The following is a 252,249-nucleotide window of genomic DNA, read 5'->3' as shown; positions in this document are numbered from 1 at the left end:
CTAAAGTGGCCTAGTAAGTCAATCAGTTGTATTCAAGAAGATGGTTCACCACCACCTTCTCAAGGTTAATTAGGGATGGGCAATAAATGTCAACCTTGCCATGAATGAATTAGAAAAGATTTATAACAGACAGGAGCTCTCTGAGATAAAAACCTTTCTGTGACTAATACTTCTAGTGGAAAAGAGATTCGTTTTGTAAGTACTTCTATGATGTGTTTGACAATCCAGTGTTTAGGAATGTTGTGTGATGTGAAGATGTATATTCATTCACAGGAAGCACTTTTCAAGAAGTTAAGTTTTCTGCCTGGTACGTTATTGAGCCATACAAGCCAGGAAAGTCCTAACTTTGATCCTCTGTCCACGCAGAGTTAGCTGAACACAGATGGGACAGTGGCAGAATGTTCCCTGAGCTTGGAAATGGGGGGAGAATGTTTAGCATTCCTACACCCAATCATTAGCTAGTGGTTCCTGTTGGAAAGTGCAGATGTGAGGATGTTAGATGACAACAGGATTAGATTCAGTTGCAATGCCCTCAACAGCTGAATAGCCTATTAGCACTCACTGTCTCAATTCACAAATGAAAATGGTCACTTGGGCAAGGTACTGGCAGATACCAAGAACTCATGGAACCATATCCCAGTAGGAATAACTGTCATCAAGAAAGGAGAGGAGAAATTTGGAGGAAATAAAGCATAACGATAAAATTGGAAGTTTATCCAAAAAAGCAACTGGGATAGAGATGAACGTATTGGGATTCTAATAACAAATGGACTATCAAACCCCTCGACTGTTTTATAGCCTTTTAAACCAGTTGGTGCACTACACAAGTGGATGTCTCATGGTATTTCTTAGAAGTCACTACAGGAGTTAGTGAAAGATGTTGAGAGACAGTGGGGACAAGTTTCCCCCGAGTTATTATAATGCAATCAGGGCAGAATCAGCCAAACTAGTGCAAACAATTGGGGAATGGTAAGCACAAGTGAGTTACGCCCAAAACCACTTCTGTTTATGTTTTCCTCGATCTTTTATGCTGGTTCAAATCAAGCTCGCCCACAAAACTGGCTACTCCAGGCCCTGATGATCTACATCCCAGAGTGTTGAAAGAGGTGGTTGTAGAGATAGTGAATGCATTGATGATCATCTTTCAAAATTCTATAGATTCTGGAGTGGTTCCTGAAGATTGAAAGGTAGCAAATGAAACCCCACTGTTTAAGAAAGGAGGGAGAGAATAAACAGGGAACTACAGATCTGTTAGCCTGTCATCAGTAGTAGGGAAAATGCTAGAATCTTTTATAAACGATGTGATAACTGGACACATAGAAAATAATGGTAGGATTGGGCAGAGTCAACATGGATTTATGAAAGGGATATCATGTTTAACAAACCTGTTGGAGTTTTTTGAGGATGTAATTAGCAGAATAGATAAGGGGGAACCAGTGGATATGGTGTATTTGGATTTTCAGAAAGCTTTCGAAAAAATCCTACACAAGAGGTTAGTAAACAGAATTAGAGCATAAAGGATAGAGAATAATATACCGGCATGGATTGGGAATTGGTTAATGGTCAGAAAACAGAGAATAGGAATAAACAAGTCATTCTCAGGTTGGCGGGCTGTGATTACTGGAGTACGGCAAGGATCAGCTATTCACAATCTCTATCAATGATTTGGATGTGGGGACCAAATGTAATATTTCCAAGTTTGCTGAGGACACAAAACTAGGTGGGCATGTGAGTTGTGAGGTGGACGCAAAGAGGCTTCAAGGGGATTTAGACAGGCTAAATAAGTCGGCATGAACATGGTAGATGGAATATAATGTAGAAAAATGTGAGGTTATCCACTTTAGTAGGAAAAACAGGAATGCAGTGTATTTCTTATATGGTGAGAGATTGGGAAGTGTTGGTGTCCAAAGAGATCTGGGTGTCGTTGTTCATAAGTCACTGAAAACTAACATGCAGGTGCAGCAAGCAATTAGGAAGGCAAATGGTATGTTGGCCTTTATTGCAAGAGGATTTGAGTACAGGAGTAAATAAGTTTTGCTGCAATTGCATTGAGCCTTGGTGAGACCGCACCTGGAATATTGTGTACAGTTGTGGTCTCCTTATGTAAGGAAGGATATATTTGCCATAGAAGGAGTGCAATGAAGGTTCACCAGACTGATTCTTGGGATAGTGGGATTGTCCTATGAGGAGAGATTGAGGAGACTGGGCTTGTATTCTCCAGAGTTTAGAAGAATGAGAGGTGATATCATTGAAGCATACAAAATTCTTACAGGGTTCCACAGGGTTGATGCAGGAAGGCTTTTTCCCCTGGCTGGGGAGTCTAGAACCAGGGGACACAGTCTCAGAATAAGAGGTAGGCCATTTAGGACTGAGATGAGGAGGAGGTTCTTCACTCGGAGAGTAGTGAATTTGTACAATTCTCTATCCCAGATGGCTGTGGAGACTCAGTCATTATGTTCAAGACAGAGATTGATAGATTTCTAGTTTTCAAAGATATCAAGCGATATGGGGATAGTGCGGGAAAATGGCATTGAGGTAGAAGATCAGCCATGATTTAGTTGAATAGCGGAGCAGGCTAGAGGGGCTGAATGGCCTAGTCCTGCTCCTATTTCCTATGTTCCTATGTTCCCCAGGTCGGAATAGCGAGATCTACCGATTACAATAATTTTCTTAGGCACTCAGGCACATTTGAAAAGTTTTATTTTTCAGATCAAATAATAGTTAATTTACTAAAAAAAAAAGGACTATTGTACATCAATGAAATTATTCAATAGTTCATATAGTATGAAAGTAATTTTCAGTGATTTTAAATCAAGTTGCTCCTGCAAAGAAACAATTATATTCTATTACACTGATTCATGGAAGATTTTACATTTATGATTAAACAATTTTTTTGTGGAAACTTGAAGCCTAACCTAACCATCACAAATTTCAAATACACTGTGGCTGCAATTGGGAAATTGCACCCAAAGCCAAAACTCTACCCCAGCGTACTAAGACTGGTGCATGGGAAATTTCAGCCAATCAGAATAAGTGGTTAAATGTATTTGAAGTAGTCTACCTTTGAGCCAATCAGTATCAGTGACTGCCTTTGATATCAACGCAGAACTTTTTTTTAATTCATTCATGGGATGTGGGTGACGCTGGCCAGGTCAGCATTTATTGCCCATCCCTAATTGCCCTTGAGAAGGTGGTGGTGAGCTGCCTTCTTGAACCGCTGCAGTCCATTTGGGGTAGGTATACCCACAGTGCTGTTATGAAGGGAGTTCCAGGATTTTGACCCAGCGACAGTGAAGGAATGGCGATATAGTTCCAAGTCAGGATGGTATGTGACTTGGAGGGGAACTTGCAGGTGGTGGTGTTCCCATGTATTTGCTGCCCTTGTCCTTCTAGTTGGTAAAGGTCGTGGGTTTGGAAGGTGCTGTCGAAGGAGCCCTGGCGCATTGCTGTAGTGCATCTTGTAGATGGTAGACACTGCTGCCACTGTGCGTCAGTGGTGGAGGGAGTGAATGTTTGTAGATGGGGTGCCAATCAAGCGGGATGCTTTGTCCTGGATGGTGTCGAGCTTCTTTAGTGTTGTTGGAAGTGTTGTTGGAGCTGCACCCATCCAGGCAAGTGGAGAGTATTGCATCACACTCCTGACTTGTGCCTTGTAGATGGTGGACAGGCTTTGGGGAGTCAGGAGGTGAGTTACTCGCCTCAGGATTCCTAGCCTCTGACCTGCTCTTGTAGCCACGGTATTTATATGGCTTCTCCAGTTCAGTTTCTGGTCAACGGTAACCCCTAGGATGCTGATAGTGGGGGATTCAGTGATGATAATGCTGTTGAATGTCAAAGGGAGATGGTTAGATTCTCTCTTGTTGGAGATGGTCATTGCCTGGCACTTGTTACTTGCCACTTATCAGCCCAAGCCTGGATATTGTCCACGGCTGCATTTGTACATTTGGACTGCTTCAGTATCTGAGGAGTCACGAATGGTGCTGAACATTGTGCAATCATCCACGAACATCTCCACTTCTGACCTTATGATTGGAGGAAGGTCATTGATGAAGCAGCTGAAGATGGTTGGGCCTAGGACACTACCCTGAGAAACTCCTGCAGTGATGTCCTGGAGCACAGATGATTGACCTCCAACAACCACAACCATCTTCCTTTGTGCTAGGTATGACTCCAGCCAGCGGAGGGTTTTCCCCCTGATTCCCATTGACCTCAGTTTTGCTAGGGCTCCTTGATGCCATACTCGGTCAAATGCTGCCTTGATGTCAAGGGCAGTCACTCTCACCTCACCTCTTGAGTTCAGCCCTTTTGTCCATGTTTGAATCAAGGCTGTAATGAGGTCAGGAGCTGAGTGGCCCTGACGGAACCCAAACTGAGCGTCACTGAGCAGGTGACCAAGTGTGACAAAAAGGATCCCCAGTATAACTGAAGTCAATAAGAATCAGGGGGAAAACTCTCCTTTGTCTGGAGACAAACCCAGCACAAATAAGATGGCAGTGGTTATTGGAGGTCAATCATCTCAGCCCGAGGACATTGCTGCGGGTGTTCTTCAGGCAGTGTCCTAGTCCCGATCAGCTGCTTCATTAATGACCTTTCCTCAATCATAAGGCCAGTAGGCCATAAGTGGAAATGCTTGTTGATGATTTCACAGTGTTCAGTTCCATTCACAATTCTGCAAATGAAGGCATTCAGCCCACATGCAACAAGACCTGGATAGCAATCAGATTTGGGCGGATAAGTGGCAATTAACATTCACACCACCCAAGTGCCAGGCAGTAACCATCTCCAACAAGGGAGAGTCTACCTCCTCCCTTTGATATTCAATGGCATTACCATTTTCTAATTCCCCAACATCAACATCGTTGGGGGGGCGGGGGGGATCACCATTTACAAGAAACTTACCTGGATCAGTCACATAAAAACTGTGGCTACAAGAGCAGGTCAGAAGCTGGGTATTCTGTGTGTGACTCACCTCCTAATTCCCAAAGCCTTTCTACCACCTACAAGGCACATGTCAGAAGTGTGATGGAACATTCCCCACTTGCCTGGATGAGTGCAGTTCCAATAACACTGAAGAAGATCAACACCATCCAGGATAAAGCAGTCTGCTTGATCGGCACTCCATCCATCGATGCACTCTGGTGGCAGTCTGTATCATCTACAAGATGCACTGCATTAACTCACCATGGCTTCTTCATCAGCACCTTCCAAACCCATGAATTCTATCACCTAGAAGGACAAGGGCAGCAGGTGCATGGGAACATTATGACCTCTAAGTTCTCATTCAAGTCACACACCATCCTGATTTGAAAATATATTGTAGTTCCTTCACTGTCGCTGGGTCAAAATTCTGAAACTCTTTAACTACTGTGGGAGTACCTTCACCACACAGAGTTCAAGAAGGGAACTCAGCAACACCTTCTCAAGGGCAATTAGATATCAGCAATAAATGCCTGCCTTGCCAGTGACGCCCATATCCTGTGAATGAACAGGAAAGAACGGTAAATAGTGGTTAATGTGTTTTTTGATTGCTTTAATGGGAAAGTGGAGCAATTAGAAAAGCATGACAGATTTTTTGTGTACCACAGATTGTCTGAAAGTGTGATGCAAAGTATATGTAAGATTATGTCACACAAGACATGTTTTGTAGTAGATTGGGTCACTGTAACTGGGAATCATTTATAGTTGTTTATATTAGAGGGGGGTTATAGTAAGGGGCTACTGAACTGCACAGTTACGCATATTAAAGCTTCCCAAACAAGCACAGATTCAACTTGGGTTATTTATCTGTGCGTGTCCTGAGCCAGCCAGCCTCATACCAGACAGTACTAACTGGAGGCACACATAAACAAGATGACAATTTGCAGGAACATCTGGAAGCTGATGCTGAAGCTCACTCCGCCATGAAACCTGATCTACAGCTTCACCTCCGAGCTGAATAATGCCATTGTCAGTTAGTTCAGCTGCAGAATAGAAGCGTCAGTGTAAAAATAAACAATTTATCGCACTGCCTGTGTGTGTGCCAGTCAGCAGCCTGTAGTTTTAGGCACAGACCCAAAACTGGAGCCCCCCCTCTCGGCACAGCAGAAGGACCTGAAAACAAAGACCTATATTCAAGGCTATTCCTCTTCCCTGTCTGGAACACAGAGTGCTTGACTTAAACTGCAAGCTTTTGATTGAGGAAGGAATTGAGTGCGTCAGAGCTGAATTCCATGCATTTTCCAGACATGGGATCATTTTCCAAAAATACTGAAGATGGACAAAATAATTAAGCGGATTTTGTGCTCTGTGCCTTGTTGCATTATTTGTTTTCACAAAGTGAAAACAAGCCAGAAGTAGGGAATCGGGCAGGTACTGCATGGCAGTGACATGTGTGTGCTCACTGCTGTGTGGCTCCATTGGTTTATTCGCTCGAGGGACAAGCACTTCTGCATCAAATTTTGTATAGGAATCAACAGGAGCAGAGGGCAGTTTATGAGCCTGAAGTACCTCCTGCTTTGAGCCCTTTTATTTTAACATGGCCTAAATTGGGTTCTCGGACATTCCTCGCTGTTAAACATTAAGTGCTGACAGCGTCAAAAGGAGAATGTCTGGGAAAAATTATATCTCATTTATATTACAGCATTGCCTCTGACCATGTCCTGCCTTTGGGGCGAAAGAGTGCTGGTAGCAACTATAATTGAATCATTATTTACACTTGCCAGAGGGAGCCAGAGGGAGGGGTTGAGCTTTCAGCCTACCTCCAAAGGCTGGAAACATTATCTTCACATTCTGGGCCTGTAACCACCTTTCCCCAACAGCAGGGGGGAGGTGGTGGGTGTATTGGTAATGTCACTGGACTAGTAATTCAGAGCCCAGGCTAATGCTCTGGTAACATGGGTTTGAATCCCACCACAGCAGATGGTGAAATTTGAATTCAAGCAATAAATCTGGAATTAAAAGTTAGTCCAACCATACCAATGGTAACCATGAAAGCATTGTCAATTGTTGTAAAAACCCATCTGGTTCACTAATCTCCTTTAGGGCGGCACAGTGGCGCAGTGGTTAGCACCGCAGCCTCACAGCTCCAGAGACCTGGGTTCGATTCCGGGTACTGCCTGTGTGAAGTTTGCAAGTTCTCCCTGTGTCTGCGTGGGTTTTCTCCGGGTGCTCCGGTTTCCTCCCACAAGCCAAAAAGACTTGCAGGTTGATAGGTAAATTGGCCATTATAAATTGTCACTAGTATAAGTAGGTGGTAGGGAAATATAGGGACAGGTGGGGATGTTTGGTAGAAATATGGGATTAGTGTAGGATTAGTTTAAATGGGTGGTTGATGTTCGGCACAGACTCGGTGGGCCGAAGGGCCTGTTTCAGTGCTGTATCTCTAATCTAAAATCTAATCTAGGGTAGGAAATCTGCCATCCTTACTGGTCTGGCCTACATGTGACTCTTAAATGCCCTCTGCAATGGTCTAGCAAGCCACTCAGTTCAAGGGCAAATAGGGATGGGCAATAAATGGAGGCAAAGCCAACAACACCCACATCCCACTAATGAACAATAAAAAAAAATCCCTTGTTATTTAATATCTAGAAGTCCATTATCTCAGTCTTGAACATACTCAGTGACTGAGGGTAGAGAATTACACAGATTCACCAACCTCTGAGTGAAGAAATTCCTCCTCACCTTCATCCTAAATGGCCTAACTCACTCTGAGACTGTCCCCCCTTACCTATTCTGCTAGTTACATCCTCAAAAAACTCCAACAGGTTTGTCAAACATGATATCCCTTTCATAAATCCATGTTGACTCCACCCAATCCTACCATATTTTTCTATGTGTCCAGTTATCACATCGTTTATAATGGATTCTAATGCTACGGCCAAGTGAGGAGGGGGTCACAGTCGCCCCTCTTATCCTTCCTCTTATTTGACCGCAACAGGGTTTATTCCTTTAAACAGTGGTTGTGCTTACCACCTCTGTGAGTGTTTTACCTTTTCCCTTTACTGTGATTGTGAAAGAACCAATCGGCCAGGTTTTCTTGAGTTTAAACAAGAAAGAGGTAAGTTTATTATACTTAATCTAACTCTTACACCGATTTAAAAATAATTTTAAAAAGCTACACATTCACACGAGAATCACACACACACAAATAGATTGCAGAGGGAAAAATAGATTTGGTGGTTGGATTGAAGTCCAGAATAAATGGAACTTAAATGCAGTCAGTGAAGCGGATGATCTGGTAGTCCTCGGCTGGTTAAAGTGCACTTTGTAGTTGGCCTGGGCTTCTTGAAGGCAGACTGGTAGGTGGCTCTCTTCCCCTGGTCTCTGGCTGTAGTAGTCTGTAGGCTTGGAGGGTCCACAGTTGCACATGGTTTTCAAACTTGATGTTTTCTGGAGAGAGAGAGAGAGAGAGGGAGAAAGAAAGAGAGGCACACAGCTTTCTCTGCTGCTGCAGTCTCTGTTACTGCTTGTCTTCTGTCTATGTAACAAAACTTCCCAGTTTTTCCAGAGATGAACAGATGGTCACATGGTTCTCTCAATCCCTTTTGTTTTTAATGAGGTCCAAAGTGTAAAAGCCAAAATGTTAGGTGGGGTTGTCCATGAATGCCTCAAGTTAGCTTTGACTATCCTGCTAATGAAAATGATCTGCATAATCTACTCAGTTAGCTAAAGCATTGTTCTGGCTAGGCTTCTTGTTAGATTTTTGTCTCCAGTTCAATCTCCTGGTATTTCAGATGCAAATTGCAGTGGCCATCTTGGCTGTTAGTTTTTTAAAAAGTTAACTGTTGGATTTTTTCCATTAAAAGTCTAATGTAAGTTTCCAACTGATGAATTATTATTTTTCATTTGGCCTAGGGGTTTTTCTTAACACTAGCATTTTCCCTACTACTGAGGTCAGGCTAATAGGTCTGTAGTTCCAAGTTTTTTTCTCTCCCTCCATTCTTAAATAGTGGAGTTACATTTGCTACTTTCCAATCTTCAGGGACTGCTCCAGAAACTATAGAATTTTGAAGATAATCACCAATGCATCCATTATCTCTACAGCCACCTCTTTCAACACTCTGGGATGTAGATCATTAGGTTCAGGGAATTTATCAACTTTCAGTCCCATTAATTTCTCCAGTACTACTTTTTTACTGATACTATTTTCTTTCAAATGCCTCATTCTCATGAGTCCCTTAGTTCTTTAGTATTTCTGGGAGGTTTTTGATCTTCTCCATGAAGATAGACACAAAGTATTTGTTTAGTTTCTCTGTCATTTCCTTATTCCAAATTATAAATTCTCCTGTCTCTGTCTGAAATGGGCCCACATTTGTCTTTGCTAATCTTTTCCTTTTTATGTACCTATAGTAGCTTTTACAGTCTGTTTTTATGTTTCTCGCTAGCTTTCTTTCATATTCTATGTTCTCTTTCTTTATCAGTTTCTTGGTCCTCCTTTGCTGAATTCTAAAATGCTCTCAATCCTCAGACTTACTACCTTTTTGGCAACTTTCTAAGCCTCTCCCTTTGATCTGAAACAATCCCTTAAATTCTCTTGTTAGCCACGGTTGGATCAACTTTTCTGTTGGTTTTTTATGCCTCAAAGGAATGTAAATTTGTTGTAAAACAGCAGAGTTCACAAACAAACCAACAGAAATGGCACTATTCTTGAAGCATCCACTGTTTATGGTTGCATTTATAATGACAATTTGCAATTATATCATCGCTTTAACATAATAAAACGTCCCGAAGAACTTCACATGTGAAAAATAAACCAGTCATAAGGTGAGGATTATACATGGTGACAAAAGGAGAGGAAACTTTTGAGGAGATATTTGAAGATGGTGAGAGGGCTAGCAAAATGGGGAGGGGAATAGGGAGCAGAGAGAAGCTCGAGGCTCTGCATTCAAAAGTGGAGTGGACGATGGGGTGATGCAAATCAATGCCAGAAGGTGTAGGTTTATCTATCTAATCAAGAACTAGTCCCTGCTAGTTTCCCTAGTCAAGTCAAAAGTACTCACTGTTTGAAGGAAAATATTCCTCACAAATGCTCCTACAGATGATGACAGGGCTCTGTCCTATATTGTGTTGTAAATTATTTCTATTTTACTTCTTTTCATTCAAATTGTAATTAGGCCATGGCACTGGGATTTCTAAATTGGTCACTTTCGAATAGCAACTTTTTTGTTGTTTTCATTTGGAAACTTGTAAGGTGCAGCAAATATATAACGCTGTCTAGGGACATCACGTAGCATAGAAATCCTCTTTGATCTGTGTGACATTTGACAGAAGACAATTGCTTGATGGTGATGTTTAGCAAGATGGGGGCAACACGCCAGATGTGAATTCCAATAGGTTTGGTCTCAAAGCTGAGTTAGTGAACAAATGTTTCACACAGGCTTCCGCTTACCAAACCATACACGTGTACCCTCACTCCACCCTCACCTCCACATAATAAAAAGTAATCAAATTTGAGTACCAGACTATTGATAAAGAAGATGAGATTTGTGAAAGTTATGTTTACAGTATGAGTGCCTCAATTTTAACCCTGTTTGCCAAGAAGGGATGGCCTGGGTGGGGTGGGGGTGGTGCTAAAATGATGGCAGAGCAGAAGCCGCTGTGCTCCTGCAGACTATGCCCTAGGCAGGTGAGGGCCTCATACATATTGAAATGCCGTAGTTCAATGATGTAATTTGGATCTCGAAGAGGTGTGAATTATGCACAGTCTCCAGGTCCTCCTCTTCAAGCAGCACTAAACCAGAAGAGACCAGGTAAGTATTATATTTTTGAAAGGTTCCTCCTGGATTCCACCTCCCCTGCTCCGGCCAATCAGCCTGGACACCCCTCCTACTTCCACTCGCTGGCCTTCAGGTCATTCCCACCCGTTCTGTGTGGGAATTTGGTGGAAGTGGCCGAAACCTATGGCTCAGAGGCCTCCTACCTAGCCCGTGGGGAGCCTCTCGCAACCAGAAGGATGCACGGGTTTGTGGCAGTGGTGTATAAGCTTTCTTTGTGTTGCGCAAAGGAGCACAACCAATCCTCCTGGCCCTACAAGGAAAGTTAAAAAATAAATGTATCTGGGCATCTGCTGGTTCTGGATACTCTTTCCCACTGGCTTCCTGCTCAGGTTGCCAATGCTGAGGCTTCCCAATGCAACTCAGTGATCCTATACTGTCGGATGGGGTGGAGTGCACGGCTCCCCCATAATGAGAGCATTGCACTCACTAATCACCATCTCCACCATGAGTGCCCATCTCACCATGGCTGACTTCCTCATGGTCTGTGATCCTGGCTATTTCCATCGCTTCCTCCTACATGCTTATGATCACTTGACGGTAGGGCACCCCTCCACCAGTCTCTGCCCTCTCCTGGGCATTATGAGCCTGTTTCTCCTGCAAGGACAAAAGAGAGCGTGATAAGCCACTGCTGTCCTCTATGGTCAATGCCAGAGTCTCCTATTCATTAGAAGCTGCATTAATAGGTGGTGACTGGTCCTCAGCAGTACCATGGCTCTAAGCCATTCTGACGGGTCAGTAAGTGCCCTGGGCACACACTCCTCCCACATTCAGGAGCAGCATGTGCCCTGAAGCTCCTCAGCTGGTGTGTCTGCTGGAGGGTGAATACCCAGAGGCCTGTCCTGAGGGTTAGGGTTGCACTCAACATGCCAGAGCGTATCAGGTCTTTCAACCTTTTCTGACACTGGATCCAACTTCTGCAGACCACACTTCTTCTGCCAGGACCTCCCTCCTCTCCCTCACCATCTTCAGGAGGACCTCCATGTCTGCAACAAAAAATCAAGGGACTGCCCTGACCCGGGTTCCAGCCCTCTGGCTCTCCTGAGACATTCTGAATTCCAATCTTCCCTGCTCTTCCAGTCTGTAGTAACAGCACTCAAACAGCAGCCACTTTAATGGCTGCCTTGGTCTGTTTAAGTCGGGCCCACACTTGAGTAGTCCCACCTCTGTTCCCACCACCATGGCTGCTAATTGGCCGCCAAACCCATCTCCGTGCCAGTTTACGAGGGCGTCCCTGTGAAACCCGGGGTCATTGACTGTTGCCCCCTCCCCCCCATGCAGGTTCATGACCTGGAAATGGTCCTGACTTCCATTTCCTGCCCCCGCAGCGAAAATCCAGCCCCAGGAACACATGGTGGCATCCCAAACTACCCCTGATGTATACTGCAATGCAGAAGCATACACTTTTAAGCTTGAGCCATTGTATACCAGTCACTTCAGCATATAGTTAAGTTTTGGTCCACAGAAAATGTGGGCCTGTCTTTGGAAGATTATTTTAATAGTGAGCCTGAATAGAATGTTCGGACAGAACTGTAACTCAAATAGTTGATTTTATCTATTTAATTTTTCAAAGATGTTTGGAGGGTGACCCTTGCCTTTAAGATTAACTGGATTAAACAGGGGAGCGTGTCGAAAAACAACTCAACTTTTGGGTGGCGGATTAAAGAGGAAGATACTGTATTTAACTATCATTTCTGTCTTTTTACTAAACTATTGGGATATGCAGAACAGGGTGTCTGGGCAAGTTTAACCTGCTGTTGCAGAATTTTTGATTTGACGCACTCCCTAAACCACATTTTCATTCTCTTGGCTGTATCCCCTAAAATTCATGGTCCCCGCTGAGCCTGCCACATGATCCGAAAGAACGAGGAAGATTGGGAAGTGCACCAGTTGGCCTGCCAGCTACATTTCCACTGCCTGACCACAGTGAATACTTCAGTTGATATTCAGGAAGAACACCATCAATAACCACTGACAGTTTGAGAACGTCTACCTCGGTTGACCTTTGTTGAATTGAAGGGAGAGGTTAAGGCATGTGTGGACTGGAAGTAAAAATATTGATAAATTATACCCAACAATTATTATTCTGTCTATGTTACTTCTATACCCAAACATGTGCATTTTAAAAATAAACTCCTCAACCCCCTGCTCCACTCCTGAAGCCTGTGGTACTGTTCAACAACTATGTGCTGTGGAGCTACACTATACAGACTAGGATTGTCCCACGTCAATCCCTGGACTGTGTTGAGTTAGCTGAAGAGCAGGGCAGTTTTCCCTGGTGTCCTAACCAAAATCCCTAAAATTGAATTTCTAATCACTGTCACATTGCTGTTTGTGGAACTTTGCTGTGTGTGAATTGACTGCCATGTTTCCTACGTTACACCAGTCACTACACTTCAAAAAGTACTTAATTGGCTGTAAACCACATTTGGATGCCTAGAAGTTAAGCTAAGACATGAGATAAATGCAAGTCTTTCGTTTCCTTTCTAATCTCAGCTGTGCTGATGATGGAAGGATGCTACAATTGGTTTCTACATAGGGAGAGCAAAAAACAGTGGGGTGAGGGGGTCCTGTTTCTGAAGAGGACCCAGAGACCCTACTGGAAAAAACAATGTCCTTGTTTGTTAGACTGAAGACAAAATTGACTCAACATAGGTTCGCATTGGTTAAGTGGCCTCAGCCAGTACAAACATGCACACTTTCCGGTGGGAATCACTGGCTATTGATTTGGAAACCGGGTTGCTTTTCCGTCTCTCCAGCCCACAAGCATTGAGGCCCACTGTAACAGCCCAGTTTGCCCTGGCTGAATCCAACTAATTCAGCCTGGCCTGTGATTGAACTTGCAAACTATCAGAAGTGAAGAAATTTTCGAGTTGAACAGGGTCCGGAATTGTGCGCACCATTTAAAAAACAGGACAAATGAATTTCTTCTTCGGGAGACAGTGGCGTAGTGGTAATATCATTGAACTAGTCATCCAGAGGCCCAGGTAATGCCCTGGGGGGGGTGGGCATGGGTTCAAGTCCCACCACGGCAGCTGGTGGAATTTAAATCCAATTAATTAATAAAAATCTGCAATTGAAAGCTGGTCTCAGTAATGGTGCCATGAAACTATCATCAATTGTCGTAAAATCCCATCTGGTTCACTAATATAATTTAGGGAAGGCAATCTGCCGCCCTTACCTGGTCTGGCCTACGTGTGCCTCCAGACCCACAGCAATGTGGTGGACTCTGAACTGACCTCTGAAATGGCCTGGCAAGCCACTCAGGTGTAGGTGGCTCACCACCACCTGCTCAAGGGCAATTAGGGATGTGCAATAAATGCTGGCCTAGCCAGCAATGCTCACATCTCAAGATCGAATTTTAAAAAAACAAATCAGTAATGAATCATGAAGATATGCAACTTTGAAACATAATTTATGAAAATATGATTGTTAAATGATCATTAATCCCGCAGTAAACAAGGATTTTCCTGTTTTTGATTAAAAGAGGAATTTTGGCTTCTAATCGGTTACTTTTTTGCTTTAATGCTAATACAGAATCTTGATATTCAGACAATTTTTTAAAAACTCCTTTTTGTAAATATGAGAAGTTCGATTTAGTGACAATTGGTGCTACAATAGCACAGACTAGTGGCCAATAAATGAATATGCAGTAACTGGTAATGGATGAATGGGGAAGAATTGGATCAGACCCAATAACAGGCACAGGGATTGCGATGCGCAATTAACCTGTGGCCAATCGTTGTGCAGCAGGCAGCACGCAAACTTTGTGCTGCCTGCTAATTTTAAATGCTGGTAGTATGCAACCTAGTGCTAAATGCGCTGCTGAATGGCTGCACAGCTCAGCAGAAGGCCCAAGTTTGTGTGAGGTTAGCACCAGTTAATAAAGCTCGCCAGCACTACTTAAAGCCAGACTGCACTTCTTAAAGGGGAAGTGCATTCTGACAGCAGCAGGTGCTGGAACTGGTTGTGGAAGATTCTCTGAGCAGGAAGAAGAGTGAAAATGGCGCAACAGGGCAGAGAGTATACTCCAATGATGCAGAACTAGAGGCCTTGCTGCAGGAGATAAATAGGACGAGAGAGGTCCTCTTCCCACAGCAGGCTGAGGCACTCCAAATGGACACTAAGAGTGTAGTTGGAGCAGAGAACCATCGCTGTCCATGTTGCTCCAAGGACCTGGATGCAGTGCTTGAAAGAGATTTAGTGGCCTCATATGGGTGGTCAAGGTCAGTGAATGTATCTTCAAATGCCATATCTTTACAAATGAACCACTAGCCTCACACACTGCTCCATTCACCAACCCTCCTTCACTCACCTACCAACATTCTCTATCAAGCATGACTCATACCCAACAGTCATGGCCTCAACTCACCCTCACACACTTACCATTGCTGCAAGCCTCATACCCACATCTCTCAGCTTGCACACACTGCCAGCTATTCAACTAGTACAGGTACATCACCTAAACACATTGCACCACACTCACTAACACAATTCTCTCTCTCTTGCAGAACAAGATGGTACATAACCACAGGTAGCAACATCTAACCGGTGGGGGTCAGGCACAGCTGCGTGTCCACACTCCCATGGAGGACATGGTGCTGGCAATCATTGGTGTGGCCGTGGGCTCAGTGGAGCTAAAAATCATAGAAGATGATCATATGTTCCTACCTAATCCACCTTCTCACACACCATTTCTGCCTCATCCCACAATCTCTTCTGATATACAAGCTGCGGATGGTGTAAGCACGCACCTCTTGCTTTCCCCTCCTTCCCTGCAACCCTACCCTGTGCCTTTCTCCTTTCAGATGCCCAAGAACTGCCACCTGGTCAGGCACAGATGCAGGAGCATAAAGTACAAGAGGAGCAGGACACTGATGATGAAGAAATACCATCTCTCGATCTTACACTAGTTCAGTTACTGGCACTGTGTGAACTTTAGAGTGTAGCATAGAGATGGGCTCGGCACGTGGGGAATCACTGGGCACGAGTGGCCTGCAGCCAGGGTATGGGGAAAGGGTCATGCAGCTGACAGTTCCCTGGAGGCCGAGATTGCACACGATATCTGCTGTAGATGACTCAGATGAAGACTTGGCTGGGGCACGGTACAGAAAAAGGCTAATGGGCAAGCACAATTAAATGCTTGGTGCATTGACAGGCCTGCTAGAAAGTCTGCTGCCAAGGAGCATGGAGAAGTCTGGCTCCGATGGTACAGGAATTTGCGCAGCGCTTGAAGCTCATTCCTTCCGGTGCGGAAGTGGTGGACAACTCCATAATAGCACTTACAGACTCAACTATGAACATAGAAACATAGGAAATAAGAGCAGGAATAGGCCATCCAGTCCCTTGAGCCCACCCCGCCATTCAACTAGATCATGGCTGATCTTCTACCTCAACGCCATTTTCCCGCACTATCCCCATATCCTTTGATATCTTTAATATCTAGAAATCTATTGATCTCTATCTTGAATATACTCAATGACTGAGCCTCCACGGCCCTCTAGGGTAGAGAATTCCAAAGATTCATCACCCTTTGAGTGAGGAAATTTCTCCTCATCTCAGTCCATTGCATAAAAAGCAGAAGCCACCCAAAACCTGAGTGCTGCATTTGGAAGCTCATACTGAGGTCATGACATCTCAGCTTGTTGTCGTACAGACACAGACTGCTGCCATCATGGCTGCAAACGCCATTGTTCAAAGGAGCTTGCAGGGTATCACAGCAGTCCAGCAATCTGTGCTCCAACAGATAACTAGGACTGCTAAGGCAACACCTGGGATAGTGGCAATGAGTCTGTGGAGCAAGAACCTGCTGTCCTCTCTCAGGATGATGACATTCGTCCTCCCACCCACCACTCCATGAGTGCTGCCCGTCAGTCAGTCAGCCCAGACTGCTTTCTGGCCAAGAAGATGCTGTGATGGTTAGTGACAGAGAGTGGGTGATTTATTTCAGAAAGCCAGGTGGTGAAGGATGGAACTGCAGCCAATCTTTACACACTTTTATAAGCATTTATGTACCGATACATTGAACAAACATGTCACTCCTTACCCAATAACCACAGTTTCAGTCTGTTCCTATTTATAGGAGCAAAAGTGAATTCCCAGTTAATGCCCACCACCTGCATATAATTAAATACAACTAACAGGTGAATGTTGTCAATTAAGCAAGATTAATGGTGAGATCCTGGTACCATTTTCCATATCTTGGAAGCCTCTCTTGGAGAAGGCAGACATAGACAACAAGGTTCATCATCAGCTCCATTGGCTGACAGTATCTGAGGCTAAGACCATGGTTTACTGGGCAGCAGTGATCCCTGCACTCCTATAGAGTCATACAGCACTGAAACAGGCCCCAGTCTGTGCTGACCAACAACCACCCATTTATACTAATCCTACATTAATCCCATATTCCCTACCTCATCCCCACCATTCTCCTACCACCTACCTACACTAGGAGAAATTTATGATGGTCAACTTACCTATCAACTTGCAAGTCTTTGGCTGTGGGAGGAAACTGGAGCACCCGATGGAAACCCACACGGTCACAGAGAACTTGCAAACTCTGCACAGGCAGTACCCAGAATTGAACCCGGGTCACTGGAGCTGCGAGGCTGTGGTGCTAACCACTGCACCACTGTGCTGCCCTTTTTTTATTAATTTATTTTTAAACTACCATAAGCTTTGGAAACTTGGACAATGTACAGCAGGCACCTCAAAGCACTGGAGAAGTACCACCAGAGGTTCCTCCTCAAGATCCTCCAAATACGGTGGCAAGAAAAGCGTTCCAACAGTAGTGTTCTCTCCCAAGCCAACCTGCCCAGCATCAGGGTGCTAATCACCCAAAACCAGCTCCGTTGGTGGGACATGTCATTCACATGTCTGACACCAGACTCCTGAAGCAGCTGTTTTTTTCAGAACTTGGTCATGGCAGGAGACTCCCAGGAGGACAGTGGAAATGCTTTAGCGATGTCCTCAAACCATCCCTGAAGAGAAACAAATATCCCGGTTGACCCTGGAGCCCCGGCTTATGACCGTCCTAGATGGAAAAAGCTCATTCGGGGAGGCATCAGACACCTCGAGGGACATCTTTGGGAACATGCAGAAGTAAAGCTGAGGCATCAGAGGGAGCACACAAACCTCCAAACTACTCATCTACCTGACCTTTCAAGCACCACCTGCCCCTCATGTGGCAGAGTCTGCAGATCACACACTGGACTTATCATCTCAGAACCCATTGAACTGGAGTAGAAGCAAGTCGCCCTCGATCCCGAGGGACTGCCTAAGAAGAGCAAGCTAGAGAATGGGGATTTTGGGTTGGGCTCAGTGGAACTGTAATCGAATGAGGTGATCATGGTGGAAAGCAGATGTGTTGGTTGCCTCTTCTTTTGATCCTTCTCTTCTTCCTACTCTTTTCTTAGCTGCTTACCTATCCCTGATGGTAAGGTTATGTAGGGCTCCTCCTGAGCGGTCCAGGCAGCGGAGCTGTTGCTTGAGCACCCCAATAGTCTGCTTTATGATAGAGTCATAATGGAAGGAGGCCATTTGGCCCTTTGGGTCCATGCTAGCTCTCTGTAGAGCAATCCAGTCAGTCCCATTCCCCAGCTCTATCCCCGTAGCCCTGAAAGTTTATTTCCCTCAAGTGCTCCTCCAATTGCTTTTTGAAATCACTGATTGTCTTCTACCACCCTCATAAGCAGCAAGTTCCAGGTCATTACCACACGCTGTGTAAAAAAGGTCTTCCTTGCATCTTCCCTGCATCTCTTGCCCAAAACCTTAAATCTGTGTTCCCAAGTCCTTGTCCCATCAGCTGATGGGAACAGCTTTTCTTTGTCTACCTATCTACTCCTGTCAAAATCTTATACATCTTTATCAGATCTCCCGTCAACCTCCTTTTCTCCAAGGAGAACAACCACAGCTTCTTCAACCTAAACCTGTAGTTAAAATCCCCTATCCCTGGAACCATTCTGGTAAACCTCCTCTGCATTCTCTCAAGGACCATCACATCCTTCCTAAAGTGTGGTGACCAGAACTGGACACAATACTCTAGTTGTGGCCTAACCAGAGCTTTATAAAGGTTCAGCATAACTTCCCTGCTTTTGTACTCAATAACTCTATTTATGAAGCCCAAGATCCCATGTACTTTGCTGATTACTCTCTCAATATGTCCTGCCGCCTTCAAAGATCTACGCACATTGAACCCTCTGTCCCTGCACATTCTGTAAAACTGTGCCATTAAGTCTATACTGTCTCTCCCTCTTTCTCCTGCCAAACTGCATCACCTCACAATTCTCTGTATGAAATTCCATCTACTATTTGTCTGCCCATTCTGTGAGCTGATCTCTGTCCTGTTGCAGGCGATTGGCATCATCTGCATTGTTTGCCATGCCTCCAAGTTTGGTATCATCAGCAAATTTTGATGTTTTACTATGTATTCCAATATCCAAGTCATTTATATATGTCCCTGCACTGCCCCTTGAGAACACCACTGTCTACCATCCTCCAGTCTGAGAAACAACCATTTACAATGACTCAGTATTTTCTGTCCTTAAGCCATTTTTTTCATCCAAACTGACACTGATTCTCCTATTCCATGAGCCTCAATTTTGTTAATCAGCCTTTTATGTGGCACTTTGTCAAAACCTTTCTGAAAATCCATATCACAGAATCACAGAATTGTAGAATGCAGAAGGAGGCCATTCGGCCCATCGTGTCTGCACAGATACTGTCAGACCTGCTGAGTATTTCCAGCACTTTGCATTTTTATTCCACTCTAGCATAGCCAGCTGTTCCAGTACATCCTGCTTAACAATTTTCACCCCATCCATTATCTCTACTTTCTTCGCTCAACCGATATTTTGTCAGCATCCTCTTTTTGAGTAAACACTGATACAAAGCACTCATTAAATATTCTAGCCTTGCCCTGCACCTCTAAGCATATATCACCCTCTTTGTTCCTGAAAAGACCCACCCCACCTCTTACAATTCGCTTACTAATTACATGCTAGTAGAAGATTTTTTGGGTTCTCTTTTGTGTTAACTGCCAGTCTATTCTCATATTCTTTCTTCACCAGTTTTATTTTCCTCTACACTTCCCCTCTCAACTTATTGTATTTGGTCTGGTTCTCGCTTGTAGAATTCATCTGACAGGCATCAATTACCCTCTTTATTTCATCATATTCTCTATCTCCCTTGTCATCCAAGGAGCCCTGACTTTGGTTCTCCTACCTTTGGCCCTTGTTGGAATGTACATAGAAATGAACTAGAATGTACCTAGAATGTACTTGAAACATCTCCTCCTTAAAGATCACCCATTCTTTTATTACAGTTTTTCCCATCAGACTTTGGTTCCAGTTTTCCCTGGCTAGATCCCTTCTCATCCCGTTGAAGTTACCCCTCTTCCAATTTAGAAATTCAACTTTAGATTGTTCCTTGCTCTTCTCCATTACTAATCTAAACCTTATGATACAATGATTACTCTTACTCAAGTGTTCCCCCACAGACACTTGGTCCACTTGGTCCACCTCATTTCCCAGCACCAGATCCAGCAATGCCTCCTTCCTAGTTGGACTGAGAACATACAGGTCAAGGAGGTTGTCCTGAACATATTTCAGAAATTCAACCCTTCTTTCCCTTTACTCCAATATTATCCCAATCGATATTTAGGCAATTAAAGTCCCCCAACATCTCTACGATTTTCCTGTAGAATTACTCCTCCACCTCTTTCACTATTTGGAGGCCTATAGAATACCCCTAGTCCCGTGATCATACCTTTCTTGAATCTCAACTCTAACCGAATGGATTCTATCCTTGCCCCATCAAGGAGATCCTCTCTTTCCAACACTACGATGTCTTCCCTAATCAGTACTGTTACTCCGCCTCCCTTTCTTCCTTCCTTTTCTTTTCTGAATACTTTGTATTCTTGAATATTAAGTGCCCCAGTCCTCAACATTTTAAGCCACATTTTCATTATTGCTACTACATATTCCCACACAGTTATTTCTGCTAGTAGCTCATCAACCTTATTCACCACACTTTGTGTGTTTACATACATGCATTCTAAACCTGCCTTTGTATTCCTCATAGTTATTCATGTTCTGCTCCTATCTGATATGGTACTACTTCCTTCTCCACCAGCACTAGTCTGTGGGTTCAAGTTATATACCATCACTAATACTCCAGTGCAGTACTGAGGGAATGCTGATTAGTCTGAGCTGCCCCTCTAGTCTTTTCTGGGGACTTAGGTGAAGGTTGACCATACAACTGCAGGGAATTCTCCTGGTTTACTGACATCCTCAACTAGCACCACCTTCTAACCCGGTGCCTGAGCATTACTGACTCAGGCAAGCTGACACTCCTATGTGCCCTCAAAGCTGATGAACGCAGGGGGAAGAACCAGCAAAACTTTCAGGTATGTAGCACCTCCAACGCAGCAAAATGTCCTAAGGCACTTCACAGCACTGCCAATGAACAAAATCTGACACCAAACCACACAAGAAGACGCCAGAATAGATGACCAAAAGCTTGGTCAAAGAGGTAGGTTTTAAGGTGCGTCAAAGACGGAGAGAGCGGTGGAGAGATTTAGGTAGTGAATTCCAGAACTTAGGGCCCAAGCAGTTGAAGGCACGGCTGCCAATGGTAGAGCAACTAAAATAGGGATGTGCAGGAGGCCGGAATTGGAGGAGTGCAGAGATCTTGAAGAGTTGTAGAGCTGGCAGAGCTTACAGAGTTAAGGAAGGGCAAGAACATGGAGAGACTTGAAAACATGGAGGGATTGGAACTGCACCAAGTACATAGTAAGTTGTATTGCAATAAATCAACTTAAGGAAGAGGGTAAAAAACACACACACCCAATCTGGCATGGCACAAACATTAGTGAAGCAGTAAATGTACATGGTTGTTTTAGCAAAAGCTGGAGGGTTCATTTTAAAACCTCAAGAAAAGTAAATATTTTATAGCAAGGTTTCTGAATTTCGCAGGATGTTTGGTATCACTACTTTTGATTTCCTAAACCAATCTGTGCTGTCATTAATTTTGTTTAGGGGAGTCAGCGTTTATTTACATTTCTAGCATTTCAGTGCAGAATTGGCGCCTCTGTCCTCAAAGGTTAGTAATGCTTATTTGCCCCCATTTTGCTCAACCTCTGTTAAAACATCCAGAAAATGAAAACTTTCTAGTAATAATTCTATATTTCAAAGATGGAGTTTCTTTCCTCTTTCTCACCCTTAGCTGTTTTGACGGTGAGAGGCAAGAAGTGTGTGATGTCCAATTCTTGCCCTCCAGCTAACCCAAGACTAGAGGGAGAGGGAAGGCAAAAAGGCAACATCCCCCCAGGGTCAGTTCCAGCTCTACTCTTCCAGCCATTAGGGGGTGCACAAGAGCTGTCCCTGATGACGAGGGCCCTACCAAACTCACGGCTTGTGAAATCTCGGGTCCTCCATGAAATCGGCTATTTTGTGAACATAGTGCATTTTATTCTTTGACACAAGGCTCACCTCGCTGATTGCTGGGCATGTTGTGAACATTGTGCATTTTAGTGATTGGCACAAGGTTTACCTCACTGATTGCTGAGCATGGTGCCTTCATCACTTGTTTTAGTGATTGACACAAGGCTCAGCTTGCTGATTAGTAGATGAGGGAGGGTTACCAGTGCGGTTTTGAGAGAAGCAGTCTCAAGCAGTAACAGAAAAGAGAATGCCAGAATGAGCAAATCAAAAATGGCCATAACCATTATTGCAGCACATCGAGTGAAAGAATTTGGAAGCCAAGTTCTGCGTGCCAATGGTGGAATATTGTTTTGTACAAGCTGCAATGTTTTGTTGGATCACACACAGCAGGCAATGGTTCAGCGCCACTTAGAGTCCGAAAGCCATTGCAGCAGAAAGAGAGCATCCGACATCGCACTGCTGGAAAATGAACACGAGAAAAAACAAGCAACAATTTCATCTCTTTTTAAGAAGTCGACAGAGAGCTGAGAAAATCGTCAGTTGGTTACAATGGAATTTGTGGTTGCTTTTGCAAGTGCCAGTATCCCACTGGAAAAACTTAATCACCCAAAGATGTGGTTATTCATTCAACGTAATGTGCCAAATGGTGGTTGCTTGCCAAGTGCAAATAAACTACAACAGAACTACCTACCAAAGGTTTTTGCTACACATTGTGAGGAGATGAAGTCTCAGATTAACGCATATGAGTCTTTTGCAATTATTTGTGATGAGTCCACTGACGAGCAAGACAACTATGTGCTGCATGTTTTGTTTGATTTTATGTCTGGTAAGGCCAAAGATGTAGAGTCAGGAAAGCTAACAATAGTGCTCGAGACTGCATCCACTTTGAAGCTGTTAATGACACCACAGTTCCCCTAGTGATAATCAAAACTGTTTCAAAATATGGTGCCGATTTCAACAAAGCGTCTGCTTTCATTAGTGACAATGCAAATTACATGACAATCTTTCAAATCTGTGCTCCAAGGTGTAATGCCTAATGCTGTCCATATTACATGTAATGCACATACAATTTCTCTCGTCAGTGAGCTGTGGTAAAGCGAGTTTGGAAAAGTCGACAAACTGGTCATTTAAAAGATCTTTGAACACTGCCCTAGTCGCAAGCTTTGATACAGGCAACACATTGCAAATGCGACTGAAATGGCTGAAATTGGGGAACAAAACATCGCCCTTCCTCCAGAACAAGTAATTACATGTTGGATTTCTTGGTTTTGGGCAGTACAGGATCATGCAGCTCACCTGAAATACTACTCAGACTTTGTCTCAGAACAGCTCACACTGACACCAAAACCACAGGCTATAACCCTTCTAAATGATGCTCAGCTTAATGAGGAGGTTCAGTTTATTGCCAAGAATGCTACATGACTGACAGATTTAATCACTTGGTTTGAATCTCAACACTTCACAATCCACAAAGTTTCAATAAAGTAATGGATGTACTGTTCTGGACTGAAGCACAGTGTTATGACCAGGTTAGAAAGGTGTCTAGTGGTCCCTTTCAGTCTTCACCTGGTCTTACTGTAACAGGATTTCATTTTAAACACACGTGCTTTGAGCTCCCCTTGGTGAGTCCTTGATCACCACTTTCCAATTATAAGGCAAAGAAATGCGCACAAACAGGCTTTCTTAGGTTTAAAGAAGAAAAGTGAAATTTGTTAAAACTTAAACTCTAATTCGGTTAACGACTACGGATACACGACGTGCCCACGCTAGCATGCCTACGCGATATACACATGCAGATAGGGACAGAAAAGAGCAGAAGAAAAGTAAAGTGGAGAGATTTGAGGCAATATCTGAAGAGTTTCTTGTTACTGTGCTTCGAGCTCACTGTGGAGTCCTTTTGTAGGTAGTTCTTGCTTGTAGAAAATTCTTGCTTTTCATTGGGGACCAGTATTCTTCTTAAACCTTGTTCACTATACGAGACTTCGCTCTTGGGGTTCATGTGTCGTCAATGGATTCCAAAGCTGATGAGAAAGAGATGGGAGCAGACAGGAGAGAGATGTTCTCAATCCAGGAGCCGGGAGCTTTCTGACTTCAAACACTGTTTTCTCCAATTTAAAACTCTCAGTTCAAAACTCTGCAACAGCCAGTTAGTCACGTGTCTGAACTGGTCTGACCATGTCCGTTCTGTGTATTGGGAAGCAAGGACTGGTTCATTTGTTCCAACACTGTCTGCTAGTATGCAAAAATGTCTTTCCGGCTAGGAGGCCTGGCAATTCCTTGTAATAGGTCCTCTTTTCTTCCCAGCACAATTTGAAGTTTAATGTCCATGTGGCGAAATTAATGTGCCTCATTCTTGGCAGGTGGGGGCCTGCATGACAAAGGTCAAATGAACAACACTCTGATGATGCTGAATTAAATGCCTGTGCTCAATAGGTGTTTTCTTGCATGGCAAAGAAGCTCAAACAATATTACTGCTATTGGAAGAATCAAAGGGTGAAGAAAAAGTGGCTCAGAGATTTCAACAACCTTCTGTGCATTCCTGAAAGCTGTACGTTATCTTTGACCCTGCACAAATGCACCTGTTGATGGTGGATTTAAACTTGTTTGATGTGATTCCTGGCTTTGACAAGAATTGTAGGCTGGAGAGACCTGCTCATAAAGTACTGCAAAAGAAGCAGATTGTACACTGCCTGTTCTGCAGTTTTGGAACTCTGTGAAATGCAGAATCCCCCACCTTGCAAGGCTAACATGGTGTTGTCTGACAATTAAAATAAATTCTGTGGACGGGGAGAGAGCTGTGTCTAAACATGGGCAGGTGTTCACAGCGCAGAGACAGGGAATGATGAAAGAGACATCTGCAGGTTGCTCCATGCTCACATTCAAACACTGACTTCAGTGAGTAAAGAATGTGACCTGTTTTTAGTCAGCTTTTTACAATTGTTTTTGAGTATGCAATAAATGCCAATTGAAACCAGAAAACTCCCTTGTCTTTTTTTTGTTTTAAGTAGTATTACAGTAAAATAGGAAATTATAGGGATGATTTCCCTTTTTCACCTCTTAACTGACCGAAGACAGCATTTTTATTAGAAATGTGTTTTAACTCCTGAGCATTTTAATGTCAACAGACAAATGACAGGTTTTCTTGTAGGTTTAAAGAAAGATAAATGTTTATTACATAATACCTGAAAATATTCACAACTTCACCCACTCTCATACACATATAGAGACACAAACACACTAGAAAAGATAGAAATTAGAAGATAACATGCATTTAGCTCTGATGGTTTTTAAAAGAGTTCACTGTAACTATTGCATTCTTTCCTGGGGGGTGAAGATTTTAAAAATGGTGCAGGCCTGTTTTCCTTTTTCCTGGTTCACTGAAGACAAAACTTGCAACGTTTCAGGAGGGCAAATACTTTGTTGCTGACTTCATTTGGTTGCATCTTAGTCACAGCTCAATGTTGAAAACCCTGGTACAATTTCTCAGGTATGGAGTTCAAAGCTATTTCCTGTCTCCGCCGACTTGTAGTTTAAAGATGGCATTCTAGGCAGCGTCCTTCTTCTTCCACTGAAGCAGATGGAATCTCTCTCTCTCTGGCTCTCCCTTTGTCTGCTCAGCATATACTTTTATTCAGCTCCTTATCAAACCCCTGGTTTCTGTCATGTGACCATGGTTTCTCTTTACCATTGTCCACATAGATGCTGTTTGACAGTGGGGCCATTGTTAGACAATGGGGCCTGGGTGTCACCCATCTTCATTCCATTTTGATAAAGTGGAGTTTTTTCACACCCATTCATTTGAGTTTGAATTTGAATTTGGAGACACCGTGTCTGCCATACCATTGTTAACCAAATTTGTTGAAGAGGTAGCCATTAACACAGAACAGACCATTTACATTTTAATGCCTTCTCTAAGGCTGGCCCAGACATGAAGATTGACTCAGGGTTCTTGTAGTTTCCATATTGGCAGTACAGGATAAGGTCACCTGACCTCTCGACTCCATCTTTTTCTTCAGGAAAAGTGTCCGTTCTGGGTTTGTTTCATGTTCATTATAAATTCATAATTCCTCCTTGCGTGACAATAGATCATTTCCATCGTTCGTTGTGACACCATGAAATTTACGATTTAAATATGTGAAATTGTGAAATTCATGATTCTTAAAATGCTGTGACTGTGAAATTTGTACAATTTCACAGTGAAAACATTGGGCCCTACTGATGACTATTGAGCCTTATAGTGAATTTCCTCCCTACACCACCCCTACCCTCATTGGAAAGTACTGATGTCATAATATATAGGCTGGAGCCTACCTCTTTTAATAGGAAAAAAATTCCCTCTGCTCCTTGATGGTAGGAATCTTGCAGCATGAAACTGACCTTTATTTTGCAATTGCAGTTTTGAGGGACCCTGTTGGTGAGTAAGGGGAAATTCTTACGGTCTAAAAGAGTTGACTTCAGTGAGAGAAGCCTGAAAATGATTAAAAATGATCCCTCTTGGCCTTCCCTTAACTTACACTGGGTGGAAAAGCTTTGAGTGGGACAGTCGTTTTGTGGCTTATGGGCCAAAATCTGTTTAATTTTGCTAGCGGAATTGTGACTTGCCTGGTGTATGTAAGTTTTTGAAGTTTTTTTTATTCTCTGTTTATCCCTAACTCTGCCTCTCATTTTGCTATACTGTTCCATTGGTCATTTTCCTGGAATGAATCTGTCCCAATGAGCACTTGAAGATTTACTGTGGTCATAATTAGGGCAAGGGTTTTAACACACCATGGCAGGTTGTGGGAAATACCACACATTTGTACACTTGCCAATTGGAACAATAATCAGATTGACAATTCAGCTACCCTATTGGTAATAAGCTTATTAAGCTTAAAAGTTTTATCAGAGCATAGACAAGTGTTCAAGTCGGGTAGGTGGCATTAGTGTAGCATACTCGAGCATCAGAGTTCTGCACCACATAATAGTAGGATGTCAATCTAGACCCAGTCTGCCTCAATGTTGTGTTAACTATCTCAGCCATATCCCTCTGAAGCACAGTGTTGAGATGCATGGCAGGGAGCTGAGTACACTCAGCTGCTCCGAGTGACTTTGAAGAGGACATGGGAGAAGGTCGCTTACGCACTTGGCTAGGAATGATTTATGGTGTAGTCCATGGGGAAGATACAAAAAGGCCATCTTTAAGAAAAGGAGTCTGGCCTCAGTGGTTGGGAGGGTGGTGGGCAAATATTGTGGCACCATGCAGTCACACTGCCTCCCTTGTTTGCATGGTGTTGGCCTGTGTTGACAGCGCAAGCGATAAGGGAGTAATTGTTTTCGACAGAACATTTGTTTTTATTTAGGTCAGGTTGCAGAATGAAAGATTTTGCTCAATTGAGGAATGGGTTCCTGCAAGCTGCTTATTTCTCTTATGGAGTTTGCTAACCTCCAAACTGAGCCAGAATGCTTCGATAATCTGAAACATTTTCAGACACAGTAACTTTTTATTTGTGTGATTTTGTTTTTCTCCCCCAGATTTGGAAGACATCAACTTGGCGGATGATACGGAGTCTTCAAGCTCTTCACCGAGCTCCCGCATTGCCAGCAGAGGCTCTGCAGAAAAAGCAGACTGGCCTTCCAAGGACTGCACTTCTAAAAAGATCACACAACTAGCTGAAGAAATCCAGAATGTGCAGGCCAAACAGATCTCATCCCTGACCTTTTGCAAAGATATTTCCTTCTTCTACAAGCATGATAAAAAATAATCAAGATTGGAGCCATCTAGAGATTCTGACCCATGCAAGCACAGGGAATACGATTGTTTAGGAGGTGGAAGATCATTGTGAATAGTTAAGGATCTATAGGCTAAGTATGTTGATGAGCAATATTGTCTTAGAACATGAGGAATATTTGAGACCAGAGAAGCCATGTTTCTACAAAGCACTAATGTTAATCCAGCATTACTTCTAATAATGACTCATCAAAGAATTACTATAATTCTAAACCAAATTCCTTTAACTTCCTTAAACAGCTGCTTTGCAACCATTTACAAATATAATCATTTATATTCTGGATTTTTAAAATCCCATTCAAATAAATTCCATCCCTACTTTCCCTTCCCAGAGATTCAGTTATTGTAATTCTCAAATGACATTGGTAGGATTGTTCCAATCAGTAGCCATTTTATTTGTCTGCTGTTATAGACCAATTACACTATTCTCAAGGCTCGATGGCAATTCAGTGCATTTCTGTTACAACCAGATAGTGTTACGGAATTGTGAAAATACATTAAATCTGAAATAGATCTGCCTACCATTTTCTCCATTGAGAGTGAAAAAACATTTAAACTGTAGAAGAAAAATGGTATGTTTTAATATAGAAATGAATGCATCACGCACCAGCAATTCTGTGGTGACGTCAGCCCACTCACCGGGAGTTCACTCAGCCAGCGGTGCAATTTTTGAAACATCCTCTCATGGCCACACCAGTGCTTCCAATCTCTTTCACGCTGCAAAGTATAAGTTTGTTTGGTACGCTGCCACCTCAGTTAGTCTAGCCAGAGAGATTCTCAGTATGTCGTAGTTAAATATTAATCTTTATTACTATTTACACTCCACACTAGCCTCCAAAAGCCACGCTGTATCTATCATTGAGTCTCTTTCCCATGTGATCTCACATCATCATGGTAGGGGATATTCTTACACTCTGTCAAGATTAACCCTTTCAGACCCTTATACTACACTGCAGGATCCACCAGAAGATTTTATATTTTGCACACAATGAAATAGTTTAGAGATGAGTATTTTTGATATTATTTTGATATTATTAATAAATGGTATGTACCTGTGAGAGGTTCCATGGTTCTAGGGCTGGCCTGCTATACTGATGTGTGGATATAAATCCATGTCTATCCATTGCTATGCTTCACCTCTCCCCTCCTTGATTGTCTCTCAGCCATTGTCTAAGTTTCTTGGCCTCTAACAATGGGTGTATTTTAGTCATGTTTAGTATTTTAATGTTACTTTCACCTAACATGTAGATTAGGCTTACTGCTGCCCATCTCTCGAACATGTGTTGCTGGATTACTAGTTTTTCCTTTCTACAGTATGTTTCATGGTCAAGAATTGTTTTTCCTGTGCTATAGTCCTTTTCTTTTCTGCTGCTGAGCTTATATTGACCAACAAACTCTGCAACATTTTTTCTGCTCACACTGTCTATGAAATGCCTTCTGTGTCCCTTCATCTCATGCTTCCCGTGTGATCCATTTGGAGTCTTCCTGAACTGCTGATGTCTATTACGGCTACTCCAATAGATACAACAAAGCCATTCCTTACCATCTTCACATCCCAGGATTTCAGCAGTAAACTGGAGAAGTTTCAACAGATAACGTGGTCTGCAGCACACCCCTAAAGTGCCTTGTGATGTGTTACTGTATTAAAGGTACTGTTTAACTGCAAGTTATGGTTGTACAGTCTGTTTAAGAAAGTCAACACCCATATGCTTGAGAAGAACAAGAAACGGAGGATCCAAATTCCCAGCCACTGCAAGTATACCTCTCTGAAGACGTGCTGTGTCCACTATGGGCAGCCATGGATCCATTCCACTGGGATGAGAATGAATCAGAGGTAGGTATTTCATGTGGTGGCATGGATTTCATTATGTGCATGCTGGCCACATGTGGCTGGGTTGTACAGTGGAGTCATGTGCCAGGTGTTGCATGGATAATTCTTGTCACTCAGCAGCCACCCTTTCGGGTTTGACATGGTGGCTCAAATATTGAGGGAAACAGCAGACAGGCACAGAATAAATGCATTGCAACTGTTGCCACGATAGGGGGCATTTACCTGTATGATGTGCTGAGCATGGTTGCACACCTCCTGTGCATTCAGGGAGTAGTACATCTCAGCATTTAAATCCGGCACCCACAAAGCCATGTGTGTGCAGTCGATGGCACCCTGCACCATGGGGAAGCCCACTATCTCGCCAAAGCCACGTGCACACTCCATCTACTTATCTCCGGTCAGAGAGAAGACAATCAACTCCCCTCTTCTGGCATAAACAGCGTCAGCACAGCAGTGGATGGCGAACTGGGAGGTGTTACAGATGCTGCCTGCTCCAGCCTGGAAGTTTTATTCATTCATGAGATGTAGGCATCACTGGGGAGATGGTGGCGTAGTGGTAATGCCACTGAGCTAGTAATCCAGATGCCCAGGCTAATGCCCATTGGGGGACAGGTTCAAATTCCACCACAGCAGCTGGTGGAATTTAAATTTAATTAATTTTAAAAATCTGGAATTGAAAGCTAGTCTCAGTAATGGTGCTATGAAACTATCATCAATTGACGTAAAAAGCCATCTGGTTCACTAATGTCCTTTAGGGAAGGAAATCTGTTGTCCTTAACTGCTCTGGCCTACATGTGACTCCAGACCCACAACAATGTGGTGGACTCTTAGCTGCCCTCTGAAATGGCCTAGCAAGCCACTCAGTTGTCAAGAGTAATTAAGGATGGGCAACAAATGCTGGCCGTTCCAGTGATGCCCACATCCCATGAAAAAATAAAACAAAATGCATTGCCCGTCACTAATTTCCCTTGAACAGGTGGTGGCGAGCCATCTTCTTGACAGAGAGCAGTTAAAAGTCAACTACATTGTTGTGGGTATGTAGGTCAGATTGGGTAAAGAGTGCAGATTTCCTTCCCTAAAGGACATTGGTGAACCAAGGATCCCAACACAAAAAACGTGAGGGCAATGGTCACCTTCAAAGCCACTGATAGTGCCATCCTTGCCCTGCTCTGAGGCTGCAGGTCTTCCTGCAGGAAGTGGCAGATTTCTGTGGGCACCTCCTTGAGAAGGACAGAGATACAGACCCCTGAAAGTGGGGGTGCTGCTTAACAGCACAACAGGTTTGCTTACAAACATTGACATAGCTACTGTGAATATACAGCTTTGGTTGGGGGTTAGTGAATATTTGTAGAGGGTGACTGTGGGCTGCTGAAAGTTGGACAGTCAAGATCAGAATAACTGGAACTGTCTCAGAAAAATCTCAGACTAAAAACAAAAATGAAATTGCACAGAAAAACTGTTGGCAACTGAAAATGCTGTTCTGAGTGGAAGTTGTTCATCAGAACTCATTCCCAGTTATTATCCTGTTTGTAACACACACTGGCTACCTATTTTCCTCTACATAACAATCTCTACACTATTATCGAAAGGTAATTTTTTTTTTATTCATTCATGGGATTTGGGCGTCACTGGCCAGGCCAGCATTTATTGCCCATCCCTAATTGCCCTTGAGAAGGCGATGGTGAACTGCCTTCTTGAACCACTGTAGTCCATGTGGGGTAGGTACACCCACAGTGCTGTTAGGGAGTTCCAGGATTTTGACCCAGCAACAGTGAAGGAACGGGGATATAGTTCCAGGTCAGGATGGTGTGTGGCTTGGAGGGGAACTTGCAAGTGGTGGTGTTCCCATGCATTTGCTGCCCTTGTCCTTCTAGTTGGTAGAGGTCGTGGGTTCGGAAGGTGCTGTCTTGGTGCAATGCTGCAGTGCATCTTGTAGATGGTACACATTGCTGCCACTGTGCGTGGAGGGAGTGAATCTTTGTGGACGGTGTGCCAATCAAGCGGGCTGCTTTGTCCTGGATGATGTCGAACTTCTTGAGTGTTGTTGGAGCTGCATCCATCCAGGCAAGTGGAGAGTATTCCATCAAACTCTTGACTTGTGCCTTGTAGATGGTGGACAGGCTTTGGGGAGTCAGGAGGTGAGTTGCTCGCCACAGAATTCCTAGCTTCTGACCTGCTCTTGTAGCCACGGTATTTATATGGCTACTCCAGTTCAGTTTCTGGTCAATGGTAGCCCCTAGGATGTTGACAGTGGGGGATTCAGCGATAGTAATACCATTGAATGATAAGGGGAGATGGTTAGATTCTCTCTTGTTGGAGATGGGCATCACTTGGCACTTGTGTGGCGCGACTGTTACTTGCCACTTATCAGCCCAATCCTGGATATTGTCTAGGTCTTGCTGCAATTCCAGCGATTGATTGAGACCAACAGACTACCAGCAGACTGTTATCCTGAATATAAGGCACTGTCAGCTATCTGTTATCTTGAATATAACAAACGCCCAGCTGTTATCCTGAATATAACACACGCCCAGCTGTCTGTTATCCTGAATATAACACACGCCCAGCTATCTGTTATCCTGAATATAACACACGCCCAGCTCTCTGTTATCCTGAATATAACACACGCCCAGCTATCTGTTATCCTGAATATAACACACGCCCAGCTATGTTATCCTGAATATAACACACGCCCAGCTATCTGTTATCCTGAATATAACACACGCCCAGCTATCTGTTATCCTGAATATAACACACGCCCAGCTATCTGTTATCCTGAATATAACACACGCCCAGCCGTTATCCTGAATATAACACACACCCAGCTATGTTATCCTGAATATAACACACGCCCAGCTATCTGTTATCCTGAATATAACACATGCCCAGCTATCTGTTATCTTGAATATAACACACGCCCAGCTGTTATCCTGAATATAACACACACCCAGCTATGTTATCCTGAATATAACACACGCCCAGCTATCTGTTATCCTGAATATAACACACGCCCAGCTAACTGTTATCCTGAATATAACACATGCCCAGCTATGTTATCCTGAATATAACACACGCCCAGCTATCTGTTATCCTGAATATAACACACACACAGCTATGTTATCCTGAATATAACACACGCCCAGCTATGTTATCCTGAATATAACACACGCCCAGCTATCTGTTATCCTGAATATAACACATGCCCAGCTATGTTATCCTGAATATAACACACGCCCAGCTATCTGTTATCCTGAATATAACACACACCCAGCTATGTTATCCTGAATATAACACACGCCCAGCTATGTTATCCTGAATATAACACACGCCCAGCTATCTGTTATCCTGAATATAACACACGCCCAGCTAACTGTTATCCTGAATATAACACATGCCCAGCTATGTTATCCTGAATATAACACACGCCCAGCTATCTGTTATCCTGAATATAACACACGCCCAGCTATCTGTTATCCTGAATATAACACATGCCCAGCTATGTTATCCTGAATATAACACACGCCCAGCTATCTGTTATCCTGAATATAACACACGCCCAGCTATCTGTTATCCTGAATATAACACACGCCCAGCTATCTGTTATCCTGAATATAACACACGCCCAGCTATCTGTTATCCTGAATATAACACACGCCCAGCTATCTGTTATCCTGAATATAACACATGCCCAGCTATGTTATCCTGAATATAACACACGCCCAGCTATCTGTTATCCTGAATATAACACACGCCCAGCTATCTGTTATCCTGAATATAACACATGCCCAGCTATCTGTTATCCGGAATATAACACACGCCCAGCTATCTGTTATCCTGAATATAACACATGCCCAGCTATCTGTTATCCTGAATATAACACACACCCAGCTATGTTATCCTGAATATAACACACGCCCAGCTATGTTATCCTGAATATAACACACGCCCAGCTATCTGTTATCCTGAATATAACACACGCCCAGCTAACTGTTATCCTGAATATAACACATGCCCAGCTATGTTATCCTGAATATAACACACGCCCAGCTATCTGTTATCCTGAATATAACACACGCCCAGCTATCTGTTATCCTGAATATAACACATGCCCAGCTATGTTATCCTGAATATAACACACGCCCAGCTATCTGTTATCCTGAATATAACACACGCCCAGCTATCTGTTATCCTGAATATAACACACGCCCAGCTATCTGTTATCCTGAATATAACACACGCCCAGCTATCTGTTATCCTGAATATAACACACGCCCAGCTATCTGTTATCCTGAATATAACACATGCCCAGCTATGTTATCCTGAATATAACACACGCCCAGCTATCTGTTATCCTGAATATAACACATGCCCAGCTATCTGGTATCCTGAATATAACACATGCCCAGCTATGTTATCCTGAATATAACACACGCCCAGCTATCTGTTATCCTGAATATAACACACGCCCAGCTGTTATCCTGAATATAACACACGCCCAGCTGTTATCCTGAATATAACACACGCCCAGCTATCTGTTATCCTGAATATAACACACGCCCAGCTATCTGTTATCCTGAATATAACACACGCCCAGCTATCTGTTATCCTGAATATAACACACGCCCAGCTGTTATCCTGAATATAACACACGCCCAGCTGTTATCCTGAATATAACACACGCCCAGCTATCTGTTATCCTGAATATAACACACACCCAGCTGTTATCCTGAATATAACACACGCCCAGCTGTTATCCTGAATATAACACACGCCCAGCTATCTGTTATCTTGAATATAACACACGCCCAGCTATCTGTTATCCTGAATATAACACACGCCCAGCTGTTATCCTGAATATAACACACGCCCAGCTATCTGTTATCCTGAATATAACACACACCCAGCTGTTATCCTGAATATAACACACGCCCAGCTGTTATCCTGAATATAACACACGCCCAGCTGTTATCCTGAATATAACACACGCCCAGCTATCTGTTATCCTGAATATAACACACACCCAGCTGTTATCCTGAATATAACACACGCCCAGCTGTTATCCTGAATATAACACACACCCAGCTATTTGTTATCCTGAATATAACACACGCCCAGCTGTTATCCTGAATATAACACACGCCCAGCTATGTGTTATCCTGAATATAACACACGCCCAGCTGTTATCCTGAATATAACACACGCCCAGCTATTTGTTATCCTGAATATAACACACGCCCAGCTGTTATCCTGAATATAACACACGCCCAGCTATGTGTTATCCTGAATATAAGACACGCCCAGCTATCTGTTATCCTGAATGTAACACACGCCCAGCTATCTGTTATCCTGAATATAACACACGCCCAGCTATGTGTTATCCTGAATATAACACACGCCCAGCTATTTGTTATCCTGAATATAACACACGCCCAGCTGTTATCCTGAATATAACACACGCCCAGCTATGTGTTATCCTGAATATAAGACACGCCCAGCTATCTGTTATCCTGAATATAACACACACCCAGCTATTTGTTATCCTGAATATAACACACGCCCAGCTGTTATCCTGAATATAACACACGCCCAGCTATGTGTTATCCTGAACATAAGACACGCCCAGCTATCTGTTATCCTGAATATAACACACGCCCAGCTGTTATCCTGAATATAACACACTACCCAGCTATCTGTTATCCTGAATATAACACACGCCCAGCTATCTGTTATCCTGAATATAACACACGCCCAGCTATCTGTTATCCTGAATATAACACACAACCCAGCTATCTGTTATCCTGAATATAACACACTACCCAGCTATCTGTTATCCTGAATATAACACACGCCCAGCTACCTGTTATCCTGAATATAACACACGCCCAGCTATCTGTTATCCTGAATATAACACACGCCCAGCTATCTGTTATCCTGAATATAACACACGCCCAGCTCTCTGTTATCCTGAATATAACACACTACCCAGCTATCTGTTATCCTGAATATAACACACGCCCAGCTATCTGTTATCCTGAATATAACACACGCCCAGCTATCTGTTATCCTGAATATAACACACGCCCAGCTCTCTGTTATCCTGAATATAACACACTACCCAGCTATCTGTTATCCTGAATATAACACACTACCCAGCTATCTGTTATCCTGAATATAACACACGCCCAGCTATCTGTTATCCTGAATATAACACACGCCCAGCTATCTGTTATCCTGAATATAACACACGCCCAGCTATCTGTTATCCTGAATATAACACACTACCCAGCTATCTGTTATCCTGAATATAACACACGCCCAGCTGTTATCCTGAATATAACACACGCCCAGCTATCTGTTATCCTGAATATAACACACGCCCAGCTGTTATCCTGAATATAACACACGCCCAGCTATCTGTTATCCTGAATATAACACACAACCCAGCTATCTGTTATCCTGAATATAACACACTACCCAGCTATCTGTTATCCTGAATATAACACACGCCCAGCTACCTGTTATCCTGAATATAACACACGCCCAGCTATCTGTTATCCTGAATATAACACACGCCCAGCTATCTGTTATCCTGAATATAACACACGCCCAGCTCTCTGTTATCCTGAATATAACACACTACCCAGCTATCTGTTATCCTGAATATAACACACGCCCAGCTCTCTGTTATCCTGAATATAACACACTACCCAGCTATCTGTTATCCTGAATATAACACACTACCCAGCTATCTGTTATCCTGAATATAACACACGCCCAGCTATCTGTTATCCTGAATATAACACACGCCCAGCTATCTGTTATCCTGAATATAACACACGCCCAGCTATCTGTTATCCTGAATATAACACACTACCCAGCTATCTGTTATCCTGAATATAACACACGCCCAGCTGTTATCCTGAATATAACACACGCCCAGCTATCTGTTATCCTGAATATAACACACGCCCAGCTGTTATCCTGAATATAACACACGCCCAGCTATCTGTTATCCTGAATATAACACACGCCCAGCTGTTATCCTGAATATAACACACGCCCAGCTATCTGTTATCCTGAATATAACACACGCCCAGCTGTTATCCTGAATATAACACACGCCCAGCTATCTGTTATCCTGAATATAACACACGCCCAGCTATCTGTTATCCTGAATATAACACACGCCCAGCTGTTATCCTGAATATAACACACACCCAGCTGTTATCCTGAATATAACACACGCCCAGCTATCTGTTATCCTGAATATAACACACGCCCAGCTGTTATCCTGAATATAACACACGCCCAGCTATCTGTTATCCTGAATATAACACACGCCCAGCTGTTATCCTGACTATGACATATTAACCTGTGTGAAGTATGCTCCTAACTATCCATTTTCTGAACACAGGCTCCCAGCTACTCTTCTGCACCAATAAACTTGCAGCTATTATTTTTTATATATGTTCCCAGCAGTTATGCTGTATATAACATTCCAAGCCATTATCTGGTAACACTTGCAGCTCTTAGCAGGGCATATGTTGCACATAGGATATCAGGTACCTTATATGTAACAAAAATCCTCTCAACCTCTCCATGGCAATGTTCTCCATGCTACATGTTATGCTATAGCTATCCTCTACATGCAGTTTCCATTCCCCTGTCAATTCAGCCAATGACTGAAGAACTGAGAGCAGCATATAACTGCTGAGTGAGAAAGAAAAACAAGGTAAAGACTGGCAGGTGGCAGGCTGTTGACAGCACCTATACTGCGACAGCTTCTGCTCCTGATTCCCTGCAAGCAAGCAAAACAACTCAAACAAATTCAGAATGTCAGATGCCTCCTAGAGTCTGTGTTGTACTTGTCCTGATAAAGGGCTTGCTGAGAGCAGGGTTACTGGTTCAGCACATATACAAAGCCTGCACTTTGTTTGCCTGTCAGCAAAGTGCTGTGTGTTTAGCATCACTCAACACTGGCTTCATCACAGCTCCAACTGCTAATCAGTTGTTCAAACAATATCCATTCTCCAGTCAATTATACTAAACAAATGGTTTGTGTTCTACAAATCTAATTTTTCCCTGCAATTTTCTTCCTTTTTGTCTTGAAGGCGCTGATCCTTACTGGAGTACAATCCCGCAGGAACTGGGTGGCCACTGCTACCTTGCTCCACTAGCCATTCTTTGTGTGAGATTTATAGTGCATCTAACCCATAGTCCATGACCTGGGACTGCTTGAAGGGCCAATGAAGAGGGTATTATATTTTGCATCTAACCCAGACAGAATCTGATCCCGGAGTGTTTGATATGCCCGTAGAATGCAACGTGTCATTGGCTCCAATTTCACTAAAAAGCAAGCAACCAAACACACTGTCATGCTTTTCACTGGGTGTATGTGCATAAAAGAAACCAATCAGATCCCTCAAACAAAACTGTGACCAAATCTTGATGTTATGAAAGTTTTTGATTTCCTCTTATTTAATTCTACCCTCTGTCCCTGTTAATTTAGTGATTCTTGACATGGAACTGTTGATTCCTCGATGTTTCCCAACTGCTGCAGAAATACTTTGACTCCTTATTGTTCACTCTGTGCCTCTCATGGGCCTTCCTTCTTTTTCCATTCTCTTGTCTTTTTCTCCCTTCTCGGAGCACCTAGTGTTTACTTAAGCTTTCTTTCCAAACTGTCTTTGGGGCTGCTGTGCATTTAAGATCCATAGTGTGAACTCTTGTTCTCTGCTTACAGCGACCTCTAGAGCCCTTACTCATCGCAGATCCTGAACATCCTCTCCCATCTGTCGCTTTTCAATCTCTACATCGGTCCGCTGTCAGGCCCTCTGCTCTGCTGCCAACCTGCTAGGACCCAAACTGTCCCCTGATCTTGGACCCAGTCTGTGAATAGTACCACGGGAGATCAAATTTTTTTTAAAAAGGGAACTAAGTGGTTTTGTGATATTAACACTATCAATGTAGATAAGGAGGGGTCAGTAGTCATTAGACATGACACTGTGTAGAATGGAAGCTGAGGGAATCCATGTGCATGTTTGGGGACACATGACAATCAAAGTCGGTCGAACTCGTACAGGGCAGAACTCCACAAATCAGAGCATACTAGTGTTACCATGTCTTGCTCACAGCGGCTGGAGTTTTTTTTAAAGCTGTCAAGTCTCACGCATTTTCAATTAAATGCTGATTTTGTTTAGAAAATGAAACATATTTCTAGATGCTGCACTCCAGAAACATAAACACAGTTCCATTCATCTCAGTGGGTTAACAATTGGTCTCAATGCTTCTCTTTGCACTGGCAGTGCTCCATTTTCCCAGTTTTCTATGTGGGTCATCCTGGGAGTGGCAGGTCTTTATGGTTATCTAATGTAAAAAAAACAAAGTTATATGTGTAAAATATTGTCTGGGGTCTTATTTAAACAAACATATAAAAAGATCACTGCTGGAAAGGACAAGCGTTTTGCAAACTAAAATTTTTGTCATCCTGACATCAAGTGACTGATTTGAAGACAACAAGTCTGAAGAGAGAAAAGGCCATCAAGCACACGTCATTATGAGTTCATATACAACTACCGTGTCTGCTCTTATGACCTGTTGATTCTTTACTTTAAAGGACACCAAGACTGCTTTCATATTGTGTTAGTGCCATATAAGTGCCGACAAATACCGCCCGCCTCAAACCGGGCAGCCCCCGGTCAATAAGGTTCTGTCCCGCCACAGTCTGCCTGCTTCAATGGGTGCTTGGAGCTCAGGGTCATTGCCCGAAAGGTGGACTGATACACCGCACCAAACAACATGAAAAAAGGAAAGAAGGTACCAGCCCTTCGCTTTGCAAGCTGGAACGTCAGAACTATGTGTCCTGGCCTGTCGGAAGACCTTACACAAATCAACGATTCTCGGAAGACCGCCATCATTAACAACGAGCTCAGTAGACTCAATGTGGACATTGCAGCACTTCAGGAGACTCGCCTCCCCGCGAGTGGCTCTCTAGCAGAGCAAGACTACACCTTCTTCTGGCAGGGCAGGGATCCTGAAGAACCAAGACAGCATGGAGTGGGCTTCGCCATCAGAAACTCCTTGCTCAGCATGATAGAGCCTCCCTCAAATGGCTCGGAACGCATACTGTCCATCCGACTGCTCACCACCTCTGGTCCAGTACACCTACTCAGCATCTATGCTCCAACACTCTGTTCCGCACCTGAAGCTAAAGACCAGTTCTATGAACAACTCCATAACATCATTAGCAGCATCCCCAACACCGAACACCTATTCCTGCTGGGGGACTTTAATGCCAGGGTTGGGGCCGACCATGACTCATGGCCCTCCTGCCTTGGGCGCTATGGCGTTGGAAGGATGAATGAGAACGGGCAGAGACTGCTTGAGTTGTGTACCTATCATAACCTCTGCATCACCAACTCGTTCTTTCACACTAAACCCTGTCACCAGGTTTCATGGAGGCACCCAAGATCACGTCGTTGGCACCAGCTAGACCTCATTGTCACAAGGCGAGCCGCCTTAAACAGTGTTCAAATCACACGCAGCTTCCACAGTGCGGACTGCGACACCGACCACTCCCTGGTGTGCAGCAAGGTTAGACTCAGACCAAAGAAGTTGCATCATTCCAAGCAGAAGGGCCACCCGCGCATCAACACGAGCAGAATTTCTCACCCACAGCTGTTACAAAAATTTCTAAATTCACTTGTAACAGCCCTTCAAAACACTCCCACAGGGGATGCTGAGACCAAGTGGGCCCACATCAGAGACGCCATCTATGAGTCAGCTTTGACCACCTACGGCAAAAGTGCGAAGAGAAATGCAGACTGGTTTCAATCTCATAATGAAGAGCTGGAACCTGTCATAGCCGCTAAGCGCATTGCACTTTTGAACTACAAGAAAGCCCCCAGCGATTTAACATCCGCAGCACTTAAAGCAGCCAGAAGTACTGCACAAAGAACAGCTAGGCGTTGCGCAAACGACTACTGGCAACACCTATGCAGCCATATTCAGCTGGCCTCAGACACCGGAAACATCAGAGGAATGTATGATGGCATGAAGAGAGCTCTTGGGCCAACCATCAAGAAGATCACCCCCCTCAAATCTAAATCGGGGGACATAATCACTGACCAACGCAAACAGATGGACCGCTGGGTTGAGCACTACCTAGAACTGTACTCCAGGGAGAATGCTGTCACTGAGACTGCCCTCAATGCAGCCCAGCCTCTACCAGTCATGGATGAGCTGGACATACAGCCAACCAAATCGGAACTCAGTGATGCCATTGATTCCCTAGCCAGCGGAAAAGCCCCTGGGAAGGACAGCATTACCCCTGAAATAATCAAGAGTGCCAAGCCTGCTATACTCTCAGCACTACATGAACTGCTATGCCTGTGCTGGGACGAGGGAGCAGTACCCCAGGACATGCGCGATGCCAACATCATCACCCTCTATAAAAACAAAGGTGACCGCGGTGACTGCAACAACTACCGTGGAATCTCCCTGCTCAGCATAGTGGGGAAAGTCTTTGCTCGAGTCGCTCTGAACAGGCTCCAGAAGCTGGCCGAGCGCGTCTACCCTGAGGCACAGTGTGGCTTTCGTGCAGAGAGATCGACTATTGACATGCTGTTCTCCCTTCGTCAGATACAGGAGAAATGCCGTGAACAACAGATGCCCCTCTACATTGCTTTCATTGATCTCACCAAAGCCTTTGACCTCGTCAGCAGACGTGGTCTCTTCAGACTACTAGAAAAGATCGGATGTCCACCAAAGCTACTAAGTATCATCACCTCATTCCATGACAATATGAAAGGCACAATTCAACATGGTGGCTCCTCATCAGAGCCCTTTCCTATCCTGAGTGGTGTGAAACAGGGCTGTGTTCTCGCACCCACACTTTTTGGGATTTTCTTCTCCCTGCTGCTTTCACATGCGTTCAAATCCTCTGAAGAAGGAATTTTCCTCCACACAAGATCAGGGGGCAGGTTGTTCAACCTTGCCCGTCTAAGAGCGAAGTCCAAAGTACGGAAAGTCCTCATCAGAGAACTCCTCTTTGCTGACGATGCTGCTTTAACATCTCACACTGAAGAATGCCTGCAGAGTCTCATCGACAGGTTTGCGTCTGCCTGCAATGAATTTGGCCTAACCATCAGCCTCAAGAAAACGAACATCATGGGGCAGGATGTCAGAAATGCTCCATCCATCAATATTGGCGACCACGCTCTGGAAGTGGTTCAAGAGTTCACCTACCTAGGCTCAACTATCACCAGTAACCTGTCTCTAGATGCAGAAATCAACAAGCGCATGGGTAAGGCTTCCACTGCTATGTTCAGACTGGCCAAGAGAGTGTGGGAAAATGGCGCACTGACACGGAACACAAAAGTCCGAGTGTATCAGGCCTGTGTCCTCAGTACCTTGCTCTACGGCAGCGAGGCCTGGACAACGTATGCCAGCCAAGAGCGACGTCTCAATTCATTCCATCTTCGCTGCCTTCGGAGAATACTTGGCATCAGGTGGCAGGACTATATCTCCAACACAGAAGTCCTTGAAGCGGCCAACATCCCCAGCTTATACACACTACTGAGTCAGCGGCGCTTGAGATGGCTTGGCCATGTGAGCCGCATGGAAGATGGCAGGATCCCCAAAGACACATTGTACAGCGAGCTCGCCACTGGTATCAGACCCACCGGCCGTCCATGTCTCCGTTATAAAGACGTCTGCAAACGCGACATGAAATCGTGTGACATTGATCACAAGTCGTGGGAGTCAGTTGCCAGCATTCGCCAGAGCTGGCGGGCAGCCATAAAGACAGGGCTAAATTGTGGCGAGTCGAAGAGACTTAGTAGTTGGCAGGAAAAAAGACAGAGGCGCAAGGGGAGAGCCAACTGTGCAACAGCCCCAACAAACAAATTTCTCTGCAGCACCTGTGGAAGAGCCTGTCACTCCAGAATTGGCCTTTATAGCCACTCCAGGCGCTGCTTCACAAACCACTGACCACCTCCAGGCGCGTATCCATTGTCTCTCGAGATAAGGAGGCCCAAAAGAACAAAGTGCCGACAAATAACAATGTCGAGCCAGAGGCAACACTAAAGGAAACTGGGTCTTCCCAACTTGGCAAATTTACTTTTATGTTATCACCAGCTGCAGCAGACTTACATAATGGCAGCATTAACACAAAACTTAGCACAGTATAAAAGTAGCATTACTGCTTTCCCCAACCTCTCTATCCAATGCTTTCAATACCTCTATAATATTGATATCTCTGGAACATTTGTCAGGCCATACTGTTACTATCGACTGGTTCATCGTTTGTATTAATTTTCTAGAGATAACTTTTAATTTGGGAATTGAAATTTTTTAATGCAGGGCAAATGAAAACATCTGGTTTGAAAAGCTGGCAAACAAACCTAGGGTGGTTACAAATCAAATAGTGGTCCATCTTTATAGAGCAAGTTCATAATGTGAAGTGTGAAGACCCTACACAATGGGAACCCCTCTTCTTGGTGGAGATGGTCTGTCTGCAGCTGCTGTAATCAGGGGTTTAAATTATTCATATGATTTCCCAGAACAAAGAGCAGATTTGGAGTTGGAATTAATGATTTCAAATTGCTATCTGGGACATCCAATATGTACCACATTGCAATGGAGATAGATGATGCAGGGGGAGCCTGTTGCAGTTTTGATCTGTCTGCTTGCAGAAACAATCAGTCAGTTGATTTTTGGACAAGCAGTTGGCTTTTGGAAAGCTGTTGGCTTCAGACAAGGAGCTAGCTTTTGGAAAAAGCAAGTTGGCTTTTGGAAAACTGTTGGCATTTGGAAGTCAGTTAGACTCAGGAGCAAAGAGGCCATCAGGAACCAGGGGTGTTTCTGTTTTGAGACAGGCCCGTGCTCAAGCTGGGAAGTCTAGATTTGGGAGGTGATCTCATACCTCGGAAGACATCTGGGAAACGAAGGAAACCAAAGTGGATTCCTAAGAGCTGTGGTACACTTTGGATTGGTCCCAGAAGAAGTGAACAAATCAGCAAGATCCTGTAGAGGAAATTCCTGGGGTGGAAGTAAAAGTCAAACATAAATGCTCTGCAAGATTTTAAGCTTAAAATATAAATGTCTCAATTTGTAGTGTTAAATTAGTCGTGTTTTGCTTTGTTTAACTCTTGTACAGTAAAGGTTTTGGTTAAAACATGCAATTTTGTGGCATAATTCTTTCAGTAATACCTGGGAATTCAACAGTCTCTTTTTGAAAGCCAATGGTTCCTAATGGGATCGTAACAATACCTTGACCAGTACCATTCTAGATCCCTCACTCCAGGACGGATGTAGCTGAACTGGAAAAGGTGTAGAGAAGAACTATACAAAAGCAAAATACTGCAGATGCTGGAAATCTGAAATTAAAACAGAAAATACTCAAAGGTGTCAATGGCAAAAGCAGAATTGTTTCCAACAGTTGCTGTCTGAAAAAAAATGGGGGCAGTGGTTATGATCTGAAGTTGTTGAGCTCAATGTTGAGTTCAGAAGGCTGTAAATTGCCTAATCAAAAGATGAGGTGCTGCTCCTCAAGCTTACATTGAGCTTCATTGGAACAGTGTAGGAGGCCAAGGACAGAGAGGTCAGAGTGGGAGCGGGGCAGACAATTAAAATAACAAGCAACCGGAAGCTCAGGGCCATTTTTGCAGACTGAATGGAGGTGTTCTGCAAAGCAATCATCCAATTTGTTTTTGGTCTCCCCAATATAGAGACCACAGCGTGAGCAGCAGATACAGTACACTAAATTGCTGTTTCACCTGGAAGGTGTGTTTATTTATACAACTGCAAGCTCTTTCTTAAGTGTGGAAGCTTATCAAACACCTTTTTAAAAAATTCAATCGACATCCTCACAGAATCCAGATTTGTGTGGTGAGAATGGCTACTTCTCATGGCCTCTGTGCTCTTTGGATGAACAATGTTCCTACTAAAATTCTCTCACTTTCCCCACTATTAATGATGGATTGAAATTGGTCTTTAGTGTCCCATTTTTTTCCCGCTCTAATTTTCTCAATTGCCCTGCCCTAGTGGAGCTTGGGTAGGAAGTAGAAGAGATCTTCACAGTTGAGCATAATCTCATTCTCACGCAATATTCACAACATTCTTTCTTGCAGGGGCCACTCGATAGTGATCAGAGGTAGAGCCCATGCTGATTTCATTTTTTACTTCTCCCAACCCAGTGGTGCTGAAACCAATTGTACTGCTCCAACTAAGATCTGCTAACAGTGCAGACATAGGATCTAACCTACAACTGTCCTGATGGCAAGGCTGAGTTTCACCCTGGTGAGTGCACTTATCGACTGTGTTTACAATGAAAGTGGATGTTAGTTGCATTTCTAATTATTTAACCAGCATCAATAAGACAAAAATAAAATGATATAAACTTTGACCATTTCTACAGGAAAAAAATGTACTTCATTTAGACTTTATTTTGAATTACATAATGTTGTACATTTCAACATTATTGTACACAGCTATGGAAATTTACCATGTGTTCAAATAAACATAACAAGAAATGTATTGTTTGCAGTGTTGTCAATACTCACGAGTCCTGTTATTTGCAGAGTTTTGATAATGCTTGTGATTCATGCAGGTAATTTAAACATAGATTTTCAGATGGTTGTCTTTCCTATCTAAACTGCAAGCTTTAAGTAAAAAGCACTCAAAACATATTTTTAAATACATCTGTCCAAATAGCGGCATTTAAAAGGATAGGCTGTTTTCAGGAGAAAAGACTAGCATTTATAAAGCATCTTTCATGACCTCAGGACATTCCAAAATCAATGAAGTACTTTTGAAGTGTAGTCACTATTGGGAACAGCAGAGGGTTTTGTATCTTTGGAATTGTCTACGCCAAAGGACTGTGGGTGCTCAATTGTTGAGTATATTTAAGGCTGATATTGTAAGATTTTTGGATTCTAAGGGAATCAAGGGAAATCAGGATTGGGTGGGAAAAATGGAGTTGCGGTTGAAGATGAGCCATGATCTTATTAAATGGCAAAGCAGACTCAAGAGGCCATATGTAGGCAAGTCCCAGTCATGAAGGATGGGGTGGGGAAACCTCCTTTGGTTACTCTAGCAGCAGCAGCCTGTGGACCAAGTCAGGCTGGAGGGCAATTTACTGATGTGGGGCAGGAACAGTCACTTCGGGTGTTTTATGATAGTCTCAAAGTCATTAGGGCTTAAAACTGCTAAATGTGGGGCAGATACATTTATATATGTTTAAAATTTATTCTTTTTCTTGCTGATATCTGGGGATATCAGCAATTGTTACAGACAAGTGGGAAATGGTGTGCGTGACTTCCACTTTTCACCTCTCAAGTCAGCGAATGCATCTGTGAATACCATATCCTACCAACTGTAGCACAATCCCACTACTCACCAACCAATAATGGTTGAGGGATTCATAACCAGGATTTAGGGTAAGAGGCAGAAGGTTTAGAGTGGATTTAAGGGGAAATGCTTCCACACAGATGTTGGTGGGGACCTGGAACTCACTGCCTTTAGGGGTGGTCGAGGTAGAAACCCTCATAACATTTAAAAAGTACTTGAAGTGCCGCAACCTACAGGGCTATAAAGCAAGACCTGGAAAGTGGGATTAGGTTGGATGGCTATTTGTTGACCGATGTGCTGCTGGTGGAGGGATTGAATGTTTAAGGTGGTGGATGGGGTGCCAATCGAGTGGGCTGCTTTGTCCTGGATGGCATCAAGCTTCTTGATTATGGTTGGAGTGGCACCCATCAAACCAAGTGGAAAGTATTCCATCACACTCCTGACTTGTGCCTTGTAGATGGTGGAAAGATTTTGGTGAGTCAGGAGGAGAATCACTTACCGCAGAATTCCCAAACACTGACCTGCTCTTGTAGCCACAGTATTTGTGACTCGTCCAGTTAAGGTTTTGACAAATGGTGAACCTCAGGTCTTGTTGCCTGTAGGCATGAACTGCATCATTATCTGAGGAGTTGTGCATTGCACCTTAGGAAAGATATATTGACCTTGAAGTGGACAGTGCAGATTCACCAGAATGATAGAGGGGCTCAAAAGGGGGTTATGACCGAGGCTGGAGGAGTGCACTGTCTCCCTCTAGTCCCACTACTCCACTGGTCACAACATATTTAAAAATATTTTAACCAGTTATGGATATGGCCACTTATGTACTTTTATCTATTCATTTCAGAATACAAATCCATCAACCAGGTTTCTTTAATAAACAACAAAATTATTGATTTATTATAAAATAAGACATATTCAATGAAAATGCAAAGTTTATTTACACAGATCAAAATATAAAAGTATAAATGTCTACCCTTCTAAAATAACCTAATACACACACACACAAAGAAAATTGTAAAAACTGGTTCTGCAGAGATCAATTTTAAACAAAATACTTTGGTCAAACTACTTTCAATCCTTGAAGAAAAACGATAATATATGGAATGCTCCAGATGGCCTTTTGGTCTGGAATCCAGGTGCACGTAGACGTGTATCACTAGACTTATGCGGTTGTCACTGGGATCTTTTCAGAAGCAGTTTGTTCAAGAGATGTTGAGAGTAAGTCTTCCAGAAGCTTCTCAGGAGAAACAGTGCATCAGTTGTGATTTATTCTTTTATGAAAATGAAATTTGAGGCAGACACATGCAAGTATGACATACATTTGAATGTGTAACAAGAGTGATGTCGGAGGTGTCTAAAACAGGGATGCACCTCTTCAACAATTACACAGGAAGTAACAGTAGTGTTAACAACTTGCAAGCAAACATTTTTTCACTCTTGAGGATCATAATGCTTAAACGACTGGAGCATGCTGGTGTTTTGTTATAGTTTAGCCAGTAACAAGAATTTACATAATTAATCCTTTGAAATGTATTTGTCTTCATGCAAGACTTTAGAAAACAAAGAATAGCAATGATAAAATAAAGGCGTTGAAAGAGTTTTGTGCTCAACATACCGTTTATTTACAACACAGAACAGAACAAGATAAATCAAGATCAAATGCATCTTTTTAGGGCTTGTTTGTAAATGTTGGTGAAAATAATGCACAAATTCACCCCCAACAGCTCAGTGGAAAAAGGGAATACCTGGGAGGAAGTGAACCATAAAGCCTAGGATGGTCTCTGGTACATCACCTGGTTGTGCAGAGTTGCCTTTGGCTACTGCAATGGGCTTCAATATTCTCAGAGTGACCACTACGTGAAAGTGTCCTAGTGTGGGTGTTGGGAGAGGAATCCGTGAATGTGATGACTCCCCTGGGAGAATGGGTGAAAAAATGGGGCCACTTGGACGAGCAATGGGGAAGGCAGGTAGGAGTGGACTCCAGCATGGTCAGCTTCTTCAGGAGAGAAAGGGTTAACAGCAGAAAACACATGGCCCCGCTGGCAGAATAAAAAAAAAAGTTTGCCAGACAAATTTCTATAAAGACGTCCCCTCACCGAAGTCGAATGTGGAAGGAGTTTCCTCTCTTTCTGGGGCTGCAATCTGTGCTTGGTGTTGAGGGTTTAAGGTGCGAGCCCTCCCGGGCCTGAGGGAGAGTCAGTCAGAGCGCGGCCAACACCCGGCGCCATCTTGCAGGGAGCGGAGCCACTTTCCCGAGCACCGAAAGCGGCCGCGCATCCACCAACCGTCCGCTCGCACGCACTTTACCTCAGCTTTCGCTCTCCCGCGTCGCCCTGGACTATTGCCTGCCGAAACCGGCTCCTTTCCAGTCCTGTCACTTCGAAAGTGTGACCCCTCCGGCGCGCCGGAACGACAGCAGCTTGCCAGGTGGAGTAAATCCCCATCTCCTCCTCATCCAGCTCCCGGTCCCTATCCTCCTCCGCTCCTACTCTGGACTCTTCACCTGCACCAGAACCAGAGAGTCAACTTTAACCCCGCCCGAAGCGATCAGAGCCTGCAGGAGCCGGACCCGGAGCTGGACCCATGGTCGCCTCCCAACAGGTAACCTGGCATGATTTAACATTATCCATTTAAAATGTACTTTTATTTTCATTTCCTAAAATTCAAATGTTGTTCTCCTATTGTCCTCCAGTTCGAACAATAACTGTTCCCACATTTGTATCCTTCAGAGTTTCTTGTTTATTGGCACCTTCTTCCACCCCCTTTTTAACGTTTTCCAACATCAAACTTGGTCTGATTTCGAAAGTTGGGAATGTTGGCTGTCCCGTTTACAAAAGGGGAAACAAATAAATTCGATATGTTTAATTGACTTTTAATTGTGAGGCGAGCATCCATAAAATCAAAAATATTTTTCATTTGGACGTTAGATATTTATGGAGTGCGGGGTTGGGATTTAAATGAATTTATCATATTCCAGTTTTGTTCAGTCATATTATTAAAGGGATTCTGTTGTGAATTTGACGAAATTGGGAGAGATTTTGTTCAGGTTCAGAGAGAAAAAAGCAAATTCTGTTTTGTTTGAAAGAATGAATAATTCAGAGGAGAAAGGTGCGTTGCAGAAACACAAGGACTGCAGTTTTTTTCCTCTACTGTGTTCTATCAATATGATTAAAGTATTTGTTATTTGTCTATATTTATGTTAAGTTAATTGTGGTTTGTTGAAGTTGATTGCAGATCAAATATTTTGAAGTATGATTTGTTTTGAAATCTGTCCAAAGCTTTTGTGAGAAATAGTGTGTGTAATTTGTATCTAGTCTGGAAGGTAATGCTTGGTAATGCACTAATAAAATACATTTATTATAAAATACATACATTCTGTGAATGAAGGATAGTTTAGTGGTACTGATAGCAAACATAATTCCAAACAATTTGTATTTTCTGCAACCCTTGTCGTGTCAGTAGTGGAAATCAGATTTCAGTAAGGGGAATGGCTTTGTTAGTCCTTATGGTTAGTAAGATTTGATTCAACTTTGTGAGACTCCTTGGCATGTTAAGGGGGGCCCTAAATTTGCTGACCCCTCTAAGGGATAAAACAACTCTGTCAGCAGATATCAATAAATATCTACACATGTAAAACTGCTCAACAGCTCATGGGTTTTCCAGGTGTATCCATTCATACAAAAGTTTCTGACTTGTAATCGTTTCAAAAAAATGGGTGAAATTCATTTATACTTAAGGTCCAAAAATCTGTCAATTTTTTTGTGACATTGTGGGTGATGAGGTGGTTTTGAATTGAGTTTTTTATTATTCATTCATGACCAGCATTTATTGCCCATCGCTAATTGCCTTTGAGAAGGTGGTGGTGAGCTGCCTTGAACCGCTGCAGTCCTTTGGGTGTAGGTACACCCACAGTGCTGTTAGGAAGGGAGTTAATTCCTGTTCTTAGACTTTGTAGCGGTTTGATACAACAGAGTGGTTTGCTAGGCTTATCCAGAGGGCATTTAAGACAACAACATTGCTGTGGGTCTGGAGCCACATGTAGGTCAGACCAGGTAAGGATGGCAGATTTCCTTTCCTAAAGGACATTAATGAGCCAGATGGGTTTTTACAACAATCGATAACGGTTTCATGGTCTCCATTAGACTAACTTTTAATTCCAGATTTTTATTTATTGAATTCATATTTCACCATCTGCTGTGGTAAGATTCAAACCCTTGTCCCTAGAGCATTATCCTGGGTGTCTGGATTACTAGACCAGTGCCATAACCACTACATCACCACCTCCCCTTTAAAAAGTCATGAATTGTTTTTCAAAACAGCTTTAAAATAAAACACTGGTTGGGAAACCATTCCTATCCTGTTGATTTGAAAGGAAAAACCTATTCTGATGACCAACTTATCTTGTATTTTAATTGTGTATTCTCTAAATCTGGCATTGTTACTTCAGTGCAAGTATAACTTATTTCCTGGTGTACTTCAACTTGAGTGTTTCAAATGCACATCTAAGTTGCAATTGTTGAAAGTATTTATTTCTGTTTTTACAATAATGTCTTGAATCAAGAGGACAGTAATCTGAAGAGCAATTAAAATGATCACTTTGCCCCTGACCAAGGGAGGGGAAAAATCAAGCAGGGATGCTCGGAGCATGTGTGAATGTTTGGCAAGGATAGGCCTGGTCTCCGCTGTCATGCCTTCCATTTCAAATATCCTCATCAGCGTCGCTGTCTAGGCTAATGCATGAAGAATGGTGACCTGTTTGGGTTATTTGTAAGGTGACTGGCACCTATGGAATCTTGGCCCTTTCGGGACAGGAAGGGGAAAATTATCAAGGCAATAATTGGCAAAATGCGAAAAGTAGTAATAGGTTTGGGGACTGATATATTCATAGTTCCATGAAAAGGCTGATCTAATTGCATTTGGACTGCATAACTTGAGTTATTGAACGATCCTATCAATGACATATTTCTTGTAATGTCTCATTTTTCTGTAAGTTATAAATAACATAATTATCATCTAAAGGTTGAGGAGGTCCGAGGGTCATGTGTATAAATTTATGCAAGGGAAACAGTTGGTTAGATGTTGGGCTGCTCTTCTTTTCCCAGAGAATAATAGACCTGTGTCAAAGGTACCTCAACCTTTATCTTCAAGCATAACGGAAAACTGATATCAGATTGCTATCTTGGATCATGCTAGTATTTGTCTATGTACTCATTTCGTGCCTTCATACCAATATACAATTGGAAAGTTCTCGCATGCCGATATGCTTTAATGCTGTACCGTCACACTGTTACCTAATCCTCTTGATTCATAACTTTAAGATATTCCCACCATTATCATCACCAGTACTTTGACCCACTGTCATCTTGTTCTCTTCCCAAACACATTACTAGTTTGGAAGCACAAATGTTATAAACTAAAGCTGCTTTTATATTCTGTTTAGCAGCATATTGGTGCTGCTGACTCTGAATGTGTAGGCCTTGCTCAGCTGTTGGCAACCCTCAAAGTAACCTTCCTGGATTCTCTATGAGCTGTTGCCAAGAATGCCCTGTTTAATGAAGTCTTTCCAGAGCTCGCTTTAGTGAATCCAGTGTTTCACTTTTGGGATTGCTGCTAGCAGTGTAAGATCTGCACAGCAAGAGCCAGCAGCACAGGCATTCCACTAAATATAACAAAAATTTCATATTTCACTGGTAAACTTTCTCAAATCTAGTGGCAACGTTGCACAGTCTGTTTTCTTTATGATGTCATGCTAGGCCCGCACCTGCCAAGAATGAGGCACATTAATTTTGTCATGAACATTGATTTTAAACTTATTGGAGTGAAGAAAGGACTTGTTAAACAGATCAGCTGTGGCTGGAAAAGATATTTGCATATTAACAGACAGTGTTTGGAAGGTCAAAGCAGCCATTCCCTGATACATTCAACCCGCAATGGACTTTTGATCACCAAACGTCGAAGGTGGGGGAGCCCGCATTCCAGGTTGACTGCTTAGATGGCCGAATACACAAACGGACCTGGTCAGTCCAGCTCATCACATGACTAACCTGCTGGGCAACCTGTTTTTTTTTTTTAAAATTTGTATAAACATTTCGGGCAGAAAGCAGAATGCTTCTGGACTGAGAAGATCTCTCCTAGCTGGCTCGCCACAGCCTCTCCTGTCTACCTGCTCCAATCTCTTTCTCACAAGCCACTGAATCCATTGAAGACGCATGAACCCCAAGAGAGAAAAGTCTCCTACAGCAAACAAGGTTTAAGAAGAATACTGGGCCCCAATTAAAAGCAAGATCTACCTACGATCAAGGACTCTACAGTGAGCTCGAAGACCCGTAACAAAAACTCTTCAGATATTGCCTCAAACCTTTCCACTTTATTTCTGCTGCCTTTTTCTGTCTCCATTTGCATGTGTGTATCGCGTATGCGTGCTAGCGTGGGCGCGTCATGTATCTGTAGGCGTCAACCGAGTTAGAGTTTAAGTTTAATAAATTTAAACTTTTCTTCTTTCAACCTAAGAAAGTCTGTTTGTGCTGGTTTCTTTGCCTTATAATTGGAAACAAGGATTCAGCAAGGGAGAGCTAAAAACACGGTGTGTTTAACATTAAACCCTGTTACTGTAAGACCAGGTGAAGGATGAAAGGGAACCCTAGACTTCTTTCTCACCTGGTTGTAACAATGATTACCAAGGGTGGGGGAGCAGAATAAAGGCTTTAGCCCCAGAGAAGCTGTATAACTAGCTGCTGCTCTCTGACACTTTATTCAGAAAGCTAGGCAAATCATCTTGATATTCTGCACTGTCAATGATGAAATAAGTAGCAGAGAATACAAAAGATTGATAAATTAATAGTGTTACGAGTGCTTCCAATTTTTTGGGTAAATTTTGAAGATTTGTGTTTCAAAACTGAAAAGATTCCATAAATGCTGGAACTTTTTTTTTAAGGGAGCTCACCAGAAGGTTTTTGGGCTGAGCTTGAAAACAAACAATTACTGGAAAGCACCTGTCTGCCGATAATTACCCAGCAGGGGTTGTTTTTGACTTGGGGAAATGTTTGCAGAGAAGTGACGGGTCAAGATTTATAGAGGTCAGGAGGCTTGACTTCTGGAATGTTTTTAGTTTCACTTTGAATTGTTTCAAAAGGCAGCTGGGGATGAACAGTGGTTTGAAAAGGCATTGAAGAAAGCTTGCCAAGAAGATCAAACCATCCCAACCTAGTCTGTTTCAGCAGTTTGGAATTAGCCTGCCAGTTTCCATCTCTCCTGGAGCTAAAAAGAAGAGTAAAAAGCAGACCAAAACTGTGGCTGCATTCCTCCTGTAAGGCCTGTGTCTGAAACCTCTTTTGCTGCATTTCCTGCAAACCTACCCAAATTGATCTTCAATGTTACCTGAAAAGAACTGTTCTAGGAAGATCCCAGTGATAGCCATCTATATGCATTGGGATGCCAAACCAAAACAAAGGACATCTTTCCATATCTTTTCTTTTTCTTCAAGAATTAGCAAGTTTTTAACCCAAGTGTTTTTTTTTTTTGGTCTGGCTTTTTTTGTAATAGAGCTCTATAAAATCCTTTTTTTATTTTCCATTTAACCGGTGTATGTGTGTGTTTTGAGTGTGAGGGGCTAAGGTAAAAAGGGACCTTTAATATTTTCAATCTGCGTGTTAATGCTTTACTTTAAAGGCCTGCTCAGGTCAGGAAAAAGTGCCTGGACCCGACCATCCCTTTGCTTACCTACAGACTCAGAAGCTGCAGCGCATGTGTGATGACGTCGTAGTGACGTCACTTGCTCACTGCGCAGACTCCGTTTCGTCCCGGACTCCCAGCTCAGGTGAGATTTTTAATTTCGATACTTGCCAGCAGAGCACCTATCGTGTGTGTCCAACCCGACCCGAGCCCGGAAGCTGGACCTGGAAGAGGGGCCCAACCCGAACCCGAGATGTGTCGTTACTTTATTTCATTACTGTTTAAGACTTGTTTTATAATCTGGTTTTTTTTTTTTTGTTTTATTAAAAAAACCTGGTTGGTGTGTTTTATTCTGGGATAAAAATAGAGTCTATGATTGACCGTATCACTAAGTGGGAAAAAATTAAGTAGATGTTGTGACCCGTGGAGAAGTGAAACTAGAAAAGCTGTGCACTCCTCCCGCCTTGGTTGTAACAATAGTAGTGGTTAGATGATATCAAGTTTTGGTTTTAAAAGCTTGAAAATACAAAGTAAAAAAGATGAGTGAGGTAATGAGCTAGATTCAGAGGTGATTTGCTGGGTCGAGCTTTTAGCATAAACTGAACAAAAGCTGTATAGGAAGGAGAAAGTATGACTGCTACTATTAATTAAGGAGATAAAGACCAAGATTGTGAATGCTTGAGGCCAGAAGTGGGGGTGGTGGGGAGAAGAATCATTTATCAGATGACCAACTTGAAACTGGAACCGTATATTAAGATGAACTATAATATTGACCCTGACAAAATGATTATACTCACTTTGCAGATGAAATGGGGAAAAGTACATCGACTGCTAATACACACCTTGGAGCAGGAGTATCCACATTTGTATTATGTTTCCATGGAGCCTCATGGGACACATGAAAGATAGAACCTGTATCTACATAGCACCTTTCACATCCAATAGGAAGTTTAAGTTCTTCCCAACAGTGAATTTATTTTGAAGTGTAATTATCCTTGTTATGTAGGGAAATGCGACAACCAAAGCATGCAGCAGGGGCCCACAACAATTAGGTAAATGACCTGTTAATCTGTTCTTTTTGGTTTTGGTTAAGGGATAAATTTAGGCCAGGGCATTCGGATAAATTCCTCTTCCAACAGTGCCAAGGGATCTTATATGTTTTGACCTGAAAAAGCAGACAGGGCCTCAGTTATGTCTCACTTAGAGAAATTAGATTTATGACCATGCAGAAGTCCCTCATAGAATCATAGAAATTTGCAGCATGGAAGGAGGCCATTCAGTCCATCGTGTCCTCACCGGCTGACAAGTAGCCATCCAGCTTAATTCCACTTTCCAGCTCTTGGTCCGTATTCTTGTAGGTTACGGCACATCAGGTGCATATCCAAGTATTTTTTAAATGTTATGAGGGCTTCTGTCTCTACCATCCTTTTAGTCAGTCAATTCCAGTTCCCCACCACCCTCTGGGTGATAACATTTCCTCTTGAATCCCCTCTAAACCTCCTACTTACCCTAAATCTATGACCCCTGGTAATGGACCCCTCAACCAAGAGGAACAGGGTCTTCCTATCTAGACTCCTCATAATTTTATTCACTTCAATTACGTCTCTCCTCAGCCTCCTGTTTCAAAGAAAACAACCCGAGCCTATCCAATATTTCCTCTTAACTAATATTCTGTACTCCAGGCAACATCCTCATAAATCTCCTCTGTACCCTCTCTAGTACCATCACGTCTTTCCTATAGTATGGTAACTGGAACTGCACGCACTTCAGCTGTGGCCTGACTAGTGCTTCATACAGTTCCAGCATAAGCTCCCAGCTCTTTTATTAGCCAAGACATAGAATATAGGTAAATATCCTGTATGCCTACTTGACTACCTTAGTTCCGAAGACGGGTCACTGACCCGAAACGTTAACTCTGCTCCACAGATGCTGCCAGACCTGCTGAGTGATTCCAGCATTTCTTGTTTTTATTTCAGATTTCCAGCATCCGCAGTATTTTGCTTTTATGACCAACTTATCTACTTGTCCAGCCACCTTCAGGGATCTGTGGACGTGCACTCCAAGGTCCCTCTGGACCTCTACACATTTTGTGTACTCCCTTGCCTTTTTAGCCTTCCCCAAATGCATTAATTCACGTTTCTCCGGATTGAACTCCATTTGGCACTGTGCCACCCACCTGACTAATCCATTGATATCTTCCTGCAGTTTACACCTTTCTTCATTATTAACCACAGAGCCAGTTATTGTGTTGTCTGTAAACTTCTTAATACATACATACATACATTCAAGTCCAAATCATTTGTTATATAGCATAAAAAGCAAAGAACCTAGCACTGTGTCTTGTGGAACTCCACTGGTAACAGCCTTTCACATAAAAAGGCCCATTGTCCATTACCCTTTGCTTCCTGCCTCTGAGTCAATTTTGGCTCCAACTTGTCACTTTGCCTTGGTTCCCCTGGACTTTTAATTTTATGACCAGTCTGCCATGTGGGACCTTATCAAAAGCCTTGCTAAAATCCATATAGACTTTTAAAAAATTAATTTATGGGATGTGGGCGTCGCTGGCTAAGCCAGCATTTGTTGCCCATCATTAATTGCCCTTGAACTGAGTGGCTTGCTAGGCCATTTCAGAGGGCATTTAAGAGTCAACCACATTTTTTTGGATCTGGAGTCACAAGTAGGCCAGACCAGGTAAGGACAGCAAATTTCCTTACCTAAAGGACATTAGTGAACCAGATGGGTTTTTACAACAATTGACAATGGTTTCATGGTTACCATTAGACTAGCTTTTAATTCCAGATTTATTAATTGAATTCAAATTTCACCATCTGCCGTGATGGGATTCGAACCCTTGTCCCCAGAGCATTAGCCTGAGCTCTAGATAACTAGTCCAGTGACATTACCATTATGCCAATGCCTTCCCAATGACTACGTCAATTGCACTACCCTCATCGACCCTCCTTGTTACCACCTCAAAAAATTCAAACATTAGTCAGATACAGCCTTCCCTCAACAAATCTGTGCTGTCTTTGATTAATCCATTTCTTTCTGTCTCTCAATTTTTTCCAATTTTCCCACCACTGAGGTTAGGCTGAATGGCCTGTAATTACTGAGTCTATCCCATGCTCACTTTTTAAACAATACTGCAATGTTAGCTACCCTCCAGACCTCTGGCACCACACCTGTAGCCAGAGAGGATTGGAAAATGGGCAGAGCCTCCGCTATATCTTTTTCTTCCTTTTAACAACCTAGGATACATTTTCATCTGGGCCTGGGGATTTATCCACTTTCAAAGGTACTAGGTACTTCTCTAGTGCTGGTCTAGATTATGTTCTCAAGTCCTGGAGTGGGGCTTGAACTCATATCCGTCTGACTTGGGTGGGAGTGTCACCACTGAGCCAAGTTGATGTCGTTTATTTGACCATTCCCATTAATTTTACATATATCTCAAGCTGCTGATGCTAATTGATCTTCTTTAGATTGAGGGTTTATCTACCAATAAGACACCCATGCTAGGAACAATCTGAAAACATTGAAGGTCCACGGAATTCAAACAGGAGAAACTAGTGGGTATGGAATATGAATACAAGTAGAGTTGGCTGAGCTTCTTGGGCCAGATTGTCAGGCCCTGCAAGCTTTATGTAGTATACAGGTCGCAATTTAGACACGCCTGCATTAAAACATATATAGAATTCCGTACCATATACATTGAGAAATGTTTGGAGAAATATGATTTTTAAGCTCCGGGAAAGAATGAGCTAGAGTAGAAAATTATGCTGTCTTAATTTCCATGTGGATGGGAGGAAGAATGGTGAGTAAAATGGTATATCTGGAACTAATGAATAAAAGACTTCAGAGAAGTACTGATCATAGTTCTACTGTTAAAGGAGAGAAATGGAAACCAGCTTGCATGAGTGCTTAATATTTCATTGAGGAAATGGTGTCCGGGCTGCACCAGTCTTCATGTAAAATTTCCCTTAAGTGCAACCTTTTCTAAAGCATAAAGAAACTGCAGTATTCCTTTTTGATATAATTGAAGATTAGTAATTTAGTAGTGATGGCTGGTTCACTTTTGTTGCATTAATGTCTTTATGTTAAAGTGGTTTTATGAGATAATTATTTGCAGTCCAGCTCATGGAGCTGGAGGACTAGTTCAAATAATGTTGTTGATCGAGTAATGAAGTGATTTTTGATTTAAAGTTGTTTAACTTTTGCATTCAATAGATGTTGTTCCTTTAAGATATCATCTAGAAGCGCAATCTATTCAAAGTCTGAGCTGATTAACTTATGAAATTGTATTTATGATATGCATCGTCTATGCTGTACTTGTATGTTAAATCATAAATCAATGGGAAAGTTTAAAGAATGTAATCTAATCTCTGCATTCAGGTGGATAAGATATCTTCCTTGAGTTTTACTGTTGTGGGTTCTGGTGTCGAGCCATTGATTATCTTGAATGTCATTGGAACAGGCATTTCTACAAAAACCCTTGAAATTCGTGAGAACAAGCATTTTTACCTCTTACAAAAGAAAACAGCTGTTTGCATTGTGAGGCAGAAAGATGTGTGCCAAGGAGAAAACCTTGGGTGGGGCACGAGGGGAGATGGAAGGCATGGTCAAAAAGGTGGGAGGCACATCCAAACAGAGGGAGGTAGCAAAGTGAGGTAGTTTTAGGAGTTCATTCTAGACTGCAGGGATATCGTGACTGAGGATTGCCCTCAATGAACATTGTGTGAAACATTGAGACTAGAGAACAAACAGTAATCCGGTGAGGGATAGAGAATGCATGCAAAGATATATGGCTAAGACAAGTTGCTAAGTTAGCATAGAGTGAGGCCGTGGAGGGATTTGAAATGAAGAATGAGGATCTTTAAGTTAATTTCCCATAGAGCACAGAGTACCACTTAGGAAGGATAATGGTGATTGTTGTGAGTGCCTTGTGTAAGAACCGGGTGTGGACTAAGGCATTTGGATCAGCTGAAATTTATGAGCAGCGGAGAGGGTAAGCAAAGTGTTGGAATAGTTAATCTCTGAGTTGACTGTGGATATGGATTAGGGTACCATGAGCGTTGGGTAGATGTGAAAGCACATAGTATCCCCGAAATGGGAGGAAGAAACAGAAGAATAGGGAGAGGTTGATGTCGGCAACCTTGAACCTAGGGAAGGTAAGTAAGCTGGGAAGTTAAAAGCTAGGTCAGAAGAGGGTTGAGGTAGCAGGTGGAAGGCTTCATACAGTGAGGTGTGGGGAGGAAAACTGCAAAATGTGGAGTGGTGTGGGGCTAAATTCGGAAATGGACTAGAGGAGAGGGAGGTAGAGGATCAATCAACAGATTGTCCCAGTTTTGGACAAATTTAAGGTGAGGATGGATGGTGGGTAAGGAGATTAAAGTTTGGGATGAACCTCTTCAGGAGCAGTAAGAGGATTTGGCTGTTGGGTGACAGCATTGGAACTGTTGATCTAGCCAAATCTACAGTAATATAGCCAATCATACCCATATGCACTCTAGTCTGAAGCTCCTGTACTTGAGTTTGAGGTGTTGTGCTTTCAGTGGGAATTGTGAGGATGGGGAAACTGTACAGAATCTGGAGAGAATCAAAGTTTCAAAAATCGTGGTAAGAATGGTTGTGGAGCAGATTAATGGAGATGTTGATGGCAGGCCAGAGGATAATGTGTTGGTAATTAGAGAGATCACTTGTGATGGAATTAGCAAGTTGCGTCTTTATTTCTAGTGGTTAAAAAGTGAGGTTGGGTTGAATAGATGGAAGGTGTATGAAAAGAAGATAATGAGGACTTGGTCTGAAATGACTCTGGTGAATGAGATTTGAGGTTGAGAAGCTGGTTATGGATTGGGGAGATTATTTGGAGTGTTATGTAGCATACCTCAGAACACTGTCTCTGAGCATTTTATAGAAATGTGGAAACTTATTGAGAAAAGGGAGTTGAAAATGAGATCAGGGAAGGGTATTAAAGGGGACTTCATAGAGACTTTTTTTTTTAGGCAGGAAGGGAAGTAGCTGCTTGTTGATGATTCCTTGGTGATAGGTGCCATTCTCAACTACTTGATAAAGGAGGAAGTCTATGCCAGCCTATAAGAGCCCAAAATCCAGATTTAGGCTGAAAAGTGATAGTTGATATTTATGCCATATGAGTGCCAGGCAATGGCCATCTCCACCGAGAAAGATCCCAACCATTTTCTCCCTTTTCTTCAGTAGCACTATCGTTGCCAAGTCCCTTAGGGTGTCACCATTGACCAGAAGCTAACTGGGCCAGTCACATTAACACTGGTTTTATGAGCAGCACAGAGGCCGGGTACTTTGTGACAAGTGACTAATTGCTTGACCACTGAGAGCCATTCCACCAATTATAAGGTTCAGTCAGGAATTTGATGGAATTCTTGCACTCGCTTGGACAGGCATAGCAACAACAATACTTGAGAAGCTTCACATTATCCAAGATGGAGCTTTTTTTTTGATTGGCACCCTTGGCACAGGACTCAATATTTCACCCCCTTTATCACTGGCACATTGTGCTGCAGTAGGTACTATCTACAGGATGCATTGCAGCTCCTCACCAAGCTAACATCCTTTACCAGCAAGAAGGTTGAAAACAACAAAGCCATGAACAAAGCATCACCAAGTTTCCTTCCAAATCATAGGCCATCCTGCCAAACAAAATCACCTGTCCATCATCACTGCATCAATCTTTTGGAAATTCCATCAAGGGAACATTGTGCCCACAGCCACCTTCTGAGTGCAACTAGTGATGGACAATAAATGCGGTCATGCCAGCATCATCCATATACTGAGAACAAATAGGCCAAAAAGATTTTGGGAGGGAGTTCCAGAAGGTGAGGGCAATAGTGGTGGAAGAATGACCTGATGGAGTGGAGGAAACAAAGAAAACAAGTATCAGGAGGGAAAGATTGCTTACAGTGAAGATGTTGAAGATGAAGAATGAGGTGTTTGAACGTGGAGGAAGTGCTGAAGCACAAGATGAGATTGATTGTGTGTTCCCCTGTTTAACTACTTCACCTGAACATTTTAAACAATTTGTATAAAAATAGTAAGAGTAATGTCCTCCCCTGTGTGCTTTGATCAGCTGTGAGCTGATCATCTCCCTTTTTAAGAGGCTATCCTCCAGACTGTATTGTAGAGGGAGTTCTGTTTCATTGGAAAGAAAATTAAGGGACAGATCCTAGGGATTCATTAAATGTGATATTTCCAAAATGAATTGAGCAAATTGTGCATATGATGGTCACTTGTGTTTTTTGTCGTGTCTACCAGTTAAAAACAATTAAAAAAAAAAATTAAAACGGAAAGCAGACACGCTACAGATAGATGTGTTGCCTTGGGAAATAAGTTATTTGGATAGTGCGTGATGTGCATTTTTCTTCACTGCTTAGTTGCTAGTTGTAATTCCATATTCTAATACTGTTAATTTAAATGTGTTTTTTATCAGGTTGTTACTGACAGTATGGTTGCTTAAGGGAGCACTTGCTTAGTTTGTGATATGTCTTTGTCCATAGTATATAAAGAGAAAATAGGTGTGTTGCAGGATACTCCCCAAAGAATGAAAATAGTTCTATTATCATTGCAAATGGCAGTAATGGGCTGAGTTGTGTAAAAATAATACTTTCACTAGTATGACTCCACAACCAGTTAGTGTTCTACTTGCAGCTCTTTTGGTATAATTATTGACTGCGACAGTGACACTGCTGTTACTGGTCAGAATGGAGATGATCAGGTCAATCCCTGATCAATCACACTGTACGTGACATGGATTGATTTTATGCACATAATTTGCATTATGTAATCATCTACCATTCACTGCATTTTGCTGGAAAAATAACCCTGCCTTTATTGGGAGACTTTGCTGTAGTTTTTGGTCATGAGTTTTGTTGTGTTTAGTTCATGGAGATTGTCTTGCAGATTTTCAGCATCCACAGTATTTTGCTTTTGATTCTTTTTAAATAGACTCCGTTTGCTGTTGTGCATTGTTTAGACAGTCAATTTTCTGTTTGTTGAGTAAATGGACTTTGTTTGCTGTAAGTCCAGCCATAAATCCCACTCCGCCACCAATTCATTGGCTGACATAGTGGAATTCATTGTTAACATTGGTGTCATTACTTTGATAATTATTTCAATCTTTGACAGATCACTGATATTGGTCTACATACTCCTTTTTATGTCGCCCAAAAAACACTTCAAAGCACTTCACATGGAATGAGTTACATCACAATACAATGATGTATCAGCTGTTTTGCACACTGCAAGATCCCACAAACATCAATGAGATAAGTAACAGTTGAACTATTTTAGTAATTTATTTTTATTTTATTTATTTAGAGATACAGCACTGAAACAGGCTCTTCGGCCCATCGAGTCTGTGCCGATCATCAACCACCCATTTATACTAATCCCCTATTCCTACCACATCCCCACCTGTCCCTATATTCTCCTACCACCTACCTATACTAGGGGCAATTTATAATGGCCAATTTACCTATCAACCTGCAAGTCTTTTGGTGGTGGGAGGAAACCGGAGTACCCGGAGGAAACCCACGCAGACACAGGGAGAGCTTGCAAACTCCACACAGGCAGTACCCAGAATTGAACCCGGGTTGCTGGAGCTGTGAGGTTGCGGTGCTAACCACTGCTGATTAATGTTGGCTGATAAACCAGGAAAAGCCCTTTCTTTTCTTCAAACAGTTTCAAGGGATCTTTTCTGGATATAGCTACAAAAAGGGCCTCGGTTAATGTCTCACCTGAAGGGCCAGTTCAGATTGAAGGTGTAAAAGCTTGCTCTGGTGAAAGTTTAACATTGCACCATGTTGTTTTGCTTCATGCTGGTTTTAAGGAATACATTTGGACAAGAGAATCAGTTAAAGCAGCTTTGTGACATCACCGTTCATACCAGTTTAAATAATCAAATTTCATGTGGTGTTACATCACAAAGTAGCTTCAACTGTTTTTTTTTGCTTAGACTCTGAAAGCTGTCATGTGAGGAGTGGGAATGAGCTGAGTGATAGCTCGCAAATAAGTTGCTATTTTGTTAGTCTCACTGGTAAAGATAGTGTCTCAAGGCTGCCTGTGCTGTTTCCTTTACTGCGTCAACATTACAAGACAGCTGCTGTATTCAGAGAGCTCTTGTTTTTGTTTTATTGAGCAACCAGCTGACTGGCAAGACCCATAAAATAGGAGTCCATAAAGGTTGGAAAGGGCAGTAGAGAAGCGATGAATAGCGGTAGACGGTATGCATTTTTTTAAAAGAAAAAAATCTGAGTTATGAGTCAAACATGGAGGTGTGTAACTGTTCAAATGAGAACTTTAAAAGAAGCAAATTAAATCTCTTTAGTTTGCACTATTAACCGTTATGAAAACAGTGTTACTTGACTGTTACCTTTTATAGGCTTTTGTTTGCTTGCCAAATCTGCTGACTTAGGGGTAATGTGTCTTACTTATCTGCAGAGAAGTGACTTCTGCCTTTCATAGTAAACTGCTCCATCTCTACTGTTGTGTTTACAGTGCCACTTCATACCTGTGAGAGCTGATGTTGGTTATCTGTCATTGTGTTTTCTGTTGGCTAGTCTAATGGGATGATCATGAAGTAGGGATATGAAATATGAAGGCGACATTAAAACTCCATTCACTACATTCAAGTTTAGATGCAAAGCAACCACAGGATCAGCAGTGTGTGATAATGAGTCAAAATTTAATAGATGTCTTAAACTAGTGAGGTTTTATCCACTCTTCAATTTACATTCCTTGTTGTGACTCCATTACTAGGATATGTATGGTCCAAGGGCCTTGCTCAAATGGCTATTTTTCACATGTGAACATTATTTGACCGTACCTGGAGTTTTGATCCCCTTACTTGAGGAGGGATGTTGTTGCATTGGAGGCAGTTCAGAAGAGGTTCACTAGATTGATTCCAGAGATGAGGGGCTTGTCTTATGAAGAGAGATTGAGCAGTTTAGGCCTTTACTCTCCAGAGTTTAGAAGAATAAGAGCAGATCTAATTGAGGTATATAAGATGATTAAGGGGATTGACAAAGTAGACTTGGAGAGGATGTTTCCTCTGGTGGGGCAATCTAGAACAAGAGGTCATAGTTTTAGTATAAAAGGTAGCAGATTTAAAACTGAGTGAGGAGAAATTACTACTCTCCAAAGGGTCGTGAGTCTGTGGAATCCACTACCCCAGAATGTGGATGCCGGGACATTGAGTAAATTTAAGGAGGAGATAGACAGGTTTTTAATTAGTAAAGGATTGAAGGGTTATGGAGAACGGGCAGGAAAGTGGAGTAGGTTCAAGGGACTGAATTGCCTACTCCTGCTCCTAGTTCTTATTTACAAGGAGGATACCAGAACTGAGAGGTTATAACCATCAGGAAAGACTGAACAAGCTCCGGCTCTATTCTCTAGTAACGAAAAAGCTGAAAGATGACCTGAAAAGTCTTTAAAATGATCAAGTTGTTTGACGCGGTAGATGTAGAAAAGATTCTTCAACTTGTGTTGGAGGGGATGGTCCAAAACTCGGTGTCATAAATATTAGATGGTAACTAATAAATCCAATAAAGAATTCAGGAGAACCTTCTTTACCCAAAGAATGGTTAGAATGTGGAACCTGCTACTGCATGGAGTAGGTGAGGTGATGCGTTTTAAGGGGAAGCTGGGTAGGTACAGGAGGGAAAATGGATTAGAGGGATATGATATTAGTGAGGTGGCAGGAGGCATGAACCTGTTGGTCCTGATGGCCTGTGCTATAAATTCTGTGTAGCTGTGATGTGAATGCTGGCAGGCAGTATCCAATTGTGGATATCAAATGTTGCGCCTGATCCTTGATCACATTTCGTGCTGTTGCCATCAAATAACCAAAAGCAAGCACCAGGCTGATCTGTCTATTTAACACCACTACTTGAACCAGGAACATTGCAGTGTTGTAGTACCAAGACTGCTTCCTGGCCAAGATTAAACTTCAGGTCATTCAAAATCCTGCTGTCTGATCACTCCTGCCGTTGCAGACCTACGTTGAAGATCCTCCTTGTCAGTATGGCTTGGAGACATTGACCTCATCTGTGAGCTATAGGAGAGCTTTAAATCATTGGGCCTGACTACCCATCATTGAGATGATAGAAACTTTGGAGTGAGTTTGTTAATCAAAAGTGCTTCATCGATATTCAACAGCTCTTGAATATCTGGCTGAGCATTGAGGTCAGATTAAGGAATGCCGCCCCCACCCAACGCCCAACAGTTCACTAAATTTTTTTATTCATTCAGGGGATGTGGGCATCGCTGGCTAGGCCAGCATTTATTGTCCATCCCTAATTGCCTTCGAGAAGGTGGTTGTGAGCTGCTTTCTTGAACAACTGCTGTCCTTGGTGTGTAGATAACCAACAGTGCTGTTAGGAAGGGAGTTCCAAGATTTTGGCCCAGAGCGAGTGAAGGAATGGCGATATAATTCCAAGTCAGGATGGTGTGTAGCTTGGAGGGGAACTTGTAGGTGGTAGTGTTACCATGCATCTGTTGCCCCTGCCCTTCTAGGTGGAAGAGGTCACAGGTTTAGAAGGTGCTGTCAAAGGAGCCTTGGTGAGTTGCTGCACTGCATCTTGTAGATGGTACACACTGTTGCCACTGTGTGTCGGGGGGTGAAGGGAGTGAATGCTGAAGATGGTGGATGGGGTTCCAATCAAGTGGGCTGCTTTGTCCTGGATGGTATCAAGCTTCTTGAGTGTTTGTTGGAGCTGCACCCATCCAGGCAAGTGGAGTGTATTCCGTCACACTCTGGACTTGTGCCTTGTAGATGGTGGGCAGGCATTGGGGAGACAGCAGGTGAGTTACTTGCCACAGAATTCCCAGCCTTTGACCTGCTCTTGTAGCCACAGCATTTATGTGGCTGGTCCAGTTCAGTTTCTGGTCAATGGTGACCCCCCAGCATGTTGATAGTGGGGGATTCAGTGATGGTAATGCCACTGAACGTCAAGGGGAAATGCTTAGATTCGCTCTTGTTTGAGATGGTCATTGCTTGGCACTTGTGTGGCACGAATTTTACTTGCCACTTTTCAGCCCAAGTCTATTTAGGACATTTGGGTGACCAGGTAAACCATTTTATTGTATCATTCTGTTATTATCTAGGAAGGTAGGAATGTAAGGGACTGAAAAGACTCTCGTGGTCCATCTGACTGTCTGTCTAGGAATGGAATATCGCACTGTATTTCTCATGTATCTCGTTACAGTTCAGGATTTCTGACTTTCATTTATAAGGATTTTTATTAAACTAATTACTCAGATGAAGTGAAATTAGGGACTGGGGATAATCAGGATATGTAGATATACTTCAGTCCTCATTTTAAAGTCTTGGCTTTGGTTCTTCTTTTCATATGTCTAGCTTTATAATGGAAACAGCTGATGTAAAATTGTCATGCTGCAGTGTCTTTATTGGCGGTAGGCTGTAAGTAGAGAGTGAAAAGTTTACATGGGCAATTTCCATTATAAATGGGAATATAAGATTTTATAATGGAAGGAGTTGACAGAAAGTGTATGCATCAAAATGTTAATAGCAACAGTTGTATAATATATTTTTTTTAAGTTTAGCATTAAAATTACCCATAGCAGCCAATGGGCAAGGGAGGAAGTATATATTTTAAAGGTAGACGATCCAGATTGCTTGAATCCAATATTGGATGACCAGTTAAATATTGGGAAGGTCAAAGCCATTGTTTTTGTACCACAAACTCCATTCCCTGATCACTGTCATTGTTTAATTTAAATTGTCTTTTCTTTCTTCCTTTTCTAAACTTGATGCTATCCTCTCTAGTAAAATCTGTGACTATTAAACATACTGATGTTTATATGCTCTTTTAGGATCTTGTATACTGTCAGATTGCTCCTAAACTTTCTATTCTGCATTGCAAACATTCCAGTCTCTCATTATGGAGTTGCTTAATTCCAGCTATCAATTTAGTTTTCCTTTTCACTGTCTGCAGTTTCTGACCACCATTTTCATAATACAGTAACCAGAATTACGAATAGAACTCCACATGGGTCCGGACCATATTCTTTACAACCTTGCTTGTAATAATGCTGCTAAAGATGTTAGTTTTTGTGGGGTTTTCTACATTCTTCCCTCCCCTGTTTTTCTCTTTTTCTCTCCTCTCAAAGTGGTGACACTTGAGTATAGTTACCGGGTTGTGCCAGTCTTCTGATAGAATTTGTGGATGTTTGTTTTCTTCAAGTGTGACCTTTTGGTATCTCTTCGATTGTGGATGCTATTCTGATGTCCAGTTGTGCGATCAGCGGGAGTGACATCCTCTTTTGACCTTACCACTGTTCTCTGTGATCAACTAACTCAGCACAGATCAAGAATCCACCCCGAGCCTTCTGATCTGTAGCTTAGTTCTAACCAGGCATCTTCACCCAGTTGACATTGGGAAAGCTCCGCTTTATTTTTAAGATGTTTTCTGTGTATGAATGTGATGTGATAACCAAATTGTGATCCAGCAAAGTGTTTCATTGTACTGTCATGCAAACCCCCCCCCCCCACCTGCCAAGACTGAGGCACACATTATTTTGCCACATAAATGTTAAAAATTAAAAATTACAAGCCCCTGACTGGAAAGACATTTACATAGTACCAGACAATATGGAAACAAAGGGAACCAGTCTCTGCCCCCAATACACAAAAGAGACCTGGTCAAAGCAGTTGGTCATGTGACCACCTGCTGACCAACTAGGGGAGTTTTAAACTGGAGAAGCAGATTTTGAAATCAGAAAGCTGTGTGCTCATGGACTGAGAACATCTCCTCTCCTATCTGCCCTTGTCTTGCTTTCACCAGCTTTGGAAAACCATTGAAGGCACATAAGCTCAAAGAAAGAAAAAGTCTCCTACGCGAACAAGGTTTAAAAGGAACACTGGGCCCCAAAGAAACGCAAGATCATATCTTTATTCAAGGACTACAGCGAGCTCGAAGCACAGTAACAAGAGATTGCCTCAAACTGTTCTACTTATCTTTTCTTCTCTTTTCTGTCCCTATTTGCATGTGTATCGCGTGTGCATGCCAGCATTGGCGCGTCGTATATCCATCGGCATTAAACGTATTAAAGTTTAAGGTTTAATACATTTCATCTTTCTTCTTTAAACCAATGAAAGCCTGTTTCTGCGCATTTCTTTGCCTTATAATTGGAAAGTTGTGAACAAGGATTCACAAAGGGGGAGCTCAAAACAGTGTGTTTAAAATTAAACCCAGTTACAATAAGACCAGGTGAGAAAGGTGTCTGGGCGTCTGTTACTATCTTCACCTGGTCATAACAGTACACTGTTCCTATTTTCCAGCAACCACAACAGATATTGGATTATCAAAGGTTTCTTAATCGGTTTTGAGTCTGCCTTTTTGTGCAATAATTGACCAGTGCAAATCATTGCTTTGGCCTTTCACCAAATGTGCATGCATGTCTCCGCCTGATAGATATACATGGAAAAGAGCCCAGAATTAGAACCTGGCCTTTTGCGAGTGTTCAGTTCTACATGCAAACGGTGATAGAAGTTAGGAATTGTTTCTTCTGGGAAGGGCAGTTGATTCTGGGTCAATTGTTAATTTTGAATCTACAATTGATAGATTTCTGTTAACCAAGGATATTGAGGGATATGGGGCAAAGGCAAGTATGTGGAGTTCAGCCACAGATTGGCCATGATCTAATTGGGCGAACAGACTCAAGGAGCTAAATGTTCCTATGTTCCAAATTCTCAGGATTCCTGTAAACTGTGGAAAACACGAGAAATCTTTCAGTTTGTACTGTTGACAAAAGAAGTATGGACTCTTGCAAATTCAATTTTCGCAGTACGTTTCAAAAATCACCTGATCTTTAGGGAATCTCTGTTCGTTAAATTGTCAAGAGTCTGGGCTCAAGATCAAGAGCATTGGATCTAATGTTAGTGAGATTCTGTTTTATTTGGAAAGAAGTTAAAAAGCAAGTGCTATCACTGATGAATACTTGCAACAGAACTTTCCTCATTTGTTTTCTTGAATAACCTGCAGAATTTCATTGAAGCATGGCAGTGAAATGTTTGTACTGTGTCCACCTGAATTGGGAAAGGCGTTGGTGTTTGGTTGTGCCAGACCTATATAGTATGAACTTGGATGATGTATTGATTGCTGCAAGTTGTCCCTGTCATTGGTAATGATCGGAACAATTTAAGGTGACAAGTTAAAGCAGCTTTAAATCAGTTTAGTTCTGCTTGTGGCACCAGCTCTCATAAATTTAATATTATTGCCAGCCTAGCTGAATTGTACAAGCTGCAGCCATGATCAAGGTGACTAATCTGATATAAAATCAGCACAAGAATATACACATTTGTGTGTGTCATGACAAGTGCCAGTTTCCCTATAGCATTTAGATATCCGTGCACTGATGAAAACATTGAATTTGTTTACAGAACTCACCTATAGTAGAAGGTGGAGGTGTTTGTTGGTGTCCCGCCAGCATGCTTTGTTGAATGGTAATTTGTTTTAATCCACTGACGAGATCTGAATTTATATTTTTTAAAGAAATTTAAAAAGGAACAGATAAAAGATGACTTTGCTAGCAGCTTAAGAGGGCCATCTAATTTACAGCACCGTATTCTACATTGCAAGGCATGTGAGATGGAGATGAAATATCTGCTCATCCCAGCAAGAACCAAGACCCAGGATCTTTTAAGGGAACTTTAGCAAGAAGAAATACACTGCTAACTACCGTGCTTGGATCATTCAGTGACTGACATGTTACAAGCCCCCTGTCCCCCCCTCCAAATCTGTGGTTTTAAGCTGTTGTTTCTCTGCAGCAAGTTGAGAAGCATCTGGACTCTGACACGTGCAGACCCAAGTGAGGCCCTCTTCCCCCTCACCCTCTCTTTCTCTCTCCCTCCCCCATTCCAGCTTGCAACCTTCGAACCCTGCCTGCTAACTGACCACCTCTGCATACTTCGGCTACGATCAGAAACCCCTTTGGAGGAAGTTATCCGCATTGTTATCTCTGAGACCTACCCAATCAGTCATCTATTGCTTCAAACTAAAAGCCTCCGGACCACTGAATTCAACTAAAAGCCAGCCGAATCACCAAACTCCACAGACTGTATGTCTTTTTTTTATTCCGTGGATTCTAACTTGACCAATCTACCCATTGCCCCACTCTGTAACCTATTCGTGTCTGAGAACCTCTAGTATGAAAGTTGCCACGTAGTTTATTATTTTACTTAGTTCAGTTTAAGTATAATAAAGTTAACCTCTTTTTGTTAAACTCAGGAAAACCTGTCTGGTTCTTGTTATGACCATAGCAAGTAAGTAATCAAACACCTACTGAATTGGCCAGTACATCCACTTAAAAAAAGAATTAAACCTGTTGTGCTCAAACAAGGAGAGGGGATAAAAGGGAAGCCCTTTGACCCCCTCCTCATCTGATCGTAACAGTTGGCATCATCTCAACAGGGAGATATTATATTCATGAAACATTATTCTAACTTGTATTATTCATAATAAGTGTAGCACATAAGAATAAGAAATAGGAGCAGGAATAGGCCATTCAATAGGTGGCTGATCTACCTTAACTTCACCTTCCTGCACTATCCTCATATTGCTTGATTTCCTTAGTATCCAAAAATCTGTTGATCTGACTTGAATATACTCCACAACTGAGCATCCGTAGCCCTCTGGAGTAGAGAAGAGCAAAAGTTTATAACCCTTTTGAGTGAAGAAATTTCTCCAATATTCAGATCTGAATGGCCGGCCCTTTTTTTTTGAGGATATGGCTCCTAGTTCTAGACTCCCCAGCCAGAGGAAATGTCCTCCCAATATCTACCCTGAATGAGATCACCTCTCCTGCATTACAAAGGTGACTGCAGTTCAAAAAAAACTTCATTGGTTGTAAAGCACTTTGAGGCATCTCTAGGGAATATAGGCCTAATTTCCTTATAGGAAAATCCTCTCATCACAGGAATCAGTCTAGTGAACCTTTTGGGGCATTTTATCCTTTCTTGGGCAAATATATCCTACCTTAGGTAAGAAGACCATGCAGTGATTTTTAACAGTTTTTGGTGAAGTTAATTATGTGCTACGACAGGAACAAACTGAAACTCTTGATTTTTTTTAAAACTGCATGTTACTTGGGGTAGAACCCTTAAGTATTGCAGCACAAAGCATACATTGTGATGTATTGTGACTGGAACAACCTTCACGGGCACAATGCTGCCTTGTTATGGCACAGTACAGGCTATTTTATGGGAGCAAAGTTCCATCATTTGTCCCAGATTCCTTTTCCTGATCAATCCTATAGGCAGTTGGATGTGTAGGCCTCCGGTGAGGAGAGAATATAGCTCAGCTGTACTGTCCCTTGATATCAAACTGTGCTTGAGAAGGTGCTCAGCCACACGTGGGCGTAGAGCACCTTTGGGGGGGTTAAAACAGGAAATTGCAAAATGACACACTGATGGACATTGTCCATGATGCTCTGCATGGTTAATGTGTGATTGATTTTTCAGAGGGTTAACAGTCACTGTAGTTTTGTTGGATAAAAAACAAATTATATTGGAATAGCCAAATATTTTCTGCAGTTGCATAGAAATAAAAGGATGCGCCTGGATCAGTGCTTCAGTTGAAAACAAACCATTCTCAAGAATTGCGATGCTGTTCTCATTATTTGTTGACTTGCTGTATTTGCAAAAATTTTTGTGTGGTACTCCTGAGGAGTTGTTGAGTCTATTGATGCTGGTTTAATCCAGTAGTCACCTCCAAAGTCTTGAGCTGCCCCAATGATCTTATAAAATGCCACCCAACTCTCAAAACTTTGCTATGTATGCCATGTCTTTCATACCCAACATCCACGTTTCCTCTGACTTCCACTAGCCACCAACCCCCCCCCCGCCCCCCCCCCAAATGCTTCTGCCATCTTCAGCTTTATATGCAGCATACAAACTCCATTCTTTCAACTTGAATTAACTGTATGTGTATGGCTGTGTATTTTCCCCCTCTTTGCTGCACTATCACTAACTTCCAGCCATCATGTCCCAGACCTCCTCTTAACCTTTCCTCTTCTCCCAACCTTCAAAGGATGCTTCAAAATCCACCTGTTCAACTATGCTTTTACTCATCATCTGTAACTTTTTTCCCCCACTTTCTTCCTCAAATCATCTGTATGTGAACATAACATAAGAAATAAGAGTAGGCCATATGGTCCCTTGAATCTGCTGTGCCGTTCATAAGATCATGGCTGATCTGATCTTGGCTTCAACTCCACTTTCTTGCCCCCCCCCCCACCCCACCATAATCCTTAACTCCCCTATAGTTCAAAAATCTGTCTATCTCGGCCTTAAATATATTCAATGATCCAGCTTCCACAGCTCTGAGGTAGAGAATTCCAATAATTCATGATCCTCTGAGAGGAGAAATTCTTCATCTCCATCTTAAATGGGCAACCCCTTATTTTGATACTGTGGCCCTTACTTCTAGATTTCCCCCATGAGGGGAAACATCCTCTCAGTATCTACCCTGTCAAGCCCCCTCAGAATCTTATGTTTCAATAAGATCACCTCTCATTCTTTTAAAAAGGCTTTGATTTGCTGAAACATTTTGAGTTAACTATTCTATGTATCTACGAACAGTAGTGCAAGTACCACCTGGGAAGGTCAGAAAATTCCAACCAACATTTAGTAAAAGCTGGCTTGTCATTTCTTGTTTCAGCAGCTCCCCCCAGGCTGATTGACATCAATTCCTTCATCCACCTGAAGTCCCCCAAGGCAGACGCTCTAATATTGTAGGTAGTAGAGGGAAAGGTGTTGCAGAAACAACCTGAAACTTAAAAGTAAAAGTGAAAATTGAGGTAGAGGGATGGACTTTGTTTTGCACATTTTCTACTGTTTATCTATAGCAGTGTGCCTGTTTCAGGGACTTCTGGTGGGTGCAAGCCCCCAAAAAATTTAAGAACCACTCAAGTAAAAATGACAGCTGACATCAGCAAAGGTATGTGTGTGTGAGCTAGCCTACAATCATTTTATTGTTGTCACCTATTTGCCAACGTTAATTTCACTTACTCTGAGCCCAAGGATTTTGATACAATTCACAGATGCAATGATCAGCTCAAGAATTGAATTCACTAGTGCTCTCCTTGACTGGTCTTGATAAACAATCTACATCAATTCCAACTCATCCACACTTCCCTACTTCCATTTGGGGTCAGCAACTCCAAACTAATTTCTTCAATGATACCATCAGCATTCATTATTTAAACTATTGTAGTCTCCTCTTAAGTAGCAGTGTTAAAGTTGATTTAATTTTTTTTAATAACAAGTATACCTTAATGAAACTAGTTTTGAATGCAGACCTCACGTCAATAGTTACTGAAATTTTCTTGTATGCTAACCGCCTCCACAAAAAAGGTTCTTCTGCAGACTTGTGGTGCAATGGAACAAATTATTCTAGTGTTATGAAAGTGATTGTTTTGTTAAAATATTTTTTGAGGAATTCATAGTCAAACTGAAGAAATTTTGCACCAGTTTTTTTTTCAAGAGGGCCATCATGAGGACACTGAACTGGTTTGGCAACAACGTTTACTTGGGTCATGTGACAACCAGTTAAAAATAGAACAGAGACCCTGGTAACTGGGGGAGATGTGGGCAGAGAAGTGATGGTCCCGCGTCCATTGAGTGGACATGCCCGGGAGCAGCAGTGCGCGCCTGAGAGAGCAGCAAATTTGCAAGCTTTTGGTTGTAGTGTCAGTGTTTATCTTCTGGAATGAGATAAAGTTAGAGCCTGCTGAAGAAGGATCACGGAGGAAGAGCCCTGATTCTTGCAGAATGTTTAAAGAGTCAAGCCTGCAGAAGGAGGAGAGAATTCCCAAGGAATGAGAGAAGACTACAATCCAGCTCAGCTTTCCAGCACCTCTCTAAAAGACCCTGAGAAGTCCACTGTGTCCACTCATCTCGTCTCCTGTCTTTGAAAAAAGCCTGCTAAATTAATTCTCAACACTGTCTGAAAAAAAACTGTTCTAAAAGATCCCAGTGACCTATCTACATGCACTCAGAGGCGAGACTGTATGCCACTTTTGGAACGCAACATATCTCATCTGTTTTCGTCAAGAATGAGCAAGTATTCAACACGTTTTTTGTCTATAACCGAGCTCTGGACAAAAATCCCTTTTATTTTTCTGGTTAACCAGTGTATGTGAGTGTAAGGGGTTAAGGTAAAAAGGGAACTATAAAATTTCAATCTGTGTTTAGGCTTTACTTCATTACAGGTTAAGACTTGTTTCATAAATAAACTGATTATTTTGTTGTTCATTAAAGAAACCTAGTTAGTGTTTTGTTCTGGGAAAATTTGAGTGTATGATTGACCCTATCAGTAAGTGGGGAAATTTAAATATATGCTGTGACCTGTGGAGAAGTGGAACTAGAATAAGCAGTGCACTCCTCCCACTCGATCGTAACACTACCACAAATTTCTGCTTTCATATGTTAACTTTAAAAAATCTAAGAACATGGTTAATAGTAAAGAAAGACTTAAAAGGCGGGAAATACACAGGTTTCTTTACATCTAAAAGAGATCAATCTTTGGGGTGGAGACCATTGATCAGAACAATTCTGATAAAAGGTCCAGGCACAAAATGTTATTGTCTTGTTTCTTTTAGATGCTGATTGACTGCTTTGTATTTTTGCCATGGCTGATGAAGGCAACAGTATTGAGCAGGGATTAAGCGGAGCTGGGCTAGGCAAACTTTGGATGGACTTTATTCCTTGATCCACTTTACTAAGCCTTGCACATATTTCCTACTTTAAAATAGATACTTTTGTTAGCAATGATATTTTAAATGTTCTTTTCAATAGTCACCACTCCTCCTGAACTCCTGGTAGGCTATGAATATCACAGGTGCTGGTGGATCTTTGTTACTTCATCCATGTGCCTTTTCCTCGTGTAAACCTATATAGTGAGCATTTGGTGGCCTTTTAGACCATCAGGCCTTCATAGAAGCCTGACCTTGTCCTCTCCAAATTCCACAAAGGCACACTTCTTCTAGCACGGGTCACTGAACAGAGAGGGGGAGTGGTCCTAGTTAATCTTGCTTCCTTTCTCCAACTACTGAGGACAATTATATTTCCTTTCTCCCTGTGCCGTTACCCAAACCCCCCCCTTTACCACAGACGACTACCACCACCACCACTAACTGGTGTCCTGGCACAGAACAGCTTTTTTTAAAAAAAAATATTTTAATCTAATTACCAAGATCTTTTTGTATGTTGCTTAGATTGGGTTTACAATTTATATATAACATAGTATTTCTGTCTTTCAAGGTGTGTGCACAAAATTGAAAATTAACTCATTTAGGAGTTTACAGTATCACTTTCTAGCTGTGTAGCATTTAATAATAGAATGTGTGCCTGTGATGGCTTCGGTCTAGGAGGAGGAGAGCACTGGACCATTGTACTGTGCAGTTGGGGTGAGATCTAACTAAATCATACATTTTAATATCTTGTTTTGCCAAGTAATTTAAGGAAAAAATCACTTGTGCACATGGCAAGAATGTAATAAAATAACTTCTTGTATTCCCGTAGTCCTGAATTGCAGCAGTACCAAAAAGCTGATGACTTGTTGTCCTTGGACCTCAAAGAAGTTGGTGTTACAGTATGAAGCCTTGTTATTATCTGTAAATATTGGAAGTTACTGAAATATTTGGCATGCGTTTAATCTAGCAAAGTATTGGTTAAGAGAGAAAGAGGTATTCAATTTGTTCCACTTAAACACTGTGAACAACAACGTGCATTTATATAGCATCTTTAATGTAGTAAATGTCCCAAGGTACTTCATAGGAATGTTTTCAGACAAAATTCAGTAGAGATCTGTAGTGATGGGATGGTTGGTATCAAAACAGAAATGGTATAAATATCTTTGTGGGGAGATTAACTAGAATTATGGAGAGGAATGAAACTAAAATGTTGGGGGATGGGGGCGTGTTAGGGAAAACAGAGTAGATGTAGGTAGCTTGTTTTGGATGTATAGGAGGTAAGGATGTAGAAATGTTTTATATTTTAAAAAAAAAATTCAACAGAAGATAGCTAGATTTTTTTAAACTAAGAAAGCAAAACAATGAGAATACAAAATCGAGCGAATCCTAAATAAAATTTGCATATTCATGCAGAGGATAATGAAATAAATTGTTGAACTAGTCATTGAATTAGAAAATCATGACATAATGACAGTGACTTAAATGTGACTGCAGTTAAGGCAGTAGTGGTAGCGGTATTAGTTAGAGACAGTATCATAACTGTAGAGTGCAAGTACTTAAATAGAGAAGTGATCCAAAAAGCAAGCACTTTTGGATTGAACTGAAGAATATTAAGGAACTGATTTTGCTAGAAATACATTGAACAATGGGAGAGATGTTGAGAATGAAGTTTGTATGTAAATTAGAGAGGCATATGCCAACAATGGAGTCAATAGTGTTGGAGATTTTCATTACTGAAAAATAGACTGGGATAGGGAAAATAGTTTTAAAATGAGTTTGTTTTTTGGAGTTTGTTCATGACTTTTTTCTTTTCCTCAGTCAATATATTGCAACTAAAACGAGGAAGAAACAACTTGTTGAGTTAGTCCTGGGAGTGAAATGGAGTAAATAGGTTACATAAAAGTAGAGGAACAGTAAGCACAATATAACTAGGTTCAGTGTAAGAATTTAAAAAAAAAATTGAGGGCAAAGATCCATGACTGAAAAAAAGTAATTGGATTTTTTAAAAAAAAGGTTCTTGCTCAGGTTAAAAAGAAGGAAACATTGGCAAATAGAATTGATCAACAATGAGAAATAATTATACAGGAAGTGGATAATTTTGAAATCAAGTGATTCCCAGTAAGGAAAAAAAGGGAGAATATCGAAGGCAAGGTTCCATGAGTGAGTGGGCAAATTAAATTAAATTTGAAACTAGGAAGCATTTTGTAATTGCAGGGCATATTGTACTGATATGATGAGGTGAAGGAGGGGTTGAAAGGCTCCCCTCTTGTCCCTCCTTGTTTGACCTCAACAGGGTTTATTTCTTTTAAACAGTGGATGTACTTGCCAATTCAGTGAATGTTTAACCCTTTATGTACTATGATCATAAGAACCAATAGGGCAGGCTTCCTTGAGATTAAACAAGAAAGAGCTCAGTTTATTGTACTTGAAATCAACACCCGATTTAAGTTTAGTTTAGAGATACAGCACTGAAACAGGCCCTTCGGCCCACCGAGTCTGTGCCGACCATCAACCACCCACTTATACTAATCCTACACTAATCTCATATTCCTACCACATCCCCATATATTTCCCTACCACCTACCAATACTAGGGGCAATTTATAATGGCCAATTTACCTACCAACCTGCAAGTCTTTTGGCTTGTGGGAGGAAACGGAGCACCCGGAGAAAACTCACGCAGACACAGGGAGAACTTGCAAACTCCACACAGGCAGTACCCAGAATTGAACCCGGGTCGCTGGAGCTGTGAGGCTGCGGTGCTGGCCCCTGCGCCACTGTGCCGCCCCAAGTAAAATAATAAACTACACTCCAACATTCGGATGCCTGCACGTACACACACACACAAATAGGTTATAGAATGAAGAAGAATAGATTGGTTGGATTAGAGTCCAGAACAAATAAAAATATATAGTCTGTGGAGTCAGGTAATTCAGTGGTCTTCCAGCTGAACTCGTGGTCCTGAGGTTTCTGGCTGGTAGAGGTGGCCACCTGGTTCAGGTGATGTCGATGGTTTTCTCCTGGAGAGTCTCTCTGCAGCAATGATAAACTTGGATGCTTTGCAGCCCATAGGCAGGTCTCGAACTTGCCGCATTGCCTAGAGAGAGAGACAGACCCTCACTTGGGTCCTGCACTGGGCAAAAGCAGGTGCTTGTCTGCTGTAGCGAAAGAAACTGCCAGTTTTCACACGGATGGAGATACTGTCACATGATTGTCCTGTGCATTCTCTCATTTTTGCAATTTAATTAGATCATGTCCAAATTCCAATCTCCTCAGGGCCCCATTGTTTCAATGCTTACCCTTTTGAGGTTCAACTCCACCAGTGTTAATGTTCCAAGATGGCTTTGAATGTCTTGTTAATTGAGGTGTGGCAGATAGCTCATTCAAAATCCGCAAGCCATAGTTCTGATGGGAGATTAACCAGATGTTTGTCTCCACCTCGATACCTTGGTATGTAAGGTATTTCGATGCAAATTGCAGTGGCCATTTAGCTGCTTTCTTTTTAAAGTTTAATTCAAGTTCTTTGTCTCCTGCTTTCTTTTTAAAGTTTAATCCAAGTTTCCAACCAATGGATTAAAAATCATAATTCGGCATAGCGCATGTTCATGACCATACAAATGAAAGCTATGGCAAATATAAAGATTTGAAGAGGAAAGCTCCAATAAAGGAATATGAGAGAAAATGAACAAAAGAACATAATTAGCAATGATAGTCACATTAGTAGTAAGAGGATAGTCTTAGTACTAACATAAAGGTAGGGCTACTAAGAGAATGGAGGCAAGCTTTTATATTGGAGGGCAGAGATATTAATTAAGCACTAAAATAAAAGCAAAATTCTGCAGATGCTGGAAATCTGAAATAAAAACAAGAAATGCTGGAAATACTCAGCAGGTCTGGCAGCATTTGTGGAGAGAGAAGCATAGTTAACATTTTAGGTCAGTGACCCTTCATCAGAACTGACAAATATTAGAAATGTAAAAGGCTTTAAGCAAGTAAAGTGGGGGTCGGGCAAGAGATAACAAAAGAGAAAATGTTGATAGGACAAGGTCACAGAGAAGGTCGTGGAACAAAGGGAAACGGTGTCACTACCAAATGCATCTTCCCCTCCCTTCCCCTGTCAGCATTCCGAAGGGATCGTTCCCTCTATGACACCCTCGTCCACTCCTGCATTACTCCCACCACCTCGGCACCTTCCCCTGCAAGCGCAGGTGGTGCAATACCTGCCCTTTTACCTCCTCTCTCCTCACTATCCAAGGCCCCAAACTCTCCTCTCAGGTGAAGCAGCGATTTACTTGTACTTCTTTCAATTTAGTACACTGTATTCGCTGCTCACAATGTGGTCTCCTTACACTGGGGGGACCAAACGCAGATTGGGTGACTGCTTTGCGGAACACCTCCGCTCAGTCCATAAGCATGACCCCAAGCTTCCGGTTGCTGGCCATTTCAACACCTCCCCCTGCTCTCATGCTCACATCTCTGTCCTAGGATTGCTGCAGTCTTCCAGCGAACATCAACACCAGCTCGAGGAACAGCACCTCATTTACTGATTAGGCATGCTACAGCCTGCCGGACTGAACATTGAGTTCAATAGCTTCAGAGCATGACGGAGGCCCCCCCTTTTTATTTTTAGTTATTTTTTCTTTTTTATTTGTTTTGTTTTATTTTAGTTTGTTTCTACTGTGCCTACTCACTGTCTTTTTTCATGTTTGTGCTTGGGGCCAGGGCTGTTCCTTTTACTGTCAGTTGACACCATTAACATACCGTTTGCCTTTGTTCCATGACCACCTCTGTGACCTTGTCCTATCAACCTCTTTTGTTATCTCTTGCCCCACCCCTGCTTTACTTGCTTAAAAGCTTTTACATTTCTTATATTTGCCAGTTCTAATGAAGGGTCACTGACCTGAAATGTTAACTCTGCTTCTCTCTTCACATATGCTGTCAGACCTGTTGAGTATTTCCAGTGTTTCTTGTTTTTATATTAATTAAACACTTTGCCTCACTTTTCAAAGAGGAAGCTGATACTGGGATTGTGAAATTGTCAGAACTGTTAGTAGAGATTATTATTCAAAAGAGAAATTATTCCAAAGAAGTTATTCAAATCTAAGGTAGACAAAATAACAGGACCTGAAGATTAACATCCACACCTTGAGGGAATCTAAGGAAGAAATAGCAAACACTTTGGCTATATTTTGTCAAGGTTTTATGTAAAGGAAAATTATGCCGAAGGACTGGAGGGTGGCAAATGTAACGCCCTTCTTCAGAAAGGATATTGGAATAAACTAGGAAATTATAGGTTAATTTCCCTTATTTCAGTTGTTGATAAATGGGAAGCGTTTATAGGATGAAAGAACCTATACAGAGATGAGGAGAAATTTTTTTTTCAGGATTGAGAGTCTTTGGAACTTTCTCTTCCTCAAAAGGTGGTGGAAGCAGAGTCTTTGAATATTTTTAAGGCAGAGGTAGATAGATTCTTGATAAGCAAGGGGGTGAAAAGTTATCTGGGTAGGCGGAAATGTGGAGTAATCAGTTCAGCCATCAACTGGCGGAGCATGCTCGAGGGTCCGAGTGGCCTACTCCCTGCTCTTAATTCGTATGTTCGTATGTAAATTACTGAGCACTTTTATTTGTAATTAAGAGTACATCTGAGCCAAGCTGAGAGGATTAATGTTGAACTTTTAGACCATAATTAGGCTATAGTTGCAGTATTGTGTGCAGTTGTAGGCACCTCATTATCGTAAAGATATATAAGCAATGGAAAAGGTGTTGTGCAGATTTAAGACATCACTTATGCGGGGTTACTTATGAAGAGAGACTTGAAAAGTGGGGACTTTTTTCACTGGAGCTGTGAAAGCACTTCAAGATTGTGAAGGGTTATGATAGGGTAAATAGTGACGATCGTTTCCACTGGACGGCAAGATGGAACAAATTTAAGATAATTCCAAAGGGAAGGTGAGAAAAAAATTCTTCATATATAGAGGGTTGTTACAATGTGGAATTCTCTGCTGTAAAACAGTGAAGCTGAGTCCATATGTATTTTTAAAAGAGAATTTAATATTGCTTGAAAAGGAAAAATAGGGTGTGGAAACAAGCAGGCCTAATCCATTCATGCGGTGGCTCCTATAAAGAAAAGCACTGGCACACATTCAATGGGCCAAATGACCGATCTCTGCTGTAGCAGTCTGATTCTATAAAGTATTAGAGAAATTAAATGTCTGATGGGACTTTATTTTTTGTGTTAAAGGTGTGATATAAATGCAAATTTATGCATTTAACAGGTCACAACAGCAAACAAAATTTTGTCAGACTTCTACTGAACCAATTCCAGCTGTAATAATCGCTAGTTCTATTAGTACTAAATTTGCCCCTTTTGTATTCTGGGACAACAAATGGCGCAGGATTTCTATATGCATGGTTGCTGAAAGGTTGTGAGAAATATTTCTATATATTTCTTTTCTAAACTGAATTGTTGGAGATTGGGATATCTTTCATTAATTTTATTCCTTCAGAATGATGTCTTTAATATAAAATCATATCTTGCATTGTATTAAAGTGTTGCCTTTGCGTTCAGTGCAAAATGAGTTTTGCAATCTTCAGATGCTCCTGTCTACTGCAGAATTAAAAATTCTGAAAGGTGGCATTTATTAGGAGCCCTGAAACGAAATCTGAAATAAAAATAAAATGCTGGAAACACTCAGCAGGTCAGGCAACATCTGCAAAGAGAGACGAGCGTTAACGTTTCAGGTCAATGACCTTTCATCACAAAAAGATGCTATCTGACCTGTTTAAGCATTTTACCAGCATTTTCTGCTTTATGACCCTACCAACTCCCCAAACTACATTATAGTTCTTCAACCCCAGCTTCCTCTAAGTACTTCATTCCTTTTTCCCAGTTTGTATGTTATCTGTTGCATGTTCTCATGATGTCACTTTCCACATCAGAACTTCCGGCACATTGCCCTTTTTCAGCCAAGAATTTGCATCCACTGGATCCATCCTATATCCTGCATTTCTGAACTCACCCCACCCCTTCCACCCCATCATCCTTTGCTTTGAACAGTCTGTCATTTCCACTGCCTCCAGAATGATCTCACCAAACACCTCTTCCCCTCTGCTCTCCTCTGCCTTTTTTCCTTCTCTTGGACTGTTGGAGCCTGCTGTGCTTTGCCAGTTTTTCCATACTTGCGTATCTATCTGCCTTAAGGACACTCTTTACCTGCACCCACCACCCCGCCTCACTAGTCACTTTTCTCTGTTTTGTAAATGTCTTTTAGTTTCTCATGCCTCATTTTTGTCTCGTGCTGATTTCACATCAGCAATTTAGCCATCTCCTGTTTTCCACTTAAGTACCTTACAGGTTATTCTGTTTTTGTGTGCGTGCGTGCGTTTTCCTTTGCCTCCCCCTTCCCCTTGTTCTATTTTAAATGTTGTTCATTTGTAATATCTTCCAGTTCTGACAAAGTATCTATACCTGAAATGCTAATTTATCTGTTCTCTCCACAAACATACTGATGTTTGTCTTCAGAATTTTCTGTTTTCTTTAAATTTCCACTGGTATTGCGGCAAGCTCTGTGAGGCTCACGCTGCAGAAGCTAGCTATTGGCAGTGCTTCATAAGTGATGATTTTAAGTACTGGCCATTTGCGAAGCGGCTTCAATATTTTTACCTCTTCCTCTAACTGTTCATAGTTAACCAATCGTTCTTTTGGTTGCGCATTGCATTATTCCATGAGAATGAAGTGTGATAATTGTCTGCTACCTTGACAGCAGGCTATTGATTAAGCTGTTCTTTATGTAATATTTCACCTGAGAGAATCCTGTACCTTGTACTTTAAAAGAATGATTCTTGATGTCTTTTGCTGTTTCTTAAATTGTTCTGTGGCTCAATCAGGATGCATCCAAAACTCATTCTAGCTGTACTGTATATTTGGTTCAAACCCAAATCTGTTCAGGTAAAGGAATTGGGCACCTTCACATTTAATTTTAACTGCAGAGTGTATGTTCTTCAATAAGTCCCTGCACTCTGGATCTTGATAATCAAGCCATAGACTTCGTGAAAGAAAAGTCCTGAGGGAGCGTGTAACTGAACCATATAGACTGGAAGGTTCCAGGTTTGATTGTTAGTCTGTGCTGATATACTAGATCTTTTAAAATTGGTTTTGAATTATGGGCAGCACTGATAAGAGCGCACTTATTGCCCATCTGCAGTACTAGCAATAGTTTGTACAGCATTGTGGCTTGCTCGGATGCTTTATGGGGCTTTAAGAATCAATAGCATAGTGTGGCCTAGAGGCACTTACAAGGCAGTCTGGGTAAGGGCGGCATGCTCCCTGCCCTGAAGAACATTAGTGAAACAGTTGGGTTTTTATGACTATCCGCAACCATTTTTATCTGGTGCTAGCCCAAAATGACTGGATTTGTTTAATTCAGTTGCTCAGATTGCCTTGATGGGATTTGAACACACAACCTCTGGGATGGGTGCATGGGTGTTCTAATTTAAGTTGATCCTGAGCTCTGAGTGCCAAACTCGCAATTATAGTTAATTTAATGGAGTAATGTGTGTGTCTTATGGAGCCCACGATTAACCTTATCAGATTATGTTCAGACCAGCTGCCACTTTTAATTTCAAAAAAACTGGTGTTCCCTGCTGCCATTCTTAATGAATTCAGTAAGTTTGCTGATATACTTATTAAAACCAATATAAAAGCATCTTAAGGGGGAAAATTGTCTTTTTGTATAGTGCATACAATAGGATAAGCACTGTTGAAGACTTGGTTAGAAAGGTCCCTGAAGCTACTGTGCAAGCCCATTAGGGACTAAAGTGGCAATCTGTGTGTGGAGCTAGAGGATGTAGGTGAGGTTTTAAATGATTACTTTTCATCTGTGTTCACTATGGAAGAAGGACGATGTAGGTGTAGCGACCAGGGTGGGTAATTGTTATACTTGAACAAATTAGCATTGAAAGGGAGGAGGTATTAGCGGGCTTAAAAGTGGATAAATCCCCAGGCCCAGATGAGATGTATCCCAGGCTGTTCTGTGAGGCAAGGGAGGAGATTGCAGGGGCTCTGACACACATTTTCAAATCCTCTCTGGCCACGGGAGAGGTGCCAGAGGACTGGAGGACAGCCAGTGTGGTACACTATTCAAGAAGGGTAGCAGGGATAAACCAGGTAATTACAGGCAAGTGAGTCTAACATCAGTGGTAGGGAAACTATTGGAAAAAAATTCTGAGGACAGGATTAATCTCCGCTTGGAGTTGCAGGGATTGATCAGGGATAGTCAGCATGGCTTTGTCAGGGGGAGATCATGTCTAACAAATTTTGAATTTTTCAAGGAGGTGACTAGGTGTGTGGATGAGGGTAAAGCAGTTGATGTAGTCCACATGGACTTCAGTAAGGCTTTTGATAAGGTCCCGCATGGGAGATTGGTCAAGAAGGTAAGAGCCCATGGGATCCAGGGCAATTTGGAAAATTGGATCCAAAATTGGCTTGGTGGCAGGAAGCAGAGGGTGATGGTCGAGAGTTGTTTTTGCAATTGGAAGCCTGTGACCAGTGGTGTACCGCAGGGTTCGGTGCTGAGACTCTTGCTGTTTGTAGTGTACATTAATGATTTAGACGTGAAGATAGGAGGTATGATCAGTAAGTTCACAGATGACCCGAAAATTGGTGGTGGTGTAAATAGTGAGGAGGGAAGCCTTAGATTACAGGACGATATTGATGGGCTGGTAAGATGGGTGGAGCAGTTGCAGATGGAATTTAATCCTGAGAAATGTGAGGTGTTGCATTTTGGGAGGACTAACAAGGCAAGGGAATGTACAATGGATGGTAGGACCCTAGGAAGTACAGAGGGTCAGAGGGACCTTGGCGTACTTATCCATAGATCACTGAAGGCAGCAGCACAGGTAGATAACCTGTCTTGGTTCCATAGATATTTGTTAGGCATGGGTATTAAGAGCTATCAATTTCAGTTTTGAAGTTTTCAATTAATCTAGTCTGCTCTCGCCCCGAACTGGAAAATGTCATCAACTTTTATTCCAATTTCCAACCTTCCCTTGCCTTCACGTGGTCCATCTCCCTTCCTGTCCCTTCCCTTCTTTGACTTCTCTGTCTCCAGTTTTGGGGATAGGCTATTGGTCAATATGTACTGTAGCCCACAGCTACCTTGACTATACTTCCCCAACCCTGCTTCTTGTAAGGATTCAAATTCATTCTCCCAGTTTTCAGATCTCCGTCGCATTTGTTCTGACCTTCCGTACCAGTGCCTCCGATTAGATATTCTTTTTTCCTCAACCAAGGACTCCTCCATACTGTGGTTAGAGGGCCCTTGATCATGTCCATTCCATTTCCCGCACTTCGGCTCTCACCCCTTCCCCCTCCCTCCCAGGAGCACGATACAGTTCCAGGTGTCCTCACCTTCCACGCCACCAGCCTTCACATTCCATGAATCATCCACCAGCCACACATCTTCACCTGCCCTTTCAGTATTCCGAAGGGTTTGTTCTCTCTGACTCCCTGGTCCACTCCTCAGTCGTCCCCAGCATCATCTTCCCTTCCCATGGCATCTTCCTGTGCAAGCGCAGGAGATGTAACACCTTGTACTTTCAATTTAATTTACTATATTCGCTGCTCATGATGCAGTCTCCTTTACATCCAGATTGGGTGATCGCTTTGCAAAACGCCTTCATTCCGTCCGCAAGCAAGGCCCCACGCTTCCGGTCATTTTAATTCTCCACTCCTATTCTAACCTCTCTGTCCTCAGCCTTCTATGCTGTTCCAATGAAGCTTAGTGCAAGCTTTAGGAAAAGCACCTCATTTCAATTAGGCATTTTACAGCCTTCTGGATTCAACATTGAGTTCGACAATTTCAACATAAGCTTTTCTCGGATGCCAGCTGTCGATGACTGACTGACTGACTGTTATTCCCATTTACTGCTCATCTAGACCCATCTTTTGTTTCTTTACTTGTCCCATTGCCATCTTTTTTTTTGCCTTGCATTATTATCCCTGGTCATTTATCTCTCCTGCCTTCCACCCTATTACAGACCTTTCCTTTTGTTCTTTCCATCCCTGCTTCTGTACTTTTTCAAAACCTGTTGTATCTCGAACTTTTTTCCAGTTCTGACAACATGTCATTGATCTGAAAGATTAACACTGTTTCGCTCTCCACAGATTCTGCCTGATCTGCTGAATGTTTCCAGCATTTTCTGCTTTTTATTCCTAACCTATGTAACCTGTTCTCACACTTCTAGTCCTGTATCATTGTGGTGGATCTGCATTGCACCCCCTCCAAGCCAAATATATCTTTCCTGAGGGGTGGGGTCCAGGACTAATAGCGAAGTTAGTACCAAATGGTTTTTCTTTGCACCAGTGCTGCAGGCTGAATCTGGATTCAGGGTGAAACATGACACTAGAGTGAAGCAAAGTGTGAGACTCTTTCCTCCACTTTGCTTAAATCAGTTCAAGTAAGTAATAACTGCATTTATGCTACTCAGGATTAGTATCAGTGTGAAGTTGAAACAAATTCACTTGAACATTAAAGTTGTCTAAATGCATCCTTAATGAATTAATGTGCCCAAGTGTCTCCACTATACAGGATGCACTGGCTCCCCCAAAAGGACATGGGATCCTACAGGATTCTCCACAGAAAAAGAATCGATAATATACCAACTTGGAACCATTCACAAGGCCAGAGGAAATTTTCCAGTTTTCTATATAACCAGTTTGCCCCATCACTACATTTTCTTTGGAATCTGCTATTTGTTTTTATTCTTCCAAAAATATACTTTATCCATAAAACTTTGCAAAAATACATTACAAAACAGTTCAAGTTTCACATTTCGGAAAGTACAATCGAGATCAGATTTTTTCGATACAGAAAAACGTGAAGTGCCTCACAATTCTTGCCATTCCATTTTTGCAATGTACATTGGCATTACATAGTAAAAAAAATATTTTGGTGCACACAGCCCGAGGGGTTTTACACAGGTTCCAGGCCCTCTGTTCACTATGGCGGGAGGACTTTACGCAGTGGCCTTTCCACATTGAGCCTTTGCGGTGGCTGTCCCAACCTTCAGTGCGTCCCTCAGCACATAGTCCTGGACCTTGGAATGTGTCAGTCTGCAACACGCTGTCATGGACAACTCTTTTCTCTGGAAGACCAGCAGGTTTCGAGCAGACCAAAGTGCGTCCTTCACCGAGCTGATGGTCCTCCAACAACAGTTGATGTTTATCTTGGTGTGTGTCCCTGGGAACAGCCCGTAGCGCACAGACTCCTGTGTTACGGAGCTGCTCGGGATGAACCTTGACAAAAATCACTGCATCTCTTTCATACCTGCTTTGCAAAGGGACATTCCAGAAGGAGGTGGGCAATAGTCTCTTCCCCACCACAGCGCCTTGCACCTGATGACCAGGTTCTTGCCCGCAATGGAGAGAACGCTGCTCCCACATGCTCAGTTTATGTTTTACCATGGCTATACACTCCTAATTTTTGGCGCACGCCCTGGCCCCTCCGAACCATATCCCTGGCACCTTCAGGTAGCCTGACCTGATGGTGAAGGGAACAAAGGATCGGTTGGCCCAGTTCCTGAAGAACATGGCCTCACTCGCCATGATTTACTTTGGCTCCTGAGGCCAGTTCAAGCCAGTCGCAGATGCTCATCAGCCTGTGAGCGGACAGCGGATCTGAGCAGAAGACGGCGACGTCGCCCATTTACAGGCAGGTTTTGACCTGAGTGCCTCTGCTGCCTGGGATTGTCACCCCTCTTAGCCTGTATCCTTCCTAATGGACTCAGCAAAAGGTTCAATACAGCAAAGTAACCAGACAGGGGAGAGAGGACAGCCCTGTCTGATGCCAGATTTGATCGAGAAACTTTGATTCCCACCCATTGATTGAGACTGCGCTACTGATGTTTGTGTAGAGCATAGAGTTATACAGCACAGAAACAGGTCCTTCAGCCCATCGTGTCTGTGCCGGCCATCAAGTACCTATCTATTCTAATCCCATTTTCCAGCACTTGGCCTGTAGCCTTGAATGCTATGGAGTTTCAAGTGCTCATCTAAATACTTCTTAAGTGTTGTGAGGGTTCCTGCCTCTACCACCCCTTCAGGCAGTGTGTTCCAGATTCCAACCTCTGGGAGAAAAAAAATTTCCTCAAATCCCCTTTAAACCTCCTGTCCCTTACCTTAAACCTATGCCCCCTGGTTGTTGACACCTTTGCTAAGGGAAATTTTTTTTCCTATTTAACCTATCTATGCCCCTCATAATTTTGTATACCTCAATCAGGTCCCCCCTTAGCCTTCTCAGCTCTAAGGAAAACCCTAGCCTATCCAGTCTCTGTTCATAGCTGAAATGCTCCAGCCCAGGCAACAGCCTGGTGAATCTCCTTTGCACCCTTTCCAGTGCAATCACAACCTTCCTATGGTGTGGCGACCAGAACTGTACACCGTACTCCAGCTGTGGCCTAACTAGTCAGGTGCCTAGAAGCCATAGTCACTCTGCATTGCAAAACCCTAGACAGAGGTTCTGTATATAGTTCGCTCTGTGTTGTATGTATGAGCTTTAGCTGTTAATAAACCTTGTAGAGATCTTCAAGAAACTGGAATCCATATACCTCATTGTGTTGCTTGAGACAACACAAAGAAACACATGATATGGTGGCAGCGGTGGGATACAGCGGTGTTTGCTGGAAGACCACAAGTGAAACAGCAAACAAGATTTAAAAGCAGTACCAGAAGTCAGAAGTTCCCATAGTACAGAAAACAGAAGAAAATAAGGCTTGCTTATTCTACAAATTGAAAGTGTATTTGAGCTGGGCAAGTCCGGGCAAGCAGGCTGTAATTGGGAACCACTCCGAGTCAATAGAACAAGTTTTAAACCAAGTTTTAAGTCCCAAATAGAAAAATCATAAGTACAGTGCTGAAGACACACAGCTGAACAAAGCGAAATACAAAGCAGAAAGCACAGCAGTTGGATCCAATTGCGGATTCCCTCCCCAAACCTCATTTTGGAGAGTACATCCATTATGTATGTGTGCGATATCCTGTCAAAAGCCCAAGCTGATGAGGCAGGTGTTTATCTCCCAGTCTCATGCATAGGCGATCGTATCCCTGAGTAGCGCGAGGCTTTCAGAGATCTTCCTGCTGGGTACAGCACAGATCTGGTTGTGGTGGATCACCAACTCCAGAGCAGACTTGACCTGACTGGCAATGACTTTGGACAGTATCTTGTAGTCCACATTAAGCAGTGAGATGGGCTGCCAATTTCTGATTTCCGCCGTCTTCCCCCTCCCGTTTGTAGATTAGGATGATGATGCCTTTCCTCATGGATTCTGACATGCTTCTATCCAGAAGACACTCTTGTACGCTTCCAGCAGGTCTGGGCTGATCCAGTCCCACAGAGTCGAATGCAGCTCAACCGGGAAGCCGTCGCTTCCAGGAGTTTTACCCGTCTCAAAGGACCTGACTGTCTTTGTCAGCTCGTCCAGAGTTAACAGTTTGTCCAAACTCTCCCGTGTTCTATCATCTAAGACTTCCGTGATAGATGACGGGAGGGACTGGGAAGCTGTGCTGTCAATGGGCTTCCCGTCATACAGCCCATCATAAAAGGATTTGCTGATCCTTTAGTATGTCAGACTGCGATGATGTTACAGCGCCATCCTCTTCCTTCAGGCTGCTGATCACCAAGCTCTCTGTGTGTACCTTTTTAGAAGAAGAAATGCGAGCATATCTCATCCCGCTCAACGGAGCGGACTCTGGACCGATAGATGATTTTGGACGCCTCCACGGCAAAGAACGAGGCCTGCTCTTCATCTGTCGGAGATCCTCCTTGACCTCGACCCCCATCGACTGCAGACGGAGAAGATTCTGCATTCTTTTCTGGAGTCGGGACATTTCCCTCTGTCTCTCTCTAGCCCGATGAACACCTTTTGAGGATGAAAAACCTCTTGATGTTCACCTTGATCACTTCCTGCCAGTGTGCAGGAGACTCAAAGAGGGGTTTCGAGGTTCTGCAACCTTTGTAATCCCTTTTGAGCTCTTCGATGTTCTCCGGGGTCAGCAGTTTTACATTCAGCTTCCATGTCCCCCTGCCAATCCACCGGTCGTCCTGTAAGTGACAGTCGGCCAGTGGTCAGAGAAGAACACTGGCTCGGCTGCTATTTCTGTTAAAGCTGTATGGGAGGTTTAATTTTCCTGAAATAGTTTTCGTTTGTCCGTTTCCTTCTCTGATTTATAGAAATACAAATCACTATGTTGAATGTATAGTGGTAGTCAAATAAGATTCTACCTTTTCCAGAAAAAACCCTTGCGACCCAGCGCCTTTCGTGACTGCCCTCCGCCCCTCCACAAGATTCAGGTTAGTACTTTAACCCTTCCTCCTGTTAGCTGGGTGCATCCCAAGTTGTGCATTTACATATGTAAAGTCCAGTTTGAAAGGTTTGCAACCCTTCTGGATAAAAGGAGCTATTTGATGGCTAAAGACGATTGGAATTTTACTGCAATGCAAGTTAGATATTGTATCATCCTTCTGGAACTGCCATAATTCTGAGTCTCCAAACTCTATGGCTAAGAACAGATGAATTGTTCTAAAATGGCTTCCAGCAATGATGCTTTTTAACAGAAGGTCAAGGAATACTTAGTTCTAGCTGGAAATTGATGGACCTTTCTTTTGTGTACTGAAATCTGTGGTTTCACAGCATTCTGCTTTGGAGTTCCCTTATCTACTCAGTCAACCGGTTCCAGTAGGGAATCACTCTTCTATATTACAAAGACTGATATCTATGCATTTTTCCAACTTCTCATTTCCCAACGCTACCACTGTACCCACCACCATCACCCCAACCCTGACACGTGCCAAACGAAAGTGCTGACTCCTGGTGGAATGTTGTTTCATTGCTGGTGCCTCATCCAAGACCATTCTTCATGTGTGAGTCTAACCAGTGAGCAGTAATGAGATATTTGACCATGGAGGGAGCATCACAACTGAGCACAATCCCATTCTGGACTGACTTTCCCGCCCGTGCAGGGGTCATTGGCTAATGATCGGGAGCAAGAACCGTGGCAGTTTTTATTTTCTTTCCTCCATCTCTCTCAGCTCAAGGATAATGTGACCTATTGTCAGCTAATTCGGCACAGATTAAAAATCAAACTGCAAATCTGGGATCTTCCTGGGCTATATGATCTTGTATTAAACAAACTGATGCTTTTATCCATTGGGCCAACAGTGTACTGCAACAATACCTTGTGGTCAACTTTGCATTATAAAATTCTTTCCCCGTTTCTTTCCAGAATGCAATGCTTGAAAGGGTGGTGGAAGCAGATTCAGTAATAATTTTCAAAAGGGAATTGGTAAAGTACTCAAACCCATTACAGAGACATGGTTACAGGACTGGGAAATAAATATTCCAGGGGAGCACAACATTTCGAAAAGACAGGCAGAATGAAAAAGGAGGAGGAGCATCCCTGATCAGGATGACATCAGGACAGTGGTAAGAAAAGATCTTGGCTCAGAAGAGGAAGTAGTATGGTTGGAGGTGAGGAATAACAAAAGGAAATTATATGGGCACTTGAAGGAAATAAACTTGCAGGGCTATAGGGATAGAGTGGGGGAATGGGACTGGCTGGAATGCTCTACAGAAAGCAGGCATGGACTTGGTGGTCCGAATGGCCTCCTTCTGTGCCATCATGAATCTATGGGAAAAATTTACAGGGCTGTGGAGTAAGTTCCATTCCCCTGGTCTAATTGGATAGCTCTTTCAAAGATCTGGCATAGGGATGATGGGCTGAATGATGACCTCCTGTGCTGTATAATTCTATGATTATTGTCAAGTAGCAGTATTGCATGTACTTTATTGTGTGGAATTATAAATTGGGTACTCAAGTGGAGGACTCTTCTGAAGCCATACAAAATGTATCCTTTGTGAAGTTCTGCTGTGTGGCCATGCGCCTTTTGCTTTGGGTTAACAACTGATTACATTCTGTAGCTGGGGTATAACACCATTGCTCTCACTCTTGTACTTGCCTGAAATGCCTCACCTTCTATGGGTTCCTGAGAATCCCAATTTTTTAAAAAATGTTTTTTGTTTTTTTTAAAACTACTAAAATGTCAACCATAATATAAGCAGTGTACACTAACGCAGGGTATCTATAAATTTTTTTTGACCTCCTCTGTCAGATGAACGTGTATCACAGAACCTTTTTGGCTACATAAATTAGAATCCTGGTCTCTGTATATCTCAGGCCGCTGATACTACAGGTCTTGGTATTCTCGTTTAGGATTTATGATGAAACTGCCCTTTCCTGAGCCTCTACACCCTCCCAAAATCAAGCATGAAAAAATAGCAAACCAGGAATCTAAGTGCTAATTGGACTGCGGTTTTGATAAGCCAAACGTGACATAGCTTCGGGTCAGATACCCCTATGCTAATGGTTTAATTTTTGTCCCATTTGTGATAAAGGCACTGTCTTCCTTCTCTCCCATCATCCCAAATAACAAATCGGGTACTATGTTGAGTGAAGGGGTGGGGTGGGGGGGGTGCTAATTATTGTGCTTGTTACACAACAAAAATGATATTAAAGATACAACAAAAAAAGTTTCATTTATGAAGAGAAGGCAGTGAAAGGGTTAAACTGTCTGCACAGCAACAAAGGAGGTGGTTAAACTTCCTGTGCAGCCTGATGAGTCGGGCAGACGAAGGAACAGGATGGTCTTGTATACATAATAGGATGGCACCGTACTCTGTGTTCTTTTGCACAAAATAACAGAATTGCGTAGATTATGGCATTTTCAGCAAAATTTTGTCTCCCAACTAATTGCAGGTACTTAATCTTGCAATTTCTGTCATTACAAACTGCATTGTCTGTCTTTCTGTGGCATAAAGCTTAGGCTTCATAGTCAGAAAGGTTTACACTTTTTGCTCGAGGCTTGGCATTGCCTGCGGTAAGTAGGACAGGATGCCTGCTCAGGATGAATATTTGCTGTCAGTTTTGTTTTTTAACTCCTAACCTGTACCCTGTGCAAGTCACTATAAGTATGTATAGTGGCTTTGTGTGTTTGTCCACTGAGAAGCTGAGTTATACAAAACTGAAATGTCCCAGTTTGTGGTGTTAGCTTGTCTCAGCCAGAGCAACAATGGTGCATTACTGTTGACCTTAGTATCTTTGGATTAGGAGAGGGAAAAATCAGGGCTGTCACTCCTAGTTGTTATCCAGTCGCTCCTGCTGGAGGCATTATGTGAGGATAGGATAAGGCTCAGCAAGGTATAGTTTGGCGATGCTCACTGTCAGAGCCTATATATGAATATGACAGTTTTGCACAGTTCACTTTGTGCTGGTGCAATGGAGCCTATTGAACCATACCTGAACAAAGGGAAGACTTTTATTTTAAAAAAGATGACCTGTGTGGATGTGTTTTGGGGATACAGTAGTTTAATTCTACCTCATATGGAAGTTGAAGTTTAATTGTTTAAATATAATATTTTAAGTCTCTGTTTGATGAAGTAGAGATCATTTTTTGAATTTGAGGTGCGTTCTGTAGTAAAATTAGATTGCAGTAGATCACAAAATACATGTGAATTGCTCTTTCAGAGCAGACACAATGGGCTGAATGGCCTCCTTCTGCACTGTAACGATTCTGTGAAGTCATTTTAAACAAAGTGATTGATGACAACGCTACGTCATCAGAATGCGCCGCGGTGCGCACATGCGCACACGGTCTCGGGCCCTCTGCGCATGCGCTGCAGTCCGGATTGCCAGGACCAGTTTGCGCATGCGCAGGCGACGTCATCGCGTAACGTCATCTTCCTCGGGGAACACGCCAGGTTGGCCTTTGCGCATGCGCAAACTGGTCCTGGCAATCCGGACGCAGCGCATGCGCAGAGGGCCCGAGACCGTGTGCGCATGTGCGTCAATCTTCCAAAAGCTTCGGCGCGAGTTTTTGAAAATGGAAGGAGGAGAGGTTTCGTCGGGCATTTTATCTCAATTATTTAGTCATTTTGGACATTTGCTTCATTTTTATTAGACAGAGGAGATTGTTCCAAGGTAAGTTGCTCTGAAAATACATTTCAAGGGAAGGGCTGGGGGGGAAGAAGGAGGGAGGGAGGGATGGACGGGGGGGGAGGGAGGGACGGGTGGGGGGGGAAGGGAGGTCAGGAGGGAGGGGGGGAAGGGAGGTCGGGGGGGAGCAGCGGAGCGGAAGGGGAGTGCCTTTTTCTGTGCATGCGCCATAAACACAAGGACTGGCTGATGAGATGGAGCCAATTAATTTGCCCAACAATTGCCCGGAAGCACCTTCGGATGGAGGTGTCCACGCGCTGGACATCAGTCGCGTGCCACAATCCATGGCTCCTGAGCGTTTCACCCCCTGGCCTAATGATCTGATGGACCATACATACGCCTGCCTGTTCAAAGCTCCACTTCCCCCACCTGCGGTACCCTCTCCTTGCTGTTCAGTTACACAGTCACCTGTTCCTGCACCCATCCAAGCAGTGCACGTGGACACACAGCCACATGTTTCCCCATCTGCCCTTGAAACAACCATGCAGAGCCTTGTGAGACTCCGCAAATGCCAGCTGCTGCCTGTCAAGCAGAGAAGGCGTCCAAAGGGGTCAAGCACTTGGGGAACATTCAGCAAGAAGAGACTGAGCACTAAAAGAAACAAGCATGCCGTGTCCAGTGGTAGCACAAATGTGAATGCTCTTGCTGCGTACACAACTGGTGAGGTGGGAGTGCAGCCACACCATTCTCCATCCTCAGTGTTGCTTTAAGGCAAAGGTAGATAAGAGTGAAAGAAATGGAAGATGATGCTGATAGTAGTAGGCAGGATTAAATGGGAATGGATGGGAAGACGCACGAGTAGCATAACCACTAGCAGGGAACAGCTGGGCTAAATGGCCTGCTTTATGTTCATAGTCCAAAAGAAATGTGATTCTTTTTCCAGCACCCTCACATCATTCATGTTTTCCCTGAGAGCAGCATTGAACCATCACGAGATAGGGACAGTTACATCATCCTGACTCCTACAGCTGAGGTGGGTACTAAGTGATTCATTGGCCTATACAGCAGAGCATAAAGCATGCGCAACAGTAATTTAATTGGAGGGAGGGAAGCTCTGACTCTGATTTGCTTTTCTTCTTTTCATGTAAAACATGCCGTCGAGAAAACAATCCTCGAGACTTACGGTCAGCATTCAAGCAAGGAAGGCAACTGGATCATGCTGCGGAGCTCATCACGATGTGGAAAGGAACATTGCATTTATGGATGAATTGGGAATGCACATTGGGATGCGCTTGGGGAACATTCACCAAGAATAGACTGAGCTCAGACTCTTGTGACTTTGCCTTCTACACATGGACAATACAGTAGTGGAATAGAGAGCCAAGCGTTCATTCACCACAAGGCTCTCCAGGAACAATCTCATTAGCTGTGCATATCAGAGACTCGGCCTGTCTGTCTAACGGGAATGCTGGACACAACACTCATGTATCCATGCACAGCAGTTCCTCGGATACTTAATGAACTTAATAAAACTTTTCAATAATTAAACCCAGAATTGTTGAGGTTTTGTTTTGCATGCTATTTCCCCGACTTTGCAACTGCACTTCAGATATTCAACTATGGTGGAGGTAGGGGGGTAAAGGAGGGGTGGAGGTAGGGGGGTAAAGGAGGGGTGGAGGTAGGGGGGTGAAGAGGGGGAGGGGTGGGTGAAGAGGGGGAGGGGTGGGGAGAGGGAGCATGCAAAATGCAGGGACCAGACAGTTGCAATGCCTGAAGTACTGTGGAGAAGTAGAGAAAGCAACTGGATTGGACATCCGCAGCTGGAGGGAACGGCTGAATGGAGAGGGCCGGAAGCGAGAGGCCGTAGAGAGCCGCGGGGAGCGAGCGTGCGAAGACCTTGGTGTCACCGGGTCCAGGGACTGGCCAGTAAGTCTTCTGCTGTTGTGTTTATAGCGCATGCACTGAAAAAGGCACTCCTCTTCCGTTCCGCTGCTTCCCCCCCCCCCCCACTCTCACCCCTTCTCCCCCCCCCCACCTCACCCACCCCTTCTCCCCCCCCCTCACTGTCTCCCCTTCTCCCCCCCTCACTGTCTCCCCTTCTCCCCCCCCCTCACTCTCTTCCCCCCCCCCCCCTCACTCTCTTCCCCCCCCCCCCTCACTCTCTTCCCCCCCCTCACTCTCTTCCCCCCTCACTCTCTTCCCCCCCCTCACTCTCTTCCCCCCCCTCACTCTCTTCCCCCCCCCTCACTCTCTTCCCCCCCCCTCACTCTCTTCCCCCCCCCTCACTCTCTTCCCCCCCCTCACTCTCTTCCCCCCCCTCACTCTCTTCCCCCCCCTCACTCTCTTCCCCCCCCTCACTCTCTTCCCCCCCCCTCACTCTCTCCCCCCCCTCACTCTCTTCCCCCCCCTCACTCTCTTCCCCCCCCTCACTCTCTTCCCCCCCCCTCACTCTCTTCCCCCCCCCTCACTCTCTTCCCCCCCCACACTCTCTTCCCCCCCTCACTCTCTTCCCCCCCTCACTCTCTTCCCCCCCCTCACTCTCTTCCCCCCCCTCACTCTCTTCCCCCCCCTCACTCTCTTCCCCCCCCTCACTCTCTTCCCCCCCCTCACTCTCTTCCCCCCCTCACTCTCTTCCCCCCCCTCACTCTCTTCCCCCCCTCACTCTCTTCCCCCCCCTCACTCTCTTCCCCCCCCTCACTCTCTTCCCCCCCCTCACTCTCTCCCCCCCCTCACTCTCTTCCCCCCCCTCACTCTCTTCCCCCCCCTCACTCTCTTCCCCCCCCCTCACTCTCTTCCCCCCCCTCACTCTCTTCCCCCCCCCTCACTCTCTTCCCCCCCCTCACTCTCTTCCCCCCCCTCACTCTCTTCCCCCCCCTCACTCTCTTCCCCCCCCTCACTCTCTTCCCCCCCCTCACTCTCTTCCCCCCCCTCACTCTCTTCCCCCCCCTCACTCTCTTCCCCCCCCTCACTCTCTTCCCCCCCCTCACTCTCTTCCCCCCCTCACTCTCTTCCCCCCCTCACTCTCTTCCCCCCCCTCACTCTCTTCCCCCCCCTCACTCTCTTCCCCCCCCTCACTCTCTTCCCCCCCCTCACTCTTCCCCCCCTCACTCTCTTCCCCCCCCTCACTCTCTTCCCCCCCCTCACTCTCTTCCCCCCCCCCTCACTCTCTTCCCCCCCCCCTCACTCTCTTCCCCCCCCCTCACTCTCTTTTCCCCCCCTCACTCTCTTTTCCCCCCCTCACTCTCTTTTCCCCCCTCACTCTCTTTCCCCCCCCTCACTCTCTTTCCCCCCCCTCACTCTCTTTCCCCCCCCTCACTCTCTTTCCCCCCCTCACTCTCTTTCCCCCCCCTCACTCTCTTTCCCCCCCCTCACTCTCTTTCCCCCCCTCACTCTCTTTCCCCCCCCTCACTCTCTCTCACCCCCCCTCACTCTCTCTCACCCCCCCCTCACTCTCTCTCACCCCCCCCTCACTCTCTCTCACCCCCCCCTCACTCTCTTTCCCCCCCTCACTCTCTTTCCCCCCCCTCACTCTCTTTCCCCCCCCTCACTCTCTTTCCCCCCCCTCACTCTCTTTCCCCCCCCCTCACTCTCTTTCCCCCCCCCCTCACTCTCTTTCCCCCCCCCCTCACTCTCTCTCACCCCCCCCTCACTCTCTCTCACCCCCCCCTCACTCTCTCTCACCCCCCCCTCACTCTCTCTCACCCCCCCTCACTCTCTCTCACCCCCCCCTCACTCTCTCTCACCCCCCCCCCTCACTCTCTCTCACCCCCCCCTCACTCTCTCTCACCCCCCCCTCACTCTCTCTCACCCCCCCCTCACTCTCTCTCACCCCCCCCTCACTCTCTCTCACCCCCCCCTCACTCTCTCTCACCCCCCCCCTCACTCTCTCTCACCCCCCCCCTCACTCTCTCTCACCCCCCCCCTCACTCTCTCTCACCCCCCCCCTCACTCTCTCTCACCCCCCCCCTCACTCTCTCTCACCCCCCCCCTCACTCTCTCTCACCCCCCCCCTCACTCTCTCTCACCCCCCCCCTCACTCTCTCTCACCCCCCCCTCACTCTCTCTCACCCCCCCCCTCACTCTCTCTCACCCCCCCCCTCACTCTCTCTCACCCCCCCCCTCACTCTCTCTCACCCCCCCCCTCACTCTCTCTCACCCCCCCCCTCACTCTCTCTCACCCCCCCCCCCTCACTCTCTCTCACCCCCCCCCCTCACTCTCTCTCACCCCCCCCCCTCACTCTCTCTCACCCCCCCCCCCTCACTCTCTCTCACCCCCCCCCCTCACTCTCTCTCACCCCCCCCCCTCACTCTCTTTCTCACCCCCCCTCACTCTCTTTCTCACCCCCCCTCACTCTCTTTCTCACCCCCCCTCACTCTCTTTCTCACCCCCCCTCACTCTCTCTCTCACCCCCCCTCACTCTCTCTCTCACCCCCCCTCACTCTCTCTCTCTCACCCCCCCTCACTCTCTCTCTCTCACCCCCCCTCACTCTCTCTCTCTCACCCCCCCTCACTCTCTCTCTCTCACCCCCCCTCACTCTCTCTCTCTCACCCCCCCTCACTCTCTCTCTCACCCCCCCCTCACTCTCTTTCTCACCCCCCCCCCCCCCACTCTCTTTCACCTCCCCCTCCCTCTCCGGCCATTGTATTCTGCCACGTGTTTGTTAGGTTTCATCTCTGTGATTTTTTGCTCAGCGCCATCTTTAGTCCTGGCAGCTGCTACAGTCGCAAGCGGTGACGTTTTCGTGGCACATGCTGTATCTGCGCATGTGCCAAAACAGCGCCACCTACCGATCGCGTTGTCAACAATTGCGGTCCATTTTAAAACATTAATGTTCTATTAGCCTGTGGCTACAGCAAGTAGTTATTTTTTTCCCAAGCATCATGTATGTGATGCACAGAACTGAATCATTTTGGGGAGGGGCTGTTTTATTTCACTGGGACTACGTGTTCACATGTAGATTTTCTAGTACCTGGTACTTTATTCTGATGACTAATATTGCACTGAGCTTTAGTATGTATTGAGTAGTGAAGTGAAGCAACTTAGTATACATCTATTTTGCAGGATTAGTTACACTGTTTTTGCCCAGTAAGATATACTTTGACTAATAGTTTGATTTTTGTCTAATATTGAAATTCAGGCTCTGCTTTTTTTATTTTAAAAGAAATACAGTTCAAAATATTTTAGATTGTTCAAGCAGCAGATTGCCGTAACAATCAGTTGTCTGCATTTTTCTTCCAGTTACTTACTGTCCACTGCTGAAAGCTGAAGAATAATTCCATGGGTACCGACTGCCTTCTTTTACCACACCTTACCCATGTGACAATTCTTCATTTTGTGAGCCTTGGCAATGTGTGTTGGTAGGGCAATTGAACTGTGGAAACATTGCAGTCAAGCCTGATCCTCTCATCACTTTTTAAAAAATCATTCATGGGATGTGGGTATTGCTAGCAAGGTGAGCATTTGTTGCCCATCCCTAAATTACCCTCGAGAAGGTGGTGGTGAGCCACTACCTTGAACAACTGAAGTCCATGTACGCCCTCAGTACTATTGAGGAAGAAGTTCCAGGGTTTTGACCCAGAGACCATGAAGGAATGCGGATTGTATTTCCAAGTCAGGATCATGTGTGACTTGGAGGGGAACTTATAGGGTGGTGGCTTTCCCATGGACCTGCTGCCCTCGTCTTTCTAGATGGTAGAAGTCGCAGGTCTGGAAGGTGCTTCGAAGAAGCCTTGGCAAGTTGCTTCAGTGCACCTTGTAGATTGTACACACTCCTGCCACAGCACCGATGGCGGAGGGAGTGAATGTTTTAAGGTGTTGGATGTGTTGTCAATCAAGCTGCCTGTTTTGTCCTGGATATTGCTGAGTTTCTTGAATGTTGTTCGAGCTGTGCTCAAGTGGGGAATCCAGACAAGTGGGGAATATTCCATCATAGTCCTGTCATTTGCCTTGTAGATGGTGGAAAGGCTTTGGGGAGTGAGAAGGTGAGTTACTCACCACAGAATTCTCAGCCTCTGACCTCTTGTGACCAGAATATTTATATGGCTGGTCCAGTTAAGTTTCTAGTCAATGCTGACCCCCCCCCCCCCCCCCCCGCCTCCCCTCCACCACCAGGATGTTGATCATTGGGGTATTCAGCGATGGTAATGCCATTGAATGTCAAGGGGAGTTGGTTAGACTCTCTCTTGTTGGAGATGGTCATTATCCTGCACTTGTGTGGTGCGAATGTTAGTTGCCACTTCTCAACCCAAGCCTGAATGCTAATCGGGTCTTGTTGCACCCAAGCAGGGACTGCTTCATAATCTGAGGAGTTGTGAATGGAACTGTACACTGCAATCATCAGCAAATATCCCGACTTCTCACCTTATGATGGAAGGAAAGTCATTGATGAAGGAGCTGAAGATGGTTAGTCCTAGGACACTGCCCTGAGGAACTCCTGCAATAATGTCCTGTGGCTGAAATGATTGGCCTCCAACAACCACAACCATTTTCCTTAGTGCTAGGTATGACTCCAACCAGTGGAGAATTCTCTCCAGTTCCCATTGACTTCAATTTTAGCAGGGGTACATGATGCCACACTCAGTCAGATGCTGCCTTGATGTCAAGGGCAGTCACCTCGCCTCTAGAATTCAGCTGTTTTGTCCATGTTTGGACCAAGGCTGTATTGAGATCTGGAGCAGGGTGGTATTGGCAGAATTCAAACTGCATCAGTGAGCAGGTTATTGATGAGTAAGTGCCACTTGGTAGCACTATCGATGCCAACTTCCATCACTTTCTGATGATCACATGGTTAGAAAAATGAATGATGACACAAACTAAAATAAAATAAAAAGAAAAAAATAACTACACTGTGGAGACCAAATGCAGATTGGGTGACTGCTTTGCGCAACACCTCTGCTCAGTCTGAAAGCACGACACTGCACTTTTGGTTGCTTGCTATTTCAACCCCCTGCTCTCATACCCATCTATCTGTCCTGGGCTTGCTGCGGTGTTCCAGCGAACATCAGCGCAGGCTTGAGGAACAGCATCTCATTTACCGATTTTAGGCACGCTACAGCCTGCCGGACTGAACATTGAGTTCAATAATTTCAGAGCCCCTTTTTTTATTTTCAGTTATTTTTTTATTTTTTCTTTTATTTTAGTTTGTGTCATTCATTTTTCTTACCATGTGCCTGCCCACTCTTTTTTCCATGTTTGTGATTTGGGCCAGGGCAGTTCATTAACACCCTCTCTGCACCAACACTTTGTCTTTCAACGCACCATTAACATACCGTTTGCCTTTGCTCCATGACCTTCTGGTCAGTTATTCTCTGTGAACCTCTGTCCTATCAGAGGTTATCTTTTGCTCCACCCCCACTTTATTTGCTTAAAACCTATTCTATTTCTAACCTTTGCCAGTTCTGATGAAGGGTCACTGACCTGAAACGTTAACTCTGCTTCTCTCTCCACAGATGCTGCCAGACCCGCTGAGTATTTCCAGCATTTATTATTATTACAATAGGGGGGTGCCCTCAGTGTGAAGATGGGACTTTTTCTCCACAAGGACCGTGCAATGGTCACTCTTACCAATATCGTCATGGATAGTTGCATCTGTGATAGTTAGATTGGTGAGGCCGAAATCAAGTAGGTTTGTCATTTGTGTTGGTTCTTTCACCACCTACCACAGATCCAGACTGGCAGCTATTTCCTTCAGGCCTCAATCAGTACTGGTGCTACTAAGCCACTGTTGGTGATGGACACTGAAGTCCCCCACCAAGAGTACATTCTGTGCCCTTGCTACCCTCTGCTCCATCCAAGTGGTGGTCAAAATGGAGGGCTACAGATTCGTTAACTGAAGGAGGGCAGTAGGTAATAATCAACAGGAGGTTTCCTTGCCCATGTTTGACCTGATGCTGTGAGACTTCATGGGGTTCACTGGCCTAGTGTGTAACTGCACTTCAACATGTGGTACTGAGCCACAGTGACAAAAGTTAGAGGTTAACTCTCAAATGCAGGGTTAACCCTGCTGCAAAGGCACACCTGTGGATTTGTTACCAATGTTTAGGACCTCCAGGGTCACTCCCCCCTGACTGTATAACACTCTGCTGCCATCTCTGGGTCTGTCCTGCCAGTGGCATGGTGATGGAGGAATCTGGGACATTGGCTGAAAGATGTGATTGTGACTATGTCAGGCTGTTGCTTGACCAGTCTGTGACACGCACTCCCAATTTTGGGACAGGTCCCCAGATGTTTGTGAGGAAGACTTTGGAGGGTTGATTGGGCTAGGTGTGGCTTTGTCATGTCCGGTCCCGAGGCCAATGCCGGATGGTCTGCCTGTTTTTTTTATTCTTAGACTTTCCCATACCAGTCTGCTACAACTGAGTGGATTGCTGGGCCATTTCAGAGGGCAGTTAAGAGTCATTGATAGACCAGGTAAGGACAGCAGATTTCCTTCCCTAAAGGGAATTAGTGAATCAGATGGGGTTTCATAACAATCCAGTAGTTTCCTGGTCACCAATACTGATGCAAGTTTTTTTTTGTTGTTTCAGATTTATTTAATTAACTGAATTTTAATTCTTCAGCTGCATGGTGGGATTGTAAACTCATGACTTTGGATCATTTGTCCAGTACCATAACCGCTGTGCTACCATAGCCAACAAATCCACAGGTGTGCCTTTGCAGGAGGGTTTAATGGATAGTAGTCAGGAGTAGGAGCTTTACCTGATTTCTACCCTCACCAGTACCCAGGAGCATTGATTCCACTTAATACTGCCTTGACAGTTATCTTGGCTGATCTGTTAACCCTGCGTTTGAGAGTTAACCTCTAACTTTTGTCACTGTGGCTCAGTACCACATGTTGCAGTGCCGTTACACACTAGGCCAGTGATGGAGTTTCTGAACATATATTTATACAAACACACCTTGTATTCTGTTTTTAAAATGATATAAATCTTTCCCCTCCCCCCAGAAGAAAATGGACTTTGGTGTCAACTTAAAAAGAAATCTGTGAACCTAATAGTTTTTTGGCAGGAAAGATTGTCATTGTATGGAGCCATCTGAAAGAGAGAATGTTAAAACCTGATTTTTTTTTTCATTCCTATCACAAGTTTGGATTAGATTGGATTAGAGATACAGCACTGAAACAGGCCCTTCGGCCCACCGAGTCTGTGCCGAACATCAACCACCCATTTATACTAATCCTACGCTAATCCCATATTCGTACCAAACATCCCCACCTGTCCCTATATTTCCCTACCACCTACCTATACTAGTGACAATTTATAATGGCCAATTTACCTATCAACCTGCAAGTCTTTTGGCTTGTGGGAGGAAACCGGAGCACCCGGAGAAAACCCACGCAGACACAGGGAGAACTTGCAAACTCCACACAGGCAGTACCCGGAATCGAACCCGGGTCCCTGGAGCTGTGAGGCTGCGGTGCTAACCACTGCGCCACTGTGCCGCCCTTGAAGAAGTTGTTCAAGTAGGAAAGCTGAGTAGATGATCTGATTTTGATTCCTTGGGTGACATGGTGCCTGTGTTACAATTGGACTATTTTACCAAAAGAAAATATCTTGGAGTGGATCAACTTATGTAGCTACATCCCGGTTATAATTGTCAGCTACATTTACAACCTGTTAGACTATACATACTTTGTTTTAATGAAAGGGGATTCAATCGATCAGACTGTTAAAGACAGTAAAAATGGATAAGAGCTACAGTCGTTCACTCCCCTGTTCAATGGTTAAAGGCACTGTGTATGATGTTGTATTAAGTCATTGACCAGAGGGTCCCGGTTTGATTCCTGGACTATGCTGAGTTAGCTGATTTTTGTCTGGGGAAGCAGTTGGTGTGATACAGTTGTCCTTGCTGCTCCTGTGCCAGAGAGGGGGCAAATTAGCTCTGGTCCCTGCTTTGTTGCTATGTGGAAACAGCCATTCTGCCCAACCAGTCCATGTTGCCATTGACCCTCTACTCCAGCAAATAGTTCATTCAAATCATGTTTATCTATCCTGTTCCCAAATGCCTTTGTCTTCTGTTCCTTCAATAACCTATCCAATCTAATCATAAATGTTGACTTAGTTCCTGTTTCAACAACTAGCTCTGGAAGTGAATTTCGCATCCTCACAGCTCTCCTGGCCCCTGCTCTAAATCTCTTGTATTTAATTATATCATAGATCTCCATCCTCGACTCCTCAACTACTGGAAACTGTTGGTTTCTGTCTATTCTGTCCCATACTTCCATAATTTTAAGCACTTATATCATATTGTCTTGTAATCTGCATTATTCTTAAAGGCCCAATTTTTCAAGTCTTTCTTCATATTTGTGTTTCTATTAAATTGATTGAGAACAGGATTAGGTTTGGTTGTGGAAAAATTACTTGTGAGACCTCTGCCTAAGATTGACATTACAAATAGTCACAAGCATGTTTCTGTAGTACAGCTGTACCTCAGCAACAGTCAAAACCTTGGGAAAAGGTGGAGGTGGTAGTGGGAACTGGCAGGGGAGGTGGGGGGACAGAGATACTACAGTCTATAAATATATCAGCAATATTTTTCAAAAGCATTTTGTAGGAGGAAGGGCAGCACCATTGTTTGCACCCCCCCCCCCCCCCCCAAAAAAAACCAAGATCTTGAAATAGATGATGTGCAGTCTCTTTTAGCTGTGATTTCCGGTAATTAACATTGCAATAGTATCATGGCTGCGTCAAGTCTAAAAAAGACTAAAACAAAAGATATTTGCATGGTTTAACGTTGTACTTTAAAGCAGTTCAATTTTTGTGCCTCACCCCCACCCCCTACTGTGTATTTTTGTTGGCATTAATCCTCCATGATAAGTCACTTTAATTCCTAAAATGTTTTTCCCTCTTGTGAACAAGCTGACTCCTTGTTGGGGTGTAGTTGCACCCTCCTGTTTTGTATGGGCTACTTTGCTTTATGTCTGCTCATAGTGGGTGAAAAATCTATCCTTGTAACTTGGCTTCTCACTGTTTTTAGCCAGCTGGATCCCTGGGAAAGCTGTCCACATTGTCTCGTATTCCATCATCTACCTCACATTGTGTACTTTCCTTCTTACAGGCACATTCATATTTAATAAAGTGCATATAGTTTGTGGAGCTTCTCACTAGTATAAGGGAGCAGTGCAGTAAAATCCAGCCATGCCGGGCCTCCTGCTAAAACCAGATTACAGTACTCTAGAACACCATCTAAATGTTTTTTAAATATAAATGTGGAACACGGTTTGTGATTTCAGTTCTGTCCTAATGCTAGCAGTAGATATCAGTTGGGCGATGACAACCCTACGTATAGATAGATCTGTGTGCACTTCAAATTTACTCCAGTTCCACTGCATAGGTATTATGTGCCAGAGTTAACTGTGCTGGAAAGGAAGGAACGAAAATATGTTTCACAACAGTTTTCAAAGGGACTCCAACCAGAACACCAGTGTACCAGCTTTAATTTTTCTCCAATTTCTATCCTTCTCCTATTGATATTGACTCTTGTTGGAGTACATTTCCAAGTGTTGGTAACTCTGATACCTATCTTAATGTGTAAACTTAGACATGTAGCCCTATGTTTCCCATTTTCCAAGTTCCACACCAAATCGTCAAAGCTCCACTGTGTCCTTGCTGTTTTCTAATTGCCATATCCATCAGGGCAAACTGCTCACCTATATGTGGTAGATGAATGGTAGCTGCATGCAAATAAGGGAAACCTCTGCTGTATTAAGATCGATGCATTTACATAGCCTCTTGTGAGACCAGCACTCCCGAAGCACTTTCCAACCAATGAAGTATACTTGAAGTGTAATCACTGCTATAATGTAGGGAAACGTGTAAGCCAGTTTGCACTCATCAAAGTTTCACAAGCCTGTGAGATTAATGACAATAAGATATGTTTTTTAGTCATGTTGGCCATGGGCTAAATATTGGCCTGGACGCAGCATCCCTAATTCTCAAATAATGCCATGGATCATTTACGTTCACCTCAGATAGGGTTGTCAGCTGAAGGTTTGATCATGTGACACTTGCTTCCATTTGCAAATGTTATTGTATTTACCTTTTGTATAAAGGTTGGATCTCTGTAGTTAAGAGTCTTTACATGAGCATATAAAAATGTTTTTATTCACTTGCAGGGCCAGACTCTACAAACATACGAACAATGTTGAGCAGGGGAAACCTCTCTGGTTCATCTAACCTTTCCAACATGACTGCGATGCCTTATGCAGTTACAATGATCTCTCTAAATTTTTGTTGTGCGTGCCCTGTTTATTTCAACATGTTGTGCCTTCAAATATTTTTGCGGCTGCGCACACATGGTATCTTAAAGCTTAGCAGCAGCATGCTTAGAGGGAACAATGCCCCACCCCACCTGAAATCCATCTAATCTTGGAGAGGTGAAATACCCAGGCCAATCAGAGGGGGAAACTGGAAAATTTTTCAGAGTTCCTTAGGCGATCGAACCTAGTCCTGGAAACCACCCTGATTCCACCAGGATGAAAGGGAATTCTGGCGGAATTGTTTTGCTTCCAAGCCCCCACCACCACACCCCAACCCCCTCCACACCCCAACAACCTCCCCTTGTTAACCATAGCAACAAAAATTTGCATTTATATAGCACTTTTAACATAGTACGAACATCCCAAGGCGTTTGTGCCCAAGTCCACAGGAGGAGCTGACTATTTTTCTTGTCTAAACCCTTCCAAATATGGTTGTGATTTGTATGCTATACCACTTTCAGTTTCCATTCTGTATTTACTGCTTTTTCAGTGTTGCTGTATGTCACTGGTTGAGAAATAGGTTGTTTTACTTATTTAAAATTTTTATTTAAACTGCAAATATTATGGTGTCAGCTGACAGGATGAAGCTTTTGCTGAGAAACAATACTGTTTTTGTATATTTTAAAAAAACCCATGTGTAGAATGACCTTTTCACTCCCTGCATCGTCACAACCTAACCAGTTTGTTCCTAATAACATGAATAGAAACTCTTAAGTTTTAATGCATGCATATTAGCAGTAAGGCAGGGGCATGACTATAAAAATGGCTCTTTCCGAATCTATTCATTTATAAAATGTGTTTTCTGAATTTTGAATGCTGTGGAGTGTACAATCCTGGCATAACGAAGGGTTACTGGAAGTGGCTTTTTGTCATTAATAGTGAGTTTGTAGTTTTTTTTTTGTTGGCTGGCTCTTGCCTGCTGTTTGCTGGATAGTCAGGGGGAAGGGTGAGCACCTGCTGGCTTCTGGATAGAGTTCTTGAGTTGCCTGCGGTTTTCCCGTCTGTGACATATGGCAGTTTGTTTCCCTTGTGTCTGAAAGACAATGACATTGGCTTGAATGGAAAGCAGCAGCGGGATGAATTAACCCCGTGAACACGATCATACTTTGTTCTTCAATCAATAATGCCAAAATAAACAAATAACTTGTTTTCATGTTCTCTGGTTTTCAGTATGAATCTTTGTATATTGAGATTTATTTATATATTTTAAATACTTTTATTAAAATGTTCCTTTTTGTATTCTTACACATCAAGACATGTTTATGAGTGGGTTGATCTGCTCTAGCTCTCTTGCAATACTGCAGAATAGTTGGTTGTTAGGAGATGCACGTGATTGGGCCAGCATGTTCCTTGCTCTTTCCCATTTATTTCCTTCTGGGATGGCTCAGAAACTTCCCATGTCAGGAATCACAGAACATCAACCTGTACCTTCTCACTCAATGTAAACTATCTGGAGGCCAATTGAAAGTTCTACTCATGAATGGTTCTCAAAATATATTTAATAATACCTTAAGTGGATTGTGCTTGTGTGTCTGTATTGATCTTAAAACTGAAACTAGACAAATTGCTTAATGTCAATTTCCTTACAAAAAAATCTTAGTTTAATGTTCATATTTTTGTATTCTTGAAATTTATTTGACTTCCCACTTGGCTTAACGTAAAATAGTTTAATGATGCTAGCATGCTGATGCATTGGATGGCCTTAGTGTCAGATTTCCAGGCAAACCTGCCCACTGCATCAGCTGTTATAACATGCTCCTTGGCCCATCCACTCTGTACATCAAATGACTTAAGTCAGCACTGTGGACATAAATGCTGTGGTGTCAACATATTCAGCATTCGCACATTCACAATACTCAAACTCAGAATGCCTGTGGATGGGACCTATGCATGTGTAGAACACAAGCAATGTATTTTAATTTCAGAAGCCAGCCTGCACAGAGGCTGGCAGCACTTCAGTATGTAAATGCAGGACAGTGCCACATAAATCATTCTCCAAGACCTGACTGGACCTCAAAGGAAGCATGTTCCTTTACTGTTGTACATTTGATAGACTGCAGAAAATACCAGTCTCCTATTCCTGAACACTGTTTAGTTCAAAGCCATTGAGATCAATCCACTCTTTGAACATTGAACAGGGTCAGTGTTGTGAGCTGCCTGTCCTTACTTTGATTGCCTTTTGTATGATTATACACATTGATAGTCTTCTGGTTCTCACTGTCTTAGCCCACCTATATAATCACCATTTCATTGACATATTAGAGAGCTAGTACCATCTAAGGAAACATACACCAACATTAGTCCGTTTTTCCAAGAGAAAGGCACATCTTCATAATTGATGAGGCAAAGTGTTTCATGTCTTTCAATTCAATTAAATTATGATTCTGTACTATATCAGTTTCACTTTTTTAATATCTTGGCAGGAATGAAAAATCTCAACCATTTTCAAATTTTCAAAATACCATTACTGTAATAAAAAGAAAGAGGGAAATGCATTTACAGCTCAGCATCTGAAGGAGACAGGTGAACAATCTGGGAGAAATTCTTCTCTCTGTGGCATTATTCCTCTCTGGGAAGAGAAAATGGTTTTCGACTCCATTCTATACACAAAGCAAAATTGTTCAGAATTTGAGGATATAATGATCCAGATCCCAGGGCTTTTGGTTTGGTTTGATCCCTGCTCATTTCACAATCAGTAACCGGAGGGTTAAACTATATTTTTGATGTGAGCTCTGGGTGTGAGGTCAAGCTGCTTTGGAAATGAAATCTGAAGAACAGCCACTTGTTTTCTGAGTGGCTCTTGAGCAGATGTACTCTGGGACAGCCCCAAGCGCACAGTATTTTTAATTGGCATTTAGTGCAGCTGTAGGGATTTAGTTTTAAAATGTTTCTATTGGAAATCTGTTTACAGAATATGTAGAATTACCATCACCATTGTGGAAAAAGAACTGGTTAGTTTTACTTTGGGAATAGAGTATGTGATTGTTGGACAAGGCTTGCTGAGCACACTCTGTTCCATTGTCCATGACACCTGTGAAGAAAGGCGTAGCAAGTACAGTAATAGCTGGGTGAGTATACTGTTCACAGGTGTTCAAATGAATGTGTATTGAACTGCCAGTTCTCATGGATGGATGTAAAGGGAGTTCATTTTTTTTGCTAATCTCATGGTTTATTAAAATTTATTGCGCATCATATCCAGGAAATGGGATAGCTCATTTAAAGTACTTATCTTTAATTGAAACTGGGATCAGGCAGAAAGGCACTCAAAGTGGGGACCGTGAAATCTGAGCACTGTTCTACCTTTATCAGCATACAGCTGATATTTGGGCTGCCGGAAGAAGGAAGGGAACCCGGGTTTCTTGTGCCTTTGGTAGTTTTTCTAGGGACCCAGGTTTTTATAATGTTGGAGGTGCAAAGTTTACTACCTTTTTATATAGATAGTGTTCAGTTAGTGGTAGGAGGACTGCATGCCTGCCTCTGACTCCACAACACATTATTGCTTTTTTTAAAAGACTCTTTTTAAAATTGAAGCTTTTGTTTGGGTAATACATAAGATTATTTCTAATCTGGAGTTTACAGGTTGAGGATGCAGAGCTGCCCAAGTTTTTTCAGTTTGCTTCTGGGGTGCTGAAAGATTAATAAGCAAAGGGAAAAAGTGTCACTGCTTTTCTCTTCCAGGGTTAGCATCTTCTGCTGACCAGTTGTACAACAACAATAATTCGCATTTATATTACACCATTAATGTAGCAAAAGGTCCCAAGGTGCTTCACAGGAGCATTATCAAACAAAAATTGTCACCAAGCCACATTAGGAAATATTAGGAGAGGTGACCAAAAGCTTGGCCAAAAAGGTAGGTTTTAAGGAGTTTCGTCAGAGGTCAGAGAGATTTGGGGAGGGATAATACAGAGTTTAGGGCCTAGGCAGCTGAAGGTATGGGGTGTGCAAAAGGCCAAAATTGAAAAAGTGCAGAGATCCAAGAAGGTGTAGGGCTGAAGATGTTACAGAGATAGAAGGGGTGAGGCCATGAAGGTGTTTGAAAACTAGGATGAGAATTTTAAAAGTGAGGTGTTGCAGAACTGGGAGCCAGTGTAGGTCAGTGATGCATGAATAGGGCTTGGTTCGAGTTGGGATTTAGGCAGCAGAGTTTTAGATGCGCTCAACTTTATGGAAGGTAGAAGATGGGATGCTGGTCAGGAGAGTGTTGGAATAGTCAAGTCTAAAGCTAACAAAGGAATGCATGAGGCTTCAAGCAGCAGATGAGCTGAGGCAGGGAACATTAATATAGAGCAACAACAAAGTGAACGAAAATGAATAAAGTATTTTTGTTTAGTGCTTCACAATGCCTAGCAATAATATAGATTAAACATGCCTTTTTAAAAGCCATCTCTTCTTTCCAGACCTCAGGTACACTACATTCTTTTGTTAGTAGCATGCTTTCCCAGGGTTACCAGCATTGGATTAACTTCTTGGTGAATTGAATGGTATTGTACTGGGTTGCAAATAGCTTTACGCCGCCATTGGCATAAGCAGCTAATGTGAAGGAGGACCTGCCATTTTGGCAGAAAATTGAAGTAAAACTTTAAAAATAAATTTTTTTTATATAATTGTCATGCTTTCCCCCCCATAATTGAGTAATTTCTTGGTTGTTTCTTGGGATGGATTTGAGACACCAGCTGATCTTTACTTGCTCTTTCTTCACTTGCTTTTTTCTTCCTTTTATTGTATGTTCATAACATCCATACATGCATACTCTTTAGCAGTGGTCACTGGATAGTGATCAGAAATGGGAATCCTTGCACACATTACTTTCCCCCAGTTTGCTGTTTTTTCCTCCCTTTGAACCTGGGAAGTTGAAATTCTTTAAGTCCGCGAACACGAATTGAGGATGGGACCTTGTAGTTTGTAAGGATTCTTTATTTGAGGTACCGTTCTTTGGCTGTTAACTACCCTCTCACTCCTTGCCAGGCCAGTCATTCCTTCTGTGTGAAGTTGTGATTTTTGGCAGGCTATTCAACTGTGGGTGTGGAAGGATTTGAGGGTTGTACAATTAAGTCCCACTGTCAGCCAGGCTGACACTTGTTAACAGTTCAAATTAGACATCAAAAGCTCGGACCTTTCTGATCTGTCTCACTGGGTACTACACCAAGTGGTGCTCCTACCCACCATGCTGTCAAGGGTGCCTCTATCTAGGTCTTTTAAATGGATAACATGAGTGGTTAACATCTGTCTGTTGGCCTCTTCACCTCTTACTCTTTCATCCTTTGAAGGCTATTGGAAGCCTTGCGTGCTGTGAAACAGCATTTTCAAATAACTACTATGCTTTAGCTAAAGCTTGTGAAGTTTGGAGGCAGCTCATCAAAATGATGGCAAAACATTTTTACTTCTGGAAATCAGATGTTGACAATTGTCCTTTTAAATCACGATGCATTTAATTTTTGCATTCTCCAAACACTCTGTGCATTTAGTTCATAACAATCTGTACCTAAACCAAAAAAGTACTTTCTAGGAACTGCACCTGGGCACAGAACAAAATTAAAATCGTAAGGAGATTTTATTATATGCATAAAGTAAAAGCTTGGTCCTTTTTTGGGGAAATATTTCTATGATTATATTAGTAACTGTGTAATCTTGTAATATGAAAGCTTGATGAATGCAATTGGCAGCCATCCTGGAGAGTTTTTATCAACAAGGTTTTAAGTTTTTTTTTGTCACATATATCAGTGATATATATCTCGTAATTTGAGCAGGTCTGCCAATGTCTCGGACTGACTTGTGGAGCTCAGCGGGCCACAATGACTATTTAGCTCAGTAATCAGACTCGCATGTGCATTTAAGTAGAATTCAATGAAAACTGTTTTTCTCTCTGGAGAAACCTTCACTGTACTGTTATAATTTGCAAACAACAGATGTGCCCATCTTTTTACTAGATTTAACTTGCATTCACTCTAGTGTCCACTTAACCCACTCTCTCAAAGCTCTATTTACATAGCATTCTTCTGGACTTGTGTATCTCTGCAATAGGGAAGCGTTCTTCAGAACGCCATGATCTAAATTATAAAGTGACAGGAAAACAATTGCCATTTTACATTTGTATTTTCTACAAGAAGTCAGGAAAATAGTAATGTAAGATTTGGTATATTATGGAGTGTAGTGACCTAAAGGATATTGATTGAAAGAGCAGTGAACCGGTGGGAAAACATTTAAGAGTTTCAAATCAGCACATTCAGAAAATCTGAAAACTTTAGTTATCTTCCAAACCATCTGCCTTTTTTAGTAACTGCTGGAGAACAGATTCTGACTTGGAACGATATCACTATTCCTTCACGTTTGCTGGGTGAAAATCCTGGAGCTTCCTTCCTAACATCACTGTGGGTGTAGCTACCTCACATGGACTGCAGCGGTTCAAGAAGGCAGCTCACCACCACCTTCTCAAGGGCAATAAATGCTGGCCTAGCCAGCGACGCCCACTTCCCATGAGCGATTTTTTTTTAAAAAACAGTAGAAAGCAGCACGTATTGAACTTGGTTTCACTTCAAAAAAGAAATCAGTTTATTTTCTGCATAGTTTCCTGGTCTCCATCCTCCTGTAATGTACTGTTAAAGGTCTGCATAAATTTACAAACAGAATTCCTGGATTTCAGCACATAATCTAGGGTGGTGCTCCAATGCAGTACTGAAGGAGTGAAATATTATACTGATGCCCTGTCTGATTATTCTATAGCACCTTGGAGAGAGTTAGTTCAATGTCCTGACCAACATTTCTCCCTCAACCAGTACCACCAAAAATAGATTATCAGGTCGTCATCATTTTGCGCAATCTTGCTATGTGCAGAATGACTGCAACAATTGCCAACATAAGTCACTGCACTTCAAAGGCATTCATTATATGCATGTGCAGTCAGGTTTCCATGCTTATATAAATATAAAACTTTCAGTGATGTCCTGATGCATGAATTTTATTTTGTGGAACGGGAGTTGTGGTTTAAGTCAGTATGGAAAATAGACTAGCCTTAAAAATGTACTGGTAGAGGCCAAGAGGGATTCTCTAAGATAATTCCTATGAATGGTCTCCATATAGCCCAGGCATTGCAGTCGAGACCTGTGTTATATTTTGTTTTATAATGTCCCTGTGAAGTGCCTTGGGATGTTTTATGTTAAAGGCAGTATATAAATGCAAGTTGTTGTCCCAGCTCACCTGCCTGAAGAAGCTCACAATGCTCTAGCAAAACAGTTAGCTGGTTTAAAAAAAAGTGCACCCACCTGAACCAGCTCCTGCCAAGTTTCTAAGTCACCATGTAAGTGCAGCTTTATATTGCTGTTAGTGGCAGGTTTGCAGTACTCCCACCTTCAGCTACATTAAATCTGATTAACTCTGAGCCTCTGATAGTGTCCTACTTTTCCCAAGGGTCAAGGCACAGAAAATGAGCACCTCCAACAGGGAAGCAGATATGCACTGAGACGATAAAATGTAGAGTGTGGCGGTCATGGTTTTCTATGGTAAGTGCTGCTTTCTTGGATTCAAAAAGTACAGCGGAGGAGTTTTTTTTGACTCTTTACATCAAGTACTGTGAATCACAGTGAGTACAGTACACCAACACTGTATGGCTTGTAACTGGAGGGAGAAAGTATTTTATTTTAATGGATTTGACATAAAGCACTGGTCTATCCTAGAACCCATTTGCAGTGTCCTGCTTTCAAGCACTCATTTCTGCTCAGTTACTGGAGAGATGGGCAGCTTCCTGTTATTGCAGGCATCCAGACCTCTTTTTCAGATAGTAGGGGGATCAGTACTTTGTCTCTGTATAGACCAAATTCTCTCTCATTAGTCCTCATAGGTTAAAAAGGTTAAAAACAATGATAAAGGGTTGACAGAACTTCAATAAGTAGGAAAAGGAAATGTTTGCATCGAGGCATTATTGCAGCCCATGCTGTTCTGTGACATTACTAGCAGGCCATCTGGAAATCAGTTTAACTGCATCAGGAATCCCGGGGTTAGGTGTGGCATCACACAACGTGAAAGTGTTACAAGGTTAATTATTGCAGTAATGCAATCTAAGTCTGGGTTCTGTTTCTTATCTGAACCTTGGAGCTTGAGCCCAGCATCAAAGTCAGCAGGTTGTGTTAGGACCTGGACCTAGAGAATGCACCTGTTGCTGCAGCACTATCAGAACAAATGATAAACTGGATGATGCTCACAACACATTGGGGAGGGGAAAATATCCAAATTGTCGTCACGGAAACATTTTCCCCTCCTACACTTTATGTAACTGAGCCAAATTTCATCTCTGGAAGCCTTCATCCCAGAAGTGTTAGCTTTGGCTCAGTGTAGGCACTCTTGCCACCGAGTCAGAAGGTATGGGTTCAAGTCCCACAGACTTTGAGTAAAACATCTAGGCTAACACTTCAGTGCAGTATTGAGGTCTTTCAGATGTGGTGTTAAAGCGACGCCTTGTCAGATGGATGCAGAAGATCCCATGGCACTATTTTGAAGAAGAGCAGGGGAGTTCTCCTGGTATCCTGACCAATATTTATCTCTCAACCAACATCACTAAAACAGATTCTCTGATCATTATCACCATTGTTGTATGTGAAACCCTGCTGTGGGCAAATTGCCTGCTATGTTTCTTACATTACAATAATGACTACACTTCAAAAGTACTTCATTGTGTATAAAGCGCTTTGGAACGTCCTGAGGTCATGAAAGGTGCTCTATAAATGCAAGTCTTTCTCCTTATGCATGCAAGCCTAACTAAAGAATGGCCTCTGATTAAAAGCGGAAGATTCTGGAAATACTCAACATGTCGAGCAGCATCTCTGGAGAGAGAAACATAGTTAGCATTTCATGTTGGTGACCTTTTGTCAGAACTGGAAAAGTTTGAGATGTGATAGGTTTCAAGTAAGGGGGAAGGGAAGAAAGAGCAAATGGGGAAAGTGTGAGATAGGGTGGAAGCCAGGAGAGATTAAATAACAAAAGGATGATGGGACAAGTGAAGAAACAAAAGATGGGTCAAGAGGAGGTGTAAACAAAAACACTACACAGCTGCAGTTTGAAAAAACGGGAGCAGCGGTTATGATCTGAAATTGTTGAATTGAATATTGAGTCTGGAAGGCTGTAAAGTGCCTAATTGAAGATGAAATGCTGTTCCTCAAGCTTCACTGGAACAGTGTTAGGCAGAGGACAGAGATCTCGCTTGTCGTCTCAATTCTCAGTTCCACTCCCACTTCAAATTTCCAGCATTCACAGTATTTTGCTTTTATATTAATGGCTCCTTTGATATTGGGTATTATCTCTTCAATTTTTCACTTCCATTCAATCTTCCTTTTTGCGCCCCTCCTCTATCGAGGTGATAGTAGCTGTACAGCCATTGACCTTCTCTATTCCCCATCCTCTCCCTTGAATCCTTTACTCCCTCTCAATCTATTGATTATAACACCAAAAAGGCAATGCAGAACCCCTTTGCCTAAACGGACCTTCTCCATATGCTTTGCTGCACCTTTTCAAAACCCGCCTCTTAAATGAGTACTTTATGGGAACTTACCACTCACATTTCTGACATCCCTCACTTTAAGGTGGTTACACATCAATATTTCAGGCATTTCATCCATCAGCTCTCCATAGGGCGGCGCAGTGGTTAGCACCGCAGCCTCACAGCTCCAGCGACCCGGGTTCAATTCTGGGTACTGCTTGTGTGGAGTTTGCAAGTTCTCCCTGTGTCTGCATGGGTTTTCTCCGGGTGCTCAGGTTTCCTCCCACAAGCCAAAAGACTTGCAGGTTGGTAGGTAAATTGGCCATTATAAATTGCCCCTAGTATAGGTAGGTGGTAGGGAAATATAGGGACAGGTGGGGATGTGGTAGAAATATGGGATTAGTATAAATGGGTGGTTGATGGTCGGCATAGACTCGGTGGGCCAAAGGGCCTGTTTCAGTGCTGTATCTCTAAACATGGACTTCACTTGCAAAAGGGCTACTACAAGCATGTGATATTTACTGTGGGATGGACACTTTCAACAACAAAACCAACAACAACTTGTATTCAGAGAGTTGCTTTAACATAATAAAAATGTCCCAAGGCACTTCATAGGAGCGTTTATACAGTATATTTGCCAGCGAGCCACATAGATGAGAATGGAACAAAGCGAGTGCAGTCCCACCCAGCTGGACCAAGGTGGAGAGGCATTGGAGGAGGAATGGTGTGCTCAACTGTGTCAAAGGTTGCAGATAAGTGGAGAAGGATGAGGAGGGATAGTTTACCTTTTAGTAGTTCAGTAGTAAGGGTTAAGATGATAACCTTTCTAAATTCTGGTGTTGCAATACTACATTGGCAATATTTCCACAAGTTATTCTGCTCATGTTTGAATTGTGCGGTTAATATCACTGCACCTGACAACTCTTATTCTGGTATAATATTGCCTTTCGCCCATGTGCGAGGTTCAATATATTGCAGTATACTTTTCAGTCAGCAGGTCTGGCAGTATCTGTGGAGAGAGAAGCAGAGTTAACGTTTCAGGTCAGTGACCCTTCATCAGAACTGGCAAATATTAGAAATGTAATATGTTCCTATATTACATTTCTGATATTTTGCCAGTTCTGATGAAGGGTCACTGACCTGAAACGTTAACTCTGCTTCTCTCTCCACAGATGCTGCTAGACCTGCTGAGTATTTCCAGCATTTCTTGTTTTTATTTCAGATTTCCAGCATCTGCAGTATTTTGCTTTTACTTTTCAGAATTTTTTTTTTGTTTCAAGAAACTTGGGTAATCTGTCGTAAATGTAGGATGAATGTATGACTCCATTCAGTTTGAAACCTGATGCCAGTATCACTTTGACTTTGTTTCCACGCATTGATACTATAAACATGAAATGTTTTAAACATAATGAGATACTATGCTGCATTCACGTTTGGTAGCCTCAAAATTTTCGGTACTATCAAGTTACACTCACATCGCTTATGTGCTTCAAGTGCATCAAGGTTTTTAGAAGTAAGAATTTATTATTAGCACTTACTCGTGTAGTCACTGTCTCTTTCTGTTAGATCAGTCCATCTGTTCACTGTATACTTCTCTGTATAATGATGGAATTGAAGTGCTGAATTTGAATCCGATTATGCTGTCCACTTCAATGGTCTTCCTCGGTAATGTGAATTCTCTAGTTCTATGTCCAAGTACAGTACCAAATGGTTAAAAAAAAATCTGAAAGATCGCAGCTTTGTATTTTGGTGCTGTTTAACATTAATACCACCAATCAAGCTTTCAAACGTTGAATAAATGCACTTGTAGTACGACCAGAATTCATATTATATGACTTTGAAGAGCATTTAAAATTGAATAGTAATGGATGCTGAATTCATCAACCAAAGCTTAAAATTCCTGTCTTGAGCAAATGTGTATCCTGCATTTAATAAAAAATGTAATTGAGCTGCCTGGAAGCACGTTCAAAATGCCCACTGCAATTCTTAATTCGATGCAGGAAAAAATATATTGGAGTAAAAGCAGAAATTGCCAGATATACAACTTCACGTCAGTAACCAAAAGAGAAATATAGTTAGGGTTAGACCCTTCGTCAGAACCTTGATGATTTAAGTTGATAAATATATTAGAACTAGCTATTCTCCTGTAGTAATTGCACAGAGGGATCAAGATCAAATGTAGTCTTTAAGTGAAGTGGAGCTTCAGGGTGAGATAATTGGACCAGGGCATACAGATGTAATTGAGTTCCTATTTTGAAGCCATGCGTTCTGTCATTTTCAATATATACTTTTTGACTTTGTCATTACTAGTTGTTCTCTTAATACATTGAGCATGGAAAGAATCTCACACTTAACCCTTCTCTGATGCCTGCCTCTCTCTCTCCTCACCTTTTACAATTTTTGTTTTTCTCTTGTCCTCTTCTGCTTCTCACTTTCCCCTTTCCTTTCTGATGTGGATAGGAACCACCAATGGCTGCAGCTTTTGAAAAATGTTTGAGCAGAAAGTGCTAGAAGCTTTAAATCTAAATTTCATCAGTATAGTTGACTGATGTTGATGCATCTTGGGACATTAGGTACACTGTGCTCAGACTGTGCAATACTCAAACAGTTGGAGTCCTAGGTCTGGCCAAAGATAGCAATTCCAAGCCTTTTGGAAGAGGTTGAGATCTTAAAGTAAAAACTTTAATGAAGACATTTAAAAAAAAAACAATTTGATGGATAAATGTAATCATGGTATTATAAAATACATTTTTAAAAATTAATTCAAACTCTTCTATTGGGTATTAGAAATTTCTATCACTGACTGAGAAAATAAAGCATTTTTGAATTGTGGGAGCCTGGTGGCCAGATTGCAAGGTCAGTTTTACATAGGCAAAACCCACTTTTAAATGTGGACATAGGAATTTATAATAGGGAAAATGTTTGCCACATGTTTTGTCAAAATGTAACAGGAAGTCAATCTTGTGCAAAGTGCATGCATACGTGCCATTTTATTAGGGATGGACAACAAATGCTGGCCTTGCCAGTGACGCCCACATTCCATGAAAGAATTTTAAAAAAATGTCTCAAGCTGTTGCAGTCCTACTTGCAGTGCAAACTCAAACAAAATATCAAAAATGTAGGAATCTAGGATACTTAATCAAAAGTGCACTTTAATCAACAGTATTTTTGCTGTGTTGCCTCAAGTGATGTGGGAGTTTTGTTAAATTGTAGCTGTTACTAGGAGGGTAATTTTATAGAAAGTGAAAGATGTGGAGGCAGCTTTAAACAGTGTGTGTTGGCTGAGTTTGCAGGTTGCTTCTCGACCATGTATAATTATTAAGATGTCAATGCCACCTACTCTTTGCAATTTCTTTTGGGCCTCCTTATCTCGAGAGACAATGGATACGCGCCTGGAGGTGGTCAGTGGTTTGTGAAGCAGCGCCTGGAGTGGCTATAAAGGCCAATTCTGGAGTAACAGGCTCTTCCACAGGTGCTGCAGAGAAATTTGTTTGTTGGGGCTGTTGCACAGTTGGCTCTCCCCTTGCGCCTCTGTCTTTTTTCCTGCCAACTACTAAGTCTCTTCGACTCGCCACAATTTAGCCCTGTCTTTATGGCTGCCCGCCAGCTCTGGCGAATGCTGGCAACTGACTCCCACGACTTGTGATCAATGTCACACGATTTCATGTCGCGTTTGCAGACGTCTTTATAACGGAGACATGGACGGCCGGTGGGTCTGATACCAGTGGCGAGCTCGCATTATTCATCATTCCGAATTCCAACCTCCCAAAGCCTTTATGTTGCATGTCTGGTCAGGTTTTGCTCCCATGCCATGTGTACATTTGTTTGCAGTGTGATGGTCACCTTCACAAAGATTTTGAAAAGCTCACAAATTGACATGTGGCCAGTCCAAAATAAGATGGATCCTGGGCTGTGCAGGTATTGACTGAAAGTAGATTGTAATTTTGTAATTGGGTTGTTTCATCCAATAGATCAGCAAGGAGATTTGGGATTGCAGTTAGTAGGATAGCATTTGGCCTTACAAAAGCCTATTCGTCCTTTAGGGTAACATTTCCATTTCTAAACATACTCAGTAAGTTGTGGTATCGGAATTGTGTCTTATGGGGGAGAAAACTCATAAAGCCATATTTCCAGCCTCTGTCTTGAGTTGCATGAACGTGAAAGATGCACAAAAGCTTGGGGCAGCTGCTGCAAAGGTTCAACAGGGAAAGGCCACTGTGTAAGGTCCTTCTGCATAGTATATACTGAGCGGCTGGAACCTGTGTAAAATCCCTCAGGCTGTATACTCCAGAGAATGACACAGAATGCAAATGTACATTGTAAATATAACCTGTAAAGGCAAATGTAGTGAGGCATTTCATAAAATATTGAAAGAAACTGATCTGTCTGGCACTTTATGTAATGTCAAATTTTATGAATAAAGCATATTTTTTTAAAAAGGATTTTCTTCTATAGGGGAGGGATCCAAGCCTGTGATGCATAGAATGTTCCACCTCTTGTACTAACTACCATTTCAAATAAGTACTGAAAGAATTGTAATCTGTCACTGCTTCTTTAAGGTCTGCTTTCACTCTTTGTTTTGCAGTGATGTGAGCCAATGACTGATCGATCTGAAGAGGGTGTTTGTTAGCAAGACATCTATAGCTCACAATGGAGGAAGTAAGTTTAAGTGCAATTCAGATCCTTTCATTGCATAATGGATTGTGTATTTTTATTATTTATTACCTTTCACACTCTGCTGAGGAGAGACAAAATTAAGTGTCTTAAAGAACAAGTGGGCCTTGACTGCCTCGAGAAAAGGAGAAAACGTGATTGGGAGGCAGTGGGTTGGGGTGGGGGGTGTCGGTGGTGAGTGTGTTTCTCTTGTTTCCTTGGCTGCAAACTTTTGTTTTATATCCCTTGCAGTTTTCATGGCTGAGAAATGTGTGTTGGATGGCCATAATGACCATTTTTATTTGATGTGTGGTTCAACATTTCCTGATAGACTTATTGGATCTGGAAGAGAGTTGCATTGAAGGCTCAAAGTTATCAGCTGGATACAATCCACAACATATTTCCCAATCGTGGTATTGGTGGTTCACCCTGCTGGACATCCATTCCAATACAAATCCCAGATTTCAGCCCATCTGTTTGAGGAGGGATCATACTCATGTTTCAGATTTATCTTCAGGAATGCTGTAAGCAATCTCTCTCACCTTGGCAGCAGAAAAGGTTATTTCTGAGGAATTTTCATTCATACTCTATCTTCCTCCCAATTACAGTTTTTTAAAAAAAACACAAAAGCAAAATACCGCGGATGCTGGAAATCTGAAATAAAAACAGGGGCCGGAATTTTACGGCTCTCCCACAGGAGCGGGCTGGTGGCAGGAGGGCCGCACAATAGAGGGGTGGGGGGGGGGTGCCGTTCCCGACATCTTCCCGCCCCAGCTGCAATTTTACGAGGGGCGGCTGTGGCGAGAAACTGCCTGCCCTCCCCAGGCCAATCAAGGCCCTTAAGTGGCCAATTAATTGCCTCCTAAGGGCCTTCCACCACCACTGGTATTTTCACAGAGGGCTGCCCCCAAAGCCCCAATCGTCCCCATTGAAAGAAACTGCCTGCCTCAGAGTTGGAAGTCCCGCCCAAAGTCAATTAAGAGCCTGGGGAGCATAAAAACCCGGCGTGGCTCCCCACGCCCATTGGAGGCGGGCTTGCCCCCAACTTTTTGTCTGGTGGGTGGGGCCACCCACCAAATATAAAATTCTGGCCAGAAAATACTGGAAATACTCAGCAGGTCAAGCAGCATTAACAGAGAGAGAACAGGGTGAATGTTTCAGATGATCTTTCGTCAGACTAAATGGCACTAATTAAATGTGATGCTGAATGTCAGGTAGCTATTTGACTGCAGGATTATCGTAGCTGAGCCGGATCCCATCTTTACAGACACATTACCAATAAGGGTTTCTGGTTAATGACCAAAGTTAAGGCCTTTTTGCTGGCTTTTTTGCATCTCCAAATTCAAGGGATTGAAGTAACTTGTCATGATGTAATCATGTCCTAGCTGAGATTAACTAACTCAACATAGACCACAGATTGATTCTGGGCCATTCCTGAAATGCCTGTCTCCTGTACTCACTGGATAAATTTGCTGCTCCATTGGGCCACATAATTCCTCATTTGAGATGTGAAAAGTTAAACTGCCCCAATCTGTCTGTGGATGGTAGTACCATTGGATGTTTATATCTAAAGAGTGAGAGTTTGTTCTGCTCAACATCACCAAAAATTGGTTACATTCATAACATCTTTGACTGCAGTTCAAAGTAACTGGTTATGCCAAACAGCAAAAGCAGCCTGCAGTACACAGGGCTAAGCGATCCCACAACCAACGGATCAGATCCAAGCTCTGCAGTCCTGCCACATCCAGTCGTGAATGGTGGTGGACAATTAAACAACTGGCAGGAGGAAGAGGCTCCACAAATATCCCCATTCTCAACGATGGGGGAGCCCAGCACATCAGTGCAAAAGACAGGCTGAAGCCAAAAGTGCCAAGTGGATGTTCGGTCTCTGCCTCCTCCGAGGTCCCCAGCATCAAAGATGCCAGTCTTCAGCCAATCCGATTCACTCTGCATGATGTCTAAGGAATTAATGCAGGCAGATGGGATTAGTATAGATAGGCATTATGGTCAGCGTGGATGCGGTGGGCCGAAGGGCCTGTTTCTATGCTGTACGACTCTATGACTCTATATCAAGAAACGTCTGAAGGCACTAGATACTGCAAAGGCTATGGGCCCTGACAACATTCCGGCAATAATACGGAAGACTTGTGCTCCAGAACTAGCCGCGCCTCTAGCCAAGCTGTTGCAGTACAGCTACAACGCTAGCATCTACCCGGCAATGTGGAAAATTACCCAGGTAAGTCCTGTACACACCAAAAAAAAAGACAAATCCACCCCAGCCAATTATCGCCCTATCAGTCTACTCTCTATCATCAGCAAAGTAATGGAATAGTCGGCAGTGCTATCAGGCACACTTGCTCAGCAATAATCTGCTCACCGACACTCAGTTTGGGTTCCGCCCGGGCCACTCGGCTCCTGACCTTATTACAGCATTGGTCCAAACATGAACAAAAGGGCTGAACTCCAGAGGTGAGGTGAGAGTGACTGCTCTTGACGTCAAAGCAGCATTTGATCGAGTACGGCATCAAGGAGCCCAAGCAAAACTGGAGTCAATGGAAATCAGGAAGAAAACTCTCCACTGGTTTGAGTCATACTTAGCACAAAGGAAGCTCCCCAATCAATGGTGTAAACACAGAAACACTATTGAACCTCCTATTGTTGGAGGTCAATCTCCTCAGTCCTAGGACATCACTGCAGGAGTTCCTCAGGGTAGTGTCCTAGGCCCAACCATCTTCAACTGCTTCATCAATGACCCTCCCTCCATCATAATGTCAGAAGGGGGAATGTTCGTTGATGATTGCACAATGTTCAACACCATTTACAACTCCTCAGATACTGAAGCAGCCTGTGTCCAGATGCAGCAAGACCTGGGACAACATCCAGGCTTGGGCTCATAAGTAGCAAGTAACATTCGTGCCACACATTGCCAGGCAATGACCATCTCAAAGAAGAGAGAATCTAATCATCTCCCCTTGATGTTCAATGGCTTTACCATCACTGAATCCCCCACTAACAACATCCTAGGGGTTATCATTGACCAGAAACTGAACTGCACCAGCCACATAAATGCTGTGACTACAAAAGCAGACCAGAGGCTGGGAATTCTGTGGCGAGTAACTCTCACCTGCTGTCTCCCCAATGCCTGTCCACCATCTACGAGGCAAAAATCAGGAGTGCGATGGAATATTCTCCACTTGCCTGGATGGTGCAGCTTCAACAACACTCAAGAAGCTCGACACCATCCAGGACAAAGCAACCCACTTTGAATAGCACCCCATCCACCACCTTCACCAATCACTCCCTGCACCACAGTCGCAGCAGTGTGTACCATCTACAAGATGCACTGCAGCACCTCACCAAGGCTCCTTTGATAGCACCTTCCAAACCTGCGACCTGCACCAGCTAGAAGGACAAGGGCAGCAGGTGCATGGGAACACCACCACTTGCAACTTCCCCTCCAAGACACACATCCTGACTTAGAACTATATTGCCATTCCTTCGCTGTTGCTGGATCAAAATCCTGGAATTCCCTTTCTAAAAGCACTGTTGGTGTACCTGCACCCCAAGAACTGCAGCGGTTCAAGAAGGCAGCTCACCGCCACTTTCTTAAAGGCAATTAGGGATGGGAAATAAATGCTGGCCTTGCCAATGATGCCTATATTCCATGAATGAATAAAAAAATTGCGAGTACATTTTCTGATAAGATGCTACATAAATCCAAACCTTTCTTTTCAAGTGTGTTACCTGACCATTTGAGAATAGAAAGTGCATTCTGAATCCCCCGTTACCATTCCTTGCTTTTTCTTAAAATAAGCTTATGCTAAGCAAGCTCAGAAAATAAGAGCAAAATACTGCAGATGCTGGAACTCTGAAATGAGAATAGATAGTGCTGGAAATACTCAGCAGGTCTGGCAGCATCTGTAGAAAGAGAAAGAGTTAACCTTTCAGGTCTGCAACCCTTCCTCAGAAAATAATCTTTCTTATAACTCTTAATTTGCAGAGCAATCCAGTGTCTGCACCTAAAGTGGAGACATTAGCTGATGTGCCTCAACGTGTATTGAAGGGACTTCCTCAAGAGGTGACTTTACAACAGTCAGCGGTTGATGAAAAACGCATAGGTGAGTGTTTTTAAACAAAATTTCTTGAATCTAAAGATGACCAACACCTATAGAAAGTTAGATTTTTGTCTTCTGAGAAGCTTGCAGTTTGTACACTCATGTTGTTTTAACTTCTTTTCGTCGTTTTGTACTGGTACAGTTTTGGGTAGAAACTCTGAAGAGTGCGGATCAGCAATTTACACACACTGCATCATATTAAAATGGACAATGACTGGAAAGAATTCTTTATAACTGTGTACACACTGCTTTATTGTGTAGACAGTGAGGAACGAATCACTGTTTCAGTATTATTACACTACAGTCTAATGCCAGTATAAATGTTTAACACCTGCTGGTTCATGGTGTACTCCCTGGCCGACAATAATTTTGTTAAATTTTCAGCAATTTTCTCATCTAGGGTTCGCCTGCATCATGACCTGGAGTCTGGGCCATAGCTGCTTTTTGATTTTCCCCTTTCCCTCCTCCCACCCCCTACCCCTAACCCTCTGCAGCATTCCACCCCCATCTACCCCAAGCAAGTGTACAGGGGCCAATTCGAATATCCCTGCTGCTGTTTTGGCTGAGATCAGCTAACTGAGCATGGATAAGTAATGAAACTGTGATTTGTATGAGTTGGTTACATACAGCTTTTACGAACTGAGCTGTGGAGAAAGCCATTCAGAAATGTTAGATAGGGCTTGACAAATGTCCAGCAGTTCTGCAGTGATGTAATTAGCAGTGTGTTCTGTAGAAAGCTCCATGCATAATTACTCTCTAATATAATCTCTAATATAGTTTAAAATGAGTATTTTTTTCGGCCAAAATAAAAAAGCTTCAAGTTTTAATGTTAAGTCTAGGCCACATGGCTCTCATAAAACTTTCTCTTTTAGGTGTGTGGGCCACAAGGTCCATTCAGAAAGGCAGAAAATATGGTCCGTTCTCAGGAGAAAGGAAGAAAAAATCCCAGGTCAAGAACAATGTGTATATGTGGGAGGTAAGGGCTGTCTGGATTCCACTGGTTAGTGACTTATTTAAAAGGCTTAACTAGTTTTGTGAACAAATACTTCAATACAAATATTCTATTAACGCATTCAGCAAGTGAATGTACATTAAATGTCTGATTGCTGAAAAATGCATTTGTTTGTACTGAACTAACTATGATTAACAATGGAGTTGCATGCTTCAACCTTCACTTCACTTTATTCCTTCTCTTCCCTGCCATGATCTCTGTGCAGGAAAGCTGACACTTGTGATGTTACTGCAGGCATTAAGGTATCATCTTGGTGTTTTTTTTTAAAGAGAAAAAGGCTTTCAGATCTTTTTGTTTTTGTGAAAATATGACGATTCCAAAAATACCAATTTGGCCACCTCTAAGTCACTGGAGATTAATCTGTCATAAATTGCTTTATTCTCATTAGACTATCTGTGTCGGAACTTCACAAGTTTTATTTAAATGCAAATTTGTTCAAAAGCAAAAATTGTTTTGATATTTTACAGAATGAAATTCTGGCTTGCTTTTTGTCCTGCATTTCATGTTTAAATTATGAATGCTGTGTTGGCCTTGTGGAACAGTGCATGTACTCAATAGTGCTATATCTCGGAAGGCATGAGTTTGTGTCTGCAGTCTTAACTGAGTTCATGCTTAATGGCTGTCTGTCTGCATCATTTTAAGCATGCTGCATATTTGGTGAAAGTAGAAAACCCAAACTAAACATTCGAGTGAGCTTTGAGATTTTATTTACAGTACATTTGATACAACATTAAAGTAATTTACCATTTTGTTTAAACAAATTGAGGCAGCTGCCTGAAAGTTTTTGTCTGTATATCAATGTGTTTTTAATAATGTTGGTTTATTTCAGACTGTTGATTTAAAAAAAAAAATAGATACTTGAGGGTAAAGGTGATATGCAAAGCTGGTATTGATTTTAAGATTTTTAAAAAATGATATGTACAGCAGCTACCCTGAGGTTTTTACAGCTTGATTTATGTTAAGGATTGAGCATGGAATGAGTGAAGGTAATGTGCTGTAATAATTAATGTGGACATTGGTTGAAACTTGCCTTTTACGATGTTGACAAAAAAGGTTCAGCGAAGTAGTGCATTCCTCCCTTACAACCCCCACCCCCTCCCCCACCTCCATTACTCCATGTGTCATTGGAACAAAATCCCAGAACTCCGTCCCTAACAGCACAATATGTATACCTACGTCACATTGACTGCTGGTTCAAGCAGGCAGCTCACCACCACCTTCTCGAGGGCAATTGGGGATGGGCAATAAATGAAGACCTTGCCAGCAATGTCCACATCCCATGAACAAATTTTTTAAAAACTAGACATTAAAGCAATTCTAGCATGCAGAATGTCAAAACGGAGTCAAAATCTGTCTTCCCCATTGCCCACATGCTCCTGTTTTTTCAGCAGGAGTTATGTGATGGTGGCCACAAGCAGGGATTTAATATTTCCTCTCCTCCACTCCTGAAGGCATTGACTGCTGGTGGGATACTATTCCATGGAACCTGGCAACCCCTCAACACCTTACCAAAGTGGCCATCCTTCATGAGATGGTGAGTGTTAGAAGACTATTCCAACATGTGTCACAACTTCCTTGCCCAACGTTCACACCTTTTAGAGGCCACTGAATAGTGATCTTGAAGGATAGGATATATGACTTTGGTAAAATTATTTTAAAAACTTTTTTCCCTCAGTATTTTAGAATTTTATTTTGTCATTGGATAGGGCTGCCAGTTCTGGTTGGAGGCATTCCTGGAGGTTTGATCATGTTACCTTTGATCCTGTGTCTTCTGCAAATGTTATTATGTTTGCATTTTAACAGTTGAGTCCCCTGTACTTGAGTATATTTGCTCATGGTTTCATGCCAGTAGCTGTTGGTTGAGACTTTCTGAAAACCAGGAGACCACCCACGAGCAGGTGGAGAAGGGGAACATGGGTGTGCTAGAGGGGAAATTAAAGATGGGGGAGTGATTTGCAGAAGGGAAACCTGACGCAGGAATTTTAATTCCGCCAGTGACTAATAGTAACTCACTGAAATCGCATTGATATTGGTAACACTTGGCAACTATTGATTCCCCTCATAATGAATAATAGTCTATATGCAATTGCTAGTAATAGATTTAATTCCACTATGTCCTACCTGTAACTAGTAGTAATCCAATAACCAACACTCTTCACCCACGACCCCAGTATTCACCTTGAAACAACAACCAGAATTCCCCTGCACTGTGCAAGGTACAGTCAGGCTCTCCAGCCAATGCCACTTTTCACAGGCCAGACCACTTATGGAGAAGCATCCTACTGTTTAGTAGACCTCCGTTCAAGAACCTTTCTCCTCCCTTCCCCCTTGGGTCTTCCAGTGGGAATCCTCCATCCCCTTGTTTCCCACTTCCCCACCAGTGGAAACCATTTTTCATTGTTTTACTCATAGTCAAGACCCCAAGTTTCAGTCCATCTTTACTGGCTCCTCGTTTCACAGTGCTGCTCCCACCTATGTTGCTGCTACTGTTACCAGTTCTGCAGAAAATGCTGGGCCACATACCCACCCACCTTGTTCCCCAGTGTGCTCTTGCTCTGACCCCTATTTTCCAGTCTCTTTCACCCCTGAGCCCCCTCCAGACTCCCAAGCCCTTCACTGACATCCAGTTGTACTCAGCACACCAGCCTGTCACGGGTACTCTGCAGTGGTAGCCAGTGACATCATGGGGGGGTGGGGGTGGGGGGGGGGGGGGTGCTACAGCATGAAATTTACAAGGCAGGCTTCTACTGGTGCTAACTTCAGTGACTGAGAGATCAATTTCCTATTCCAGGAGACTCTGGTACTCTGGGAGAGTTGTCAGTCTTATCATTAATCTAATTAGAAATTGAAGCAGAATTTTCAGATTATTACTTATCACACATTAGAGTTTCTCACTGCACTGAGCGGTTTGAATGCGTTTAGCAGTACATCTGAGTATTAACACTACCCCAGTCTCTGGCCTGTTGTTAGGTTCACTGGTCTTGGTCTAGTGAACCAGTGTTCATTGCCAGCTCTAACATATGGAGTATTCAAACAATCCTGTACGTAGTTGCACCGAGTTGGCCTGAAGTAGGAGGGAAAAAATACAGATGGCATAAAAGTAGTTTATCATCAGTATTCTTATATTAAGGCAAGAATAAAATATTTCTGCGTTTCATTTAAAGTTAAAGCTGAGAACATAAATCTCTAACCAACAAGTCTTGGGAGAATCCTTTTATAAATAAAACATTCTTCCAGCTTTGATTTCTGGCCTATAATGTAATTGGCCTCAGTGCCCTAGGTTATTGTAGTTTTTTGCTACTGACTGCTATCTAGTGACCCCTGCTGGAAAGTGTATGTGTGGTTGTCAGGATTGAGTTTTGCTGAGATGCCCCTACCCACAAGTTGAATACCCTTCTGATACTCCCTGTGCAGGCTGACTACATCAAGATTGGGCAACGTACCAGAGGATATCCATGGAACCATACTGCAGTAGGAGGGGAGGGAAGAAAATTGGCAGAAAAGGGAAGGGGGAGTAAACAATTAATCATTTATAGAAAGTATGGAACAGAAGAGCAAGTTTCAGTCTTTGGGTGGTATCCCATGTGAATTTTCCTCCCTCACGTCCCGTGCTCTGTGTAGCACCGTGATTAACCGCCTCACTTCTTTTCCCCTGTGACTGTATCAGTTGAGAGGTCTAGTGCTCTTGTATGTGTGGTGTTTCATGCAAGTCTGTTGCGAGGTCCTGCTTTCATAACATCCAAGAATGAAAATGAGAAAAGGTCTAGTTCACTTGAAATTAACTGCATCTTTCTGCAATCACCAGAGATTGGGACAGTGTGAACTCACCTCGCGTTGTTTCTAATAGAACTGCTCTGGGATGCAAGGGAATGCCTTATTCATTGGCATGGTGGAATAACCTAGGAAGAAATGCCAATATTGTTGTAACTTGTTTTTCAATGTAGATTGAAGGAGTGTTTTAAACAAAACATACTTGTTTTTCTCCCAATCTATTTTTAAAAAAGCTAAATAAAATGAATTTGTTCTGCAGTATTAATATTTCTATGGTTCAAAATTAATATTCAGCATTGTATAGGAAGTAGCTGATACATGTGCACTTAAAATAAAGTTGTCAAAAGTTAAATGTTGGGAAAAAAACTTCAGTTAGTGTGGTAAAAGTACATGCTGGATAATTAAAATGATTAATATAATTGACAACATCACCTTGTGAATCACAATTATTAAGATTATTAAATGTTTAGAGTCCAGTTTTACATCTAATTTTGACATTAAGTTTGTCTACAACTGCTTGTTAACAAATTTAGTGCAGTGCCTCAGAGGCATTTACTTTGTTGGGTACAAACAGATCATGAGAACCACAGGATCACTACACTTTACAGCTCTATAAAGGTCTAAAGTGAAATGATACATTCTGTTGCATTAATGTTTATTAGGTATTCTATGTATACACAGTTAAAACTATCTATTGGGCCATGTTACGTTAAAACATCTCAAAGGGCTTCATGTAGGATTCATTTTTAAAGTGTGGTAATTGTTAAGCAGGTAAGCCCATTAATGATTTGCCTGTGGAAATATTGTGGATCAAAGTAAACTACAAGGGGGGAAACTGTTGATATCTGTTTAGTTTAGTTTAGAGATACAGCACTGAAACAGGCCCTTCGGCCCACCGAGTCTGTGCCGACCATCAACCACCCATTTATACTAATCCTACACTAATCCCATATTCCTACCGCATCCCCACCTATCCCTATATTTCCCTACCACCTACCTATACTAGGGGCAATTTATAATGGCCAATTAACCTATCAACCTGCAAGTCTTTGGCATGTGGGAGGAAACCGGAGCACCCGGAGGAAACCCACGCAGACACGGAGAACTTGCAAACTCCACACAGGCAGTACCCAGAATTGAACCAGGGTCGCTGGAGCTGTGAGGCTGCGGTGCTAACCACTGCGCCACTGTGTTGGCCACCAGGTCGAAGCGAAACTAAACCTGGAACTATATACTCAAAGGGAGCGTGTGACGGCTCAGACTCAGTTTACCAAGGATAAATCTATCATGGGAATAAAAGGAGTTTGTTTGTTTGTTTTTTTTCTAGACTGCTGTATGTCTCATGATAAAAAACCTCATGGGTAGGGCAAAACTCGGCCTGATTCTATTCTCTCAGGCTATCTATTTCATATCTTTATTTATTTGAGAAATCACGATGTTGCGCAAAGCCCACATTGGAGGGCACCACCAGAATTAAAAAGAGCAGAGAAGATGAGATTAATCAAGAAATAACAGGTTGGGTAATGCCAAGCTTTACACCAATGTAGCAACAGTCAACAATCATCATGCATTGGGGAAACACTGATTTGGTTCAAAGTAGCTGGGATGTTTTCTGGATCCCTTTTGATTTATTCCGTCTCTAAAGTGTACAATTGTGAGTGTATACGATCCACTCTATATATGGAAAAGAAAGGTAGGCTACTCACCTGACATGGTGCGGCCATCGGTCTTTAAATGTTTTCATCCACATTTCTTTCTCAAACCTCGTTCCCCTGTGTCCCTCCCCCACATACATCTTGGCCTGGACTGAGGAAGCGATTCTGCATCAGAAATTGGGCAGTACATAGTGTGTAGATCCACATACAATGTGTTGTTCAACATCTTCAAAAGAAACTTCATGCTTAATTGTATATGGAACCCCGTGTGGTTAATAATAAACAGCACTTTGTCTAACTCTGTCTGTCTGTCTCGTTCTCTTTCTCAAGCTCTCATACACATTGTCTCTCACATGACAAATGTCTGTAAATAGGGTGATCTTATTCCTCCTTGTTACATGCCTGTTTTGTGGGTTGTCTGGAACTTTCATTTGAGAAACGAAAACCTTTCTCCCTTGGGTTAAGTTTCTTTTTCACGTCTGGTGAATTTTATTTGAGTCTCTAACTGGTTGGCAAAGAGGGAGGTCTGGTTTCTTCTTTGCCATTGAGAAAGATATGGCCAAAAACCAAGTTGCAAGATGCTCATGTTGTTCGAGTGCTGCAGCAGTATGCTATTAGACATTTTATTTAAAGAGTTTACCAGTTGACATAAGCAATAAATAAATTAGCATTTGAGGAGGAGAAAATGGGATCCTTAGCTAGTTGAACAATAGAAAGCAAAGTTATCTTTGTCTCAAAGTAGGAACTGAATTGTCACTTTTTTTCCGACTCCAATATGGAGTCAGATTGAAGTCATTTTTAAACCTGCTCTGAGGGTAGTAGGTAGGTAGGTGAGTTGGTGGTGGTTATATTTTTCTTTCCTGTCTTGGTAACCCAATTTTCCCCCATGCCAAATTCTCAGTATATCTTTTACAACTTTTTAAAATTGGTTCTTTGGGTTCCATCTTAATTTCCTTGCTAACTTCCCCTTCCCCTCCTTTAGGAATCAGCAATGCCAGTGGGTTGCAGTAATTATGTTGTGCAATCACTTACTCAAGTGGCCTTGACTGTGATAGTGGGAAGCTATTTACTTGCAGAGAGCATCATAGCCAAGCTTTGTCCTGTCCTTGCTTAGTGTCCATACTTCAGCAGGAGTGGCTGGATTGTGATCAGGAGCAGCAACACTGGCTGATTTTGTTCACACCCACCACCCCCAGCAGGGTGCTGAGGTCGCTTTAGCCATCCCAACTGATGTCAACTAACACAGCATAGGTGAAGAGTTGAACATTTCTGGTCTGTGAAGCTTAGGAATTCATTGGATAAACTTACCACGTCATTTATTATTCAGCTTCCATAGGGACAATATGGGATTTTCAAATCCAAGCATTTTGGGTGTTAGTTGATCAGAGAATTTAACTTGTTTCATTTGGAAAATGTACCACATCTGGGATGTTCCAGACAACTGCGACTATTATGTTGTGCTTCATCCCTCTTCTGTATGGGGTGGCCAGAGGGTGCTTCACCTGTAGTTTTAAATCCTGCCATTAATATTTTCAGCACCCAAAAAACACTGTTGAAGTAACTTGTACAAGAACTGGAAATAATCTTGGACAGGTATTGTTCTGTGGAAGACATTTATCAGTCTGAAAGAGCTTTCCTTCTGCCTCGGGAAAAAAAATCCATCAATGGTGCTTTAACAGCTTTAAAAGAAAATGGCCAAGAATGTCTAGTAATTAAAAATAAAACAGAAAATGCACAGCGGGTCTACCAGCACCTGAAAGGGAAAAACAAGCTAAAGTTTCAGGTGGAAACCCTTCAATCAGAATGTTGTGCAATATATTTTCTGATATTTTTTGCCATTTATGGAATTTTCTGTTGCCAAGCACGCAAAGGAAACCCTAAAGGTTAGTGGCTTTATTACTTCTGTTTTGTTTTTGTTCCACTAACAATATAGGAGAAATATTTGACTGATATAGAGCCCTGGTTTTGTTTGTTGGTTTGAAATGAATTGACTTCTAATTTTAAATTAATTTTAAATGTCTAAATAAAAAGGTTGATTTTAAACTTGATTATTTTCGCTAGTACTGCATTTCTCTGTAACTGGGTAACCTAAGTGTCATAATATCTGAGATTGTAAAAGCCCATTTCCCGATCTTTGCTGAGTTAGCTGGTCTCAGCTGGGTGGCAGTAGCGATGCTAAATAAAATTGGCCTGCTGTGCCTGGGCTAAAGAAGGGAAAATCAGCTCCTGATCACCGTCCAATGATCCTTGGTGAAAAATTAGGATAAGATCAGGCTTGGATGTGCTTCATACCATTAGCAAATAACCAACCAACACTTTCTGTCTAGATTGACATATAAAGAGCAGTCACTGAGACGAGGGACTGGAGGGTGACTGTTGCCCATGGAATCATTCAGCAGCAAAACTTAGCAGCTTAAGGAAGAGAAAATAGATAAATGCTATGGCATTAGTTTGTACTTTTTCTTTCACTCTTGTTTTGTTGGTCAGCAGTCTTGAGGTTTCGTAGATTTGTATGTGTCAGATTATAAATAAAAGCGTAAAATAATCAGTCAATTCATTTACTTGGCTAAAAATTGTCTTCTAAATTTGCACAGAAATATCATGGCCTTGGAGTAGAAGAGAAATTGAGGTCTGAATTTATTAAACTTTTCATATAATGATAAAATGCAATACTGTATATTGGATAGTATCTTTCAATGCTATGCCACTACACACTCCTGCTCCATTACATTTCCCTATTTTTGAGTTACTTCTGTTTTTATTCATGAAAGCAATCTTTGTATATTTAACATGCAACACTAAATGTTTTATACCAGCATCTCCCTCGTTCTTCCCAAACTGATATTGTCTCATTCTTATATTGTTTCTTTAGACTTTAAAACCCGTTGCATAGAACCCGACATTATTCCTATCCACACCTTACTGTCAGAGTATACCTGAACTCCAGGTCTTTAGCCATCCAAGTTGAAAAACTAACTCTAACTCTAATCTAAAGATTGGGCAGTTCTTCATCCTCACCCCAAACTGACTGCTAGAATTTCATACACCTCCATGATCTGCCATCAACAGCCAATGGAACTTCATATGTATGATGCAAGAGTGCTTTTAGAGGCAATTGCTTGATGCTAGTACCATTTGAGTCACAAAATCTCTCTGAACAGAGCTTCCTTCGGAATGCCTCTGATGGCTGTGCCTGGTCAGTGGTAAAGGTAAATCCCAGCCGCTGACAGAACTTACATTGGGTCTGCCATCATTGTTCTGATCTGTCAGCCCTTTCTTACAGAAAAGTGCTTTTGACATAAGTGACTTTCTATAGCACTTCTCCATGACACCAGGAAAGATCTCTGCTGGATTGATTCTTGCATTGGTAACTTTTGACTACATGCACTTTTTCATGATGCCTGCATTATAAACCTGATAGATTTAGCAGCAGGGGAACAGGGTAATATTGATGACTATTGAACCCTTTGCATGTGGAAAGACAAAGAGTCCAGAAAGCCTTACATGTTCTGTACTGACAAAGTACGAGTTTTCATTTGTTAGCAACTTTTGTATTGGTTTTAGAGTATCTCTCTCTGACAAACGGAAGGAATTGTTGGTAGGACATAAAGCCCTTGATCTGACATAGTAGTATCCTAGGTTTATAGGACATCTGCATAGCATCTATGTGAACTAATCGACACACCTTCAAAATGCAGTAACTTTAGTGTTAAGAAAAATATAAATTGGCAAGATGGTGCTTGACTGGTATGTTGCATGCAAGTGGATTACAATTAGGGATGAAGGAAAACTAGTCCACAACTTGTTTTAATTGTAGTTGTATGTTTGTTTAATTTGAAGACCTACTCCACGTGTCATGCTTCACCTTCCCCTCTAGACTAACAATTTTAACAATTTCCAAGCTAAGTGGGCAATAAGTGATTTTTTTAATGTTAAATGGAATATTTAATATGTTTTACCTTTGTTTTCAAACATTCATTTTAAGGTATGTAGTTCTTTTTTAAAAAAATGAAGTTTGTTTTCAATTCTAGACTCTTTATTTCACTTAACTTTTCTCCCTCCAGTTTAAGCATAATTGATTCCTACGACACAGGTTTTGACTCCCAGGAATCTTGTTAAACTGGAAGCACAGTGCAGTCCTTCAAGTTTCCTTCTTAAAGAGGACTGAGATTTCTTTGGTCCTTTCTCATAAACTGAGCAAAATATGTGGTGATCGTGCTTTGGAGAGTGATGATTGCTACCCCAAAAACCAGTATCTTTGACCTTATTCAGACTGAGAATTACTTGGTGGGCGAGGATGTTCATTCACAGAATTTACACGTCTACTTGAAAACCTGCTTTCAAGTCCCTGCAATACTGATATGTTGCCTGTAGATGTCTACAGTGTACTTGTGTTATAAATTGCACTAAAGACATCCAGAGGGCATGAATGATGACTTTGTTTTAAATGTGTGCTTTTCACACATTAACACACTTCTGATCACATTGTCAGATACTCAAAACAAGGCAACAGTGTAGTTGCAGTGAACATCTTTTATTGGCCAAAAAATGAGCAGAAACAGCATACTGGTCAGTTGTCAAATGCAGAAAAACGGAAGAGCAACCCAGTTAGTCCCACTTCACTACTCTTTCGCGATATCCCTGCAGTTTTATTTTGCTTCAGGTATTTATCCAATTCCATTTTGAAGGCTACAATTGAATCTGTTTCCACCTCCCTGTCATGCAATGCATTCCAAATCCTAACCAGGCATGGAATATAAAAGATTTTCCTCATGTCATCTCTGATTCTTTTGCCAATCACTTTAAATCTGTGCCTTCTCATTATCGACCCTTCAGCCATTGGAAAGTTTCCCCTTGTTAACTCCATTTAATCCCTTCATGATTTTAAACAGATTAACTCTCCTCTTGGCCTTTTCTGCTCTAAGGAGAATAACCTCAGCTTCTCCAGTCTATCCACTTATCTGTAATTCCTCATCCCTGAACCATTCCAGTAAATCTCTTCTGTACCATCTTCAAAGCCTTCACTCCCTTCCTAAAGTGTGGTGCCCAGAATTGGACACAATACTGCAGCTGGGGTCAAACTGGTGTTTTATATTTGTTCAGTATAACTTCCTGGCTTTTGTACTCTATGCCTTTTATAAGGCCCAGAATCCCATGTGCTTTATTAACTGCTTTGTTAACCTGTTCTGCCACTTTCAGATTTGTGCACAAACACCCTTGGGTCTTTCTCTTGCACCACCTTTAAAACTGTATCATTTAGCATGTATTGTCTTTCCTCATCCTTTCCTACCAAGATGTATCACCTCACTTTTCTCTGTTGAATTCCATCCACCCATTCCACCAATCTGTCTGTCCTCTTGAAGTCTATTATCTTCCTCATGATATAAAATATCTTCCAAATCTGATTTTTATTATTTTAATATGAATTTTGTTTTAAATGGTTGTTTTAATCCCTACCCCAACAAAAATCTTTGATTAAGATCTGTGCCAGCCTGCATTTACTATATCAGTATTTATGTTTATTGGTGAATCTATGATGAATATATGTATATGAAGCGTGCAACTTAACCGTTTTAGTGGAATCATAATTACTAGTATTGTGCTGCAGGATGGTATCATGTACTTACATTCATAATGCTGCTGACCATGTGTTTTCATGAGGAAGGTAAGTAGAGAACAGACATTTTCCTTGTGTGGGGTGGTGAAGGGACGTGAACAGAGGGTGAGATTCCTGGATGCCTTTCTGCAGTTCTTCATTGTTTTTCTAATGGAATTGGCAGAAGTCTTGGGGAAGGATGGGGTTAACAGATTCTAATTTTATTGAATTGGGAAACACAACAGGAAAATCAACAGACCTGAGGATTGGGAGCAGTTTAGAATTCAGCAAAAGAGGACCAAGGGATTGATTATGAAGGGGAAAATAGAGTACGAGAGCAAGCTTGTGGGGAACATAAAAACTGACTGTAATAGTTTCTATAGGTATGTGAAGATAAAAAGATTGAAGACAAATGTAGGTCCCTTACAGTTAGAAACGAGGGAATTTATTATGGGGAGAAAAGAAATGGCTGACCAACTAAATGCATACTTTGGTTCTGTCCTCACAAAGGAGGACACAGATATCATACCAGAAATGCTGGGGAACACAGGGTTTAGTGAGAGAGGAACTGAAAGAAATCAGTATTAGTAGAGAAATGGTGTTGGGGAAATTGATGGGATTGAAGGACGATTAATCCCCAGGGCCTGATGGTCTGCATCCCTGAGTATTTAAGGAAGTGGCCCTAGAAATAGTGGATGCATTGGTGGTCATCTTCCAAGATTCTATAGACTCTGGAACAGTTCCTACAGATTGGAGGGTAACTAATGTAATCCCACTATTTATAAAGGGAGGTAGAGAGAAAGCAGGGAATTATAGACCAGTCAGCCTGACGTCAGTAGTGGGGAAAATGCTAGAGTCCATTATCAAAGATTTTATAGCAGAGCACTTGGAGAACAGTGGTAGAATCGGACAGAGTCAGCATGGATTTACGAAAGGGAAATCATGCTTGACAAATCTACTAGAATTCTTCGAGGATGTAACTAGTAGAGTTGATGAGGGGGAGCCAGTGGATGTGGTTTATTTGGACTTTCAGAAGGCTTTCGACAAAGTCCCACATAAGAGATTAGCATGTAAAATTAAAGCGCATGGGATTGGGGATAGTGTATTGCGATGGATAGAAAATTGGTTGGCGGACAGGAAACAAAGAGTAGGGATAAATGGGTCTTTTTCCAAATGGCAGGCAGTGACTAGTGAGGTACCGCAAGGATCGGTGCTAGGACCCCAGCTATTCACATTATAGGGGAGGGGGTGCGGCAATCTAATAATGAGGGAGTGTTTTCCCGCATGATTGGCTGACTAGGTTTGTAATTTGAATACACCACACAGTGTGAAATGAGCACTGCTGGCTAGTGAAAATGTTAAAGAATATTGAAGGATCTGATAGTATTGTCTTTGGGCTTATTTAGCATTTTGATACTACAGTGGACATCACACCATTCAATACTTTTTAATATTGTATGATGTACTTGATTTTGTCATCATGAATTCCTCTTGTGACTGCCACTGCTTATACTGCACCGACTGTAATACAGGGCAAAATGCGCTCTCAAGATATAGTCCAGGTTTGAAGAACAGAATCTACAATGCGGAAACATCCAGCAACAATTGAAGTTGACACTCCACTGTTACAGATCAATGAAATTCTAATGCAGCCGTGGTAAAACGTCACCATTACATTTCACGACAATCCAAGCGACAACATGGTTACATTGAAACAATACTCTGCTATAATATTTGCTCCCCATTTAAATTGCCTGCAGTAGTGTTAAGTTATCCAGGACTGTACAGCTGCCTGTCCATAGAACTTGGTCACTGTGTGGTTGTAAATGTGCACAGTGCTGCAATAATCCTATTCCAGTGGCAGCCTCTAGTTTCACTTTTCACTCAACTTAGATTTGTTGAAAAAGTGCACAACCTTTCAGATCTTACTGGAATTTGCTTCAGATTGTTCCAGATGTATCATACAGCAAGGATTGTTCCCTTCTCATGATGATTTCCTGATGCATATATATTTTTACAGATAGAGGACTTTGACATTATAGAATCTGGCCTTGGTTTCAAATACATAACTTTTTTGTTCATTTTTGCTGCTTTGTCTTTTAATTTTTTCTCCAACTCACCCAAACATAGAAACCTAGGAGTTTCCCAGCAAGTGCCATTAAAATGAAGGAAAGCATGCTGAATTTATTCTTTAGTTAGCACTCTTCTCTTTTTCCCTCTCACAGACTATTATGATCATGACATTTTTATTTCCGATTTCCAGCATCCGCAGTATTTTGCTTTTATTTTATGATGATCATGTGTTCAGAAGGGTCTAAGCTGAGAGTATTATTGGGCTCAATTTGATGGTCTCTTTGGGCAGGGTGCACAATGATTATGAACTTTGTCTTTGTGAAAGTAGAGTGTGTACTATCTTTTAAAGATTATTAAAAGCTCATTTTCGACGAGTTAAAAGCAATTTACAGAAACATTTGTCACATTTATGACTTGTAAGACCTTTATCTCTAGATTTCCAATTAATTTAGTGGGTATCAAGAATGTTGAAATGAGTATTTGCTCCAAATTTGGGTTTTTCTTAATTTTGTGGATCTGCATGTTTGTAATTGAGAATATTTTAAATCTACTTCAGAACCAACCAGCCAATGGCAACCCACTCAATAGAACAATACTTTGCAGCTGTTCTCCATTTTTTGAACTTTGCAAAAAAAAATGTCCTCCTTCAGTTTCCCTACTGGCCACAAGCAGTTTAGACCTAAAGACCCAATTCCAACTGTTGAGTTGGCTGGTCTCAACTGGGTTGTTTGGGCACTATAATTGACTTGGATGCCCCACTCTAGGGTGGGAAAATATCAACCAGGGTTCTCACTCCTGATTATTCTCCAGTGACTCGGTGCTGGATCGTAAGCTGACAGAAATGTGTTTGGCTTTGATGCTACTGTGATAGATTAGCCTGCTGACATACTGTGCGTGTGCTTGAGCAAGGTGTCAGAGGGCATAGAGCTCTATCCTAGCATGAAACGGTGCCTTCAGGAGAGGGGAGAAGTTTGCAAAGCTGATTTCCTATTTAGATCTCAAAAATAGACTCAGCAGATCTGCAGAATTGAAACTAAAAGTAAAACCGTATCCAAAAAAACCCCACCTTTTTCATTGGAAGAAAAAAGATAATGCCAAGTTTGAGATTTAAAGGCCAGAAGACTGAGGACTGATGTAATAGCTGAGATTTTTTGTTTCTATTCTGGCCAGCCTGCAATTTACTGCCCATTCCTTTTAAGGGTGGAAACCTTTGGGCCGTCGACTGCAAAAGTGGTAAACCCTGTCAATGTCTTCAAGAAAATGTGCTCAAAAGATTTATTAATACAAGGGACTGAATTTTGTTCAACTCCCGACGTCGAACTCCGGGGGTGGGGGGGGCAGTGCTGCCGGAAGATCGCACTGGCCTGCCAGGGAGCCCAAAGCCAGGATTGATCGTCCCGCCGGCGAGGCTCCATGGTGGCACCCCCTTCACTGCTTGGTGACAGGACCCGACTGTCATCTGTCAACGCAGGCGTGGCAGCCCTTTAAAAATGGCACCAGTGCCTGCACAGAAACGGGCAACGCTGTTGATGGTGTCACCGAGGCCGTCTTCACCAAGTGATTTGGGGGGAGGTGGCTGCCCTGCATATTAAAATGAGCCGACATTTTTTTCGCCCACCACCGCTCTCAGTGGCGGGAAAATAAAATCCAAAGTGTGTGAGTAGTCCCTTTTTCTAAATTGAAATGTGAAATGACAGGTGTAGAAATTGAGCTTTTAGTTTTACTGCTGAAGTGCCTGCTGTTTAGTAGTGGCCTGTTCCCCAGAAATAGAAAGGGGAACAGTGCACAAAACTGAGCCAATCCACGAACGAAACATTGGAGTGGAATTGAATTGGAGTTTATAGATATATATTTCTGGTCTCCATATTATAAAAAAGGAAGTAGAGTAGAGGCCTGCTCGGGTCTGGAAAAAGAAAACCTGACCCGAACCCGACTGAGCCACATCGGACCTGGCCCGAGTCCTTCCATTTTTTCCTGCGCCCGACCCGACCCGACCCGACCCACACCTGACCCGAGCCCGACCTGACCATAGTGCACTTGCTGTACTTACCACTTTTGGATGGATGGAATGGAAGGAAGCTGCAGCATGAGCGCGATGACGTCATAGAGATGCTTAGTCGCTCACTGCACAGACTCGGAGTCTGTGGAGTCCGGATGCACGTTTCCCTCCTTGACGTCCTGGACTCCCAGCTCAGGCAGGCTTTTCAAATTTTGATGCTTACTTACTCAACTTCCCTTTTCCTCCCAGCAGAGCAAAAGGTCGTACTGTGTGTGTCCGACCCGAGCCCGAAAGCCAGACCCGGAAGCGCGACCTGGCCTGAACTTGACACATGTCGTTGGGTCCCCTCGGGTTAGGGTCGGGTAACAGGCCTTTAATATAGAGGCAGTGGAGAAGGGGCAACAAAGATTTTCAAGGTTGATATCAGAATTGAGAGATCATACCAGGAAAGGCTGTACAGGCTGGGGTTTTTTTCTCTAGGAAGAAGAAAACTTGAGATGTGTCCTAATTGTGGTCTTTAAAAATATGAAGGTGTTTGATAGGGCAGATGTAGAAAATATTTCCACTTGTGGGGACGTCCAAAACTGGGGCCATAAATACAAGATAGTCACCAACAAATCCAATGGGGAATTCAGAAACTACTTTTCCCAGAGTGAAGAGAATGTGGAACTCACTACCAAAGGAGTAGTTGAGGCAAATAGCATAGATACATTTAAAGGGAAGCTTGAAGAGCACATAAAGGAGAATGGAATAGAATGATATGTTGATAGTGTTGGATGAAGAAGGGTGGGAGCAGACTCGCTGAGTATAAGTCATAGATCAGCTGGACCAAGTGGACCAGTTTCTGTACTGTAAATTCTATGTAATTCTGTGTAAAAGTAGGAGATAAAACTTGGTGTGACCAAGTATTTTAATTCTTGAGTCTGCGGGAGCAGATCACTATTTGTTGTGCTTGTTTTGTGATTGGGGAGGTGAATTCGGGTGCGTGTGGGGAGTTAAATCTCCTAAAATTGATATCGGGACAGGATCTCGACACCATCCTGCCCACTTATGGGTTTCAGCTGAACGTGGAAACGGCTTGGAGCTGATGGGTAATTAACTGTTATAAACAGCCATTGTGGCTTTAGCATCTATTTCCTGAGCTGTCAGCAAGTTGCCAGGTTCAACTAGGTGAGTACACAGTGGGGTATGCTTCGATCAGTTAAACTAGGAAGGCTTTGAACAGTGAACCTGAAGAGCTTGAGCCATTCGCAGGTAAGAGACTGGCACTCACAGCACTTCTAAGTGTGCTTTCACTGCTGGACAGGTGCTTGCCAATTTCTTGGAAGTCATTTTACCCTGTCTTGCACTTCCCTGCTCTCAGCCTTCACAACAGCATGGAAGCAGCTTTGTAGCTCTACCTTGCAGCTCTGATGAGGAAAAAGAGGAGAAGCAGCAGGAGCAACACCAGCAACAGTACCAGCTGTCTTCTCCTCTGCCACGTGCTGCTTCACAGGGCAGAGGGACTGGACACAAAGATCCAAGGCAAAAGAGGTGAGGTCTACAGGCAGAGGATCAGCTCTCAGCGTGTCTGAGTATTAATGCCTCAGGAGGGTGAGGCTTTCATGGCAGGTCATTGCTAACCTCTGTACTTTCCTGGAACAAGACCTCCTTCCCGACTCATGCCAGGGTTGCTTTTTAATTAGAAATTCTTCCTTTGACAGAATCGATGCATCATCCCGCCTGTCCTTTCTGTTGGAAAACCTGGAAGTGAAATGCTAATGCCTCAGTGGCTCCAGCAGCTATCTGGTTCCAACCCACCACAGGTTCTCCCATTTTACCAAAGACTATCATTTGAAAATTTTGCCCAATATTTCCTTGTTTGCAACGTAATTAATGGCTTTAATATCTTTCTCCCCCTCTGCACCTACCACCGCCCCCCCCCCCCCCCCCCCAAACACTCAAACACCTCTCACTGGTGACAGACAGGAGAGGGATTTTAGGTGAGAGTTAAAGAGTTAAATATGAAGGATCACGTCCTAACCTGCACCTGCTGGATATTGGGGTCTCTGCATGTCGCTGCTCTGAAAAAGTGGGACACGTCATTAACATATTTAAATCAGGTGCCCCCTCCTGATTACTGGGCCTGTCTGTCCTCCTGATTGTCAGGAACCATCCCCAAGGGACCCTGGCATCAACTTTCTGCCACTGGTGATCTCCTCCCCACAAGCTGGGTTGTTCATTTGGCAGGAAACTGAGCTAAAAAATGTTAGAGATCCTGCTGTTGGGTTTGGCAGAACCTCTGTGGTCCAGGTCTTGCGAGAGAATAGAAAAAAATGTGTAGATTCCTCTTTGCAGTGTGTGTATAAGTTCTGTGCAGTTCTGACTAGAGATAGATGTTTTGGTGTTTCTTTTTCCTGTTGTATTCTTTGCCACCTTGTGTTAAAGTTGGCATGTGAGCTGATGGACAGCCACAGAAAGGACTCTCCAGTCAAACTATGGAGGCTTCAGCGTTGCCAGAAGAGTTTTTAGTCTCTAAGTATCTGTAAACATTGTACTTGCAATAATGGGAGCTTTGCCTGAAAACATGGATTTAACTTCGCTAGACCTGCCCTACATGGCTGGTTAAGTACAAGAGCTGTAGTAGTTTCATTTCTCACACAACTATTTCACTGCAGCAAGACTGCAAACTTGCATGTTTACTTTGGTAAAAGAATCCCTGGGCAAACTCATGCTCACTTTCTGTCATGTGATTGTTTTGAAGCAAAGAAGAAGAACCCAATAAAACATAAAGGGGGTGAAATTAGTTGACACCAACAGCGCAAAATCGGCTCGTAGCAAATCAGCAGCTACTTTTTTTTTTCACTCAGCCAGTTTTTATTTTGCATTGACTTGAAAAATATTGCCAAGATTTTTAATTTCAAACCAACTAAAAGTAACAGTGAGACTAGGAAATTAGTCTCCGAGTTTAAACTGTCGTTCTGTGAACTTCAGTGGAAAGAAGATCCAACAGGGTGAAAAATAGGCTGCTTTTCACTGTGGTGCATTTCGCGCTGCTGGCGTAGACCAACTACACCCCCTATCTGTAGTAAAACTAGTTCCTACGATGCATACTTAACAGCTTCCATTGTAAAATTGACATTGTATTGTGTTGTACAATATAACTTCAAAAAAAAATCCCGTCCTGCGAGATCCCAGGATGCGGTGATGCTCGTGTGTAGGGTAAATGTTGACATGGGCTAGTTGGGCCAAATGGCCTGTTTCTAAGTTGTAATTTCTATATACTGTATATGCTTTAGTACTGATCTGTTCCCAGTCTGGAACTTTCTCAGTGTACTCCTTTGGGACCAGATTATGATTTTCTTAAAAGCAAATAAAAGTTAGGTTGAATTGGGATAAAAGCATTCTGTAAAACAAACCTAAAATAAAACAAAATACAGGAAGCACGGAATTTGACCTTTTTTGTGAGTGTTGAGTTGAAGGATTTATATGTATTTTCTTTCACTTTTCAGAAGAAAATTCTGAATAATTATGGTTTAACGGTATTTTTTGTGCTATCCATTTTGTTTGTTTTTGTGAATGTATTTAGTTATATTCTGCCTCCAGCATTTTGGACTATTTGTGCAACAAACAACTTTATATAGTACCTTTTAATGTGGTAAAATGTCCCAAGACCTTTATCAGACAAAATTTGATACTGAATCGCATAAAGAGGTATTAGGACAGGTCAAAGAGGTAGGCTTCATGGAGCATTTTAAAGGCAGAGAGGGGGTTTGGGAAGTTTAGGGAGCTCGGGCCTAAGCAGCTGAAGGCATGGCTGCCAGTGGAGGAGCGTTGATAGAAATTGGGGTTGTACAAGTTGCCAGAATTTTAGAAGTGCTACAGAGATAAGAACAAAGAACAAAGATAATTACAGCACAGGAACAGGCCCTTCGGCCCTCCAAGCCTGCGCCGATCCAGATCCTCTCTCTAAACATGTCGCCTATTTTCTAAGGTTCTGTATCTCTTTTCTTCCTGCCCATTCATGTATCTGTCTAGATACATCTTAAAAGACTCCATCGTGCCCGCGTCTACCACCTCCGCTGGCAACGCGTTCCAGGTGCCCACCACCCTCTGCGTAAAGAACTTTCCACGCATATCCCCCCTAAACATTTCCCCTTTCACTTTGAACTCGTGTCCTCTAGTAATTGAAACCCCCACTCTGGGAAAAAGCCTCTTGCTGTCCACCCTGTCTATACCTCTCATGACCTCAATCAGGTCCCCCCTCAACCTCCGTCTTTCTAATGAAAATAATCCTAATCTACTCAACCTCTCTTCATAGCTAGCGCCCTCCATACCAGGCAACATCCTGGTGAACCTCCTCTGCACCCTCTCCAAAGCATCCACATCCTTTTGATAATGTGGCGACCAGAACTGTACGCAGTATTCCAAATGTGGCCGAACCAAAGTCCTATACAACTGTAACATGACCTGCCAACTCTTGTACTCAATGCCCCGTCCGATGAAGGAAAGCATGCCGTATGCCTTCTTGACCACTCTATTTACCTGCGTTGCCACCTTCAGGGAACAGTGGACCTGAACACCCAAATCTCTCTGGACATCAATTTTCCCCAGGACTTTTCCATTTACTGTATAGTTCACTCTTGAATTGGATCTTCCAAAATGCATCACCTCGCATTTGCCCTGATTGAACTCCATCTGCCATTTCTCTGCCCAACTCTCTAATCTATCTATATTCTGCTGTATTCTCTGACAGTCCCCTTCACTATCTGCTACTCCACCAATCTTAGTGTCGTCTGCAAACTTGCTAATCAGTCCACCTATACTTTCCTCCAAATCATTAATGTATATCACAAACAACAGTGGTCCCAGCACGGATCCCTGTGGAACACCACTGGTTACACGTCTCCATTTTGAGAAACTCCCCTCTACTGCTACTCTCTGTCTCCTGTTGCCCAGCCAGTTCTTTATCCATCTAGCTAGTACACCTTGGACCCCAAGCGCCTTCACTTTCTCCATCAGCCTGCCATGGGGAACCTTATCAAACGCCTTACTGAAGTCCATGTATATGACATCGACAGCCCTTCCCTCATCAATCAACTTTGTCACTTCCTCAAAGAATTCTATTAAGTTGGTAAGACATGACCTTCCCTGCACAAAACCATGTTGCCTATCACTGATGAGCCCATTTTCTTCCAAATGGGAATAGATCCTATCCCTCAGTATCTTCTCCAGCAGCTTCCCTACCACTGACGTCAGGCTCACCGGTCTATAATTACCTGGATTATCCCTGCTACCCTTCTTAAACAAGGGGACAACATTAGCAATTCTCCAGTCCTCCGGGACCTCACCCGTGTTTAAGGATGCTGCAAAGATATCTGTTAAGGCCCCAGCTATTTCCTCTCTCGCTTCCCTCAGTAACCTGGGATAGATCCCATCCGGACCTGGGGACTTGTCCACCTTAATGCCCTTTAGAATACCCAACACTTCCTCCCTCCTTATGCCGACTTGACCTAGAGTAATCAAACATCTGTTCCTAACCTCAACATCCGTCATGTCCCTCTCCTCGGTGAATACCGATGCAAAGTACTCGTTTAGAATCTCACCCATTTTCTCTGAGTCCAAGCATAACATTCCTCCTTTGTCCTTTAGTGGGCCAATCCTTTCTCTAGTTACCCTCTTTCTCCTTATATATGAATAAAAGGCTTTGGGATTTTCCTTAACCCTGTTTGCTAAAGATATTTCATGACCCCTTTTAGCCCTCTTAATTCCTCGTTTCAGATTGGTCCTACATTCCCGATATTCTTTCAAAGCTTCGTCTTTCATCAGCCGCCTACACCTTATGTATGCTTCCTTTTTCCTCTTAGCTAGTCTCACAATTTCACCTGTCATCCATGGTTCCCTAATCTTGCCATTTCTATCCCTCATTTTCACAGGAACATGTCTCTCCTGAACGCTAATCAACCTCTCTTTAAAAGCCTCCCACATATCACATGTGGATTTACCTTCAAACAGCTGCTCCCAATCTACATTTCCCAGCTCCTGCCGAATTTTGGTATAGTTGGCCTTCCCCCAATTTAGCACTCTTCCTTTAGGACCACTCTCGTCTTTGTCCATGAGTATTTTAAAGCTTACGGAATTGTGATCACTATTCCCAAAGTAGTCCCCTACTGAAACTTCAACAACCTGGCCGGGCTCATTCCCCAACACCAGGTCCAGTATGGCCCCTTCCCGAGTTGGACTATTTACATACTGCTCTAGAAAACCTTCCTGGATGCTCCTTACAAATTCTGCTCCATCTGGACCTCTAACACTAAGCGAATCCCAGTCAATGTTGGGAAAATTAAAATCTCCTATCACCACCACCCTGTTGCTCCTACATCTTTCCATAATCTGTTTACATATTTGTACCTCTATCTCACGCTCGCTGTTGGGAGGCCTGTAGTACAGCCCCAACATTGTTACCGCACCCTTCCTATTTCTGAGTTCTGTCCATATTGCTTCACTGCTCGAGTCCTCCATAGTGCCCTCCTTCAGCACAACTGTGATATCCTCTTTGACCAGTAATGCAACTCCTCCACCCCTTTTACCTCCCTCTCTATCCCGCCTGAAGCATCGATATCCTGGGATATTTAGTTGCCAATCATGCCCTTCCCTCAACCAAGTCTCAGTAATAGCAATAACATCATACTCCCAGGTACTAATCCAAGCCCTAAGTTCATCTGCCTTACCTACTACACTTCTTGCATTAAAACAAATGCACCTCAGACCACCAGTCCCTTTATATTCATCATCTGCTCCCTGCCTGTTCTTCCCCTTAGTCACACTGACTTCATTGTCTAGTTCCTTACAGGCTTTTGTTACTACCTCCTTACTGTCAACTGACCTCAATTGGTTCCCATCCCCCTGCCACATTAGTTTAAACCCTCCCCAACAGCGTTAGCAAAAGCACCTCCAAGGACATTGGTTCCAGTCCGGCCCAGGTGTAGACCGTCCAATTTGTAATAGTCCCACCTCCCCCAGAACCGGTCCCAATGTCCCAAAAATCTGAACCCCTCCTTCCTGCACCATCTCTCAAGCCACGCATTCATCCTGACTATTCTTTCATTTTTACTCTGACTATCACGTGGCACTGGTAGTAATCCTGAGATTACTACCTCTGAGGTCCTACTTTTTAACTTGGCTCCTAACTCCCTAAACTCTGCTTGTAGGACCTCATCCTGTTTTTTACCTATATCATTAGTGCCTATGTGCACAACGACAACTGGCTGTTCACCCTCCCCCTTCAGAATGTTCTGCAGCCGATCTGAGACATCCCTGACCCGTGCACCTGGGAGGCAACATACCATTCGGGAGCCTCGTTTTCGACCACAGAACCGCCTATCTACTCCCCTTACAATCGAATCCCCTACGACTATAGCCCTTCCACTCTTTTTACCGCCCTTCTGAACAGCAGAGCCAGCCACGGTGCCATGGACCTGGCTACTGCTGCCTTCCCCTGGTGAGCCATCTCCCCCAACAGTATCCAAAACGGTATACTTGTTTTGGAGGGAGATGACCGCAGGGGACTCCTGCGCTGCCTTCCTGCTCTTTCTCTGCCTTTTGGTCACCCATTCCCTTTCTCCCTCAGCAATCCTAATCTGCGGTGTGACCAATTCACTAAACGTGCTATCCACGACCTCCTCAGCATCGCGCATGCTCCAAAGTGAGTCCATCCGCAGCTCGAGAGCCGTCATGCGGTCTAACAAGAGCTGCAGTTGGACACACTTCCTGCACGTGAAGGAGTCAGGGACATCAGCCGTGTCCCTGAGCTCCCACATTGAGCAAGAGGAGCATGACACGGGTCTGAGATCTCCTGCCATTTTTAATCTTAAACTTAACTTAGTTAAATGAAAAAGGAACGAAAAGTTTTTACCAATCACAATAAAACCAGAGAAATCGAAAAAGCCTTACCTTATAAACACCCCACCGAGTCCTTTTTTTTTTGGTTAGAGGAGGAGGGCGGGTGGGAGACACGACAAGTGTGGTGTCTCGGGTTCAGAAACCGCCCAAATATATAGTGTTTTACTTACCCAGCAGCCCCCTGGCCTCCGCCGAAAAACAAAAGGAAATTAAATTTACTTTCAAACTGACCTTCCCAGCTGCTCACTCGCTCACTCTCTGCTCCCGAAAAAGCTGTTCTTTGTCTCAAATTAGAGCAATTTGCTGATCAGTAGGAACTGACTTACCTGATTCAAATCATGAGGCTCTGATTTTCTTTGAAGCATTTCTGTATTAATATACTTGTTGCCTTCATCTTGGGATATATCCAAAGCTGAAAGGGTGCCACCATCAGTTTCTTGGCACCTCGAGGATAAATTGTACCTACATCCTCTGACTAATCCTTCTTGACTGGGTTTCGAATTTAGTTTGATACAAATGAGCAGGTCCTTCCTTTTGAGCCAGCAAAACTTTATTATGAAGAGACTCATGAAGTGTGCTTTGTTGCTATTGTACCAACCTGTAGAAATAATGGTTCTTCCTGTTCACTGTTTTTTTTTCTCCCCTCCCCTTTGTCTTCTCATATAGCTTTCACTTTATTTTTGCTAAAGATTTTGTTCAAATTCCATCTGAAATCTATTTTGTTAATTTTATTTTAAAATCAGTAGCTTCCTGATATTTATAGCCTCTCAGTTTTGGTTTTGTAAATCTTTATTTTACATCTCTAGTGCCTCTTTATCTATTTTATAATGTGGAGACCTGAACTGATCACAATATTCCAAGTGTGGTCTAACCAGGGTTCTATACAAAACGAATATAGCTTCTCTGCTTTTCAATTCCATCTTTCTAGAAATTAACCCTAGTGCTTTGTTTGATTTTTTTTTATGGTCGTATTAACCTGAGTCACAACTTTGTGATTTATACCCCCAGATCTCTCTGCTCCTTTATCCCTTTTAGGCATTTATTTTCCAAGTATGTTTTAATTGTAGCACTCTTCAATTGCAGTTTGGACGACTGTTATTGGGGTCATTATCCATGACAGCTGGCTTATACCTCATCAATCACAAACCATACATTGACATGATTTTCCTCTATAAAAGGGTCAGGGAGAGCTTGAATTTTGTAGGATGAATCCATTCTGACAACTTCCAGCAAATCTTGCTTTGGATTGTAGGATCCTTTGTGTTTAGGGAGTGGAAGCAACTCCTGTTGAGGAAGGCAAGAGGCTTGACTTCAGGACCCCACAAAGCAATGAGTGCCGTCTGTTGCACCATAGAATTTGAGAAAACCATTGACTCCATAAAATTGGATGGCTCTGTCTTGCTTCTGTCTTGTCTTGTGATGCCCAAGGTGCTGAATAGCTCAGCTGTCTTGTAAAGTGCATCAGTCACATGATGGATGCATACCTCTAATGCACTCTGGCTGATATTACAGAGATCCCTGTGGCTGCCTAAAATGACCTGGTGTCAAAAAGCTGAGCAATTCTCACCTTCATAGCCACAGAGAGAGCTGTGTAGACAGAAGGCTGTGGCTGTAGGTCCTCATGCAATACTGTCACATCTACCCATCTGCTTTGCTGATGAAGCATACCTGTCCAATGCACATCTTTTTCCTAAGGTCCTTGCAAGACCTGTGTCACCAGTATGATAATTGGGGGGTTAATTTCTGGCGACATGCATTCTCTTTAAATACTGCCTTACTCCCTTGTCCTCCATTTTTTTCCTGCTCCTCTCCCTGATGATGTAATGTCATATTTGCTCCTGAGAAGCTCTCTCTGTGACGAGTTGGGTATGTTAAAATTTCTCAGTGGTCTCACATTTCCATAAGTGAGATCAAACAAGATTAATGGAGTGTAGGCAGAAGCTTGTTCCCAGCTGCAGTAATTGTCAGTCAAACATTCAGCAGTCTTTAGGCTCAAAAACGTTTCACTTTCATCTCTAGCAGCTGATCCAGGAAATAACTGCACTTCATATTTTTCATTTTCATTTACAACTAGTGCTCTTCGAGCATAAAGACAGGAAATTCAAGGCTGCAGTGCCACTCGGCCTTATTTACATAATAAAATTACCTGGCAGGTCGTAACCACTACACCCATTTTACAGAGAGCTAGTGCTGGTAATTTTGTTGCCATTTACAGCTCCTCTAGACCACCTTTTTGATTCTTGTCCCATTAACACTTTCTTTTACCTTGCACCATCATCCCTTTTGTCATTTAATCAGTCACGCCTTTCATCCAGTCTTATGGAAGGAAGGATATACTTGCCATCGAGGGAGTGCAACAGAGGTTCTCGCGATTGATTCCTGGGATGAGGGGGTTGGCCTTTGAGGAGAGTTTCAGTAGAATGGGCCTACATTCCCTCGAGTTTAGAAGAATGTATAAAAATTGAAATGTCTAAATTTTTTAGACAGCTTGACCTGGTAGATGCTGAGAGGCTGTTTCCCCTGGCTGGAGAGTGTAGAACTGGGGGTTCATAGTCTCAGAATAAGGGGTCAACTATTTAGGACTGAGGTGAGGAGGAACTGCTTCACTCAAAGAACATGAGATAAGAAATAACAGCAGAAGTAGGCCATTTAGCCTATTGAGCCTGTTGCGCTATTCAGTAAGATCATGGCTGATCTATGACCTTTCTTTCCTGTCTGCTCCTTGATTCCCGTGAGTCCAAAAATCTATCTGGCTCAGCTGTGAATACAGTCAACAACTGAGTATCCACAGCTCTCTGGAGAAGAGAATTCCAAAGATTCACAACTGTCTGCATGAAGCAATTCCTCCTCACCTCAGACTTAAATGATCGATTCCTTATCCTGCAGCTATGGAACCATAGAAAAATTATGGCACAGAAGGAGGTCATTCAGCCTGTTGTGTCTGTGCTGGCTGAAAAAAACTAGCTGACCAATCTAATCCCGTCTTCGAGCACCTGGTCCATAGCCTTGCAGTTTACAGCACTGCAGGTGCATGCCCAGGTATCTTTTAAAAGAATTGAGGGTTTCTGCCTCCACCACCGTTCCTGGCAGTGAATTCCAGACACTCACCACCCTCTAGGTGAAAACGTTTTTCCTCATGTCCCCTCTAATCCTCCTACCAATCAGCCCCCTGGTAATTGACCTCTCCACTAGGGAAAACAGGTCCTTCCTGTCTACTCTATCTAAGCCCCTCATAATTTTGTATACCTCAATTAAGTTACCCCTCAACATCCTCCTGTTTTAAGGAAAATAATCCTAGCCTACCCAATCTTTCCTCCTAGCTGCAACTTTCAAGCCCTGGCAACGTTCTTGTAAATCTCCTCTGTACTCTCTCCAGAGCAATTATGTCCTTTCTTAATGTGGTGACCAGAACTGTGTGCAATACTCCAGCTGTGGCCTAACCAGTGTTTTATGTTCCAGCATTACATCCCTGCTTTTGTATTTATACCTTGGCCAATAAAGGAAAGCATTCCATATGCCTCTTCACTCTATCTACCTGCCCTGGCACCTTCAGGGACCTGTGGACATGCACTCCAAGGTGTCTCACTTCTTCTACCCCTCTCAGTATCCTCCCGTTTGTGTTATTCCCTTGCTTTGTTTGCACTCCTAAATGCATTACCCCACACTTCTCTGGATTGAAATCCATTTGCCACTTTTCCGCCCACTCAACCAAACCATTGATATCATTCTGGAGTCTATAGCTATCCTCTTCACTATCAACTGCATGGCCAAATTTTGTGCCATCAGCAAATTTCCCAATCATGCTTCCTACATTTAAGTCCAAATTATCAATATATACCACAAACAGCAAGGGACCCAACACAGAGCCCTGTGGAACGCCACTGGAAACAGCTTTCCATTCACAAAAACATCCGCCAACGATTATCCTTTATTTCCTGTCACTGAGCTGATGTTGGATCCAACCTGCCACAGTCCCCTGTATCCTATGGGCTTTCATTTTACTGACCAGTCTGCCATGTGGGACCTTGTCAAATACCTTACTAAAATCCATGTAGACCACATCCACTGCACTACCCTCATCAATCCTCCTTGTTACTTCCTCAAAAAACTCAATTAAGTTAGAAAGACATGACCTTCCCCTAACAAATCCATGCACCACCGAGGTCAGACTGACTGGCCTATAATTATTTAGCCTATCCTTCGCACCCTTTTTAAACAATGGTACAATGTTCGCAGATCTCCAATCGTCTGGTACCTCACCTGCATCTAGTGAGGATTTAAAGATGATCCTCTACGCATCTGCTATTTCCTCCCTGGCTTCCTTTAACAACCTGGGATGCAATCCATCCGACCCATAGTTCTACACTCTCCAGCCAGGGAAAACAACCTCTCAGCACCTACCCTGTCAAACCCCTTCAGAGCCTTAAGTTTCAATGTGGTCTTGTTATTCTTTGAAACTCCACAGAGTAGAGGCCCAATCTGCTCAAACTCTCAATATAGGACAGCGCTCTCATTCCTGGAATGAATCTAGTGAAGCTTTGCTGCATCGCCACCAATGCAAGTATATCCTTCCTTAGATAAGGAGTCCAAAACTGTGCACAGTACTCCAGGTTTAGTCTCATCAAAGCCCTGTACAAATGTAGCCCGACAACCTTATGCTCGTTCTTGTACTCCAGCCTCCTCGTAAAAAAGGCTAACATGCCATTTACTTTCCTAATTGCTTACTTATAACTTTGTGTTTCTTGTATGAGGACACCAAAATCACTCTGAACATCAACTTTTAAAAGTTTCTTACCTTTCTAAAAAAAAATCTTGCTTTTCTATTCTTACGACCAAATCGAATAACCTCATATTTTCCCATATTATACTCCCATCTGCCACCTTATTGCCCACTTATTTGATCTGCCTATATCCCTTTGCAGCCTCTTTGTATCCTCAAAGTTTACTGCCAAAAACGAGCTTTGTATCATCAGAAACCTTGGAAATACATTACTCTCAATCCCTACATTTAAGTCATTAATGTATAATAGAGGGTTGTAAATCTTTGGAATTCTCTACCCTAGAGGACTGTGAATGCTCAGTTGTTGAGTATATTCAAGACTGAAATAGACTTTTGGGCAGTAAGGGAATCAATCGATATGGCAATAGGGTGGGAAGGTGGAGTTGATGTAGAAGATCAACCATGATCTTGCTGAATGGTCTCGCAGGCTCGAGCATTCATATAGCATATTCCTGCTCCTGTTTCTTATGTTATATAAAGAATGAATTGATGCAAGATTGGACAATCATGTGAATTGTACATCCTTTATTGACTAAAATGTGCCAAATGTTCTTTTCCCATTTCATTTTTTAAAATTTCTTGATCTTGAAGTTCTATGTGGAGGGGAGATTTTTGGGGTTGTTGAGCATTACTGACAGTTTTACCTGCGTTTATTATTCCTAAATAAATTGTAAATGTGTTCAAAAATTGAAGGTTTACAATTTTGCTAGAAATAGCAATCGCGGGAACTGCTGCTGCTATTTTGGTGATGCCACTAGCATTGTACGACCAGAGAAACTAATTCCACCTCCCCCACCCGCCCCCCCCCCCCCCCCCCCCCCCCCCCACCACCATTCCAAAATCAAATATGTAAACTGTTCAAGCTTCGCTCTTGTTGTGATGTACAAGAATCTCTCTGCATTGTAACTTTTAATTTTTGGATTGGTTACAACTCAGTCTGAATGCTGGGATCCAGTAATAAAAGGTTTTATGTTTACTACTAGATTTTCCATGGTATTCCTCACAGTGGCGCAGTGGTTAGCAACGCAGCCTCTCAGCTCCAGTGACTCGGGTTCAATTCTGGCTACTGCCTGTGCGGAGTTTGCAAGTTCTCCCTGTGACCGCGTGGGTTTTCGCTGGGTGGTCCTGTTTCCTCCCACAGCCAAAGACTTGCAGGTTGATGGGTAAATTGGCCATTTTAAATTGCCCCTAGTATAGGTAGGTGGTAGGGGAATTGAGGGAAGGTGGGGATGTGGTAGGAATATGGGATTAATGTAGGATTAGTATAAATGGGTGGTTGATGGTCGGCACAGACTCGGTGGGCTGAAGGGCCTGTTTCAGTGCTGTATCTCTAAATAAAATAAATAAATAAATAAAATAAAAATGAGTTGGAAGCTTTATAATGACAGTGGTATGTCCTGCAGTGTTACCAGAAGCTCTGATGTATTAGCAGTGAAGACAGCCCTAGGATTTGGAGTATTGGGAATGGAGCTGAGTGTGTAGCAGTGCTTTGGGCCCCAGGGATTGGGAGCACAGGAAAAAAATGTTTTGGAAATGATGGGGCAGGTCCTGGAATCTGGGTGAATTGGAAGGCGTCTTGCAGTGAGACCTCTAGGCCTGGGAACATTGGGATTGTTTGGTTAAGGTAGCACTGGAAATGTGCCTTGTGTGCACTGGGAGTGGGGGAGGTCTGTTCTGTTGGACCTCAGGACCCTCTATTGGACTTTTTATTCATTCATGGGATGTGAGCATCACTGGCAAGGCCAGCATTTTTGCCCATCCCTAATTGCCCTTGAGAAGGTGTGAACTGCCTTCTTGAACCACTGCAGTCCTTGGGGTATAGGTACACCAACAGTGCTGTTAGGAAGGGAGTTCCAGGATTTTGACCCAGAGACAGTGAAGGAACGGCAATATAGTTCCAAATCAGGATGGTGTGTGACTTGCAGCTGGTGGTGTTTCCATGCATCTGCTGTCCTTGTCCTTCTTGGTGGTAGAGGTCACAAGTTTGGAAGGTGCTGTTAAAGGAGCCTTGGTGAGTTGCTGCAGTGTATCTTGTATATGGTACATACTGCTGCCACTTGCGTTGGTGGTGAAGAGAGTGAATGTTGAAAGTGGTGGATTGGGTGCCTATCAAGCAGGCTGGTTGGTGTTGAGCTTCTTGAGTGTTGTTGAAGCTGCACCCATCCAGGCAAATGGAAAATATTCCATCACACTCCTGACGTGCCTTGTAGATGGTGGACAGGCACTGGGGAGACAGCAGGTAAGTTACTTGCCACAGAATTCCCAGCCTCTGACCTACTTTTGTAGCCACAGCATTTATGTGGCTGGTGCAGTTCAGTTTCTGGTCAATGGTAAACCTTAGGATATGGATAGTGGGGGATTTGGTGATGGTAAAGCCATTGAACATCAAGGATAGATGATTAGATTCTCTCTTGTTTGAGATGTCATTGCCTGTCATTTATGTGGCGCCAATATTATTTGCTACTTATCAGCCCAAGCCTGGATGTTGTCCAGGTCTTGGTGCATATGAACATGGGCTGCTTCAGTGTCTGAGGAGTTGTGAATGGTTCTGAACGCTGCAATCATCAGTGAACGTCCCCACCTCTGACCTTATGATGGAGGTAAGTTCATTGATGAAGCAGCTGAAAATGGTTGGGTCTAGGACACTACCCTGAGGAACTCCTGCCGTGATGTCCTGGCCCTAAGATGATTGACCTGCAACAACCACAACCATCTTCCATTGTGCTCAGTATGACTCCAACCAGCAGAGAGTTTTCCTCCTGATTCCTATTGACTCCAGTTTTGCTTGGGCTCCTTGATGCCATACTCACTCAAATGCTGCTTTGATGTCGAGCAGTTACTCTCGCCTCATCTCCGGAGTTCAGCTGTTTTGTCCATGTTTGGAACAAGGCTGTAAGGAGGTCAGGAGCTGAGTGGCCCGGGCGGAACCCAAACTGAGTGTCAGTGAGCAGGTTATTGCTAAGCAAGTGCCGCTTGATAGCACTGTCAAACGACCCTTGCCATCTCTTTGCTGATGATCGAGAGCAGACTGATAGGGCGGTAATTGGCTGGTTTGGATTTGTCGTGCTTTTTGTGTATAGGACATACTTGGACAATCTTTCACATTGCTGGTAGATGCCAATGTTGTAGCTGTACTGGAACAGCTTGGCTAGGGGCTCAGCTAGTTTTGGAGCACAAGTCTTCAGTACTATTACCAGAATGTTGTCAGGGCCCATAGCCTTTGCAGTATCCAGTGCCTTTAGTCATTTCTTTATCATGTGGAGTGAATCGGATTGGCTGAATACTGGCATCTATGATGCTGGGGACCTCAGGAGGAGGATGGATCATCCACTTGGCACTTCTGGCTGAAGATGGATGCAAATGCTGCAGCCTTGTCTTTTGTACTGATGTGCTGGGCTCCCTCATTGTTGAGGGTGGGGATATTTGTGGAGCCTCTTCCTCCTGTCAGTTGTTTAATTGTCCACCACCATTCAGGACTGGATGTGGCGGGACTGCAGAGCTTAGATCTGATCCGTTGGTTGTGGGATCACTTAGCTCTGTCTATTGCATGCTGCTTCTGCTGTTTGGCATGCAAGTAGTCCTGTGTTGTAGCTTCACCAGGCTAACACCTCATTTTTAGATATGCCTGGTGCTGCTCCTGGCATGCCCTCCTGCATTCTTCTTTAACAAGGGTTGGTCCCCTGGCTTGATGGTAATGGTGGAGTGGGGGATATGTCAGGCCATGAGGTTACAGATTGTGGTTGAATACAGTTTTGCTGCTGCTGATGGCCCACAGTGCCTCATGGATGCCCAGTTTTGCATTGCTAGATCTGTTCAAAAACTACCTCATTTAGCACGATGGTGGGTACCCTAAATGTGAAGACGGGACTTCATCTCCATAAGGACTGTGCAGTGGTCACTCCTACCAATACTGTCATGGACAGATACATCTGCGACGGGTAGATTAGTGAGGTTGAGGTCAAGTAGGTTTTTTCTTGTTAGTTCCCTTACCACCTGTCACAGACCCAGTCTAGCAGATATGTCCTTTAGGACTTATCCAGCTCGGTCAGTAGTGGTGCTCCTGAGTTACATTAGGTGATGGACATTGAAGTCCCCCCACCCAGAGTACGTTATGTGCCCTTGCGACTCTCATTGCTTCTTTCAATTGGTGTTCAACATGGAGAAGCGCTGATTCATCAGCTGCCGTGGGCGGGGTGGGGGGCTGGGTTGCAGTAGGTGGTAATCAGCAGGAGGTTTCCTTGCCCATGTTTGACCTGATGCCATGAGACTACATGTATTCCAGAGTCAAAGTTGACTCCTAGGGCAACTGCCTCCCGACTGTATACCTCTGTGCTGCCACATGTAGTGGGTCTGTCCTGCCGGCGTGACAGGACAGACCCAGCAGAGGTGGCAGCACAGAGATGATTAACATGTTTGTGTAAAATTTAATTTGTGTTGTTTTAATGCAGTTAATCTGTTTAAAAGCTGTTAAATTGGTTTAATGCCATTATTAATCAATTAAACCACATTAAAAGAGCAAAAAGGGATTTTACATGTCAACTAGTAAGCTGTCTGAAGAAATGGATCCCTGAAGTGATCTCTAATAAATTCAATTTTAATTAGCTTATACCATATCTCACTGAACTAGCTTTTTTGTGAGGGTGGAAGAAGACTCTAAGTAGAATTTTCATATTCTGTGTGCAGTTACTAATTGAGGCCTCTACTCATTACTTTGTTTTAGTAAAAATATTTTTAATATTAAATAGTCATTTGGTGGACCAGAACTTGAGAATTGCTGAAAATAGAGACATGTTGTCGAAGCTTTTTGTTTTGTCCTCATCAGGACAATGCGCAAGAATAACCAATGTAAGGGAAAACAACAACTTGTACTGCAAGAGAAGAGAGTGCTGATTGTTTGGCAAGTGAAATCTGATTGGTAGAGGCGTTGCCATGGAGAATGCACCATTTGTTAAATAATTTGCAGTGTGCTAAGAATGACGCTGACAACCGGTTTAAGGTTATCAGTCAGGCTCGCAGTGTGGCACATTTGCGCGTACTGGAAGCTACATATATTAATACACAGAGCCCTATTCTTTGCAGACAGAAAGAACATGTACACACATTGTGCCTGTTTCAGCAGAACAAAATAAGTGACAGCCATTCGCTGGTTCATTCCTGAGGGCAATGCCTTGATCAATCAGAGTCATGCTGCCTGGCTTAAGTTTCAAACAAAGCTTGGCAGTTAACTGTCGGTCACCGTAAACTGGTGCATTCTCCATGGCAAAGCCTCTACCGATCTGAGTTCACTTGCCAACCATTCAGCACTCTCTTCTCATGCAGTATAAGTTGTTGTTTTCCCATACATTATTTATTCTTGCGTATTGTCCTGATGAGTACAAGACAAAAAGCTTCGACAACATGTCTCTACTTTCAGCAATTTTTAATGTGGGTAGTAAGAGGATATATTCTTCCTATTTTCTTCTCATTTCCCTTCTTTCTTAACCTCCCTGTCCTGAAGTTGGTGACTCTCAATTCGGTGGGTGTCAGCAGCACTCCAGCATTTTGACGATATTCTTTATGTATGACTCTAGGCTCTCCAGTACTGGCAACATCTTTGAACACTAGGGCTATCTCGGCCAAATCTGGTCCTGTCCTCATCTGATTATTACATATGGACTTTCAGCAGGGATCACTAGCTAACAATCAACAACACAAATTCTTTTCTTTTCCTACCCACACCACCCCAATTTCTTACTCGGGCATGCTAAGGCAAATTATTGTGTCCCGACCTTTGCTGAGATTAGCTAACTTGAACTGCACAATGGATTGTATCTGGAATTATCCTGGAATTATCACACAGGGCTGTATATTTACCCATTAAACCATCAGGGGTCTGCAAAGTGTGTAATATGAGCAGTGAGTGGGTGGTTTGGTTTGTTTGAATATTTCATACTGGTTGTCCGTAAGGTGTCCTCAGCTTTTGTTTGAATGGCAGCAGGGATGAATTTGTCACACTCGTGACTGGCACAGTGGTCTCTTGCGTTGCTGCTGCCTTGTTCTATCTACCTCCATGTCCTTTAAGCTGCAAGGTTAAATAAATCATTAATTCATCCTGATTTTATACAACATTTAAAAATATAAATGTAAATCATGCCAATTGCATTAATTAAGATTATTGGGATCAGTGTTATGTTCACAGCAGGAGATAATGGAATAATTTTACAGGCTGGAAGTAAAATTGAGATGATGGTACACAGACCTTTGTGAGTGATCTTTTGGCAAAGTATAATGACCAACTGCTAGCAATTAAATATTGTCGACTCAGATCTTTGCCTAGTTAGAAAATCTTTCTCTTATCTTTTCTCCCACCAATTTTGCCTCCTGTATTATGTGTATGAAAAGCATTATGTGCTTTTGCCTTTCTCTTGTTTGATACATTTATTTTTCTAATTCAGAGGTTTGAGTCAATATGATTGACCAGTTGCACCATTAGCTAGGTTCTTGTTGCCTCTCCAGATAAGCTTCTTCACTGATTTGAACCCTGTGATAATCAGCTGTCTGCAAGACATTGTTGGTTGTGGTGTAGAGTTGTAGTGTTCACTTGCTTGTGTATTAGTGATTGTGCTAATCCAGTGACCCCTTTGGAAAGCCCACACTCTGTGGGATCTGGCTGAGCTGTGATATCCTCTATCGTTCACTAGCCTGCTACTTGGGCTCATGTATGACTTATGGTCATTTGGATGCAGATGGCTGCTGAGATTACAATGTTGCTACACAGCAAGAAATCCTCACTGGTCCTAAACTAGTATGGAACTGGTGACGCATGCTTGCAGAATTTACACTAATCTCTCTCCCTGAACTGTGCCACATTACAACTTTTTTGCAACCTGTAGGCACTGAAGGGGATTGAAAGCATCATCCTCCAAATATATCTTCATATTCCTCCCCTTTCACATTAAGAACCAGCATATTCTGGTGAGGAGATGCACAAGACTAGTGAGTTTATACATTGTTTGGGTTGTCAGTTCATTTTTTTGGAGGGAAAGGGGAGTTCTGTCTTAATACTCTTGCACTGGAGTTCTTTTTGAGGGATTTAGTTTGTTGCAGTGATTGCCTAAATACTTAGGCATTTTTTGTCTGTGCATGAGGGGACAGAATTGAAAGAATAAATAGTAAGTATACAGTTGCCACAGTACTACAAAGGGAGCTTAGCAATTTGCCAAATAAAATAAAGCTTTCCCTCCTCCTTTCCAGCTCTTCCTACCCCACCCCCAAGAAACACAAAACAAATGTTTTGTTGATGCTTACTAAACATTGGTGATGAGGACTGGCTCAGTACTTACCACTAACTAAGGTCAACTCTCTCCTTTCAGGTGTACTTCCCCCAATTCGGGTGGATGTGTATTGATGCCACAGATCCAAACAAAGGCAACTGGTTGCGGTACGTGAACTGGGCTCGCTCCTCCGATGAGCAGAACCTCTTCCCTCTGGAGATCAACAGGGCTATCTACTACAAAGTCTTCAAGGTAGCCATATCCCTGTGATGTGAAGATAAATACAAGTTCTCATAAAGTTGAACTCTCTCCCTTCCCACTTCACACGTACACGCACCAATGCAAACAGTCATAAATATGTGCATGTATTAAGTAGTTTTGTGTTTTCTAGTAAGGATCCATAGCTCAAACTCTTTTTTTGAAAATAAAATTGAGGGTGCTTTGATCTCATTTCAACCCTTCATTCTCTCAATATATTCCAATGTGCCCGTTTGTCTACTGTTCCTCTCTTTTGTTTCCCACTCCCCACCAAAACGTAAAGTTCAAGTTATCTACAGTTCTCCGACTAGTGCTGCAAAAACCTGTTACTTTTATTTTCTTTCTGTCTCTAATCTGAGTTTCTAAAATGCAACTGAAAAGAAACTAAGGTTCATTAAGTGTTGTCACTTAATCGGATTTAATTTTGTTTTTGTGGAGCCTTTTTGAGTTAGCAACTCTGTGCATATTCCTGGAGGTTTCATCGCATTACCTCCTGCCTCCAAACATCTGACCAATCAAACAGTCTTTATTTCCGTTCTCCATTATTCTTGTATTTTAAACAATGGGGGGGGGGGAGGGGAGGATTTTATGCTCTCCACCTCTGCAGGTTTGGAGGTGGGAGAGCATTTAATCAGGTGGGATGGTGGCAGGAGGGGACTCCTCCACTTTCCCACTACAACACCAATTAAGTCCAGGGTGGGCCCTGCTGCCAATTGAGGTCCTTAAGTTGGCAATTAATGCCCAATTAAGGGCCTCATCCTGCCTCTGCTGGTATTAGCCTAGTGGTAGGCAGGCCACGCTGCACGGCGAACATGCCAAGCAAAACCTTGCGGGTTGCTTGCCGGCTCTGGGGGTGGGGGGGGTAGGAGGGGAGGGGTGATCCTTGTTAAAAGGCACCTAGTGCCTTATGAGGGACCTGGCATTAGAAAGGGGGTACGCTGAGAGCTACCCTCTGCCCTTTCTGCCAACACCCTCCTACCCCTGCCTCATGACCCCACCCCACGAAGACCCTCCCTCCTTGACTCACCTGTGGCCTCGGTCCCTCTGCGATCCATGGCTACCGTTGAGTCCAGTACTGGCAGCAGCCATCGCCTCCGCAGTGGCGCTGCTCAGTTAAAGAGCTTCCGGCCTCTGATTGGCCAGCAGCTCTCAGCAGACAGGATTTCCATTGCCGATGTCCTTAATCCCGGGGAAGGCCCGCCGCAGTCCACTTAAGTGCCTAATTGGCACATAGGAGGCAATGCAGGGCTGTCACTGGTGCTTTTGCGATGACTGAGATCCCTGTCGCTTGAACAAAATCCCGGCCTACGTGCACAAAGAATTTTTTAAAAATACAATTTTTTTAATGCCCCTTTGAGGTTTTTTTTGGATTGCTTGCAGCAATGTCCAGGAGATTAATCTTTAATTTCTGGAGACTCCAGGGCACTCTTGGAGAGTTAGCAGCCTGAGGTGCCTTCCCAAGAAGGCTGAACACGATGGCTGTTGTTTTAATCTTGAAGCTTGTGTACGGTTTGTAGTGATTCCTTTTAACAATACAGCAAGTCTCATAAACCTTATGCAGTAGCCACTAAGATGGGAAAGCAAATGTCAGTGACTTCTCAATAAAGTTTTTCAAATTATTTGTTTTCTGAAGTTTTTATTTTATGCATGCAATTGTTATGTTTATACCAGCAAAATAGAGACCAAGATAAAGTTTTCAGCCATCAATAATACATAAATTGACAATGCAGCAATCTATTTTCTTGTACTTTTATATTGTTTTGCGCAAACCTGTCTTGCACAACTTTGTTGCGACTACCCACTAGATGAGTGTCGTATGCAATTAACCCTGATTCACAGCAAGAAGTTGGGGTAGTCTCTGCGACTCAAGTTCTGGAAATGTGCATGTTGCAAGTACAGTTTGGTGTCTTCTTTAGCATGAACATTTACAGCAAATCTTTTCAAATACTTGCTTTAGATTTTTGTCTTGTATGGAAGCTCCCCCAATGGCCAAGTGGATAAAAGCACTGTATGGTGTAAAACTAAACCATAGGAATTAGAAGGCTCCAGTTGTGATTTCGTGGCTCTGTCAAGTTAGCAAATCTGAACTACAATTAGCCTTCATATCCATGAGTGACATGGGTTATTCAGGTCAATACTAGCTTAATTCTGCAGAATAACTTACATACTGTATGGAGTTCTGTTTTGATAATTGGCTTGCAGATTGTATGAAACAATCTACAGCACTACAACATTTTAAAAAAATAGCTAGGGAAACTGTATGTGGCATAAATAGAATACACATCAGCAAATGCTGTGCAATAATATTCCCACTAGTGGTGTTCTTTGGTTCAGATGATTGTATCCCATAGGATATTCTTCACAAACTATAACCTGCTGATGTGTGCCATCTATGTAATGCACAGCTCACACAATTAAAGTCATAACCCTCCTGCTGGCATAAACCTTGTCTGTATGCACAGTATTGAATAAAGTGCATTTTGGAGTCCCTTTGTGGTTCTTTCAATTTGCACAGACATTCTACTTTGTCCAACTTCTAAAACTCAACAGTTTTGCTAAATATCATTCAGTGCCAACTTTACGCAGTTATTTGGGAGGAATTTTCTGCCCACAAAAATTAAAAGCTAAAATGCTAGACTTTAGAAACATATTGTAACTACACAGCGGGTCATTCAGCATCTGAAAGAAAAAGACAGGTTAATGATTAAGCCATCTCTGCTCCAAATGCTAATCTGAGCAGCCAGTTTTAAGAGTTTCACCTAAATAATAAACCTGTCTTTTTTTCTGTTTGAAGTGCTTAATGGGCCTGCTATTATTTCACAAAAATCTCCTGTAGTAACTCAACCTGCATGTGCACAAATGATTTTAGTGGTTGTCGCATCTGATGTCTAATGTTTCATTACAGATGTACAATATATCTCTGAGGGCAGTGCCAATTACTCTCACTCTTCCCACTTCGTCTCCCACCAAACTGATTTGCAAGAAGCTCTCTCTCCAAAGCTGGTTTCTATGACTTCTCTCCCTTATTCACCCATCAATGTTGGCACCTCTTTGTTTAACCATTTGCAAACTGAAGTAAATAACCAAAAAAAGGAATCAAACTTTAGTGTGAATCCAAACAATAATGCATCTTTTATATTTGAGTAGTTGATCTCCTGTGGTATTACCCACAGCTGGGGGGGAAATGTCACTCTTGCTACAACAGTCTCCCTTCTCTAATTCTTTGTCTTCAACTCTCTTTCTGTTCTAGAATATCAATCTTTTTAGCACACTGACCTTCTCTGACATGTACACTCTGGCTGTTCCACAGGTTCTTGCTTCCTTTCACTCTGGTACTCTCATTCAATTTTTATTATTTGGGGTTGCAGCATTCTGTCTTGATTATATCAGTACAGTTGTATTTATTTCAAAAGCTATATTTTTGTTTTTCTTCCCCTGCTTCCACGCGCCCAACAAATATCATGAGGGAAACAAAAAACATAAATTAGTCTGAAATGTTTAACCCCATTGGAATGCTACACAAATGTGTTTCACATCCTCCATTAGACTTGGGCACATGGTAAAAGCCCACAGTGATGGCAGTGTCCTGGTTGTTGCACATAAGCATTAAGCTTGTGTAAAGGACAAAATCTGTAAGCAACTTGTTTTATCCATTAGACCTTAAAACCTCCTCTTCATCCATATTCATACTTTGCATTATATATACTGTGTGAATGCAGTTGTTTCTCCCTTTTATAAATGTTCTAAATTAGATTATTTGCTTTTTATAAAGATTAACAAAGATATGCACCAAGAAAGATCTAAAAATAGATTACCTTAAAATCTTGTCTATACATCATACCCAGTTTTAAAAAGGTTTCAGTGAAACCAAATGTTTCTTTTGTTGCAAGGATTTTTTTGTATTAAAACTTAGGATTCTCTTTTTAAAACTGAAAAAGGATTTCAGTGGACATTGAGACACCTGCAAATAGTTGAACTTTATGGATGTTTTGGAAGAAAGTTCAACTAAAGCTGAACTGGTAAACAAGGACTGGAATGCAGGTAATTTCAAGGAAACCAGCAGGGGGTTGATCTCAGAGCAACCCTCTGTTATGACGAGAAAGCATTTATGACTGGGCATGTGACCTGTTTCAGGAAAGTTTTTTTTCAGTTTGCATCTCTAAAAAGCCAGTGATATTAGACAAAAACAGGCATTTAAATTTGATTTTTGACCTGCCTGGAGATCAGAAGAAGAATTAGAAAAGTATTACCTCTCTGTAAAGGAATCCTGCATCTCTTGAGAAGAAACCCTATATTTCAAATGTGGCAGATTCCTATTGCCTCCTGTCTCTGAAGAATCCCTGCATCAAGCTGTACTATTGCCTCCTGGGTTTAAGAAATCCTGAATATTGGAAGAAACCTTTTACTGCCACACTGCTGCTGTAAGACCTAAAGAGATCCTTGTTGCTACTCATCTTATGTGAAGCCTTCTACTGTTAAAGTTCTTTGAATGCCTCCCTATCACAGACTGTTCATCAACCTTGCCTGGAAAGACTTCAAGTGGCATCCAACTATTTGACTTTGGGGCATCTCGCCAAAATGAAGAACCTCCTTCCAGATCATGACAGACTAAGTGTTTTTATTCCTATGAAACAGCTGCAAACAGAAATCCTTTTCTTCCCCGTTAACTGCTGTTTGGATGTATGTACGTGAGGACTAGGGAAAATGCGGAGCTTTAATATCTCAATTCATCTATAGATTTACTTCATTATTGGTTAAGACTTGGTTTTGTAATTGGTTAATTTTGTTGTTGATTAAAGAAACCTGGTTGGTGTGCTTTATTCAGGGACAAATAGGGTATCTAGTTGGCTGTTTTGGTAAGTGGGAAAATTTATTGAAATGCTGTGACCTGTGGAGAAGTGGGACTGAATTAACAGTGCACTCCTTCTGCCTCGGTCATAACATTAATTGGGGGCTTGTCTGGGATTAAATCCAACGCCAATAACGTTTAATTGTAAGGGGGGTAATAATAATTGAAAGAGGAAAATAAAAGATCCAGGTTTCTTGTGTAATAGGGTAAAGTCTATACCACCGGAATATCTGTAGCAGTTTTCAAAACTTTTCTGGGGAAGGAGAATGTATCCCTCAGTAATTTGCGAATCTAACTAAGATTAAACACAAAGATTTGGCAGCACAGTTAGGCTTAGAATTGAAACCAGGTGCCAAAAAAGCAGAGGTAATTGAAGTAATAGCCCAACATTTGAAATTGAAAGAAGACAATGACAGTAAGTTAAAATTCAATTACAACTGGAAAAACTTGAACAGGAAAAATAATTGAAAATATTTGAATTTAAAAGAGAGAAAGTGGAAAAAAAGCAAGGGAATTCAAATTAAGATAGATGGAACTAAGACAAAAGGGTGGTCTTGACTCCACGGAAAATTCTGGTCAGGGAGATCCTGAATCCAGCCCAGGACCCAGTGAAAAGCTGTTTAAATGTATTCAAACTCTCCCTAAGTTTGAGGAAGGGGACGTGGACGCATTTTTCGTTCCTTTTGAAAAAGTAGCCAAACAAATGAAATGGCCAAAGGAAAGCCGGACACTGTTTATGCAAAGCAGGTTTATGAGCAGAGCTCATGAAGTTTATGCCATGCTTTCTGAAGTAGCTTCTGCAGATTATGAGATGGCAAAAAAGGCTATTCTCGCTGCATATGAGTTAGTCCCTGAAGCTTACCGACAGAAGTTTCGGAACCTGTGGAGATTGGCTGGGCAGCCTTCTGTAGAATTTGAGAGGGTAAAGCAAATTAATTTTAATCATTGGATATGGGCAGTAAAAACAGAAGCCACGTATGAAAACCTTAGAGAACTGATTCTCCTGGAAGAATTTAAAAATTCACTCCCTCCAGTAGTGAGAACTCATGTAGAGAACCAAAAGGTTTCAAGAGCCAGACAAGCAGTGGAAATCGCTGATCATTTTGAGCTTGTGAATAAGCCCAAACCCTTTGTCCGTCATCCCCAAAAACCCAAGAAGGATAGAAGCTGGGAGAGTGAAAGGAAGGCAAGTAGCCAGGGACAAGAAGGGAGAGTTGGGAATGCCCCAGGATCCCCTCCTCAGTCCAGAAAGGAAGGTGCTGAGGGTGGAAGTGAGATCCGTAAGCCGAAGTGTTATCATTGTCACAAGGTAGAACATCTTCGTTCAGAATGCTGGAAGTTGAGGTAAACCCATGAGACTTGTTGGGGTACACATAGCTAATGCAGAGAAAGGGGCTCTGACTGAGAGTACAGCAGATCAGGCTGTAGCTATGACGGTAGCTGTAAAACCAGATACAAAAACCAATGTGAGTGTAGGGGCTGAGAATAAGATACCTTAAAGTTATAGGGAATTCTTGTCGAAAGGAAAAGTAACTGCTTATCCCTCAAGTGAGGCAGGCAAACCTATAGTTATACTTGGGGATAGTGGAGCAACCCAAACTCTTCCTGGGGAAAGGTATAACATTTCCACCAGGGAGCACGCTGAATGCTAAAATTTTAGTTAATGGTATTGGCAGGGAGTATATCGAGTGCACCTAGAGTGTGAGCTAATGTCTGGGATGGTAACTGTAGGAGTTGTCTATAGTTTGCCGATAGATGGAATTGACCTACTCCTAGGGAAAGATTCAGTCGGAGCAAAAGTATTCGTTTCTCCCATAGTTACAGAGAAACCAAGTGAAGTTAAGGAAACAGAACAATTACAGGAAAAATTTCCAGTATATTTCCTTCGTGTGTAGTAACAAGTTCCATAGCCGGAGGTAAAATTGGCATCATAGATAGCTGAACATCTGAAACTTTCCTTGGGGATTTAGATAATCCAAATGAGATGTTTAACAAATCTTCTCTAATCACAGCACAACAAGCTGATCCAGAGTTAAATAAAGAGGCACAGTCAGCTCTGACACAAGCTGAGGCAAAAGAAGTTTCAGAAGGCTGTTGAAGGTGGGGTTTTGATGAGGAAATGGAGACTGCCTCACAGACCTGCGGACGAAGAATAGACGGTTGTTCGACAGGTAGTGGTACCACTTAAGTAGGGCCGGGAATTCTGAAGGTTAGCACATGAAATTTCTATAGCAGGACACAGTGGTCAAAAAAATTGGTAAGGTAAATTATCTGACACCCCAGATTGCCACAAAAAGAGTCGACTGTGTCATATCAATATGTTGAAGCAATATTATCGCAGGGAGGAGGATAAGCAAGTACAGGCATATCAGGTAATAGGGACAATTAAGAATGAAAGGGATAGTGAGGATGAGGCAGAAGGAGGCCTAGACAATTCTCAAATTTTACCTCCTACTATACAAATTGAACCTTGTCAAAGCAGCTGGAGCTCGCCAATAGTGTTAGTGCCTAAACCTGATCGGTCAACCAGACTTTGCATAGAATATAGAAAAGTTAATGCAATAACAAAGGCAGACTCCTACCCAATTCCTCGCTTGGAAGATTGTACTGACAGAGTGGGCAGTGCCATGTTTTTTGCAAATTTAATTTCTTAAAGGGATACTGGCAAGTTCCTTTAACACTCCGAGCTAAAGAAATATCAGCTTTTGTCACACCAGATTGTCTTTACCAGTGCCGAGGTGATGCCATTTGGGCTAAAAAATGCCCCAGCAACCTTTTTCAGAGGCTAATGAATCAAGTGGTAGCCAGTGTTCCTAACTGTGTAGTGTATCTTGATGTGCTAATATATAGTAACACTCGGAGGTAACATTTGAAACAGCAAGAAACTGTTTTTTAAAAAAAATTGCAAGCAGGTGATTTAGAGGTAAATCTGGCAAAAAGGGAATTCACAAAAGTGAGAGTGACCAACCTCGGGCATATAGTGGGGCAAGGACAAGTGTTGTCAAAAACGACGAAAGTATAAGCCTTATTGGAGTTTCCTATCCCTAAGACTAAGCATGAGATCATTAGGTTTTTGGAGCTATGTGGTTTCAACAGAAAGCTTATACCAAATTTCAGTACTATAGCTGTTCCACTAACAGATTTGCTACAGAGAAAGAAAATCAAGGTGGTATGGTCAGGGATTTTTTGAAAAACTGAAGGCCGTTTTGACTAATGAACCAGTATTGATTGGTCCAAACTTTACTAAGCCCTTCAAGGTAGCCATTGATGCTAGTGACTTGGGGGTCAGTACAGTCCTGTTACAAGATGATGAATTGGCATAGAAAACCAGTGCGATACTTTTTTTCAAAAAACGGAATCACCACCAAAAAAAGTATTCCACTGTGGAAAAAGAAATGTTAGGTCTATTATTGGCTCTTAAACATTTTGAAGTATATGTCTGCCACGACTACAGAGAAACCTTGATATATACTGACCTTAAACCATTAACCTTTGTAGAAACATTTAAAACCCAGAATGCTAGTATATTCCGATTGGTGTTTACTGTTACAGCCTTATCACTTAAAGATTGTCCACCTTTCGGGGAAAAATGTTATTGCGGATACTTTGTCACAAATTTAACTTTGTTGAGTTATTTGAGTAAAGATGGTGCAAAGCTAAAATGTGTAAACCACAAGTAGAGTGAATGGCGGGGGCGGGGGGGGTGGGTGGGGTGGGGTGGGGGTTATGATTGTGAAAATGTGTTTAAAATGTTTTCAAATTCTGTTTTTTTTACATTGTAATGAAATGCATTCAAAAATGGTGTTTCATTTCACCAAGGGTGGAGGTGTTACGAGGATTTTTTTGTACTGAAAACTTAGGATTCTGCATTTTTTTAAAACTGGAAAAGGATTTCAGTGGATGTTGAGACACCTGCAACTAGTTGAACTTTATGGATGTTTTGAAAGGAAGTTCAACTAAAGCTGAACTGGTAAGCAAGGACTGGAATGCAGGTAATTTCAATGAAACCAGCAGGGAGTTGACCTCAGAACAACCCTCTGTTATGACCAGAAATCATTTATGACTGGGCATGTCACTTGTTTCAGGAAGATTTTTTAAGTTTGGACCTTTTAAAAAGCTAGAGTTTGGACAAAGGCAGGCATTTGAAATTTGATTTTTGACCTGCCTGGAGATCAGAAGACGACCCAGGAAAAGTATTACCCCTCTGTAAAGGAATTCTGCATCTCTTGAGAAGAAACCCTGTATTTCAAATGTGACAGATTCCTATTGCCTCCTGTCTCTGAAGAATCCCTGCATCAAGCTGTACTATTGCCTCCTGGGTTTAAGAAAACCTGAATATTGGAAGAAACCTTTTACTGCTACACTGCTGTTGCAGGACCTAAAAAAAAAAAAAATCCTTGTTGCTGCACACCTGATGGAAGATCTTATGTGCAGCCTTTTACTGTTCTTGGAACTCCTACCCATCATAGACTGTTCATCAACCTCGCCTGGAAAGACTTTGAGTGGCATCCAACTATTTGACTTTGGGACACCTCACCAAACCAAAGAATTTCCTTCCAGATCATGACAGACTAAGTGTTTTTATTCCTTTCATTCCTGTGAAACAACTGTAAAGAAAAATCCTTTTTTCCCGGTTAACCGGTCTTTGGATGTATGTGCATGAGGACTAGGGAAAATGCGGAGCTTTAATATCTCAATTCGTAGATAGATTTACTTCATTATTGATTAAGACTTGGTTTTATCATTAACCAGTTAACTTTGTTGTTGATTAAAGAAACCTGGTTGGTGTGCTTTATTCAGGGGCAAATAGAGTATCTAATTGGCTGTTTCGGTAAGTGGGAACATTCATTGATATACTGTGACTTGTGGAGAAGTGGGACTGAATTAACAGTGCACTCCTCCCGCCTCAGTCATAACACTTTCCTCAAAAGGTATAAATACATATGAATACACATACCAGATTTTACAGTACAAATATTGGGTGCTTCCAATCAATAAATGTGTTTTGATTTAATTAAATTTTAATTTCAGTTGGCTTTAGCTTGTTAAAGGAGCAGTGTTGCCATTTCAACTGATAGACTTTAACTTTGCATGAATTGCTTTTTCCATGAGCTTATTTAATTCTTCAGTTTAAATTGCGCCTGCCCTTTATCATTGGTAGAATTGGAACTATCAGTACTTTACTGAGTTACAGGACTCAGAATGCTCTCCCTGGACCTGCCCAATTTTGGAAAAATAGGTTATATAATTGTGCAAAAGCAAAATACTGCAGATGCTGGAAATCTGAAATAAAAACAGAAAATGGTGGAATGCAGAAAGTTTTTCCAGTTCTGTGAAAGGTTACCGACCTGAAACGTTAACTCAGTTTCTCCATCCACAGATGCTGCCAGACCTGCTAAGTGTTTCCAGCATTTTCTGTTTTATAGATATAATTGTACTGTTGGATTGTGTAGACAAATGGATACAAGTACCACAAACACCATAAATGAATTAGTAATTGTTTTTTCATGGTATTGGATGATGCAGTTTGCTTGCTGATAATTGCTGTTCTCTGAGAAACAAATAATTAGTAAAGTCAGTAGTTGTTGGTAGCAGACATCTCCATTAGAAAACAGTTTGATCTCCTGTAACAAATTGATGCTCTTGATTAATCAGGACTGATGTATATAATATCTGGTAATGTTTTGTATAATAGCAATTTAACTGCAGGGCTGGTAAGTGTTTTACTATGGAATCCTCTATTGGCTCATTGGGAATTTCAATGCGTGATGCAGCACTGAAGCGTAATGCTAGTAAATTCCCAGGTTTTGATCCGTGCACTGTGCTGAGTTAGGCAATGGTGTGCCAGAACCGATCTCTATATCATTAGCATAGGGAAAGAAATAAGATCAGCTCGGAATCTATCTCTTCTGATAATATATTGATCATTACTGGATCAACAGAATCCAGAAATTGAATTGGCACTGTAACTCATCGTCACGACAAAAGTTTTAAATGAGAAAGGTAACTGCTGCCTTCCATTATCATGTTGGAATAATCATTATTCATTTGTGAAGTTAGATAGAAAATGTCACTTGGCTATTTGACCAGAGAGGTCATCAAAGTTCAATCTCCTTGTGTTGAGCAAAGTAATGCTTTTTATTCATTAGACCATCAGTGAGCTGCAACAATACTTTGTAGTAGACTCTGCACTATAGACTTCTTCCCCCAACTTTTTCTGGAATGCACTGCCTGTAAGGGTGATGGAAGGAGATTCAAAAAGGAATTGGATAAATACTTGCTATTACAGAGACATGGTTATAAGATGACCAGGGTTGGGAAGTAAGTATTGCCGGGGATCACAACATTTTGAAAAGACAGGCAGAATGGAAAGGGAGGAGGAGTAGCCCTGATGCAGGATGGCATAAGGACAATAGTGAGAAAGGATCTTGGCTCAGAAGATCCAGGAAGTAGAATCGGTATGGGTGGAGATGAGGAATAACGAAAGGAAATTGAATGGGCACTTGAAATTAATAAACATGCGGGACTAAGGGGACTAGCTGATTGCTCTACAGAGAGCTGGCATGGACTTAATGGGCTAAATGGCCTTCTCCTGTTCTGTGCCATAATGACTCTACGACTGTCGAGACCTTTTCTGAATTTTGGTGCTAAGGCCACTTGTACCTGCTCAGATGGAGCTCCAGCTGACGTCAGCAGACTTGGAGAAAGTTTTATAAAACGGGTACTGCTGCCAACCTCTCAAGATTGTGAGATAACTATGGATGAGGAGGACCATTCAGCTCTCTTAATTCATCCATCCAGATAGTTACCTCCACTACTTTATTTGGAAGTCCATTCAAAGTGTTGTTCATTTTATATGTAAAGAAGAGTTTACCTTTTACTAGTGTGAACCTGTGTCCCCTTATTCTACTGTCACAGTATAATTTAACTGCTGACTTTTCCAGTCCCATGACTACCTTATATGCCTCCAAGAACAACTCTTGGAAGCCTCATTCCTGGGTAGAAAAAAACCAAGTTTCTTCAGCCGTTCTCAAAATTCAGACCCTTAATACCAGCGATGATCAGCCTTGTGGCTCTTCACTGCATTGCCTCCAGCACTTGAATATCTCCCTTGTTCCTTGGTGATCAGAACTGAACTATATCGACGTGCAGTCTGACAAGAGCACTACAAAGTGTTATATCTCCCTGCTTTGACTTATATTCCACTGTTTTGACTATGTAGTTAGCTTATTGATTTGCTGCCCTGCATTGATTGGACGTGTTTAACATCAAGTCTGCTAAAACTCCTAGTTCTCCTTCAGCTTCATTCTAAACTAGCTATACTTCATATATGGAGCACATGCATCATCAGGCACACTATATACTTGCTGCAAAAAATTTTTATTTGCCACTGTTATTGTCCACTTACGTATTTCTTCCAGTTCATTCTGTGGTTTCTGAGCCACTCTTCCAGTTCCACTACTCCTCCCAGTTTGATATCAAGTGCAAACTAACTAGGGATAAAGCTATTATAGATCTAGTGTTGTGCAATGAGGCAGGGTTAATAAGTAATGTCATAGTAAAAGATCCACTGGCAAATAGTGATCATAATACAATTGAATTCCACATTAAGTTTGAAAGCGACATACCCCAATCACAAACAAGAATCTTAAACTTAATGCCAATTACATAGATATGAGGGGAGAGCTGGCGAAAGTCGATTGGGTAAATAGACTAAAAGGTATGGCGGTAAATAGACAGTGGGGAATAGAAACAATTCAAAATGTTCAACAAAAATACATTCCACTGAAAAACAAGAACTCTGAGGAAGATCCATCTGTGGCTTACTAAGGAGGTTAAGGATAGAAGAAGCTTATAATATTGAAAAGAGTAGTAGTAAGTCTGAGGATTGGAAGTGTTTTAGAAACCAGCAAAGTGGCACCAAAAGTTGATATAAAGGGAAACAATAGAATGAGAGTAAACTAGCCAGGAATATGAAAAACAGATTGTAAGAGCTTTTACAAGTATATAAAAAGTAAGAGAGTAGCTAAAGTAAACATTGGTTCCTTAGAAGGAGAGACAGGAGAAATTAGCTTGAGGAATGAGGAAATGACAGAGACATTGAGACATTTTGAATACAGGAGCAAGGATGTCTTACTGCAGTTATATAGGGCCTTGGTGAGACCACATCTGGAGTATTGTGTGCAGTTTTGATCTCCTTATCTGAGGAAGGATGTTCTTGCCATGGGGAGAGTGCAAAGAAGATTTACTAGGCTGATTCCTGGGATGGCAGGATTGACGCATGAGGAGAGATTGGGTTGACTAAGCCTATATTCACTAGAGTTTAGAAGAATGAGAGGGGATCTCATAAAAACCTATAAAATTCTAACAGGACTAGACAGGCTAGATGCAGGGAGGATGTTTCCGATGGCTGGGGAGTCCAGAACCAGGGGTCACAGTCTCGGCATACAGGGTATGTCATTTAGAACCGAGATGAGAAATTTCTTCACTCAAAGGGTAGTGAACCTGTGGAATTCTCTACCGCGGAAGGCAATGGAGGCCAAGTCATTAAATATATTCAAGAAGGAGATCGATATATTTCTTAATGCCAAAGGGATCAAAGGATAGGGGGGAGAAAGCGGGAACAGGGTACTGAATTAGACGATCAGCCATGATCTTTTTTGAATGGCGGAGCAGGCACGAGGGGGCATACATTTAAAGTGATTGGTAGAGGAATTCAAGGGGAGATGAGGAAAAACTTTGATGGTCTAGAACTCACTGCCTGAAAGGGTAATTGAGGCAGAGAACCTCAACTCATTCAAAATGAGTCTGGATATGCACCTCAAGTGCCTTAAGCTGCAGGGCTATGGACCAAATGCTAGAAGGTGGATCGTTTTTCGGCCGGCACAGTCACGATGGGCCAAGTGGCCTTTTTCTGTGCCTTAAACTTTCTATGATTCTGTGATTGTATTGAATGGCAGAGCAGGCTCAGCGGGCCGTATGGTCTATTCCTGCTCTTATTTCTTATGCTCAAGTTTGACTACTTTTGCACTGAGTTTCTGGATCCAGGTCATTTATGCAAATTAGAATCAGCAGAGAGTCCCGAGGCAACCTTGCCCATTCTGCTCTCAAAAGTTCGTTTCTTATCCTTGTTGCTAGTTTCATAACTATTGTGAAGGCTTACCCTTGCATTGAGTCAGGTTGCCAGATGATATACTGTCATTACTGTTGTAGGTGCATTTGTTTCATCTCCTTAACGCCAATCCCTGTGGGATAGCACTGGTGATCGGTCTCCAAAAAGGTCTAAATCCAGTTGTAACTACTTTTTGCCTATGTCCTGCCAACCAGTTCTCCATTCAGCTCAATATATTACCACTATTGTATCGAATTGTTCAACTGCACAATAAGTGCTAAAGGTTGTGTTGTCTATTAATTCTGTGGGGGGGAGGTGGGGGGTTTAACTGTAAATTGTGTAACTTTCACATTCCATTGTATGTTGCATTAACACGTTTTTTTGTGCTAACACTGATCATGGTCTCTTTATATTTGGAAAAGTAAATTTTCATGAAGATTGGCACACTTGTTAAGAAATTACTGCTGGTGTTTATATCGTGAAACAAAAAGAGGTACTATGGAACAACTCTTTCAATAAAAACAGAAAATGCTGTAAATACTCAGCAGGCCTGCAGCATCCGTGGAGAGAGAGACAGAATTAATGGGTGGAATTTTATGCTGGTGGCGGGGTCTCTATGTCGGGGGGCGGGGGGGTAACTGAAGTCCCTGCATCACTTCTACGGAAGACCTGCCGCTGTCCAGTTAAGTGCCTGATTAACTGGACAGCGGCAGGTCTTCTGTCGGATTTAGGACCCCGTCACGCCAAGTCCTGGCCTTGCAGAGCTGTCTGTCAATCAGAGGTCGGCAGCTGCAGTGCCACTGCAGAGGTGGTGGCTGCTGCTGTAGCCTCAGTGACCAGACATCAAGGAGCGGCACTAGAACCAGGCTCAAGATAGGTCAGGGCGGGAGGGGTCTCGCAGGGTTGGGGTGGCGGGGGGGGGGGGGGGGGGGGTGGCGGCGGGTGTTGGCAGCAAGGGAAAGGAGGTGGCCCTCAGCAGGTTCCCCCCCCCACGCCTTCCCGATGCCAGGTGCCCTGTTCAGGCACTAGGTGAACAAGGGACTCACTGCACCATCCCCCCCCAACCTGGAGCCAAGAAAGCCTGCATGGTTTCTCGTGCGGCAACAGGGCCACTTGCTGCATGGGTAATTGTGGTGGGAAGAGGCCCTTAATTACCCAGTTAAGAACCTCAATTGGCGGCGTGGAGGAAGGCCACCCCAGAATAAATTTTGGCAGAGGCGGGATGGTGGTGATGGCCACCATCCCACCTGATTTTATGCTCTACTCGCCTCCAAACCCGTCATGGGGGACTATAAAATTCCACCCAACATTTCAGGTCAATGTCCTTTCATCAGAACTGGGAGAAAGTTGTAGATGGAATATGTTTAAAGCAAGTACAGGGACAGCGAAAGGGAGAGGAGATGACCAGAGCAGAAGGGAAGGCCTGTCAAGGGGTGGAAAACGAGAGAGGTGATGACAAAAGAGGGTGGTAATGGGACAAGTAAAGAAACAAAAGATACGTCTAGAGGAGGTGTTAATGAGAAAATGCAGAATTATTACCAACAGCTGCCATTCTAAAGACAAACAGACAAAAATGAAAGGGAGCAGAGGGTCTGAACTGTAGTTGTTGAACTCGGTGCTGAGTCCAGAAAGTTGTAAAGTGCATAATCAACAGATGAGGTGCTGTTCCTCGATCTTATGTTGAGCTTTATTGGAACAGCATGGTAGTCCGAGGTCTGGGTGGGAGTGGAGCGGAGAACTAAAATGACAGGCGGCTGGAAGCTCAGGGTCACGCTTGTGAACTGAACAGAGGCGCACCGCAAAATTGTCACCCAGTCTGCGTCTGGCCTCCCTGATGTAGAGGAGACTGCATCGTGGGCAGCGAATACAGTACACTAAATTGAAAGCAAGTAACTTGCTGTTTCACCTGGAAGGAGTGTTCGGAGTTTTGAACAGTGAGAAGGTAAAAGGATAGGTGTAGCACCTGCTGTGCTTTCATAGGAAGGGGAGAAGGGTTTTGGGGGGTGATTTGAGGTGTGGACTAGGGTTTTGCAGAGGGAAAGGTCTCTTCAGAAAGCTGAAAGGTGGGGAGGGTAAGATGTGTTAGGTAGTGGCATTTTTTTTTTTATTTAGAGATACAGCACTGAAACAGGCCCTTCGGCCCACCGAGTCTGTGCCGACCAACAACCACCCATTTATACTAACCCTACAGTAATCCCATATTCCCTATCACCTCCCTACACTATGGGGAATTTACAATGGCCAATTTACCTATCACCTGCAAGTCTTTGGATGTGGGAGGAAACCGGAGCACCCGGCGAAAACCCACGCAGACACAGGGAGAACTTGCAAACTCAGCACAGGCAGTACCCAGAATCGAACCCGGGTCCCTGGAGCTGTGAGGCTGCGGTGCTAACCACTGGAGTTGGCAGAAATGTCAGGCGACGAAGCATTGAACATGGAGGCTGGTGGATGGACGGTGAAGTCCTGGGGAACCCTATCGTGGTTCTGGGGGAGGATTGGCGGGTGCAGAAGGGTGAGAGCTGAAGTGCAGGAAATGGAATAGACACAGTTGAGGGCCCTGTCAACCACAGTGGAATGGGGGAATCCTTGGTTGAGGAAAAAGGATGGCATTAGAAGTGTTGGTATGGAAGGTTGCATTGTCAGAACAGATGCAACAGAGATACTCGGAGAATTGAATAGAGACCTTAAAGGAAGCAGGATGTGAGTAAGTTTAGTCGAAGTAGCTGTGGATGTCAGCGGGTTTATAGCAGATATTGGCCTCTCCCAGAAATGGAGCCAGAGAAGTCGAGGAAGGGAAGAATTGGAGTTGGTCCAGATGAAGATGAGGGAAGTATGAAAATTCTTAATTTAAACTGTCTTTGTTGAGTTCAGGTGAAACATGCCTAATGTGTTCTTTTTAACATTTGCATGGCAATATGTAGTTAAGAACCATAGTGTTCTGATGAAGGGCTCTTTAATGCTTTTTACTTGGTGGTGCGAAAAGGAGAACAATGGGACAAACAGTGCTGCAATTATATCATTGTATTGCCCATAGCACAGCGAGTTTACCCATTGGGTTGGGTTATGGAGTTGTACAGACCAGAAATGTCCAAATTAAATCCCCTGTCTGTGTTAAATTAGCTGATCTCAGCTAGGGCGATGGTGGTATCACGACAAATGACTACAGTAGCCCTGGATTATAGAGAATAAAATCAGCCAGGGTTCGCTTGCATGATGGCTATCTAATGACCCCCTATGGGATTCATCGTTGAGAATCTCACATAAATTAGTTACCTGAGTGAGATACTGGAAGCTGGCCAGTGCCTTTGGGACTGCAGCCTACCAAGCAGAGAAAGTGAGCAAGTGAGAAAATAAACTGCCTTGCAGAAGTAATTGCTGCAATGCACACAATCAACATAAATACATTCTAGGGTTTATTTTTAGCCAAAGTGACTTCTCTAAAAAATGAAGTTATTAATTTTTGCATACAATTTTGACATTGGGGAAATACCAGGAGTACGGTTTATAATCAGTGAGACAGACTGTAGACCTGTTTTGAAGGTATGGAGCTAGATTTATTTTGAGATGTGTCAAACCAGAACGAGTCCTTAATCAAATTCTCATATAGTACTCCAACCACCAGGGGCTGCAGTATTCCGTGAACGTTCAATACCAACTACACCCTCTTGTGCTAATGCAGTGCTTTTGTTAAGAACCACTTCCCAGTTGTATTGAGATTAGCATTGGTTCAAAGAGTACTTCCTGTTGGAGTGTAATCATATCACAATCAGGGAATAGTTTTGTAGTCGGGTGTAGAGCAGTGTTTAAGCTATCCAGGCCCCACAGCCTACATCGAAGATCGGAGACTGCCTTTTTTTAAAAACCAGCCTGGCACTGATTGGTGCAATTTTCTTTATTCTGTCTATAGCCCATCCAGCCAGGGGAAGAACTGTTGGTGTGGTACAATGGGGAAGACAACCCAGACATTGCAGCTGCTCTAGAGGAAGAGAGAAGTAATTATCTGAACAAGAGGAGCTCTCCCAGAGGCAGGAAAGGTAAGGGAAGCTTCATAGTTCTTTTGGGTTGGTGACTGGGTGGGGCGAGTGCAGTACAAAATGTACCTCCTACTCTCCAGAGTGATCTGGTTGGGTGGGTGGGGGGGAGGTGGTTGGGGAAGAAAGAGGAATAATTTTTGAGTTTTGAAAGTGCTGTAGGACAGGATGAAGTGAGCTCAGTTAAACTGCAGTTGCGCTTTAGGAGTGGCACTGGAATGTCAGTTGGAGAAATGCGACTGGATGACCTTCCCAGGCTACAGACTCCGGCACTCTGGTGGAGAACATTAAAATGCAGAGATACTGCTACAGACATTTCTCATTTAAAGCTGTACTAGTTCTCTTCAGTTTTATTTTTAAAAAGACAAAATTCTAGACGTGGCCTCTAAAACCATTTAAGCTCACTTTTTAAACACTTTTGTGAATTTGGGAATCGAATAGAGGTTTGTGATTGTGACTTAAGAAATTTTATTTGGACAAAGATGGCTCATTTTGCTTGTGGGAGACAGCGTTGGAAGTGTAGAAGCAGATTGAAGTGAGCTGGTAAATTGTGTTATGTAAGCAGTTTCTAATTTCAGAGGCCTACAAAATGGATGCAGCTGCTTAATAATTCACTGAATAACTTGATTGTTCCCAATATTTTACACCAATCCAAATGTTACTTTATCTTTTATCTCAGAATCCTGAAATACTACAAAAATAACAGCATGAAATGTTTTTAAAATCTTTTTTATAAATCTCCAACTGCCCAGAACAAATTGATTTTATTTCTTTTCTCCAGTACAATATTTTAACTTTTCCCCCACCCTTCCAGTCATTAAAATATTTTTCTTCAGAGAATGGCTGCAATATAAAAGGACACTAGAGAGTTTTTAAAATGAGTTAAACTCTCCTTATTTGACTTGAAGCCATAAACCCTTTTCTATCAAATGAAAGTGGAGAACAATGTTTTTATTTATTCAATTTAGGGGTGGGGGAGAGAATAGGAATACATTTTCTACTCTGTTCGAAGTTGACCAGAGTACAAAAGAGTGATGACTCTTGAGTTAATTTAGAATTATTAAGACTGATGTGGAAAGCATTTGCAGTTGTAACGTAACTCTTCCCGTCAAGACTGTGTCTCCATACTGAGCATTTAAGAATAGTGCTGCAGTTATGCTATTACAAAGAAAAAATTCATCAGTTATTATTTTTTAAAATGCAGAAAAATTAACAATGTACTGACCCAGATCTACCTCAGGATTCATTCTGGAATTGTTGCGAGAGGGGTTTTCTTTGAAATAACTGTAGTCAGCAGCCACATTTGGGGAAAAGAAACAGTTTGTGCAAGACAAAAATACTTCGCATAAAATTTACCTGAATTAAAATGAGCATTGATAAATTCTAGGACTTGCTTTGTGTCCCTCACCAGGAAGTAGGAATTTTACAAAGAAAAATGGCTGCAGCAGGGATCCTACGTCCAAGTGTTGTGAATCCTGATAAATACACAACTGATTTGCCAAAGAATGTTGTGCTTAGATCTGCGCTTCTATAGATGACCTATATAAAAAGCACCAGCTTGTAATATTTATACCAAAGGCATTTTAGTCACCCATGGAGTATGCAGTAAATTAAAACTGTTTTATAAAGCAGGTTTCTTTACAACAGTGTTGTGCCAATTTATTGTTTATTGGATCAGGAATTGTGCATCATGGAAGCTGGTTCAGTACACTGGAAATCTGTATAATGGATTTTTTTTTTTAGTAGGCTGTAATTCTGCACCTGGATCTGAATTCTTGGGTTTCCACTCATTAGCTAGAGACCCCAGTAGCAAGTGCATGTTTGTGGACAGTGAGTGAGGACCCTCGCTGATTTTTTTTTTTTCCCCTCCTCCCTAGCTTCGGGGCACTGAGGCCAATTGTGGCATCCCAAATATTGCTGCAGCTCAGATCAGTTAATGGCACCCAATCAGCAAGGTCTTGATACTCCTTCCAAATTTTACAACTGCATTAATTGTGTCTCAATGTGATTTTACTGTTAGGTCAAGGATTTCTATTATTTTTTTATAAAGAAAAACACTGCCACAAAATAATGAATTAATAGAACATGCCACAGGGTTGGTTGGTTCTGTGAAAATAAGTTGTAAGCAAATCCAACTCAAATCTCACCCTCGGAATTTGTGAGGCTGCATCTATAGTCTTGTAGCACACTTCTAGTCAAAGACTCATTTATGTAGCAATTTGTCATGTTCAGCAAGATCTCAAAACACTTCAGATAAAGTTAATTATTTTGAAGTTCAGTGACTTATTCAGGCAAATGTGTCAGCCATTTTTGTATTAAGCAAAATAGCACGAACAACAAGGAGGTGATAACCTGTTACTGGCTTTGGTGACGGTGACTGAAGAAGGATCATTGGTCAGGATGCTAGGACACTTCGGTTAATGCCAAGGGATCTTTAGCATGCATCAGGATAGGTAGCAAAGCCTCAGTTTAACATCTCATCCAAAGGACAGCACCTCCGACAATGCATCTCCAGTAAACAGTTGGTCAAGGGATAGGATGGCATTTGAGTGAGGTTCCAAAGAAGGAACTTGCATTTATATAGCACCTTTCAAGTCCATGGGATGTCCCAAAAGGCTTTACAGCCTTTATAAATCACTTTTGAAGTGCAGTCACTCTTGTTACTTGGGCAAAGACAGCAGTCAGTTTACATATAGCAGAGTCTCTCGAGCAGCAATAAGATAAATGACCCCAATTAATCTATTTTTGGTGCTGTTGAAGAATAAATATTGACCAAGACAGCAGTTGAACTCCCCTGCCCCTCTTCAAATAGTGCCATGAGATGTTTCCATCCACCTGATATGGCAGACAGGACCTCGATGTAACATGTTATCCAAAAAAAATGGCATTTCCAGCAACTCGGTTTAGTAATGCACTGAAGTGTCTGACTAGGTGATGTGCTCAAGTCCTGGGGTGGGCCTCGAATCCATGATCTTCTGACACTTAGAAAAATACATAGAAGTGATGCGCAGAAACAGGCAATTCATCCAAACCAGCCTGTCAACATTTCCCTACCACACGAGCAGATCTGAGACTGCTACCACTGAGCTAAGCCTACCATTTCAGAGATCCGCCAGTATCTGTGCTTCAGAACAGGAGGAGTGAAAAAAGGTTAGTGGGGATGGGATGGAAAGAAACAAGTTCTAGATTATAAGTGGGGAGTAGGTAGATTATCAGCAGGTGCACGTCATCTGAACAGTACCAGGAATTCTTGATAAATTCACTTTCATTCTCTTCCCCTGCCATCCCAGATTAAACCAGACATTGTGTGACAGCCAAGAATTCCCTTTTCAAACTTTTTTTTTGAAGTTGAGACATTTTCATTGCATGAAAGGAAGAGCAAAGTAGCATCGAAGGAAGGGCCAGTTCTGCAGCTGGTTTGCCAGGATATTAAATCTCATTATGTAATACATCTTTTTACATGTTTTTATCATTAAAGCCATATATATTTAAAGCCCAGAGTAGATTTTCTGACTAATTTGTGCAGGGGGGCATGCATCTGTGTGTTCTGTATATCCATATGAAATTAGATTAACTGTCTTGAAGCTGGCTGATCTTATTGTAAAAATTGGTTTTAAACAGTTTAGCTAAGTTTCATTGTTGTAATAAATTTGTTAATTCTGGCCGTGCTATACTTGCTAATCTTGACTACTGCCATAGGGCTGTACATAGAGTCTCAGCACGGAAGGAGGCTTATTTGGCCCATATCTGTGCCGGCTCTTTTAAAGAACTATCCAGTTAATCCCACTCCCCTGCTCTTTTCTCCATGACTGCAGATTTTTCCACTTCAAGTATATATGTTCAATTTTGAAAGCTACTATTGAATCTACTTGAACAACTCTTTCAGGCAGTGCATTTTAGATCATCATAACTTGCTGCGTTTAAAAGAAAAATCTGCTGATCGCCCCACTGTTTTTACTGTTGCTGCTGAGTTGAGGTGGAGAAGTTGGTATGAGTACTTTTCTGGAATTTGGCTTGCACACAATAGGCCAAACAGAACGGAGGACACTTCATTACTAGTCCTCGTGTCCCTTAAACTGTTGAGCCTTGCCATCGGGATGAGGAGTAAGAGTGTGCTCAATCAACTAATGGTTAATATATTGAGCTACAGAATGTTGTTACAAATACTACACTAATGTTGTGTTGGTGGATTCTGCAAGGTTTGCAAGTCCTATGATTCATATATCCAAAGCAGTAGGAAAAGGAAACTAATAGCTGATTGGGGGCGGTAGGGTAGAGAAATGAGCTTCGTGTTGTTTGGTAATTGAACATTCTTGAATAAATCTAAGATGTACTAGAACAAAATTTTTAATTAAAAATCACATGATTCCTATCGCATAAGCCCACATTATGCCTTAACCCGTAGCGATTGATAAGTGGGCAACTGCAGCCTCCTCCGCAGTTGCCATATTCCAAATGGTTTGATCTCACCATTCTGCTGTGAGGAATTGATCATAGTCTCATAGAAATGTTAGGATGGTGTCTAGGAATTTAACATTCTCCTCCTTTTGCTCTTCTATTCCTCACATCCCCACGCCCTCTTGCCAAAACATCCCTCCTCTTATCAAATATCGTGGAGGAAGTTGCTGCCTAATGGCTGATAGTTCATTCTGTGGCAGGTGTGAAAGCTGGTGAAACCAGAATATGTTGTACATTGTTCTAAAAGTTTATTTAAATTTTTTTGTAACATTGTTAATTTTCAAATGTGATTGGGGGAGAAAGCTTCTTTAAAATCTGGGCTGTGTCTTTGGAGGAGAGTTGTTGACTGGAATGTTTTATCAGTTGCAAATCTTCATCTTGCAGAAGGAGAGAACACAAAGGAAATTTGAACAATGAAAACATTAAAATAATCACTTGAATTTCTTTATCTAATTCTCAACTCCTCAACAAACAAAGTTTACTGAATTGTTATTCAATAACTGCCTTTCAATAACCATTGTAAATTGACAAAATATTTTTCAACTGGTTGCAAATGAAACAATGATTATACAGCAGTAATCTCCTTGAAGGATATAGACATAAACCATTTAAGCATAGCTAGGCTAGTATAAATTGTTAGTATGCGGTTAAGTTGGCTTGATTTGTCAAAGTTAAGATAATCATCTTGAAATCACTCCCAGACATTGGTTACCTTTTACCCAATGTTTATATACTGGCAGATCTTCTGTGGCGCTTGGCTGTTTTTTATCCTCTCCTGGCCCGTCTTCCATCTACCACCCTCCATAAACTTGAGTTCATCTAAAACTCTGCTGCCCGTATTCTAACCTGCACCAAGTCTTACTCATTACCCCTATATTTGCTGACCAACACCTCAGTTCAGAAATTCTCAGGTTCTGAATTCCTCCATGGTCTCACCCCTTTTTATCACTGTAATCTCCTGGTCTCTTATGTATCCTCCACTCCCTTTGCCCCACCGTTGGAAGCTGTGTTTTTAACTGTCTTGGCCCTAAGCTCTGGAATTCCCTCGCTAAAGCTCTCCACCTCTTTTTCTTCCTTTTTAAGACCTTCCTTAAAACCAACTTGTCCTAATATGACCTCCTTTGGCTATGTCAATTTTTGTCCGGTAACATACCATGAAACGTCTTTGGACTTTTTTTCCCTATGTTAGTGGTGCTATGTAAATGTAAGTTCTTGTAACACTTAAGTGTGACAAGGACATCATTGCAGGATGTGCATACTATACTTGACTTTTAATATATTATCAATAATAAAAATGCTTTTATAAATTAATATCTCCTGCAGTCCCTCAGAGTTCTACTGTTGCAGAGTGGGAGTTTAAACAGCTGCACAGGTCTGTTCAGTGCGGGGACTAGCAAGCTGTTTGATTTTCCGAGCACTGATCCTTGGCCTGCAGAGTGTCATTTGTAAGTGGTAGGATCAGCGCTCCTGAAACCAGCTGATCTACTGGCCATAATGCTGAGTGAGTCTTTACAGGCACATCAAAATTTCCAATCCTGCTCTGGAGCAGCATTGTGCTGCAAACTGAGCCAGCGGAATGATCTAGCCATGAAACAAGGTTGGGGTATAAAGTAAGAGGCAGACAGGCTCAAAGCACGGAAGGTCGGAACCAGAGTCAGTGAATGCAGTTGGCTGGATTCGCAGGGGATATGAGCAAAGCTAGTAGGTGAATTGTATTGCATCTGCCTCCATTCTTATGTTTTTGGTCCCTGTTGGAGACTGTAGGCGAAATTGGCAGTGAACTGTTATGGCATGTTTCTCTGTTTTTGTTTTGTAATTTGTTTATTGTATATGTGACTAGTAATATCACTAGGTTAGGAAGGGCCAATCAGGGCACTGGAGGAGCTCTACAGCCATACACAAGCCTTTTTAATGTGATGTGTATTGTGGAGCTTGTTATGGGGAGAGGGGAGTTGCAGCTGATTTTAATAGAGTATTTGGTTATAGTGCTCTGTACCGTGATGGATTGTTGATAACATAGCTTAATTTCTGAAACTTCTACATTCATAAATAGACAAGTTCCTTTATATTTTTCATAGTTCAAAAACTTCAACTGTTAAAAGATCACCCATCAGGCCATGCTTTGCCACCAAGGAAAACACCTTTATTGCTGTACAACTTTACCCAAAATAGAACTAATTTCATACTAATGTGAGAAAGTACTGGGCCTCTGTGCCAGAGCTGGCTACAGTTCTCTCAGTACAAGATGCAATCAGATGATATACAGCACTTGTGGTTTTACTGAACTGTAACAGGATTATGCTGTCTAACGCAATGATATTGTTAAACATTGCTCTGTTTTTGCAGTGTGCCTTTTGTCCTGAACTTTGTGCGGTTAACTATTTTGAAACTAGTCAAAATTGCTACAAATATACACGCACAGGTTTAGTTTAAAATCGTTTTGCTGAAAAACATTTGCTTTGATTCATTATCTGAGGAAATAATGAATTTGTGTTTTAAATTGGTGTGTTTATACTTATTTTACCAGGGCAGATCTCAGAGTTTTACTTCTGTAGCCACTTCGAGAAGAACTATAGTAAGTCTGCTATCATAGTATAAATAATATCAAATTTAAAATGACTAGAACAAGAGCACATCCTCATTTCTAGATTCAAAGACAGTTTCATAACTGACAGCTTTGGTCTGAGTGCTGAGAGTTTGTGATTCCAGAATTTGTCTCCCACCAGCCTTTCTAACTGATGGTGATATAATTACAAACCTTCACCATTTGGACAGTGTGGCATAGCAACAAATGCCCATTGAAACTGTCAGTATGCTTTTACCAAGGTGTGGGATATGGCTTTGTCCTTGAATTTCCAACTATTATCCAACAACCTCTTGGTGTGAACTGGGCCAGTGAGGAACCGTTTACAAGACGGACAATGGAGGTGGAGGCCAAAATCTTGTCGGCGCTAGTGACCCCAAGCGATGCTTAAACACCGCCACTCCAGAACAAGGATAGGATCTTAAAATTAGAACCAGGCTATTGAAAATGAAAGCAGGACCAGTTGCTTTACTCAAACAGTTGTGAAAATGTGGAACATGTAGAATCAATAGAGAGTGTGTGTCTGTCTGTGCGTTTTCAGATGCACAGCAGATTGTTTCAACTTTTGTCACAAAATTTGTTGTAATGCTAGATGAAATTGAAGTGTAAATTTCCAGCAGTCAAAGTTACAGTGCTCAGATAATTTTAATGTTTTTTTTAAATCCCTGCCTAGAAGCAAAGCCAGGTGTGCAATTTTATTCTAATCTGAGATGCAGAAAAGTCATGTAAAGTCTGTTTGTTGACACTTTAGAATAGTTGGTAGCCATGTGGCTTGGATCACAGAGGGACCTTAGATTGCCTGTAACCTGTGATCTTGGGCGCACACAGCAAGATAGCTGACAGCTTCAAATCATAAAAGCAAAATACTGCGGATGCTGGAAATCTGAAATAGAAACAAGAAATGCTGGAACCACTCAGCAGGTCTGGCAGCATCTGTGAAAAGAGAAGCAGAGTTAACGTTTCGGGTCAGTGACCCTTCATAAATGAATGTTGTAAAAATATACATTTACATATCTGTTTTAGTGGAATTGTAGGTTTTTCTCTTTCACCTAAGACATGTGCATGCAAAATTGAGATTATTATGGGAAGTGTTAGAATGAAATAAAGATTTTTTTAAAAAGGGAGCTTTTAAAAAGGAAGCTTTGTTTATGTAAGTCATTGGTTTGCAAAATTGAAACCGAACAAAGAACCACAAGGGGGAAAGATTCTAAAGCACAGCAGCTGCTAGAGGGTGCAGGAGAGGAGAGAGAAAATGCTTTGCTCCTTAGACAAATCTGCTTACCATATCAACAATTTTATTAAAAAATGTTTTTTTAAAAATCTCCCATGTGGAGTTGCCATAACACATGCTTGCACATGAATACGCAAGTATTTGTTTAAAAGCAGCAACTGCCAGCTTGCATTCAAACAACTGAGGGTTTAGCAAGAGTCGTTTCAACACAATAATACAACCAGCCGTTTGAGGTTTTTTAGTAAGTACTTTTATTTTTAATAAAAGGGGAAGCCAGGTAAGATACTTTATTTATATTCTGTGCTTGTGGTTCCTCAGTTGGGATAATCTTGTTTGTTCCATTTAGACATAGAAAAGATGTTTCCATTTGTGGGGAGCCCAAATCTATGTAAAATAGTCATAAATATATCAAATGGGGAATTCAAAAGGAACTTCGTTCCACATTCTTCCTACTTTGAGGAACATTCTACCACATAGTGTTTGAGGTGATTAGCATAAATACATTTAAGCAGAACTAGGTAAGTATATAAGGGAGAAAGGAATATGCTCAAAAAACTAGATGAAGTAAGCTGGGAAGAGGCTCGTGTGGAGTGTAAATACCAGCATAAACCTGTTGGGCTGAATGGCCTGTTTCTGTGCTGTAAAACTCTAATTGATGAGATGATAACAATTTGCATCTAGACTTTTCCAAATGAACACCAATAGCAAACTACATTTATAGAACATCTTTTTTTAACCAGACAAAAACAGATGCCAAGACAAAGAGCAGATAGTAGGAGGAGGGGTGACGAAAAGCTTGGTCAAAGAAATGGATTTTAAAGTGGAGGAGAGAAAGGATGTAGGGAAGGAATTCCAGAACATGGGGCCTACAAGGCTAAAGTTACAATCACCATTATGGGTGAAAGGAGGGAGGAAGCACAAGAGGCTAGAGTCAGCAGGATGGAGAGTTCGTGGTTAAAGCGCTGGAGGAAGTTGCAATATAAAAAGGGACAAGACCATGAAAAATTATAAACTCGAGGATGAAAATTGTAAAATGGAGGCATTGAGGGACCAGGAGCCGATGTTCGTCAGCAGGGACTGAGGTAATTTTTGACAGAGACTTTGGATAGAATGTGATACAGGCAGCAGAATTTTCGATGAGCTGAAGTTTACAGAAGTGAAGTAATGGAAGTTGAGCAGAACGTATTGGAATACTTAAACCTGTGGTGACAAAGGCATAGACGAGGATTTCAGTGGCAGATGGGCTGAGACAGAGATGAAGGGCCTCTTTGTAGGAAGGTGGTTTTGTGCTGGAGAGCTACCGGGTAGGAAGCTAGCTCTGGGTCAGATAGGATGCCGAGACAGTGAAGTCTGTTTCAACTGGAGACACTTGCTGGGAAGGGAGGCAGAATTAGTGATAGGGGAGTTGATGGCAAGTGTCTGAAGACAACACCTTTGGTCTTCCAACATTTAACTAGAGGACTTTGTGGTTCATCCGAGACTGGATTGGAAAAGTAGTTTGACAACGCAGATAGTGGATGGATTGAGAGGAGGAATGGAGAGCTGGGTTTTCTCAGTGTACATGTGGAAGCTGATCCCATCTCCCTGGATAATGCAGCCAAAGGGCTGTTTATAGGTGAAGGCGAGGAGGCGGCCAAGGACAAATCCTCGTGGGAGTGCAGAGATGACATCGTCAAGAGAAGCCATTGCTGAAGACGATTTAGCTATAATCGGATAGATCAGAGTGGAGCCAAATGAGGGCAATCCCACTGATCTGGACAATGGCGTAAAGGAAAAGCAAAATACTGTGGGTGCTGGAAATTTCAAATAAAAACAACAAATGCTGGCAACACTCAGCAGGTCAAGCAGCATCTGTGGAGAGTGAAATATAGTTGGGTCATTAATCTGAAAAGTTTTCATACAGATTTAAGAAATTTTAGGCAAGTGCAGAGCCGTAGGCAAAGGGGGAGGAGGCAGGAAGAGGAAAGAACAGAGTAACAGCATTGGAGGGATATGGTGTGGCCAAGTGAGCAAGCTGCAGCCAGATCAGGGAGGAGTGCACCATGCTCCTCATCAGAGGATGTAAATTGTAACTTTGATTAGAGCCTTTTCAATGGTATGGCAGGGACAAAACCCTGATTGGTGAAATTCAAATGTGACATTGCAGGGAAGATGGACATGAATTTAGGAGCAACAACATGTTTAAAAACTAGGTAGGCAGTAGCATAGTGGTATTATCACTGGACTAGTAACCCAGAGACCCAGGGTATTTCTCTAGGGACATGGGTTCAAATCCCACCACAGCAGAAGGTGGAATTTGAATTTAATGAATAAATCTGGAATTAAAAGCTAGTCTAATGATGGCCATGAAACCATTGTCGATTGTTGTAAAAACCCATCTGGTTTACTAATGTCCTCGAGGGAAGGAAATCTGCTGTCCTTACCTGGTCTGGCCTACATGTGACTCCAGACCCACAGCAATGTGGTTAACTCTTACGTGCCCTCTGAAATGGCCCAGCAAGCCACTCAGTTGTACCTAACCGCTACGAAGTCAATAAAAAGGAATGAAACCGGATGGACCACCCGGCATCAACCTAGGCAACGGAAACGTCAATGGTAAACCCAGCCCTGCAAAGTCCTCCTTACTAACATCTAGGGGCTTGTACCAAAGTTGGGAGAGCTGTCCCACAGACGAGTCAAACAACAGCCTGACATAGTCATACTCACGGAATCATACCTTACAGACAATGTACTAGACACTGCCATCATCATCCCTGGGTATGTCCTGTCTCACCGGCAGGACAGACCCAGCAGAGGTGGTGGCACAGTGGTATACAGTAGGGAGGGAGTTGCCCTGGGAGTCCTCAACATCGACTCCGGACCCCATGAAGTCTCATGGCATCGGGTCAAACATGGGCAAGGAAACCTCCTGCTGATTACCACCTACCGCCCTCCCTCAGCTGATGAGACTGGGTCTGCGGCAGGTGGTGAGGGAACCGACACGAGGGAAAAACATACTTGACCTCGTCCTCACCAATCTGCCTGCCGCAGATGCTTCTGTCCATGACTGTATTGGTAGGAGTGACCATCACGCACAGTCCTTGTGGAGACGAAATCCTGCCTTCACATTGAGGATACCGTCCATGGTGTTGTGTGGCACTTCCACCGTGCTAAATGGGATAGATTTCGAACAGATCTAACAATGAAATACTGGGCATCCATGAGGTGCTGTGTGCCATCAGCAGCAGCAGAATTGGACTCAACCACAATCTGTAACCTCATGGCCCGGCATATCCCCCACTCTACCATTACCATCAAGCCAGGAGACCAACTCTGGTTCAATGAAGAGTGCAGGAGGGCATGCCAGGAGCAGCACCAGGCATACCTCAAAATGAGGTGTCAACCTGGTGAAGCGACAACACTGGACTATCTGCATGCCAAACTGCGTAAGCAGCATGCGATAGGCAGAGTTAAGCGATCCCATAACCAATGGATCGGATCTAAGCTCTGCAGTCCTGCCACATCCAGCCATGAATGGTGGTGGACAATTAAACAACTAACTAGAGGAGGTGGCTCCACAAATATCCCCATCCTCAATGATGGGGGAGCCCAGCACGTCAGTGCGAAAGATAAGGCTGAAGCATTTGCAACAATCTTCAGCCAGAAGTGCCAAGTTGATGATCCATCTCGGCCTCCTCCTGAAGTCGCCAGCATCACAGATGCCAGACTTTAGCCAATTCGATTCACTCCATGTGATATCAAGAAACGACTGAAGGCACTGGATACTGCAAAAGCTACGGGCCCTGACAATATTCCGGCAATAGTACTGAAGACCTGTGCTCCAGAACTTGCCGTGTCCCTAGCCAAGCTGTTCCAGTACAGCTACAGCACTGGCATCTACCCTGCAATGTGGAAAATTGCCCAGGTCTGTCCTGTACACAAAGAGGACAAGTCCAAACCAGCCAATTACCGCCCCATTAGCCTACTCTCAATCATCAGTAAAGTGATGGAAGGTGTCATCAACAGTGCCATCAAGCGGCACTCGCTTAGCAATAACCTGCTCAGTGACGCTCAGTTTGGGTTCTGCCAGGGCCACTCAGCTCCTAACCTCATTACAGCCTTGGTTCAAACATGACAAAAGAGCTGAACTCGTGAGGTGAGAGTGACTGCCCTTGACATCGAGGCAGCATTTGACCAAGTATGGCATCAAGGAGCCCTAGCAAAAGTGAGGTCATTGGGAATCCGGGGGAAAACCCTCCGCTGGCTGGAGTCATACCTAGCACAAAGGAAGATGGTTGTGGTTGTTGGAGGTCAATCATCTGAGCTCCAGGACTTCACTGCAGGAGTTTCTCAGGGTAGTGTCCTAGGCCCAACCATCTTCAGCTGCTTCATCAATGACCTTCCTTCAATCATAAGGTCAGAAGTGGGGATGTTCGCTGATGATTGCACAATGTTCACCATTCGTGACGACTCAGATACTGAAGCAGTCTGTGTAGAAATGCAGCAAGTCCTGGACAATATCCAGGCTTGGGCTGATAAGTGGCAAGTAACACGTGCGCCACACCAGTGCCAGGCAATGACCATCTCCAACAAGAGAGAATCTAACCATCTCCCCTTGACATTAAATAGCATTACCATCGCTGCATCCCCCACTATCAACATCCTAGGGGCTACCATTGACCAGAAACTGAACTGGAGTAGCCATATAAATACTGTGGCTACAAGAGCAGGTCAGAGGCTAGGAATCCTGAGGCGAGTAATTCACCTCCTGACTCCCCAAAGCCTGTCCACCATCTACAAGGCACAAGTCAGGAGTGTGATGGAATACTCTCCACTTGCCTGGATGGGTGCAGCTCCAACAACACTCAAGCTCGACACCATCCAGGCCAAAGCAGCCCGCTTGATTGGCACCCCATCTACAAACATTCACTCCCTCCACCACTGACGCACAGTGGCGGCAGTGTGTACCATCTACAAGATGCACTGCAGCAATGCACCAAGGCTCCTTAGACCGCACCTTCCAAACCCGTGACCTCTACCAACTAGAAGGACAAGGTCCGCAAATGCGTGGGAACACCACCACCTGCAAGTTCCCCTCCAAGTCACACACCATCCTGACTTGGAACTATATCACCGTTCCTTCACTGTCGCTGGGTCAAAATCCTGGAACTCCCTTCCTAACAGCACTGTGGGTGTACCTACCCCAATTGGACTGCAGCGCTTCAAGAAGGCAGCTCACCACCACCTTCTTAAGGGCAATTAGGGATGGACAATAAATACTGGCCTGGCCAACGACGCCCACATCCCATGAATGAATTTTTAAAAACTTGAGGAAAGGGAGGTTGGAGATGGGGCCGTAGTTGGCAAGGACAGAAGGGTTGAGAAGTTTTTTGAGGAGGGGGTCAATGGCTGGCGGGTTTTGAAAGCAAGAGGAATAGTACATTAGAGACAACTATTTTTAATATCCGTTAACAATGTGGGAAGGGAAGTTGGGCGGTCAACATTTCAGTGGGGAAGGAGTAAAGGAAGCAGGGCATGGATCTCGTGGACAAAATGAACTCGGGAGATGGGAGGAAAAAGTGGAGGAATACACCAGTTCAGCTGCACGCATGTTGGCATGTGTGAATCAAGAGTGGTGTAGTCAAAGATTGCAACCAAGTAAAATACCTGGGCGGCACAGTGGCGCAGTGGTTAGCACTGCAGCCTCACAGCTCCAGGGGCCCGGGTTCGATTCTGGGTACTGCCTGTGTGGAGTTTGCAGGTTCTCCCTGTGTCTGCGTGGGTTTTCTCCGGGTGCTCCGGTTTCCTCCCACAAGCCAAAAGACTTGCAGGTTGAAAGGTAAATTGGCCATTGTAAATTGTCACTAGTATAGGTAGGTGGTAGGGAAATATAGGGACAGGTGGGGATGTTTGGTAGGAATATGGGATTAGTGTAGGATTAGTATAAATGGGTGGTTGATGGTCGGCACAGACTCGGTGGGCCGAAGGGCCTGTTTCAGTGCTGTATCTCTAATACCTGCTGCTTCAGCCTGAGAATGCTGCAGTAGATCTAAACAAGTGGATGAAATAAATCGGGGGGAAAGCAGACAGTGAAGCTGAATGATTAGGCAAGGAGTTGGTTTTAGAAGTTTGCTTTGGAAGTAAACTGTATTTTCTAAAGTAAGTTTTAATATCCACCTTTCCTACCTGCCAGAAGTGCTATGAGTTGAATACAAGGAAAGGGTGGGGAACCGAGATTAGATCAGGTTGCTCCAGTTGAGGAGTTAACACTTGGGCAGGCATGATGTACCAAATAGCCTGATTCTGTGCTGCAAGTTCCATGATTTCTATAAGTTTTCATCTGTCTGTCCATTGAGAACTTGCTTATTATCATCCAGGTCATTGAACTCTTTACTTTTCATTACCTTTTTGTAAAACCTTGGTAAGTAGCTTCCTCGCCTGAAGTTCTGGGTTAAAATATGCTACAAATAATCAGTGCCTCAAACAGAACTGTACTCAATTGGTTGGTCCAGTATAATTAGATTAATTTTTGGCCACAGTGAGTACAGGAAAACGAAGTGACTTTCTGCTGACAGGCTGAGGATCATGTGCTAGTGCCTTCCTTGTTTCCAACCAGTTGATCAATAACATTGAAGCAAAATACTGCAGATGCTGAAAATCTGAAATCAAAACAGAAAAGGCTGGAAATACTCATTAAGCAGGCAGCACCTGTGGAGAGGGAAGCCATGTTAATGATTCAGGTCGATGACCTTTCATCAGAATCAATAATGTTAACCTGCCACTTCATTAAGTTTCAGGTACTTTATTCAAATACACCGAGTCACTCATGAAATTTTGTGAATATTTAACAAAGAAAAAAACACTTGCATCTATGTGGCAATTATCACATACTCGAAATGCCCCAAAGTGCTTTACAGCCAATGAATTACTTTTGAAATGTGCTTGCTGTTTTGTCGGCAAATGCTTCAGCAGTGCATCACATGGAAACTGCAATTCTACTTCCATTACTGAAGTGATTTTTTAACATTTTGAAATTTGTTCCAAATATGCTCTTAATTTCACTGCTTTTGATAATAGACAACTTTCTGTATTTTTTTTGTATGTAAACGCAGAGAGAGAATGTACGAGTGTATGACCTGGGAAAATTTGTACTAGTCTTGCATAAAAGTGTTTTGGTTGACACTTGTATGATAGTAATACATCACCTTAAATTACTCCCATCACCAGTGACAGACCTGTTACCAATACTTCACCCGAGTGTTGTACAACTCAAAATGCTCTCTGGGGGCACAATGGGAAGGTGAAAATCTATAATTCTACCCCTGGGTGTTCTGAGCTTAATTGAACATAATACAGAAATTTCTCTCACTCATCATCACACCTTACTAACATTCAAGTTGTCATTTTTTAAACTGTTATACAAATCAGCCATAGAATGCAAGTCCAGTGAAGTAATACTGGCTCTAAAGGATTTAGTGAGACACCCAGTTGCAGTCACTACTTGTACAGCGATTTCAGAGATGGCAAAGATGATTAATTCAGCATCCTCCATATATCAAAGTTATTGTGCGTAACTTGGTTCTGGGGTAGATTTTCATCACAGTCTGGACAGTAATCTGGTAAAGTGGATCACCCACCCATTATAGAACCAACTGATTTACATTCCAGATTACTGCCTAGACAATGAAAATAAAAATCTCCCTTTGTGTATCTTAGTACACATAAAATGAAGTCAGATCGGTGTTGTTGCAAGTAGTCTCTTACTACATTTTATGAAGCCTAAGAATGGCAAAAACACTTTTTCCCCAGTTAAAATATTACATTCTCTGCTCTAATCACATTTCTAAATCTTAAATTGGATTCATCCTTCAACCTTGTTGCATTTTGTACATTACAGTTCAATGGTTCTTCATGGTTTGTATGTTCATCAAGCATTATTGTCCAAATTTGGCTTTGGTGACCAACATTTGGTTCCTGTGCAAGGGCTCCTTATTCTTGAACTCTGAACTAATTTGGTAAACTCCTATGGTATAGAGGATTCTAAATAAAGGTGATAATTACCCCTCATAGGCAGTCCCTCGGGAATGAGGATGACTTTCTTCCACTCCAGGGTTGTGTGTCCTTCATTCTTTGACCTTCATCCATCTCTCTCTCATTCTGCCCAACCCCAAATAAAATTGTTCAACTATAGTATCAGGATCTTCAGGTTTTGTGGTTCAGAAGAAAGAGTAGAGGAATATTGGTTTTGGGTAGTAAAGATGGACCTGAATGCGCAAGTTTCATTCATTTGTTTTCAAGGAGGAGGGTAAAAGATAGTAGCATTCAGTGGTTCCATTGCACAGTATAATGCGTTATTAGAATTTTGTATTTTATTAATGTCTTTATGGAACAGAATCTTATCCCAATACTTTACAAGTAATTGGTGCTCTTTTCACAGATACAACCCTATAAATTTAGCATAAAAATGACGCAAAGATTCTCCTTGAGAAGGGGTTTCTTGGGACCTCTGGGTGCCAGGGGTTGGATCAGCTACTTAAGGTCTGCTGTTGGAGAGTTGACTTTTTAATGCAGACCAGCTTGTAGTTTCTACATTGCAAGCCTGCACAGACTATTCCTGTATCAGGGGAGGGTCCTAGTGAAAGTGACTATTGCAAATGGTTTTGTGACTTTGAAGTAGCTCATGCATATGCAGTTATAAATCTGCTCCAAAGCAGCAAGGGAACTAGCTCCTATCACAGAACTACTTCCACTGGAAGTTTTTCTGTAATGTAATTGGATATTGCCCTCTCCCACTGCCAGAGAGAGAGAAGGAAATCAGTTTGTTACTCATCTAAATAAATTAGGGAACTGTTGTGGTCTATATTCCAACTTTACATTAAAAGTGCATCCTGTTGTACTTCTGATCTGCCACACTTACCCATTACAGACCTGAAGGGAGACACTCAGGAACTGGAATTTCGACTTCCCGGGAGCATGCCAATTCTGGGCAGAGTTTGAGAAAATGCGCAGTGGCGCTGGGGAGTGACTTTTACTGAGTCAATCTCTGTCAACTTCTTAATTGACTAGCCCCATCGAGTTTGGAAGTGTAAGAATCTTGAGAGAGCACTCAACAGACCAGATTACCCCCCTCCCATTTTCCCCTCCCCAGGTGCTGTCATAAAATATGTCCAAATTGGCAAATGGACTGATAATTTTGTGTAGAAAAAGAAATTAATAAGTACAAGTAATAAAGAATTGTTGTGAAGTGCTGGTTCTAATGGAAACCAGTGGAGATGATATAAAATTAATTGGAATGGATTTCAGAAGTGAGCAGCAGTAAATAATGAATGAAGATTCACAGTCCTAAATGGGTGCTTAATGTTCACACATGAACTTTGAATTTATAGTTTAATTGTATATGTTTGTGGTTCAATTCAGCAAGTGAATTTTAAGTTTTTCCTAATGAAACTTTGAGGCAAAAGCAAAGTGGTGCAGATGCTGTATATCTGAAATAAAAACAAAATGCTGGTAATGCACAGCAGGTTAGGCAGCATGAAGTTATAATTTCAGGTCAATGACCTTTCACCAGAACTTTGAGAACTTGCTCATAATTTTTTTATTCTTTCATGGAATGTGAGCATCACTGGCAAGGCCAGCATTTGTTGCCTATCTCTAATTGCCCTTGAGAAGGTAGTGGTGAGCCTTCTTGAACCACTGCAGGCCATCTGAAGTAGGAACACAGTGCTTTTAGGATGGGAGCTCCAGGTTTTTGACCCAGTGACAGTGAAGGAACGGCGGTACAGATCCAAGTTAGGTTGATGTGTGACTTGGAGGGGAACTTTGTAGGTGGCGGTGTTCTGATGCGTCTGCTGCCCTTGACCTTTTAGGTGGTAGAGGTCACAGGTATGGAAGGTGCTGTCGAGGGAAGCTTGGCAAGTTGCTGTAGTGCATTTGGTATATGGTGTACACGGCTGCCATTGTGTGCCGGTGGTGGATGGAGTGAATATTTAAGGTGGTGGATGGTGTCAAGCTTCTTGTTGGAGCTGCACTCATCCAGGCAAGTGGACAGTAGATGGTGTACAGGCTTTGGGGAGTCAGGCGGTGTGTTACTTGCTGCAGAATTCCCAGCGTCTGACCTGCTCCCATAGCCACAGTATTTATATGGCTGGTCTAGTTAAGGTTCTGGTCAATGGTGACCCCTCCCCCACAGGATATTGATGGGGGATTCAGTGATGGTAATGCCATTGAATGTCATGGGGAGATGGTTAGATTTTCTTTTGTTGGAGTTGGTCATTGCTTGGCACTTTTGAGGTTCAAATGTTACTTGCCATTTATCAGCCCAAGCCTGAATGTTGTCCAGGTCTTCTTGCATGTGAACACGGAGTGCTAAATGGTACTGAACTTGTGATGGAGGGAAGGTCATTGATGAAGTAACTGAAGATGGTTGGGCCTAGGACAGTACTCTGAGTGATGTCCTGGGGCTTAGCTGTTTGGCCTCCAACAATCACAACCAACTTCCTTTGTACTAGGTATGACTCCAACCAGTGGAGAGTTTTTCCCCTGATTCTCGTTGACTTCAGTTTTACTCGGCTCCTTGACCCCATACTCTGTTAAATGTTGCCTTGATGTCAAGGGCAGTCATTGTCATCACCCCTCTTGAATTCAGTTCTTTTGACCACATTTCGCCCAAGGCTGTAATGAGATCTGGAGCTGAGTGGCCCTGGCAAAACCCAAACTGAGCATCTGTGAGCAGGTTATTACTGTGTAACTGCCACTTGATAGCAATTTTTTTTTTTTTTTTTTTTAGAGATACAGCATTGATGGCATCTTCCATCACTTTGCTGATCGAGCGTAGACTGATGGGCAGTAATCAGTCAGATTGGATTTGACTTGCTTTTTGTGTTCAGAACATACCTGGACTATTTTCCACATTGTCAGGTAGATGCCAGAATTGTAGCTGTACTGGAACAGCCTGGTTAGGGGCATGGCTAGTTCTGGAGCACAAGTCTTCAGTGCTACAGCCTGGATGATGTTGGCTCCCTTGGGCTTTTGCTGTATCCAGTACCTACAGCCATTTCTTGATATCACATGTAGAGTGAATCGAATTGTGTGAAGACTGGCATCTGTGATTTTGGGGACCTCAGGAAGAGGCTGAGGTGGATCATCTACTCACAGTTCTGGCCAAAGGTGCTTGCACATGCTTCAGCCTTGTCTTTTGTACTGATGTGCTGGGCTCCCCCATCATTAAGAATGGGGATGTTCGTCGAGCTGCCTCTTCCAGTTAGTTGTTTAATTGTCCACCACCATTCACAACTGGATGTGGCAGGACTGCAGAGCTTTGACCTGATCTGTTGGTTGTAGGATTGCTCAGCAGGTTGACACTTCATATTTAGGTATGCCTGGTGTTGCTCCTGGCATGCCCTCCTGCACACCTCATTGAACCAGGGTTGATGGTAATGGTAGAATGAGAGATATGACCGGCATGAGATTACAGATTGTGGTTGAATACTATTCTGCTGCTGATGGTCCACAGCCCATCATGGATGCCCAGTTTTGAGCTGCTAGATCTGTTCTGAATCTATCCCATTTAGCACGTGATGAATGGCATCCTCCGTGTGGAGTCGGGTCCACATTATCCAAAAACATAGCATCCGTTTTCACACGTACGCTGTCTCAGCTACTCCACTGTCTTTTAAATTGTCAGACTGCTTGTCTAGGGTGGCCGCTGGCGGAGGCTCGGAATATCGGTCTGCCAAACCCTGTGCATGCACACGCGCAAAAATGGCTATTAGGGCTTAAGGCCTGCAGCCTGCCAGTATAATTGATTAAAATAAGCACGGAGCATTGCGATTGTATTTTTTGTGCACTGACTAAGCTTTATTCATTAACTTCAAAATACCGAGCCTAATATCAGTACCAGAACAGAACCAGATACGCTGAAATCCAGACTGTCCAGTACAAAACCAGATGAATGGTTACCCTAAGCTTGTCTGATGTCCAGTACTGGATGAGCAGGAATTTCTTCCAACTAAATAATAGAAAAATCAAAACCATTGTCTTTGACCTCTGACTCCATTCCCTAGCCATTAACTCCACCCTCTCCTTGGCAACTGTCTAAGGCTGAACCAGATTGTTTGCAACCTTTGGTGTCGTATTTGACTTTGCGATGATTTTCCGGTCACATATCCGCACCATCACTGAGACTGCCTGTTCCCACCCCTGTAATATCACCCTGCATCAGGTGCTAAAATCCTCATCCATGCATTTGTTACCTCTAGACTTGACTGTTCCAAAGTATTCCATAAACTTGAGGTTATCCAAAATACTGCTGCTTGTGTTCTAACTCACACCAAGCCCTGTTCGCCCATCACCCTGAGCTCACTAACCATTGGCTCCCAGTTAAGCAACGCCTCAATTTTAAAATTCTCATCCTTGTTTGTAAATATTTCCTTGACCGTGCCCCCGCTATCTCTAAGCTCCTGTAGCCCCGCAACCCTCTGAGATAACTGCGCTCCTCCAAAATGGCCTCCTTGACAATCCCCGATTTTAATCACTACACCATTGGCAGCTGTGCCTTCATTTGCCTAGGCCCTAAGTTTTGGAGTTCCCTCCTTAAGCCCCTTTGTCTCTCTACCCCTCTTCTTTAAGACACTGCTTAAAACCTACCACTTTGACCAAGCTTCTGGTTATCTGCCCTAATATCATCATAATGTGGCTTAATGTCAAATTTTTTTTTATAATGCTTCTGTGAAGCGCTTTGGGATATTTTACTACATTAGCAGTGCAATATAAATACAAGTTATTATATTACAGCACTTGCTCTTCACAGTAAAATTTGCACAGCAGTATTCAGTTGAATGGTTTCTTTTCCAAATCACCGATGGCTTGTTCTGAGAGCGAGGGATTGGATTTGACTAATACTTTAACGGATTCATGTTGGGTTTTCATCAGGAGCTTCTGTGTCACTTTAAATCGCTTTTGGCTAATTTGTGATCAGAGATGTGAAATGCAGAATTTTGGTCTCCATGAAAGATTATGCTTAGGCCATATATACTTCAATGATCATTCTATGTATTTCAAGATAAACACAGTAAACCCTGTCAGTTGCAGGCTGCTGTAAATTCAGAACAAATGAGCAGAAGGGTTGGTGGTTAGTGTACCCTGAGCTGTGTCCATTTGGTGTTTGATTTTGAGCTCTTGGTGCTGCCTCCCTTCCATGTTTGGATTGGAGTGTCTTCACTGCTGCACTTGGTTCTAATGTGAGCATCTGGTCTAGACATGGTGAGGGGCTTATTCGTTGCATAGTAGGTACATAGCAATATATAGCAACCAGCAGCAGCGCCTCGGCTGTATCTAGGAGAGGCAGGAAGCGTGTTTGTCCATCGCACTAGCACGTTGCACACGCTGGTTACGAAGGTGTACGCTGCCATCATTTATCATGCCTCAAAGTTGCATGTGTTGCCAATTGGGGCATTCTAAACATTTATTATCCAGCAAGTTACATGTACACATAGAAATGTGGTTCAAAATAAAACCAAAATGCTGGAAATGCTCAGCAGGCCAGGCAGTATCTGTGGAAAGAGACAGATTTAACATTTCAAGTCGATGACATTTTGACAAAACCATTCTGACAAAAGGCCGTTGGCGTGAAATGTTATGTTTCCCTCCGCTGTATCACTCTATGGCTCTAAACCCGTTGAGTATTTCCAGCATTTTGTTTTTGTGTTCCAGCATCTGCAGTATTTTGCTTTTGTACTAAGAATGTAATTTATTACTTTGTTTATGCTTTTGATCTGTTTTTATTGTATTTTAATTTGCACAGACTTCAACTTTCGAACTGTACTTACTTGAGGAACTGATGGGATTTCTCTTCCCCGTCCCTCAATTGGTTTTCCTTTTCCTGCCTCGTCCTCTTGAAGGTGGTGACTGCTGCTGGGGTACAGTTCCATGGGTGCTGACAACCATCTACTCACCAAAGTAGCCAACGTAATGTGTGACCTGAGACATTGAGTGTTGTTTAGCCATGGGAGATGTCACTGTTAAGCCTGATCCTGTCTTCACTGCAGTTTCCAGCAGGAATCACCTGAGCATAATGAACTGGAACATTGGCTAATTGTTAATGCGCATGCATACATGCACATATACAATTTCACAAAGAGACACAGAGCTGTGACCCTAAAGACAATTAAACACTCCCAATTAAATAAAAACAAGAAATGCTGGAAATACTCAGCAGGTCTGGCAGCATCTGTGGAGAGAGAGAAGCAGAGTTAACGTTTCGGGTCAGTGACCCTTCTTTGGAACTGGCAAATATTAGAAATGTCAACGGTTATAAGCAAGTAAAGTGGGGGTGGGGCAAGAGATAACAAAGGAGAAGGTGTTGATAGGACAAGGTCACAGAATAGCTGACCAGAAGGTCATGGAGCAAAGGCAAACAATATGTTAATGGTGTGTTGAAAGACAAAGTATTAGTACAGATAGGGTGTTAACGGACTGAAAATTGAACAGCAGCAATACAAACATGAAAAAAACAGTGGGTAAGCAAACTAAACAAACTAAAAATGAAATAAAATAAACACCCAAAAAATGTAAAAATTGTAAAAAAAAAGAAAAAAATAACAAAAGCAAAATGGGGGGCTCGTCACTCCCAATTGTTGTCTGGCTTAAGATCAGCTCGCTATATGACTTTGTGCTGCCTCTTAACATGTTTACCCACCAGGCCATCATTGTTAAATGTTCAATAGCCCTTTCAAATTTATAGAACCAGTTAACCTCCCTCAATGTCTATTTCAAGTATTGACATTTGTGAAAGGCGTGCAGCCTCCAAAACGTGGGGGATGGACAGAATCACTTAGGAAGATTATAACTACTTGTAATAATAATTTTAAAAATGTTGACCTCCTATGATGGCATAGTGGGTAAAGACATTAAGTGTTGCATGAAACATTATAGCTAAAGTGTAAACTGTAACTTTATTCATACACTTAAAGATGATCCTTTAGTTATAACTAAGTATTTTATTTAGTAAGTACCAAGGAAGACAAACTTGTACGGTATATCAAAGCTTTGTCTTTGGGAACCATACAAAAGATTTTTTAATTTCATTTTGACTTGCCTTTGCTAAGGTAGGATATGCGGTCGTTTTCTATTTAATAGGCAACAACAACTTGCCTTTATGTAGCATCTTTAATGTAATGAAACATCCCAAGTTCACAGGAGTGTTACCAAACAAAATTTGACAGCTGACCAAAACTTGGCCAAAGAAGTAGGTTTTAAGAAGCCTCTTAAAGAGGAGAGAGAAGTGGAAAGATTAAAGAAGGGAATTCCAGAGCTGAGAGCCTTGGCAGTTGAAGGCAAGTTTGTCAAAAATGGAGTGATTAACATCAGGGTTTGCTTGAACTTAGGACAAACTAAATGGCACATGGACCGGTTTCATGCCTCACTCTGTTGAGCAGCAATCAGTTTGTTGTCTGTTATTTTATTTGGGTTTATTCATGAGATGTGGATGCCGCTAGGCCACATTTATTGCCCATCACTACTTGCCCGGAAAACTGGTGGTCCTAATAGCAACATTTTCTTGAACAATTTATTGGCTTGTCAGACCACTTCAGCAGTCATTAAGAATTAATCACCTTGTTTGGGACTGGAGTCATGTGTAGGCCAGACCAACTATGGATGGCAGATTTCCTTCTGGGATAAATGTGAGTGAGCCAATTGAATTTTTATGGCTACTTTCATGACCACTTTTTTTCTGGCGCCAGTCACAAATTACCAGATTTATGAATTTGATTCCACAGTGTGCCATGGTAGGATTTCTACTGGCACATCTTGAGTTGTTAATATCGTACCATAATCACTACAGTTTTATACTCTGCCAATTAAAAAATCAGCAGGCCGGAACGATTGTGCTGGAGAACACAGATTATAGGGTGTGCCGTTTGTTTCTAATTACCAAGCTGTTTCTTGGTAACCTACAGGTTGTTGCATTATTAGGTCTATTGTTTGCCAGAACTTGTGTATTCCTGTTTTTCAAGATCACCAGCTTGAAATAAAGAAATCATGACAATTTGCAAATAAAGTAAAATGCCATTTCTGTGTGAGACTATGCAGAAGGATGAAAGTTGGCCCTGTCTGCAAGGGTCCAGTGTGATCTCAGCATGGGAATTCTCAACCCTGTTCTTGGTAGGCATTGGCCCACAGCACAAAATAACCCCTAACTTGGCACTAAATTTGTAATCTCACTTTGAGATTGGGACAGAATACATTGAACTTCCATCTGTACCTGACTGAAAATTACATTGGTGAGTTTGTCTCTAAAAAATATAACAGCGATTGGATTACAGCCTGAACTAGACAAAACTGGTAGCATTTACTCGTGTTAATTCAATTATGAATGCAGTCCCCCACTTGTGATCTAATTATCTTTCGTGTGTCATGCTAGGTCCCCACCTGCCAAAAATGAGGCACATTAATTTTGTCATGAACATTGATTTTAAACTGTTACTGCATTGAAGAAAGGACTTGTTAAACAGATCAACCGTGGCTGGAATAGACATTTGCATATTAGCAGTGTTTGGAAAGACAAAGCCGCCATTCCCTGACCCACTCAACCCACAATGGACTTTTGATCACCAAACATTGAAGGTGGGGGAGCTCACAACCTAGGCTGACTGCTAAGGTGGCCAAATACACAAACCAACATGGTCAAACCAGCTAGTCACATGACTAACCTGCTGGGCAACCTGAGATTTTTGAATTTGTGCAGTTTGGGCAGAAAGCGAATGCTCCTGGACTGAGAAGATCTCTCCTGGCTGGCTCGCCACAGCCTCTCCTGTCTGTCTGCTCCTATCTCTTTCTCACAAGCCACTGAAGCCACATGAACCCCAAGAGAGAAAAGTTTCCTACAGCGAACAAGGTTTAAGAAGAATACTGGGCCCCAACGAAAAGCAAGATCTACCTACAATCAAGGACTCTACAGAGAGCTCAAAGAACCATAACAATAACTCTTCAGATATTGTCTAGGACCTTTTCACTTTATTTTTCTTCACTTTTCTGTCTCTATTTGCATGTGTGTATCGCATATACATGCAAGCATGGGTGCATCATGTATCCGTAGGCGTCAACCAAATTAGAGTTTAATAAAGTTCAACTTTTCTTCTTTAAACCTAAAAAAGCCTGTTTGTGCTGGCTTCTTTGCCTTATAATTGGAAAGCGGTGAACAAGGATTCACCAAGGGGGAGCTGAAAACAGGGGGGTTTAAAAAATTAAACCCTGCTACAGTAAGACCAGGTGAAGGCTGAAAGGGAACCCTAGACCTCTTCCTCACCTGGTCGTAACAGATGGCTGAGAAAAGAGGTTGTTGGCAGGCTGTTGTATAAAGTAGGTGTGAACACGTTAAATGTTTCATTGAGGACTGGATCTGCAAATCAGAATTCTTTTTTTTTATTCATTTGTGGGATGTGGCGTTGCTGACTAGGCTAGCATTTATTGCCCATCCCTAATTGCTGTTGAACTGAGTGGCTTGCTGGGCCATTTCAGAGGGCATTTAAGAGTCAACCACATTGCTGGGGTCTGGAGTCACATGTAAGCCAGACCAGGTAAGGACAGCAGATTTCCTTCCCTAAAGGATATTAGTGAACCAGATGGGTTTTTACAACAGTTGACATTGGTTTCATGGCCATCATAGTTTAGCTTTTTAATTCCATATTTATCAATTGAATTCAAATTTCACCATCTGCTTTGGTGGGAATTGAACCCATGCCCCCAGAGCATTATTCAAGAAGGGTAGCAGGGATAAAACAGACTCACCAGCCTGTAATTACCTATCAGTGGCAGGTAAACTATTGGAAAAACTTCTGAGGGACCCGATTAATCTCCACTTGGAGAGGCAGGGATTAATTAAGGATAGTCAGCATAGCTTTGTCAGGGGGAGATCATGTCTAACTAACTTGATTGAATTTTTCAAGGTGGTACTTTTGATGAGCTCCCGTATGGGAGATTGGTTAAGAAGTTAAGAGTCCATGGGCAATTTGGCAAATTGGATCCAAAATTGGTTTAGTGGCAGGAGGCGAAGGGTGATGGTCAAGGGTTGTTTTTGCGAGTCGAAGCCTGTGACCAGTGGTGTACTGCAGGGATCGGTGGTGGGACCCTTGCTGTTTGTAGTGTACATTAATGATTTAGATGTGAATATAGGAGGTACGATCAGTAGGTTTGCAGATGACGTGAAAATTGGTGTTGTAAGTAGTGAGGAGGAAAGCCAGATTACAGGACGATATAGATGGGCTGGTAAAATGGGCAGAGCAGTGGCAAATGGAATTTAATCCTGAGAAGTGAGAGGTGATGCATTTTGGGAAGACTAACAAGGCAAGGGAATATACAATGGGTGGTAGGACCCTAGGAAGTACAGAGGGTCAGAGGGACTTGTACTTGTCCATAGATCACTGAAGGCAGCAGCACAGGTAGATATGGTGCTTAGGAATGCATATGGGATACTACTTGCCTTTATTCGCCGAGGCATAGAATATAAGAGCAGGGAGGTTATAATGGAATGTATAAAACATTAGTTAGGCCACAGCTGGAGTACTGTACAGTTCTCACTACAATACAGGAAGGATGTGATTGCATTGGAGAGGGTGCAGAGGAGATTCACCAGGATGTTGCCTGGGCTGGAGCATTTCAGCTATGAAGAGAGACTGGATAGGCTAGGGTTGTTTTTCTTAGAGCAGAGAAGGCTGAGCGGGGACATGATTGAGGTATACAGAATTATGAGGGGCATTGATAGGGTAGATAGGAAGAAGCTTTTTCCCTTAGCGGAGAGGTCAATAACCAGGGGGCATAGATTTAAGGTTAGGGGCAGGAGGTTAAGAGGGGATTTGAGGAAAAATGTTTTCACCCAGAGGGTGGTTGGAATCTGGAATCTGTCTGAGGGGGTGGTAGAGGCAGGAACCCTGAACACATTTAAGAAGTATTTAGATGAGCACTTGAAATGCCATAGCATACAAGACTACAGGCCAAGTGCTGGAAAATGGGATTAGAATAGATAGGTGCTTGATGGCCAGGATGGACGCGATGGGCCGAAGGGCCTGTTTCTGTGCTGTATAACTGACTCTATTCGCCTGGGCTCTGGATTACTAGTCCAGTGACATTACCACTACGCCACTGTCTCCCCTGAATTATTGTTAAATGCACAACTGGAGCTCAAATAATTTGACATTTTCATACATTTCAATCTTTCAGTATAATTCCTAATTTTTTAAAAATCATTTGACCACTTTTTTGTTTTTTTTACCTTCCTTGCCACCTGTTTTCAGCACTTTACCTTTCTCCTAACCAATAGACATTTACTCCTTGCTGCTATTCCAGTCCCCTCCCCAAGTGGTTGTACTTTTGTACAAACCTTTAACAGTGGGGAGCATCACATCTGTTCTCAATCCTGTCCTACCCAGTGTCCGTTTTTCAGCAGTGATTGCGATGAGAAGTGGAAACCTTGGCTGGTTTTTATGCTGCCCTCTTTCTCCTCCTTTCTCCCCCCCCCCCCCCCCCCCCCCCCCAGCCCAATATTCCAAGGCCATCTGTCATATTAGTGCTGAGCTGAGCTAACTCAGCACAGTCCAGGGTTCAAACATAGGATCTCTGGTCAGTATGGCTCAGTACTATAATGTTTACTTATTGCTGCTGAGACTTCACTAAAATTATGTTTTTAGGGTTTGAATGATGATGGTTCTGTGCTTATTGACCCATTACACTATCAATGAAAATGCTAGGTGAATTACAAGTGAATTGTTCCAGTTGATAGTGCCTTTGCATTATCAATCTAGCTCATCATACTTTCCAGACACACATTATTCAAAGTGTTCCCTCCCTGGAGTTTAGATTAGATTAGATTAGAGATACAGCACTGAAACAGGCCCTTCGGCCCACCGAGTCTGTGCCGAACATCAACCACCCATTTATACTAATCCTACACTAATCCCATATTCCTACCAAACATCCCCACCTGTCCCTATATTTCCCTACCACCTACCTATACTAGTGACAATTTATAATGGCCAATTTACCTATCAACCTGCAAGTCTTTTGGCTTGTGGGAGGAAACCGGAGCACCCGGAGAAAACCCACACAGACACAGGGAGAACTTGCAAACTCCACACAGGCAGTACCCGGAATCGAACCCGGGTCCCTGGAGCTGTGAGGCTGCGGTGCTAACCACTACGCCACTGTGCCGCCCGAGTTGTACTCTGCATGTAGTTACAGTCTGTCTTGCAGACTCATTTATTAATTCACTTTATCATGTTTTCTACTGTTTTCAACCCCGGTGGACTAATATTGTGGTCAGAAGGAGTTTGAGGTTTATAGAGGTATTAGTGGTACGTGGTGGTTACACAGACTATGGGTGGAGCAGGATTGACTGTCTGAATGGCCTTTCCATACTCCAGACTTAGCCCTTTTGTACTATGACTTTGCTCCTTTCGCTCTTGGGCCAGAAGCTCTCAAAATGCACTTAAGGCCTGATTTTAATCCTGCAAAAACAAAATACTGTGGATGGCATAAATCTGAAATAAAAACAGAAAAGGCTGGAAATACTCAGCAGGTCGGGCAGCATCTGTGGAGAGAGAAACGGCGTTAATGTTTCAGGTCGATGACCTTTCATCTGTTTCGTTCTCCATGTAGAGAAATATTGTTGGGGCAGTGCCGTGATACAGGAGTAGTTTCTTAAGTGACATTTGTGGAAAGCTGGAATTCTACAAATGACCTGACTGCCTGGTGCAAACTGAGCTATTTTGTCTGATTACAGCAAGGAATTGAGTTCTTTTTTTTTTTACTATCTTAAATGAGTGACTTTTTAATCCTTTTGGTTTCCTTGCCAAAATAGATCCATTAGGAATCATTTTCACATGACTAAAAATATTTAATTGGATTTCACCAAATTTGATGTAAGATGTTTGAAACCTTCACTGAGGTCGCTTTTTTTTTTCAAGAATGTGAAATTTTTCCATTCCTATTTGTTCATCAAACACAGAATCGGATGAAGGTCATTTTGCTGTTGGGGGAGGATACGAGGAGAAAGTATTATCCAGGCAATTGCCCTTTTGATAGTAGTGCACATTGAGTGTTCTCTTTCCACGTACAAGAGGCAACCACTGTGATTCTTCTCCAGCTCTCAATACCAGCATGTCCCTTTGTTGTCTCCTATCCTTGAATTGTGGCTTCAGGCTTGCTTCTGATTTTAAAATCCGTTGACATTGGCAAGAAAAATTTGACACCAAGCCACATGGAGATATTGAGGCAAGTGACTGTTAGGACTGAGGTCGGAGGAGTGCACTGTCTTTTCTCGTTCCACTTCTGCACAGATCGTATATATTTAAATGTTTACCCAGTTACCGATACGGTCAATCATAGACTCTACTCTTTATCCCAGAATAAAATACACCAACCAGGTTTCTTTAATAAACAACAAAATTATCAGTTTATTATAAAGCAAGACATAGTAATGAAGCAAAGCATTAATACAGTGAAATATGGAAGTTCCCTTTTACCGTAGTCCCCCCTCTCTGAGGTTAACCAAAAATATAGAGATTTTCTCTACTGAGCTCTATTACAAAAAAAGACAAAAAAAAGTACTTTGGCCAAATACTTGCTAATTCTTGAAGAAAGAGAAGATATGGAAAGATGTCAGTTGTCCCTTTTTGTACTGGCATCCCAAATACACATAGACGGCTGTCACTGGGATCTTTTCTAGAACAGTTCTTTTCAGGTGATGTTGAAGGTCAGTTAGGCAGGCTTTCCAGGAGAAATGTGACAACAGAGGTTTCTGGCAGACACTTCAGGAGAAATGCAGCATTAGTTTCTCTATTTCTTGCACTTGATTCTCAGGAAGTTGTCAGAGATGGAAGAGGGTGAGCTGATGGCGGCTGCTCTCTTGATTGGTTTTCTCCAACCACCTTCAAAACAGTTCACATCCCAACACCCTGTCCAAAGCAAAACCAAAAACAATATCTCAAGCGTCCAGCCACCTGACCCCTATAAATTTTGACCTGTCACTTCTCTGTAAACATCGCTTTTAAACCCCTCCACCCCCCCCCCCCCCACCCAAAGTCAAAAAGCCCCTGCTGGGTATTTATCTGAAAACAGATGACTTCCAGTAAATGTGCTTTTCAGACAAGACCTCAGTGTCCTTTCAATGACCCCAATGAAAAAAATCCATGGAATGCTTTTCAGTTTTCCCAAATAAAACAATGTCCATAATTCTAAAATATGAATCCTCAAAAAAAATAGAAGCACCGTCATAACCGGGACCAAAAGCTTGATCAATGAGGTAGATTTTGAGGCTATTTCAAATATCCATTGCACTTCAGTGAAATGTTGGTGACTTTTTATTTTATTAATGGTGTTCCCAAGTACTGTATGCAGATAAACATTTTGAAGAAAATCAAGGCTATTTTAGCGGGATTGAGATGAGCTAAAGTTGCTTGTTTAGGACTAGGTCGTACTGCTGCTCATGCGCAGTCCCACACATGAATGCTTTTTCTCCATTTTCGTCGTTACTTTCACAAAGCAACTGCTGTTTGTAAAATGCACTGTGTTTAGAACAAACAGCTTTTGTGCATGCTACCTCAAAGAGTGAGTCAACCAGAGAGGATAGTCAGTAAATGGAATAGACTGCCCGAGGAGGTAGTTGCTGTCCTCACATTCAAAAAGAAATTGTATAAGATGATTGGCAAAATATGAGAGTGAGTGGTGTATAGTTTTAATGATTAGAATCAGTGGTCTCATCTAGTCCTTTAAATTCCTGCTGCTATTAAGTGACCATTTAAGTGTTAATTTTCAGTTTTTTTGCATGTGTTTGTTACTTCATTGGTTATTTGGCCACATTTTTGACTGGCCACATTTACAGTTCGTTTTTAAAGGGAAGCTCAAAATTGGCTGCAGTAGTGTTTTTGTGCATTTTCTTCAAATTACTGTGGTCAGTGGTTTCACAATGGAGTATTCCTCTGATAGCTGAAAGAGTAAAGGTGGAACACGGTGTAATACAAAACATATTGGATTCAAGATCCTTCATCCAATTCCTACTCTCTGCTGAGTTCGCTCAAGGGCATGTTAAGTGAGAATAAGATCGGACTATCCGTGATGCCTTTCAAGTCAAATACTCTCAAACTGTCACATTAGGGTCAAGTAAAGATTGACTACTTGGACAAGTTATTGGAGGGCTACTGGCCTTGTGAAATCCCAATGAAGTAAGAAGTTACTGGTCAGAGAAAGAAAATTGGCACTAAAAAAGTAATAGAAGCGAAAATCTGAGTGATTTGGTAGAGATGAAATTAGTTGATCACAATTAGTGAAATTCTGACACCAGTTTCTAGCTAAACCCATGAATGTTTCAGCATTTTGGGAGCTGAAGGTTTTTACATTTGTAAAAATAGGTGTCTTTGATGCTGATTTTCAGTATTATGGGACAGTTCATATTGGTTTCCCAAGTTTGTTCTAGAAATACATTTTTTAGATTTCATTGAGATTCTGAGCTAATGAACAGACTCACTCGATAGCATAAAAGACTCTTCACAAAGCTTTAGATGTGAACGCTGTCCCAGTAAAGCTGCTCAAAATTTGTGGATGCCACCATGTTGGCAGGTACTTAACACTAACCCCATTCATCATTTGCTAGTGAGTCACACTAAAACTTGCACCATATTTTTGCAATGTAATTTCCACAATAAATTTAGCATCCAGAGAATTTGATTCAGATTGACACTTAAAAATAGCTGCTGCAATGTTCAGCATAGTGCATTTTTTGCCACTTTTGCTATAACAAATTTAGATTTTTTTTTTAGATTTAGAGATACAGCACTGAAACAGGCCCTTCGGCCCACCGGGTCTGTGCCGACCATTAACCACCCATTTATACTAATCCTACACTAATCCCATATTCCTACCACATCCTCACCTGTCCCTATATTTCCCTACCACCTACCTATACTAAGGGCAATTTATAATGGCCAATTTACCTATCAACCTGCAAGTCTTTTGGCTGTGGGAGGAAACCGGAGCACCCGGAGGAAACCCACGCAGACACAGGGAGAACTTGCAAACTCCACACAGGCAGTACCCAGAATTGAACCCGGGTCACTGGAGCTGTGAGGCTGCGGTGCTAACCACTGCGCCACTGTGCCGCCCCCAAATTCTCTGACAGTAAAATGCAGCAGCTGGAGAGAACATAGGAACAGGAGTAGACCATTTAGCCCCTCAAACGTGTTCCACCATTCAATGAGATCATGGCTAATCTGCAATCTAACTCATCGGGGAGGCGGTTGCATAGTGGTAATGTCTCTGGACTAGTAATACAGCAAACACCACAAGCCAGTCGCAGGAAGATGGATTCATGTTTTGATTGAATAGGACCAGTCGCAGGAAGATGGATTCATGTTTTGATTGAATAGGACCTTGGTCAGAATTTGTATGGTCTGAAGGGGAGCCTTGAGGACTGATCAGAACAAGGAGAACAAAGGGTGGAGGTCAAGCAATCAGTTTGTTTTTATCTCTGGATAACACTCCCCCTCTCTTTCCCCTTCTCTGTGCTCACCAATAACTGTAAATTAACAAGTTGGTGTGAATTAAAGGATGAAAATCTTTATTCTTGATGGTTTAATCTTACTTGTGCTTCCAGGAAGAAAGAAAGCTCGACGACAGAAATTTGTAAGTGAGGACGGATTCAAACGAGGAAAAACCAAAGCAGCTTCTAATATTGTGGCAACACTTGAGAGAGAAAACAGAGGGGGTAAGTGCAATTTTCTCACTCACTTCATACTCCTCCTCGCCCCTCTTTCACCTCCCCCCCCCCCCCCCCCCCCAACTGACATTCTCTCCATTTGAAAATTATGAATATTGCTGTCTTAGTATTGCACTAGTGCCAATATCCATCTGGTAGCATGAGTTTAGTGAGTTTTGACAGGCTGTTTGACCATAGCAGATATCAGCTAGCCCCAGATTATACTTCATTTGGTATCATCATGCACACTTTCGAGCAGGAGATGTAGTAAACAATGAGGAAGCTAGTAACAGACCTCAGGAGCACATAGACACCAGATGAAATTTAACATAGAGAAGTGTGAATGAAGTGATACATTTTGATTGGATAATTAAGAAGGAGGCAATACAAACTAAATAGTACAATTTTAAAGGTGGTGCAGGAGCCTGGAGACCTGGGGGTGTATGCACGCAGATATTTACACGTGGCAAGGCAAGTTGAGAAGCTGTTATTTTAATTTTAAAAAAGCATATGGGTTCCTTGGCTTTTTTAGTTATAGAATACAAAAGCAATCTTTTATTAAACACTGGTTAGGCCTCAGTTAGAGTATTGCATTCAGTTCTGGACACCATACTTTAGGAACAATGTCAAGGCTTTTGAAAGGGTACAGAAAAGATTTGCTAGAATGGTACCAAGAATGAGGTGGAAGCAAATTCATTGCTAACTTTCAAAAGAGAATTGGATAAATACTTCAAGGGAAAGGAATTACAGAGCAATGGGGAAACATCAAGGGACTTAGATTGATAGCTTGTTTGAACAGCCGGCACAGGTGTGATGGGCCGAATGGCCGCCTTCTGTGCTGTATCATTGTATGATTGTGTCAATGGATAGTGATCAGGTGCAGGAACCCAGGCTGATTTTTTTTTTTAAATTCCATTATCTCCCCCTTGTGAGGAAGAATGCAGAAGATTACAGGAGGACATGGGCAGAGTAGCAGCTAGGGCAAATAGCGAGCAGCTGCAGCTCAGTACAGAGTAATGTGAAATATGTTTTGAGGAAGGAAAAGGAGTTATATCTTAAACTGAGTGAAGGAACAAAGATCTCTAGGGGTACAAATGCACAAAACTTTGAGTGGGAGTACAACGAGTCATAAAAAGGCAAGTAAGATTCTCTTTCTGCATAGGTACATTGAATGTAAAAGCAAGAAGTTGATGTTGAATCTGTTTGATTCATTGTTTAGATCGTAGATGGGAGTATTGCATGAAGTATTGGCATCAATTTTAGCAATAGTATTGGAGCCATGGTAAACGGTGCCGCAAAGAGTCACTGAAGTGTTGGATGGGGGAGGATTAAATAGTTTTTCAAATTTATGAAAGGGTTAAGAAGGTAAACTGGAGAAAAAAATCATCTCCACTGGTTGGTGAATTGGCAAAAAGGGGCATAGACTGAATAACACTGGAAGAACAAAAGAGAGTTAAGAAAAGAATCAGTGAGGGTTATTAGAATAGGGAATGCTTTCCTGCAGGTAGTCTATTGAGGCATTTAAAATGGAATTGGTAAGTATTTGAAAAATCCTATAAAAGGATAGGGGGAAAAAATGGGATTAGAGTAAACAACGCCTCTGCCGACACTCATTAGCTTAATGGCCTCTTTCTGTGCTCTAATTTCAATAATATCTCTTGGTTACAAAGTGATTTTGATTTCCAAAATGACACATCGAAATGCTTGTTAAATTTTTGTTGGGTGTTCAATTGTAGAGCAGAAGCACAAAAATGACCTTTGGCCCTGTTAAGATTGCTAAATTATCTGGGTTGCTTATTGGTCGTATCGGGCAAAGGTAAACTCTTGTTAGATTAACTCCTTTGTCAGTTGTTTGTGTCTGAAAAGTGGTTTCATTTTACTAGTACTGGGTACTCTTAATTGTCACTTCCCTTACACTGTTATTGCTGCAATTGTTGGAAAATACAGAGAATAGATTGAGTAATACCAGTCACCATGGGTTTCAAGAACAGGCGTGTCTGTGATCAGATTGTTACATTTTAGAGAAACAATATTGCATTAGTACTGGTTGAGAACAAGTAGTACTACTTCAGTGTTCATTATCTTCTATCCAGTTTTATTTGGCAAGCATTGTGCAATGATTTTTAACTTCCTCCCATACTCCACTGAAAGCACTAAGTCTTAACTGGGGTATGGTTCCATTGGTGTCAGCAACCCTCCAGTAACTCAGTTAGGACTGAGATGAGAAATTTCTTCAAAGGGTTCTGTATCTTTGGAATCCTCTACCCCAGAGGGTTGTGGATGCTCCTCCATCTGTGAATATATTTAGGGCTGAGAAGGACAGATTTTTGGTGTTTCAGGGAATCAAGGGATATGGGGAGTGGGCGGGAAAGTGGGGTTGAAGCCAAAGATCAGCCATGCTATTGAATGGCGGAGTAGGCCCGACAGGCCTTATGGTCTACTCCTGTTTCTTATGTTCTTAACTCTCCAACATCGTATCTATAAGCGTAGATAGTCAGTGTCAACGGTCTCTTAGGTTATGGAGAACATCACAGACAAGTTAAATCCAGTCCTCACCCAGTCTATACGCAGATTTTTAACCAAGTTACTGGGTATAAAAGAGCAACAGAAATCAAGCTGAATTCTTTTTTTAATATTCCCTATCCTAGGGATTTGTGTCCATATGATGACTTGACTAACATTGAATTTCATATTTTCTATATATTGCTAATCACTTACTACAGCTTTTAAAATATAATGCAGTATTTGTGAATCAAAATGTTGATACCTTGTACATTCTTTTGGATAATTTATAATCTGTAGTAAATTAATTTCTTCATAATGTCTCAATTTCTGGTGTCACAATCCCTTCCTCGTTACAATCTGAAACATCTGGGTAGTTCTGCAATATTCGAAAGGGAATCATATTTACCTGAAATGCTGCATAATCCCAGATAGATATGGTGGAAGACCAGTTGATTTGAGTAGTTCAAAGGGGGGAAAGTTTCAAATGAATCGTAGTCAGCTTCACTGGTTCTCTTCACTCTGCAGATTTTGGTAACCATGAAAGATATAATCATCGCTGCCTTCTGTGTTGTAATTTCAATTGTGTCAGTGGCAGAGGAGTTGTCTTCCACAGCCTAGAATCTGAGTTAGCTCTCCAGTTGGCCAGAAGATTATACTGCTTGTAGGTTGAACCTGAGGCATGTTCCTTCTCGTCTTAACACACATCATATAAACCCTGATCACATGAACATCCAATGTCGTCACTAGGTTCATTTTACTATGTTGCAACCACATTGCTGAAGGAGGAATTGCATTTAAGTCAATGCACTTTATTCCATAGTAATGTTTCTATTTAGCCCAATTGCTCCTACTGCTAGCTTCACCAACAACAGTCCTATACCCGTTACACTGTAGTGTTCGCTCCAAATGCTCACTCCAGGCAGAGAGTTTGGAATGACGATATAAAATTGCATTATTATAATTACAGTTCAATTAGGGATAGCGCAGATATTCCACTGCCATTGATTTACTGAAATCTTAATGAAAGCATTTGCATCAGTGTTTTTGCCTCCACTTTATTGCATTCAGTTGAGTCCTTTCAGTCGCAGAATTTTTCTATTGTTTTTTCTCCCCCCGTTGCAACAAAATTGTTTCCCAATTTCAAAGGCTGAAAGGTTCTCTCAAAAATGATTATACTTGCTCATGAGTTCCAGGAGCTCACTCATAGAATACACACAGCATTGCATCATTTCCAATGTGTAATCTCCACAGGGCAAAACCAAGTTAGCAGTGTGAACTGATACTTCAGACGTGCAACCCTGGGCTTTTTTGAAGCCCAAAAATAAGGAACAATTAACAGGACTACTTTACAGTGGTCATGCTTGGCCTCTAACCATTTCGTTCGCCCAAGTTAAATATTTTTCCATTCAGCAGTCTATAACGCCAGATTTTATTTGTATGCTGCAGTTCTGCAGGAGTCATCCAAGTCATGTGGGTAGGAAAAAAGGGCTGAGGGGATTAACCAAGATCATGAAATTCTTCATCCCACTATCATGATCCTTAGCTGTCATCTCTGATTTACAGTATGAGAGATGATGTATTAGTTGGGAAAGAAGCATCACATCCTAAACCAGTATGCACACCTTGCCTAATAACATGTTTGGTTGTTAGTCTAATAACCTGGCTACATATTATCAATGAAATTAATATAATTAGATACTAGCTAAATGAGAATATTGTTGAAGGTTAATAAGGAAATAAAGTCAAGGATGAGGAAAGACCAATTGGCCATCAAAGCTCCCCTCTTTAATATTCTAACTTTACCCAACTTTGAACCAGAAATTTTTTTTTACCCACAGGGTGGTTAGAATCTGGAGCGCACTGCCTGAAGAGGTGGTAGAGGCAGGAACCCTCAATATTTAAGTAGTATTTAGATGAGCACTTGGGCCAAGTGCTGGAAAATGGGATTCGAATAGTTAGGTGCTTGATGGCCGGCACAGACACGTTGGGCTGCAGGGCCTGTTTCTGTGCTGTATAACTATGATTCTAAGACTGTATGACCCCAAAGTCAGTGACTCTCTTACATTGCCTGTTAGATTATTCCAAACGTTTGGAAACTCTTTGTGAAAAAACTTCCTTCTGGTGTCTGACTTAAATTTACTTTTCACGAGTTTAATGAAACAAATGTGTTGGAACCTAATTCGTCAAGGTGATCACAGATCAAGAAGGGGATGTTTGGCTGATCTAGTCCATGAAGAGCAACTAGGCTCTTGAAGTGGGGTGCTGTCTTTTTAAAAAAAAAAGCAAAATAGCTTTTACAGATTATTCTATCCTCTTAATTACTCTTTTTACTTCACGCCCTCCCAGGAGAATGATTTAAGGTGATTGGTAAAAGAACGAAGAGAAACATGAGGAAAAAGCGTTTTGGCGCATCAAGTGATTAGGATCTGGAGTGCACTACCTGAGAATGTGGTGGAGACAGATAACAATTGGATGACCACCTGAAGAGAGAATTTTCAGGGCGGCGGGGAATGGGATAGCTGAGCTGCTCTTGCAAAGAGCTGGCACGGACATGATGGGCTGAATGGCCTCCTGTGCTCTAACCACTCTACGATTCTATGAACACTGGAGTGAGGAATCCGATCAGCAACGCCTGTCAATGATTAAATGCATTCATTTATCACATCAGTAGTTTTCATTATTCAGTTTTGCTCGAATTGAATTGTAAATGTATATGTAAGAGAGGGAAATGGATTAATGCTAAAGTAGTAACCTAAGTCTTGCTTTATAATAATTTTATTTTTTTAATTAGGTTCTAAGAAGGATGAGCCTTGTGCCCTGCCAGCCCATTCACCAGAACAGAGTATAGTGGTTCACAGAATAGTTGCACAGAAGGTTCTGCCTCAACCAAAGGATCCACAAATGTCCCTTGAGGCAGAAACAATGCCTGAAGAAAACAATTCTATTGAGAATCTCCCCAAAAAGAAAATTTCTGTGAAATCCCTGAAGCAGAAATCAAAAGGAGATCAGAATGGAATGGGAGACGTTGAAGAAACCCACATGTTTCCCTGTAAAAATTGCGAGCGCAGGTTTACCACAAAGCAGGGTCTGGAACGTCATCAGCACATCCACATATCGACAGAAGGCTTCACGTTCAAGTGCAGGTATTGTGGTAAAGCCTTTGGTACCCACATCAACATGAGGCGCCATGAGCGACGCCATGAGGCTGGACCTAAGAAAAAGCCCACCTTGAAAGTGAATATGGCTGGACAGCACCAAAAGGATGATTTTGATTTTGATAAAACAGCAATTGACACCAGTGTTAATTCTTCAACACGAGTGGAAAGTCCTATGACTCTGGAAAATTATAAGAAAACAGATTCTGAGGCAACAGCCCCAAATCTGGACGGTGTTCTCATAAAGAGCTGTGAAACAAAAATCCAGCACCCATGCAAACTGTGCAAAAAAACTTTTGGTTCTTACACAAACTTGCGTCGGCATCAGCGCCGTATCCATGAGCGTCACCTCTTGGCTAAGGGCATTAGAATGAGACGGAAAGGCTCTGCGGAGGAGCAGGATCTAACATCAGACCAAACCAGGGCTTCTGTTGCACTTCACATAACAAGCACAGAAACTGAAGATGAAGAGGATGAGGAGGAGGAAGAGGAGACTGATGAGTGTCAAGCATACATCATGGATGTTTCCAGTAACATCTCTGAAAACTTGAACTTCTACATTGATGGGAAAATAGAATCAAACAGCAGCACCAGCAACTGTGAGGTGATTGAAGTTGACACAGCTTGCACAAATCCATATGGACTGCCTTCAGTGCTGTATCCAGTAACAGATGAAACTCCTCAGAATCTTAAAACCACGACACAAGTAACTCACTCTTTTCTAAAGGAACCAACAGACAGCGAGTTGAAAGGTCCAAAAAGGAGACGAACCACCAGCCCTCCGCCATTTCCAAAGACTAAAACTGAGCTAGGCGTTGAGACTATATCACCAGCTGTTTCCTCATTTTGTGGTCTGTCTCTACCTGGTCAGACCACTAACAATTTAAGTGGACATCACGAGAAAAACATCTTATCTTCAAAGCTTAAACAGCTTCTTCAGATACAAGAAAATAATTCACCCAGGGCAACTCTGTTTCCAGATGGCTCAGTTGGTCCTTCAACATCAACGGGAACAACAATGGGATATAGCCGATTCAAGAGGAGAACAAGTTCACCGCCAAATTCTCCCCAGCATAGTCCAGCACTAAGCAGCACAGGAAAGGACACTGACTTTCTACGTATATGGAGTGAAAGTTTATCTGGGCTAAAAGCACCAAAAATTGAAAGCCAGAGTAGCTCACCTGCCTGGAGTCTCTCCAGTCGCGATGAAACTCTCAGCCCAATGAGCCTTGAAATGTGCAAAATAACAGCTTCTAAGGAATATGCACCAAGCCGACCTCTATGCACCCACCAGCCTCTGGATCTATCTAGTGGTATCAAGCAACAACCAGATATAAAAATGGAACTGGAAGGGCCTGGAGTGGCCATCTTAGACTTGAGTTTGCATAAGAAGTTGTGCAGTGACAATGAAGTCAAAGAAGAAATGGGGAGTGTTGCTACTCCGCTCTCATGCAGCAACAAAAAGAAGAAACCCACAACCTCTATGTTGGAGAAGGTACTTATGAATGAGTACAATGGCACAGATCTAACTATGATCGATAAACAAGATTCAGACTGCAATCCTCAGCCACATTTGGAGGTAGAGGCAACACTTCATTCTGACACAACCCAAACTCTGGTCACGACCCCTGCCCCTTCTCCCCCACCTCCTGTTCTCTCTGTACCTTCACCTCTTCCTGAATCAGTGACCCAGGTTTTGCAGTCAGTAACTCCTGCTTTGTCACCAGTCAGCATAAACATTAAGGAAGAAGTGAAAGATGATGGCTATCCAGACACAGATAGTGAACAAGAAATGAACAGCAATCTTCCACCCACGATTGAACCAGAATCCCCCCAAGAAACATTCATTAAAAACTCTGTTGATGAACAGGAGAGTGTAGAAAATTCTCAGCCTTCAATACAAGAGGAGAAACCTGAAACAACATTCACCAAAAGCTTTCAATGCAATGTTTGTGAAACTCCTTTCCTTTCCATCAAAGATCTTACGCAGCATTTGTTGATTCATGCCGAAGAATGGCCCTTCAAATGTGAGTTTTGTGTGCAGCTTTTCAAAGAGGCCAATGCATTGTCTGAGCACCGGTCATCTTTGCATGGGGTGGGCAAGATTTTCGTATGCTCTGTCTGCAAAAAGGAGTTTGCATTCCTTTGCAATTTACAGCATCATCAGCGTGATTTACATCCTGACCAGCAGTGCACGCATATAGAGCTGGAAAATGGAATGCTGAGGCCTCAAAATTTCACTGACCCAGGCAAAGCTGCCAGCTGTCCAAGCCAGTCTGTAGGAGAAAGTTCCATATCGCCACCTCAGGAGGGGGAGGAAGATGACGATTCTAATGATTTAACAGAGGAACTGTATACTACAATAAAGGTAATGGCATCTGGTTTAAAGCCAAAAGGCCCCGATGTCCGTATGGGTCTCAATCAACGATACCCCAGCTTCAAGCCTCCTCCGTTTCAATATCATAACCGTAATCCTGCCAGTGCAGTGTCATCGGCTGTAAATTTTACCACACACAATATCCCTCAGACCTTCAGCACAGCCATCCACTGCACAAAATGTGGCAAGAGCTTCGATAACATGCCGGCACTGCACAAACATATCCTTGCTTGTGCGTCTGCCAGTGATAAGAAACGCTATACCCCAAAGAAGAACGCAATCCCGCTGAAAAAGAAAGTGTGGAAGAAAAATGGGGCGATTACTGCAGAGCCAGTCAGACAGAACACCATCCGGAGAATGGGGCAACCAAAAAGGCTTAATTTTGAAACTGAGACAAAGCCAAAAGTGACTATGAATAAGATCAAAATGAATGTTCTGAAGAATAAAAGGAACAAATTGGTGCAGAAGGCAATCTCGCAGAAGAACCGATCATCTGCCAAGGAGAAGGCCATATTGAAAAGCAGGAGCTCAGAAAGCCACAGTTGTCCTTACTGTGAGAAAGAGTTCACTTACCTAGGAAGTCTGAACAAACACGTTACATACAGTTGCCCCAAGAAACCAGCATCCCCTCCTACCAAAGGGTCTAGCTCTCACTCCCCTGCCAGCAGTGACAAGGGAGGTGGCCAACGCAGGAGGACGGCAGACACCGAAATCAAGCTACAAAGTACGCCTGTTCTCTTAGGCAAAAGGAGAGGAAGAATGTTGGGACCCTTACAAGCTGAGTCTGTTTCATCAGCACCAAGGTTGCAGCAGCGAATGAGATCTGTACCTCCAGTAAAATCAAAGAAGCTGAGCACATCACCTATTGCCTCCAGGACTACAAGTCCAGTAAGATCATCTAAAGTGTCACCAGCAGAAGGAAAGAGATTAAAATCTGATCCCAGACAACGGTCTTCTGCTACCTCTAGCATGACTTCTCCAAGGCTGTACCTCCGAATGAAGAATAAGAAAGTTGTTTGGCAAAGGAAAACCAATATAATCAAGCAAAAAAGATCAGAGAGGTACATGGGGAAAACAAAGGAAACTCGAGCAGGTGCTGTTACACGAAGTGGGGCTCCTGCAGTTACTGATAGCAATGATAGTGAGTTGGAAGATGACCAGGAGAACCAGGGATCATCATCAGAAGATGTTCAGGTAAATTATACCATCTAATTATCTTTGTTGACAAACTGTCCAAATTGTCTCTGCCCTAATTTCCTTGTTGCGATAGGGGTTTGAACCAATGCATCACATGCTCTTGGGGGTAGGATTTGCTCTGTGTGTATATAAGTCATACACTCCTTTCTTTATAAAGACGTTTATAATTTTTGTACATCTACCCGATAGTATCACCAGTAGGAGAAGGGGTTATCCTCTCTCTCCTGACTAATTTGTGGGAAGGTTGTGGGTGAACTGGTTTAAATAACCCCCGTCACCTTTCCATCATTGGGGGTGTAAAGATAATCATGCTAACTTTGGGTGAAGTTGCAAAATTGAGGAGAATTATAAAAAGAGCCTCTCAAAAACAACGACAAATTAATTGTTAGCCCAGTGGCAGTATCAGGGAAAAGAAATGTTCCATGTTTTGAATTATTCTGTCAAAATCCGGAGATTGACTTGCAGTGCACCAAGTACTGTGCGCATTTTAGCCCCTTGTTAAAACCAGCAGTGATGTCCTCAAGCATGTAGTTACCCCATGGGCAACCTCGATTTATGGTTGATTAAACATTCTTTGTCACTTTTTCTTTGTATATTCTGTGTAACAAGGTCCTTAAATTTAATTGCAGCACAAATTGCTTTGGTTATGGCTGCCATTTTCAATGGTGAAATTGTATTTGAAGTCCATATTGGTTTTAAATTGATCATACCAAAAGTAAATCACACGTCCACCTGCCTGAAATAAAGTAAACTATTTTTAAATGATGCCATGTTCCCTGTGAATGATGTCAAAGATTTTAATATACTCAGATTTACCTTGAATTGTAGTAAATTTTTAAATTTATTTTTAATAAATATTTACAGGGCCTATATTGAGGTAAGGCAGGATAAATATAAATAGTCCAGGAAATTACAGACAGCAGTAGAAAAGCTGAAGGAAAATTGGAGAAAATAGATAATTTTAAAAAAGGAAATAATAAAGGTTTTTTGTCAAGTTTATTAGCAGGGTGATGGCCAAGATAGGGGAAGTGCTGTTAAGATATGGAGGTGAGCTTGAGGCAATAGCAAAGATACTGAATAAATACTTTGCCTCAGTTTTCAAATAGCAGGTGGATATTGAGACTACATTGAGGACCACCAAACCAGGTAGATAAAAGTTGGTGGAGGTCGTTGTTCAAAATGAAATGGTACTAAATAAATTACTCAAACTTAAGGTAGACAAATTACCAGGACATGATGGTTTACATCAATGGATCCTGAGGGAAGCTAGGAAAGTAAAGGCTGTAGCTATAATTTTCCATGTTTCTTTGGAAAGGAAAATTGTATCAGATGGTGGCAAATGTGTCACTCCTTTCCAAAAAAAAGAGAGAACCCAGGAAATTGTCAGTTACTCTTACTTCAGTCCATACAGCAGGGAAACCTGCTAATTGGGGCCCTTCACCTGGACTAACAGTAGGTCGCATTTAGCCACCTTACTAGAATTCTTAAAGAAATACTGATGAAGGTAAATACAGCATTATGGTAAACATATGCCAGACCACAGCAAATATAAAGGCAAATGGAATTAAGGGGGGTGTATCCAAATGGATAGAGATGGTTGAAGTACAGAACGCAAATATTAGAAGTAAAGGAAAGTTTCTTGCAGTAGAAAGATGTGATGAATGGTTTTCCACAGTGACTGAATTAGAACTACTCTTATTCATTATAGTCGCTTGGTAGTACAGAACTTGAGTGTTGCTGAAAAAAGAGACATACTGTCTAAGCTTTCCGTCGTGCACTCATCAGTGCAGATGCAAGAATGCCATATTTCAAAGGGAGCAACAATTTATACTGCATGAGAAAGGGGTAATGATTGGTTGGCAAGTCAACTGTGATCGAGGTGTTGCCATGGAGAATGCGCCAGGAAACTATTGTCCCTCATGCTTTTGTTTACTTCAAAAAAGGCACAAAGCCTGAACATGTTCCTTTTGCCTGCAGAGGACAGGTCACTGCGTATGAATATATTCAATATTATTCAATATATACAGGAATGATCTGGAGTGGATAGGAATTGGGGCTGGGGTGGGGTGCGATATCAAAATGTAATCTAAATTAGGGGGTTAGCAAATAGTGATGAAGATTGTAGAAGACTGCAGAATGGACTGATGGATGGCAGATGCGGTTCAATGTAGAAAAATTTGAAGAGAATGCATTTTGGATGCGCAACTATGGAGAGGGAACCAGCCTTAAATTGTAATACTTTAATTGGAGGAGCAATAGAACCTTGATATACAGATACACAGGTAATTAAAGGTATGGGGATATTCAATTTATGGGCAATAAATGCTGGCCTTCTCAATGATACCCACATCCCATGAACAAATTTTTTTAAATGTCATAAAGCAGGACTTTGCCTTTTTCCCCTTGACATATATAATGCAAAAAGCAAGACTTTAGTTGTGCCACAGTTGGGTTATCTTGTGCAGTTTTTGGGCACCCTATTATAGGAATGATAAAGCAATGGAAAAGCTGGAGCATAGATTAACTAGGATGCTACGAGAGATGAGGGTTTATAATTATGTTGAGACCTGAACAGTAAACATTTTTTCTGTTAATTAATCAGGTTATGGAGGAGAGGGCTATGATATAGTTAATAGTCATAGATTTTTTCCACTGGCCAGTGAGACAGTATCAAGACAGCATAAGTTTATGATCATTAAGTATTAAAGGGAAAGTTGGAAACTTCATGGGATAGTTAGTGTGAAATTCTCTGTATAAAGAGTTGTTGAAGCACTGTTCATAAATTATTTTAAAAAGGACTTAGTTGCTTAAAAAGAGGATTCTTAAAGGGTATGGAGAGTGAGTAGGATTAGTCAAGATACTAGACAGCAAAGGTGTACTCTAGATGAAGGTCTACTTTCAGGAGGTACCAGTAACCATGAATCTGAGAGAATATCTGGTGTAAAGTCCAAAAATGCAACCATCGTCTTGTCTGGTTTTGCTCGTTCGTGATTTGCATACTGAAGATTCTGTAAGGCATTGTTGGAATGCTTTGTCTTTCCAACCCCACCCATCCCCAACTTTATCCCTTCAGGATAATAGGCTCTCGCTACAAGGCCTTTAAAGCTTTCAGAAGATCTTGAGTCTTATAGCAGAAATTGGTAAAGAAGTTGTTGGGCAGCACAAGAAATGAAATCTTCAAACAAATGTGTAATTTTTGTTCTTAGCTTAACATTTGTAAAGAGGTTGTTTCAATATATACTACAAGGTATGTGCAATTGAGTTTAATAAATTGCATTATATTGGGTACATATCAATTCACAGGTATGCCTGTGGTTCAGAGGTGACTATGATACAGAGTAAGCTCAAAACCATGTAATTTATTAATTAGGGGAGAAAAGGATGCCCCTTGTCAAAAAAGAAAACCAGTAAAATTTAATAGACTGCTTCAAGGTTTGGGAAGCTGAATGACTGACTGACTTGTGTGAGATGTGTTTGATGCATCAGCTTAGGGAAGGAATCTTTACTATTTCAATAGATCACTGAGAGCCTCTGGTGGTAGGAACTGAATGCCACAACGTGGCATTACCAGTCTGGTTCTTGTAACATACCAGAGAATCTTATTTTTGACATAATCCCACCATTCAGGATAATAGGCTGTCACTACAAGGCCTTTAAAGCTTTCAGAAGATCTTTAGTCTTATTCTTATAGCGGAAATTGGTAAAGAAGTTGCTGAGCAGCACAAGAAATGAAAACTTCAAACAAATGTGTAATTTTTGTTCTTAATTTTCAGGTTTCTGCAATGAAGATGGTGAGGTAACATCCTTGTTTCTCTTTGTCTTTTCATGACTGACCTGAAGGAACATTGAGCCTAGACTGCCATTCAAATGGGTCTAAGGAATTGGTCATACCGGATTGAAAGGCACCCAAGGAACCTGATGATCTCTCATGTTTTCCGTCATTTGCTTCAGAGAGATCTTCAGAGCTAATGCAAACATCTGCAAGCAGGGAGCATTAAAAAAAAGTTTCAACACTGTGTCTAAGCACCGGATCCTTCATGAATGTGCAGCCTGTCTGGGATTATGGGAAATGGCAAGACTCTGCGGGGCAAAAAAGAGACAGTATCTGGCATGCACTTTGTGAATTGGGACATTTAAAAAAAAACGCAGTATCAGGCCATAGGCTGTGCATGGTCACCTAAGCAACAATTGGAAGTATGAGTCATCATTTGAAGTATCCTTTGAAATAGCAGGGACAGAACTGACCTAGAATTCAGTCCAGTCTGTTGTTTCTGATGTTTTTTGGGGGGAAGGAAATCCAGTTTGATGAGATGTATTATTTTGCTGTTGCTGTTGAGGTCTAAAGGGAGAATGCTAGCGCAAGGCAATCCCTGTGCACCCAACTCCTCCCTCGTTCTCTTTCCCAGTGTATAATTGTTCAGATACCTTTTTGTATAGCGGGTGCACCTTGAGTAACAGACTGAATGCGTTGCACAGGACTGCTACCAAACTGGTCTTCACCAGGTCCCGTGCCCAGAAACACTGCTGCAGTTTCTTTTTCTGGGCTTTAAATAGTGAATTTCTTTTGCTTTATTCACCTCTTTCCCCCCCTAAAAAAAACACACACACACACTTCTTTTTCCCTTTATCTCTGAGAAAATAAACTCTTCATCTTGAGAATCTTTTTCACTTTCTACTGTAATTTTTTTGGATGAATTTAAGACTTGAAGGGGGAGAAGATACTATTTTTCACACAACCCATTTCTGTTCTTGACTTAAAAGTGATCTACCTCTTTAAAAAAAAAAAAAAAATTTGTAATCAACTTCTTTTGCGAAGTCCACGCCACTTTAGCTCTCCCACTCTCAAAACCATTCCTGTTTTGTTATGTTTCTTTGTGTGGGGACTTTGTTGAAATAAAAATTGTATGAAGTGTTTGTAGTAATTAAATAACATAGGATATATTTAAAATTATTTAAATTGTGTTTTCAGGCAACAGTGTCTGATGTACGTGATTCCTTCATTGCATTGTTAATTTTCTTTTTTTTTTGTTTATTTTAATTTGGGCTGTGAGAATAAATGTGTAGAATGTTTCTGTAACCAGATTGTTGTTGCTGTATTGTCTTGATGTGTCTTAAGCACTTTTTACACAAGTGCAGAGGAAATCTGGAAAACTATGCCCTAAAAGTCTGTAGATGTCGGCTTAATTGAAATGTTCACGGCTGAGGCTGATTTATTGCTAGCCCAAAAAATAATCAAGGGTTAATTCGGTGGTGGAATGTGACAAATGGTCTTCCCCTGAAATCTCTACTGGGGCTGCAGCTTTTTATCATTTATATTAATGATTTGCATGAAGGAATAGAGTGGTATGTTCAAGTTTGCAGATAACACTGCTAGGTGGCACAGTAAGTTGTGTGCATAGAAACAAGAAGTTACAAAGAGACAGACTGCGAGTTGTCAAAACTATGGCAGATGGAGATTAATATGGGGAAGCCTGAGGTCATCCACTTTGGATTGGAAAAAGATAAATGAATGCTTTCCTAATGGTGAGGGACTGGGAGCTGTGGAAGAACAATGGTGGTGAGGTATTCATATACAAACAAGCTAATGCACAAGTACAAAAAGTAATCAAAAAGGCTGATTGAAGGCCTTTATCTCAAGGGGATTGAAATTCAAAAGTGAGGAAGTGATGCTTCAGTTGTACAGAGTGTTAGTTATGTCCCATTGGGATTACTTCATTGTTTTGCATGCAGCACCTCAGGAAATATGTAACCTTGGCAAGGGTAGAGCGTATAATCACCAGGTAGATACCAGGGCTTAAAGGGTTAAATTATGAAGACAGGTTCCATAAATCTGGCTTGTGTTTAGCACGTTGAGGAGTGATCTAATCGAGGTGTTTAAGGGATTTGATTGGGTAGATGCATAGGAACTGTTTTCTCCAGTGTTGGAATCCAGGGTAGGCGAGTTTTATCTTAAAATTAGAGCTCGGCCATTTAGGAGTGAAATTAGAAAGCACTTCCTCCAATCACAATGTTGCGGAAATCTGGAACTCGCTGCCTCAAAAAGCTGTAGATGCTGGGACAATTGAAATTTTCAAGACTGGGATCAGCAAGGGGTTAGGCAAGAGGGGTATCCAGGGATATGGAATAGAGGCAGGAAAATGGAGTGGAGGCACAGATCAGCCATGATCTAATTGAATAGATTTGAGAGGCTACTCCTGTTGTAAAGTGCAGAAGGCTGAGGTCAGAGGCTGGGAATTCTGCAGCGAGTAACCCACCTCCTGACTTCCCAGAGCCTGTCTACCATCTATAAGGCACGTACGCCATCTGGACCAGTTCTTGCCCAGTACATTGCTGAAATTGGCAGAGGTATATGATGGAGTGGGAATGACTGGTGCCCTTCCCCGAGTGGGCATTGCCTTGGTTCTGCTCAGTTATCCCATCATAAAGGAATTGTACATTGAGGATAGGGAGCATAATTGCAACTTCTATCAATGGCTATGGGCTATCCTGAGGTATGTAGAAGACACATTGCATTGAATAAGAAAGAGCACACTAAAGTTAGGGGGTAGAATTTCTGCACTTAGAGTTGCACTGATTCACTTAGATTTGCGCACGTTCCCACTGAAATATATTTGCATGATCGAAATATAAAACCTTCATTGAACTAGCGCAATCGTGCAGAGTCATAGAACATAATTTCTTTCCATTAAAAAGTATTCCTTGATTGTCTTTGGGAGTAGTAACCTGGTGCAGATTTATTAATGCTGAAAATGGGTTCATTGCCAAAAATAAGGGTGCCCAGTCCACTGCCTATGAGTAACCTGAAAATGACTTCATAAACAACGCTGAACCATTTAATAATTTCATTGGTGTACAGTACTGAGTTTCAAATCCAATATTAATTTTTTTACAGCATGCCTACTAGTGTCTAAGAAAATGAGCGTAATCAGTGGAATCTGGCGATTTCAATTTGGGGAGTGACAAGTTTTGTGGGTGACGTCTGATTCTATGAATTGAATCTTGAACCACTATAAAAGACTGGAAAATGTGACCTTGAGTGCTTTTGGGCATAACCTATGTCTAAAGATCTCTTGCGCTGCTTCAGCCAGTTTGCTCAGATTGCGCTGACATAGCTAGAGGAAACTTGACCACAAATTGCCTTGATTTCTGCTATAGTCATTTCTCCTGTAGAGTCCACTGTTATATAAATAAATACATATACACACGTGTGTGGAAATGTTGACCAAGCGAATGGCACTTCTAGGTGAGGTGCGGTATGGTTTAGTTAAAGAGTAACGCTCTTTCTAAATTGCCTCAACAAGCACTCTCAGATTATGTACACTGCACAGTCAGGTGCAAAGTAAAGCTTCCTCCACATTTGCATCAAGCACTGCCAGGCCAGACACCAAACAGTTTAGCTGTGGCATAAAGTTCCTTCTGCACTGTCCTATCAAACTCTTCCACATTGGCTACAGCAGGGGTTCGATACAGGGTAAAGTTAAGAACTTTACCATCAAGTAAGTGGTTGATTCTAGAATGGAGACCTTTGAATTCAAATTGTGAGGTATTCTCAATGTATGTAATCTTCTTTATTACTTTGCTTGAATAAATGTATCTGGGAAATTTTCACCAGAGGAGCAAGGTATCCCCTGGGCAGAGTCCTGACAAAGGCTGTACACAATATATAAACCCATCCTTTCTTTCACATGCCAAGGGACCTCTTGTTTACTTACTGATTTTTTTTTTTAGGACTTCCTAGCCCAATTTTTCCCTTCCAGGAAGATCATGTACCTTCATCTCCTTTGGACTTGGTTCCCAAATCTATGCAGTTTTCTGTAAATATGTGATTGGCCAAATAAAATGATCGGTGAAAGATTTCAGCAGAAGAAAATAAAGGTCCCTTACAAAATAGAGTTTGGCTTAAAAAGGTTACAATCATGTTACATTCTTCCAAGCTATGATCCTGAGTCACTAGCCTGCGTCAGGATCTCCAGTGCTGCCTCATGTTGTGCACACTAGCAGCTTTCTTGCGCTCATCCTTTGGGTAACCCCCCCCCCCCCCCCCCCAACCCCAATTTTGAGTTTTAGTTTTGGAAAAGGCAGGATTAAAGAGCTGAAGACTTTTTTAAAAAACTTGTCAGCCAGTCCAAAGCCAGTGAATTCCACACGTGTAATGCATTGAAAGGGTTACATTGTTTATGAAATGATTGTAAAATTGTACTGTCAGAGTTACAGTCCATGTGGGAAATGAGTGGAAAACATTGTGAATGCCATACATCGCAGTGTTTACAGAAAGCTTTAAAGATTGTTTCGCTTTATAATGGTGCTGCCCACAGTAATATTACAGCACTTTATAAATGCATCAAACTTTAAAAACTAGTCTGTGTTATACTTCAGAAAGCTGAAGAGGGTACCAGAATCTGGAAAGTCACATGTTGATATTTCATCTCTTGGCCTTATTGAAGTGAGAATGTTCCTTCTCCCTATCCCAAAAAATCGTTGATATATTATTGCTTGCTTTATTTGTTCCTAACTTCCAGCAACTTACTCACAAACTCACTGCCATACATTGGCGATTGTTTTGCTGCAATTAAGACATCTTACAAGTTTGTCTGTGGTTCATATTTACTTAAATGTAGGGAATGTGATAAGTAGATGGCCTGATCTAATGTGTCTACAGATCCCTCTGGATGGCATATTGTTCACAGCTGGACTGCAAAGAGTAGTGCCATGTGAAAGATAGGTGCAGTCCCTACTTTGAGCTTCACCTTTTTTTTTAAAAAAAAAGGTGGCCTGTTGCTTTCTTTAGTTGATTGTACATGAGTAGTAAAGGCCTGAGAGCTATAGTATGTGAACTCAAGATCCAGGGTAGATAGGGGGGGGAGCCAGTGGATATGGTGTATTTGGATTATTAAAAAGCATTTGACAAGGTGCCACACAAGAGGTTATTACACAAAGTTTGGGGGAAATTTATCGGCATGGATTGAGGATTGGTTAACGGACAGAAAACAGTAGGAATAAATCATTTACTTTCGGGTTGGCAGGCTGTGTAAGTAGTGGAGTACCACAAGGATCGGTGCTTGGGCCTCAGCGATTTACAATCTCTAACAATGACTTAGATGAGGGGGACGAAGTTTTTATTTTAATGTATTCAGGTTTGCTGACAGTACAAAATTAGGAGGGAAAGTAACCTGTGAGGAGGCATTGTAGAGGCTGCAAAGGGATATACACAGGTTAAGTGAGTGCAAGAACATGGCAGATGGGATATAATGTGAGAAATATGAAGTTGTCCACTTTGGAAGGAAAAATGGAACAACAGAATGTTTTTGAAATGGTGAGACTGCGAAATGTTGGTACTAAGCACCTTGTACATGAATCACAGAGTTAACATGCAGGTCCAGCAAGCAATTAGGAAAGCACACAATATGATAGCCTTGAATACAAGAATAAAGAAATCTTAGTACAATTGTCTAGTGTTTTGGTGAGACCGCACCTGGAGTACTTTGTACAGATTTGGTCTCCTTTCCTAAGGAAGGATATAATTGCCTTGGAGGCATTGGAACTAATATTTACTAGACTGATTTCCTAGGATGGAGAGCAAGTAGCCTAGGCCTATATTCCTTAGAGTTTAGAAAAATGAGGTGTGATCTCTTTGAAACATATCAAATTCTTACGGGGATTGACCAGGGTCGATGCGGAGAGGATGTTTTCTCTGGCTCGGGAGGCTAGAACTAGGAATCACTGTCTCAGAATAAGGGGTCGGCCATTTAGGACTGAGGTGAGAGATTTCTTCACTCAAAGGGTTGTGAATCTTTGCTGTCTAGGATAGAGAATTCCAATGATTGCTTAATCGTTGAGTATATTCAAGTCAGATCAATTGTTGGATGCTAAGGGAATTGAGAGGGTTGGGGATAGTGTGAAAAGGTGGAGTTGAGGTAGGAAATCAGCCATGATCTTTTGAATGGCAGAGCTGGCTCGAAGGTCCAAATGGCCTACTCCTCCAATTTCCTATGCTCTAAGTGGAAAGAGGAAAACAAATGGAGGGAGACCAAGAAGATTAATGTTTAATAGTTGCACACTGCAGGTTTAAATTCCGAGAGTCAGCACCTACCTTAAAAAGAAAATGCAAATCGATATGTTAAAAGCAGTGAGTTGGCAGAATTGACTGTTGACAAATACTGCCACAAAGTACCCATGGAAGCTGATACTAGCATAGCAAAGTTTACAGTAGGATGCTTGGCGTCTACTGTGACATCATAACTCCCATCAGTTTGAATTTAGAGAAGGATTCTTATCATTTAAGTGAGAGGGAGAATCTGTTATAAAGTCCAACCTGTGTTCATATTGCAGTTCATCATATCTCAGATACAACTTGGAAGTCTTTCAGATAGTGAATTATTTTTTTTTATTTGTTTGAGAGATGTGGGCTTCGCTGGCAAGACCAGCATTTATTGCCCATCCCCTAATTGCACTTGAGAAGATGGTGGTGAGCTGCCTTCCTGAACCGCTGTAGTCCATGTGGGGTAGGTACACCCACAGTGCAGTTAGGAAGGGAGTTCCAGGATTTTAACCCAGCGACAGTGAAGGAACGGCGATATAGTTCCAAGTCAGGATGATGGAGGGGAACTTGCAGGTGGTGGTGGTTCTATGCATCTTCTGCCCCTGTCCTAGCTGGTAGAGGTTGCTGGTTTGGAAGGTGCTGTCGAAGGAGCCTTGGTGAGTTGCTATAGTGCATCTTGTAGATGATACTGCTGTCACTGTGCATCAGTGGTGGAGGGAGTGAATGTTGAAGATGGTGAATGGGGTGCCAATCAAGCGGGCTTCTTTGTCCTGGATGGTGTTGAACTTCTTGAGTGCTGTTGGAGCTGCACCTATCCGGGTAAGTGGAGAGTATTCCATCACACTCCTGACTTGTGCCTTGTAGATGGTGGATAGGCATTGGGGAGATAGCAGGTGAGTTACTCGCCGCAGAATTCCCAGCCTCTAACCTGCTCTTGTAGCCACAGCATTTATGTGGCTGGGCCAATTCAGTTTCTGGTCAGTGGTAACCCCCAGAATGTTGATAGGGGATTCAGTGATGGTAATGCCATGAACATCAAGGGGAGATGGTTAGGTTCTCTCTTGCTGGTGATGGTGATTGTCTGGCACTTATGTGGCGCAAATGTTACTTGCCACATCAGCCCAAGCCTGGATATCGTCCAGATATGGGCTGTTTCAGTACCTGAGGAGTCATGAATGGGCTGAATACTGCAATCATCAGTGCGCATCCACACTTCTGACATTATGATGGAGGGAGGGTCATTGATGGAACAGCTGTAGATGGTTGGGCCAAGGGCACTACCCTGAGGAACTCCTGCCGTGATGTTCTGGGACTGAGATAATTGACCGCCAACAACTACAACCATCTTTCTTTGTGCTAGGTATGTTTGCAACCAGCGGAGAGTTTTCACCCGATTCCCATTGTCTGCTGTTTTGCTAGGGCTCCTTGATGCCATACTCGTCAAATGCTGCCTTAATGTCAAGGGCAGTCACTCTTGCCTCACTTCTGGAGTTTAGCTCTTTTGTCCATGTTTGGACCAAGGCTGTAATGAGGTCAGGAGCTGAGTGGCACTGTTGGAACCCAAACTGAGCATCAGTGAGCAGGTTATTGCTGAGTAAGTGCCACATGATAGCACTGTTGACAACCCCTTCCATCACTTTGCTGATGATCAAGAGTAGACTGATAGGGTGGTAATTGGCTGGGTTGGATTTGTCCTTTTTTTTTGTGCACAGGACATACTTGAGCAATTTTCTGCTTTGCTGAGTAGATGCCAGTGTTGTAGCTATACTGGAACAGCTTGGCTAGGGACGTGGCAAGTTCTGGAGCACAAGTCTTCAGTACTATTGCCGGAATGTTGTCAGGGCCCATAGCCTTTGCAGTATCCAGTGCCTTCAGCTGCTTCTTGATATCACGTGGAGTGAATTAGATTGGCATCTGGGATGCTGGGAACCTCAGGAGGAGGCCAAGATGGATTGTGCTCAAACTCTTAAGATGGGGCTTGTGAAAAATTCCATGGAATTGTCACTGCTCGTAGGTTGGTTGTTGCAGATACTTTGATATTTCTCCCCAGAGCTATTTCAGAAGAGTATCATGCTCAACAGACGGAGGTGTTTAATGTTAATACAGGAGGGGTTATGTGGCCACTACTCCATTTTGTCTGTGGTACAAGTGTCCATGTTCTTGTTCAGTTTAACAGGTAACTTTTCATAATTCCTCCAATTCATTATTTCATCACGGCTCCTTCTGGGCAATACACAATCTAGAAAGAAGCTGCGGCTCCCTTTCTCCTGTCACAGTATTCTGATGCTTCTTACATTCCAATGTTCTGTAATCTTCTCATCTTTTGGATAATGCCCAGTCTTCCTGTTCGGGTGAACTTGAACAATCCAATGGCACTTTTCGAAGAAGAGTAGGGTGTCCCTTTGCTGTCCAGCCTAACGTTCCCTAAACCACCAATCCCAAAATAAAGTAGTTACTCGTTCATTTATTTGCTGTTTGTGAGATCATTCTGTACACAAATTAGCTGTCACATTTATCTAACTGTAACCCATTGGTTGTAAAATACCTTGGCACACCCTGAAGATGTGAAAGGCTGTATATAAATGCAAGTTTGTACTTTGTGGAGTTTTCTGATGCGAAGAACTTCCTGCTTACCCTCTGAAAATGGTTTCTTTCAACAAAAAATCTATTCCATTTAATAATTTTGCAGAAACATACTAATGAAATGCATCTATGGTGGAGTGTTGGCTGGCAAGTTTATCATGTTTAAAAATACTTCACATGACATTTGTTCAGCAGAGCTATCTAGTAATATTCTTTACCTGTTTTGGGTTTTTCAATGATATGTGTAACAATTCTTTTATTTTGTGTAAAAAAAAAACGTTATCAACCTTCAAGGATTTGTGTTTCCCTCTATTTGGAAGAGCTTTGCATTTTTTGAGCCAAACAATTGGATTCCAAATGGAAAAAAAAAGCTTTATTATTTCTGCTTCCCCTGTGACTCGATGTATAAATGCACTTCCCAGTGTGGAGTTGAGCCCTCGAGAGCCAAGATGGATCCTTGCCCTGTTCTGCTGTCAGTCATTGGACTACAATTGCCTTGGTTCTCCTGGGCTATGGAGAAAAATCAGGCAAGGTTCATGCTCAGTCCAGAGGGTTCTGCTGAATGATGAGCGTGTGTGGACAATCTTGGGTATGAGTCGCCACTGACACCACCCCAACACCCATAGCTGAGTAGCCTGCAGTCTATGCCACTGTCTACACTCAAATGAAGACTGGCTACTTGACTGAGACATTACAAGGTGACTGCTGGCACTGGTGGAATATACATTCCAGAGAGCCAGTGCTTCGAGGAAGGGGAATGCAAAAAATTGGTAGGAGAGAAGACGAGCCAAAAGATTATAGTTCCTGGAAAAATAGTGCATTTGGTTACAGGTTCCTGGACTGGAATCCCCTCTCGGTCGCTCCATACACTCATTTTGCTAGTTTTGGATGAGCCCACATTTAAATCCAGGGCCAAATGAGTTTGCCTGTGTTGATTTAGACGTGAATATAGGGGGTATGATGAGCAAGTTCGCAGATGACACGAAAATTGGTGGTGTTGTAAATAGTGAGGAGGGAAGCCTTAGATTACAGGACGATGGGCGGAGCTGTGGAAAATGGAATTTAATCCTGAGAAGTGTGAGGTGATGCATTTTGGGAGGACTAACAAGGCAAGGGATTATACAATGGATGGTAGGATCCTAGGAAGTACAGAAGGTCAGAGCGACCTTGGTGTACATGTCCATAGATTACTGAAGGCAGCAGCACAGGTAGATAAGGTAGTTAGGAAGGTATATGGGATACTTGCCTTTATTAGCCAAGGCATAGAATATAAGAGCAGGGAGGTTATGATGGAGCTGTATAAAACGTTAGTTAGGCCACAGCTGGAGTACTGTGTACCGTTCTGGGCACCACACCATAGGAAGGATGTGATTGTACTGGAGAGGGTGCAGAGGAGATTCACCAGTATGTTGCCTGGTCTGGAGCATTTCAGCTATGAAGAGAGACTGAAAAGGCTAGGGTTGTTTTCCCTGGAGCAGAGAAGGCTGAGGGGGGACATGATTGAAGTATAGAAAATTATGAGGGGCATTGATAGGTTAGATAGGAAGACCCCTTAGCGGAGGGGTCAATAACCAGGGGGCATAGATTTAGGGTAAAGGGCAGGAGGTTTAGAGGGGATTTGAGGAAAAAGCTTTTCACCCAGAGGGTGGTTGGAATCTGGAACAAAGCTGCCTGAAGAGGAGGTGGAGGCAGGAACCCTCACAACATTTAAGAAGTATTTAGATGAGCACTTGAAACACCATAGCATACAAGGCTATGGGCCAAGTGCTGGAAAATGGGACTAGAATAGTTAGGTGCTTGATGGCTGGCACAGACATGATGGGCCAAAGAGCCTGTTTCTGTGCTGTATAACTCTGACGCTGCTACCCCACAGGCATCAACTGAGCAACTTTATGATGAGTTTGACACTTACATTGAGATTTCTCTTGAAGACTGGGTACATTTTATTTTGCACTTAAAACATTGCTATTTTCTCAAAGCTTTGCTGTTACATATTTTCTACACATCACTCCCTTCCTAATAATTTCCCTCTCAAAATGTTGCCAGGTGAACACAGATACAAAACTTCTTGTGTCTCCCGGTATAGTTCAGTCATCATTCTGGGAGCAACGAGAACCATATGTGCATATTTCTTTATGAACAAAATGTGGTTTGACACAGAATTTGCCTCATGGCCCCTAAATGGGTTAATTAAATTAAGCTTGCTCAGCCTCACCATTATGTGGGTGTTACAGTATAACCAATCTTTACCTTAAACACAAAGCCAGTGTTAAAGGGAGAAGCAACTCAACCTTGTTATCAGTTATCATGGGCCAGCCCTTGACGTAAAGTTGACCACTTTTGGAGTGATTTGAACATTGCACCCTACAGGATTGTTTCCGAATACATTTTGCTACCATCTCCTATTGGTGAAGCTGATAGCAGTAAAAAGAAAGTTCTGATGCCTTTTTTTTTCAGATCAGTGGAAAGCTATTGCCAGGGAGCTGAAAGAATGTTTAGTTTAGTTTAGAGATACAGCACTGAAACAGGCCCTTCGGCCCACCGAGTCTGTGCCGACCATCAACCACCCATTTATACTAATCCTACACTAATTCCATATTCCTACCACATCCCCACCTGTCCCTATATTTCCCTACCACCTACCTATACTAGGGGCAATTGCTAATGGCCAATTTACCTATCAACCTGCAAGTCTTTGGCATGTGGGAGGAAACCCACGCAGACACAGGGAGAACTTGCAAACTCCACACAGGCAGTACCCAGATTTGAACCCGGGTCCCTGGAGCTGTGAGGCTGCGGTGCTAACCACTGCGCCACTGTGCCGCCCTTGTTCTTGGTATGGGTTTTGAAAGTGGTGGTGGGAGGAGAGATAGTTCCAAGGGCTGGGGGTGAATTGATGGGGCAGTGGAGGGAACAAGGTAGCCAGGTGTCAGCAGGTATGAAGGCAACGTAACAAAGATATGAGTTTGTCTTTTATTTAGCTTAATTTGCAAGTATTGAGTCTAAAATATGAAGTATAATACCGAATAAGGTCCAGCAACCTCACTTCATTTACTTGCCTGCAGCCTCCTAGCACCTGGTATAAACATAATTGTCTGACTGGACCTGAAGGCTAGAGGTCTTCCAGGGCACAATCTGCATTTTTGCATACAGAGATATTCTTATATGCTCATCAAAGTTATTAACATTAAAAACTTGTATGGATTCCCCAGGTCTCTCTGCACCTAAACTTGCCATTTATTTTTACACTCTTCCCTGTCTTAAATCAGTTTTCTTTCCAGAATCATGTTTTATACCTCTGTTCCATGATGCATTTGCCTGTAATCTTTGCAGCCTTCTAGAAATAGCAGCGGTCCTGGAGGAATATGAGGAGCAGTGACTGCCTGTCTCTCCCAGTGCAGTTCCAAAGACTTAAGTAGAATGCAATACTGCAGATACTGGAAATCTAAACTAAAAACAGAAAGTGCTGGAAATACTCAGCAGGTCTGGCAGCATCTGTGGAGAGAGAAGCAGAGTTAACGTTTCAGGTCTATGACCTTTCATCAGAACTGGCAAAAGTTAGAAATGTAATAGGTTTTGAACAAGTAAAAGGGAGGAGGGGGAAGAACAAAAGGGATGGTATGTGAGAGGGCAGGGGAGATAACACCTGCCCTTTAACCTCCTCACCATCTTAGGCCTCAAACACTCCTCCCAGGTGAAGCAGCAATTTACTTGTACGTCTTTCAGTTTAGTATACTGTATTTAGTAGACTAAGTATTTCCAGCACTTCCTGTTTTTATTTCATACACTACTTAACCCTGGGTCTCCCATCAGATCTAAAATATATGTCACAGTCCAAAGCAGTACTTAACCTATAAGAGTGGGCTAGTGAAGCTAAAGCAGATGGAGTAATAAGGAAACATTGCTCAGAATTCACATTGTAAGCACAAAAATGATTGTTTTAAAACAAAACTGGCTAATCTATCATGGCATTGCTCATAGTCTGAGGATACTCTGCTTTATCATATGAAATATATTATATTACATAAGAATAACAGAAAGGGGGAATATTTACATCTTGATAAGAGTGGCGCAGTGGTTAGCACCGCAGCCTCACAGCTCCAGGGACCCGGGTTCGATTCTGGGTACTGCCTGTGCTGAGTTTGCGTTCTCCCTGTGTCTGCGTGGGTTTTCGCCGGGTACTCCGGTTTCCTCCCACATCCAAAGACTTGCAGGTGATAGGTAAATTGGCCATTGTAAATTGCCCATAGTGTAGGGAGGTGATGGGGAATATGGGGTTAGTATAAATGGGTGGTTGTTGGTCGGCACAGACTCGGTGGGCCGAAGGGCCTGTATCAGTGCTGTATCAATAAATAAATAAAATAAAATAAAATAACCCTTTCCTGATAGGTGTAAAATCAGGGACCTGAGAGAAGTTTCCTGTTGCTAAATTTAAGCTGTGTTATCCTGGCTGGCCCCTTTAAGGCCATAAAATCTAATTGCTGTGGACAGACATATTGGAAGGTTAATTAGAGCCGACTTGCTGTCAGTGAGGAAAGTTGATCTTTGGATTGGCAGTTGCTGGTAACTCTCTGTTTACTCCCCTTGGGAAGAGACTAAGTTTCCAAGGTCAATGACCTTTTTTTTTTAGATTCCTTCGCACGGGTGAAGTCTGAACTGTGACAGACACGGTAAAGACAAGCTTTTAATTCCAAGCCAGTGCATCCCCAGTGATGCTGTTTACATTAAATCAGAAGATGTTCTGTTTTATGAGACACAATTTATTAGTCTGCTAAGGTGGAATTTTTTTACTTTGAAGTCACAACATCTAATTGCTGTATAAATGAAGCATTATAAAGTCAACAAGAGGCCAATTGCTGCAAATGGACATCTTCTGAGCTCGATTAAAGGGAAATTGGTGTTGCTGCAAAGGAATCTAAATGATCTCCTTCCTTGTTACTCTACTGGTACACATCAGATCAGAAATGTTGCTATTGGAGGATTGCAGCCACTAACCCAACACACATTATGTGTATGCTGTTCACTCAATACACTGCCCCATTTTTAAATAAGAACAGTTGTAATGTCCTGTGTCTTTCCATGTGGGGAGTCAAGACCATGTAGTACTCCGGTGAACTAGGATTAGATAGTTGGGGATAATTGAACTAAGGTGTACATATCTAATTCAATCCCCATTTTAAAGTTCTACATTATGTCCTTATTTTTGATAAGCAGTTAAATAGCAAATGATATGGCAATTTAGAAGCAGACAATTGGAGGTGTTAGGTCATCGATGTTTGTCTGCAATATTGTCTGGGCAATTTAACTGAGTCGGGCATTGAGCAACAATGGACGTTTACTTCCTGCCAGAATCTTTATTACTAGTTGATGTCTGACCTTATAATGTGCTCTGAAATAGCACAAGGGCACAGAGGCCCCAAAAGACCATTGAGGGCCAGTGGCCTGGTAAAGAATGCACCTGGTAAAGAGTGCAAGTTTTGGGAGTGCATCATCATTAAGTCCAAAGCCCCTGAGGGAGGACAATATTTTATGGTGTGGGGGACGGGGGTGGCATTTCCAATGCGGATGACTGCTTCATGATGACTAGAGCCAGGTTCTGACTGGTTATGGCTGGGGAGACCAAGGCCCAAGTTACCTGCTCACCCTGAGCGGGATCTTGCATCTGGAAAGCCTGTGAGAAGCAGGGAAAAAGTAACTTCAAAAAGGGGTAATCTTCCCCATTTTTAAAAAAGAAAGTACACTAACCAGCACAATACATCTCAATTGTGAGTTTTGATCAGCTGGGCAGGTGTCACTGCATTCCTGCTCAGTTGCTTTCTGACCCAGTTTTGCACAATGGGCTCACTATCGTGTCGTTCCAGCTGGTGTGGAAGCGTTTATGTTAGAAAAACGTAAGAAAATTTAAAAGTAATTATCAAGAAATATTTAATTGCTCTCATTTGATACTTGGCCAACTAGTCCTGAGGCTCCCAGATCTCATCCCCACCCTGTTAGGAATTGGTTGGCAGGGTAATAGGGGTGATACAACTGCACTCCTGGGTAGGGGAGAAACATCAGCCAATCCTTATTCAGTTAAATGTATCTGTGGATATCAGCTTGAGCTCAGTTATAATTGTCTGATTGTTGAATAATCTGCAAGCACTAACATGAACACTGGCCAACAGGGAAAGTATCAGGCAGTGACCAGCTAATGGGTTTTTATGCTCAAGTCCTAGAGTGGGACTTGAACTCATTTCCCTCTAAATCAGAGAAGAGAGTGCTGTGGTATATTTCATTCAACAACAACAACCGTAATATATTTATGTAGTGCCTTTAACATCATAAAACATCCCAAGGCGAAAATTATTAAACAAAATTAGACATTGAGCTATTTTAAGAAAATATCAGGGCAGATGGCCAAAAAACTTGTTCAGGGGCAGGTTTTAAGCAGCATCTTAGAGGTAGAAAGAGTGATCGAGAGGTTTAGGGAGGGTATTCCAAAGCTGAGGGCCTTGGCACTGAAGGCATAGCCGCCAATGGTAGAGCAATTAAAATCAGGGATGCTCAAGAGCCAGAATTAGATGAGCACAGATAACATGGAGGGTTGTGGGCTCGGATGGAGGAGATTACAGAGATAGGGACGGGTGAGGTCATGGAGGGATTTGAAAATAAGGATGAGAATTTTAAAATCGAGGCGTTGCTTGACCAGGGGCTAATGTAGGTCAGCAAGAACAGGGGTGATGGGTGCGAGTAAGGACCGGGCATCAGAGTTTTGGATGACCTGAAGTTTACAAATTAATTTAGACATATTATCTTCTTCTTTGGCCTCCTTGTCTCATGAGACAATGGGTAAGCGCCTGGAGTGGCTATAAAGGCCAATTCTAGAGTGGCAGACTCTTCCACAGGTGCTGCAGATAAAATTGGTTGTCGGGGCTGTTACACAGTTGGCTCTCCCCTTGCGCTTCTGTCTTTTCTCCTGCCAACTGCTAAGTCTCTTCGATTCGCCACGCTTTAGCCCCGCCTTTATGGTTGCCCGCCAGCTCTGGCGATCACTGGCAACTGACTCCCACGACTTGTGATCAAGGTCACAGGACTTCATGTCGCTTTTGCAGACGTCTTTAAAGCAGAGACCTGGACGGCCGGTGGGTCTGATACCAGTGACGAGCTCGCTGTACAATGTGTCCTTGGGGATCCTGCCATCTTCCATGTGGCTCACATGGCCAAGCCATCTCAAGCGCCGCTGACTCAGTAGGGTGTATATGCTGGGGATGTTGGCCGCCTCAAGGACGTGCATTGGAGATACGGTCCTGCCACCTGATGCCAAGGATTCTCCGGAGGCAGCGAAGATGGAATGAATTGAGACGTCGCTCTTGGCTGACATACGTTGTCCAGGCCTCGCTGCCATAGAGCAAGGTACTGAGGACACAGGTTTGATACACTCGGACTTTTGTGTTCTGTGTCAGTGCGCCATTTTCCCACACTCTTGGCCAGTCTGGACATAGCAGTGGACGCCTTTCCAATGCGCTTGTTGATTTCTGCATCGAGAGACAGGTTACTGGTGATAGTTGAGTCTAGGTAGGTGAACTCTTGAACCACTTCCAGAGTGTGGTCGCCGATATTGATGGATGGAGCATTTCTGACGGCCTGTTCCATGATGTTCATTTTCTTGAGGCTGATGGTTAGGCCAAATTTGTTGCAGGCAGCCGCAAACCTGTCGCTGAGTCTCTGCAGACACTCTTCATGTTAATGCAGCATCGTCAGCAAAGAGGAGTTCCTTGGTGAGGACCTTCCGTACTTTAGTCTTCGCTCTAAGACGGGCAAGGTTGATCAACCTGCCATCTGATCTTGTGTGGAGGAAAATTCCTTCTTCTGAAGACTTGAACGCATGTGAGAGCAGCAGGGAGAAGAAGATCCCTAACAGTGTAGGTGCGAGAACACAGCCCTGTTTCACGCCACTCAGGATAGGAAAGAGGTCTGATAAGCTGCTGCTATGCTGAATTGTGCCTTTCATATTGTCATGGAATGAGGTGATGATACTTAGTAGCTTTGGTGGACTTCCAATCTTTGCTAGTAGTTTGAAGAGACCACGTCTGCTGACAAGGTCAAAGGCTTTGGTGAGATCTATGAAAGCAACATAGAGGGGCATCTGTTGTTCATGGCATTTCTCCTGTAGCTGGCAAAGGGAGAACAGCACGTCAATGGTGGATCTCTCTGCTCGAAAGCCACACTGTGCCTCAGGTTAGACACACTCGGCCAGCTTCTGGAGCCTGTTTAAAACGACTCGAGCGAAGACTCTATGATGCATCTTTTAACCATCATCAGTACAGTTGTGTATTTTACCACCTCAACAGTAGGTGTCACTCTTGTGCTGCAGTTTTAAACAGCCTGTTTAACAAACTGTGTGTAATACCATCAATCATTCCAATCTTTCACTAGATTTAGGTTTTGTGGAACAAAGTGTTATTACATGTCCATCTTCCTTTTGGTAATTTTATTTTTCCTTTCATCTTACAAACTCTTTCCTAACAACCTCAGTAAAGCCTTGGCTAATGCCTCCACTCACTGTGGAAAAGGAGTTTGCCTTCCGTTCAGCATCACCCCATTGTGTTAACAATTAATGTCAGGTTTCACTCCCTGATGGCTCTATGAGTTCATCCAGTGGGCAACTGAGCCATGATGGGTAGAAAGGACTTTGGTTCCATCCTTGGTTTGTGCTGGATTAGCTGGTCTCTGCCAGGGTGGCAGTAGGGAATGTCAAAATGACCTCAGCGCCACTGAATTAAAGTGAAGGGAAAATTACTCCCTCCTGTTCTCTATCATTGTCCCTCCTGGAAAGTGTTACTTGTGTGAACATGAGATGAAAACAAGGGAAGGCAGGATTGTGATGCCCTCCACATTGGAACAGCCTGATGCCCACTCTTTGGTTCCCATGGAAAGAGAGCACTAAACCATCTCAATATATTAAAATAATGCGGAACAAGATCCTGAAACTTGATGTCTGATTTACATGTTAAAATTGGCCAGCCAGCCTGCTTATGAAATGTTCCAAATTCATCCGGCTACCAACTACATGTGAAATGGGACTTGGAGTGAATGTATCAACACATTCTGAATCTGCCTCCATAAGTCAGTATTTGTCCCAGGAAGAATCCACATTCAATCCTTGACTTCATTTAGGGCAGCAGTTGGGGTAGTACAGTTGCCCTTAGCAGTCCCAGCTTTGGAACAGGGAAATCATATAGGGTTCCTGCTCCTGATCTCTATCCAGTGACCCACATCGGAGAGCGCAATTGTGCTGACATTGGTCGAGGGCAATGGTTTCATTAGTGATGCTTCCTTCCAAGGTTCAATATCTGCCTGACATGTGCCATAAAGCTGGTGTTGTTTTGGGAAAGCGCAGGTGCCATTTAAGCCTAGCCCTGGTTGCCCGTTTCAGGAAGGGATGTTTTGTCAGCTGCAGAGAAGCTTATTGATGAAAAGAATTTCAAGTTTGAATTGCTCTTTGCTTGGTCCAGTGCCTATGACATATTCCTGACATTTGCATTAAATTACAATATACCTTATATTTGGGAAAATGTATATCCTGCTTAAAGTTTTTATGGCTGAACGTCCTGAAAGTGTAATTTCAGGAAGTTATTCTGCGGCCCCATACCCTGCTCCAGCTCAACCCTCACTGGCCAAGTTAACACATGAAAAACAACCATTTGGAACAAGGCACCCGAGGGCATGCGCAGCCTGTGGAACTGTGCCCCAGCGTGTGTTAGCATCCTCAGGAGAGGGGCACTATGGTACAAGAGCTGCATGAATTGGAAGGCAGCAATTTTTGAGTTGTTTTCATTGCAGTGTTCCAGTGTGTGTGTGTATGGTTTATGCTTGTCCTACTAACTACATTCTGTGTTGCTTGGCGCCAGTCAGAGAATCTCCTTGAAAATATGAAATACCAAACAAAGAGATACCACAGTCTCATACAAACCAGAGATACCACAGCATAGGAGGCAGTTCAACCCATTGTGTCTATCCTGGTTTTTTGCTACATAAATTGACCACCTCTCTCCCCGTTGCCCTGTATCCTTTCTGCTTGAAATATTAATCCAATCTTCCCCTAAAGTCTGTGCATGAACACTACCTATGGAAAAGAATTCTGTGCTCCAATAACTCAGTAAAAAATTACTCCCCACCTTTTCCTTCACATAATAACAACTTTAAATTGATGACCTGTCATTACTGACTCCCACCAGAAAAAATAGTCTTTCTCTCTTCAGCCTCTCAAACTGCTTCATAACTTTAAACATCCCTATTTATACAGAAGTGAACATTCCTGTTTGCTGGGGATGGGCTAGGGGTACTACACTTTGCTGCCTTCTGATTTAAGGAATAGATTATCAGGTCAGTCTTCCAACTCTTAATTGCTGCACAGCGACTGCAACTGAATGTGTCTGTGTGTAAATGTTGGGTGAAACAGGTTTGGGCTCAACTGCCTTGCTCCATTTCCATCAACTTGGAAAAGATCTGACCCTCATCTTGGAAATTCCATTTTCTAAATCAGATTAAATCGATATTGACGAGTGAACAATGGCTGCTTAGCCTGCGTACCAGACAGAGAGTGGGATCGTATCCCAGCGAGGAAGTGAATGCCTTCAGAGAGGAGGAGGGATGAGAAATTTAGAGGAAACCAAACTGGAGAGAGAAAGAGAGCATGGAAAATTCCAACCTTGGGTTATTTTTGCTCTGTCCTGCCCTCACAAACATTAAATGCTGCCAGGGGCCAAATAGATTATCTTTGAGCCCAATGACTGTGAGCAAACATTTAAAAAGATCTGACCCTCAACCTGGAAATTCCATTTTTTAAGTCATTAATTTCCTTCTTTTATCAGTGTGGCGCCCAATAACTTAAAGTTCCTGCCATTAGGGAGTTAGCTGAACTTAGATCTGATCCAATAGACTAGTGGCTGTGTCACTGATAAAGTATCGAGTGGCATTGCCAAGTACAACAGATACAGGACAACTTCTAAGAGGCGTTTCCATGTCATAGAACCATCCAAATAGTTCAACCCATTCACCAAACAATGCAACAGCTCTCCAACCAGTGACATTCACTCCCAGGAAAAGGAAAAAACTGCAGCCAATTTCAGGAAAAGCTCTGGGAAATTCCTCTTCAACTCTCATAAGCTGCTTTAGGAGACTAATTACCAATAGTACAGTACCATGCACCTAAACAGCCATATTTCTCTGCATCCTTCCCCCACTTTCATAGTCTACTGGAGCCAATTGCTTCAGGACTGGGGAAAGGACATGTGCAAATTGGATTTTTGCCGATACATAATTTTATTATTTGTATTGTATTGCTAGAATTAGCATGTAAGGGGTTAATTCCCAAGGCTGTATAAAGTACGCCTGACAATAGAAAGTTATCAGCTGAGATCAGATAGTTGTCTGGGAATTAAATGAATTCCTCAAGGTGAAAGTTTATTTTGGCCCACAGAATGGTGGTTAAAGCGGTGGTTCTCAAACCTTTTTTGATTGAAGGACCTTTTCAAATATATTAGTAATCACAGACTGCACCACCCCATCTAAATTATAATACAACATAATATTCATATAATCAAAGTGCTACACATTTTAATAATGCATTTAAGAAAACGTTACTTTCAGATATCAGTGAGATGGATGTCCCAGCTTTTCATTGCAGAGTCTGTATATCCTTGGCAGGAGCCTAGAGGAAGCAGAATGTGAAGATCACAGGAGCTCAGAAAGATCAGGAATGTGGGGAGCGTAGGAGCACGGGGAGAGCGGGAGCAGGGAAGAAATGGGGCACATAGAGCAGGAGCTTGGGGAGAGTGCGAATGGAGCAGGAGCACGGGGAGAGTGGGAGTAGGGGAGAACTGGGGCACATAGAGCAGGAGCTTGGGGAGAGTGGGAGCAGGAGCACAGGGAGAGAGTAAGGGTGGGGAAAAGTAGGGAATAGCACAGGGAGGAGCAGGAACCACGGGGAGAGAGTAAGAGCTCGGGGAGAGCTGGAGATTGGGGAGAGTGGGAGCAGGGGAGAACTGGGGCACATAGAGCAGGAGCTTGGGGAGTGGGAACAGGGAGCAGCACGGGGAGAGAGTAGGGGCGGGGAAAAGCAGGGGAATAGCACAGGGGGGGAGCAGGGACACGGGAAGAGAGTAGGAGCTCGGGGAGAGCAGGAGCAGGGGAGAGTAGGGGCACAGAAGTGCAGAAGCATGGGAAGAGCAGGAGCTCGGGGAGAGGAGCACGGGGAGAGTTGCAGCTCGGGGAGAGTAGGAGCACGGGGAGAGCAGGAGCTCGGGGAGAGGAGCAAGGGGAGAGCAGGAGCTCGGGGAGAGCAGGAGCTCGGGGAGAGTAGGAGCACGGGGAGAGCAGGAGCTCGGGGAGAGTAAGAGCACGGGGAAAGGACACATGGGGAGAGTTGGAGCTCGGGGAGAGGAGCAAGGGGAGAGTTGGAGCTCGGGGAGAGTAGGAGCACGGGGAGAGCAGGAGCTTGGGGAAAGGACACATGGAGAGAGTTGGAGCTCAGGGAGAGGAGGATGAGAGAGTAGGAGTATGGGGAGAGCAGGAGCTCGGGGAGAGCAGGAGCTCGGGGAGAGTAGGAGCACGGGGAGAGTCGGAGCACGGGGAGAGCAGGAGCACGGGGAGAGCAGGAGCTTGGGGAGAGGAGCACGGTGAGAGTTGGAACTCGGGGAGAGTAGGAGCACGGGGAGAGCAGGAGCTTGGGGAGAGGGGGAGCACGGGGATTGGAGCCTGGGGAGAGTAGGAATACAGGGACAGCGACAGGGGGTGGTAAAACGGAGAACAGGAGTGGGAGAGAGAACAGGGAGAGCACCCATTCTTCACCAAGGCACCTTTACATTATTTTACGGATATATTTCAGAAGCTACACAGGCCCATGGACCCCAGTTTTGAAAGCCCACTGGCTCAAAGCTTATTCGTCTCAAGGAGGGACATAATTTGCAGTTCTGAACATCGTGCTATTGTTATAGATGATTCATACTGTTCCTCAGACATACAGATCGGGATATGTTGGTTGTCATATAGCCAGCTAGACTACAAGAAGGCCAAGTCCTGACCTCAGGTAGTGTTTGATTGTTAGTTGTTTCGGAGAGCAATGGGCAGAGACCAGGATCCTGATTGGATCCCTTTATGACTGCTTGGTGGGTGGAGATATTGTTACAGCTTTATATTGCTATCCCACAGGTAGCATGAGGTCAAAGAATGGTCAGAATGTTTGAAACGCAGTCAAAAGGCTGTCTGTTTTTTTAAAACTGGTTTCGTTAGGGAGGATTAAACCAGGGAGGTTTATAATCAGTGGTCTTTGATTTTCAGGTCCACATTCAGAGATAAATCAATATGTCTGATGATATTTAAATGGTACAGTCGTGTATATTACTCTCTCTAATATGCAAAACATATGCTTTTCCTCTGAATTCGGACCTAAAAATCTAGTTCTGTTGTGTGTCTTGAGTTGGTACAAATGTTTTTTATAGTCTGCATTTTGGAAAGAGAGGGGAATTCATACAGGACACATTACAATAACTCAGAGTAGGGACTTCCTAATGCCATCCCAGTGTGCAATTATTCACGAGATGTTGGGCGGGTAAAGGTGCACTGAATTGTAAAGAACATAAGGTTTGCTTATAAAATGGAAGTTTTTTTGTGGGGTGGTTGTAATTAGAGCATAATTGCCTTCATCTTGAAAATAAAAATCAGCTACGTCTAGCTGAGACCTAAATTGTCCTTCATTTTACATTTATAGACAAAGCAGCAGCCAGAGCCAAATTTAGATATGAACGTTCTCTCATCAAAGAATAATTAATATAATTATAGCCGTAAAATCTATAATCGAGACTTCCATGCTTTCTAATTAACAGAACAAGCAACAATTTAGAAAATATTCGATGAGTATGGTTAACAAATCACAGAGCATGGACCCCATATAAAAACTAATCATTAAATTACTACCAACAGAATTAAGAGAGGTTCTCAGGACTTGGGCCCAGGATTCTGAGGATCTCCTTTGTCGAGGTTTGATTGCACAGGTGGGTAGAAAGCTGTCATTTCACACACCACACATCTACTGTTTAACACTATGATAACACCTTTCATTGTGACACCCCACAGTTCCTGATATAACTGATGGAACCCACACCCCACATTGTGACACTGTTTCTAACTGAGACTCCACACCCTGCTAGGGAGTGGAACAGATAGACCGGGGAATGAGAGTTCAGGGGAGATGGAGATTTGGGAATGGGGTTCACGGAAAAATGGATACTGAAGGGGATGGGTGTGAGATCCCACATTTTCTGCAGAGCCAGGAGCAGAAGCAACAAGGAGGTGATGGGAGGCCTGGGGACCTTATTATAAACAATTGGAGAGCAATAAGATCTGAGAATACTAGAAAAAAATAAAGGGGGAGGAAGTTCAACTGAGGGCAATTCATCACCTGTGCCAATTGACAGACTAGAAAATTTCAAAGGGAATCAGATGTCACGTGATCCAATATCATGTTCAGACTACACAGTCAGATGACATGGTCAGAATGTCACATGATCAAACCAAGAATGCCTCTAACCAAATGATGGTAACCCTACCCACAACTGTCAGGTAAGTGCTCTATTCTCTATTTATGAGCTGGCCATGTGAATAGAAACACAGACAGAACTATAATATCGCACAAAGTTCATTTAATTTCTGGAGGCTGGAAGGTATTCAGAAATTCCCAGTGTCAGTAATTAAAGACATTTCCTGAATTCCAGATATATCCTGGCCTAAATATAGGATATTTTCTTCCTGTGTTTCTCAGTGATTTCAGTTTCCACTTTGGAATCAGTCTGTGTCATTGAAGTTGGTTCAACAAAACAAAATATATTTAGAGACGAGGAACATACCTCAAACCGCTGGAATCAGTGCTGCAGTGGGATCTACCTTCTTTACTTGCTGGGTCAGAGTGAGCTATTCACACCGATGGTCATGTGCTGAATCAGTTGGTAATGTACCTGTATGAGTGGGGGTAAGTGGGGAAAGGTACCCATGGGAACTTTGCCAATTTTACTCCAAAGCTACCTACTATGGACCATTCATTGTTCTATGTGATGGTCAGTAGACAGCTGTGGGGTGTGATTGGCTGTACTGGCTGGACGCCCGCTATAGCATGACTCGGATATGCTCAAGATCCAAACTCTACACGACCTCAGTGGTCAAATGGAGCCGGGCACTGGCATCGCTTCAAATTGTTTCAAGAAGTGTTTCAGAATGAATAGTATTCTAGAGGTCAAAATAAAAGAGGATCATTGTGAGGCTGTAAAATAAACAGAATGATTATGATTTTAGCTACTCGCTGCTCATGCAAGAAAATAGACTGCAAGGTCCCACATTCAACTCCCCAGTTATAGACAAAGCAGACACATTTATGTAATGCCCTTCGACCTCAGGACATTTTACATATGCATTTGCCAATCAATATTGGGAAATAGGATTTCCTATTATCGGCCTAATCTGAGGCCGAAGTAACTAGGTCTGCTGCCAAGCTGAATATTGAGAAACCTCATTGCGGACTGGGGCCACCCAAATAGTACTTCCTGGATCTCGCAATTATTGACAAATATTGCAATTGCAACATTAATTAGTCTTTTCATACATGGATTGGATGGAATTAGACCCTGGATTGCAAAATATTTTGGCCTTCCTGGAAGCTAATTTAATAGTTGAATTATGTGGACTTTGGCTTGAATGGCCCATCTTGGGGATATGGAACTGCCATATTTGGACTGGGCCGCAACCTACGACATATAGTCCCCAACAGAAGCAATGCACGAGCTGAGCAGAGGGCAGAACAGTTGGATTGTACTGGTATTCAGGACTGACATATATAGATTTAACCATATAACAGCTTATCTTTCAAGGTGGGCAGTTGGAAGCGATATTATTGCCCAATCCAACATATATGGAAGCCAAGCGACATCCATCTGCTAGTCAATGCCGTTGGGATCTGTCAATACGTCAATTGCAAGGGCCTAAGGTTGGTGCTTTCTAATCCGGAACCATAAATGAAAGGCCTAGCTTCGGGCCAATGGAATTGCAATATATAGTCTTGGAAGTAAGGTCCATTGCTGCTGTGGAGTGTCTAAAAACACATTGGAAGACCATTTACGGATTTCACAGCTTTGGTCCTCCTGGATTGCATTCAACAATGGAGAATCAGTCCATGGTTAAATCTCGGTTTGTAGCTGGTTGACCTTGGGGACTATGCAACTGCCATATGGCCGGGGCAGCCCAATATTAAGCTGGGAACTGGTAGGTAGTTGGATATAGGTTCAACATCCTGAAGGGATATAGATTATATGGTTTTTTTGTCCAGATTGGGGCTTCTGGACATGCCATATATGGATTCAACCTTCAAGGGTGGGCTTGGCTTTATAGATATTTAGAAACAACCCAGGCGAATCTGTCGATCTTTTAACCTATACAGCCGATTGAAATTCCGTATGGAAGGCCATATAAGGAGGCTGCCAGGGAAGAGAGAGCTAGGTCCATGCTGCTGAGCCAAATGTTGAGAATACCCAATGGAAGGTCCATAGAATTTGGATTTATCTACGTTTATGCCCTTTTGGTTCTGGGTCCGTATAGTATAGGGCTATCTTTTGGTTTTTGAGTCAGAAGCTAATGCTCTTCCTTGGGATAGTTAAATTGGTCCTGAAGCCCTATTATGGATTAGTATAACCATGGGCTATAGTGTGAATCTATTCCCAGCTGCTGCCCTGTGCCTAATCTACTTTAAGGGCCCATATATGACAGTTCCATCTCAATAGGCCAGCTTCATATGGAAGCTGCCTTTGGTGAGCTAGAACAATAAAAGCTTCAAACGCTAGTAGCTTTAAATATGGATTTAACATCTCCAAAGAGGCAAAAAATTCCATGGAATTGAATCCACCGAATGTGGATCCACATTTAATTGGCCAAGCTAGCAACTGGGATTTCCATATGTGGATTTTAGAGGGTGAGGCCTGATATGGTTGTCCATATATGGCGGTGGCCAAGCCCTATTATGGACCGGTATAACCATATAAGGGCTCATAGCAGGCGAATGTATATACAACCACTGCTACCATTGCACGATGAAACTGGTTTTCCACATATGTAGTTGGATAAATCTGGACTGAGCTCCTGGACAAATTGCCCATCTCATTATGGTATGGGGTGGCCAAGCTGGGCTGAATTTATCTAAATGGTGACCCTTACATTGGGCCATCAATATATGGGAGCCAACCGTAAATGCAAGCAGCTGATAATTAGCAGTTTATATACTAGCGTGCATATATATGATAAAATCAAAGATAAAGGCTGCACGGCCTATCGTCGATCCACCTTTTGTAATTCCATCTTCCAGCATATAATTCGTAACCTCATTGAAGGATCATATGTATCAGGTCCAGAGGCTCTATATAAGGGCTCATCCTCCAAGGAGGCAGGTAAAATATTCCATTATGGAATTGATGAATCTACCTAGCAATTATTGGCCAACTGAGCCAGCAACTGGTATTTCCATATATGGATTTTGGAGATGAGCCCTTATATGGTTAAATCCATATATGGTGGGATGGCCAAGCCCTATATCCTAATAGTTTAAAGCTAGACCTTCGACTGGGTGGTTTTTCAGGCCCGTCTGTGGCTTGCATATTAAACAGATAATTAGAACAATGGCTTGTCTGGAAGCCCCTACCATATATGGAACAGCACAATCTAGGACAAAGCTGGAATATAGTGTCTGTAGAAATGCTGGAAATACTCAGCAGGTCTGGCAGCATCTGTGAAGAGTTAACGTTTCAGGTCTGACCCTTCTTCAGAACTAGCAAATATTAGAAATGTAAAAGGTTATAAGCGGGGGTGGGGCGATAACAAAGGAGATGTCAGGACAAGATCACAGAAATGCTGACCAGAAGGTCATGAAGCAAAGGCAAATAATATGTTAATGATGTGTTGACAAAGCATTAGTATAGGGTAACAGAAAATTGAATAGCCGCGTACAAACATGAAAAAAAGTGGACAAACTGAAATAAAATTTAAAAAATTTTAAAAAGGAAAAAGAAAAAAATCAAAATAAAAAATGGAGCCTGTCATGCTCTGAAATTATTCATGTTCAGTCCGGCAGGCTGTAGTGTGCCTAATCGATAAATGAGATGCTGTTCCTCGAGCTTGCGTTGATGTTCACTGGAACACTGCAGCAATCCCAGGACAGAGATGTGAGCATGGGCAGGGTGGGGGGTGGAAATGGCAAGCAACCAGAAGCTCGGGGTCATGCTTGCGGACTGAGCGGAGGCGTTTTGCAAAGTGGTCACCGTCTGCGTTTGGTTTCTCCAATGAAGGGGAGACCACATTGTGAGCAGCAAATATACTACATTGAAAGTACGTTAATCATTGCTTCACCTGAAAGGAGTGTTTGGGGCCAGGGATCGTGAGGAGAGAGGAGGTAAATGGGCAGGTATTACACCTCCTGCGATTGCAGGGGAATGTGCCATGGGAAGGGGGCGAGGAGGTGGGTATAATGGACAAGGGTAGTGGAGTGAATGATCCCTTCGGAATGCTGACGGGAAGGGAGGGAAAGTTTGGTAGTGGTATCACGCTGGAGGTGGCGGAAATGGCGGAGGATGATTCTTTGGATATGGAGGCTAGGGGTGAAAAGTAAGGACAAGGGGAACCCTGTCGCTGTTCTGGGAGGGGGAAGGGGTGAGGGGAGAGGTGCGAAAAATGGGCCGGACATGATTGAGTGGGGGGGATTCCTCGGTTGAGGAAAAAGGACACATCAGAAGCGCTATGAAAGGTAGCATCATCAGAGCAGATGCGTCGGAGACGAAACTGGGAGAATGAAATGGAGTCCTTACAGGAGACAGGGTGAAGGTGTAGTTGAGGTAGCTGTGGGGCTCAGTGGGCTTATAATGGATATGTAAACAGCCTATCACCAGAAATGGAGACAGAGAAGTCAAGGAAGGGCAGGGGTGTTGGATGGACCATGTAAAGGTGAGAAGGGTGGAAATTAGCAAAGTTGATAAAGTTTTCCAGTTCGGGGTGGGAGCAGGAAATGGCACCGATACAGTCATCAATAT

General features: G+C 42.6%; 1 protein-coding gene across 7 annotated transcripts; it reads left to right on the top strand.

The window, feature by feature from the left end:
* Nucleotides 1-48,187: 48,187 nt before the first annotated feature.
* prdm2b (PR domain containing 2, with ZNF domain b) lies at nt 48,188-225,607 on the top strand. Of its 7 annotated transcripts, none has more exons than XM_068017437.1 (9): nt 48,188-48,741; nt 119,847-119,920; nt 123,915-124,032; nt 124,902-125,005; nt 160,149-160,301; nt 178,179-178,305; nt 211,195-211,305; nt 216,593-220,527; nt 224,371-225,607. In XM_068017437.1, the coding sequence occupies exons 2-9, from the start codon at nt 119,912-119,914 to the stop codon at nt 224,377-224,379; spliced, it is 4,566 nt and encodes a 1,521-aa protein (XP_067873538.1). In that variant the 5' UTR covers nt 48,188-48,741; nt 119,847-119,911; the 3' UTR covers nt 224,380-225,607. The 7 variants fall into 7 exon arrangements, with proteins under 7 accessions (XP_067873538.1, XP_067873534.1, XP_067873539.1 ...); XM_068017433.1 differs by having other exon boundaries at nt 48,189-48,741; nt 224,304-225,607; XM_068017435.1 differs by lacking the exon at nt 48,188-48,741 and adding an exon at nt 63,096-63,113 and having other exon boundaries at nt 224,304-225,607.
* The last annotated feature ends 26,642 nt before the right edge of the window (nt 225,608-252,249 follow it).

The sequence above is a fragment of the Heterodontus francisci genome, chromosome 37, assembly GCF_036365525.1.
Source record: "Heterodontus francisci isolate sHetFra1 chromosome 37, sHetFra1.hap1, whole genome shotgun sequence".
Taxonomy (NCBI): Eukaryota; Metazoa; Chordata; class Chondrichthyes; order Heterodontiformes; family Heterodontidae; genus Heterodontus; species Heterodontus francisci.
Note: the sequence above shows the minus strand (reverse complement) of the source record. Positions and strands in the feature narration are given on the sequence as shown.

What these genes read in the sequence shown, in the direction of transcription:
- prdm2b (XM_068017433.1), top strand. An exon ending in GGTTGATGAAAAACGCATAG is followed by an intron (nt 124,033 to 124,901) that starts GTGAGTGTTTTT and finishes TTTCTCTTTTAG; the next exon opens with GTGTGTGGGCCACAAGGTCC. An exon ending in TGAGAGAGAAAACAGAGGGG is followed by an intron (nt 211,306 to 216,592) that starts GTAAGTGCAATT and finishes TTTTTTAATTAG; the next exon opens with GTTCTAAGAAGGATGAGCCT.